At 45.0% G+C, this 279848-nt stretch overlaps 4 protein-coding genes and 1 long non-coding RNA gene across 5 annotated transcripts; all 5 read left to right on the forward strand.

Moving 5' to 3' along the window:
• Positions 1-55839: 55839 nt before the first annotated feature.
• On the forward strand, positions 55840-66259 carry LOC117436163 (uncharacterized). The gene is made up of 3 exons (XR_004549601.1): positions 55840-55965; positions 64277-64428; positions 65511-66259. It is a non-coding gene; the product is annotated as an uncharacterized lncRNA (long non-coding RNA).
• Positions 66260-67827: 1568 nt separating this feature from the next.
• On the forward strand, positions 67828-159796 carry HSD17B12 (hydroxysteroid 17-beta dehydrogenase 12). Its single transcript, XM_034062334.1, is given in 12 exon segments — positions 67828-68082; positions 68084-68255; positions 102091-102137; positions 106636-106711; positions 121038-121148; positions 125987-126051; positions 127067-127111; positions 138960-138994; positions 145603-145684; positions 150507-150572; positions 157578-157727; positions 157925-159796. Coding segments are annotated over 12 exon segments (1209 nt in total). The 3' UTR covers positions 158030-159796.
• A 1697-nt stretch (positions 159797-161493) lies between these two features.
• ALKBH3 (alkB homolog 3, alpha-ketoglutarate dependent dioxygenase) lies at positions 161494-181596 on the forward strand. The gene is made up of 9 exons (XM_034062648.1): positions 161494-161572; positions 163338-163450; positions 164525-164559; positions 165500-165547; positions 167611-167714; positions 168913-169001; positions 170700-170909; positions 178610-178708; positions 179194-181596. The coding sequence occupies exons 1-9, from the start codon at positions 161497-161499 to the stop codon at positions 179284-179286; spliced, it is 867 nt and encodes a 288-aa protein (XP_033918539.1). The 5' UTR covers positions 161494-161496; the 3' UTR covers positions 179287-181596.
• An 8374-nt stretch (positions 181597-189970) lies between these two features.
• Positions 189971-190865, forward strand: C4H11orf96 (chromosome 4 C11orf96 homolog). Its single transcript, XM_005154187.3, has one exon. The coding sequence runs from the start codon at positions 190153-190155 to the stop codon at positions 190513-190515; it is 363 nt and encodes a 120-aa protein (XP_005154244.1). The 5' UTR covers positions 189971-190152; the 3' UTR covers positions 190516-190865.
• A 65089-nt stretch (positions 190866-255954) lies between these two features.
• Positions 255955-272368, forward strand: LOC101873866 (1-aminocyclopropane-1-carboxylate synthase-like protein 1). Its single transcript, XM_031053588.2, has 15 exons — positions 255955-257050; positions 258339-258952; positions 260366-260425; positions 263804-263874; positions 264384-264453; positions 265427-265493; positions 265910-266007; positions 266570-266647; positions 267882-267982; positions 268687-268776; positions 269706-269751; positions 269900-270041; positions 270640-270782; positions 271141-271294; positions 271800-272368. Exons 1-15 carry the CDS (start codon positions 256411-256413, stop codon positions 272096-272098), a joined length of 2673 nt encoding a protein of 890 aa, XP_030909448.2. The 5' UTR covers positions 255955-256410; the 3' UTR covers positions 272099-272368.
• The last annotated feature ends 7480 nt before the right edge of the window (positions 272369-279848 follow it).

The raw sequence follows: 279848 nt of genomic DNA on the forward strand, positions 1-279848 counted from the left end.
TTTTTTCTCCCAAGCCCACTTTAGAAAGACACGGCAAGAAGACAGCCACAATAATGCTTGCAAGGCAACAGGCAGAAAGGCACAGAGACAGACCCAACACAAGTATGGATTAGGGGGTTGTGCAGTAGGACAGCATGGAAGGCGGTCAGTTTGGGTCGTTTGGTGTGGTTTGGGTGGTTGTTTTTGTGATGTTGTTTTCTCTGACTCCTCTGCAACGATGCACCTAAAGCAACTGTAGATGGTGGTGCAGAAAGAAGCTGGGGTAGGGGGCTGCATGGTTGGGGTGCTTGTGTTGTCGGGGGGCAGACTTAATGCACATTTACTGTTTTGGACGTAGCGTTCCAGCGAAATGCCTTTGTGTGTGGATTTTTTTCCCCAGTACCTGCTAAAAATAGCATCAGGGTTTTGATCGCGTTCCAGAAATAGACAGAGGGTTGCACTTGTATAAAAAGCGAGCGCGGGTGGAAGAAAACCTGGACATCACCGCAGTATTTTTTTCCAACTCCTGTCTGGAAATTAATTGTTGGATTCCCCCCCCCCTCCCCCTTCCCTCGCCCCCTCCTCTCCCCCCTCCCCTAACCGAGGAGTTCCCGTTTGGGTAAGTAGTGATCTTTCCTGTGCATGGTGCAGAGAGTGGCTGTGAGTCTTGTTTTTCCTTTATGCATGCCTGGATTATATTTTGGTTTCTCCTTCCTTTCTCCTTTGCATCTAAAAAGAGAGAGGGGTACGCTCGTCTGCATAATGAATTTGGTGCATGCACGGAGCCCAGAGACAGGGAATTCTTGCAGAAGGGGGAATCACCCTGACGGTAAATCTCTGAATCAATAGCGAGCTGCAACTCTCTCTGTCTCTCTGTCGGCGCTATTGAGCCCCTCTCCCTTCCCGTCCCCCTCCCTATTTTCCCCCTCCGAAAGGGGAGGGGGCCGAGGCCGGGCCGGGGCCGGGCGCTCCCCGCAGGGCGGCCGCCGGGAGCTGTCCGCGCCCCGGTGCTGAACCCTCCGCCGCAGCTCCGCTCCGCCGCTGCGGGAGGGGGTCGGTCCCGGCCCCGGTCCCAGCCCCGTTAGTCGCCGTTGCCATCGCCGCTGCCCTTCGGGCTGGGGCCGGCCGAGAGCGCTTCTGCCCGCCGAGGTTTCCCCGCCGCCGCTTCTCCACCCGCCCGGCGCCGCCTGCCCTTCCCGCCCGTGCGTTTGAAAGAGCCTGCACCTGATGATGGTGCTCGGCAAAATAAGAGGCTATAGGTTGCTTTATTTGGACTCACCCCTTCTCCTCCCACCTCATTTTCCCCCTCCGAGAGCTCACACCTTCTGCAGATCGTGTGTGTGCGAGTGCCTGTTTTTATTATTGCCCGTCCTTCGCGTCCTTAGTCATATCCTCACCAGATGAGTTGGTGGAACGACTGAATTAGAGGCGAAGCAGTGGGGGAATTGTTGTGGTATGTGCAGAGTAGCGATGTAAGGTTACCTCGGTGCTGCAAACGCCCGTCATCCCCTCACCGCTCCTGGGAGCCGGGGAAGTTCTTGCTAGGCTATGAGCATGCAGGTTCACGGGCATTCCGGCTAGCAAAGACATGTCAGTCAGCACATAGCATTAAAAGAGCCGCGGAACCACCGGCCGGCGCTCGCACGCACCACCCCGCTATCCCTCACCGTGGTATCCCTCCGGAGCCGCCGTGGCGGGGGCTCAGCCGCAGACCCAGACCTGCAAGGGGTAGCCAAGGCACAAGGCAGACAATAGCCGGGGAAGCAGCTTTCCCCTCAGCACGTTTAGCCACAGCCTCCCAGCAAAAGCAAGCTTAGAAAATGGTGCACCTACCACACAAAGCCCAGCAACAATTGCGGATCCTGCAGACAATGGCATGATGCAGCCATGAGCATCAGGGTACCCCAGCACATTGGGATGGGGGGGGTGAGAGCACCTCCTGGCCAAGCCCGCATGCAGTGGCTCTAATCTAGGCATACAAAAGACATCATTTCTTGCAATTAGTCAAACACCAGCGCCTGAATCCACAGCACGGTACTCCACCCACGGCTGCCCTTAATGCCTAAACCGTCCCTTCCCCGAGCTTGCGTGGTCGTATTTACAAGCGGACCCGATCTCTAGTTTGTTTGTTTGGCTTTTTAAAGGAAAAGGAGGAAAAAAAAATCCCCTTACAACACGTGTAGCCAATCATCGCAACTCTTAATATATCTCTATAAAACAGTCATTAGAAAGAAGAAATGCCCTCCTTCCTCGCCCCCTCCCTCGCCTCCCCAGCCCTCCCCTCCTAGAGCGTTGCCTCTCTTGGCACAATGCATAAGATTACCCTTAACTGGATCCTATTAAATAATTCAATGGTGGCGGTGTAATTTTGGTTGGAAACTGCACGGATTTCCAAGTCGTGACTGTAAAAGTGAGTAATGTGCTCTGGCTGCGTCATGGCTCCAGTCACAGATGGTTCCAAACTGAGGAGAAATCGTGACTTCGACTTGAGACGTCCCCTCTCCATGAAAAGACCATCCAATCGCAGCGGCGCCGGGGGCAGCCGGACTCCTCGGGGCTGGCGACGGCCCCGTCCTCCCGCCCGTGTGTGTGCGGTGCGTGTCCGTGTGTCCGTCCGTCCCTCTGTGTGTGTGTGTGTGTCTGCCCGTGCCTGCGCGCCTGTGTGTATAAAATCCTCAACAAGTTGCAGAAGGGGAAGGGAGAGGAGGGGTTAATCCTGGGGAATCTTCTGCACCTAGTGAGATCGTGACCCTCCCACACAGTACAGTAACTTATATACATACCTGGAGGAAGGGACGCTTTGCTTTGGGGCTTTCTAAAAAAACCAACAAACCCAACCAAACAAACCCCAAAACAACCCAAAACAACCCCAAACACTGGTGGTGATGCTTGCACCCGCGCGGGACCCCCGGAGCGGCCAGGGACGCGCCCCTCCAGGTAAGTGCTGGGGGTTTTCAAACTTGTGTGCTGCCTGCGCTGCCCGGCCGCCCCTGCCCCTGCTGCCCGCCCTGCCCGTGCTCCGCTCCGCTCCGCCGCTGCTGCTGCCGCTGGGGCTCGGGGTGCGGGAAGCTTCGGTGCGGGATGGGGCTGGCGCGGAGGGGTCTCGCGTGGGTTTCCCGACCTCTGTGGACTTGGAAGTTCTGGAGTTTGGGCCGAGGGCCGAGTGGCCCCCTCCGGTTCCCCCCGTGGGGGGCTCCCTGTCCCGATACGGGCGGGACACGGCGTCGGACGGGTGGTTTTCTGCCTTTGCTCCTGCTGCCGCCGGGTGCGGGCGGGGCCGCCGGTTCCCCGCAGGGTTTTGGTGGAAGAGCCCCTGGAGTTCAGTGTCAGGTCCTGGAAACTTTCTACCAAGCGGGTGTCCCCGCCGCCGGCCGTGGCCCGGGTGGCGCAGCGCCCACGACGGTGCCACGGCACTGGGGAGGAGCGGAGCGGACGGGGCGTCCCACCGCCCCCGGAGGCTCGGTGTCCCCTCGGGGCTCCCCGTTCTTAGAGAGGGAGGGGGGACACGGGCCAGCGGGTCCCCCTGTCCCCATCTGCCCGCCAGGAGGTGGCGGGCGGCCCGGGGCACCCCCGGCGGGGTGTGTGCGTGTGTGGGGGGGGGGAGTAGCGGCTCAGCGCCCTGGGGGCCCTGGCGTCGGGGCGGGCCTTTAGCTTAATGGTACCGCTTCGGTAGTCAGATAGCTGGAGAAGGGCGAGGAAGGGTTCGGGGTGGCCCGGCCGTGCTCTCGGACGTGCTCTTGTCGCGGATTTGGTGATTAATTGAACGTGAAGAGGGATTTTGGGGGATTTTTTTCCCCCTTTTTTTTTTTTTTCCTTTTTTTTCCCCCATTTTTCCCCCTTCTTTTTCCCTTTCCCCCCTTCATTCCTTCCTTCCTTCCCTCCCGTTTTCCCCTCTTTTCCTCTCCTCTCTTTTCCCTTCCCTCTCCTCTCCTCCTCTCCCTCTTTCGGGAAAAAAAAATGGGAAAAAAAAGGAAAAAAAAAAAAGGGGGAAAAAAAAGCGAACGAGGCGCTGGGCGGCGCCTCCTGATTGGTGGGTGACGATTTTAGCCCGCACCAATGAGCTGCCCGCCTGCCCTCTATTTATTTAGCGCTCAGGGGGGAGAGTTTTCTCTTTACGCAGCGCCCGTGCCCAGCGCCGGAGCCTCCGCGCGGAGCGGGGCCGCGGACACGCCGCGCTCCGACACGCTCCCGCGGCCCCGCACCGCCGGCCCGGCTGCGGGGGGGGGGGGGGGGGGGTTGGGGGGGGTGGTGCTGGAGGAGGGGGGCAGAGGGGCATCCCCCCCACCTCCTCCTCCTCCAACCGCCACGACCTCCCTCCGACCCCCCCCTCCTTCCTTCCGCCGCCTCTCCCCGTTGGGGTCCCGGGTTTTCGGAGCGGGACTTGGTGGGGATGGGGGGGTGGGGACCCGGCGTGGCGGGGGATGGCGGAGCCGATCGCCCGTGGGTCCTTGTGGATGTTGTGGTGGCAGCCGGATGGATGGATGTAGGAAGCCGCGGGAGACTTTGTCCTTCGCGAATCTTTTTGCGGTCTGGGCTTGCTGTACATAACTACCTACCCGGGAAGCCCTTACCCCAAAAAGCATTCGCGGAGGGCGCATTCGCCGAAGGAGCAGCAGCTGCGATCGCCGAGCCTTGGACTTATCTAGACTCTGTGGGCTTCTATTATTAATTCCTGGCACCTTTCCCTTTCCCCCGTCTAGACCCCCCCCCTTTCCCTCCCCCCCATGCTGTGAGTGTATATATGTGTCTCCCTAGATATATATGTAGTGAGAGAAATAAACACCCTTCCCCCCCCCCTTTCCTACTCCGCTTGGTCCCCCAGACGTTCAAATATTCACCGTCGCCTACTAGCTTAACTTTTTAATCGACTTTTGCCTATCGGAGCAGATCCCACGTTTATTCGGATAAATGTATGGTGGTTTTGATTTAATTAATGGAAAAATAAAAATAGAATAAAACTTCCTAAAAGTTCTCCTACCCTCACCTTCCCCCCCCCCCCCCCCCCCTCCAGGGCATAGCCGTGTTTTAAGAAATACGGGTGTCCTAGCTGATCGAGATTAATTCATAAAAATATCTTCGGAGCGATTCATTAAATGCTCTGTAATCGGGAGCCTCGGCTTATTTCGAGGTGGGGAGGGTGGGATTTACTGGGATCACCCCATAAATAATAGGGAGGGAGGAGGAGGGGGAGGCGCGCGGAGCCGCCGCGGTTTGGGGGAGACCCCAGTTAGCAGGAGATGCACCATGGAAGCGCTTGCCAAAGGCGCCTCCCTCCCCCCTGCCCACTTCCAACCCGATTTTAAGCAAGTTGCAGTCCAGCGATCTCTCCGATCACTCTTTCCCCAAAAGCTAGGGCCCCCGAAAAGGGTAAAAAAGGCAGAATCCGGGGGAAAACCCAGCCGAGGCGATGCTTTTGGACGAGGTGATTGCAAGCGAGCAAAGCAGCATCAGCACCAGCTCTCTGGTTCTGAAACTGCCTTGTGCATGCACACAGCACTGAGAGCATCTCAGGCAGGAGTTGGGGAAGCTGCATTTTCCCTCTCTTTGCAGTAATTGCCAGCCCGGATTCCGTGGGCAAGAAACAAATAGCAAAGAGAAATCCTCCCTCCTTGCCGCCCCCCAAAAGAAGGAGCGATGAAGAGCAGATCTGTCCGTGCAGATCAGCCTCGTGAAAGAGACAAGAGCTGAGCAGCAAGTTGGGAGCAGAGTGGCCGCTCGGCGCGACACAGGGGCCTATGGTTCGCCCGGCTGTAAAAGAAAAAGGAGGTGGGGGGGGCGATGTAATACCTCAACAGTTAGAAAGTACCGGGGCTCTCCCCTCTGCCCCCCCCAACAGCAGTACGGAGGGAGATCCTGCTGGGAAAGGGCTGATCTTGCATTTCAGGGAAGCCTGCATTGGAGAGATCGGGCGAGGACCACAGTCGAGGCTAAGAGTTAATATTTCTCGAGAGATAAAAGAGATTTTGACGACCCGCTTGCACTTTAGAAAAGAGTAAAAGGCCGGCTAAGGGATAAGCAAGGAAAGAAGGCAAAGGAAAAGCCCCTCGTTGCTCCCCTCCCTCCTTTCCTTCTTGCTCAGGACACGTAGCTTGAGCACTAGCTGGCTTGATGAAAACAAAGGTGGAAGGGTCACAGCATCTTTCAAGTAGGCTCGCATTTTCATGGTTATTTATCCTCTTCTATTGAGAGCAAAAAAAGACGTTTGTCCTTTCCGGTTGCCAGCAAACCTTTTTGCAGGGGGTTTATTCATGTGAGCATGTTCTAGAGGAAGAGACAAGGTACTAGAGGGAACTTGGAGGGGAAAAAAAAGAGGAGAGAGAGAGGAGTGATAAGAGGGATCAGCCAAGCTAAAGCTAAAAAAGCATCCTTGCTCTTCCCTGCCTACCGTCGTCCCTCAGGAGGATTGAAACCAGCAGTGATTTGGGGGGGCAGCGAGTGGCAATGCGAGCCACGGTGGTGCAGCTCCACGTCTCTTTACCTCGCCAGCCAACTGTTGCTGCCATGCTAAGGGCTGCTGCAGCTGCGGGCTGCAGCGGGGAACCGCTCCGCTCTGCTCGGGGGGCTTCCCAGGCCGGGCTCCGCAGCCGCCGCCGCTCCGCAGGGTCCCTCTTCCCTACCCCTGTGTCTGCCCTCGCTCCTCTAAGGTCTCTATCCTCAATAGCAAAGCCAGGCACGTCGGGCGGGCCGGGATGCTGCCCCGCCGAGCAGGCACCTGCCCCGGGGGAGGCCCCGGTGCTCTCCTCCTCTGCCGGGGCTCGTCCTTGCCTCCCCCGACGGGCAGGGCCGGGGCTGTGGGCAGCCGGAGGGTCTCTATGCTGGGTGCTCTGTGTGTGTGTGTGTCCCTAAGGGGGAAAGGGCCGTGAGCTCATCCCTGCTCTGCGCGGAGACCCCGGTGGGAACGGGCAGCCTGGTCCCTGCTAACCCTGCTCTCCCTCTTCCTTTCCCCTCAGGTGCGGCCGCGCCGTCGAGGCCAGAGGCGCCGCGGGAGCAGCGAGGGCCACAGGCAGGTGAGGGCAGCGGCACCGTGGCTCCCTCGGGCTCAGGAGGGGTTCGGGGGCTGCATACAGGGCAGGGAACCGGGCCGGGGGCTGTGGTTCCCCTCCCCGGCCTCCCCTATGAGCATGGAGGTGGTTACAGCCAGGCCTGGCCTAACACTGCGCTAGGCCGCTGCCAGACAGGGACCCCCAGCTCAAGCAGGGCCCAGGGCAGCACCCCCAGCACGGGGGAGAGCCCAGGCTGGTGTAAGGGAGGTCAGGGCATCGAAAGAGACAGGAAAATCCCCTTAGACGTCGTGTAAATTGTACATGCAGTTGCCGTCGCATTGCTTCCCAGTGAAACCTGTCGTCGTAAGGAGGTGGGGAAGGAAAAAAAAGTTGGGCTTTGCCTGAAAAGCTTCTTTTTAACCTCATCTTTCCCTCTTTCTTCACTACGTAACTCTCTCTTCCACCTCATAGCTAAATGCCTCGTCCGACATTTGCAGTCCTCGTGTTTTTTTGTCTCGTAGGTCTGAATTTATTTATTTATTTATTTAACATCCACGATCCTTCAGGCAGCCAGCACCATTTACTGCCTACCACTGTAACCCTGAGGTAGAAGATGCAGAGGCAAATTGATCAATAGCACCTGTTTTAAGAGGAAAAGGACCCCCTCCCTGTAAAACAACAAACCATATTGTGGCTTTCAGGCGTGTTTTAGCCATCGTCCCCTGCTCTGTTTCCAGACCTGGCAATTCTGGCTAAAGAGGATATAACATTCCAGGTACCAAATGAAAAGTTTATAGATAAGTAACAACAGCAAAGTTTTTCCACCATATTTTGGATTTGAAACCCAGCGTATGAGTGAATAAATCACAAAGGAAGGCTTTTTGCAGGAGGTTCGTTTTCGTCCTTTCCTTTTGGCACCTGATTGCTCGACGGCCGTGGTCTGCCCACGAATTGCTCTGTGCAATTGGCTGTGCAGCAACAAAAATGCCTTCCTCCAGAAAGCTGCCATCACCTGCAGATGTGTCCAGAGGTTAGAGGCTCTGCTGCTGCCTGGCTTGGGTCAAACACTCCATTCGGATCGTAAAGCTTTGCAGTGATTTACTCGTATCAGTTACTTTACCACCAAAACAGACAAACTGTGCTCATTTCTGGATAGGAAAGAAAAGCAGATCCTCGTAGCCTAAGATGGAAAAGGCCTCTTAGAGCCTCAAGTGCATACACGTCCTAGACCAGCATTTAATCTCCCCCAAAAGAGGATGTATCAAATATTAAACTAGTACTACTCTTGAGGTTTTTACAAAGGTTGAGGCATACATTGCTAGGAGCAGGGGGGTCAGTGTGTGTTAATTTACGTCTGTTACTGCACTTAATACAATTATATAAAGGCCTATGAATAGAATTGCTGCTTAAGGCCTCAGAGCCTCCTGTATTCCTGTCAGTTAAGGGCTGTGAAATACCTTCAACCATCTGTAAAGAACTGCTCTGTGAGTCGAGGCCTCCTGAAACAGTGATGAACACTCTTGCCCTCCCCTCCTTGAAGCCCCCCTTCCCCTCCCCATTTTTATTAGTATTTGAATCTTTTACAGATCATCTCCACATCACTTCTCATTCTTTCTCTTTTAAATCTGTTACCACAAATGCATTGGGCTATAACATTTGCATTAGCTGTGATATGCTGCCACCTCATTCCTGGCTACATAGGGATGGCTCTCATACAGGGCACACGTAAAGGAACTCTTATTTTTATTACCACGTTTTCAGGCAAGTTTGGTGGTGGTGGTTGGTTGTGTAGCTTTCAATAACTGTCATCTCTGGCTGCAATGCTACCAGTTGCTAATATACTCCTGGAGGGGCTTCTTGTAGGAATTAAATCAATGCCTTTTGGCTTTTATGTCACTGGATACAGCCCAGGTGCAGTGGGGGCAGGTTGGTGTCATGTCCATGTCCCCCCCCCGGAAAAAAGATGTTATTATTTCTCTTTCTTTCCCTGAAATACATGATGGGAACTACTTAGGAAACACTAAGGAAGGTTTGTTGCCTGGCAGTGTCCACACAAGTCTGTTTTGCTGAACTATTCCCTCTGTTCTCATCACCTGGAAGTGCTGTGATGCGCAGTGATGCAGTGAGCAGTTGTTGCAGTGTGCCTAACTGCCACTGCATTTATCTGCCATAGGGAACATAAGCATGAAAACCCTTATGAAGCCTAATTAGCAGTAGAAATGGTAGGAAAGGTGAGCAGATTTGTGGTACTGCAGACGTGATAGGGAGTCTGAGGGGAAATGGAGGGTGTACACTTAGCAAACTTCAGAGAAGAGTACGACAGCAGCCAAACTGAAATGAGACTGTGCTGTTTCACTTTTAAATCCTGTTTGTAAGTATAATCTATTTCCATTTGTAAATAGAACCTGGAAAGAGATGCATTTGGACCTGCTGCAGTGTCCATGGACGTTTGGAGCAGGGAGAAGAAGTTGCACTTTATTTAAATACAGGCAATTATAAAGGCAATACTAGTGACCTAGTATTGTCCAGAACAATGCACAGAGGCACAGGGTTGGCTGCACACGTGTGTGCACACGTGCACGCAAAATACATAGGTATGTGAATAAAAAATGGATTTCCTTTTCCTAGCATCTCATTTTAATTCTGGCCCATCAAGCTTCTTAATTTGTAGGAGAGAGTTACAAAACTTGTCCCTGTGAAACTCAAAGTTTCCACTTAGAAATAAGAAGTGATGCCTGTGTTTTCTATACCATATTTGATGCTGTTGTTTGGACGGGTTTGGAAGGATGCTAGGAGATGCTTTATATTGGCACATGGAGAAATGCATCACGAGTCTCATTTCTAATGACGAGTCTCATTTCTAATACAGCTTTAGTCTCTGTAGAACCTCCCTGGTGTTGGTACACACCGTCTGCTCTGCACAGCCGCAGTACGGCCTCCAGCACAGCTCAGGTGCTTCCTGTGAGCCATGTTCCCGTCCCTGTGCAGGTAGCCATGGGCTGAGCCATAAGTGTGGTGACGAGGAGATGCATTCTGGTACCTTTGGTACCTGTGTTGGTTACCAGGACGCAGCATTAACCTCCTTGGGGGAAAAGGGACAATTCCCTCATGTCCAGGCAGAGGTGAAATGTGACCCCTGTGTTTGTGCAGCATTACTGAGCTGTGGCATTGTTAGTCCTCACGTCGAGGCATCAAGCTGTTCTCTTCCAAGCAGTCACAGATGGGAGACATGTGGGAAGAAAAGGGAAGTGAATTGAATTTTCCATTTATTTTATTAGAGCATTCCCCCACCTGCAAGTCTCCTTCTCTGAATGTGGCAAATCCCTGTTTTCCTCCTGTTCTCCTTGCTCTCCCATTGCAGCAGCTTTGTCTCCAGGTTGTTTTCTGAAGTCACCCCTTTGCAAGCCAGTGAAGGTACCAAAGGGGTTATTGTTAACTTCTCCCCACAGCTGAAAGCAGTTGCTCCAGTTGGGCACGTAGCTTTTTAAGCAGGGCTTGGAGTAATGTGAGTTTCTAGGCCGAGAATATAGTAAACAATTTACTAAGGATAAAGCCAGGGTGTGCCCAGGAAAATGTGCTCCATCATCCCTTATTTTCAGCGAGCTGTACGTAAACAGTATGGGATAGTCCCATGCTACATAATGTGAGCTATCAGGGGCTCCTGCCCCAGTGGACAAGGTCCAGCTGCCTGGGAAACCTGAACATTCCCAGTTAGCAAACCTGTCTGAAAAAGGGAATTGCAAAAAGTTTTCCTTTTTCTCTGAGAATTCGATTGCTCTAAAAATGATGTATTTTCAAATGAGGGCCTGGGTGAAGGAAAAAAAATAAATGGAGAGCAGTGGGAAACTGCCATGGAGAAATTACATCTAGTTTTAAAGGACGTGACTCTTCCATTTGAACCCCTTGAATTATCTGTTCTCACGTGAACAGCTCTACCAGATCAGTGTGGGAGGCAGAAAGCACTGCCTGGGAGTCAGGCCCCACAACACCCCTGAGCTTACAGCTTTCCTGAAGCAAAGAAGGTGATTTTCCAAGAGAGGAATCGGGACAAGCACTGCACAAACACATGCTATTGTGCAGCTCATCGCATTATAGTCCCAACTGGATGGATGTAAGTCAGTGCCTATCCTGGTGTTCACCCTCGGTGCAAGGACAGGAGGGAAAGGGGGAAGTAGCCTAGGAGACAGAGTGTTTGGTCTTGTGCTGAGTGAGTGGCACAGGCTGTTCACTCAGGAAGAAATGCCAGCATTTCCTGGGAAAGGAATAAAGGTGAAAAAGACCAGTTATTATGAGGAGGCTTGGGGAGAAGTGGCCAACAGCCATGCCACTGTCAGTTATTTCACCTCAATGTGCAGAATATAGAGTCAGCAGTATTTAACATAGGTACTGTAAGCTGCAAGCATCCAAAGAAAGCCACAAAAGCCAACAGAAACTACTCAGTGCCCTTGCTTTTCTCTGTCTGGAAAGCCTGGCTGGGTGACTTGCTAAAATCCTGCATGTCTGGCACAGCTGCCCATGTCCTTAGTGGCAAGCTGGTGACAGGCCTTGATCACTTTGTGGTTTCCTTTCTAAACCTCTTTAATTATGTTGTTATATTTCAGTTAATTTTCTGCATGTGCTCCTATGCTTTGCTTTGTCACACTGGAAATGGGCAGTGATTTAAGAGAGGAGAAGGCAAGAAGGAGTAGTAAGGGGGGAAAGGGAGGGATGTACATAAGCTATTTATCTGTTAACATGAAGAATCCTGACATACCTCTTAGAAGTTGCCACTGTGCCAACACATTTGCCAGTGTTGATGCAGATACTCATTGCTAACTTACTGTTTGTTGGTACATCTCCAGTGCAGGGATGGTGCGGTGAGGGGTTCCCTGAATCTCCTCTTGTGGCCTCTCGCTCCTCAGGGAGCATCCAGCCCATGTGTCCCAAACACAGGGCCAGGCAGAATTCCTGGTTGGAAAAGGAATTGAATCGAAGATAGAAAGAGAGGGACATCCTAAAGTATGAGGAGAGATAACATGGCTTGGGGAGTGTCGTTTTCTTTGGCATTATATTTAATAATGTTCTTTTCCTTCCGAATCAGGATTTAAGAAGCCACAAAAAAAAGAGAGATGAATTAGCAGAGTGACACGTAGGCTTTAAAAACCCAGGTCCACTGTTGGTTCCCAGACTCACCCTCATCAGAGCAACGCTTCTCAGTCACCCTCCTTACCCTCATGGGAGCATCTGCTGGGAAGTGTGATACGGCACAGGTAGAGAAATGACTAAATCCAACCCATGACGTGAACGTGGTGGTTCAACCCCCTTTCTTTTCATTTCTGAAATGTCCTGTCTTCCCCTCACTGCTGTTTCATTGTTCCTCCTCCTCCTTTGTCCTAACTCAGGCACCTGCACACCATCTCACTGTTTTCCTCCTGTTGTGTCTCCCAGGTTTTCACCAACCCCTATGGACACTTGTCCCTGGAATGGGCCTGCAGCTGATTGTGCTGCTACACTGCTCCTCCTGCCCAGCTTCCTATGCTGCACAAGTAGGGAGCACAGGAGGTGAAAACTGGGGGGCAGAGCAGAAGGCAGAGGAATGAGCCTGAGTCTGAGCAACAGATGTGGTCACTAGATGGGTTGGCCACTGTCTTCTGGCACGTGAATGATCACAAAGCTCATCACAGAGCAGAGAAAGTAGATGTCAGGGCCTGTCAATGTAAGTGTGAGAAATCTCCCCCTCAGCTGCTGAGTTTGGTGTTGAGGTTCCTCACATTAATTGCTTCATAGGTAAATTAGAGTGCTATGTGCTGCTGTGCCTGTTGCACGGGGGTGATGTGGACTTTGAGGCAGTGTGGCTACATTAGAAATGCACTATCCATCTGCAGTAGGTTGCAGATGACGATGGAAGTTACAAGGCACGGAGGGGAGCATGTGCTCCCTTTATGCTGAAGGAAGCAAGGGAAGGGAGGGAAGGAAGAATTACCACAAAAAATAGGATTTATTAACATGTATTCTGCATTTTAGAGTTTTGTAAATCAGTCTGTGTGTGTGTTTGCTCATATGCATGTGTTTTTATCACACAGTTGTAACACAAGGCCAACCTAACTGAACCGAGTAAGAAAAACAGGAGCAAGGAAAAAATCCCAACTTTATGATGCTGGTTTGTACACTGAACTGTTCTAGTCCGTATACTGGTAGGTCACCCTCACCCTCGTCTCTAGGCGTTATCAAGAGGTTGAAGTACTTAGGTATAGTGTGACATAAAAGAACAGAGGACCAAATCACTAAGCTGAGACATCTGGGGGCTCTGCTCAGCAGGCCTGCAGTATAAGGGATGTTATGCTGATAAGTGTGGTCCTAAAAGCCATCTTGAAGGACCTATGGCAATGATTTCTTAAAGCCCCATATTTTTTCTTTAAAAAGAAAAAGAAATATGTTAGTGAGAAGGAACAGAAAAAACAATTATCTTTTGTTTTTAAATTAAACTAATAGACTTTATATTGTATTTAATGTCAGAAAGCCAAACGCAGCTGATGTGTGTTAGTATCTGACAACAGGGAGGTAAAATGGTTAGGGGAGGAAGATAAACAATTGATTTTTCAGTTGGTTTTGTTTTACTGGCCAAACTGAATGAAATACAGCAATAAGGAGCTTATAAAATGGGAAATCAGCATTGTCTTCCCCTTTTTTTTCAGCTTCTCTAAGTGCTTTCTGCTTTGGCTCTTTAAAATAAAATTAGTATCAGAAACCATACATTTTTAGCATAATAATTTGAAATGTATGCAATACTTTTAACTTATTATAACAATTATACAAAGGGCATTTTTAGTTCTTTATTTTTCCTTACCCAGTATTTGTGAATAGACAAGTCTCTTATATGCATACAGACTATTTTGTGGGTGCATGGACAGACGTGCATGTGCTCATGTGAACATAGCCACAAATACCTGTGTATGCAAATCCATAGTAGGAATGATAAAGGCAAAATGTAATCCTTGTCTTGATATGTATGAGTTTTACAGACATTTAAACATGGTTTTCTGATTCTCAGGTTTTTCTGTACACTGAGAAAATTACAGTTAATTTCCTAAATATTTACTAACTTTTTTAAGGCCTATTTAGTCTAAATTATGCTGAAGAACAGGGCAGACTATTTTATTATATCACAGTTCATGGAGTCGAGGACATTTTAGACAAAATAAAGTGTTTATTGACCTGTGATTGCTGCAACATCCATTCAGTTTTTTCAACCCCAATTTTAACCATATAGTCAGGGAACTCTTTTATGGCTGTCTGTATTCACCAGCAGTCTGTTGTGATACAAAGCTTTGTACCTAATTTGCAAACCCAGCAGCTATTTCTGGAGTGAAGTAACCACGTCCTGATCCAGCAAGGGCTTTCCTCTTCCAAGCAGTCTCCTAACAGGACTTAGCCTGACCACAACAGGGCTCCTCACAGCAGTAAGTGCTGCTCAGAGAAGCAGATGCTTGCAGGGAAAGGGCTTTTGTCTTGCACTACTGCATCTGAGATTTTTTTTCCCCTTTCCTTTTCACAATGGATAAAAATACCTTGATTGTGTTGAACATCAGGCTCTTGCTGCATTTTGCTTTACTTTCAATTGTCCGGTTGCAGAAGTGGGATAAAGACCTTACAGCCCTCCCTGAAGGACCCTTGTTTCTGTGAATCTCTATTTGTTGTTATTTTGAACAGTTTCCATAGGATGTAGTTCTGGCACTGTGTGACTGGTTCTCTGTCCACATGAATCCATTAGCAATATATATTCCGGCTTTATTAATTCACTGCCCCATGCTGCACCTACTCCAGGGCAGAAGGAGTATTCAGAGCCTGAGAGGAATATTTGGGTTTCCAGGTCCTCTCTGCTCAGGTTGTCAAAAGATGAGAGTGACCGGATTTATTTTACCTTTTTAATTGCTGTTTTTAACATTAACTATTATTGCCCAGCATGAGCAGAGACCTTCCAAACCTGTATCCCACAAACACTGGTTCCTTGTTAGCTTGCTTGCTTGTTTCCTTCTCTGATTATCTGTAGTCAAACTAGGCCTTTCTCAATGTAAAGGGGTTTAAAAATATATGTATAATGCAGCTGCCAGACTGAGAACTGGGATCCTGCAGTTTAACACTCAGTAAACAGAATGTGACCACATACTTCCATGCCAATAGGTTTAAAGATTCCCAAATGAACACAAATGTTGAAACCCTTGTAACCTGCTGTGCTCCACCTTTTTTGCATAAGACCTTCCTTTACTCTCCTATATGGTTCGTGAGATTATGGAGTCAGGTCTGTTCTTCCAGTGAGGCCATTAGCAAAACTCCTTTAGAGTTGTATACAGAAAGTACTGGTTCAAGAGTGATCATTTTTTATTCTGAAGTTGATACCTGATCTCTTCTTTTGGGGCACTTTCATCCCTCTCATTTATTTTGCTCAGTTGGTATATATTTATATACAGTAGAAACATCACGATTTAGCTATTTTATTTGCTGCCCAAATTTAAGCAGATATTGCATGCAAGAAAAGCAATCTTAGGGAAAAAATCAGGAAAATCTGATGAGATTGAAAGGGAAGAAAACATTGTTCTGCATGAAATAACATTTATTGCATGTCATCTTTATTTTTGCTTTTCAGATTAATTTGGGTGTTCTGATCTGCAAAAGACCACAGAGCCTGTCCGTTCCCCCCCCAGTCATGTAACACTCCTTAAACACTACTGATCTCACTTGAACATGCTTACTAAACCTGCTTAGTACCACGTAAGCATGTCCCCCCTTATATTCCCCACACTGCATATATGAAATTTTAGGTAACATTGTCCCAATTAAATAATTGCTTTTCACTCTATTAAACTAAATCAGTCTCTCAATTCATTCCTGTTAAAGGAATTTCTTGTATAAATTTGAACTAGTTCAGCAGGACTCTATGTATTGGTTATATGTGCATACATGTAGGCATATGTGCATTAAAGAAACAGGAAAAGTAAAGTAACTGAAAATAATGAATAGAATGAAGTCAATCTATCCTCAGTTCATTTGTTTATAAAGCATTTGAGTAGGTTAATAGAAATTTGAGCTGCTCATGGAACTGCAGTATAGTTTGATATAGTGAAACAGGCTGGAGAGGGACTTCACTAATTTATTGCTGTTCCAATAGTTGCTTTGCAAATGTGTTTGAATATATGTGTTTGAAAGGTGCATATTGCTCACCTGATCCAAACCCACTAAAATTAGGGGCTTTTTTTTTCTTCATTGAATAGGAATTGTATCAGTCCATTCAGTAGCCTCGTTTATTTGAGGGAAACAGCTCATGATTCCTCTGTGTGTATGTGTGCACGTGTAGCCGTGTATATACAAACCCCATACATTTGGTGTAGTTTTTACCATGGTGTTTTGAATCCATTAGGTAGATGTGTGTGAGGTTGTAGATAAGAAGAACTGTGCAACAGTGGTCTCCTCTTCATGCACAAGTAGGTGGGTTTTCTATATCTAGAGAAATAAGCATCATTTAGACTTCAATGGGGAAAGCAGCAGATTAATGTTTTGCTGCTTTCCTTCCATTTTAATTTGTCCTTGAAGGTCGAAATTCTTCTGGAGATCTCTTCATGTCACGATTTTTATTTGGAAGCAGACTGTAATGTCTCTGGCACAGGGACTGCGAAGTCATGACCACGTATCTGAAGTGTCTGACACACCAAAGGAGGTTGCAATATCCATAGTGATAAAGCAACTGTGGGCTAAATCCTGCTTACATGATTATCCAAATTATCCTAACAAAGCCCACTTACTTAATTGCAGAGTTAAAAATACTGGTTGCTTTAATAGGGGGTCTTTTGCATCTGTATGTATCATAGACATCGCATCAAGCAGTTGGCCCTTGAGTTAAAATGCTTTTATTTATTGGCTTGCCTTGCCCTGCTGCCTGGTTTAGGAGCTTAATCTCAGACAAGCAAGTTTGAAATTATAGGCCATTGCATTTTTAACCTTATGGATAGTCCCCAAACTAACAGCATTTATTTCTGTGTCAGCTTTAAGAATGATGTATATAGAATCTAACATTATGAGATATTACTTTCTGGTTATATCTCCGTATCCAAAAGGAAACCACAATTAGGTCTAATGGAGTTTCAGTAAAGGATGTCAAGAAGGAAACCAGTCAACTTGCTCTCTGTCATTTCTAGCAGTCCTGAACAGTATGCAGTTTGAATAGCAGAATTCCGGTGGAGCAAATAGAAGATCTTGGATCAAAGGAAATCCTGAAAGGTGCACATTGACTAATACAGCATGATCAAACATGCCCATTTCTTGTTATCTAGGCATCATCCTTGGGTGAAACCGATGAGTACAGTAAGTCCCACACCTCTTAGACCAGAGGACACGTAAGGCTGTGGAGGTGTGTCCAGATGGGTGAGAGTGCAGGAGGGGGGACATGGACCATCACACTGAAGCCACCAGCTTGATGTGTGAGTCCTGCTGTAGCTGTGGCACCATGCCACACTTTGCTGCCAGCCGCAATGCTCAACCAGCTTGTTAGAACATCTGGGGCAGAATAAAAATGGAGTATTTTTGGTCCTGACCATTAGCTCCTAATAGTTTATACCTTTGGTGGGCTTTAGTCTTGCAAACTGGTAGGAGTGTAACGTGTGTGACATCCCTTGGAGTCCTGGTGGGTGATAACCAGCCAGCTGAACCAGCAGCCTGCTTCAGTGCCTGCAGTGGCAAGGCTGGAGATGATCTGTCTATTGAGGAGGCAGCAAACTGAATGCTAAAAATGTAGGAAGGAAACTTAAATATCACACAGATACCAAAAATATTATGGGTAACTTATGTATGAAATTAGAAGTTCTGGATTCATGACGAATGCAAGCGTGGCTTCTTCTCTGAAGGATTATTTATACTAGCTGTGTTTTATTTGTATTAATGTTAGGCAGTGTTGTAATGGAGAGCTTGAAGATGTTTTAAAGTAGTTGCTGAAGAAGCACATTTGCCTAGTAGAAGTAAGTCTTAATGAAAGTTTTACTTTGTATATGCTTATTCAAGGGTCTGGTATGTGAGTAACAGAATGTTTTATAGGGAAAAAAAGAGCAAAAAAGACTAAAAAAGATAAGTGTGTCTGTTAGGCGTGATACAGATTCCAAACCTACGTGTGTACAGGCCAAATGCAGCTCACTTTCCATACGTTATTTACTATAGTCTTATTTCCAGTAAATGAAAGTATTTCTCTGAGTGGCCAGAGCAGAAACTGGCATTAAAAATTAGCCATAACTATTATTTCTTTGCATCCTTGGTGGTGGGGGGGGGGAAAGAAGGAAAAATCCAAATTTATAATGAAACAGAGAATAATAAAAAAATTAAATTTCCTCTGTCGTTCTTGCTGTAGCTAATCAGGGGGTTATTGATATCAAAGTGCCTAATGACAGCTACAGCTAATAAACCAAAACCTAATTGCATGTTTAGACAACAGTCAAATCCATATTGTTCTGTCCCACGAATCTAGCACTATTCCATGGAAGCAGGATCTCACCCATTGGCTTCGTAAGGGCAATTCAGATACGTAAAGAAAGCATGTTTTGGCTCAGTCATATGCAAACAAAAGTCTCTTACACATTTACAATCAAAAAAGCAGGTTTAGGATGATTTTTTTTATATGAATGTAACCTAAAGTAGGAAGCAAAAATAATTCCATTGAGGTCGTAGTGGAAGTTAAATGTTAAACAAGCTTGATTCAGGGAAAAAAAAATGGCCAGAGCAGCATCCTGCCATTTTATCACTCTGTCATCTGTTAATATAAATGTTATTAAATGAAAATTAATATTAAAAGTAAAAGTTAATATTTTTTTGTATTTACTTCATAATAACAGTTATATTTTCCTTCTTTATTTGTAATTTTTACATTTAAAAAAATATGTTAAAAACTTGCTGTTTAGAACAAAGGCTGGGGATTTTCCCCCCTCATTTAAACTACTGATTATCAATATATTTACTTGTTACTTCTTGCTGACCATCCCAGTCATTGCTTTTTATTTGTTATTTTACTTGATGTTCCTTTCTGTGCAGTAGATGAAGCAGGTTTAATTTCTGTATGATTCTAAGCCTTTATTTCTACATATGTTACTAAAATTTCCCTTAGAAATACCTTGTCATTCAGATGAGAATTTCCCCTCTGTAACTTTACATTTCTATCTCAAAAGACTAAATTACTCTATACTGAAGTTTTCTTATTTTGAGCACTGTTTGGGATAGTCTTTCTTGGAAGCTTGGGGATTCAGGTTTGAGGCTATAAACACTTCTGTACGTATGAGTAAGTCTAATTCTGTGAGTAGTCTAAGCCAGCAGGACTCCTCAAACAAGGATGTGTTTGCAGGCTTGGGACCTGCAGATATTTGGATGGAGAAGAGAGGGAAGGACTTACAGATACTGAGCACATACTAAGTTTTATTTATAATGATTTATACCTGCCAGATTATCAAGAAATATGGCATTATATTTCATGAAATTGACTGGCTTGTCTGGGACATGTAACACATAAATGAAACTGTTTAATTTGGTACCATAAGAGAAAATGAACTCAAATACCTGATATCTGAACCAAATCTAATCATTGTGATTGTTGAATCCTTTGGTCCTCAATTAGTTACATTTACAGAGCTAGAGATTTTCCCATCTGATGATACTTGATTGAAAAATATGCAGAACCATGAATCAGTCTCTAAAATTTGAGGGGGGTCAAAGGCTTATTAAAGATGCTATTAGATTAACAGCTTTTTATTTTATATATATTTATAGGTAAGTTGTTATAGTTGCTGTGTTTTTTCACTAAGAATTCTGTTTTAGTTAGTTAGGCTTTTATTCTTCCTTCACCCCATCCCTTCCAAACTGCAGCCACAAATTAAAAACCAGCTAAGGAAAAGCTCCATGCCTTGTTCTTGATACATCTCCTACTGAATTTAATGGGATCAGTATCAGTTTTAGAGATGAGGGGTATGGTGTAAAAGCAGAAGGACAGAGGTGCATAAAAAGAGTATTTCACAACTCAGAGCATATTTATAACGTAGTCAGAAGCTTGTGCAATGAGAGAAAAGGGATATGAGGACATAGTCAATGGTAAATAAGAAGGCTAGGAAAATCAATGGTTTAGAAGCCATTTTTGCAAGTGTGACAAATATATCTACTAGAGAAATGGCAATTCAATTTTTATACAGTATTGGTTTTACAGGAGTGAAAATTAAGGAAAACTAAGAGGGTCAAATTCTGCCCTTTAATATACTCATACATATTGCCTGTTGACATTGAAAGGGAAGACTTTAACATTTCACATCTGACTTGGAACCGAAACAAAAAGACTATTTTCAGATGACTCTGGAGTGACTTCCAGATCAGAAGATCTCAAATTGATCTGCCAATGTATAGACATACGATTTCATCAGGCAGTGAGAGCAGTCTCTTTGGAGTCAAACACGATAGCTATTTAACTGTACATAGCAATGACAAATGGCAATTTTGGCTCTTACAGGAAAGAGGCAATTTGCTCATATGTAGAACTTCATACTACAGATGACTGTCTCTGCTAGAAGCAGTGACAGTGATGCTGGCCATCATTCCCTCTTCAGACTGCTTTCATAATGGCTTTGCTCCTCTGCCCTGTGAATATGACTAGCCCAAATGAATTGCTAGGTTCTCTGATTCACATTCTATGTGAATATGCACTAATAAACAGGACATCCAGGTCCTCCTCCAGGCTCCATCAGCTTTTCAGTATAACAGTGGACAGACATCTGTTTTTCAAATGGTATGTAGTATTTAAATGAGAAGTGTTTGAGCAAACTGGAGGCTTCAAGAAGCAGATGCAGGTTTGGGTAGACTGATCCTAGGCACTTGGAGACTGATGTACACTCATTTACTCTACTTTGCTCACTTCTCTTATGAGTGTAGTTTGGTGATCCCACCTGAATGGCCTGGTTGCTGATAGTTTCTGAAGGCTCCTGTCTGGAATAGCCATTTGCTCCCTGTCCTTTGTGAAGGAGGCAGCCTGCTGTGTCAGGAGGCTATGTACCAAGATAGATTGAAAGGTTTTGGTGGGTCTTCCCAGACCACACTAACCAGAAATTAACTGCCCTTTTTTATCTGGCAGGCCTCAGCAATGTCAACACTTAGTTTTTCCCAGCTGCCTTTAGGGGACCCAGCTAAGCTGCCTATAAACCTAGAATCACAGAATAGGTTGGACTGGAAGGGACCTTCAAAGGTCATGCAGCCCCATGTTCCTCGACCCTTTGTTGAAGAAGGCGGTTGTCAAATCTTTGACTCTTATTTGTCTTGTGAAACATTTTATATATGACCTACACAGCAGTCTCCAAAAATATAAACCCAAATTCAAAGTTCTTCTCTCCTTGCTGTCAGTCGGGATCAGCTTCCTGAACTCCAGCAATGGGGATGGCCCTGTTACCTTTCCCCAAGAAAAATAGGGAAAGGAGCATCACCTGATTGTCTTGCATACCATGGCCCCAGAACTGCCAAAGATGTTTCCGAGGGTTGCCTCATGCTTTGCTGCAGGCTTTGATGATGCTTATCGTGCGGTTGGGACATTCAGAACTGCCCTCTGCTGTGTGGATTCTCTGGTGCCTGATAAGGCATGCACCAACAGTGCAACCTTTCTCTCCAACCTGGGAAAACTAATGGTCTTTCTTTCTAGTCTTGGTGGCCACTTGCTTCCAGAAAACTTACAGGAACTTGGTCATCATTGAAACCCGTATCCAACTTCCAGGTCTGGCTACAAACTAGCAATGCATTCAACAGTTACCAAACACCCTGAGGGCCACTTTCTGTCTGCCTTTTACATGCACACGAACACACACATACACACGCACACACACAACATGATCACGAGCCTTGTTGCCATAGGAAACCAGGCTAAAAACAAGCAAGGTCAGAAGGCATGAGCTCATTGTTTTTCTTTTCCAGTTCCTTTTTCATACAGTTAGCACAGCCATTCATGAGATCAGATGTGGTCTTGGATGCTAGGTAATGGGAATCATACTTGCTGCATGCTAGGCTCTGTTCTGCATGAACCTGTAGTGATCATTGTGGGGTTTGTCCCGTTGCCATCTTTGTCAGGCCTTAGCTCATTCCCTAGTCATTCCCTACCTGATTTGGTAGTCATACTTGCTGCTTTGGCTTGCTGATCCCCTGTTTATTGCTGAGAATATCTTCCATAGTCACTTTGATCTCACTGCAGAGTCTTGCTACTTGAAAAAAGCAGCATCATCACAGGAATAAGAGATATTCTCAACTAGATTTCAGTGAGCTGCACTGTTTGTATAAAACCCCAACGTGGGGTCATCAGTGGTTAAATATTAAGGAAACCTCTAGTCTGGTTAACACTAACTCAACCACTGTCATCTTTGTTTTAGCATAAATATTCTTTACAATGAGGGTGGTAAAATACACTGTGCACAGGTCACTCACAGAGGTGGTGGATGCACCATCCCTGGGGACGTTCAAGACTGGATGTGGTTCTGGGCAACCTGGTCTAGATGATGTCCCTGCTCATTGCAGTGGGGTTGGAACAGATGAGCTTTGAAGGCCTCTTCCAACTCAAACTATTCTATGATTCTCTAAATACGTATAGTGCATTATGGTTAAAACTGTACAATACAGAGGTGCTTTTGCTGCCTAGCATTTGTGGATGTGAGCCACATTCATCCCATGACCAAGGTGATGATCAGCCACTCCTCCACACTGGTCTTGGTGACAGACAGAGCAGCAGTCTCTGCTATCAGTTTAAGAAGCTGTTGTAAGTGCCACCAGCTGGGAAACCTTCCCTTTCCTTACTGCAGACCATGTTCACTACCTTTGAGGGTACTGTAGGGTGCAGACCTAGCCTTGGGCAGGAGACGAGATGGATACCAGAAGGTGCTTATCTGTATGCACTGATGACCTTTCTGGTCTTTTATATACAGGTGGGCAATTTGAACTTCTTGCAGAGGTGGGGTGATGGTGACCAGAGGAATATGAGGTTAGTGAAAACAGGCCTGGAGCCTCTAAGCTGAAGAACTTCTCTCCATAGGGGACATGAAAGCCATACTTATGGCAGCTGTTCATGTATGACACTTCTTTCTTTGCCTCTCCTAGTACAGCAGCACAAATATCTGCTCTTCTGACCAACAGAGCTCTTTGCATAGTTTTGCTCACCTTTTTGGCATGAATTATCGCATTCTCTTCCACCTTCTTCTTCTGGCAAATGCAATTATAAAATACAAACCGCAAGGAGCAGGAATACATCTGGATATGAATGTATAGAACAGCTTAATTAGTGATAAAGCATAGTACATGTCCCTCTATCTCGTGTAAACATTAACTTCAGGTGCCTACAATTGGTACAGTTATTTGGATAGATATGAATCTAACTTCTTGTTCTTATAACTGTTTTAGAGATTCAGAAACTATAGACCTACTTGGTTATGACTGCTTGTCAAGTCAGGGTAGGCTTGTTCCTTGCTTGTGATTTTCCACATTTTCACCTATATTTGCTCTTATAGAAGTTCTGTTCTTGGGTAAAATCAGAGAAATTTCAGCTGTGGAAAATATTTCCCCTTGTCTTGTCTGGATGGTCTTTCATTTTGGTGGATGGAAATGATATCTTAACTGTATGTATTGTTTATTAGTGATTCCTTTGCCTTCCAACTCCCTCCTTGGGTTGCGTGGCCTTTTGACCTAGTGACCATCAGTAAACCCCAGTGACAATGGGTTACCCAGATCCTATCTGTGTCTCTGTATCTTCTCTCCCTGGGTTTGTCAGTGCTGCAGAGAGAGAGTACCTGGAGTCACTCAGCAATGGCCTCCAACCACCTCACTTTTGGGCCTTCTATGGACAAAAGCTCTTCTCAGCAGCAAGGGTTTACTGGGGAGTGGGAGGCCTGCAAGAGTAATGATGAGACATTGTAAAAGTTGGAGTTTTTAACTTCGGGCCACCAGCAAGGCCAAGGAAAACCTGTTTTCTGAAACTCTTTCACCACCCCATCCCCAGCTTCCCTAGAGCCATATCCCTGTCTTCACTGGTTGTATACATGTGGTTTGGGCCATTCCTGGTGTGGAGCCATAAAACATTTGTAGTCTAGGAGCTGGGCTGGTGTTCTGGTTGATGTTATCATATCAGCAGAGAAAGGAACTACTCAAATGCAGTTATTTTCAAGAGCCATCTAGGAGATTAAAGTTGCCACAGAGTGTGTGCCTATCTCCCTGCATGTCTCTCAAATCCTAGGTGCATAGCTTTAAAACCCTTAAAGAAAAGAGATCTGGCAGCTCACTGAGAGGTATCTCAGAGCTGGCACCATGTATCTTGAAGGCTTGCACCACTGGCTGTGTCCATGCTAGTAAATTAAATGCATCCTGGACCATTCTCTGGCATTGAGGTCAACTGGCACAAAATAGCCAGCATCCACACAATTAAGCTGTCTTGAACTCCAAGACAGGGCAGCTGTATGCAGAATGCCCATTGAGAACAGTCCCTGGCTTGTGGTAATTCCCAGCCTGTACCCAGGAGCCATTTGGGAGAGTGCTGCTTGGCCCTGGCCTCGGCCATGCCAGGGATCTTCTAGAAACTAGAGGAGAGGTGCCAGCAGTAGTGTCCCTGGCACCATTTAATGTTCCAAGGAGGTAGCCAACAGTCCTGCAGGTGACTGAGCCTTTGCCACAGCAACGAGATGGAAGTGTTGATCCTATCTACCAGGGCTGTGATTCCCTCCTGTTGTCAATCCCGTTGTCTTCTCTCTCAAACCTGAGGTTTTATTCTGACGAATGCTGGAATAGGTTCCTATTTTCAGCTGTTTCAATAGTTTGCTGTTGTGATTGTATTTGATTGTGTTTGAATTTCTATCTCCCCAAGGATAGGGAAAGGGATTCTATAAATATTATTTGATTTAATTAATAAATACCAACTTCTTTCATAATGTAGTAGGGGAGTGAGGATGTTCACTGGGGGAATGGCCGGGAAGGACAGAAAGACCTTTCTGTTTTCATTCCTGTGCCACCTTCGCTGTAATCCCTGTGCTGCTGGTGCCAGAAATCCTGATGCCACCACAAAGGACATTATCTGTTATAAAAACCTTTGCTAAAGCCCCAAAGTAGTGAAGATCATGAATCACTTACTACCTTTCTCATGTATTCTTTTGTAACTCTTAGTTTGCTGCCATGATCCATAGAAACCCCATAATACAGATCCTACTGAAAGGTTGTTAACGTGGTTTTCTTAATTTGGGCTTCCAGGTTCTTTTTATCCCTTGTAGGCTCTTCAGCAGAAGATCATCATGATTGTTTTGTGTCAGTATAATCTTCCAAGGCACGTCTTCTGTCTGAAATGTCCTCTGTAGCCTGATGTAAGCCCTGGTTGAATCTGACCAGGCGTGTTGATGGAGCTTCTATGCAATGAGTCAGACCATTTGTTGGCAGTGGTCAAGGATGTGTAATGCTAGCCAGGGAGAAGTGGTTTCTATGGCTGATTATTTGGTTAACTGGGAAGACCTGGAATTTCTGGTTAATAGTAGTTCACAATCTACGGGTAAAAATATTAATTCAAATATTTTATCAGATGCTGCTATGTTATTGCTCTCTATTACTACCTGAAAGTAGGTTGTAGAGAGGAGGGGGGTATTCTCCTCCCAGGTAAAAAGTGATAGGACAAGAGGAAACGGCCTCAAGTTTCACCAGGGGAGGTTGAGGCTGGATATTATGGAAAAGACCATCTCTGAAATGGTCGTCAAGCATTGGAACAGGCTGCCCAGGGCAGTGGTGGAGTCACCATCCCTGGAGGTATTGAAAAGACGTGTGGATGTTACACTGAGGGACATGGTTTAGTGGTGGCCTTGTCAGTACTAGGTTAACAGTTGGACTGGGTGATCTTAAAGATCTTTTCCAACCTAAATGATTCTGTGATGCTGTGAATGTTGTGGGGCAAATTAGAGATGATGCAGAGCCACGTAGACTCGTGGTAGTATATTGAAGTTACGCTTACTTTCTCAAACTGGTGTATCTATTGCTAGAGCTGTGTTGGATAAGTAAATAAAATGCCTTTGGTATTTTTGCTGTTCTGGGGCTTTCTGATAGAGCAATATTTGGGTGAAATATTCTGTGGGCCAAATGCTGTTTGCTTAACTCCTGGGAGCAATCTGATAATTCCAATGAGTTAGCAAAGCAAACCAGCTTTTATTATTTGGAAACTATTTGGAAAGCTGCACTATACTTTTATTGGGGATCCTTCATTAATGTCAATGCCACTATATGCTTAAATCAATGGGAAACCTGTGGAAAAGTTAGGCAGTATGGCACCGAGTTTGCATTTTAAGACGTACAAGCAAACCCTTGGAAGGGGGTTATGCACAGGGCAGATGGAACCATATTCCGATGGTGTAAAGTACTATTCATGGTTATTTCTTACCCTGTGTTGTATATATGTTGCTTCTGTGAATAAGGAGGAGTCATGCATATCCAGCACTGGAATGATTATGTTCTAAATTAAGAATTTTGGATTGCTTTTAACAAATGTTCTATTCATCTGTAAAATCTGGAGATGAATTCTGTCAATAGAGGTTAGTACATAAAGACTGATGACTGATGGGGGAAAAAGAAGTGAACTTTTGCTTGAATATAACTGTTTGTTTTGATGGTAATTGAGGCAATTCCTTCACTTGCCACAAACATTCATTAGAGTGATATTCTGTAGACAAACTGTCACGTGCAGTGATGCATTTCTGCATCCATACGAATGCCTGAAGTGGAAGTCTGTGTGCAGCTCTTAAGGAAGCCTTTGATAGGTTGTAAGTTTATCAGCCAAGGGTAAAAAAAGGATATCAGGTGATTTGTGTGACCAACAACTTCTTATAAATACAAGTCTATGAGTAGCGAATCTGTAAAGTACACAAAGCAGTTGTTTTAGTGAGTAGCTTGTGAGCAATCTTAGGGGCAGGAGTACGTTGGCAATTACTCATTCAATAGTTGGTGAAAAATATGTCTGCTCATTGACATTTGGAATTAAAAAAAGAGATAAATCTCATAAATGCATTGCGGGAAGTATCTTGCCAGCTAACAACACAAAACACATGACTCCACTTACAACTACTTAACCTTCTGAACTGCTGATATTCCTTATCGGAAGAGGTCTGTCTAGAAGTCCAGATCCCACCAGTTCCCTAACAGCAGAAAAATGTAACCCCAAGGTAGGGGAGCCCTCTTAACTTCTATTAGTGGCTTGGTCCCAGCCTGATGTTTGCAGCTGGCTGGTTTTATGAAACAAGGTTTTGAATTGTTGTACTTGGATGTATTAAAAATATGGGCTGTGATTTGAGCTTTGAATCAAATCACTTCCAAAGGCTGTTACCCATGTGCATTAAGGATCCTAATATGTATTTGCAAAAGGAGTTATTGTCAGTCATTGGTTTAATCACCTTTGCTGACCGTGTAAGTTGTGGAGGTAGAGCCAAGAACAGGTTCTTGCTCATGATCTGTGATATGCTGCAACTGTAACATTTATGAAAGCCCATTCCTGCCTCATTCCATTATCATGGGCCATCAGGAATACCAGTTCTCCCACGCTGCTCCTCTGTGACATGCTTTAGAGATTCAAAGCAGGTTGATTTTCTGTGGCTTCATCTTCCCTTTATGTCTTTGCTGAAACTCCCAGCAAGGAAGGTCATTTTTAAGGGTCTAATTTTGTGACATGGACATGGGACATGAATTGAGACTGACAGATTCATTTCATGCAGGATACATGAACAGTGCTTGCAACTTGTGCCTGCATGGATTCACATTGGTGGCTTAGCTGGCAGAGCTATTTCCGATTGCTTTTCCATAAGGTTATTTGTACTCTTTCAGCCTCAGATCAGCAGTGACCAGACAACAGATCCTATCATATATCTATATGGATCCCTTCATATATTCCTTTTCTGGGTTTTCTTCTTTAATGCATTTTTATTTTAATATAGTTTCCTGACACCATGGTTTAGTTTTTATAATTTTCTAATTAAATCCAGTTCCTATTAAACTAATTCCATATTTTACTTTTCTTCTGGTTCTGCACTATGCAATGACTACCTTGGTATAGCCAAACCAGCATCCTCCCATTAGAATCTGATGGTACATAAGCATTAAAATTACTTTGTGGTATCTGCCCATCCATCAAAATATTCCCAAAGCAATTTGTGCTATTAAAAAACATTGTTTTATATTTTATATAGTTATAAAGTATGGGGAATTTTGAAACCTTTCCCATTCAAGGCCAGTTAAATGAAAATAGAGAAAATAGAGAAAAAAACCCACATTCTGCAATAGGTACCTCACAAGTAATTTGTCTGTCAGTTGCATCTGTCTTGCCATAGAGATAATAGTTAAGAGGGGAAAATGAGTGAAGGTGTTTCTAGTTTCAGCTTTTTGTCTAGAAATAAACCACCTGAAGATGGGTACAGATATTTCATTGAACTTTTTGTTTGTATTTTTGCATTTCAGCTTCCCTCTGAAGGATTTGTTATCCTAAACCAAACCAGGGCTTTTCTGGTACACAGTCATTAAAAACCGAAGACTAACAAGTACTAGAAAGCCAATCTTCATTGTAAATCAGTGACCTCTACTGCAATGCAGAAGGCAGATGATGACCCAAACTTCAGAGAGGCTGAAAAGAATGACAGGTTTTATTACAAAATGACTAGTGAAATTGGTGAGGAATCTGTGTTTTGAGGCAGCCATGTGCCTTTAAGCCTGTCACAATTCCATTCAACTTCTTGTATTTTTCAGTCATTTAGGGATGAGACTGAATTAAGCATTCCCAGCAACTCTGGTAACACTGATGCTGCTGATCTGAGACAGCCAACCTATCCCAGCCCTTTTCCCTGCATGGCATGCATTAGTACACCTAACCCTGTTATCAAGTGTCCTTCTCATTCTGGCCCCATTCCTCCTCCAGTCCATGGGAACTACAGTCCAGGTTTTTGTGGGAACAATGGCTGTCCCCCTTTCCCAGGATTTCTTTCCTGCTCAGATGATAACTTTGCACAATGCCTGGTTGGTTTGGGGGAGTTGTTTCTGGTAACTACTTGGATTCGACGCTGTTTCTGTATTTTCTTTTATTGTTGCTAATTTGAATTTATCTTAAAAAGGGGAATTAAATTACCCAGACAGGAAGATGTTGATGCAAATTTCCTAACTGCTAAGATAATAAGGTTGAAATTAGGAGCATGTACATATCTTCAAGAAGCATCCAAAATACATAACTACAATTTAGGGACCTTAGAAAGCTTTCAGTTTTAACAGAAATGTGATTCCTTCACTTGCTTAGCTCAAGTCTGGTTTTTAAGTGCCATGACCAAGACTGAAAAGCTCTTTGCTTCCTCAGTGATTCAGCAGGATTGTGTTGAGCCCTTCCTCAGAACAACATCTTGCAACAGATTTCTCCTCCTTTGCTCCAGATGATCTCAAATGCCCACCAAAACCAAGCACTGGGAGAATTAGGGTCTATTCTACCATATATCTTTTTCATGATGGAAATTCTATGGGGGAGTTAATACAGCAAAACTTATGCTATGGAAGAGTTGTAACATGTCCTACCACACACATGCATGTGTGCAATTAAGCCTAAATTCCCATCTTCAAGACCAGCACTTTTTAACCAGTTGAAGGCTACAAAAATACATCCCATCTATTACTTACTTCCACCTTTGTGTCCAGCTAAACAGTGCATACTCATCCCAAAGGATCTCTCAGTGCTTTGCAAATGACATATGTACAGGAATTCCTTCCACACTGAAATGCCCAGGCTTAATGGGTGGGTTGAAGCCAAGAAAATAATCAGCTTATAGCACACTGCATAGTGTGTGTGAACTGCACAATGTGTGTAAGGATAATTCTGGCCAAGGGCATATCAGACAGTACATCTCACCAGTGCATCCTGCTGGGAAAGACTAATATTTAAAAGCTATAGTAAAGATAAAACCCCAGCACCAACACTGTTCATTGACAGTGAATATGGTCCATTAAGTTTTTATTTGCATAGGTATATATATATATTAATATACATACTCCAATTAAGGTGTTGATTTATAACTTGTCTGTTTTCCTTGATGGACCAGGTTTTAATAACTGATGATAAAGAGAACTAGAAGAAATGTGACTTACACATCTGAGAGGACAGTATACATCTATATTGACTAATGATACCGACTTACAACTCAAAGTACCAACCCATACACAGACTGTTTAGTATTAAGTGTGAACTAGGACAGTGAAATGTGTGTGTGCATTTATTGTTTAAATACTACAGCACCTACTGCCTGGTTCTTGTTAATTATAAAGTGCTGCCAGCTTGATGATTCCCAAACATCTTATTAAGATTAATTGAAGAATAAGTCCATTTAAATGAACTAAAGAAGAAGGAAAAAAAAACCAACCCACTAACAACAACTTGAAGCTTTTTCCCCCCATTTAACAAATGAAAACCTGTTAAAGAGTTATATGGTTTTACCAATAAAGTGGGTGAGTCACAAGTTAATACTTACTATCAAAACTGAGTGCTGTAAGTACATCTGCTTAGCTTTTTCTCTGGGCAGGCTTATCCTTCAGTCTGCTTTTGGCTTGGAGGCAGCCACTTGTTGTGGGACTGTACAACCCTACCACAGTGAGACTGTGATTGTCCCTTAGCACCCATGGAAGTTCTAGTGCTGGCAGTAATTCTAAGGGTGGTCTTGCTAATAAGCACTCCAGTGGTACCAGAATCTTCTATTACAAAGTCTTTTCATAGGAGATCTTCAATAAATGCTCCAGTGTCTTGATGAGAAAAATATGGTGACTATTACCTTGACCTTCATACCAGCGTGAGGAGAAGGGAACGCTGTTAACCTTCATCTTCACCATAATTCCTGCTTTCTAGATAACATAACTTAGTTTCTCTAAGATGTTCCCTTTGCTTTCTCTTCTTTCATTCTCCCCATCTCCACGCTCCCCATCCCAGGATGCCTCTATTCTCAAAATTACTACACCAGCCCTCAGTTAATTTTACTATTCAGGTCCTGTCTTTTCCTGCAGATTCCTCAGGACAGATTTCTTCTGCGAGCCCTTTCAGAGGAGATCTACCAGTGAAATGTCAATAACAGGTTGAAAAGGATGATAAAACTAAAGTGACAAGGAATATGTGGAACCAAAGAGCAATCACTGGCTGTTTTCTGCAGAAAACCCTTGCACTGCTCGAGCATTCCCATTCTAGTTGTCCCTTTTCCTCATGCCCCGTAAGGTATGTTTTGGATTAGTCTAATTTAGAACATTAGCTTCTCAGCAACAGAGGTTTTTACCTGTTTTTGCCCATACTGGGATGCATTTATGTATGGCACCGTATCAGTGACAACAGGAAAAGCATCAGCATATTTCCTTTAGCTCAGATCCACACATACTAACCAAGGGATTTATTATTTCTCCTCCTCCATGCTTTGATATTCAAGCCAGATCATTCACGAAATGGCTGCAGGTCAAAACTCATGCTTCAGAATACAACTTGAAGAAGTAAAGTAGGGGTAGAAGATCTTTATAAATGTAATCCAAGCAGTTATTATTTAGTAGCTGATATTTTTGCTTCTCTCATCCCACTTACTGCTGAAGGACACAAGCAGCTCATAAAGAGAAAGAGTTTGATGGGGAAAAATAGGTGATTTTTGTCCTGAAAACAGGATTCTCTCTGCCATGTGTATAAGTGGTGGGACACACCAAAGTGTGCCTGCTCTTATTGTAGTTGGTGTCTTTGAAACATTATGTGTGCACAGTCTCTCTATGCAAGGGAAAAATAAGATGGTTCAAGCTCAAACCAAATTCCAGACTGATTTGGGCTGACAGACAATGTGTCTGAGTGTAACAGTGCATGTGTTCTGCCCATGTGTGCCTACACATATATGAATTCTTTTCAGTATTCATACGTGTTTATGTCTCATAGCTGATTGCGTATTTTTGCATTTATTTTTATGTGTGGCTACCTGGACATACATCCTATCCATTTTAAAGGTTCTTCCAAGTCAGTCTGAGGCCTAAATATGTCATTTTAGCTATGTCTGTCAATGCTGTAAGGAAAGGATGTACATACTTGAGTTCAAACCACATGTACTAGTCAGGACTTGTGCTCAGAGAATCACAGAATGGTTTGTGTTGGAAGGGACATCAAAGCTCATTCAGTTCCAATCCCCACCACAGGCAGGGACACCTTCCACTGGAGCAGCTTGCTCCAAGCCCCTGTGTCCAACCTGACCTTGAACACTGCCAGGGATGGGGCAGCCACAGCTTCTCTGGGCACCCTGTGCCAGTGTCTCAGCACCCTCCCAGGGAAGAGCTTCTGCCTAATGCCCATTCTCAGTCTCCCCTCGGGCAGGTTCAAGCCATTCCCCTTGGCCTGTCCCTACAGGCCCTTGTCCCAAGCCCCTCTCCAGGTTTCCTGCAGCCCCTTTAGGCACTGGAGCTGCTCTCAGGTCTCCCCTTCAGGAGCTTTCTCTTGTCCAGGATGAACAAGCCCAGCTCTCTCAGCCTGGCTCCATCTGTAATGTATTTATTGCATGCACTCATGTAGACATAACTAATCTGGTTTTGCCTGATCTGAAGAGCCAGTATAGCTCTATGCAATAGCATGTGTGCAAAGGATGCATGTTGGTGTTAGCTTGCAGACATTTCACATTCTCAGTGTACAAAATGCTGACCCCTGAGTGCTTATGACAACAGCAGGGTCAGTAATAATAGCTAATGTTAAAGATATGTTAATTTATCAAGTCAGTAATGTCTGTATTTTTTGCACAAACTGACTCTATTTTCTCTCATCCACAAAAGAAACAATCAGAATTGGAGCAACGTGAGAGAATCAGAGAATAGTTAGGGTTGGAAAGGACATTAAGATCATCCAGTTCCAACCCCCCAAAAGAAGTGACCTTTGTGTTTTTAAGGGAATGCAGAATATGGCCAAGACTGGGTTTTAATACGATTTTTATTTTTGCCTTATGCTTAGAAAGAGAAATCTTCAGATTTCTCATCCCAGGTTTGGAATCTACATCCCTAGTAAAGGCTTTACAGGTTATTTGTAGCTGTCCGGTGAGCCAACGTGAAGGACTGTATCCATCACTTGCTTTGTCTAGTGAATTTATTAAGTGAAGCCACCTTCCTGAAGATCTCCTTGGAAGCATTTCATGCAGTTTGCTAAGGAGCCAGGAATTAGGATTTTATTTTTATGGTAACAAGGAAAAAAGGGCATTTCAGTCTCCAGCACCTTGAATAAAACCAAACCACCTGATTTTTCACTGCTTCATCTAACAATTCAGGGCCATGCAAAATGAGTGCAGAGCAGGTATAGACTCTCTGTTTGTACTACCTTTTGTTACTTGAGTCTTGAAAGTGATTCCTAATACAACACAGAGCACCGGGGTGGTGAAACAGGTCCACTTTGCTTATGCAGAACTGAGTATACAAAGGGCAAGACAGCAGAAAATTGGGGCATAGGGGCCTATCCCAATTCCCCTAAAGCAAATGGGAGCTGGATTAAGCCTAAATCTCTAATTACATAGGGGTAATAGTCTATCAGAACTCCCACTGAAGCAAAAGGGAGTTGGATCAAGCCCAAGACTCTAATTGCATTTTTCCTTGCCATTTTTGTTCATATACTTTGTTTACTCTGGCGCATCATGACATTATTTTGTAATTATTATGATGGGATTAGTGGCCATTAGGTATCTGATTTCTGAATGGGATGACTTGTTCCTAGTCACTGATGTCATTGATGTATGTCAGAAAGGCTTGTATTCTGGTGGATATGGCAAGAGATAGATGAATTTGTCTAATGATTGAAATGGCTTCTACGTTCCCCACCAGCACTTTAAAGAGCCATACGACTTTTCTGTGTGCAGAAAACAACATAGTGCAAAGAACTTTTCTTCCCTTGTTAAATCCTGGTGTTCATACCAATTCCTTTGAATTTCCACTGTGAGGATTGGATTTTGCTAAGGAATTTGACAAGAACAGAGCATTACTATGGGATAGATAGATATTCTTTGGAGAAAGTTTCCATGATACCTGGCATTTTGGAGCACCCCAACTGTTTCGTTTGGTTACTATCAGATTTCCTCCTGCTCCTCTGAGACCAACTCTGTGGTGGTATCCATGTATCATAGAATCATGGAATCATAGAATGGTTTGGGTTGGAAAGGACCTTAATATCATCCAGTTCCAACCCCCTGGCATGGGCAGGGAGACCTCACACTAAACCATGGCACCCAAAGCTCTGTCGAAGCTGTCCTTGAACACTGTTGGGAATGGAGCATCATACAGATGTTTGGGGGTGTTTCCCATCTTGAATCCCATCCCCAAACATCACAGTTCTGGAGTAAGAACAGGATTACAACGCATACCAACCAAAGAGGTGTACTTCTAGCAGTATCCTGACTGTGCCATATTGGCAGTATTAAAACTAAAGGACTGTATAGAGGTCCTGATACACGTTGGGAATTCTCACTGACGACAGCAGAAACTGCATGCGTCACTCTAGGCAGGACTCCAGGTAGATGACGTCAGTGTGGCTTGGAAAACATCAAAGTAGGAAATATATGCTGGAGCAAGGGGCACTTCTGCAGTCATCCTTCATGGCATAACTCTACTTAGCTGCTCATTAATAACGTCCTGAGACAGATGGGTACTGCTTTATTTTGGAGGTTTTATTGATTTGTCCTAATTTGTACTTCCAGTTTGGGACCCTAAATATAAGCTCAGAATTACAGAAAGGTTTTAGCCAACACAGGTGTAAAGTTCTGGAACAGAGTGGAAACGGGCAAGCAAATGAGCTATGGGTTTTGATTAATTAATGAAAGGAATTCTATCACAAGGTTGTCCAAAATAGGACGGCTTTGCTCATCAACATAGGAGATCCCATCTGCTGTAAGTTCATCTGTATTGATCTGGGGAGCTACAAAGGGGATAGTTATCAAACACTTTGGAAGGACACGGTGAATCATTGATGGATGTATTCATTGCTTTCTGGGACAGAAGGACTTTGACCAATTTAGAGGTGTTTTGTTCCAAATTAATATAGTTTTGGCTACAGCAGAGGTACAGAAACTTTGAACCAAGCGGTAGAAGGCACGTCTGTCAATGAAACTATGCAGAGGATGTTCTGGTTGTCAGCCTTCAGTTACAGAGATATAAAGTCTAAGTAACCTCAGTCACTTCACTGGAGTCATTCGAGACTTAAACTGGCAGAAAAGAGGAAGGAATATCTTCCTTATTGCATCTCTTTTATCCCAGTTAGAATGACACAGCCTCAACATTTCCTAGCTGCAGTAGGAATATGGTTTTCTTTCAAACTGAGCAGTATTTTGGTGTTTAGCTCACTTAACACAGTCTCTGTCAAGAAGAACGTTTCTCCTTCTTGAACTTCCAAGCCTGGTTTGTGGTGTTCCCAATGGGCACATCAAAATCCATAGGGCCATAGCACATCGCAGTCCTAGCACACAGTTGTTAATCAAGAGAGACATTTGCTTAAGAATAAACAGAGTGAAATAGTTCATGATAACAACAAAATATTTTAAAGTAGATCTATATCTATCTACAGACTATCTAAAACTGATTTCTTACATTTATAATGAAGATTAGTTAGAAATAGTTACATGGCTTGTGAAAAATAGTATCACAGGGCCATTAGAGCCTGTAATACTATTCTGGTTTAGTATCACAGAATAGTGGTGAATGTATTCTGTGCTTGCTGCTCTGGGCTGGGTGGAGGCTGAGAACTCAAGGAGGCAGAGGAGGAAGCTGTCCAGTCCAGCTTCACCATTCAGCACAACCAAAGAGCACTGACACATACTACAAGCGATGAAATGCAAGTAAACTTGTAAAAATTGCTCTTTAGCAGCTCAGTGTGCTATTAGTAACAAAGGTAAGGAAGCTATTTAATACATATACCTTAACTATGACTTTTACCTGAACATTGCTTTTGAAAATAGCAATATGAAAATACCTGTCAAGTCCATTTTAAAAGATAGGTTCTGATTTGCCATAAGAGAGAAAACCAGGAGGGGGAAAGAGTTTCACCAGTGGGGACTGACATAAAGGTAAGCAGGTCTTTGTCTGTGTAAGTTTAATGACAAGCTGTCATTCTCCTGTCCCCCTTTCACCTCTGTTACCAACAGATGCAGTGAAGCTGATGGAGTCTTGGGTGGGTTCAGAGGGGTTGGCTCTGGCAGAATGCTGCTGGAAAGGGGAAAGTGCAGGTTCTGATACATAGCTTTCGTAAGTAAGTACCTAAACTATGTGTCATTCAGCATCAAAGCATTGCCTTAAACACCAGCATCAAGATGCTGGATAAACAGTAGATAAGAAAAAAACTGTGTTAATAAAATCTTTCCTGATAGACAAAAAAAAAGTTAAGAAAATACATTGTACATGCAAAATGTTCTTTGCTTTTTTGAAGGAAATAGTGTGTATAAAGAAAACTGTTTGAGCCAAGTTTAAGAAAAAGATATCTGCATGCAGTAATGGTCCAAAAATTGACTGTCTGAGGCTTTGCAGTTCATTGTAAGTGGGGAAAAACTGATAGCTCACAGAGTGCAGGCAGGCAGAAGGCACTCTGCAGGTTTGAGCTGGGGCTCCATGTAGGTGGCAGAGTGGTTTCATGGAGTTAGATGGTAACTTTTTACACAGGTTATTGTCCACATTTCAGCCCCCAAGATCTGAAAATCAAGGTAAATCTTCCTGCTTCTCACAAAGTTTATTGCAGATCTCTGTGCAGGAGGAGGTCATGCTGCTTTACCTGGCAGACATAAGTCCCTCTCTCTGTATCTTGTACATGGCAGTGTTAGAGTGATAAAAATACATTAAATTGACCCAAATCCTTGTTGGCAAACATGAGAGAACTTGCTGAAATCACTGCAGCTGCAGATGTTCATATCAGAAACTTTGGCTTTAGTTTGTCAGGAAGGTGTGGAGATTTTTGCTCTTAAAAGGTAAAAAAAGTTTCTTTCTATGGGTCAGTGCCATGTACCATGTAACTCTAGATTAGCAGAGTGCTTTTATATACAGGGAACTGAATGTGCCTGCTAGGAACAGGTAGTTTCCTGCACTTTTTCACTTTCCTGGAAGACACATGCAATAAACCTGCAGCAAGTGAAGAGTTAACAGGACTAGGGGCTAATCGCAGAACAATTGCTGACTGGTGGGTTTCAGCAGTCAGACCCCAAAGAGGCTTTTGTGATCAGACCCCAAGAGGAGGCTGCAGAAGGATGCACTGGGGGGGGGGTTCAGTCGGGTTCTTTAAAAACTGGTTAAAACCTGTTGATCTGATGGAAAAAAGTGTAATAAAACTGATATTTGCTGCTTAATGCAGAGTGATTTAACGTTCTAGAAGGTAGTTTTTCCTCCTCTTATCCATCGGGTCCTCTGGGCTGACCACTTTCATGACAGGCTTTTTTTGCAGCTGAGGATGCAAGAGCACAGCAAAGATGCCATAGCTGAGACTGTGCAGTCCGTGGGAGAGCTGCACAAAAGAGCCCTGCAAATGGCAACACAGCAAACTGTCACCATTAGATTCCAGGGAAGTTATAGACCTCTAAAAAAATAAAATCTGGGATTCAGGAGTTTGGTTAACCCTTTGGAAGTGGGGCTTTTAACAGGGAGGGTAGTTTGTCTAGGGAAGCACTAACATCGTGATCTGCTGTGAAAGGGGTAAGAAAGGGTAAAATCAGCACCTCCATGGGGCAGAATACCTGCAGAGCAGGTACTCTCTTAAAGCAGACTGACTCTTTTCATACCTTGTAATAGTCACCTTCCATGTATAAAAGCACCTTTTCTAGTTGAAGTAACTGTCTTTATTTATGATTAGTGGGCTCAAAACTTGAATTAGCTTTGTTTGCAGTTACAGAAATACTCAAAATCACCTGAATAACACCAATTTATACTTAATAGTAATGCATTTTTAAATTTCCTATACGTTAAAAATAGGGCAGTTTACAAATTACATTTTAAACGCGTTTCACATCTCGTTTAAATCAGCGTTTGCTCCACATCTGGTTTAAGGAAAAGTTTGTTACACTTTTAAACGGAAGTTTTAGCTGTCCTGTTTGGATTTAGTGAGGCAGGTTTGGGCTCAAAGAAGGGTATTTCTGAACGAAAGCGTTATCAAAGCTTTATTTTTGGCAGCAGCTTTACAAAACGACACGAGGTGTAGTTTCCTACACCTTGTGTAGATTCAAGCTGTTGCTCTGCTGAAAGTGCTCCCGATCGCCTTGGATCAGGCCCATAACTATCTTTGTCACCTCAAATGGAGCCATCAGTGTCTCTCCATAACAAAACCCTTGTTAACCCTTCCCTGGCTGGCACTTTCTCAAAGGCTCGCATCGATTCCCGCAATTGCAAGTACCAGCAGTGGAAAACTTTGCTGCTTCGTTTGGTTAGTCTTTTCCAGAGCATCCTGATTTAACTCCTTTTTTTAATGGAGAAAGTAAAGGAGTTTTCACCAATTCTACCTCTTCTCTTCCAGTTCAAACCTTTCTGTATTTGCTGGGAAGAATTCCTCCCAGTTTGCTTCTTTTTGGGTGGTGGGGGGGAAATGGAACCCTATGGCTTAACAGCATATATAACCCAGAGGCATCGAGGTCATAGGTAAAATAGATGGAACTACTAATTCTTCACAACCCTATGCTAGCAATAACTTTCACCACGAAGGGCTGATCCTGACTAACCTTAAGTACCTTTCACTTCCCTCTCTGCTGCTCACCTGCAGGTTTGTGACTGGAAGCTGACTTTGACCCCTGCTTTTCCATAGTGCCCCGGTCCTGATCCCGCGGGGGACCCATGTGCCTAGGACCACACCAGCTGCGGGGCTTTATAGGGTCCTGCTCTGCCTCTGCACCTTGCTCTCCTTCTTGGATTCAGAGCCACATGTACATGAGGCTAAACTGCACTGCTTACTGAAGGAGTTTATAAATCCTGGGGGCTACAGCTAAATAATGATTTCCAAAATGATGTTATCCTGTTAAAATAGCTCCTATAGACATCACAACTAAGGATGCATTCTGCTCTTTGCTGGAAAAGTAAGGGGTCTCTGATGGCTCTTTGGAGGTTAAATCCTACAACCTTTAGTGAATAGTCATGCATATTCATGAAAATAATCTCAAGAAACTCAATAAGAGCGTTTCTGTGGATCGGGATTATTCCTAGGAGTGCAGGTTACTTCAATACGGCCCCGGAAGAAACTCCAGTTGATAACGCTGGAGTGCTTCCTCTCATAGTACCTGGCATTTAGAGCTGAGTTTGGAAAGCAGTAAATCAAAAATCAAACTTCAATCTTTTAACTGCACGTTTCCAAATGCAGAATCCATCAAAACAACAGGAAGTATCTCAAATGAATTACAATGCCCAAGTCATCAAAAGTGGTCTTCAGCTGTAGTTTTGGTTGGGTTTCTTCTCCTGGATGTTTAGGATCTGCAGCTATCAGTTCTATAAAAATTACCATCTTCAGGACAAGCATCCTGAATTTTAAACTAAATAGGCAAAATGTTGTAAAGTACAAGAGTTTTCAAAGGAAAGAAATTGGTGATTGGATTTGTAACAATAATTTGCACATTTAACTTGGAAACCAGCTTTTTCTTCCAGATGAGGGAGAACCAGAAGTAACCAGATCATGCAGCAAAGGTAACTGTAGAAGCTTTCAAAGCTGTTTTGATAACATCCTGTTTACCACAAACATTATTTTCCCATAATCATAAACCCCATATTTTCAATATTCAGAGAAATTTCCCACAGAGTTTTTGACCTCCATAGTTAACTTAGGCAAAATCCCTACTACCTTTAAATGTCCTGCTCAAAATGAAATCCCTTTATGTCTGGGGTGGGGGGGGAGGGAGGGTTCAGCTTTATATAGCTTTTGTTTGTATATATTACATATAGTGAAAGATTGACATAGAGAGACAGGTTCTTCTCATTATCTAGAAATCAGACTTGGAGGAAATGAAAAATCAAAAGAGATCCAAATGTAGGGGAAGCTCTATAGGACTGCAGCATTCAACCAGATAATTCCAGTTGGGCAGCTATTTTTTTAAGTAAATATTTATACTAAATGGCATCCAGTTGAAAAATCATTTTCAGGGAAGATATTTTCTTATATTATATTCTAGGAAGTTAGACTCGTAATAGCCAAAGTACCACGCAGTCTGCAGCTAAATATAAAACAAAGTAAGCTCAGTTATCTAATAGAGATACAAATACAAGTATTGGGGAAATGTAGTTAGAGCAAGAGTTGGATGTTTTGTATCTTAATATATAGAAGAAAAAGTTGAAGTGGGACTATTTTATACTTTAGCCAAAATGCCAGGTAAATATTTTTTTCCTTCTGCTGGATTTATTTCCTAACAGTAATAAAAAAGATTTAAATTATCCAAAATATCCAAGGAGTAATAGTACCTAATAGTTATGAAATTCATATGGTAAAAGTTAGGAGACAACTGGATTTGAAATTCCTGAGGACTGATCCTGCTCTCTGGAAATCAGTGAGAAAACTCCCTTTGGCTTCAAAGGGAGCTGAATTTCATGTCAGCTTATTTAGATAAGAATTTATTAACTCTTCAGTATTCTGTTATAGAATAAAACTTCACTGTTGCTTTAAAAGCAAAGTAGCAAAAATTGTAGATTTCAAATCTAAGCAAAAAGGAATAGCAAATACTGTAAAAAAAGCATTTAGGTGGTTGCTATTATTAGTCTATCAGCTGATAATTTGATAAAAAGAATTCCGTCTTATTTATCTACTGGTTTACAGTGGTTTGTGGGACTTAAATGTTTTACATTCTCCATTAATATATATAGGATCTGAAACAAATAAAGCCTGCCCTTACAGAATAAAGGCAGAAATAGGTTTTAGCAATTAGAACAATTAGATCTGGCTGCTGTATCTAAAACTTGGTTACTTCAGCAATGACATTTTCATGTGAGCAACAGAAAATAAAGCAGAGAGATCTTTGCATCAAGAAAGAACTTCTTTTAATAAAATATACAAATTTGGTCTTTCAGACATTAAAAATACCTTTATTTGTGAGTTTAAATTTGTTGTTTAGTAAATACATTGTTTAAATAGACAACCTTTGGTAGGATTAAAACTTAACAATTTGTACAAGGAGAAAATACTTTGGTAAGAGCAGACAATAAAGAGAAGTCAGTTTGAGGTTCATCATTGTTCTGTAGATTCCTATAGTTCTTACTAATTCATATGATTTAGAACCTAAAATAGTAGAATCATTGCTCATCTTTACTGAATATATTTCTGTGAAGAAGTTATGCTTTTTCCTCTTTTGCAGAAATTGCTATTGACTTTTCTACAGAAAAGCAGAGGAAAAAAAGCAGTGAATTCGATCAGAATTCACAAATTCTCTGGAAGCAGATTTATTTATTTTGGAATTATTAATAAGAAATTATTGGAACAGTTTTGTAAAGTTAATTTCTGCAAAAGCCTTTCTGAAAGTGATAGAATTATCTTAGAACTGACTGCAGCTGGAATACAGCCCTCTTTCAAACTGCATATAGTACAGAGTAATTAACAACAAATGTGGATATAGACACAGTTACAATTATTAGGAACATTAATTTGCATTGTGCAGTCTTAGTGGGGGGTTTCTTCTTTCTGAAGGCTTTTGAGCAGTTATCAATGAAAAGAAAAGAGAGACTTAAAAAAAAATCAGTTTCAAACCTTCCTTAAAGCCCTAAACTGTTTCCAAACCTTTCAATGTGGCTTGATAGATTTTTGCCAATTGTGTATAGGTTATTTATAAATCTTCTTATGATCAGAGATTTCTATATATAGCTAATTCATCTCTCATTAAACTGACGGAGCAGACAGGGTTACATCATACTTGTTTGTAAGTTGAACCGAGACTTATTTAACAGAACAATCAGCTATAGAAATGTTCTACATGAAGTTTTATCCAAATGAAAGCATTTGGAATAACAGATATATAGGAACAGCCCCATATTGATCGTGTGTCTGGAAGCTATATCTTTTCAATTTCTCCTTAATATTCTTGGAGGTTTTATTTCCTTTTATGGCTTCTGGAATAAGAAACACAATATCCCTGTTGTTTTAGTAATTTATAATAATGAATATATACAGATTTTGCTTTGACTTTGAAAGAAATTACTGACAGGAGGAGGCAGACAGCAAATCTGCCCAAGTAACTTCATGCAACTGAAGTTTTAAAGTCCTTGAAGTAAAGGACAGAGTTTAAAAGAACAAAAGAAAACAAATAATCACCCACCTATTTGAATGAAACTGTTTTTAAGTGTTTACTGCAATTTTTTTAAGAGGGGAAAACAGCTTTCTTGCTTTGGAAATGCACTGTAATGCAAAGCATGCTGTTAAAACTCATGATGAGAGTTCTATCACTTAGCAGAACTTAGCTTTTCAAAAGACTGGTCAGCTCCTTAAATTTAACTGTAACTACAATAAATGAATGCAGTTTTCATGTATTAAATAAACTTAAGCATTTGCCTTGGAAAAGAATAACTGCATCTATCTGATTGATACAGACATGAACACCAGAAAAGTGATTTTTTTCCAAGGAAAAAAAAATTATTTCCACATAACTTTTAAATCAATGGGCATCTGCTTCTGGCCATCTTAGTGCTACAATCAGTACAATAAACTAGACTTTACAAACTGAATCAAGGTAGGTACAGTATGATCTGAAGAGGGAACAAGCTCAGAGTCAGCTCCATGTACTGGCTGCACATAAATATAAATGTCAGGAACAAAGTTCAACTTCTTTCATTACAATTTCCACTGAAATACTACCTTAAATTTGAGTTTGCTAATTGTATCACCTTCTATGAAATAACGTGCTTTTAAAAGATATAGTAATAAGCTTAAATATGATGATGTTATTAAATATTTCATTGGTTAGAAAGTGAGCTCTGAAAGCCATAGTGTGAGCCCAAGATAGAAGACAGTATTTATGTATTTAGTAATTTACTTTATTCTTTATTTATCAATGAACAGCTTTAGAGGTGAATTGTATATTCTCCAGAACAAATTCACAAATGCATTCCTCTCTTAGCTTTCTTTGTCCTCTTGTCACACGAATTAGGTATTCTTTTGGCTAGAAATAATGCATCTAGAAATAATGCCAGAATTGCTGAAAGGGTCAAGCATATTCTCAGTTTGTTTTAAATCCCCCCAAAAGTTTCCCAAGATCTATATATTTCCCATTAAAATAAGGTAGATGTGGAAGAGGATTCAATGTAATCCATTCATTGAAAAATTCCTAATGATGAAGATTCAGATATAAATTATTATTACAGTAAATTATTATTATCTAATTTGATGGGGATTTCTTCTGTAGGACAGCATAAATATAAGACCAAGTCCTGCAGTCAAAACTCCTACTGATGATAGTATAAGATTAAGAAAGGCAGATGCTGCAGGATCTGGAATGCAGAATCCTCATTTGTGGCTGTAATCTTGTAACCAAAGAAATACCCATATTAAAGTTTCAAGTTTTAATACTTCATTTTCTACTACAGCTATCTAGATTTCATCTCTATTTCCTAATACTACTACTTTTGTCACAGTTTTCATTGTTAATATATTTCAAACAAGAAGTCCCAATTGCTTGGTCTCCGGTCTCTAAAAATCCATCCTGTCAGGATGAGAGTTAATTAATATAGCTTTAATTAACTTTAAGTTTTCCCTTCCCTTTTTTCTCTTTGGTTAATTTGAGAAAGGGGAAAAAATAGGACTCAGTTTAGTATAATTTCCCAACTCACATCAATTCCTGTATTTCTATGGGACTAATTCACGGGGTGGTAATGACATGCTGCTACTAGCATGCATTTTTTTAACCTAAAATATACTATTAATTAATATATATTTCACTGAAAAAAGTAACCATTTAATTGGCCTCAATATTTATCAAAAGTTGCAAATTGTGGTTTTAGTTCTTAACTGCTAGTTTTAATGGACATTATACCTAAGGTATAGAATGCTATTTATAAAAGCAAACTCTGTGCTTTTAACATTCAAAGCAACCATTCAAACCATCTTCACCACTCTTCTGCCACAATAATGCAGCAAATCTGTATTTTGTGGCATAGGGATATGAGATGGCACTATGTGCACAAGGGCATCTAATGGGAAATGAAAGGAAAGCAGGCAGAATACAAGGATATCTGATTTAAGTGGGTTGATACCAAACTTCCTTGTAAATCACTGAACTGATGATAGAAAATTTCAATTCATATAAAACCATAGGTGTGAAGATGTGAAATTATATAGACTGTGATCTATGTAAATCCAGCCAAAAGCTTGGCAGTCATCACTGGGCTCCTGTGGTAGCGGTGACTACTCGTGCTGCAGTCTGACTCCATGTAGGAATGGAGTTTGGAGCTGAGATGTCGATGAGTCGGAGGTAGTACCTAAGCTTCATAGCTGGAGACAGGCCTGCCTACCCTCAGAGCTGGGATAGGGACTGTTCCAGGTCTGGATATCCAACTGCATTTGCTCAGTCCTCCAGAAATTCTGGATTAGGCCTGGTTTTGTCAAAATTATTTGGCTACATTTTAGTGCACTTGGTTTTATCCCGTTGTGTTTATCAGCGCATTTCTGTATATGATATTCTATATTTAGGGATTGGACTTTCTGATTATTCTATCTGCTTGGTTAAGTGAAACTGAAGTTTTAGGACTAGAAAGCTACTATTTCTATTTTTTTTAATGCTATCATGTAGAATTATATAGAATATTATATAGAATAGATATAGAATAGACTCAGTATAGAATAGATAACATATCATTTACCTGCTGGTGCATTTACTCCTTACCCATATCAGATGGAAGGTAACATGAAGCTAAAAGCTGTTAATGGCTGCCTTAAACTAACAACTGGTGAAAAGTAGGTGGATGCTGATACATTCATGTGCCATCTCTGGGGGCTCCACATGTGCCTCATTTTCCTAATTTAATTAAATTCAAGAATTCTTCCCAGATATGAGGTCATTCTCTGGAATTCCAGAGTTCACTAGTTACACACAGATGTGCAGCAGTGAAGTTATGGGTCATGTTCTTCAGCTGCATGGTATGTAAGTGGTATGTAAGTTTTGAAGAGGGAAAAAAACTTAGCTAGGTTGTGTCAATTAATAGTGTGATGTCCATATTTAGTTAATGTGAGAAGTGTAAGAGAGTGAAGTTTGAATTAATCTGCTTGAACCTTCTCTTTTGACTTTATGGTCAGATAACTGCATCCCTTCACAAAAACACAGTAAGACTGGCTTCAACACCATTATTGAGAGACACATAAAATGTGAGCAGAAACATCTCACCTAAACCTATATAAAGTGGCCACTTCATACTGCTTTGAGCAGCAGTAAGTATTTGGACCCACAACCACTGCTTACAGATAGGTCTGTAGTTAATGGATGATGTGCAGATAAATATCAGGCCCAAAGTTTTCTTCTTCTGTGCTTTGCCCGATTCCTGATTATCTGAAATACATTGGGGCAGATGGAGAAGACAAGGTTACTATTAGCCATGACTGAAAATCATACACTGTTTAGCCAGATAATGTGAATGTCTTAATGAAATGTTCAACCATTGATATTGAGGGGCTGCAAAATCATGGAGAACAGCAAGAAATGTCCATGGGAAAGACAGAGAGGGCCTCATTCATAATAATCTGTAGGATCATTAGTGTTATTTTCAGAAAGCACTTGAATTTTATCTATTTATTTATTTATTTGGTGGGAAAAGATCAAAGTCACACCCAGAATGTTTCTGAAACCAGAACACTTCACTTCTTTATCAAAGTCTATTAGATTTTACTTAATACCATTTATGTTGTTATATCACGCTCAGCACTGCACTATTGGGAAGCCCTCACTTTTTCAATGCTGACAAGTGTGCTTTGCTCTTAGGGAATGGCCAAATTTGGAGTCTGAGAAAGGGATAGCTGGACCATATGTCCAAGTTTAGTTGGACACAGCTTGTTTACAACTCATGAATATGCATGCTTGAGGACTAGAGACAGTATGGTTTCAGATGGTCCTCCAGGGGATAAAAATGGATGCTCTGGTCATCCTCTAAACCATCCAGTAGATGGTTTCTGACCTTCATTATGATACAAAGCAAAAGTTTCTAGCCAACTTTTTTTACGAAAGGGTGCTATTTATTATGCTAACTTGTTAGGAGAGCAGGAGGAATAAGGGGTATTTCATCTTTTGCAAGCAGCTTAATTTAATATGGTGAGTTGAATGTATGCCAGTTGCCTAGGTGCCCTGGGATGTCAAATAAAATGTAGCAATAGGTAAAATATATTATTGTCAAGTTTGAGTAGAAGAAAAGGCAAACCATCTTCCCCAAGCTACAGCTGGGGAAGGACCTTGGGAGTGTACAAAACTGGTCCAAGCATAAGAAAATAGGAGGTCTCCTGTTTCATAGCTGAAGCCCTTCAAAAAGGCAGAGGGAAATAGAGCAAGCTCATCAGCTGCCTCCTTCCAAGCCAAATAAATGACAGGTACCAAGGTCACGATACATTTTGAGACAACTGGAGTCTACAGGAATTTAGACATGCTGAGCACTTCTTCCGAGTGAGATGAGTGGTGTGCAGTTCCTTCCTATTCTTCCACTAATAACTCATTCAAAAGGACTAAAGCTTTTGGACTCTGAGGATCATGCCTTGCTTTTTAATTGTAGATGGGTACCAAATATATGGCAAAAAGGTGGTCACTAAATGAAGCATTATTAATTGTGTGAGTCTGATAAATCTTCTATCACTCAGCTCATCACCAGGAAAGTTCCATGTTTCTTTTGTATCTCATAGGGATCAAGTGCTCAGTATGTGTGGTGTGATTCCTTTCCCGTTAGCAGGCAGTATATGTACTTCTTTTCTTGCAATCTACTATATGCAGTGCCATTATGTCCATTAGTGCAGTATTTATCAAACCTTCTGAATCAGTGACATCCTTTTGATTCATCTCTCTTCCTGTTATTGTCTTGACTCCTTCCCTTTGTTGATGACAAAGACTAAGACTGTAATCGCTGCCTGAAAACAGACTCACTTTTGCAGGGAGACTGGACTCGGTGCCAGCAAGCCAGTGTAGTGAGCAACCTAGTGACTACCTGCAGTACTTGCAACACCTTCTCAGTCCTCTGCTGTCAAAAACTAAGCTATGCTGACAAACAGTTTTTTCTGGCACTGGGAGTATTGTTGTGTCCTTTTGTAAGCCTTAGTTTGAGAAACGCTTCTTTAGCAGAGGTGAAGTTCCCGTCTAGCGATGAATTCCCTATCAGCACAGTTCTGGAAAGGGACAGAAACCAGGTTTGCTGAGCCTGGATGCAGCAAAAGTCTGTTGATATAGGCAGATGACCTACATAATTCCATGACAGTGCAAAGTCCATATGATCATCTGACTTACAGCCATCTTCCTCTCATGCTCCTCTTCAAACAAACTTGGTAAGGAAAATGGGCAATAGAAAGAGGTTTTGATGTTGGTATAGTTACTTTAAATTTAAGGAAAATGAAAGCATCTCTTCCCCTATTTTGATTGCATATATTTTTCTGTCTCTTGATCTTGGTCTTCAGTTAGAAGTCAGAAAAGACTGTACTGGAAATTATGGGGTTGTGTTACATTGGTTGTTTAAAATAGGGCCAGATGACGTTTCTAATACCTGTGTTGTAATACCCATGGTATGTCTGTCAACCCCATTGCGCAAACAGCAAGATGCTGTTGGCTCACAGGCACAAGTAGGGGTTCCTCAATGCCATTGGGATGCTCTCCATTGATCCCCATCCCAGCAGCTAGCCTGGCTGTTGCTGGGCTCCTCTTGGGCTCTTCTGTGTGAATGCCCCATTGAGTTAGGATCAGGATACTGCTTTAGAGGCCAGGAAATGGTCAAGACAACTTACATCTGGTGTATGTGAGACTGAACTAGGGTGAAAAAGAGGTGCAAAGTCAGTGATCCTAGGCTGTGCTCCTTACCTGTCACAGGCCCTATTTGACCTGCTCACATCTCTGTTCCTCAGTTTAACCTACCTGTCATGACAGTTGCTCTCTACTACAATTACTACTAATAATGTGTCTATTACACAGTACCGGGGTTATGCTTGGTGTCTTCCAAATCAAATACACTAACAAATATTTGTTAGTAGTTGCTCCTCTCCTTGGTTCCAGATGGGAAAAGGAGAGAGGAGCAGGCTCCCCCTGTGATAACCTCTCCTGCTGCAGCAGGACATGTCAGGAGGGGGCTGCAGACCATTAGGGACTCCAAGGAGACACTGCAGAGCCCTTCAAGCCTGCTGGCGTGGCTGGGCAAAGCACCTCATGGGGAGTTCCTTTCTCTGCAATTCAGCAATTAGTATGACATTAAGTACTTCTGAAAGAACACCAACCCTCTTTCCATTGTCTTTGCCATGTCACTGCCTTCTGCCCCTCTGCCACAGGCATTTTGAAGGGTTCATTGATAATACTTGCTGAGAGGCCTTCATAAAAGAGAAATAGCAATCATACAGCTAAAATTATCTGTTCAGTTTAAGTAACACAAAAATGTATAGTAAATATTTATAGAAAAGACAGGTAAAATACAGGACAGAATGCTCCATAAGGAAACCATTCCTACAAGTGCACCAGGAGCAACATCTAAGAGCAAAGCTACAATATGAAACATGTCATTTAGAGGAACCATGCTGAAACATGCCTTTGTATGTCTCTCTTTCTCTCATTGGTAAGGATACACCAGTATTAATTGATGGATATTTACTGGTTTCACCAGTGTCTGCTTAAGTTGAGCTTAATTATCTTAAAGAAATTGATACAATTCAGGGTCTTTGCCCTAAAAACTAACACAGGGAAAGCCTGTGGTGGCCAAGTCTCTCTCAGGACTCTTTATCACAGAGGGAGATGCAGCCCTGGGTGAAAGCCTGATGCAAAGTCTGCGTGATAGCAAACTCCCACCAAACCACTGGATCGACAGCTCCATTGCACGTCAGGAAATAGGGACAAACTGTCTTAGGCATTACAGTTGGGAAGGAGTGAATTTTGGCACTTATGAGGAATGTGGCTGCACTGGGACATAGAGGTAGCACGTTGTGCATCTGTGAAAGTCTGTGTTGTGACCATGCTTCCTGGTAAATGGGGTTTTCTGTGACCCACTTGATCGTAGTGCTCTGTCTTTGTATGGCACTGAAGGATGTCAAGGTGTGGATGATCTGGGCGAGTAAATAACCCCACTGAACACACAGGGTGTATTTGTAGGCTTAAAATTAAGTGTATGTATAAGTTTCATGTTGAATTTGTCTTGGAATGATAAAAGATGTCTTCTGGGGAAAGGAGAGGTGGAGGTTGAGACGGAAGGTGTAGAGAAATCCTTTGGGAGAGTGGTTACTCCTCTGTGTAGTGGCATCCAGGACAAGAGGAAATGGGAGCATGTGCTACACAGGGCTGTGGAAATCACCTGGGTCTGGATGTGTGATGTGATAATGTAAGTCAAACATATAGAACCACAGTCTACTCAGACAGAAAAATGTGTGTCTGTGAAGCGGATGGGTACATGCTCAAAATGCAATTCCCCATTTTTATTCATGTTTCATATGGTAAAATAAAGCAGTAGGGTAAATAAAACAGAGACAGAAGGATTCTTACAGGAGTTGCATATGTAAGCTTTTAAGATATAACTTTTGGTGTGTAAACAGGACAGTAATGTCTATAAGCAGCTGGTGACAGTTTCTGTGTGTGCTTGTGGGATAGAATCTCTAGGCAAGAAGTTGGAAAAGTGAATGGTGTGCGGGGCTCCTATAAACCCCTAAGTCTTTCCATTAAGTCTCTCCATTAAGTCTCAATGTCTCAGAAACCCTTATGTCTACAAAGACAGAAGCTGCAGTGCTGTGGTAGCTAGAGAAAAATGTCATTGTATGTATATGTGCCTGTCTATGCACACGTGTGAGTTTATGGCTGTGCCATGTAGAGGGAAAGGTAATACAGAGAGGGAAGGTAACACAGAGAGAGGAGGTAATATAGAGGGGGAAGATACAGGTTTTGATAGTATAAATGGCACCCTCTTTTTTTCTCCCTGCTGTTTGCAGTTCTAATTCCTAAAACATTGTGGTTTATCCTGAAAAAAACGAGGGTTACACAAGTCTATGCTTTGGAAACTTTGATTAAACAAGGTCCTGGTGCAAGACAGTAACGACTCTGTGTGGGTTGGAGTGTTTCATGGAGCTTGGGCTCGGCAGAAGGAGGAGAAATAGTTCTTTGCAGTTAGTAGCAGAGAGATACAGTTTTTCCTTCCCCATGCAAACCAAAATGGATAGATGCCCTCAAATTCCCCATGGCCTATGTCAAGAAGGGTATTTATCACTGATTTAAAAGCATACAGAAAGGTAAATGCAGGGGCTGTTTTTTCCCCCTGAGTTTGCATAGGATAATACTTGAAGGCAATCACTGTATGTTCTAAGGAGCATATTGGTCTGTATACGGCATTCTTTTGTGGCACATTCCAGACCCAGAGGCCTGATCCTGCTGTGGGTGAAGTTAATGGCACATTTCCTATTGATTTTAGGGAAGGAAGGTGCAGACCACAGCCTAACATGAGACAGGTGAAAGCTGCTCCTGCAGAAGGATGCTGCCCATTACATTTAGGCCCACAAACTATTTTTCCCTCGTGTCCTGGGCAAGAGATGGGCATGAATTGTTCATGTTCTAAGCGTAATGAGGATTGTTTAAACATGTAAATGTCTTCTGTAACATTGCTGAACTGAAAATGGAAAAGATTCTGCCAGTGCATGAAAGTGAAAGTGGCTGAGAACAAAAGTGAAACCAAACAGGGCCACTTTCACTCCCCAGGCTGAGATGCAGAAAAGTCAATCCTAAACAGGTGATGCTGAACAGTATATTTTAATTTTAAAGTTTGATTTTATTAGTGTAAAAAAGTGTTGCTACTGATGTAGATAAAGGTTTCCCCTGAGGCAGGCGCTTTCTCTTGATGGTATCACTTTAAAAAAGCCAGAATCAGTTAAAAATGTTGATTTCTTTTTTTTTTCTGTGTGATGTTAAGGGGCATCTCTACCTGTTACCCCCTTTTTCCTTTTCATGCTTTGCATTACGGGCTTGCAAGTCATTTACACTTAGTATGCTGGCAGGAGCATGTGCTAGAGCAGGACAGGGCTCACCTTGCTTTGCAAAAGTATTGGGGACTGCAATCATCAAGTTTCTAGAGAAGAGGGCAAAAAAGTATATTTTAAAATATATGAAAATGACTGTAAAATGTGTTTTAATCTATAAAGCACTAAAAAATGAGAGAGAGTGTAGTGAATGGGAGAGAGAGACATTCAGTTCTCCCTGCCCAGTTTAATAGGATCAGCAGGAGACACATGTATAGAAAAGTGGGCAAAGACCAAACAAAGCAACAGCAGAGGGTAAAAGAAAAAAGCATAGGGTGCCATGGAGAAGAGGGAGAATGGAGGGAAGAAATGGTTTAAATAAATTAACATTGTGCAAAAGTCTTCCTTGGTTCACATCTGTCAATGTCTGGGAAGCTGGGTGGAAAAATACACGTGTGGCAACAGTCCGTTAGGATCTAAGCGGCATGAGGAGGGTAAAATATGTGGAAGGAGAAGGGTAAAAGATGGAAGAAAAGATTTCACCCCAGGAAGATGCTTTTTTGAGAAGGAAAAAAAAAGGAAAAGGCAGTTTAGTCATAAATACTACACCTCCAGTGCTGAGGCTTGCTGACCATGGCTTACATTGGTGCTTACTAAATTACAAGCTGAAACAATGGGGTTTTTGGCATTGTCTTACACCATGAATTTGTACTTGTTACCTTAACTTTTTTCTCTTCTCACATTTGTTGTAAAACATGTAGAGGGGAAAAGGGCATAAAACCAGTGTAAAGGCAGTGATTTTAGCCTGCATCTTCCTCGCAGGTAAAGGGAGGAGGTAAAAGTCTCCAAACTACAGGCCCATGTAAATTCTGCAGCATCACAAATAAGTACATAATCACACAACTCACAGAAAAATGGGTAAAACAAACACTGTTTTTACCTGAGGAGTTGTTCAGCTTTTAAAACAGGGGAGGGAAAAGTTGCTGTGGGAAGGAATATCTCAGGACTCTGTCCCTCATGTAAATGGCTTAAAAAAACCTCCCAGAATTTGGATTTTAAGATATGTAAAATCAATTGTAGTTTTTTTTTCTTTTTTAATATAAGATTGTGCCATTTGCAGATTAACTGTTGCTAATGAGATGGAGCATGCAGCAGCATACAGGCTTCTAAGACCTGAAAACCAGGTCTGGAGAATCTGGTACTTTGATTGACCGGGTATGGAGCTAATATTTGCCATGTGTACCTGTCTTATCAAAAACAATTTTGAGGGCTCTAATTAGACAGTAATAGGAGTTTTAAAAGTGCTTTTCAGACCAAGAGGTACAAAGTCGTGTGAGGGCCAGATCATTTGTATATGCAGAAATGGGTTTAGGCATATAGTAATTTTAATCTATTCTCTCTTGTGTTATAGGGAGTGCAGCACAGCCCTTGTTCTGGATAGCAGGACGCGGTCCAAGCGAAGCGAGCATCACTTCTCAGGTAAGGAGCTGTTTTTGATGGCTTTTGACATAGAGAGAAAATAACTTCTGTTTGGTTGAAATAATACCTGACCTTTAGGCTTTAGTGGTTTTGGAGTTTATTGTCATTTCAGACAAACCTAAATACTTTGGTTTTATTTTGAGAGAGGGGAGGAGGCAAAGTGTTGGGAGGGAGAGAAGTTAATGCCAAGTCCTTCTGAAGTCTGGTCGGTTGCATGAGAGCAGCAGTGCTGACAGTGGTATACTGGGTTTTCCCATTAAAAGATGCAAATGATAGGATGTTATCGAAAGACAGATGTACTTGTGAGCTGTGGTGTGTGTTTCAGTTCACCTTATATTAGAATAGCAAATAAATTGGAAGTGGACGCTGTGATTTGTGCTTGGTCAAAGACAGGGCCAGAAAAAAATCAGTTCTTTCTAATTGCACGTGGCTTTATTGTATTGACAAATATATTTGATGCGGTAGCAATTAAAAATAGTCTGGTTTGATTAAGTTGAAGGAACGATAGTTGTTTTTAAAGCATGCTGGTTAATTAAGCAGGAACCAGTAAAAGCTGTAGATAGGATGCTTTATGAGAAAATGCAATTCCTCGAGGTCAAATTAGTCAATAAGTGAAATTTTCTGACCAGGAAAGAGGCTGTATTTCGAAGGTATTTTATACTTTGTGTAAGCTTTTTATACACCAATAGAGAGAGGAGCTGTGGTAAAGTGTTGGACTTGTTATTGTATTACGGTACATCACTTGTTCTTACTGGTTTGAATTGTTGATTCAACTCGGATTATTTAGACGAGAGAGAAATGTAAATTCCATTTACCAAATGGGATACTTGTAGCATTTAAAAAAGAGAGAAATTCTAAAGGATTAGAAGTCTCAAAAATCTAAAATGTTGTTCTGTGGCCTTTTAAAAAAGCAAAAATCTAAATAAGAATTATTTTCACTGGCCAAATAATATACAATATCTAAAAGCAGTATAAACTGCTGTTAGAAGGGCTTTGAAATTAACAATACGTGAAAGCAGGGAGTTAGGATTTTGCAGTATTTTTCTTCCCCTATTCTCCCTTCTTTTTGGCAAGGAAAAGGGAAAGATTCCTTTTAAATATAGAAAGAATAAACAAGGTACAATTGGCACGAAATATCACGCGGATATTTGGGGACAATTGTTTTCTTGTCAGCATTTTTGGGTTTCAAATGTAAGTGCTGTGAAGGAGCTCAGATCTCAAAAGTTGGTGGGGAGAAAAGGTTTCAGCATTTTAGTTCCTACCTGAGGAATCCATTTTAGAAGCCCATTTCCCCTGTTTGCAAAATACATTTTTATTAGATCTTATGTATTTGGGTTAAGACTTACTTAAAATTACTTAATTAGGTTAGACTGAAATTCTAAGTGATTTAAAAAGAAGGATTATGGTAATATGACAAAACATAACACTATTTTCATTGAAATCCTTAAATAAAGCCCTTTTAACATGCCAATTTTAAAAATCTATAAATTTGGGGTGTTAAAATAGTACCAAATAGAAAAAGGCCGAACTCAGACTGGAATGTATAATCCTGTACCAGTGAGCAGGGATTTTGTAGGTACGTCTGGGACATGGGAGGAGGTCATTTACACCTTCAGTTTGGTTCTGAACATTTCTCTTGTGCTCTCGTCCTTTTTATGACTTTGTTAGATATATGTAAAATACTTCTAAAATGTTTGTGGTTGGTTTGGAAAGGGAAAATGTAGGGAAAGAAGCAACAGTGTAGGTGCGCTAAGCTAGATGGGAATTGATGGTGTTTTCCCAGGGAATTTGGGGAAATAAACCAAAGGAAAAATTGCTACAGCGAGGAATAAATTCCAAATAATTGTATTTGTGCCGTTTGGAATAGCGTGGCTGTGAATTGTCTGGAAAAACCTCTTGTAAGTGTCTGGAAAACAATAGCACAGAAAAAGCCTTTCCAATTGTGTTTTCTCTAGCTAAAGCTCTTGGCTTGTAGGCTGATTTAAGGGACCAGGTATTAAAAAATAAGCTTAAAAAAAATAAGAGCCGTAGATGTGCTTTTCTTATTGATACTTTGGCTTTTTTTTAGACAGGAAAACGTATTCTGTGTTTCTTTCCCCTGTGTTGTTTATGGTCTGAAATAAAGAATGAATTTGCAGTGATTTATTTGTTGTTTTATTTTTAAGATCAGTTATTTGTATGGAAAAAAAACCCTGGCATTAGGTTTGTTTTCCTCGTATTTTAATTTTGGAGGAAGAGCAGAATGTTTCCGGATATTTGCATTTGTTACAAGAGGTTGGAGCAGAAGCCAGATTTCTGTGTAGTCTGTCAGGCAGTTACACGTCTGAGCATGTTACAGTTTGTAGCACTACAAATTAGAGCCATTTGACTTGTATTTGCTGCACGAGGCTTTCATTAAAAGCATATATATCGCAAATAAAATAGATGTAGAGGGGGTGAGCTCCGTGTGTGTGCAGGGGTGTTTTGGGGTGCAGATGCTGTGCTGCGGAGGGGGGTCAGGGGAGACCCAGTGGGTTTTACTCTGAGGTGCTGCTTCTGTAGTTAACTTGTGCTATGTGCCCCCATCCCTCACTTATTTACAAACGGATGCTGACTCTCTGGGTGGGTTTTCGGATCGTTGTGTTAGTTGTTTGCACATCCCTTGCTACTTACGTTAAGACAGGGGCTGCAGAAGTGCTGTGTGTTCAGTCAGACGTACGCTGAGCCCCTACGGGAAGTGTGTATGGGCAAGAGGACAGAATACGAGAGCTGAGTTTTCACTTGACTTTCCCTGCAGGATAACCCAGCATTTCCTACTAACTTTGTCCCAAAGTAAAGCTATTTTTGAGTTAATTTCCTTATTATTATTTTGAAGCAAAAAAAAAAGTATAAATTGAATTAAGAAAACACAAACAGCAGGAAATATTTCCCCTGTTTTTTACTAACCAGCAAGGCGCACACAATTAATACCACCGCTACCAATAACAAACAACAGTAGCTGGGACTAGAAACCACGCTGCAGGAGTACAGCAACCGACACAACCACAGCGGGCCGGGGCCCGGAGCTCCGGGCTGGGCCGCTCGGACCGAGCACCGCCGCCGGCCCGGGTTGGGTCGGGTCGGGTCGGGCCGGGGCTCATCCTCCATGGAGCAGCGGAGCAGCCGGGCCGCGGTCCGGAGCCGGCTGCCGGGGGAGCAGCCCCGAGGCTGACGAGGGGCCGCAGGTGGGGGGGGGGGGGTCCGCCGGCACAGGGTTAACGGCGGCGCGGCCGGGCAGGATGGGAGTTGTAGGCACCGCTGCATGCCGGGAGTGTCGTGAACGCGGCCGCCATGGCTGGATGCGGCCCCAGCGCCTGCCCATCCTCCCGCTGCCGGTCACGGCCAGCGCTGGTTTTAGCTCCCGCTCCGTGTGGATCAGCCCCGGGGCGCCCGCCCGGGTGCCCGCAGGTCAGTGATGGGTTTGCCCCTTCCCCCCGGAGCAGGCCGGGCCGCGGGTGTGCGGCCTACCTCGGGGCCGGTGTCCCTCTGCCGCTGTCTGTCCGTGAGGGAGCTCTCGGGGCCGGGGCCCGGCTGGCTTGGGGCTGGTGGCGGATCGGGCCGCCGGGCGCTCCGCCTTGGCCTGTTCTGGCCGGGCCTGGCCTCCACCGAGGCACCGGGCCGGCAGAGCCTCCCTGCGGGCTCGCCCGGGGCCTCTGCGGCCCAAGCGGGAGTTTGCCCTCTGTAAGTAAGGTTTAAAGCTCATTTCAGTGTTGAAGCTCCGGTTGTCCCGCTGGTAGCGCTCGCAGGTGGCAGGAGGGAGTCTCGGGTTTATTAACAAGTTTGGTTGGGTTTTGAAAGTGGTTTTTGTTTTCTCTTGATGTGAAAGGGAAGAATCAAGATGCACGAAAGTGCTGAAGTGCTTTAGTTACAGAGGGATAAACTCAGGAAGCAAACAGGACGTTGTAGACTACCTCATAGCAAGGTGTTTTCTCTGAGGATGAGGTAGGGAGGGAAGGAAAAGGAAGGCAAATATTACATGTTAACTTAATTTGTGCTAATTGTGGGCCCAAAGGGCAAAGGCAGCTTCTTGTTAAGCGTTCCGGTGTTTTAAAGGAATGTGTTAGTTAACTGGAGGTACCTTATTTCATGTATGAAAGGAATGACAAGTACTAGTATGTGCAATAAATCGGTCTGAAGTGAACTCGGTATGCTTTGTTTGGGTTTTGTATTCCCTCCTTACTTTTTGAAGGCAAATCTTGGAAGATAGTGATGCCCTGCATCAGCAGTTACCTGAACTGAGCTGAGCGTGCTTAAACCTCTCATGGGAATGCAATGGGAAAGGTTCTTGTTTCTTTTTCTTTGTAAGAGTAATCATAGAATAGTTTGGGTTGGAAAGGACGTTAAGATCATCCAGTTCCAACCCCCTGCCATGGGCAGGGACATCGCATACTAAACCATGGCACCCAAGGCTCTGTTCAATCTGGCCTTGAACACTGCCAGGGATGGAGCATTCACAACTTTCTTGGGCAACTCATTCCAGTGCCTCAACACCCTCACAGTAAAGAATTTCTTCCTTATATCCAATCTAAACTTACCCTGTGTAAGTTGCAACCCATCACCCCTTGTCCTATCACTACAGTCCCCAATGAAGAGTCCCTCCCCAGCATCCTTGTAGGCCCCTTTCAGATACTGGAAGCTGCTCTGAGGTCTCCACGCAGCCTTCTGTTCTCCAGGCTGAACAGCCCCAACTTTTCCTTTTGACATGCAGGAGAGATTGCAATTTGTTAACTAATAAATGAAGATGAGCAAAGAAAAAAACCACTTTTGAGGTCAAATGAAAAAGGAGAAGTTGCCATAATAGGTTTGTTTTAAATTGCATGTGTTACGATTCACTTCTGTGAAGATCTCCTCCCTTATATATTATAAGGGGTATATATCCCATATATATCCCTTGTATATTCAGCATTCCTATATATCAGTAAAACATTCTGAGATAGATATGTGCATTTATAATGGGCCCAGCTTGAAAATGATGTGTTTTTTTTTGTCATCTTCATTTCCTTTTCCTTTAACCAAGTGTTTCAGGCCCCTTACTAGATGCAGAGTAGTTTGGTTATATTTGCTATCAACTGATTGTAACCTGCACATTCTGACCTGTGCTGGCAGAAGAGGTGTTCTTTCCCTCACTGTCTTTGGGAGCAGGCAAACTGTATGGTTTAGACACAGTGGCTGAAAGTGTGCTCTGACTTCTTCCCTGTTGATGTGCAATTTATAGAAATCCTCATGGAAGAATTTTTTAGGGAAGTATTTAAATTAAAACCTTAATGTCATTTAGGGTGAGATAACATTGCATTCTCAAATGTATGTATAATCAGGTCCCTTGGGATGTTACCTGAGACCTGATCTCTTTTTTGCCTGCCTTTTAGATTGTATAGGTTTTACATACAGCTCTTGTGCATCACTGAAGAATTAACAGAAGCATAAAGTGACAGAACACTGCTTTTCAGCAGGGCTGCCATACTCTAGGAAGAGGTTGTAGGTGTTTACTTGGTGGCTTTGCTCTTTGGGAGATCACAAAACAGGGAGTTGTGCTCAGCCAACCACTTAGTTCTTATTTTTCAGTCCTCAACTGTAGCAAGTTATTCAAAGAGAAAGAATTTGGTTTTAAGGAGGTGACTTCTCACTCAGTGACCAGTAGAAAGTTAAGTGATGAAATCAGTGTAATCATCAGTGTATGTGTTAAGTGCTCCCAGTGTCACTTTCACTAGGTGCTGAAGCAGAGGGATGCATGGATTATAAGGATTAAACTTCCTTCATCCCCCTAGAGGTGAACAAGTCGAGTGGAAATGGAAGGCTCATTTGGTTGGAGGCAGTATGAAGGACTTGGAAGACAAAAAGAATATAAATTCTATCTGTAAATGATTCCTTGCACAGTTTTTTCTATACTAGACATTGGGATGTGACCTACAGACAGAATCTCAGCGCTTACAGGGCAGAAATGTGACTGGAAAGTGATTCTGTGAGTGTGGAACGAAACACACTTGGTTGTTGGATTCCTGAAAATACATTTCTCTTATGAGGGTGCTGAGGTGCTGGCACAGGGTGCCTGGAGGAGCTGTGTTTGTCCCATCCCTGGCAGTGTCCAAGGCCAGGTTAGACAGGGCTTGGAGCAAGCTGCTCTAGTGGGAGGTGTCCCTGCCCATAGCAGGGGGTTGGAACTGGATGCGCTTTAAGGTCCCTTCCAGTCCAAACCATTCTAGGTTCATAAGTCTGATCCTTTAACAGAAAATTATCCCTGTTCATAGCTTCCTCTTGTTCTTTTCTTGACCTTCTTGAATTAGAAGCAAGTCATGGACTTTCCCGCTGAACCAGTGGCAACACAGTGTTAGGACCACAGCAAAGGAGAATATTCTGAGCTGATTTGCCCATGTCATCATACGAGGCTTCCTGCTGCAGAAAGAGGCATTTCCACTGGTGTCAAACACTGAACAAAATCAGAACTATGCCAGGGCTTGGTTTGGTAGCAGAGGCTGGGAAAGGGGTGGTTCACTACAGCCTGCAGCAGTGGTTTTGGGGTTGGTTTGTTTATTGTTTAATAATAATAATAATAATAATAATAATAATAATAATAATAATAATAATAATGAGTGTTTGTAGGAATGCTTTGGAGCCAGATTGTCAATGCCAATTCATTTGCATGGGTAAATGAAAGAGAAGTGATCTGAAGTAATTCTGCAGAGGGATAGTGATTTACATCCCTGAGTAGATGGCCTTCTGGTGGGGACGTTATGATGGTGTCTTTGGTCTTCCTCTTATTCTCACAAAGAAAAAACTATCAAAAGAGAGGTAACAGTAAGCGCCTCTATAAGCTCCTCCCACAGGGGAAAAAAAGGAAACTCAGTACCTCTAAAATGGTTCTACAGTTGGTCCAAAAGCTGTTGGATGTTGCTGTTATAGCAGCATCTATAGGAATAGAAATAGCAAGAGAAGAAATAGGAATTTTGGCGTTCCCCTGGTCTCTTTCCAACTTGTGAAAATCGTGGGATGAAAGGAAATGCCATCTTTGGATCTACTTTGTTTTCTGCAGTGTCTTCATAGAGTCACAGAATGGTTTGTGCTGGAAGGGACTCATCCAGTTCCAACCCCCTGCCAGAGGCAGGGCCACTTTCCACTAGAGCAGGTTGCTCCAAGCCTCATTCAACCTGGCCTTGAACACTGCCAGGGATGGGGCAGCCCCACTTCTCTCAGACTTAAAGCAGGGTAGTTAATGAGTAGGATGAAACTCATTTGTACTTGTTTCAGAGTAGCAGTGGTAATTTCTGTCTCAAGTCTTACTGTAGAAAGAGAGTCCAAATGATTGCTGCTGTTACTGTGTTCAGGGAGGTGACACCTTGGTTTAAATTACTAAGGCAAATTGAGTTTTTCTCTCCCACCACAAGCACAAAGAAGCATTGCGTTAGAAAATCCAGACCTCAGCTATTTGAGCAAGGCATTTTACTACCATAAGTTCCCCAACTTAATGCTGTCCTTTAATGCTTCTTTTTGTATTACCATCCAGAACATCTTGAGGCCCCTGTGGCATCAAAAGATAAAGCTTAGACCCCCCCAAGCCACCTTCTCAGGTGCCATCTGACTGTGGGAGGACCTCAGTTCCTGCCCTTGGATTTCTCTGCCTGCCAAGGTCCCATTGACCAGTGGTGAGACGCAGTCCTATGTGAGACATGGGAAGCTGAAGCTCCAATCCCGTGCCTACCTCAGCAAGTACATCTCCTAAGAGCTCTGCCTCATTCCCCTGAGGTATTTAGGGATGAGTGTGCATGTTGGAAGAACTACTGCCCTTTGGGCAGGGGAAGATACAGTGCCACATCGATGAAGCTGATGGTTAGGGCAGCTGTCTGCAATGATGGGTTAATTGAGATCCAAATCCCTGTTGTGATGGGGAGCAACATACAGTCCTGGGAATGACTGAATCTTGCAGGGTGTTTTTAAAGTGCTAGCTTGGATGGTTAGAACTTGAACGGCAGAATGGAGGAATTACAGATGATTTGAAGGGAAAAAAGAAATACAGGAGCATAATGGAGTGTTACGGATAGGACACAGATTTATTTTGCTCTCAACTTCTGCCCTAGTAGGGTCCTAGCTGAACCCTCTGCTCTCACATTTCTTCATGGGCAAACAACATTGTATTTAATGGGCACTCTTCAAAGCGTAGTTCATGTTTGTGAAGTACTGGAAGTGGCCAAAGCAAAGTCTTCTAGAAGTGATGGCAGGGACACCAGAGCTGTTTGGCAGATAGATCCTTCAGGAAACACTTGAGGAAGTGTCAGATTTGTCTTAACAGGATATATAGGATAGGATAATATGATATGATGGAAAGCTAGTCCACTGAGATATGGAGAAGGTGAAGTAGTTATGTGGAAGATAGAAAGCATTGTATGATTCGTATCCCATGGCTGCTATGAACTGGCTTGTGCCAGGCAGAGTCTCCTGGGGACAATGGATGCATTGGAGGGGGGTGGAGGGTGGGCTGTAGACACAATCTCACATTCAGTATACTCTATACTCCACAAAAGGATGCAGGGAAAGAGGGTTGAGTGTATATAATGTAGTGCAGTGGGTGAACAATAGGTTGTAGATGAGGAGACAAAGGTTTATTATCAAATGCAGTCCATCATCTGGGTCTGGAAGTGAATGCATCGTGTAAGGTGACACTAAGTGTTGGCACTGATGGGAGGGACAGTCATTCCTGAACTTTGTTCGCTTTATGTGGACAAGCATCTGGATCACTTATCTACAGTTACGAAACCAGGTAGCAGAGACATCCAGGGTTAAGCAGTGAGAACACAGTATTTTGTTTCTACAGATGATATTTTCAGCTCAAAATCAATATATTACAGCAGGCTGTAGGACTGAAGAAGGTTAATCTTGTGTTGCCATGGCCCATATTACGTCTCTCCCCTAAACACATGCTGCACTTGGACTTGTATGCACAGTATGCACAACTATTAGAATTGTTTTGGAGAAGTACTTGTTTGCCACTGTTGCTGGTGATGGAAATAAACCCCAATTTTATATGGATGAGAGGATCTGGAGCTCCCCCATTGAAATCACTTCTGAAAACTCTTTAAGTGGGGAGTGGTAACAGAAAGGAGAACTTGGAGATTTTACAAGAGACTTGTCTTGTTATTCCATACCAGGTAAAAATGAGAAATCCCTATACAAAGTACTAGAAGATTGTAGTGTGTTGCTCCTCTTAAGGGGCATCATAGAATGGTTTGGATTGGAAAGGACCTTATGATCACCCAGTTCCAACCCCCCTGCCATGGGCAGGGACACCTCACACTAAACCATGGCACCCAAGGCTCTGTCCAGCCTGGCATTGAGCACTGCCAGGGATGGAGCATTCACAGCTTCCCTGGGCAACCCATTCCAGTGCCTCATCACCCTCACAGTAAAGAACTTCTTCCTTATATCCAATCTAAACTTCCCTTGTTTGAGTTTAAACCCATTCCCCCATGTCCTATTATTACAGTCCCTGATGAAGAGTCCCTCTCCATCCTTGTAAGCCCCCTTTGAATGGACCTTCTCATAAAGAGCAGTGTGCATCTGCACAACATGTTAAATTTACAGTCTGTAAACTCACCTAGTTAATAGGCCAACTGCTGTCTTGCTTCAGGTTCTGTTTAGCTTTCATTGCCACATTTGCCTGGAATGACTTGTTGAGAAATTTGGGACTTTAATCCCTAAAGCAGAAGAACATGTTGCTGACACCCAGAGTTTATTTAGGAAGCAAGGAGTGTGTAGCTGTTACACAGTGTGGTAACCTGAAGTGCCTGCATGACTCAGTTTAAAAGCTAAGACATGCTCTTCTCATAGAAACTGTAGCCAAGAGTGTGCAATTGCAGGATGAGAGCCATGCAGATGCTCATCTTGGTTATTTGCTATGGCACTTACTGGTACCAGTTCCATCCCTTTCAGCCTGCTGTTGCCTGGGTCATTTGTACCTGTAAGCTCTGCAGACTGCTGATGATGGGCTGTCTGTGGCTGTTCGCTGTCTGTGGCTGTTCAGCGCCTGGGAGAGCTGAGTGCTGAGGCACCTTGTGCTGAGCCCACAGGAGTACTGTAAGGACTGAGAGTAAGAGCCAGCACACTGCTGCTGTCAAGGCCTGAGTCTAAAACATACATCCCCAAGCCCCTGCTTGCTGGGGAGCATGCCAAGAGTGAGAAGGGCTACAGAAATGAAGGTGAATGTGACCTGGCAGTGTGTGCTAACAGCCCAGAAACCAACCGTGTGCTGGGCTGCATCAAAAGCACATGAGCAGGAGGTCAGGGAAGGGACTCTCCCCCTCTGCTGTGCTCTGGGAGATCTCCCCCTGCAGTCCTGATCCAGCCATGGGACAACAGCACAAGAGGGATGTGGAGCTGCAGGAGCGAGTCCAGAGGATGCCATGGAGCTGCTGCGAGGGCTGGAGCAGCTCTGCTCTGGAGCCAGGCTGGGAGAGCTGGGCTGGGGCAGCCTGGACAAGAGAAGGCTCTTGAAGGGGAGACCTGAGAGCAGCTCCAGTGCCTAAAGGGGCTGCAGGAAAGCTGGAGAGGGGCTTGGGACAAGGGCCTGTAGGGACAGGACAAGGGGAATGGCTTGAACCTGCCCGAGGGGAGACTGAGCTGAGCTCTTAGGCAGAAGCTGTTCCCTGTGAGGGTGCTGAGGCACTGGCACAGGGTGCCCAGAGAAGCTGTGGCTGCCCCATCCCTGGCAGTGTTCAAGGCCAGGTTGGACACAGGGGCTTGGAGCAAGCTGCTCCAGTGGAAGGTGTCCCTGCTCATGGCAGGGGTTGGAACTGGATGAGCTTTAAGGTCTTTCACAACCCAAACCAGTCTGGGATTCTCTGATTCATTGGCATGTCCAACTGGTTCCTGTAGAGTTCTTCACTTCACAGGATGGAGAGTGAATGGCCCATTCTGAGGTATTTTCAGTGTGCACTGAGGCAGGGTCTTTGGGACTATGGATTTAGGCAAAGACACACTGCAGTGCTCAGCACCGCAACAGCCAGGCCCATTACTGAATCTGGCCTCCCTGCAGTAAGTGTGAGTAATGGAAAGAGAGGCATGAGAGCAGAATGACTGTACAGGAGCTGCGCTTGTCTTGCTAGAATGAAAAACATCTTTGTAAAGGGGTAAAATTAGCGCTGGGTACAAGAATGCCATTTAATGAAACAAATGACTACACCTCTTCCCAGTGGCAGGAGCAAAGTGACACATCCCTGCCCTGCTCCCAGGGCTGCTGCAGAGTAGACTGGGACAGCCAGGCTGGGATGAGGAGTGGATCCCAGGGCTGAGGGAGCCTGGCCATCCACCTCAGTCTGGTTTGTGAGAAGAGGTGTCTTCCTCAGGTACTGGGAGAGCAGGGAAGGAGGATGTATGTTTGAGACATGGAATGTGGTCTGTTTGGGATGTGCAGTTGCTTCTGAGGTGTTTGTGGCGGCAAAGTCATAGAAAAACTGAATAAAATTGGATGTCTCCTTATTAGAGGCTCTTTTATCTCCTATTTGTTGTATTTTACTTCTCTCTGCTATATTTTTCCTTTCTTTTTGTCTCCCTTTAATGTCTTCCACTGTATAGTTCTACATCCTTATTTATTGTCCATGTTTGTTTACTGCTGCTTTTTTCCTTGTGCATGTCTTTACTGCTTTAGCTTTTCTGTATCACAGAATCATAATGGTTAGGGCTGGAAAGGACCTTAAAACCCTTTCTCTTTTGTCTCTTGTGATCTGCCATCCAGTTTGGCCACCTTCCATCCGATGGAGCAATGTACCTGGTGGGCTGACTGAGGCTTGCATCACCCTAAACCAGATTGCATCTGCAATCAGCTGGAAGTGACTACATGCCTGAACTGACAAATGATGCTGTGGAAACACGGATCTCTGGAGCAAGGTATCCTCATCTACATGTGTGTGCTTGTTGCTGCTCGAGTACATTCAAAATGCCTGTCTGCTCCTTTAGGCTTTGCTGCAGGGAGTGGGAGCAGAGCTTCAAAGCTCTTGGGAAAACCAGGATTCACCTTGAAAAGGGGGATATGCTGTTGAATGTGTGGTGACCGTAAGCAGGAGATCCAAAACCCCTCGCTTGACCTTTGGATTATTCTTTCCCTTCCAGTGAGTCCCTTTCCCTGCCTGTGACTCATCTTCTAAATGTAGACTAAGCCTCTCAGAGGACTGCCTTTCCCTCTGAACAGAGCAGCATAAAAAATAGCAATGCTGGTGAATAACCAGCGTTATTTTTTAACACAAAAAAACCCCTTGAGGGCTGCCTTACTGCTCCTGTGCTGCTCTGTCAAGGGATTTATTGGTTCTCCGAGAGAACAGCAAAGCAGGTTGTGTCCTGACTGCAATGAGAAGGTTGTTCAGGCACCAGGTCTTGGGCGCAACACAACTGCAGTAGAGTGGGCAGGAGATGTTGTAATGAGAGATAGGTGGGCTCTGACAAAGGCCAAAGAATCTTTCATAGCCCTTACAAACCTCCTTCCCTGGTGCTGACCATCAAGATCATGTATAATATGTATATAATAGGCAGCATCCCTGTGGGAGCTGCAGTGTGGCTTACATGGACATCTAGTAGGAAGTTGCCTGCTCCCTTCAGCAGGTTGCCAACATCCATCTCCTTTCCTCCAGCCCCTGTGTACAGTCCAGCTGCCCAGTCCACTTCTGTTCTTGACAGTGGTGACCTGGTGATCATAGAATCAGACTGGTTTGGGTTGGAAGACACCTTAAAGCTCATCCAGTTCCAACCCCTGCCATGGGCAGGGACACCTTCCACTAGAGCAGCTTGCTCCAAGCCCCTGTGTCCAACCTGGCCTTGAGCACTGCCAGGGATGGGGCAGCCACAGCTTCTCTGGGCACCCTGTGCCAGCGCCTCACCATCCTACTGTTACCTCCCCCTGTCACACAGCTCTTGTTTTGTCTCTGACTGTAGCAGATCTCTTACTAAAGCCAAAGTGGTTCCTTTTCTCTTTTCAGATGCTTTTCCTGTATCCTGTCTCTTTATTGCCTGATCCCCTGGAAGACGCAAGAGTGAGAATCAGTGGCATGTCCTTACCCTGCAAACACTCTGAGAACTGCTTTGACATCCAATGGAACCAAATAGTGTGATGTGGCCACAGCAAGCTCCTGCTCTTTCTACCAAGGTACAACGGCTCTGTGATCCAAAGGAGTGGTGCTTGAACCTCCCTCTGCTCAGCTGTGTTCTTTTCTCTGACTGTAACAGCACTGTTTCTTTCCAACACACAATGTTCATGCAAAAATGCAGATTAAAGCAGGTTTCCTACTTCAATCTTAAGGAATTAAGGAAAATTAAGGGAAGGTGAGCTAGATCACTGTGAGGATAGTTGCCTCCTGTTGTGGAATAGAAGGAAACCCAGTGCCATGCTCCCTCCCATTAGGTCTGATACAACTGCTGTATGATCAAGAGACATACAGCAAGTCTCAAAATCAACCATAAACCTATAGGTCAGGCAATCAGTGACTTGACATTTCTCATTGCAGAGTGATAGTTTCATGCCTTTAATCTGCATCACTGCAGGCAGTGTGTTACTGAATTCAATGAGGGCTGGATCCCACTATGAATTTCATTGTTTTCTACAAGTCGATTATAAAGAGAAACCTTTGATATCTATTAATTATGTGTCTCTGAGTGAAAGGCTATCGTATGTATATATGTATTTCATAACAGGAAGTGTAACAAACATCTATTTTTATTACATTAATAAACCAGATAAACCTATCAAAGCATGTTTTCATTGAATTTCGTTGGTCTTGTTACCCTTTGCACTTTATGATTCTTCATTTATATTCTCAGGACACACAGCTCATTGTATCAGGTAGTTGATGTCATACAAGTGCCTAGGTTCTAAATAAGAGCTTTGAGTTTGCACCAGCCTGTGTAAGCGCATCCACATGGCGCCATAGTCTGATTGAGACCTCAGGGTGCTACTTACCTGTTGCATTTGCAGTAGGATGTAATACAGGCTCTTCCCAAAAAGAAAGTAAACTTATGAGGGATTTAATCCTGCTTTGAGGAGCTCATGGCCTGTGAAGCAGATGAAAGGGACATGGAATGGGACAAGGAGAGATAAATTGTAGACAGCTGTAAATCCATTCAGTTTACAGCATTCTGAAGTGCTGGGATCAGCTCCGCTCTTGTGGAGACCACCCCTGCTGTCCTGATGCAGCCCTGGGGCAACAAGACAAGAGGGATGTGGACCTGCAGGAGTTAGTCCAGAGGAGGCTATGGAGATGCTGTGAGGGCTGGAGCAGCTCTGCTCTGGAGCCAGGCTGAGAGAGCTGGGCTGGGGCAGCCTGGACAAGAGAAGGCTCCTGAAGGGGAGACCTGAGAGCAGCTCCAGTGCCTAAAGGGGCTGCAGGAAACCTGGAGAGGGGCTTGGGACAAGGGCCTGTAGGGACAGGCCAAGGGGAATGGCGTGAACCTGCCAGAACAGGGGAGACTGAGCTGAGCTCTTAGGCAGAAGCTCTTTCCTGTGAGGGTGCTGAGGCGCTGGCACAGGGTGCCCAGAGAAGCAGTGGCTGCCCCATCCCTGGCAGTGCTCAAGGTCAGGTTGGACATAGGGGCTTGGAGCAAGCTGCTCTAGTGGAAGGTGTCCCTGCTTGTGGCAGGGGTTGGAACTGGATGAGCTTTAAGGTCCCTTCCAACCCAAACCAGTCTGGCATTTCTCAGGCAGATAAAGGAAAGGCAACACGTGGAACCCACTCCATGCTATCATTGACGACTCAGATGGGGATGAGTCTCCAGAAAACCCCATCTAAACGAGGTTCCCTGCTGCTTGTAACAAGATCCGTGTCTAATAAACCCTATAAAAGGCTGGCTCTGGAGAAAGATGTCGACACTGGCTGCAAAAGTCCCCTTTAAGAACCACCCATCTCCTTCAACTGCTGGGCTTTCATTGACCCACACCTTGCTCCAGGCTGCCCTTAATCTTCCATACTCCTGAGGCATTCCCGTCCTTCCAGTCTCCACTGGGAGCTGTGTCTGTGCTTTACCATCCTATATCCATCCATAACCCCTGCTCCTATTCCCATCTCCAGCCCCTATTCCCAGTTCCACCCCTGCTCCAGCCCCCGCTCCCCGCACTGCGGGCGGGGGGGGGAGCCCGTGGACGTATTCAGCTGCGAGGCGGAGCCTCAGCATTTTATGAATGGGCTCATATGACGTCAAGGAGGGCGGGAAGAGGGCCCCCGCCTTCCACCAATCCTGTGCGCCTCCCTGGCGGCAGGACCAATCAGAGCACGATATCCGTGTGACGGCCACCCTCACGGTCCAATGGCTACAAGAGAGCGGTGCCGACCACGTGGTGCGCAGGCCGCAAGTAGTACGGGGGCGTGCGGCCGCTCGCTCCCTGCCCCCCTCCTTTCCGGCGTGGCGCGGCCGCGCGGCCGGGGGGGCGGGCGGGGCAGGCCGCGTTGCCCGGTTACCGGCTGATTGACGGGCCCCTCAGCCAATGGCAGCGCGGCGGGGGCGGGCGCCGTGACGGCTGCGGGCCGGCGGTGGCCGGGAGGGCTCAGTGCGGCCGCGGCTCCTCTGCAGCATGGCAGGCTCGCTGCCGGTCGTCGTGCACCTCTACTGGGTGGGCGCTCTGGCCACGGCCTGCGCGGCCGTGCTCGCCTCCTACCGCCTGCTGACGGCCTTCCGCGTGTGGGTGCTGCGCAGCGGAGCCGTCGATGTGGGGCCGGCGCTGGGCGCCTGGGCAGGTGAGTGCGTGTGCGTGTCCGGCCCCGCGGGCCCGGGTCCCCGGCGGTGAGGGCCCGGCGGGTGCTGCCGATCCGTGAGGAGAGGGCCCCCCCCCCCCCCGGCACTGTCTGTGCGTGCGCGCCCCCGGAGCGCGGGGTTGGCGGGGGCGAGCGCGGCTTGGGCTGAGCGGGGGCCGCGGGGTCGCTCCCGCTCCCGGCCGCCGTTTCCCGCGGGGCCGGTCTTGGCGCGCCCGCCCCCTCCGCGCGGGCCGCGCACCTCATCGCTGACGTCACGCGCCCCCCCCCCCCCCGGAGGAGCGGGGCTCCCCCACCCCCCCCCGCTGTCACCGCGGCATCGGGCACGGCCCGGCCCGGCCGCGGGTTCGGGACCGGTGTCAGGCAGGAGCCGGGGCCGCTGCGGGAGCGGGGATGGGACCGGAGCGGAGCGGTGTGAAAGTTGTGCAGGAGCCGCAGACCGGCTCCTCTCGGGGCCGTGGTGCCGGTGAGGGCACCTCGGGAACGGGTCAAAGCACCAGGGGCCGTCAGTGGAGACAGGGGTGATGAGCGGTGGTCCGGAGGCCGCTTACGGCATCCGAAGATGCAGGGTTGGAAGTGCAGCACGGGGTGTTAGTTGGGCTCTGGCAGGGCTGCGTGGTGATAACTTTACGCAGCTCTCCGTTTCCCTGTGGCAGGAATCGTGCTGGGAACAGGTCGTTTCTTCCATTTTAGTCTGACACTGCTATATCATTAATGAATGATGAGAATGATGAGGAATTAGCAATTGCTCCTCTGTCAGAGTGACAGATGAGGCCAAGAGGATTCTCAGACCTGTTCCTGCCAAAGGCAGTGGGAAGGGAAAGTCCGGGACCTGGTTGGGAATTGATAAAATGGGCCTTAAATGTAGTTGAGAGTGTAAGAGGTGTGAGTTCAGAGATGAGGTGGTGGTTCCAAAGGTCCTTCCCTTGGGAAGCAGGAGGGCATCGAGTGCTGAGGCTGCAGCCAGTTCTGGGTGCAGGTCTGTAGGTGCAGCAGCCCCCAGTGAGCTGGGGTAATGGACGTGGTTCCCCATAACCCTCAACAGGCGACACAGAACTCATATGGGAACACAAGGTTGGGTGATTGAACAAGTGAGATGCTGCTAAACCAGCAGTGCTGTTGGCAGCATCACCCCAGAGCGTGACATGGGTCCTAAATGTGTAGGTTTGAAACGCAGCAACAATGCTCTGGACAAGTGGCAGTGTTACATAGAGATGATTGGGGCCCATGTCTTCCAGCTAGAGAAATGGTGTGCCAGTTAAAAGATAAGGGTGACACAGGGGACCCAAAGCCTCTTTGACTTCCTGATGTTGGTTTTGAGTAGTTACTGTATTATCCATTGCCTGCTGACCTGTGGCACATCACAGAAGTCTTGGTGGCCACTTCAGTTTGTTCTGCATTGTTTCAAGCATGGGAGTTTGCAGTGCCTGAGTAACTGCTCTGTGGTTCTGTGTAATACCAGCTTATTGCTGGAACCACAGACTGCAGGCAATGGATCTTCCCTCAGCCACATGTTCAAACACCCCACGAACAGAGAACTGCGATGTGAATGTCCTCTGTCACTTTCCTACAAGCACAGGCAGCAGCAGGCCACTGTGTGTGGCTTACAGACATTACTGTTTCCCTGTGCCATGATCATGACGTTCAAGGCATGGAGGAGCCTTGGCAGCCCAGCTGAATTCCCTGTGCTGGTTACTCCTGCTCTGAAGTGGCAGCTCTGCTGCAACATCCAGGAGGATGGAGAAACAGGGTGATGGTATCTGCTCACTTAGACCTGAGCTGTCACTGTATGAAGAAATGTGCCCATCATCAGGTAGCTCTTGTATGGCTTTCTCAGTCTGAATAACCACAGAGGTGTTTTGCCTTCAGGTGCTTTGTGGCAACAGGCTGGGGAGGCTCCCTATTGCCTTTCCCCTTGAGAAGGAGGATGGAGGAGGTTGCAGATACATTGGGTAACCCTGAGAACTAGCAAAGCACTAAATTATACTGTAGGAAGAAGTGCATCTCCTCCCTCTTTGAAAACCCAATGGGTTCAATGCTAATGAACTGCTGTGATTACTGTGATAATGCATTCTTTCTACTACACACTTAGAAAGCAACTTTACAGCAGCTGGAAAGCCCCTTTTTGTAGGGTATCTTTAGTGCTCTCTAACTCTTCCCCGCACATCTGGAAATGAGTTGCAAATTCGTGCTTTCTCACTGAGTGATTGCATCTGTGCAGCTTCTGTCTAAGCTCTAAACTCACTGGTGTTTAGAAGGAGGGGATGTGAGGTTGAGGGAGAACTCTGTGAACCCAGAATGTACTCTAAGAAATTAGATTTGCACTACTTTAAATAGCAGCTGCTTTGGCAAAAAAGTTGTGTTTTTAATATGGTAACACATGTGAAGGCCTTTCCTGGTTGTCTCTCCCCATAACTCACATCTGGCTTGGTTTTGGGTACCATACAATGGTGGAGGCTGTTGTTCTGATGTGGGATGTTTGGGTGTATCTTGAGAGAGAACGCAGTGTCAGGGTCAAGTGCTCTGTGCCCCATGAACTGATAGCAAGAGATAGGGATAGCAGCTCCCTTGCTTGGAAAACAGTTGAGCTAAATAAACCACAGGTTTGATAGGAGCAGGGTGTAAGGAGTCATTCTGAAGTTACCAAGCATGCAGCAAAGATGTGGCTGCTCCAGTGCCTTCCTCTGCGCAGGCAGCACTGGTTTGTGATCCCTAAGGGTATTCCCTTAGGTCAGATGAGGGTGTCCTATCCTCCCATTGATGGTGGTGGCAGGCAGCCACTTTGCCTCTCTGCCATCGACAGTTTGGTGTGTTCTGGATTGTGTCTGGAGCAGGGAACCTTCTGCTGCTGCCACAGCTCCCGTTTGGAGAGTTGCCCAATCTCCTATTTTAGGAAGCAGCCTCCTTTTTTCTGGAGAAGATGAATTTGGTTTTGTGCCCCTTTCCCTGCAGAAACCTGGTGAAATGAAGTAAAATCCTTTGGTAATTCAGGCAGGGAGGGACTTCAGAACCCCCTGCTCAGAGCAGGGTCAGATGTGAGGTCAGATCGGTTTGGTACATGCAGATAATCAATGTTGTATATTCAAGATGCACTGACATTACACGTTGGAGTGATCTGATAGAATCATGGAATGGTTAGGGTTGGAAAGGACCTTAAGATCATTCAGTTCCAACCCCTCTGCCATGGACACCTCACACTAAACCATGGCACCCAAGGCTCTGTCCAACCTGGCCTTGAACACTGCCAGGGATGGAGCATTCACAACCTCTCTGAGCAACCCATTCCAGTGCCTCAGCACCCTCACAGTGAAGAACTTCTTCCTTATATCCAATCTAAACTTCCCCTGTTTCAATTTAAACCCATCACCCCTTATCCTGTCACTGCAGTCCCTGATGAAGAGACCCTGATACTCTAAAACTTCAAACATCTTGGTCGTATCAGCTACTTCAACTGTGATTTCTTACTTCCTGCAAATATTTGCATGAGAAATACAGCAACTTAGGGAGAGAAAGTATCTGAAGTTATGTTTTACCTGGAAACCGAGTTTATTTTTACCACGTATTTGGCCATATGACACTCAACAGTAAAATCCTGTTTGCTTTCAAGCCTCAGAGTGGCTTAGAAAAGCATCCCCCACCTCTTCCCCCGGTGCCTTTGATACAGGCATGGTTGAATAATCGTACATTTAGTGATTACAGAATGCCTGATAGCGATGATGCTTTCTCATGTGGTGAATACAGCTGTACAGTTGTATTGGGGCCAACAAATGTTTGGGAAGATCAGCTTGCCTTAATTAAGCTGCTCGGAGTTTATTCACTAGCATGCAAAAATAACCAAATCTGGGCAATTTGCTCTAGATTCCTTAAAAAAGAATCTCTAAGAGGTCATTAATCAGGATGGTGCTCTCCACTGCTTCCAACTTGAATTTGGTTTTACACACCCCCCCCCCATTCAGCCTTAAACCGTGCTTTTCCTGTGTAAATGCCTAACAATAGGCTCTTTCATGGGCAGCAAAGCTGAGTGAACACTCTCTGCCTGTTCTTGTTGGCTGCTTTTACTTAACCATGGGTTACATTTGAGTCTGTATAGTCCAGCCTCTGCAAATAGCAACCTGCATACCAGAGCCACTAAGGGGAGGCATGAAAATGTATGTAGCTGGATACACAAGCAGTGGAGTACATACTTATTTGTGTCTCTATGGTCAGGTCCTTTAAAAACTGGAATATATGGGGTGATTCCCAAACGTACTGCCTAGGAAGGTCAGGGTAGTAACAAGGTCTAAATGAAACCTTAACAATAGTCTTACTGGATTAATCAAGCATGATGCTTATGTGAAGAGGAAGTATATAACAGTCCTTATAGCGTACGGCAGGGCTTATAACAGTCTTCCAGTGCATAAAGGAGGCTTACAAGAAATATAGAGAGGGACTTTTGATAAGAACATGAAGCCTTGGGTGCCACGGTTTAGTGTGAGGTGTCCCTGCCCATGGCAGGGGTTAGAACTGAATGATCTTAAGGTCCTTTCCAACCCAAACCGTTCTATGATTCTATGACACAAGGGGAATGGCTTGAACCTGCCCGAGGGGAGACTGAGCTGAGCTCTTAGGCAGAAGCTCTTCCCTGTGAGGGTGCTGAGGCACTGGCACAGGGTGCCCAGAGAAGCTGTGGCTGCCCCATCCCTGGCAGTGCTCAAGGCCAGGTTGGACACAGGGGCTTGGAGCAAGGTGCTCCAGTGGAAGGTGTCCCTGCCTGTGGCAGGGGTTGGAACTGAATGAGTTTTAAGGTCCCTTCCAACCCAAAGCATTGCATGATTTTAAGTGAGAAGCTGGATTTTGTGCTTGTAAATTGTTTGAGTTGGACTCCATCTATGGGATTATGCTTCCTGTGATCCCTGGAAACAGCATTTTATAACTCAGACCCGCATCCTTATGGTGTTTTTGGAGCAACCTTAATGCAGTAAGTCAGGTGGTAAATGCTTTTAATGACAATTTAAGAACTCCATTAAAATGCCATTCACTTTAGTGCTGACCAGGTGCTAACTTGTGATGACTTTGAGCAGCTTTCAGAAGTGATGTCATTTCTCAGGCTCCTTAGCATTACTGAATAGTCATCACCCGAAGGCTTTCTTGTTTCTGTAAGGAAGTTTCAGTCCCTGTTGCACAGATGAGCACAGTCCTGCTTTGCAGGTGTTTGGCAGTGTGCAAGGATGTTGACAGATCGTGTCACAAATCACTGTTACAGATGAGAGCAGCCAACCCAGTGCAATGTGTGGTGGTGAGGTGTTTCAGCCTCCCTTAGCACTGCTGGCACTGCAGGATGTGAGAGGAGAGGCTCTGCACAAATCCCTGTTTTCCCTGTGTGTTGAGCTTTGGGGAGAGTTTTGATTGTGTCTTGTTCTTTAACTGAATCACTTACTCAGGGATTTATCATCTTAAGAACTTCACATCTATGGCAAGGGATTTCTTGTTCTCAATTCTGGGTGCTACGCAGGCACTTCTACACTTACATGAGAGAAAGCATGGTGTTTCAACCCAAAACCTTCAGAACATGTGATAACATGCTAGCAAGCTTACAACTCTTGATCACGACAGCTCAAGTCAAACTTGCAGCCTGACCTTGGCACATCTACTTACTTGTATGGCTATTTGCAAAGACCTGAAGGGTTACTGCACTGAAATATGGCACTGGGAGCGATCTGGTGCAAGTGTCCTGATCTTGTCTGATCTTTCCAGAAGTGCTGTGCTCAGTGTGCATGGCTTGTTCTTTTCCCCCTTGAAATGTGAGGTTTCCCAGTGTCCATCCTACTTTTTCTCTGGTAACAAAACACAGTTTGCACTGTGTGGTGCAACTCCTGAGACTTTGACGTTCTTAGTGAGTCTCTAGTATCCTTTATGCAGGCAGCTGTTACTAACATATCTTAACAGTTTTGCTTCCTGGAGTGAACAGTACTCTGTTTTATCCTATTTTGTGCTTCTTGATTGCATCTTTTAGGTGTTTTCCTTTGCACATGATGTTGTTGACTGTTTACAGGGCCTGTTTAGTAGGGTTGCTCAACACTTGCTGCATTAAACAGTGCACTTGCTGATCATAAGAGGAGAGGGAGAACAAATGCTTAGAGCCCAGAAGTCCAGATTCCCATCTCCAGTTCTGCTACATCCCTGGTGATGGGCTTCAGCACTTCCTTTCTGGCTTGTGTTAGCATCTGTTGGGACTAAATGTGGGTGTGCAGGCACCACCAACCTCAGTATCAGCCAGGCTCAGAACCTCCAGCTCTGGAAGTTGTGACACTTCCATTTTCCTGTTCTTTAAGAGATGCTTTTCACTTTTCAAGTGAAATTCTGGATGGAAGAGTTCAGTAATGCAGAGCTGGTATCACTGGGGAACTTGAATTGGAATAGGAACTGGCTTTGCAATGTTTATCTGCAGGAATGGAGGTGCATGTGAGGGTCAGTTGAATGCTGTACTATGGTCTCTTTGCTTCCTCTAAACCCCAAAGCTAACTGTGATTGGAGGATGATCTTTTAAGGTCATTTCCAACCAAGCTGTTCTATGGTTCTATGCTGTTTACATTAAGGTAAAAGTAGCTTCTTGCTCCATATTCTTTATACGGCTTTGGCCTGTGTACTTCCTTCTGGGAAGAGTACCTGTGAGGATCCCTGATGAAAGGCTTTGTGTAGGAATGAGGAACACAGAAGTGTCTCCAACAGAGAAGTCCAACCTGGAGCTGTGCTGGCTGTTGGAGCCAGTTGGGTAAATGCACTCCTGTGTAAGGAACAAGCGAGCTGGCCGATGGTGTGAGGGCAGTGCTGATAGTGGGGCTTGGGGTAAACTGCAGTAGTTTACTATGTGGGAGTTGTGTTTTGTGGTTGGTGAGTGGAACGTGTTGCTGGTTTTGGTCTCGTGAGTGTTTTCATTACTAATCCATGGAGTGGGACAGCATCTCTGCTACAGAAGGGGTGATAGGAAGAAAATATCTTTCCTGTTTATTCTAACAGAAATGCCAGATGTGATTCTTTAGGCTTGTATATGGACACAAATGTGGGATGAAGAGCCTAGCTGGTGGGTAAAGCATGTCATGGTGTGTTGGGCTTGCATGGTTTAATCCCTTGCCTAATTAGATTTAGGGTTGCTGCTTCTAACTTCAGATGACTTCTGTTGCTCACTTATTGATAGGCTTTAGGAAATGCACGTTCCTAAAGCAAAACACTTCAGACTGAGCACATTAAATAGCCTGAATTCTGGCATTTTCAGGTGTTGACTTCCTTTCTCTATAGTACATGGAATTGCACAAAAGGATTCTGCCTTGAATCTTCTATTTTTTGACTCCTGATTATTTAACCTTAATGTCGTGTTTTTGTTGAATCTGCACAACTTCCCAGATTCCTGGAGCTGAAGTCTAGAGCACTGCACCATCACCCACTGGGTGAGTCATTAGCGAAGCTGGAATCCTGATCCACAATACAGGCTTCTCCTGTTAACACTGGCGAGGAGCTATATGCAGAATTTCCTACTGAGCTTTTAATGTACTCTCCTTCCCTCAGCAACAGATGGTGACACCTAAAATGCTGGGATTTGGTTGTAGGCTTTGGAAGAAACCGCTTGTGTAGCAGTTGAAGCTGGAGATGAGAGGTCCTTCCATGAGGAAAATGGTTCCTGTCCCTTTGTTTCTTGTTCCTTTCCCTTTTTATGTTACCTCCTGCTTCTTTCTCTCCTGAGGGTTCTCTTGGGTTTCTCTCATGGCTCAGTTGCTTGTCCCCAGGTTGAGGCCTGGGCTATGTAGATGCAGTACTTACTGTCTAGTTGGCTGTACAGGATTTGGGTTTGGTTGCTTGGAGTTTTTAGTCTGTTTTTCTCCTTCCTATTTTCTCCTCTTGAGTAACCATGAGCCCTGGTGTCCTTGGAGGATGGGTTACATCAGTCATGCCAGTACCCAAGGGACAGCTGCATCTCCACTACTTAGTGGACAAGGATGAGCAGGGGTGAGGAGCTCAGCTCTAAGGATGTTAATCACAAAGGTTTTCCAAAGGATTTTCATGTGTATTAACAAGACTGCAGTGTTTCTCCCTTTCTGCTTCAGTGGTGATGAGAGAAAGGGAATGGGAGATGTGGGATAAGCTCAATGGGGGTTTTGTTGTTCATGGGAAGAAACTGTTGTGTAAAGACTAAAGAGCCTGGTCTCCTTCCAAAGTGCCTAGTCCCTACTTTGGGGTGCAGAGGTTTGTGGAGCTGGGTGGATGTAGGTATGGAAAATAGAAGGCAAGGATAATCAGTGTGACTGCTGCTACCTCGCCAGTGCTTGCTTAAGCTTGCATGTGGCTCTTTACCACTGCATCCTTGTTCCAGCAAATCCCAGTTTCATGTTCCTCATCTGTGTGCAGCCAATCTGTTCCTCTGACTCTTCCCTCTTATCTCTTCTGAAGCATCTGGTTGACCTGTTTCCCATGGGCTTTGGACCCTCTGCTTCCTTCCCCACAATTCTTATCCTGTCAGTCTTGAAGATGTGTCTGTGCCCAATATTCCTGGTGTCTTGATTCCCGTCTGCCTCAAGAGCTTTCTATCTCTAGAGTGTGACTGAGGAGAGGTGATTCAGCACAGGCGATGAGTCAGATTGCTAACAGGAGGGAGAAGCAGCAATCAGGAGGATAGGGCAGTAAAGGATCACTGCACTGCTGGAAGAAGCTGCTACCCTGTCAGGAGTTCAGCAGGGATTACAGTTAGGATGTCTTGGTGTTTGTTCCTGTCCTCAGATGTCCTGCTTGTCCAACTCAGTGTTCATTTGGAGTGGCAGAAAGGGATGTGTGTTCTAATCAGCTTGCAGTTGTGCTTCAAGGCAAGTTACCTGTCCTAATACAAGCTCTCCAGTCTCTTTGTCCTGGTAGTCCCAATTCTGTCTTCAGATCTGTGTCAGAACTTTGGGGCTCTGCAGCTTTGTGTTGCTTCCTGGATTCTGATCTGAGATCCTCCATTTCCTGCTCTGGTTCTTCTCCTTGGCTATTTTTGCCAATTCTATCTGTGATCTGAGTGTTGACTCCAACCTCTAGGGCTTCATTCATGTTCCTTGGCACTGGAATCGGTTTACTGCCTCTCTTATGTGATGTCAGTTGATAAATGAGAAGCCATCAATCACGAGAAGACTGGATGTAGGGATTTAGATCATGGCTTTACGACCTATTTACTGGGGGGAGAGAAGAAAGTGGATAGAGAACTCTTCTGCTGTGTTCCTCCTTGTGCCAGCACTGGTGTCTTGTTGTGCAGTGATCTCATTAAAGAGGCTGCCCTGCAGAAAATTAATTACTTTTTGGCTATTTTTGTTCCCTGGCCTGCTTTGCTGTGGGTCAAATGAGTTCCAGTGCTGGTGCAACAGAAGGGAAACCCAGCAGTGTTATGAAGCTGTATGTTGAGGATACAGTGAAGCCCAGTGGTCAGCTTATGTTGCTCCAAGACCAGGCTGCTGCCAAAAGAATTGCTTCTGTTCTAGATGCTGGCTGTGAGCTCTCACTGCTTCCTTTATGTTGCCTCTAGTCGATGGTGTGAGGGAGGTCTGCTCACTAGCATGGTTGACAACTTAACCCAGCAAACGAGACTAGCTGTGGGGTTAGCTGGATCAGCTCACTGGTTTGCCTGCACAGCAAGTGAGGAAGAGATGCTGAGGAAGCTGCTAGGAATGGATGGATGGGTGATATCCTGCAGCTATGCTGGCTGAAACTGAGCCTGAAACTTCAGGAGGAGCCTGTTGTCAGTTCTGTTGCTTGGCCTCATCTTTCTGGGCTATTCCATAAGCCTTGTTCTGCTTGGTTCCATGCAGAACTCATGGAACTGATGAGTGTCATCTATGCAGTCTTGCAGTATGTTGAGAGGCTTGTTTATGAGTTGCAGAGTAGTTTTGGAGGTCTTTGCTAACAAGTTCTGACAAGCTCCTTTTTGAAGACTGGGGTAATGGGTTTGTATTGATTTACTAGTTAGGAAGTGTATTTTCAGAAGTAAAACTTCCCCCATCCCTTACCCAGTAGCTTTAGTACCTTTTCTATCCTTGTGGCCTTATCCTTGGGGTCAGACCAAGTTGTATTTGGCTATATTTAAAACTCATTCTGGTAACTGAAATCTTGGTGCATTACAGTGTTTGGAAATGAGGGGTGTGTGTGGGGTGGGTGGGTAGGAATCTGTTCATCCGGAAGTCATTTTGCCTAAAATCTCTTGGCTTACAAAGAAAGAGGTGGGTTTGTCAAGCTGCCAGCTCTGCACAATTGGGGTAGGATCGCATCCCATCTGGATTTGTCACTTCACTTGCTGGTTGTGGTCAGGATTAAAGCGTAGACGTTGTGCTGTGAAACACTGCCTTGCCAACGTATGAAAAGAATGGGTTTATTCAGAGAAACACTAGTGTGATGTACCAGTATAGACTAGCTCAGTCACTGTAAGCAAGCTTTGGATTGAAACCATGTCTTTTAATACACACTAGTTAGAACTCCTGTTCTTGCAGCTTTGCTTTTTTTTTGCTTCTTAAGCCTCCTTTGAGCACAAAATCTGTATAAATGGAAGAAGGAGATCTGAAAAAGAATATATTTTACCTTATTGTTTAAATGCATTTCCTTTAAATAGCCTTTACTGTAGAAGTTGGTTTATATTTTCATTTTTAAAGCCTTCTTTTTGGGAGGAATTACTAGTATGATGTGCGTCTAAGGGAAGGGATGGTGATCATAACTTTTAATGCTCGGACTTGTCCTGTATATGGTATTACTAGCTGGGGATTTTCTGCAGCCTGAAGTTTTGTCCTTATGCCTAAATCTTGGAGCAGTGATTGTGTTCTTAAAGCATCTTGATGTTTTATTTTTCTCCTTAAGGTACTAAGATCTGTCTATGCAGAGGCAGTAAAGGCAACCTCCTATGCTCTTCTGAGTGTGTCTGGCTTCTAAAGGGGGGTTTTATCTTGGAGCAGAGATAGAAGTCCAATAGCAGGTCCTCCAGTCCCAGCCAGAGAGGACTTGGGGAAGCAGACTTTTCTCTTGTTTCTTCCTCTAATGGACATGTAAAACCTCTGAACCAGAAGGTCCTCGGGAAGTTCCCAGGCACAGCTACAGGTTGGGCAGAGAAGAGATTCAGAGCAGCCCAAGGAGAAGGACTTGGGGGTGTTGGTCAATGAGAAAATGAACATGAGCCAGCTTCAGTGTGCGCTCACAGCCCAGAAAGCAACCGTATCCTGGGCTGCATCAAAAGGAGCGTGACCAGCAGGTCAAAGGAGGTGATCCTGCCCCTCTGCTCTGCTCTCATGAGACCTCACCTGGAGCACTGTGTGCAGTTCTGGTGTCCTCAACATAAAAAGGACATGGAACTGTTGGAACAAGTCCAGAGGAGGCCACAAGGATGATCAGGGGCTGGAGAACCTCCTGTATGGAGACAGGCTGAGAAAGTTGGGGCTGTTCAGCCTGGAGAAGAGAAGGCTGCGTGGAGACCTCATAGCAGCCTTCAGTATCTGAAGGGGGCCTACAGGGATGCTGGGGAGGGACTCTTCATTAGGGACTGTAGTGATAGGACAAGGGGTAACGGGTTGAAACTGAAACAGGGGAAATTTAGATTGGAGATAAGGAGGAAGTTCTTTACTGTGAGGGTGCTGAGGCACTGGAATGGGTTGCCCAGGGAAGCTGTGAATGCTCCATCCCTGGGGGTGTCCAAGGCCAGGTTGGACAGAGCCTTGAATGCCATGGTTTAGTGTGAGGTGTCCCTGCCCATGGCAGGGGATTGGAACTGGATGAGCTTAAGGTCCTTTCCAACCCAAACCATTCTGGGATTCTAAATTGGGATAGGGTTGCAAGGGTGGGGTGTCGGAAAGGGAGGAAAGCAGCAATTAGAGAAAGAAGGATTGGGATGGGAGGTTCATAAAGTCACTCAGCGATCAACTTATGGGTTCTACTTTCTGGAGCATCCAGGCAGCTGGTGGATGCTGTTCTGCCTTTCCAGCATCACATCCTGTCAAGGGCTGTTGCTGGGAATTCCTCTGAGCTGCTTTTTTCCTGAGCCATGGCTGGTCAGCTTGCCTGGGAGAAGCTGGAGTCCTGTCAGCACTTGCCTGAGTGAAGGGCTCTAACTACCAAAAGGCAGTGGGGAGATTGCAATGAAGACCTTGGAAGGAGCTTGTGTTGGATCTTGATGGTTGGGGTGTGCTGTATTCCTGGTGTAAGTCTTCACTTTGGAACAGGGTATGTGCTGAGGACATGGTGGGTAGTGCAATGTCTGCCAGTGCTCCCTGATGGAAACAGGGCTCTGGGGACTTGAAATTCCCTGGGTCCTTGTGTCTGCCTCTGTCCTGCTGCCTTGGTTGTGGGATGTATGGAACTGGGGATGCATGGGGCAGGCTGGCAGTGAGGGGTGCAGGAAATGCTCTCATTCTGCCTACTCCTGAGGGTGGTGTGTGCTGGGCTGCAGAGGAAGAGCTGATATCCCAGGGCTGGTCCTGTGGGAAGCCAGGCTCTGTGGAAGAGCCTCATGTGGAGTGGGGCTCCCATGCCTCAATAACATGGTTTGAATGTTGGGAATGTTGACCGCATTCACTGTGTGACACAGACATCCTGGAATCAGTGTGTAGGAGCGGAAGGGGCTTCTTGTACCTGCTGAAGCCTGGGGCTCAGGCTCAACTGCTACTTCCATGGCTCCTTCCCATCCAGCTTCCTGCCCTTGGGCTGGGAACAAGGCCTGAGTGTGGTTGAGGAGCAGTGGATGCATGGACCCAGGAGCCCCCTTCCCCGTGGTGTCCCTCAGGGCTCGGTGTTTGGGGCCACTGTTCAATACCTTCATTGATCTGGATGAGGGGATTGAGGGCACCCTCAGTAAGCACCATGTTTTTGGGGGTGTTGCCATGCTGAAGGATGGGAAGGTTCTGCAGAGGGATCTGGACAGGCTGTGGTCAATGGGATGAGGTTCAGCCAGGCTCACTGCTGGCTCCTGCAGTGCTCCAAGCTTGGGGAAGAGCAGCTGGGAAGCGCTCATAGGAAAAGACCTGGGGGTGCTGATTGATGGAGCTGAGCAGGAGCAGCTTGTGCCCAGGCAGCCAAGAAGCCCCCAGCATCCTGACCTGTACCAGCACCAGTGCAGCAGCAGGGCCAGGGCAGGGATTGGTGAGGCTGCACCTCGAATCCTGTGTTCAGTTCAGAGCCCCTCACTGCAACAGAGACATTGAGGTGCTGGAGAAGGGCCAGGGAAGGGCAATGGAGCTGGTGCAGGGTCTGGAGCACAAGGGATGGGGAACGGCTGAGGGACATGGGGGGTTCAGTCTGGAGAAGAGAAGGCTCAGGGGGGACCTGATGGCTCCCTCCAAGTGCCTGACAGGAGGATGGAGCCAGGAGGGGCTGGGCTCTGCTCCCAGGGAACAAGGGATGGGACCAGAGGAACCGGCCTCAAGCTGCACCAGGGAAAGGTCTTTCCCAGCCCGGTTCCTTCCACGATCCCGTTGGTGTCATTCCCATCCTTTGCGTCGCCGCAGCGCCCCCTGCCGGCCCCGCGCGGCACCCGGGAGCGGGTCCCTGCCGCCGCCGCCGCCGCTCGGGTCCCGGTGCCGCCGGGTCCCGTTCGTTCCCCGCTGGCTCGGGCGGGGGAAGCCCCGCTCCGCTCCCGGGGGAGCCGCTCCCACCTCCGGCACGGAGTGGGTAACGCTTCTCACCTCAGCCGCCCCGGCAGCGGGAGGGGGAGCGGGGCCGTCACTGCGGCGGCTCCGCGCCCGTTACCTAAGCGGTGACATAACGCGCTCCCTCCGCTCCGCTTCCCCAGCGCATGGGGCCCGCATGGGCACGGCCGCGGGGCGGTCTCCTCCTCCTCATCCCGGAGCGGGGACCGCAGCCACCGCGTGCGATGGGAACACCGGGGGGGACCCCGAGCACAGCCCATGCAGCACCCGCAGGCGCTTCCCCTTCATCATGGGATGAACTGCAGCTGAAACGCTGAAGGAGGCTCGGTGTGAGCCTGGTTTCCATAGGAAAGCTGGGGAGTTTTCCACCTGGGAATACACTGCAAGTTTTGAAGTGCTCAGCGTGAAACACAGAGAGCATCGGTGGCTGTTTCTTTATTTAGAAATGGGAAGGGGAAGGCAGCGTTGCTTGAGCTTTGCCTTCAGTCTTTAATGCAAACACCTACTGCAAAGCAGTGACGATACAGACCCCCCCCGACCAAGCTGAAAAGCAGGCAGGGATTTCTAAATCGCTTTAACATGAGACTCTCCCTAATGCTTGATGGGAATTTATCGAGGGCATTTCTCAGGAGACGACTGTTACCTTCCAAATTGATTAACTTGAGCGTGTTAACATCATTCATCTTTCCCCCTCCCCGTGCCCCGATGGATAGAAATATTCAATTAAAGCAAATGTAATTAAGAACGTGGGATGCAAGGGACCTCTGCGGAACAATAATTACCAGATATCCCAGTTTTAGGTGAAATCAGGTAATATATATATATTAGGGCCAGAAAATACAAAACACTCTTCAGATTTGATAGTTTTCTAGCACTGCATCGTTGTCTTTCATTTCTAAGCGACCCCCTTTTTATGAATGGCAGGTTTTCCTCAATTGAGGAGAGTACAGTCTGTTCCCTGTTCCTTCTTCAGGTCTGCGGGCTAGAGGGTGCTGCTGAGCACTTGAGTGATCTCCTGACAATGCGGAGGAGAGCGACTCTCTAAAGGTGTGGTTTGAGCTTGTTGAAGCTTCTGTTCGAGAGCTGCAGTGCACAAAAGCGAGAGAACCGGCTCGCTTCTAATTCCGACAGATTAAAGTGGGCTTCTGGTGCGCAGATAGAATGTGAAACGCGGACTTTAGACACTGCATAGTACCTAACACTTGTTGTTGGCAGGGTTAGAAGAGGAGTTTAATGGCTTTTCACAACTTTGTATGAACCATCTATGTGAATAGGTTGTTCCTCATCGTAATTAGGTAACTTCTAAAGACTCTAGAAATTTGAATCCTTCTTGCTTCACTTCTCTGTGTTTCTAAGAGTTGCCTTTATAACATCTCAGCAGCTGAATGCAGACTTGCCAGCTACGTCAGCTTTTATCTGTGCTTGTCTTTGCATCTTTTTAACACCACATTATCTGCTAAATATACTCCTAAAGCCATCCTTGCCTCTGTACGCTCACGAGGAAGCTATTTCCAGTGCGACTGAGAGGGCTCCACTTTTAACAGCATTAATGGTCTTGGAGTGAGAGGTTATAAAAGGTTTAGAGCCATTCCTACCATAGGATAAGCGTGTTCACCTGCTTCTTGTGGATCTTGGAGTGCACACAGTCATGCTTGAATTTGTGAGAGGGGACACCCTGAGGGGTGTTTTCTTCTCTCCCCAGAAGTTCTACTTTAGCAGTTGGTTTTGCACGGAAACTTAATGTAAAGCCAGCAAAAGGGAAAGGAGGAAAAGTCAAATTTGATGTTGGTTTGTGTCTTGGGTAGCAACAGGCAGCTTAAATGGTTTAATTTACCTCTTCGTTGTGCTTGAGAACTGAAGGTTTGGGTAACCTGGAGTTTTGTATCCTTCAATTAGGTGAGAATAGAAGCATAACCTTTTACTAGAAGGTATCTCTAATAAGATCTCTAAACAAGAAGATACCACTTCTCACTTAATGTAGACTACTTTAAGAAGCCATCAAGGCTAATTAGTGTTCTAAACCCTTCAGTTTTATTAATCTCAGACTGGTTTTGGTGGGTAGGGACCTTAAAGCTCATCCAGTTCCAACCCCCTGCCACAGGCAGGGACACCTTCCACTGGAGCAGCTGCTCCAAGCCCCCGTGTCCAACCTGGCCTTGAACACTGCAGGGGATGGGGCAGCCACAGCTTCTCTGGGCACCCTGTGCCAGCGCCTCAGCACCCTCACAGGGAAGACCTTCTGCCTAATATAATAAGCTAAATGTCCCCTCTTTTCAGTTTGAAACTATTCCTTCTTGTCTGATCTTGCCCTTGTATGACACAGTATTACCTAATTTAAGTGCTGGAGGCTTTCACCTGGAGTGGTCACATTAGCGTCAGTCCACATTTATCCTGCACAAGCTGCTCACAGATGTAATAAGGATGTGATAGGTTGACCCATTCACTCACAATTGTCCATGTCCTGCACTCCCACAGTTCTGCAGCCTCATGTGAGGAGCTGTGGGCTGGGTGAATGGGAGCAGCTCTTTGATGCTTTCAGACCACCAGTGGATGTTTCTCACCTCTGTGGCTAACACAGCACATCTTGTATTGCTGCTGTGCTCTTCCTTTGTCTCAGTAAAGCCATCAGGAGCTGGCTGGGTCTCCTGGTTTGTCATCACTCCTGTAGTGCAGGAGTGAAGCAGATGTACACTTGTACTCTAGCTTCCCACTGTATATCCATTAAAGAGCTCAAGCTTGCTTTCTGCAGTTGTCATCCTCCTACCACCTTCACAAGGCCTTGTACAATTCCCTGTGTGACGCTCCCTATGCTGCTATTTTGGGGCTTCAGGTATGGAAGTCTCTGTGCTTCAGCTTCCCTACTTTGGAGCAGGTTATGTGGTTTGGGCATGAATCTTGTTACCGCTTCAGCTGCTCTGCAGAATCCTTCTTTTCGTACCTCTGTGTCCCTGGAGCACATGCTAACTTCGCAGTGTACAGCTTGTTTTAATGTAGCTTCTAGCCAAAATGAATAAAATATCACTGGGTGTCTTCCTGCCTCCATTTCTGCTCTACTTCTGAGCCGGCAGGATCTCTAAGAGAGTTTTAATTCCCTGTTCTGTATATAGCTTCTGAATGAAATCTCTCCAAGTCTTGCTGCTTTGCATCCGGATTCCTTTTTACCCCCAGATAGCCTGTGGATGTTACAGATTCTCCCTATAGTGGCTTCTCTACGCCCATGTTGGAACTGGGGGGGAAGTAAATACATCATGTTGGTGGTGGGGAAGCAGAACTTGACTGCTCCAAACAAGTTGTCGAGACTTATGGCGCTGTTTGCCTTCTGTCTCTCTTGTGTGGTACATGACACGATGAGAACTCATGAAAAGGGGAAGATCTTGGAGATACCCTAAACCAAAGCAAATGATTTTGCTGTGTTCAGATCCATCTTTACTCGTTGTAGGAGCTGAGGTGTAAAACTTGAAGCCAATAGCAATGCTGCTCATGCTAACTGCAGGCTGTGCAAACCAGCCTGTGAAGTAAGATGCAAATTGGCTCAAGTTGGGTTTTGTTTATGGCTGCTTCAAATTAAAGTATCCAAGGCTGGAACATAATGAGGATGTTAATGTAGAGTTTAAATAGATCATGAGAGCAAAGGTTTGGAAATGCAAAACCCAAGCCAAATATATATATATATGTATATATATATACATACATATATATATATATATGATACATGCAGGGGAATTCCTCGTGAGCCCTAAGTGCTGGCCATGACTGGAAAATGAATGGTCTGAAATAGTAGGCAAGAGCTGCTATATATAGACCTTGCATGTGTTAAGCAAAGGCATCAAACCCTGCACAGGAGCAGATTTGGTTTGTGGATTTATTAATATATGGTGTCCATGACCACACATTCAAAACAGTAAATGTGTTTTTATGGCCCTATGTCTTCTTCCCCAGGCCCTTGGAGATCAGAAGTCAATCACAAGTAGTTCCCTGGTTAATTCCGGCTTTGGGAATATCTCTGTTTTAGGAAGGGGACACTTGGAATTTGAGTTTATATAAGGGGTCAGTGGAAAATTCATCCTTATGGTTGAATCTGTTACATGAGCATCCACGTGGCTATTTCGAAACCTAAAGGATTCACACATCCAAAGGGCTGAAAAATCCTTATTCTATTTTAAAAATAATTAAGGAGGGGGAAAAAAAAAGCCCCAGTTTTTCTGGAAGTCTTCTCATTTTGGGAATTTTTAGCTGCTGAGGCAGTCACAGAGCAGAAATGTGTCTTAACAGTTGTCAGGCACAAGAACTTTTTAAAAGATCTCCAAGACTGGAAATAGCTTTGGGAAGGATTTAGATGCTGTATTAGCTTTGTGGCCTTCTCAAAGTCTTTGCAGAAAATCAGCGAGGAAACCAAGCTGCTTTGTATTGCAGTAGGAAATCAAGAGGGCAAAAAATCCCTATATGGGGATTTGATTTGACTTTCTTGTTATATACAGTGCAGGGCAGGTGTATACGATGGTGATGCTGGGGAGGGACTCTTCATTAGGGACTGCAGTGATAGGGCAAAGGGTAACGGGTTCAAACTGAAACAGGGGAAGTTTAGATTGGATCTAAGGAAGAAGTTCTTTACTGTTAGGGTGGTGAGGCACTGGAATGGGTTGCCCAGGGAGGTTGTGAATGCTCCATCCCTGGTAGTGTTCAAGGCCAGGTTGGACAGAGCCTTGGGTGCCATGGTTTAGTGTGAGGTGTCCCTGCCCATGGCAGGGGGTTGGAACTGGATGATCCTAAGGTCCTTTCCAACCCAAGCCATTCTATGAATGTGTGTGTATATCTATCTATATATATATACACACTTTTCATGTGTAAAATCTCCTTCTTGGAAGAAACAACATTAAAAGGGTAATTCCTGTGGGTAATGCTGGTGCAGAGAACAGGAAGGTGACAATACAGGGTTATTAGGGACCTTGTAACACGTTTTAATGTGGCTTGGGTTCTTAAATGAAAGGTTCTGGGAGAGCCCTTGCAGCTATTGCATCACTTGCTAAAAATAGCATCTTTACTGCATAAGGCAGCCTGTCTGCAGTGTGGATAGGCTTGAGAAATGAGTGCTGCTTGTGAATGATGTGCAGTCGTTTTTGCTTCTCAGCTAAGCAGGGTTTTGGTCTAAATTTTGGGGCAGAATGAAATGAAAAGGTTTTATTTTCTGTCCCTGGGGGTGGGGGTGAGTTTGGAAACAGCAGCGTCCACAGGTCCTGTGTGCAGCATGGGTCTAAAAAGATGGTTTTTAAGCTTAGTGAAATTACGGTTTAAAGACACTGATAAATATGGTTTTACATTGTAATTGTCTGGGGAAAGGAGGAAGGAAAACTTGCTTTGTGCAGCATGAGGTAGTTGTTATTCTCATCAATCACTTCAAATTTAGGAGGGGTTTTTAATTGCAGTTACACAATGCAAGCAATATATAATGCTGATGTAAATTCTTATTAAAATACTCCCCCCACACACCCCAAACCTCAAATCCCTTCCCTTGAAAACAAGAGTTATGTTTCACAATGGCTTTTTCCCCCCTCCTCATTCCGAAGCCTTAGTCAAGCTGTAGCAGCAAGGGAGTGTGTTTGTATTCCAGTGGTGTTGCTGAACCAGACAGGTCTGCAGCACAGCACTTTATTTTTAGACTCTAGGTTGCCATTTTTATCCTGTAAAAAATATTCATCAGCGTCTGGGTGACAGGCCATCAGTTCTTATAAATGTGTCAGACCACGTTTTTTCCACCTCTCTTTTTCTCCTTCTCCTTTTATATCCTGCTGTATACATCTCTTTTTTTGGGGGGGGGGGTGGTGGAATAAAAGTGGGAACAAGGGTACAGATTTAATTCATGCATTGGGATTTTTCAATTCACAGATCTTGAGCATCACATGGTTCATTCATCTTCTGCGCTCGGCTGCTTACGCAGCTTTGCTTATTGTCTGCAATGGGTGAACTGTTCTGGTGCATTGAGCTGGAGGCATGGGAAGGGGCGAAGCAGGTTGGCTGCTGAAGCAGGTTGCCTCAGCTGCCCTCGCTCTGCATGGCCCCAAAACACCCTGGTGAGGCAGTGCTTACTGAGAAATCCTTTTGTGTATGGGTTTTGGGGTACTCGTCAGGTATAAAATCACTTCCTAGAGAAGCTATTTGAGATCATTTAACGTCATTGAAGATGATGTATATAGGTCAGTTGGCTTTCAAAATAGAAATGGGGAGATCTCTTCTGGTTTGGCATGTTGAATGGCTAGCACATGGCAGTAGGGGCACCAAGCAGTGGGGTTTTAGGATGGTGAGGCAGTAACTCGCACCATGCACCAATCTGTAGCACAAATTTCACGGCAGGAATGTGGTGTTTCCATTGCTTTCTATGGTGCTGCACTTCTGAACCTCCGTAGTGCAGCTGCCCTGTGTATATGTGGAAAGCTTCAAGCTTTCATATAGAGTTGCTCCTTGAGCCCTTGAAGAGCCATGTAGGCTAGCAGCAAGCTCAGCATGGGCTGCTGTCACCAGAGCAATTGGTACTGCTGCTGGGCCCCTTCCTTTCTCCCTTGAACCCAAACACGGGGATCTTGCTTTAGCAGTGATGGGATCATGCTTTTGGGTGATTCTTGGTTGCTTTTGCTGGTGTTGGGAAGAGCTGTTGCTGGTGGGATTTGACAACCAGGAGCAAGCAACTTGCTGCTGGAGCTGAGTTAGCTGTGGCCCAAGGGGGACCTGGCTATGAGGGCAATGGGTCGCATAATGGTCTAGCTGTGTCCATAGGCTTTATCTGAATGATGGGAGATGCAGCATCTCGCATGCTGAGAGACAGCTGAGAGGTTTCTCTGCAGATACTCTTACCAGAAGGTGAAGGTCTGAGTCAGCTCTGTCCTGATTAGTTTTGGTTCATTTGTCGTTTAAAACACATTTGAAGTCTCGGGAGCATTAGTACCCAGGATGGCTTGTTGGGGCAGGGCCATGCTTAAGTGTTGTATTAAATAAGGGTGGCTATCCACAAATGTAAGAGCAACAAAATGATTAAGATTGTTGGATACTGATGTATTTTTGGGTTAGGAGTGGAGATTCTGTATGCTTAGACTGTATATGCACACATGTGTTAAGAGTTGTCTGGGCACCTTGTGCCAGTGCCTCAGCACCCTCACAGGGAAGAGCTTCTGCCTAAGAGCTCATCTCAGTCTCCCCTCAGGCAGGTTCAAGCCATTCCCCTTGGCCTGTCCCTACGGGCCCTTGTCCCAAGCCCCTCTCCAGGTTTCCTGCAGCCCCTTTAGGCACTGGAGCTGCTCTCAGGTCCCCCCTTCAGGAGCCTTCTCTTGTCCAGGCTGCCCCAGCGCAGCGCTCTCAGCCTGGCTCCAGAGCAGAGCTGCTCCAGCCCTTGCAGCATCCCCATGGCCTCCTCTGCACTCACTCCAACAGCTCCATGTCCCTCTTGTGCTGTTGCCCCAGGGCTGGATCAGGACTGCGGGGGGGGGGGGGGGGGGTCTCCCCAGAGTGCAGGAGAGGGGGAGAATCCTGCTGCTGATGCTCCTTTTGATGTAGCCCAGCATCAACGTAGATCGTAGACCTTACTAAGGAGGGCTCTCGGGCACAGTCATGCACCTTTTGGGTAGGGGAATATAATATACTGAGCACGTGGTGTGACTCTGCTAGGAACTTCTTTAAGTGTGTATAATTACAAAGCAGCTTTTCAGAGATACTCTTTATCAGTCACGTTTCTACTGCACAACATAATGGAACACTGCCTTTTTTAGGGTTAAAACTCTTCCTTCTGCACAGATAGGCAGCAGTCCTGAGTTACAACATTCCTTCCTAAAAACTGGAACTTTTTCATGTTTGTGTATTAGGCAAACATGTAAACCATTGGCAAGTGGCCTCGTGGAAGAAAGTACAGTGGTATCCAGGAGACATGAAGGTAACCCATGTATTTCAGGTTTCTGATGTGTTTTGACTCTGATGAGTTTGAAAGATGTTAAGGGTTGGAGGCTGGATCTAGATTGGTTTGCTGTTGTGAAGGGTAAAGATACCCAGGTTGGATTAATGTTAGAGGAGAAAGCAAGTAAGGTGGAAACATGCCGGTGACTGCATGAAGTGGAGTGACCTGAGCCAGAGTGATAAGACTTGTCCACACATGAGGTTTCTCCTGTGCAGCAGTGGCCAAGTTCATCCCTGCAGACGTAGGTTAGGCAGTAAGCCCTGTTCTGCCCAAGAAAATGCTGAGGAGTGCAGGATATGTGGTTCCAACACAGCCAGACTGGGGTATTTGTACCAGTTTGGCAGCAAGTAGGGTGAAACCAGCCTGGCTCCCATCTGGGATTGTGTTGGGGTTCCTTTCTTACCAGGGACTGTGCTGCAAGAAGCTTCACAGAATCATCAGGGTTGGAAGGGACCTCGAACATCATCTAATTCAATGCAGGGCCACCCAGAGCTGGTTGTATAGGGAGTCCAGGGTAGGATTTGAATGTCTCCAGAGAGGGAGACTCCACCTCAATGGAGCAGCCTGTTCCAGTGCTCTGCCACCCTCAACATAAAGAAGCTCTTCTTTGTGTTGAGGTGAAACTTGTGGTTCAGTTTATGGCCATTGCTCCTCATCCTGTCGCTCGGCGTCACGGGAAGGAGCCTGGCACCATTCTCCTGCACCCACCTTAGAGATATTTATATGCATTCATGAGATGCCCTCAGTCTGTTCTATAGACTAAACAGGGCCAGCTCCTGCAATCTCTCCTCCTGAGGGATGCTCCAGACCCCTGAGCATCCTTGTGGCCTCCACTGGACCCTCTCCAGCAGCTCCTTGTACTGAGGAGCCCAGAACTGGACACAGTGCTCCAGATAGAGCCTTCCTTATCAGAGATCAACTACATGTCTTTCCCAGAGAATGTTTTATCTTGGGCACAGTGGTCCTTGTTGCAGATTTGGATGCTGCAAGCGTTTATCTTTGTCCGGAGACAGGATGATGAGAAAATGTCCAAGCCCTTCTGTGGCTTGGGGTTCATTTGAGCTGGAAGTTAAGAAGAAAATGAGTTCCTTCAGTGCCAGTTTTCTTGGTCTTTCTGTGCTTCCCAACTTGCCTATTTTTGGTGTATTGTTGGTGCACTGAAATTCTACTCTGTAACTTGCATTCAAAATGAAGATTCTAATTCTGGGGATAGGGAAGGAGCATGATTTTTCTAATAGATGGAATATATTTAGATAATTCTGGTATTTTTAAATGTACTTAATTTTTTTTTAGTTCATTTGCTGTCTGCAGAGCTGTAGTCCACAGAGATTCTGATAGAGGCTCCCATCAGAGGGTTGCCTGCATGTCTAATCTCATATCTTTTGTTTTATCTGTTACATTTACCTGTTTTGTCGAATAAATACACAAAATAACTTGAAAATCCACAACTTTCAGTTTAAAGTCTAGAAAGGAAGTTAAGCAAAATGATCAGTGTCATTGCTTAACATGATCAAGAGATGGTGGAGAAAGCACCAAATCCCATAGTAACAGATTGGTCTCAAAAAGAACAGGAGGAGATGATACTGTGCCTTGCAGGATGTGGTTCAGAGGTGTTTCTTACTGTTACAGTCTCTATTAGATGCTAAGGTTTACGTAGATTACTGTAAAAGATCTTAATAGCTTTTCCTGCTGTGAATTTGTCCAAAATCACCACCAAATAGAGCTTCAAACTGGAGACAGGAGGAACATCCTGGAGAAGGGACCGTGATGTGCTTGGCTGCTTCTTAAATTCTCCTTTCAGTACCTATTGCTGCCCACTGCCAGAGACTATGTCTTGGGTTTGCTGGTCCTCTGTTCTGATCTGGAAGGTCTAATCTTGTGATAAACTGTGACACCAGGAGAAAGCTTGTCCACGCTATGGTTTCTATCTCACTTCCAATATACATACCCGGATATGTGCGAGTGGAGGGATTAAGTGAATGGTAACAGGATGTCTTTATTGACTCCCATGTTTTGCTTTTCCTTTCTAATGGCTTGATGTGTTGGGATGTGTCATGTCCTCGCTCTATGATGCATTGTGCTTGAAAGGTACCCAAACCTTCATTTAAATGCTTCTTCAAGACTTTGTTTTGTATAATTCTCAATAGTCTGGGTCTTTGTCATGAAGCTCTAAAAGGTGTTTCAGAGGCTTAGAGAGAAGGCTGTATTTAGCACTGCGTTTTTGGGGTCTCTTGACATGTGCAGCAAAGAACGTAAGGAATTTTATGTCTGATCCTAAAAAGCTGCTACAAAGTGCTGTTTGTTCTTTTCATGCCCCAAATGTTTTTGGAGACTGGTGTCCTCTCTGTGAATACAGAGGTGCTTGTGAAGATGGTTTGAGTTATTGCCAGGACAATAAGGGGTTCCGGAAAGAACCCCTTCCTGGTTCTGATCCTCTTCATGAAGGTCTCCATCCTGTTAGGACCATCGTGTATTTCCCTCTCCTATCATTTGTGTCTCATCTCTAGCTGCAACTCGCCTGTCTTTCATGAAGAGATGAGCAGAGGCACTCTGGAAGTCAAACTGTGTGTTGAGATAGGGAGGATTAAAACCCTCCTCTGATGCCCTTTGACAACCTGAGGAAGCCTAGAAGCATGCAATTAATAGAATGTATCAAACCCAATCAACAAATTAGTCAGGCTTATTTTGTTTGCCATTTCCTTCTGATCCATTAAATGGATAGTAATGAACAGATTCTTGTTGCAAGGTTGTAGTTCTGTTTCCAGAGTTACCACTGTCTTGTCCTGCACTGCTCTCTTGCATCTCGGAGCTCCTCCAGCAGGTCAGGTTCTATATCCTCGTATCCTTACTGTGCTCTTCAGGGTCAGAAACAGGTTTTCCTTCTCTCCTTTAAGATTCTACTTTCCAGTTTAAATTGTGACCCACTTATTTTGTTCCTAATGTAATCATAAAATGGTTTGGGTTGGAAGGGACCTTGAAGGTCATCCAGTTCCAATCCCCTACCATGGGCAGGGACACCTTCCACTAGAGCAGCTTGCTCAAGGCCTCATCCAACCTGACCTTTTGTTTTCTGTATTTACACTACATGAGTTTATAAAGAGCAAACAAACCCCTTTTAAACTCATCTCCCAGCACCTCAGTGGATGCAAGCAGGTTGTGTAAGTTCATAGTCCCTTTTATATTAAGCAGCTGCACCCCAGGTATGTTTCTTCCATTGCTTACAACGGAACTCCTCCAATGGTCACCTCAGCTCTTAGGTGAAGTTAGTTAAGTGAAGTGTGCATTTGGCATTTGATAATGCCATGTCACCACATAACATCTAGCAGTATTATGTTTCAATTATGCTAGTCTATAAACCCATTTAAATCTTTGTGGATCACACTGTGATCCTTTTTAGTAGCTAGGTGAAGTTCATAAAGCATTCCCTCCTTGGTGGTCACTAGTAATGATGCTCAACAGGAGTTGTGCTGAGATCAGGCCCTGAGGAGTGTAGGTAATAATTTGCTTTTATCCTGATAAAAGTTCCTTTTTGAGGGGTCTGAACCATTGTAGACATCTCCCCAGGTAGCTCCTGATGATGTTCTAACATTCTTATGTTTGGTCTCAGTCACCTTCATAGCCATAGTTTCTCCTGGCCATCCTATCAAACCATTTTCTTTTGCCTCGTGAGTCTGGTGTGTTATTCTTATCTAAAGTGATCCCACTTGCTGCAAGTTTGGCACAGTTGCCTTTTGATTAAAAATGGATCTAGTGCTGTATTTATCCCAGTCTCCACTCTTGGCTTATGATTATTCTGACACCCTGTATAGATTTGACTTGCAGTGAGTATGTCCATGGCTTACCAAGATCACTTGTTATCCCCTTCTGTTTGCAGGTGTTGGGTTTTTGTTGCTATGTCACTGACTTGAATTTTTCTGCCTGTTACCAATGTACAGTGAAAGAGAAGAAAAAGAAATCTCTGTTTTCTTCTGGTGACATTTTATGCAGAGCCTTCTTCCAGCTTTGTAGGCTCCAAACCCAAGAACCCTTCTGCTTGCTGCTTGTGTCTCAAGAGCACAACTTCTCTCTTCATGTTTCCAGTGGCAAAACGCACTGAAAGCCTTCAGATGGTGCCAGTCCTGAGCTCTCTGATCCTCAAAGTATTGGAACAACTTCCTTGCTGTTCCAGAAACTTAAGTTCAGGGCACTCTTGGCTTCACCTGATGTTTTCTGGATCAAAGCCTTGAATGCAGGGAACAGGCCAACAAAGCTCCTCTCTCCTCCCAGACTCCCATATCCATACCACAACAGCCCATCTAACTGGAGGAAAAGACCTCATGGCAAAGACTTGAGTGTGAGTGCATAAAAGGAACTTGGAGAACTCACAGGGAGCTCTTGGAAGTGATGTTGCTGTGATTTCCATGAGCTCTTCATTATGGTTTTATTGTTGGGGTTTCTGGATTGCTTCTAGCTCTCAAGTCTAAAGAAATCTTGGGAGCTCACTGCCCAAACCCATTCCCTGCTATAGCTCTGGATGAAATGGGAACTTGTCAGTACTGTGATATTTATAGCCTATTTTTTCTACCCACAATCCTAGCTCCTAGACACAAGCTGTTACCGAGTGAGTGTTTGGTTCTTGGGAATGGAACCTTTTTCTGTAGCCTGTCTTTTCAAACCCTGACCCTTAGGAATTAGCTCCTTTGTGCAGGAAAAAAACCCTTCATACCAAAAAACACCCCTTTAAATACAGCATTTCTAGGAGTTCAGCTCTGGTTTGGATAATGTTTCTGGTGAAGCTTCCAGTTACATTGCGACAAGAAGTGAAGTTTGTCTTCTTTTTGCAGGGAGTTTTGTGTTTCTATTTCATAAGGATGCAGGAAGTTACTGCTGTCTTATTAACTTGCAGCCAGCATGCTTATCTCCTTTGTTCTTTGTTAAATATGAGCTGGCATGTGTTAGACTGCGTTAGCGTTCACTCTTTGGGACTTCAGTGGTTTCTAAATTTGGCAGTGCTAAGCCGGTGCCCTGTTTGCTTGAATCAATTGGGGCTGCTATTTTTAGCAACAAAAGGGAATTGAAATAGCAATTTTCTTTCCATGTAATAGATCCCCAAGAGGAATACTGATGCAAGCTCTCTGTCATCCCATATTCTTCCCCCCCTTTCCCCAAAAGCACTCAGACGAAAGGCATCTGTCATGGTTTGCGGCTGTATTAATCTTTAATCAATCGAGTGTTTTCTGCATTCAGGTGTACAGGGGAGGGGAGAGACAAGGGTCACGACTAGGATCTGCCTAGAATAACCAAGCACTCATGCATGGTCTGTACAGTCAGATTCTGTGGGCAACGGCAGGGATAGACAGAGCACCTAAAAATAGCATTTGCTTCCAGTGTTTCTCCAAGTCTATTTTTGATGCTCGATTTTGATAAGGTTGATTGGGCTTTTACTAAAAATAGCTGCTCCTAGCAAGCTGAGGACAAAAAGTGGAATATTTTTAATCAGCCACAGACTCAAGTATTTTTGTTGGCTGGAGATAATCTAGAAGCTTGGTATTGGTCAAATGCCAGTGATTTATATAAACCTGTAATAAATGAAGCGCTGCTTGATGCCAAGCAGGGATAGTCTTTTCTCCCCTTGCCAGCTTTTGTTTTCCCCAGGAGCTGTCATAGTCTTAATATAGCCTCCGTGTTTCGTAGCAGAAGGATCTCGAGTCTTCAGTTATTTATGTGTTGTACTTTAAACCTATGCTAAGGTTAGCTGCGCTGTGAAGTTTTTCTCAACTCTATTGCTTTAATAAGACACACTGGGCTCCTAGTTTTATTCTTTATGTTGATGTCTGCTATAGCTGGGTACCCATATATATATGTATATATATATATGTATAGCTGTGCCCATCACAGACCCTCACTCCAACCTGGATGCAGCCTTGCAGCACAGGGATGGCTCTTCTATATGAATGGAGGATGTAGATGAGAGACTAGCTCTGCAGTGGCCATTTTAACATCAAATCTGAATACCTCTCATGGGATCAGCAGTGTGGCTCACCTGCCCTCATTGTGTTTGTTACCTTCGTTTTTTGGCAGGAAGAGAATAGGCATTCCCAAATTGCTGGACCCACATCTTTCTAGGGGGAATAACATTGTTAGTAGCTTGGTTCTCCTCCCTAGGTAGTGACGTGCATGAGTGCATCTGCAGTACTGTGAAAGATTGCCTAAAAACTCAGGCTTTTCTTAATGGCAACAGGGAAATGGCTGCACTGAAATGAATCTGTAGTTCGAAAAGGCTAGCAGAGAACATGCATAATAGTTGTTAGCTTCATTGTGTAGGTAGTCAAAGCAATGCAAGGAGTCCGCCTGGTGCTGTTTGCTAGCAGCAGCATGGGTGAAAGTATTCCATGCTTTATCTCCATTAGGCATCTCAGCAGCTTATTTTGCCATGGAAAACGTGCTTGTATCTGAAGGCAGGCTTGATCTCTTTAAGCTTTTCCTTCACTGTAGTCTAACCTTGAATTGGGGAGTCACGAATCTATAATCTTGTTTCAGCGTGATTGCTCTGCAGATCTGCAGTAGAATTTTCTATGCTTGCTATTGCTTCCTTCCCTGTGTCAACACTGGTCCTTGCTCCCATCGTGAGACGAGAGGATTTCTATACGCCTGCCTCATGCTTTACTGCACCATTCTTTGCTTCTTGTTTTAAGGTGTCCTGGGTGCATCAGAGGCAGATAAAAAATGTTCTTTCTGGGCCTTGAATATTCACTTCACTTGCAAAACTGTGGTCTGCTGGGTGCTGCTATTGCCTGGCTGTGGAATCATGGAATAGTTTGGGTTGGAAGGGACCTTCAAAGGTCATGGAATCCAACCCCCTTGCAATGAGCACAGGCATCTTTAACCATGTCAGCCTGGGCTTGAATGTCTTCACGAATGGTAGTCCCCTTTTTAACATCAGGAATGGTTATTGAGTGTACCTCTTAGAAGGTGGTGGATGTTTAGTAAGTTGTCAAACTTATTTAGGAAGGCAGTGGCTGTTAGTTCTTATGGGCAGAAAGAACATGAGCTCCTGCACCATTGATGGTACTTTATCTTGTATGTGTTAGCCATGGGCTATGGGATTTCTGAAGGATGCATGTGCTATTGGAAGCATTTGTGTATTCACCCCTTTGTTTTATGGAGAAGAGTTGATGTTTTTAGCCCCTAAAGTCATGTATATCATGACTTTAGTCATGACAAAAGTCAAGATTAACTGAGCATGTTAATCTTCTTGACTCAGGTCTCTGGCTGGTTGTTCAATGTGTTCCATAGGCTTGGTCTGTGCCTTTTTCAATAGCAAGAAATCTATTGCAAGACCGTTGATCTCATTAAACAGATCTCATTGGATCTGTTTAACTTTACCCTGTGTTTGTCAAGGGTTGCCTTGAGTTTGGTACTGGACAGGAGATGATGCTGATGCTTATGAACTGCATCGTGTCTGTGGTGTATGTGAAAAAAGCTGTGAATCACACCATGTGAAACATTAAGAGGTGAAGTGGCCAGGCAGTATTAAGGTTTAGGGAATTAGTGAGTTGTGTCTGTCAATAGCTAGTCCAGTAGTAGCAGCTGTGGTGGATTCCATAGGTGGATTCTATCCAGAGGAGGGCCATAGGCTGAGGGGAGACCTTAGAGCAGCTCCCAGTGCCTAAAGGGACCAAAAGAAAATCTATACTGACCTAAGATGCAGATTTGGGTGATGTATGGAAATGATTGCATGATGTCTTAAGGATGATACTGTAATTAAAACCTTAACTGCTGGCCCGAGTTCCTGTGCAGATGACTTGTGTATATATACAACAGCAGTTGAAAGATCTACAGCCTGTGTATGGCATAACCTCCTCCAGAGGTGTGAGCAGATGATGCCCCATTCTGCTTTCTTTGTTCAGACCCATTGAAAGTTTCTCTTTGTACACTTACGCTAAAGTAAGGCTATATCCAAAGCATTGGTGGGTTCAAAGTCACTTCTGTGATGTACTCTAGTGGCTAGTATGAATGGTGATTTTAAGTGTTTTACCAGCTTTCTCACTTCTTATCTTCTATTTTGAACAGTATAGGGTCAGTTGGAATGCAAGACTGTTGTGCACAACTGAAATGAAAGCGGGGATCAGAGGATAAAATGCCATGCATACATCTATACCCTATTATAATAATGACTACGCCAGTCTTTCCCAGTCAAATGTCACAACATAGAAGAGCAAGATGTGTTTCTTTAGTGTGGGGCATTCACCATGGCCAGGCTGTGTGGACTCTGTGACTCAGAACAGGAGTCTTTGGGCAGGTTTCAGAACTGAGAGAAGCTGCTGTAGTCTTTCATGTGTCAGCTCATATATATATATATTTACACACTTATGCATATGCTAGTTCCAAAAAAGCATGTCTTGAAATGGGAATCTATTCCAGATTCATTGCTTGGTGAAATACCTTGTGTCCAAAGCTGCTGAACTCTGGCTAGTGATGACCTCCTGGGGCAGAACATCTGCAGCCCAATGCAAGTGCATGTATTGATGTTGTTAGAAGTGAGCTGTCATGTTACCCAATACCTTTCCTTGTTTTTCTTCCCCCTTTCATCTACACCCCCCAAGTCAGGGGAAGATGGATGTTGGCTTCTTTGCCTAAAATCAGGCAGCGCTTCCATACAAGCTTCCATTCAGGCAAACTTTGATGTGGTGGCTTCACATGTGAACTGCCTGGGCATTCTTCTCACTCCTCTTCTGGAGACGGCAGATGGCTGAAGTGGGAAGCTACTACAGTTAGTCTGACTACTGAGTAAATGTGTACAATCACACTTGCGAGCTGGTGCAGCTTTCTTGTACAGACAATAACTTATTCCTACCCTGCTTGCTTTGCATTCTTCCAGCTCTGCCAACTGCAGTCAGTTTGTAGCTACAGTCAGAAGGCAGTCTGTGTAAGAAACAGAATTTACAAGCTTAATCCACACTTGGAGTTAAACTAGCTCTGTCACATCAATAGTAGGAATTCACTTTGTGGAGTGGTTAAAACTGCAGCGCTTGGCTCCAGAGTAGAGACTAGAGATGAGCATAATCAATATGAAAATCAGATACCTTGAACCAAAGCCTTTCTTTTTCCTATCACTCTCCCCTTACCCATAGCAAATCCACTTCCGGTAATCCAAAATGTGGAGGAAGGTAAGGTGACAGGGTCTTGACTTGTGTGACATTGGTCCTATCAGTTCCCTTTATCCCACCTCTTTTTCTTGCTTTTACAAGGTACCGTATAAGTATTGCTTCCTGCTCTTGTGGATATCTATCTGGGCAGCCTTTCTGACCCGCCAAACTGCTCACCAGGATCCCATAGTGGACGGTAACTGCAGTTCCCTGGCTGGACTGGGTGCTACTGGTCAGTATTAGTGCATGTTCCCCATCACAGCCCTCTAGTGCAGACCTCAACAGCCTCTGCACCAGTGCAGCTGGTTTGGGAAATCCATTTGCTTACAACAGGAGAGAGCAGAGCCAGGAAACTTCTCTTGAAGGGCCTTAGGAAGAGAAACGTGGCCAGACAAAGGTGTTTCTTAGGCTGAGTGTTGGAAAATGATGGTATTAGTGCCTGCTTGTGAGAAGAGTATTTCCCTTATTGCTAAGAAAAGCTACTCGTGTGCTTTATTCCGATGCCTATGCCTTTACCTGCAGCAGAAGCAAAACAATAACTAGGTGTCCATTTACGTAGGTGATGGCTCAAGCACTTCTTTTCTGGGTGAGATTTTGTCATGTTTTTCATCATTTATCTATATTGAATTTGTTTAAATTTCTCAAGTTCTATTCAGGAGGGTACTTTAACCTCTGGACAACAGTTACTTTCATTTGAAGTAGGGGCTAAAAAGAGAGAATCCGTGCTGTTCCTAGTACTTCAGATAGAAATCCCTGATCTTCACCTTCAGTCTTGTGCTCCAGCTGATTTCCATTACAATTTACCGAAGCAATGGATTCAATAAATGAGGAAAACATCCTTGACTAAAAGTAGTTGTGCTTTACTAAGCCTTTAAAGTGCTATAGATGTGTTTTTGGAGTCCCTGCCTTACAGAGCAGACACACTCGACCGTGGTTGTTAGAAGCTGAACGACTGGTGTTGTCAGGAAGCAGTGTTTTAAAGTGCTGAGCTTGTTATCTGGGGATAAAACCATTAAGTCCATGAATTTTAGTTGGAAGGAGACAAAGCAATCTACAAGCATTATAGGAAATGGTTGTTCTTCAGGTACCTCGCTACCTGTGATGAGGGAAACAACCCCTTTAACCAAGTCACTGAAGTTGAATGCTTTCCAGATTGGGTCAGCTTAGAACTTATCCAACTATTGGTGTCCTGGCCATCACTGGAATACCACTCTGATCAGTTTTTACCTCCCAGGGACTGCTGGGGCTGTATTCTTGGTTTCTTCCTCAGGGCCTCCTTTTTTTGTCATTTGGACCCATGCTTGACCTTTCTATATGTGGATTTGTTTCTATAACAGAACTGTTACTCACACTTTCCTAACTGGGGCTGGATAGGAAGTGCCAAAAAGATGTGACACATCTTGCTTTTCACAACGAAAGTCACTGGTGCTGACAGTGCAGCAGCTAGAACTTCATTTACTAACCAGAGCATCCTGTGTGTGCAGTATGCATATCCTACCTCACTGCAGCTATGGCATCTTGCAGATGAACTTTGAATCCAGGGAAGGGATAAATGTGCATGCACCTTCATCTGTGGTCATCTGTAAATCTAGCTTGAGTCAGGGGCATGACTGGATGTTCATTCTTAGCCTGTTACTGCACTGTTGGCCATTCAAGCTCAAATAGGACCTTCACTGCCGGCTTCATCAGTTGTTATTACATCCATTTATTCATAGCTAGCAGGCACAGAAACTAAAATGGTTACAGCATTTCCTCGCTGTTATTACTCAAAACAGAAATATTCTGGCTGCTGTTTGCATGCCAACTGTTATGGGTGATCTGCAAGCAGTGACTAATCGAATCATCTGCAAATGCATCTCCTGCAGCCCTGAGGGGAAGTTATTGCTGAATCTCGGTGTTGGACAACACCTCTATCTGCTGCTCTGAGTTCTGTCCAGGTAGAGGTTGATCTGAGCTGAACCAACACTCAAGTGGTAAATGCTCCATCCTGGCAGTGTTCAGGGCCAGCTTGGATAGAGTCTTTGGTGCCATGGTTTAGTGTGAGGTGTCCCTGCCCATGCAGGGGAGTTGGAACCGGATGAACTTAAGGTCCTTTCCAACCCAAACCATTCTATGATTCTTCAGTTCAGTTTCCTGAAACATCAAGCCCGATTGTTTGGGCATCTCAGTCTTCAGGGATAAGCAATGGAAGCATAAACCAAGCTGAGGACAAAGAGGAAAATCCAGGATGTTCTGTAGCCACTTAGAGTGAAAGCAGAGACAGATGAATGAGTGGAGAGCCAAATGAGTTGAGGATGTTGAGGTGCAGGCATGGGGTTTGAGAAAGAAGAGCTGAGACTAAAAGAAAGTGGTTCTGAATGTGCATGCTTAGAAAGTAGTTGGAACAGCAGATTCTGACTGGAGGAAGTGCTGTTTAGTGAGCAAACTGAAACGATCAGCTTTGGTGTGGCGAGAGCCCTGGAATAATCTGTCAAACTAATGGCATGTTGAGTCACTCGGAGCTTCTCAGCATGTGGAAAAGAATCCTAGAAAGAGTTGAGGTTTGACACAGATCCCAGCACCCACGGGTGAAAGACTTTAACCTCGAGAAGCCCAGCTTGGAATTGATGCCTGCATTGGTCATTGGTACTTGCTGCTCGTAAGCCCAATGGTCACAGAGGTCTGCAATCCACTGGAGAGTCACTAACAGAGACCTGTTGCCTAGGTCCAAAAGTGATTGTTTTATTGTGTGATTACAGGCTTTAAGCTACTTTTTGTTGTACTATATACTCAAAACTAAGATGAAAGCTGGTTTAATAGCCATAGCTGAGCTTGTTCTAGTTAAATGACTTGGAAACCTCTCTTAGTCCACAAAGCTTCTGAAGAAATGCAGTGAACCAGAGGACTGGCATGTGAAAGGGTGCGGAACCTGATTCTTGAAACAACTGTTAGGCTCCTAACTCCATCTCTTCCTCTCCTTTCTTACATAGGGAAAGGTTTTAGGGTGAATTCTCCAAGAGATTTAATAGAAGTTGTACACCTCTTCCAGAGACTTTGATGTGTCTCTTGGCTGGAATGAGTAACTTAATAGCCTACTAATGGACACCCATTGTAATGATTTCTGTGAAGCAACTAATGTGTATTTGTTTGTTTGTTTTCAGTGGTCACAGGAGCTACTGATGGAATTGGGAAAGCCTATGCAGAAGAGGTAAGAATTCTTATCACTTGGAAGTGTATCTTGAACCTTGGTGAGATGTCGTGCTGTCTCAACTCAGTCAAACAGCAGGCTGAATGTCCCAACCCTGTCTTGACATAGATAGAATCATAGAATAGTGAGGGTTGGAAAGGACCTTAAGATCATCCAGTGCCAACCCCCCTGCCATGGATAGGGACACCTCACACTAGATAGCTGTAGGGAAAGAGGTCTCCTGATTTGCCTCCCTCTGGTGACCATCCAGAAGTTGAATCCTTTTTTGTTTCCTTCCTTTATTTGTAAACTCTATTTTCTGCCCTTTTCCTTCAGTTTTTTATTTTAGACTTTTTTTTTTAGTTGTTAAAATTATTTTCACTCTCTCAACCCTTGGTATTTCTTTTTGGTATTTCCAGGCACTGACTAAATGGCATTTCCAGCTGCCTGCAGTATGTTCCAATTATTCTCTATAGTTCATGAAGTCTCTGAAGCTGGGTTTTACCTCTGTCTCTTTTACTGTACTTTTGCTCTTGATGGATATGTGGGCTCCAGATACAGTACTGGAATGTATTGCTTAAGACAGAAAGTGCCTGTTAGTATGGGGCAACATAGCCTATAAGCGCAGAGAACATCATGACAAATAGTGCTGACTACAACAACTTACAGCAAAAACAACTTTCACCTCCAGCATCAGTATCAGAGTGAGCCTGTCTGTACTCATTTCTGTGTTCTCTGAAACACCAGCATGACTTTGTGAGCAGATCAGCTGTGAGAGATTCCCTTTCTCTTCAGTTTTCCATTCTGCTGAGCCCACAGGGAAAAGAACTATTCATCTTCATGAGTAGCCCTTGTCTTTCAGGTTTCCCTTCATACCTGTGTGCCCTGCCATCTGCATCCCTGGCCCCCAAGTTCCTTTCTGCTTTGCAGCAAGTAGCGCCTTGTCCTGCTGGGTCAAGAAAGGGATGTTTGCTGCTAAAGGAATGAAGCCTGGTGCCAACAGCATCCGATTCTAGTGTAAACCTGACAGCTCCTGTGTGCTCAATATCCAGTTACGGGGCGCTGAAGCAAATGATGCGGTACTTAAATTGCATAGAGCAAATGGAAGGAGGTCACTGTGCCCAGGGCATAGCACTGTAAGGAGGAAGTCCTCTGGTGTGGGAGACACCCCCTGAACATCATGGGAAATCAGATTCAGCATCAATGTGTTAGGTTAGGGGATGAATGAAGCCACAAGTTGCTTTATGTTCTACAAGATGCTTCTGGGAAGCAATGACTGTTTCAGCTTCTTTGCTATAGTTGCTGTAGGCACAGAGCACCCCAAAGGGTACAAATATTTATTCTTGGGCTATAGAACAAACCACATTTTTCGTGGATTAGGTTTATTATTGCCACTTCATTTAGGATAAAGCACAAATCACCCTTGCAGTTCAGGTGGATGGAGTCAATTTGGATATATGGTGGAATACCTAAAAAGACCTCTCGATCTTGCCATTAACTCTAGAGATGTCTTCATAAGGCTGCCAGCAAAGGCTTGACTTGCTCCTAGAAGTTCCCTTCAGGTCACTATAAATACCACTGGCATACAGCTGCTTGGGCACTGATGGCTGTGTTTATAATCATGTAGATAAAGAGTCTGTGAGAAGTGTAATGGTGTGTTGAGAATCACCTCTTTGAAAGCCTGACATGGCCACCAGTGATGGACGGGAGGATGTTACGAGTATGTGGATTCTCTGGTTGTACTTTGCTCTGTTGGTTACTTCCCTTCTTTTCCAAGCAAAGGGCCACTCTTGCACTGTTAAGATCTTTACTCTTTTCTCAACTAAGAGTAGCTGGTCAGTAGACCACTTCTTCATGAGAGGAGTGCTATGGTAAATGCAAGTTTTCTTCTCTGTCTGGGTGATCATAGAGTCAACTAGCTTGGGAAAGACCTTTAAGATCATCAAGTCCAGCCATTACATGGTGATGCTCACCCAGTCTTTGATTCCAAACCAGCATGCATCCCCCCTCCCTTTCTTTTTTTTAAAGGCTATGGTCAGGAGTTGCTATTTATTATCCTTCTGTTGCTGTTTGCTTTTGCAAATCACAAGTTAAAATGTAATCCTAGATGTCTTTGTATGGCAGTGATAGACTACAGGTTGTGATCCCATTGCGTTGTGATCGCATTGGTTGTGATCCCAGTACTCTGCTATGCACATCTGCTCAGTGTTGGTTTCTATAGATCCTCTTGTTATACCTGCTCTAAGAAGAGTTTTAACTCTGATGTGGTGGTTGTTAATGACATTCCTTTCCATCCTGGAGAGGAAGGGCTTTAATGGCAGCTGTGTGTTGATACCAAAGTGGAAAATGTGGTAGTTACTAACATGGCATTTAAGGGAATCAGACAACATCCACCAACACCGTTAGAATGGTGACTCTCACTTGTATCAATTATTAGTCTATAAGAACATCTTCTCAATGTTTGCTGCTTTGGGTGAGTGTTTGTGTTACTCATTCAGCCTTTTCATGATCCTATGGATGCTGGCCATAGATCCAAGTACAATGACAGGTTATCTACAAAGTAAGTCTTGTCTTCCTTTTGTCTTACATAGAAGTGTAAGTAGTTATTGGAATTTCAGAGGATTGTTAGTGCTCTTTGGACTATTCTGGTCCCTTTCAACCCACTAAGCCTCTACAGTGAATTCAGAGCACTCGGCAGGAGCTGATTTGCTTGCATTCGAACTGAACTTGCTGTTGAGCACTGTATCATTTCCAGCTTTTATTACTTGTTTCAGTGGTATCTGTTGCTAGTTGCTGGCTCCTTCCTTGGCCGTTCTGTGTGCTCTCTACTCAGGTATGGGTTTCCATTTCCAGATGTGCGTCTCAGACCGTGTCCCTTTAGTGTGACTATAGCAGCAGTTTGTCAAGCTTGTTCTCATGGAAGAGGCTTTCTAAACATGCTGGAATTCCACTACCTGGGTGCCTTGGCATGGCTTTACTTCCTTGGCATTTGAGCTAAGTACAGACAGGTACTTTTCTGTAAGTCTCAGGTACCCACTTAAGCAATGTGAGAGCCATGACTGCTTAAGCACTTAAGCAATGTGAGGTCATGACTGCTGGAAGCAAGCAAACTGCATGTCAGCACTCTGCGCTTGTACCCATGAGGAACATCTCTGATGCTTCTGTGTCCTTTGGGACCACAGCTATTTCAGACTGAGTTAAAGGACTGTCAGAGTGTCCTCAGTGTCACAGGCTGAGATAGTTTGAAGTAAAGAATTTGCCTTCACTGCCTTTATCCTGTGTAATGTGAATGCTTTGTTATTCCCTTCTCCCTGCCCTACTTTCTAGGCCTACTGTTGGCTTTATGGAAAGTGTATTCCAGTGACTCAGATGCTTATCTGGAGGTGGATGTGTTCATCTCTTTTAGGTAATTGTCCCCATAATACCAGATCATTTCCTCGAGTGGAAAGCTTAAGTTACCCATAAGCCTGAACTTGGCAGCAGTTTGTTAGTAGTAGTTCCTTGTGTGAGTGTCTTTAGTTTCATCACACCTCACTATGGGCCCATGAGAGATCTAGTATGAGGTTTCTTCTGCTTAGAGATCACACATAGGAGTGAAGTACAGAGTTTGCTGACAAACGTCATACTTCTCTCTGAAAGAAGCTTGAAAGGTAGATGACATTAAGTTACTTTAGGTTGTTGTTGAACAGTGCCGTGGAGATTGTAGGGAATTAGGTTTTCTTTAAGACCTATTCTCATCTGCTTCCTGAAGCGGTGAAGGGGTGTTCTTGGAGCAATGTGAACTCTCCTGTTTTATATGTAGGTGTTAAGTGCCTAAAAGGCAGTGTCACCATGAGCTGTGGATATGTTGGTTTTCCTTTTCACTTACACAGTAGTCACAACCCTTCCTTGCTTTCATTGCAGAGTGATTCAGATATGTAGCTGTCTTCTTGCAGATGCTTTTATATTGACTTGTTAGATCCCATTTTGATCTTGCAGCAGTAGATCTGATTTGATGACCAGGATATGCTCTGACCACAGCTGAAGTTAGACTGGTAGCTTCCCTAAAACACCTGCATGAGTAAGCTAACCTTTATACCTATGATTAGTACAAGTAAGAGGGAGCCTGACTAAAGGAAGGCAGTATCGAGGGCTGGGGTCATTTTGCAGCATGGGTGTTCAAGTGACCATGGGTATGTTACCTTGGCATGTTAAACTCAGTTATGGTGATATCTTCTTTGCTTTGGCTTCCAGAGGTGGTGTAAAAGTGCTGTGAAATATCTGCTGTTGGTTTTCTGTTTTATATGAACTTGTATCAACAGATAATAAACTTGACCTGAAGGGAATCAAGTATAAGAAGTAGCATTGAAATGGTTGTCCTGGTTTTCCCCTTCATGTCTCTATTTAAAATAGTAATGTTTTCAAACCTGCTGGTTATACTTGTTGTATATCTGACAAATGATGCAATTCCTTTAACTAGAATACTAACTTGGAAGTGATTTGTGATGGTTCTTATGCCTCCTGTTTTGTTTTGTTGCAGTTAGCAAGACGTGGAATGAAGGTGGTTCTCATCAGTAGGTCAAAGGAGAAACTGGACAAAGTTGCGAGTGAAATAAGTGAGTTAAAACCTTCTTCTTTAAACTTCCTTGACAATCTTCAATGTCTTTTCCAACCTAGTTGATTCTGTGATTCTCAGGCATGCTTATAAATTCATGCAATGGCACATGAGTTTCATGCATGCTAATATATACAGCTCTGATTTTGAAAGAGGTTTGCTCTTGTGCACAGTGCAAATGTTACAGATATAAATGGTAAAGGCCTTGCAGATTATTTTTACAGGTGTTCATATTGAACTTCTCAGAACAATGGGGCTTAATACTGGAATCAGTATCTAAAACCCTTAGTCTTCCATAAGAACAGCTTACCAGGACAGACCTAAATATCACCTATCCCTGTAGTAGCTGTTTAAAATCAGAATAGGTGCAAACCCATGTAGCTGTTACACCTGAATATTAATTCCCTCAGCTTGAAGCAAGTTTGATTTCATGGACCTCAGCCATGAGGGTGATTTGTAACTCAAAGCTGTTGAAAATGTGTTCCTTAAGTTACTCGTTGTATTACCAACTACCTAAATTTATCTAAATCCTCCCTCATTTGTTTCATTTGCATAAATTAGTCAAAGATCAGGTTAGAGAGGTGTATTGGGCTGACAGTCATAGTCATATGGAATGAGTTAATGTATTTAAGCACACATGTTAGGGATTGCTTCGTTAGTAAAAGTGTGGTAAATGGCTGTAAAATGGATATTTGTATGGGATCAGTTAGGAGACAGCTTCCTGAGGTCTTGTGCTGACAAATGATTTTCCAATCAGCGAAGTAGAACACCCAAGAATTCCTCTTGTAATCTATATCTCTTTTATTAGGGCAGATTTCATGCAGGGTTATTAGTTTATGTACAGTATGTCAAGATAAAGTGAGAAATGTAGCTTTGTGTGTAGAGGTGTTTGATAAGCAGGAGGGAGAGTTCTGTACTATAAGATCAGTTTCTCAGCATAATGATGCTGGGTAAAGGAAACCTTTAAGACTATGGTGCTGTGTGAAGCCTCAAGAAATCCCCTATTCTAAGTTGTAAGGGGCCACTTAGTGAATGTGTAAGGATGAGTAAAGGACTCAAAGACTTCACCTTGTTTAATGGCAACTGATTTATGGGTTTACTGAAAGGACACATGATTCTGTTGATATAAATGATGCTATCTCTGATTTTTAGTGTCCAGTGTAAGATGGCATATGGAACTCCCTAGGCAGAAGTCTTCCTTTCTCTGTATGTTTAGGTGGTAGAGAGCATTCCTTCTTAGAGCAAAGAGAGCATCAAGTTCTATTTTCTACTGGGTTGCGAGTAATTGGTATTCATTAGAATCCTGTATTTAAGGATGTCACTGCAGTGTCTGGACATACCTGTGATGCTGTAGTCTATACAGTCATGGTGTAAATGCAGTCAGTGTTTCACCTAGACTGAGTTTTCCTGCATTCAGGCTCCTGTGGTCTCTGCAGTCTGTTCAGATGTTGTCATTTATAAGGTGGGTGACTTTTAGAGCTAAGGCTGTAACAACTGGAGTGTTTCCCTTGCAGGCTCCTAAAGCTTTCAGCTTCTTTATGGTGGTCCTGCAGTTGTTCTTCAAATTGACATGAACTTGTTTCTCTTGAGTAATGACCCTTAATCACTTTAAGGAAGAATGGCTCTTTAACTAATTCCAGTTCTTTGAGCTGGGTGAGATATGTGTGTTTTCTGTTCCATTCTCACTTAGTTCATCCTAGTGAATGGATAGATGCTCTCTGCCACAAGCAACCAGAGGGCTTTTAAGGATCAGGTATGTTTGTTCTATTTCAGAAGAATCTGTTCTTGTGCTCTTAGGGTATACTTATATCAAGAGTGATATCTATGTACGAAATGCAAGTTGCATAACCACCATCATGAGGGAAGTACTGATATGCCTCTCTGAATGTTAAATGCCAGCTGACCTGGATCTGATATTTCTTTGTATGTGCACATTAAACGGGCTGTACTGATGTTCCAGGAAGGCCTGATGTTCTGAACTTGTGGCTTAGCTGGAGCAATAAATATCAGTGGATTAATGACAAGTAGTTAAAGCCTTTAAAAGACTTTTTGATGGGTTTTCAAGCATGTTGTAAAGCTGATTTTTCTTTGCTGAGTAGTTTAGTTCATGGCTATATTATTGTTCCAGCACCTTTGAAAAGTGACTGTTGTGTTACAGCATTAAACACTTGCAAAGGTTCAGAGAGGGTCAGAAAGAAAACTTCTCTGTGAGTGGAGACAATGATTTGAATGCTGTGTAATGAGGCTGTTCTCTGATTTGCTGTATTCAATAATGAGATGTCCAAGACACCTTATGTGCTCTGTGCCAGCAGTTGGTTCAGGAGCCATGGATTTGCAAGCAGGAAAGCTTCACTTAATTGCACTGCTGCCGATAGGTATGTTCTGAGAAGACTTGAGAAGAACTTTTCTATAGGAGCTCATTACCTAGGGGCTGCTATGTGAAGAACAGAGTGAAAACCAGTCAAGCAGGGGAAGAGCTTTAAAGAGAGTTTGCCTGTAGGGAAATTGTCAATAGAATTTGGTATTTGTACACATTATTAGCTGGTGGCTTCACAGACCAGTCATGGAGTTGTGCATGAGCTGTGTATGTGCTTAGCTACAGCTTAGGTTAGTTGTAGCTAAGCAGTGTTCCTGCCTGCAAGTGTAAGTATCTACTTACCTGCAGGTAAGGGCATATAAATACAAGAAGGAAGATTTTAACTCTGTCATCAGTTACTATATAATTCCAAACTTTATTTTTTTTTAAAGTAAATTCCCATTTTCTGCTTTAAAGTTGGTGGTTGTCAGTATTTGTTAGTATTACATACACCCAGGTGATTATATTAGCCCCTAAGAAATTGTTTGGACTGAGAAAAACCCTATTTCTTTTCAATGTATTGTCACAAATGATCATTTAACTGGAATACATTGCCTTTTAAGCCTATAATACTGTTCAAGAGCTAGTGTCCAGAACTTTGCTACATGTCTGTAAGAAAATACCGGGCTTTGCAGTTAAATCTCTGTAGCTGACTACTTCCAATAGTTTTGTGAGCTCAGTGTAGTGTTCCTGAGTTGCTTGGTCCTGGTAGTTTCATCTTGCCCTACTCTCTAACCCTAAGATTTGGGGTGCATCATAAACTGGTAGCTGTCATGTTTAGACTTGGGGTCTATGGTGTTCTCGCTACTCTGGCATGATTTGTGAGTACAAGAAAGGAATGGGATATGGTGCCAAGCCCAGAAATGTTCCTTCTCCTTCTCCTAGGCAGGAAGCTTTTACTTCTGCTTTCTTGGTAACAACATAGCAGGGAGCATTCTGAAGCTGACCTGATGCTGACCACTCTGCTTGCGACTTAGCTGTTAGTGTGACCTGCAAATGACCAGTGCCCCCCATGGCAAATCTGTCCCTGCTGCACCTCTTTGCCCCTTAATCTCTGCACTGTCATTTGTGAATCCTTGCTCCTGCACCCTGGTTAAATCCTTGTCACATCTTGGAGTGGGCAGGTAAGAATACTTGCATTTAACAGATGGGGTTGAAATGCAGATAGACTTGGTGAGGAAGGGGATATCATCTTCTTCCTTTTCTTGTACAGAAATGACAGGGTTCACTGTCTTGAGCTTAACTCGAAGACTAATGGAATCCGGCAGTTATTTTGACCTTTTGTGACCTATTTCAAGGTAAATCAATGGGTTTGCAGCCTTCTATCACCTGAGCCCACTCGACAGACTTGAAATTCCCCTGTATTTCTTACACTTGACAAAATGCATTCAACCATTTTCGCCTTGTTTTGATGCACTGAAGTCACCTTTCACAGAAGGTTGCAGCATCAGGGTCTTTGATTTGAAATGAGCTCTTGGTTTTCATCTCTGAAGGAAGTTTCTCTTGGATGAAGTGAGGAAAGCTCCTGTGGTTTTGCCTAGAATGGTGTTGGCTGTTTACTAAAGGAGCGGTTGTCAGACACTGTAGAGATCTGATGGAGGGTTTAAGTTGAATACATTTAATTTGAATACATATTAATTGCTCAATAGATTAATCATAGAATCATGGAATGGTTTGGGCTGGAAGGGACCTTAAAGCTCATCCAGTTCCAACCCCTGCCACAGGCAGGGACACCTTCCACTGGAGCATCTTGCTCCAAGCCCCTGTGTCCAACCTGGCCTTGAACACTGCCAGGGATGGGGCAGCCACAGCTTCTCTGGGCACCCTGTGCCAGCGCCTCAGCACCCTCCCAGGGAAGAGCTTCTGCCTAAGAGCTCAGCTCAGTCTCCCCTTGGGCAGGTTCAAGCCATTCTCCTTGGCCTGTCTCTACAGGCCCTTGTCCCAAGCCCCTCTCCAGGTTTCCTGCAGCCCCTTTAGGCACTGGAGCTGCTCTCAGGTCTCCCCTTCAGGAGCCTTCTCTTGTCCAGGCTGCCCCAGCCCAGCTCTCTCAGCCTGTCTTCATAAGGGAGAGGTGCTCCAGCCCTCACAGCATCTTTGTGATGCTCCTGTGGAGCTGCTTCTGTGGTTTGTTTTTGCCCCCTTACTCCCTGTCTTTTATCATCTTCTCTTGCGTTTTCTCAGCCTAACTTTGTTTGGATTAACTTGAAGAAACTGAGCAGAATCCTTAGGGAGAAATACATGACGGAGGCCCTGAAAGCTCCAGGATGCAGTCCTAGGATGAGTTCACCTTTTAGGATAATTTCTGCAGGTAACTAGTGACATCCCTGCAAAAGGACTTTGTTTATAGATCAGCTGTCAGCATACAGCAGAACAGACCATATTGTCATAGTTGATTTGAAGGATGAAACCAGCTTAAGGACGTTTAGCAATTGGTGTCGTGGGTTACACATAGCAGTAAGTGATCTGGCAAGTTCTTAGCAGAAGGTGCTATTTCACACCTAGCAAGACCGAGTTAGCCTCTTCCAGAAATCATTGGAAGCTTGCTTGCTGTGAACCTCACTGCCAGAGTGCTTCTGTGCAGTATTTGTTGTGTTAATCGTGTGTAAACCACGTGAAGACCAGGAGAAGGAATGTGTAAAGGTGTTTTAAATGTGAATTAGGTGCTTTGACTTTTCTTTTGTGAATACAGCAGAAGTATCCTTTTCCACACCTGGCTTACTATGTATATTGTGTCTATAGGTTTAGGGCTACCTTTGGCACCTAATAGTGTCTTAAGTGTTAATGTTTTACACCCTAGCTAACTGGATCAGTGGGGCAGAGGACTTACTCAGTATTGGAACCCAGAGTGAAGAACCAGGAATCAGTCATCCTTGCAGACATCCAGGGTCACTGCATCTGCCTGACAGTTGTTGGCTGGGGGAATAGGTTGCATTTGCCTTAATACACAGGAATTTACTGCTTTTCTTTGCTGCCCAGAGAAGCTGTGGCTGCCCCATCCCTGGCAGTGTTCAAGGTCAGGTTGGACACAGGAACTTGAAGCAACCTGCTCCAGTGAAAGGTGTCCCTGCCCACAGCAAGGGGTTGGAATTTGATGACCTTTAAGGTCCCCTCCAACCCAAAACGATCCAGGATTCTGTTTATAACATAAACTCTGGTGGATGCTGAAACCAGGAGCCCTTGTGCTAGTCCCTGGGCCATTAAACACCTTCTGTTAACACAAAAGCTGCAATATATTGCTTATCACTTGGAGTGTAATATAAACTGAATATTACATGGGAAAATGAGCGCTGGGTTGTTTTCACTGAGTGAAAGTCTGTTTTGCAAATCTGGTTTAAAGCAATTGGTGGAAGCTGTATTGCTGAGAGACTTAAAATTGGGCCTTTTAGGAGGCTCTACAGGGAGCAGTCTCTGGCACGAGGACTGGATGATACAGACAGCGCTGTCCTTCTACAGCTTCATTCTGTGACTGTGTATTTTAGTCTCTTGTCGCTTTTTTAGCAGGTTGAGTTCCATTACAGCAAACCCTTTTTATCTGTCGAAGCTCTCAAAATCCCCAATGGACGGCTCTGCTGAGGAAATTGTGATAATCGCTTTTATGGTTTCTTCAGGAATACGTTGTGGTGAGGCAAATAACGTTAGTTAGAAGCTCCTCATACAGAGAACAATCTCAGTTGCTCTGCTTTCCAGAACAAATTATTTAGGGGCAAAAAAAATGCATGATGATGATGAAAAATGAACCATTGTAAAGATGGTGTAGCCAATAGATACAAGTGCACTTGCTGTGTAACTCCTTGAGGATGAGCAACACTTCCAATGCTGAATTGGGTCCTGGACTACTTTGTGCATTAGATCTGGACTCATAAAGAGTGTTCTTCCTTAGTAGCACTGTGAAGGACCCTGAAAACTGTGCTTTTAAGTGTCTTTTGACTGCAGTAAATGCTTATCTGTGGATGCTGAATGCAGATGAAATTACAGGGGACATAAAAAATGATGCTGAATTAGCCTAGAAGCTCATTTTACTTGTTAAATTTGTTTTCATCAATCTAGAGATGTTTTGATGCTCCCTTTAGAGTAAGGGCACGATGTTTTTGTTAATCCATGCTATGATCCGTTTCAGTCTCTGCAAGTGACTTAAATTCCTCTTAAGGAATTCTGGTCATTCTGAAACTAACTCTGTTGAACTTAAATCTGGGAAAAAATAATGAAGGAAAAAGTTAGTGTTTTCTAATTACTGTTCTAATAATGGTAAACCTGGAGATTTTAGACTTCTATTTGTAAATAGTGATGAATAGCTCATGTTTACATGTATGTACATAGTGTGTGCATTGTCACAGTCAAGCAATACTAATAACATGAGGAAAACTAAATCATAGTATCATAGAATCATAGAATAGTTAGGGTTGGAAAAGACCCTAAGATTATCCAATTCCAACCCCCCTGCCATGGGCAGGGAAACCTCACACTAAACCATGGCACTCAAGGCTCTGTCCAACCTGGCCTTGAACACTGCCAGGGATGGAGCATTCACAGCTTCCCTGGGCAACCCATTCCAGTGCCTCAGCACCCTCACAGTAAAGAACTTCTTCCTTATATCCAATCTAAACTTCCCCTTTAAACTTCCCCTAACAGGTTTTAAGTTTCAACCCGTTACCCCTTGTCCTATCACTACAGTCCCTAATGAAGAGTCCATCCACAGCATCTCCATAGTCCCCCTTCAGACACTGGAAGGCTGCTCTGAGGTCTCCATGCAGCCCTCTCTTCTCCAGGCTGAACAGCCCCAACTCTCTCATCCTATCTCATACCCCTACTCTGATTTGACTGGTAATAAATTAAGCTGATTTCCCCAAGTTGAGCCTGTTTGCCCATGATGGTAACTGTTGAGTGATCTCCCCCAGTCCTTATCTCAACCCACACAAGCCTTTCGTTATATTTTCTCTCCCCTGTCCAGTTCAGGAATGGCCACCTAGCATCCAGCCAAAATCAACCCACCGCACATGTCCAAGAGGTCATGTTACATGATACTGGAAATAGTCTATATGCCCTTCTTAAAATGAGTCAGTAAATTGAAATAGCTTTCTTCATGCTGTGTAAAAACCAGTACCACCAATGAATACCAGAAAAAGCCTTGGAGGGGGTTGAAAATAGTGTCAGGAAAAGAGGCATGGAATGGGAGCTTGAGATGCTGCCTGTCACACAGTACTAACTTTTCCACTTCTCAAATGGCACTTCTCTCTGAAACATCTTGGGATTGCATCCTGTCACACTCTTTATCCAGCTCAGCCTCATTGGATATATGGAGGTAGTGATGAGCAAAACCACACAAGGGCAAAACAATGCCCTTCATAAGCAGGACTTGTGACTGTCCTCAAGGCCAGGTTGGATGGGGCTTGGAGCAAGCTGCTCTAATGGAAGGTGTCCCTGCCCATGTCAGCGGGTTGGAACGGGATGAGCTTTAAGGTCCCTTCCAACCCAAACCATTCCATAGTTCTATGGCATTTGGAAGTACTGCAGTGACTTGACTGTGCAGCCCCCCTGGCTATCAGCCTCTGCAGCTGGTTTTACAGCCTGCTTGATTTTGTGTGTGTGGGGTTTTACTTATCTTTGTAGTTAGGACAGGCTCAATTTAGGAGTTCTCACAATGTTGAGCATAGTATTTGGGTGAACGGGCTTATTGATTGATCCTGCATGTTGCTAAGAGCATTCTGACTTGGTGCATGTATCTTAGCAGCTGTGATATATTTTGATGTTAATTGGAGTCAGGGAGGAGCAAATGGAGGCAAGTATTAATAAAGTGTGTTTTCTTCCTATATTTTATAGTAACAGAACTGCTAATACACATTAAAAACTTAAGTGATGCCTGTGGCTCAAGGGGTTTTGGGCTTTCACTTAGAGATCCGTCTTCTGCTGTGTTGTCTTTGAGAAGTGAGGAATTGGCTTGTGTATGTGTGTATATTGAAACTTAAAGCTGTTTAACAGAGCTGTAGCACTTTCAGTAAGGTCTGGCATTTTTGCCCATTCTATACTTTTATGTAATTAGGTGTTTAGAATATTCATTATTCTTAAGGAAGCTGTAGCTATGAAATTACATGTGCAACCAGTGCAGTGTGAAGGGAGTTCCGCTGGCAGTGTTGCATGTGGAGTTGAATAAAAGGGATCTGAACCTCTTTGTTAGTGCCTGATCAAACATGCATACATATTTGCTTTTAGAACTGTGTTGGAATGTAGCAAGTTCTGTTCGACTGGATGCAGGCATTCCATTATGCTATACACACTGCTAGAGTATAGCATTTCTACCCCAAGACTTCTTTTGCCAGGTACAAACAGAGCTTTCTTTTAGCTACAATTTACTGCAAGTTTTGTTATTCCTTAGGTTACCAGTGCTCTGCTTCAGAGTTTTATAGGAGTGTCTGTAAGTGATGGATCATAGTTAAAATCCCACTGTTTCCTGTTGCTGCGTATCTGCTCATCTTCTCATGGGGTGTCTGCTGTGCAGCATCCCCCTGGATCGAAGTTCAGCGCTGACCCTCTATCTTCTGTGCTGCTTTTCAGGCCTTGGTCTTTCTTGTTTTCTCTATCACAGAAATGAGACACAAGAGTCATCATATGGGACAAGCTACACAAATGGCCATTACGTTGTCTATGGACTCAGTAACTGAAACAACATACAGAAGAGTCCAGAGCTTTTCCTCTCGATCATCTTTCCTGTGCTATTGGGATCTGATTCCTGAAGAACAGTGCAGGTTGTCCAGTTTCTGCTCTTTTTGCTCATAAGTGTCCATACACTCCTCTTGTATTCCTGTATTTCCCTGTGACTGATGGGGGGGTTGCATCTTGTTTTATGTGTCTTTCTCAGTATCTTGGACTTCATTGAGTAACTTAGAACTGTAACTAACAGTTGGTCTCTATTCTGCTGAAAGGCAAAGCTCATTCCTTGCATTCTTATGTCCCTACAAAATGATCAGAAAAAGCTAGCACTTGTTACACCCAGCTGACTTTAATCTGCTTCTATATGATGAATAATATCACTGTGTTGTAACAGTCTGCTACTACCAGTCTGAAAGTACTGTATGGGTTCCATCCATACATGACACTTGCTGTGCTGCTTCTGTGAACTCTGAAAGTCCCAAATTGGATACACTCCCAAAATGGATGTCTCTCCCTTAAGAAACCCCAAAGGTTTTGTAGATCTATCTGTAGCCACTCTGTGGTCTTAAATTCTTCTTCATCTCTGCCCTGCATAGGTGCAGTACTAAAAAGCAGGAGGTTTTCATGCTTTGCTTTCATCTCTCAGCTTCTAACCCTTTATTCAAAGGTTACAAATTCTCTTTCTGGAGACTGGGTACTGAGTTAGGGTGAGTTTTGCTGCTGCAGTGGCACTGGAGAGATGACATCTTTATTTGTGTTGAATCTCCTTACTTAAAGCCATATTTCCCCTCATGTAGGATGAGGCATGGCGAGCTATCTCCAGCTATCCTGAAGCTAAAAACCAAGTGAGGCTTCTTTTAAGTTTTCACAAGCAGTTGCTTTATACTGCATCACTGTGTTGGTGATATTGATATGAGGCTTTGAATATAAAGCCATGAGATGCTTCAGTTCTAGCAACAGGTTTTTAATGGACTTTCCCTGAGCTTGAGGTAACAGTTCCCGGTATCTGCTTACAATGTGAGCATCCTATCCTGCACTTCTCTCTTGCTCCTAGTTGGTTGTATATATGATCTACCTCTCTGTCTCAGTTCTCTAGTGCCTCAGTTGTGCTTGCTCCATGACTACCTGCTTGCTGAAGTACATGGCTTCCAGCCCTACCAGTCTGTCTTCCTTGCGTATTACTCCCTTCTTTCCCCTCTCCAGTGCAGCATCATCATTTACTTGTGATGTTACTGGCTGCAAGCTAACTTCATTTGGCATCTGGAGGTACTTTTTCCATCCTAAGGTAGAACTGGGGTTCTTCTCTGGGTCTCTTAGGTTTAACATGCTCTTTAGCAGCCTTTGTTTTCCCGCATTTGTAAGTAAAAGCTAACGTCACATCTGTGTAAGAGTAGATACTCTTTTCCTGTGAGCTCCTGATTACTTAAATCATGTATGACTACACGAGTATCCTTTTAATAAGCATCCTGAACTTGACACATCAGTTATTCTTTACCACCTACGCAAAAAGTGGCACTTTTTTCAGTTATATTATGTTCCCTTTCTAATGCATTGTTTTTATACTGCTTTTGTTTGCATGACAACTGTTTTTATATAGGTGTTGGTCCGGGGCTTGCCTACGCCTCTGCAGTCTGACTGTGTTCATGGGTTGCTATCTGGACATCTGTACTATTCTGCTCTGTGACCAGGATGACTCTGGTTTGTTCATCCTTCCCACAGATGCTTTGTGGAGGCTTTGTTCGTGGTCAGCAAACTATTTGTCAAATGATGGTGTGGTTGCACAAGATCATTTCTGCTTTTATTAGATCACCAGGGTACTGTTGTGCATAGTTGGTCTCTTGCTAAGTGACCAGAAGTCATACAGAGCCTGTCAAAGAAGTGGTAAATGCTCCATCCCTAGCAGTGTTCTAGGCCAGGTAGGATGGAGTCTTGGGTGACATGGTCTAGTGTGAGGTGTCCCTGCCCATGGTTGCCATGGGTTGGAACTGGATGATGTTAAGGTCCTTTCCAACCCAAACCATTCTATGGTTCTATGACATGTGCAAGTTTAGATTAAAACTTATTTTTAGGGTCAATATTGAGCTCACCTGGTATTTTTAGTAAATGAGATGATCAAAACGCTGATGTGTCACAGTTGAGAAATGTGAAGGTCAGCTGAACCTCCTTTCTTATCCTTGAGACCTTATGGGTAGGTGATGACTGATTGCTGCACAGCTATAGATGACGTTGTGGTGTAATACTCAGTCCTCACAACTGTTGGTGACAGGGTGGCGTACTATTTGATCCCCACAACTATTGATCAAGTGCTGGTGTAATATTCAGTCCCCTGCTAAGCAGCATTTGAAGTACCAGTTCCACTTTATAATATATCATGAAGAATGCTGGACACTGGCAGACAACATCAGCTCTTTCAGATCTTTTAGCTGCTGACTGCAAAAGTTGGCTCAAAACATATCTTAGGCTCTCTGTGACTGTCAGGTACCTCCTGGTCTTCGAGCTGAAAGCTCCATTGAGGAGTTGTAGGTTTTCCCTTCTTGGACAGCAGGAGCCCAGTCACTGCTAGGTGTCCTGGGTTAGGACATAGCCTGCTTGCTTCCTTCCCCATTACACTGTATCTCAGAGTCTTTTGGGAAGATAAAACAAGGATGCATGCTACACTGTCTTCTAGCCTATCTGCCTGAGAACGTTTTAATCCTTAAGAGCAAGGAAATTCTGTTTTCCATTGTTTATACAGTGCAGATCACATCTCTGCACCTTGTACTGACTACTAGGTTGACCTTATGCAGAAGCGCCTTAAGTCTTTTTGCATTGTCATTTGACATAGAACCATTTATTAGGTGTATCTGTTAGTCTGTTCTCTGATGTAGTGGAGCATCCCACCTATTGCAGCTTCTGGGACAGCACAGGGTGTGCAGAATCATAGAATGGTATGGGTTGAAAGGGACCTTAAAGATCATCTATTTCCAACACAAGATACCTGAACTCTGATGTGAAATGGGAACAAAGAGTTTGGTCAGCAGGCATCATCTGCTGGGGCAAGGCAGTCTTGCATGTTTGTAGTGAGACTGTGTCCTCTGGCCAGTAGACAGTCTTCTACACTTCATATGTTCTTAAACACTGTACTACCCGCCCTCCATCCACAAAGGGTGTTTGGTCTTTTTATAGTTGTATTGCTTAACTACCGTAAATGTAATGGCTCTTTGCTAGTTTTCTAAAGGCTCAACAAAGAGTCTTGTAGGAACAGTGATGAGAGAACTTAGGATTTAAGCTGAGAAAGTTGGGGCTGTTCAGCCTGGAGAAGAGAAGGCTGCTTGGAGACCTCAGAGCAGCCTCCAGTGTCTGAAGGGGGCCCATAAGGATGCTGGGGAGGGACTCTTTGGTAGGAACTGTAGTGATAGGACAAGGGGTAACAGGTTCAAACTGAAACAGGGGAAGTTTAGATTGGATATAAGGAAGAAGTTCTTTACTGTTAGGGTGGTGAGGCACTGGAATGGGTTGCCCAGGAAGGTTGTGAATGCTCCATCTCTGGTAGTGTTCAAGGCCAGACTGGACAGAGCCTTGGGTGATATAGTTTAGTGTGAGGTGTCCCTGCCCATGGCAGGGGATTGGAACTGGATGATCTTAAGGTCCTTTCCAACCCAAACCATCCTGTGATTCTGAGATTCCATGACTTACTAATTTTTTTCCTATTTATAATATTAGGTCTTCAGATTTTTCTTACCTCATCCTCTCAGTGTCCCTGTGGTGATTTCAGAAGGCACCAAAGACACATCGGTGACAATCCTAATGAAGAGTGGTTATAGTATAAAAGGGCCAACTGGGCAGATTCGTGATGGTGGTGTTTGTGTCCTTTAAACAACTCTCATTTCACGAAGCGTCTGAGCAGCAGTGAAGACAGCTGCAGCCCCACAAACCAGTTATAAACGGCACATATGTAGAAGATGACTTGGGCTTTGCCCGCCCGATCCACTTGCGCGTATTAGATGTGCCTCTCATGCTGCCTCTAATTCCGTGTCCTGTAAGTTCTCCAATGTGTATGCTAAATATTAGACCAGCTGTGTTCAAAAATAGACCATTCCTAACCCCCCCCAATGTTGAACTTGATTTTCTTGTGACGCGATCACAAGGCTGCTGCTGCAGTAGGGGCTTAATGCTATTTACGTCGTCATTTGACATAGCAACATGTCTCGAGGGATTTTCAAACAATGCAGCTGCTCAGGAGGGATGAAGAGGTTGAGGATGGGGAGGGGGAAAAGGAGGAGAAATAATTCCATCTGCCATTATAGGGATATGGTGCAGGGGGAGGGGAGGCAGCCAGCAAGCCAGCGAGTTCAGTGGATTCATGATTCTGCATGAATGGACGGGCAGGAGCATGGGAGTCGCAGCTTTCCCTTGAATGGGAAGGAGCATCATGGGAATCTGGCTGCTTCTAATCTGGTTTTTGTGAATGATTCTTTTCCTTTAACATGGCACTGCTTTTATGAATGGCTCTGGGGGCAAAGTGCTGTGGAATCCTTCTTGAGCTGTACACAGGTGCCTTAAGGAATTGCTAGGGCAGGAGTCAGGCGCAGCAGAAGAGGTGCTGTGATGTGAAGCTACTCTTCTGCTCTTTTGACGTCTGAGAGGATGTCGTAATGGTTTTAATTGTGTCATTAATTTAGCTTTGATGGAAGCAGAAGTGCTTTTTATATGAAGTATTTTTAATACTTGCTTTCTTCTATTTCAAACTGTAGTTGGCGACGTGTACTTTTCCTGTTCTAAGGTTGGAGATGACAGCATATCAAAACAGTTTTGGAATGTGATTAAGCTCGAAGTTCTTCTGCTCTTGTTCACCCACATGTTTCCTTTTTGATTTATGTTCAAAACACTAAATATTCAGGAAGTTTGATGGCACCAAAAGTGAGAATGGAAAGGGAGGGCAATGGAAGAGCTATTTTGCTTGGTCTGAAGCAACTCATTTGGCTTAAGATGGGGAAAGTTTCCTTGTCAAGTTGTACTTGGAAAACTCATGTATGTGCACATTCAGATTTCTGCCCCTTTGATTCTGTGCAAACCTGCGTCATTTGTTTCCTTGCCACCTTCATCATATCTTACAAACAGAATGTGCTGAATCATGTGGGAATTCATGGTCTCATCAGAAGCAGCCGAATGTCCCAAGCTTCTTGGGTCTGTTATGTTAGAACTCAAGGATTGCCATTACAGAAATGAAAATGTGTGATATTGGCTACTTAAAATGTTTTGTCAGAACATAATAATGGATATATCAATATCTGAATGGTAATTCAGCTACTTCAAACTTCAGTTTTTAACAACTTGTATTTTCTAGGAGAGAAGTACCAAGTGGAAACGAAAGTCATTGTGGCAGACTTTGGAGAGACACAAGATATTTACACTCGAATCAAAGCAGGATTGGAAGGCCTGGAGATTGGTGTTTTAGGTTTGTATCTGTGCTGTCTAAAGCTTTCATAGTGGTGTTTTGTCTTGACATGCCTACTAACTTCTTCCTGTATTGAAGTTTATGGAAACCAATCCGCAAAAGCTAATATTTGCCTGACTAAAACTGTGTTGCTGCATGCTCTGTCTGTGTTTTAGTTTCCTGTTGCTGTGCTACATGAGGTGGTGTTTGCATGTGTGCCTTTGTTCTAGGACTTGTGATGCTTATTGATTGTTTTCAGTGTGTTGTTCTGATTGCTAAAGGCTCTTAAGCTTACAACGGCATTCAGTGTGACTTGACCTAATGCTGTCTTAGAACCTAAGCAAGCTCCAGGTACTTAGATTTAGCTTAGTAGTAGAGCCCTGTGGGAGAACCATTAACTTTTAATTATAGAGCTGTTGAAATTTAATCACTGCAATATAGCATCAAGTAACTGGCTCCTGCTTCAAAAGTTTTAAGCATGTTCTGGTACATTGGTAAGCTGCAGATCCTGTTTGCTGGTAGTAGTGCAATATGCCAGTGTATGGTGTGTGATACTGCAGGAGTGTAGTGGTGGTGTGGTTGTCCTTGACAAGACAAGGTGATCCATCCAGTTACTTTGTCAGATGTGGAACTGAGGTGATTTCAAGGTGTTTGTCACAAGCTAAAGGGAGTTTAAACATAGCAGCTGTTTACCCGATTCTCTTCTAAAAAGAGGGATAAAGGCAGCTGCTTATCAGTTTTCTGGTTCTTTCTGTAGAAGCACATATACCTGTACATATCCTATATTTCTATGGCTACTCAGTGTGGGGATGAGAACCTGAGATGGTTAAATGTAAGGCTTGAGCTTTAATAAAGTCGTATAGCTCAAACATCTACTGGTGTATGTCATCATATAAAGTAATTCTCAGTACAAAACTCATTTTACTAGCTGGAAGTGTAGTAATTAGAGCTAGAAATGTTTCTTTAAGAACCATGTTTCAATCTAGGTTGATTATACACATATATACTATATGTTATACACATATATATGTTATACACATATATGCTACATGAACTTCATTGCTAATAGATAAGCCTTATCATACGATGTCTGCAAATAATGCCCAAGAAAAGAATGCATATAAAAACTCAACTTAAAAAAACAACACTAAAGGATAAAAGCCCAGAATCCTCCGTAATACTTCTGACAGATCGGAGTACATACAACTCATGACATCCAGTATTTAATTGCTCCAAAACCTCAAATCCATTTGCGTAACTGCAACTGCCAGCGATGTGTTTAATGTAAAGGGGAGTTGTGACAGCGCTGTGGATGCCTCGTTTCTTGTTTCTGAAGCAAATAAGTTCCAAAGAAACTTTGAAGATTAAAATTAACATCTGCTCTAATCCGTCCCATCAAAATCAACTCAGGGAGTGGAAGGCTTGCAGGCTGCCTGTCACGTAGCAATTGCTGCAGAACAGTCTTAACACTTAAATGTCTTGAAACACCAGCAAACCTTGTACAGTGTGATGTGCAAACCTTTTCCAGTGTGATGTGCAAACCTTTTGCAGTGTGATGTGCAAACCTTTTACAATGTGATGTGCAAACCTTTTGCGGTGTGATGTACAAACCCACACTGGAAGAGTTCTTATTTCTTAGGTTTGGTTAGGGTTATGGTGATGCCCAAGTTGTGAAAATCGGACTGTAGCCTGGCTCAAAGTGGGCACTAAAGCAGTGACAGCAATACAGATTCTGTGTGTGCTTATTACAGGAAAACAAGTGTGTTCCTCAAACAGAGCCTGGTTCTTGCTTTTATTTGCGTGAGCACCTTGACTAAAACCATGGTAAAAATAGCAACTAAATGCTCCAGAGTTGTGTATTCTCTGGCTGAGCTCCTCGGCTGTTTGTCATGCAGCAATTGCCAGTGCAGGTTTACAGAAACCTCTCTTCTAACTAATAACACAGTTTTAGTAGATCTCATGCTTAAGATCATCACTTTACATGATACGGAGGTTTCCTTGCTTTCCCCCCTATAGCTGTATGGATAGAAACCCTTTGCCAATCTGATTTTGCAACACAGATGATGGCTACTCCAGAAAGACTGTATCTTAATCTTTTTATGGCAGTTCATTCCATACTTTAATGCCTTATATTTTGAATTCTGTAGTATTTGTTGCAATCTGGAATAGAGCTTTTGCTGATCTGCATTTGTGTGAGGGAAAACATGGGTTTAAATGAGAGCAGCCGTAAGGGATGAATTCTCAGGTTCCAGTATATTTCCTTCTTTCAGGTCTCATCTGAAGCAGTAGCTATGGGGAGCACTGGTAGCACAGCCTAGTTCTTAGAGATCGATGCTTCATTATTCCTTAACCTTATACTTTGAGAGACGGGAGTCTCCACATACACAGCTTGAGATCGTGCTTCTGATTCTATAGTTGCACCGAGTCTAACTAAAGTACTTCCAGATTGAAATCCTTGTAAACTTCTTATTTGGAAGCTTCTTCTCACCCACGTAGGAAGGCTAAAAGAGTTTGCATAATGTTTTGCTGTGTGTTCAAAACAGCGTCTGTCAGTGACTTCGAACATGTGCTAGCTACAGCAATATGTTAAACAAGCAGAGGTGGGAAATCTTCCTTTTGCTGTTCCTAAATAGCTGCGATTCTCCAAAGGAGTTTGAGCTGGACCCTCTTGTTCTGCATGTTTCTGGAGGTAAAATACACCTGTACCAGCTGAAAATGAACGTATTCTAATGTTCAGTTCCAAACTGCAGCAAAGTAGGAGCCAATAGAAAGTGCTGGAGGTGGAAGGGGATAGAAGTATCTGAGACCCAGTCTGCAGTGAGGGGTGTGAATTTGGTGTGAGACTCTGTAGCATGAATCTATATTTGGAGAGAATACCCAAGGTTAGTCCCTTGTTATGCCACGTTTTCAGAGCCAAAATCCTTTCCAGAGCTTGAAAAATAGCTTATTTCAGGATGAAAAGAAAGAAAACAAATCTGGCTCCGGCAATAGCGAGATTGGATCTTCTTCCTTTTTAGAACTTTCCCCCTAAATATAGCAAACGTCTGCTGGGAATTTGCCAGCTCCCCGTTCCCCTCCTCAACTCCTGTGTTTTTAAAGGTTATCTGGAAGTTAAAGATTTCAAACACAACCATGACTAATGAACTAAAGCTTTCCATAAATAACACCCAGATCCACGCTTGAAAGAGCTGTCATCCGAGGGAATCTCTGAATGAAATCTGTGCACTTCGGAACCTCTGCTGCGTGTTTCCTGCATCCCTATTGATGCTTAAACACCTCGGAGGTTGGATGCTGAAAGGATGGCTTTTAGCACAGGTGTGGGGGCTATTGTTATATATACTTTAAAAGGCATCAGTGCCTTTTGATGGTGATTCTTGCCCTGCAGCCTCCTGCCCTGGAGGTGGACAGTGCCCATTGAGCACACGCAGCGAGCGCTTGGGGATTCTCTAGGGTGTGAGGCACTATATAAATGTAAAATGTTGCCACAGCAACCAAATGTCACACGATTCACTTGCGTAAGATGAACAACGGGTACTTGGGAAACGGAGATCCCATTTGCTGGCTTTCTTTTCCCCTTTGGTGTGTGTATGTGTGTGTCTCCATATCAATGGGCTGTGTGAAGTTTGAGGCTGCGGAGCCGCGCCGTTTGCTGTCGGCGTTAGAAGTTTCCCCCTGCTTGCGTTGGGATTTGAGCATGGGCATTGGTTTCACGTCTGAGAATGAAACCTTGCTGGGAAATCAAGAGGTTTAAGTGATTAATACATTCCCTCGGTTCATTTTGTATGCTACAAAGCGAGGGGGGGAAAGGCTTTGCAGACGTGGGGTGGCAGCAGGGAGGACAGCCGGATGCGGTGGATCTTGTGTGTAAGGAGCCCCTGACCATAGGGTGCAGCAGAGGCGGGTCCTAAACCCCTTTCAAGGCGGCCCTGGATGGACGGACCGGGGGGACCCGGGAGGAGGGAAGCGGCCGCCGCCCGGGCTCCTGCTGCCACCTTGCGGCCGCTCCGCGGTAGCGTCTTTGACTTCATCTCCATAGAGCTGGGCTGGGGCAGCCTGGGCAAGAGAAGGGTCCTGAAGGGGAGACCTGAGAGCAGCTCCAGTGCCTAAAGGGGCTGCAGGAAAGCTGGAGAGGGGCTTGGGACAAGGGCCTGTAGGGACAGGCCAAGGGGAATGGCTTGAACCTGCCAGAGGGGAGACTGAGCTGAGCTCTTAGGCAGAAGCTGTTCCCTGTGAGGGTGCTGAGGCGCTGGCACAGGGTGCCCAGAGAAGCTGTGGCTGCCCCATCCCTGTCAGTGTTCAAGGCCAGGTTGGACACAGGGGCTTGGAGCAGCTGCTCTAGTGGAAGGTGTCCCTGCCTGTGGCAGGGTTTGGAACTGGATGAGCTTTAAGGTCCCTTCCACCCAAGCCATTCATTTATCTATCAATAAAAGAGATATTAACCAGTTTCACTCAATACCCTGCCTGGCACTGACAGCTTTGCTTTGGCTGGAGGCTCCCGTTCAGCAGGGTCTCAACACTGTGCTGCAGCGATGTCTCTCTACACTCACATGTTGGGTGCTGACATTTCTAAACGAGGAATTGTTCTTCCCTTGCGCTGTGGAATGTGGTGGAGGATGGGTATGATGTGCTAGATGTGGCAGCTTTTAAACAACCAGAGAATTCACACTTACACGTTTAAAATGGCTTGTGTAGTCACTCTTATATTCTTCATGTGTGTTTTTACACTGAAGGAAACTTGGCTAAAGGAGTCAGAATGTTTTAAATGCACCATTGTAAGAGTGTTGTTTGAAAACTGTTATTCATCAAAGCCTGAGAAAGCTGAAGGCATCCCATGGATCTAATTCATTCTTTTGTTTCAGTTAACAACGTGGGAATCTCCTATGCTTATCCTGAATATTTTCTCGATCTTCCAGACCTGGACAAGGTAAATGCTTTTGTGGTACTTCGGGATGTTCTCATAGTTCGCACTAAATGCTTAACAGATATGGTGAAGGTATTCAGGTTCGGTTAAGGAAGCCACGTAACAAGGTCTTCTGATTACAGTGAAGGGTCCCAAAAGCTGAGGTTTACATAAAGCAACAAATCAGGTGATGGCAGCCTCGGGTTTTGTGTTTTTATGTGTTCTTCATTTTGTATTCCTGCTTCAGAATGATGCTCTGGGGTCAGTAGCTCAATTCCGCTCCTGTCTGTGGTGTCATCTGGCTGTTGTTCATGAGCTGCCTTAGCTGGAGCTGGGCTTCTTAAGTGACTGAAGAGAAGGGAAGCAAAGAGCTTCATGAATGGAAGCTGCATATTCCATAACACTGTTGTGAACCTTAAATATGACCATGTTAGTTTGTGGCATGGGGACAACCTTGATTGCATTGGGTACATTGGAAACTGGTTATGATTTCATTGGTGGATGGTTTTGCTTCCAAAACCCTTGTAGCTCATTGTATCTGCTGTGGGTTTGTGTTTCTTGCTTAAGTGTTGATAGGTGTATCTGGGCTTTCATTCACCTAAAAATAAGCTTCATGGTAGCAGAAAGAATAAACCCCCCAATCCTGTTTTTTTTACCTGATGAATAAACTTTAAGTCTCAAACAATATTGTGAAATGCAGCATGAAATACAGGCATTGATTTATGAACGTGTCTAAAGCATCAGAATTTATAAAGTTCCTAAATATTGCAAAAAAAGATAGAAAATACAGTGTCAGTGTGATGCATCTGCATTGTTCTTTATTAGTATGAGTCACTAATCAGAGATAAAACTTGACCAAGGGCAATTCCCAGCCTGTGCTTTGCAACTCCATCACTGTTCCCGATACTTAAGCAGGAAGGTGATGAGGAAAGGTGGATGTGTAAGCGTAATGTTTAAGTTATCCTTGCACTTGAACCTGAGAGTGTGTAAATACCAAACAGCTAAGTTGGAATAAAACCCAACCTTTGTTTTCTTGCAGACAATCGACCAAATGACCAACATTAACATCCTGTCTGTTTGTAAGGTAAGTGCCCCATCACCAACACTTGTCCTTGATGTCTTCATTCAAAACTAGTAATGAATTAACTGCACTTGTCGGGGTCAATTCCTTTTGCCTGTTGGACCACGGGTTCAGTTTTTGTCTTGGAATAACCCATAGGTTATGGCTGTCCTATGGGACTGTTCTGGTTGTGTGAAATGGAATTAGTTGCAAAGATACCCATTAGCTATTTGGAAGAACAAGGTATGCACAAAGCAACACTTAATGCTTCTTCATGCCTGTTCTAGTCCTTCTTGTAGACTGTTCCGTCTTCTCCCCCTGTATCTGTGGTTTTGGGGTGTTTCTTTCTTCACAGCACAGGTTTTTTGTACATTGCAATGAGAAGGCACTTAAATATCTCCTGCAAAATACAGGAACAGGAAGGAAAACCAAGTCCACAAAGGTGTGCATTAACTTTTGAAGTGAAGTTACCTTCCCTTTGTAACATTAAACCTGAAGTTGTTGCTGATGAGAAATCAGCCTGACTTCAGGCTAAAACATACGGCTGTTCTCTTGTTTATTAACATGAGACCCATTCAAAACCTCAGCTTTTCATCATAGTATTTCCAACTGAAAGGGCCAGAGGGAATAGCAGCTGCTTACATGACACTGGGAGTCAATTAGAGCATTATCAGTGAGTTCTGAAGAAACTCCTGGTGCTTATTGACTGTTAAGCCATCACTTTCTCTTCTTATGCATAACAAAACTTGCATTTCCATTAGATGAGGGTTAACCTTTTGCCTCAAAGTCAAAATATTAGATGTTTTAAAGCTGGTTTGAAAGATTTGACATCCCTGCAGCTGTTCTGATTAGGTCAAGTATGAAATTCACCCAGTATGGTGCATGTGGGGAGTCTAAACTGTGTGGTGTTTCTATATGAGGAGGGACAAGACCCCTTAAAACAATGCTTCTATAGGATTGTTAAAACACAGGCAAACAGTGAAAGTGCAACCATTGCAGGACTGAATGGTACTGCTAGTGTTTTAGCAGGCTCTTTGTAATGTTAACAGAGCTATCCCAGGTGTACATCTGAAGTGTTATCATGCACAGGTTAGAGATGAGTGTAATCAGGGTGCTTCTGCTGAGGTGTGCCATCTGTGCTATGCCAGTAGAGGGAGTGCACTATTCAGTGATTAAATGACGTGGGGTATCGTTCTTCCTGGGAGCATCTTGTTAGAATAGCAAAGTTATAGATGAACTACTTGAATGTGTATTTCTGAAGATAGAATAATAGTTGAGGTCTGCTTTAACTCAGCTAAAGCAGATGCAGAGATGCAGCCAGATTATATTGGTTTCCTGAATAAACTACTGCTGTATTGTGGCTTGAGTCATCATGCTTATGATCAGTGGTGGTCAACAGTTTACAGTTCATTGTCAGATTTGTCTCCTGTCAGCCTCTTCACTTTCTAATGTGGCTGTCTTCACACCTGTAAAGCCTTCAAGATCTCCTTGCTGCGTGTTAATAGTGCTTTTACTTCTCTCTGTAGACTTCTTTCTTGACCATGAGCAGCTCCGGCTACTGGGTATAACCAGAGCTTGAGCATAAGTAATTAAACAGCAGGCATGCCAGATGCTTATTGTTCTGGAGAGAGGAGCACATTAGAGATAGGTACCATCTGTAAGTCAGTTTTTCAGGAGAACCTATAGAACTAGAGAAACATGGTAGGAAAAACCCAGTTTTAGGAGAAGTCTGTATGTCCCCTAAAATTATATTCTGGGGTATAATTCTGTGGGTATTTCACTCAGTATTTATTGTTACCGTCTCTTATCCAGGTGTATGTGTGTTTAGAAAGATATTACCTGGTTAAAAACACGATGGGATGGAAGGGAGTACCACATTCTTAAGAAAGGAGATGAAGGTCTGCTGAAAAGGTAAAAGCAGAAGAGGCAGAACAGGTTTTGCTAGTGCCCATAGTACTCATTCTGCTTACAGTATCTCCAGATCCTCTTTAGAGGTGTCATGTAACCTGTCTACTGTTATATCCTGGAGCATGGCCATCTACTTCCTTGCTTTTTGGATATCCCCTGTAACCTGCACCATGTGCCATCAGCAACACCTCTGTGGGACAGCATAACTCTTCTGGCACACGTATCAAATACCTTCGCTTCGGTTCAGGCTGAAACACTCCTTAGGCTTGAAGTTGGAGAGTCAAGATAGTCAGCACAGTCTGATTCTGCAGAGGTGTTTTATTGCCACAAATGCAGGTGTTTCTGAAGGGTAATGCTCATCCCTCACCTTTTGACCCATCTCCTTTGTTAGGCAGCTCACTGGATTACCTAGGGGGATATACAGCATGTAAAAGAAGGGGTGCACTGAGAAATAAGACCCTATCTTCGCTTCATAGGATAAAATATCAACCTAGTTGATCCTGCTGTGTTTAATACTTTTCCCAGCTGTAAAGGATCTAATCCTGTGCAATTTTCCCTAATGTTTGAGAACTTGTTTCCCATCAGAGCTCTTTCCCAAATCTTACTCCACGCTGTCTACCCCATCAGGTCCTTAGGGTTGGGTTAGGTCACCCACGAACCCCATAGTGCTGCAGTTTTGGGGCTCAGTCAGTCTGGCATGAAGTGTTGTCATTCCTGCTAGCTGCCTTCAAAGCATCCTGTACACCCCTGAAGACAAGCTATGTAAAACTACATCAAGCTATGGAAAACTACATCAAACTGTGCAAAACTACATGAAGCTATGTAAAACTACATCAGACTGTGTAAAACACATTGGAAATCTCACATCTTTTACAATACTAGCCAAAAAACCTGACCAAAGACCACCTGGCCCCCTTAAACACAGTAGGTTCTTTTTAAGTTCTGTGGGAAATGTCACATTTCCATGGTGATGTGCAATGCAGGAGTTACTCCTTTCTTCATATAACATACAAAAGAGGTGCCTTGGGTCTTGTTTGTGGTATTTTCTTGGGAAGGCTTGAGACTTAATACAGCCTTACACAAGCCTTATGGTGACAGATAGATGAGGAAGAAGACAGGGTTGTATGCGAAGTTTCATGCTTCCTGTCAGAATCTCATCTCAAGCTTCTGGAGGGATTTGAAAATCAGAACTTCCCTTTAATGACTGTTAGTGGCAGGTACCATGGGTTTGTGTCATCATTGTTTGATATCCTCATCCCATTTTGAGACACAAACTGAACGTTTTTGACACTGAATAAAATACCATGTCAAAAGTCCTGGGGTTTTTCACTAACCAGTAAGTTAGACCCCAAATTGTAATTGCTCTGTGTAGTTTTCATTTATAGTCCCTCTGTATCAACTGTGTCTTCTTGTGTCAGCTCATCTTTGTATGCTACAGCCTTTGATTTAGAATCATAGAATGGTTTGGCTTGGAAAGGACCTTAAGCTCATCCAGTTCCAACCGCTGCCATGGGCAGGGACACCTCACACTAAACCATGGCACCCCAGGCTCTGTCCAACCTGGCCTTGAACACTGCCAGGGATGGAGCATTCACAACCTCCCTGGGCAACCCATTCCAGTACCTCACCAATCTCACAGTAAAGAATTTCTTCCTTATATCCAATCTAAACTTCCCCTGTTTAAGTTTGAACCCATTACTCTTTGTCCTGTCACTACAGTCCCTAATGAAGAGTCCCTCCCCAGCATCCCTGTAGGCCCCCTTCAGATACTGGAAGGCTGCTCTGAGGTCTCCATGCAGCCTTCTCTTCTCCAGGCTGAACAGCCCCAACTCTCTCAGCCTGTCTCCATACAGGAGGTGCTCCAGTCCCTGATCATCCTCGTGGCCTCCTCTGGACTTGCTCCAACAGTTCCATGTCCTTTTTATGCTGAGGACACCAGAAATGCACACAATGCTCCAGGTGAGGTCTCATGAGAGCAGAGCAGAGGGGCAGGATCACCTCCTTTGACCTGCTGGCCACATTTCTCTTGATGCAGCCTAGGATACAGTTGCTTTCTGGGCTGTAAGCACACACTGAAGCTGGCTCATGTTCATTTTCTCATCAACCAACACCCCCAAGTCCTTCTCCTTGGGCTGCTCTGAATCTCTTCTCTGCCCAGCCTGTAGCTGTGCCTGGAATTGCTCTGACCCAGGTGTAGGATCTTGCACCTTGGATAACCGAATAAACTTGATTCAATTGCTGGATTAACATCCTGAAAGCCAGAGATGCTGGACTTGGTGCCCAGTGGGAAAAAATGGGTAGGTAATGAGCACAGAGTTTAACATACTTGAGGGAGCCGTTCTTTCTCCTTCCGAAGCAGGATGTAAGGACCAGCAAGTGTGTTCTTTCTGTTTGCAGCATCACAATATGCTAATTGTGTTGGGAGTGAGGCATAAACCTGTGTTCTCTTGAAGAATGAGAGGACTAAATAGCTGAGGCAGTGCTGGCTTAGCGGTTGATTAAGCAAGGAGCTGAATTGGTTTGCAAGCTATTAGTTTGTGGGGGAATGTGAATTTGGGGCTTTCAGGCCAGCCTTGGGATGGAAGTTGACATTAAGAGAGGAAGAGGGAGGGTAAGTTACATACGTGTACATGCCTTGATGTCTGTGCTAATCTTTGCCTTGATCATTTCTGTTTTATACTGGCAAATACAAAGGGATAATAGGTCTACAAGTTGAGGATTTTTATCATTGCTGTATTTGAGATGCTTAAGATTTGCTTGAGACTTCAGGCACGTAAATGCTTTGTGTTGAACTGGGGGATCTAGTGTCAGCTGCCCTCTTAAAGGAAGAGCAATGAGAGGTGAATTATGCCAGACTGTCAATCCCAGGCAGGACAAGGGAGCAACACCACTTAAAAGTCTGAAACTGTGAGTTTAGGAAGAAAGCCCAAAGAAGGGCATAAACCAACAACAAAACTCACACCTTGCATAAAATGGAATGGGGAAAAAGAAAAGAAAGAAGGAAGAAGAGCCTGGGGAGCAATAATCCTGAAAGACAGTGGGAGATGCCATCTCTTTCTCTGGTGAGTGTTCAGATGGGCTTGGGCAGCCTATACCAGTCTGAAATCAGATGGTAGATGCTTGTGCCCTGGTAGAGCCCTATGTGAACTTCTGTATTTGCTGTGTGTTGGAGAGCATCACAGTAAGTGGAATGTAATTATGAGGGAAGTGGCAACACTGACTTGTGGGATCACTCCGTGTGTGTGTGTATTCCAGTGTAGTCAGGAGGTTTCTATACATTTATATTCAAAGATATAATCAAAGAGGGGATGGGGATTTAGTACATCATATCACATATATCATATCGAGAGCATCATATAACTTTGTAACAGAGAGGGAGAGTTGTCAGCACTTGGAAGAGGAGCAAGTGTTGTGTGAAGGTGGTCATGAGTATTGCTCAGGTGGTCCAGAGGGAGAAATTAAATGCACCTCGCTGACTTTGAACCTGAGAGCACGGTACACATGGAGCAAGGGAATGTAACTGTGATAAATACCTTTCAGGGAAACACGTGGGATTATTCTTCAACTTGGGGAAATTTAGGAAATTGAGACCTCATAGCAGCCTTCCAGTATCTGAAGGGGGCCTACAAGGATGCTGGTGAGGGACTCTTCATTAGGGACTGTAGTGACAGGACAAGGGTTAACAGGTTCAAACTTAAACAGGGGAAGTTTAGATTGGATATAAGGAAGAAATTCTTTACTGTGAGATTGGTGAGGTACTGGAATGGGTTGCCCAGGGAAGCTGTGAATGCTCCATCCCTGGTGGTGTCCAAGGCCAGGTTGGATGAAACCTTGGGTGATATGGTTTTAGTGTGAGGTGTCCCTGGCCATGGCAGGGGGTTGATCTTAAGCTCCTTTCCAACCCAAACCATTCTATTATTCTACGAAATCCTGGAGTTCTGTGGCTTTTCATAGGTTTGGGGTTGAGGCAGCTCATATTCTGCATTCTGAAAAGGGAATATTCAGCCTTGTTATTTGGATAATAAGACCCTTATTTTGAGAGCTCTGCCTTGTGAACTGGATTCTGAAAGTTTGTGGCTATAAATAGGGAAAACTGTCACCCAAAACTATTGCCCAAAGGAAAGCCACTGACAATGAAGAGGGCTTGCAGCATGCTATGTTAATAGTTCCCTTTGTATGTCCCGTGCCCCTTTCTGCTTGCTTACCTCACCACATGGGTCCCTGTGTGATTTTTCTGCTGAATTGACATCAGGTTTACTTGTATGTATACAAATAGAAGTCATTCTTGTTCAGCTTGAGGTATGAACTGCATTAAGTTCATGTTTCGAAAGAGACACACTTAGACAACCTAATAGTAGATGCTGAAAATAGGTTTCACGATCCATTTCTCTACCAGTGCATGAGTTCCTCGGTTCATTCAGTGTAAGGTCTGTACTAAGTATTGCATAGGCATGGTGTCAGATGCTAAAGAGCTAATGCATTTGTGAACTTGTGTGAATCCTCTGCCCAGGCACTATGAATTATGTTATGGTAGCGATGATGTTCTTGTACATGAGTGGGTGCACCACAGGGAATTGCTAATCTTTAGAAGGTTGTGTTACTTTGAGTTGTTATCATTTAACCTCAGATTCGAGAGAGCTGAAAGAAGCTTCTTGGCTGCATAACAAGGTACAAAACTTGCACAAGTTCTCTAGCTTCATCTGGAAGCTGAAGGGGTCTACAAGAAATCTGGAAAAGGACTTTTTACAAGGGCCTGTAGGGACAGGACAAGGGGGAATGGCTTTAAGCTCAAAAAGGGTAGATTTAGATCAGACATTGGGAAGGGTTCTTCCCTGTGAGGGTGCTGAGGCACTGGCACAGGGTGTCCAGAGAAGCTGTGGCTGCCCCATCCCTGGCAGTGTTCAAGGCCAGGTTGGACACAGGGGCTTGGAGCAAGCTGCTCTAGTGGAAGGTGTCCCTGCCTGTAGGTTGGAGCTGGATGAGCTTTAAGGACTCTTCCAACACAAACTGTTCCTTGATTCTATGTTCTTCTGTTGTACCTGCATAGGCTTTATTACACATCATTATACCTTTTGGTAGTGGAAAAAAAACTTGTACCCACAACATCATACCATAGAATAACTTAATATCTAAATATACAACTATTGCATTAGATTTCTGGCTGTGTATGACAATGGTGTGGCCCATTAAGATGGGAAGGATGACTTCCAATATTGACCTCAGGTTTTCCTAGTGCATTTCAGCAATCTGAGTATCACTTGAAAGGTATTCAGAACTTTACAAGTTACTGTTCTTCCCCTAAGCTCTGCTCCTGAGCTGTAGCTTGGGTTGGAATGAGAAAAGACTACACCTTGGTGATCATTAAGAATGGGAGAGATCTTTTCTGAGGAAGAAACACTGGAAATACATGATTATAACTTCTAACTGTTTGTTAGTGCTTTAATAGGAGCTTTGAAGTGTAGCAACCACTTCAGAACAGAAATCTAGCCAGCAGGCTGTGCCTTTTTGTATTTGCAGGTAGTAATCTCTGCAGCTTTACACTCAAGGCAGTGCTCTTTTTGTCCCCAAATTAGAAGGTAAAAGACATGTCTGGTGAGGAAGAGTGGACAAAAGAACTGACGCTTGCCAGGCGTGCAATAAATGCAGTTGTAGATAAATGGACATCAAGAAATGATACCTGCTTCTTTAATGGAATGGTCTGTAGTGAATCTCTACTTTAAGTCAGCCATTGGCTGTGAGCATCCTGGAACTTAGGGGCTGGAGGATTAGGCATGAAAGAAGTTGACTTAAAATAATGCAGTCCTCAAAAGGAAAGGAGCTGTACCCAAACTCTGTGATAGCATTATGTGTGTATGTGTATTGTTGAAAACCAGGTAAAAGCCCCTCAACAACTACTGCTTCATGGTTGTGTGCTAACATTTTGCCAGATTCTGGCAGTGTTCAAGGCCAGGTTGGACAAAGCCTTTGGGACATGGTCTAGTGTGAGATGTCCCTGCCCATGGCAGAGGGGTTGGAACTGGATGATCTTAAGGTCCTTTCCAACCCAAACCATTCTATGATTCTATGATTCTGATGTCAAGGAGACTGTCCTGAGCAGTGTCCTCAGATGTGCATACACACAGACACGTCCTCCCTCTGCTCTAATGCAGACTTTGGGGAAGAAAAGCCCAGATTGCTTTGGATGAGCTGGCAGTTTTCACAGAGCCTGGTGTCTGGCTACTTGTCTGCAATAACCCAGCTGTCAGAGTCTTGGGAACATTCATGTTTTCATCTGCAGCACTGCTATTTCTATGGGAAGGAGTATTTGTTCAGGAAAATGATGATGCGAAGGAAAGCAAAGGGAGTTCAGTAACCACCAACTGAAGGCACTCAGCTGAGGGTAAGTCCCAGCCTTTCCTTTAGGTTTCTGCCACTTTCTTCCTTTATTAGATTGCTTTCAGAGAAAGAAACCCTGCCATGGAGTTCTCTGTCATTCTGTGTGCCAATTCCTACAGATTCAGACTTGCATTTATGAAGTACACCCTGTTAATAGAATCATAGACTCCTAGAAAGGTTTGGGTTGGAAAGGACCTTAGGATCATCCAGTTCCAGTCCCTGCCAGGGACACCTTCCGCTGGAGCAGCTTGCTCCAAGCCCCTGTGTCCAACCTGGCCTTGAACACTGCCAGGGATGGGGCAGCCACAGCTTCTCTGAGCACCCTGTGCCAGCGCCTCAGCATCCTCACAGTAAAGAACTTCTTCCTTATATCCAACCTGAACTTCCCCTCTTTCAGTTTGAACCCATCACCCCTTGTCCTATCATTACAGTCCCTGATGAAGAGTCCCTCTCAGTTACAGAGCTGGCTATTGCTAAATCAGATCTAGCTAAATTCTGGATTATTTATCTGAGCTATTTATTCAATTCTAGATATTTGTTGTTGAACAAACTTCATAATGGCACATTTGAGATTACAGCTGTTGAAGGCAAGGATTAACCCATTTAGCTATTTGGATAAAGAGCATGCAAGCACGTATGGACACTGATCAGTGACAAAACTACATTTCTGCTATAGATTGTTCTACTTGAGTTAATGCTGGGGTCTGTGTGTGTGTGTATGTAATGTATGGATTTGCCAGACCCGAGCAGAGCTGCAGAATGCCCTGCCAGCACATTTCCAATAGTGCTCCTGCACTGCTGGAACAGAGTATGGGCTTGGCTGGGTGAGGAGGGGCTGACTCAGACAGTTGCCTTCTGTTGTTTTAGTCTTTAAAAGCAATGGTATGTTTTCTGTACATAAAGATCCCGAATATTCATGCATCTCCTTTCACACATCACCAAGTGTAAAAATACAGATAGGAAAAACAGTTTTGCCCTATTTCACAGATTTTGGTTGAATTCCCTAGAAATACTAATTTTAATAGAAACAAATGGAAGGGATGGTGGGTATTGGAGCCAGTTTTGCCATCAGTGTTTTTCTGTGGGAGGGAAAAGGATTCTTGGTCCAGCTAAACCTTAGAAACAGACTATTTTAACACAGCTGGTGATGGGAGACCTCTTGAATTCTACCTGAATTGTTCCTATTGTTCTATCTCAGCTGTCAATGTCCTCATGGATTTTAATGCATATAAGTCAAACACTTATTGCAGCATGTTTTTCTGGGCACTTACTGGGGTACCAGTAGGAACCAGCAGGTTTGTGATATGCTGTTAGAGCTGCTTTGGTGCGTTGCAGTTTGGATTTAGACCAGGAATGCATTTGTGTGGATTTATGGTAGTTTCAAACATGGAGTCTCCTCTGCAGTACAATGGGAGATCCTGTACTGCTTTTTCAGACCACTTAGGGACTGCCTAAGGGAAGGCTGTTCCAGTCCATGTCCCTCTGTCCATCTGTGGTCAATGCTGCATCCCTGGCAGTGTTCAGTGCCAGGTTGGATAGAGCCTTAAGGCAACATGGTCTAGTGTGAGGTGTCCCTGCCCATGGCAGGGGGTTGGAACTGGATGATCTTAAGGTCCTTTCCAACCCAAATCAGTCTGTGATTCTATGATATGCAGCTTTACACTGCCCTGAGGAGCAAGGAACAATCTGCTCCTTTTTGCAAAGGGATCTGTGGGAGAGCTCATAAAGCTTGCACCAGATAAAAGATCTGCCAGTCTTGAACCAGTGTTAAAATTAGCCCAAAACATTCTTTCTCTGTTGACATTAAAATAAATAGTTCTTCCCACACCTTTCTTGAAGCATTCCTGCATGGAAAAGCTCATGTATACTCTAGCCATAATGTTAGGAGGTTTCATGAAGTGGCATCAGATCTGTTTTGCTTGGTGATGTGTACCAACTCTGACTACTTAGTTTGACTTCTGGGGCAGTGCTGAGAGTTAAGTGTATCAACAGATGACTTCATGACAGCAAGGTCTGCTCAACTCCTGCCTGTACAGTCCCTTATTGAAGCTGTCATGCAGCACGGCTGATGGCAGAATCTATTCCAAGTGAGAAATGCCACTAAAATACAAATCACAGCCCTTCTCTACCATTTCCTTTGTGTGTCAGCTGCAATCGACTTGAAACTTTGTTTTCTGCAGTGACTTTTCTCTCCTGACAGCATATGTTTTATAATATAACAGTAAAACCAAACTAAAACCCCCAAACTCAGATTCATTCATATGTAAGGGCTAATGCAGTGCTGATACAAAGAACATGCTGCAATAAGATTTGTTTCTTTGCGATGAAAGTGCTTACAGATGTTCTGTGATCCTGTATATGCTGATATCTTTTTTTTGCTGTGGTTTTCTTGCTATACTACTCAAATACTTCATGTTTGAAGCTATCAAAGCAATTTGGTCTCCGTGGGAGTACCAATGCATTTTGGTGCCGTTAGTATTTTATTACCCCATCTTCAGTGTGTTCTCCAGTTTGGAACACCTTGTAAAGATGTGAAAAGTGGTAGTGATTTATACTCCTTGTCTGCTCTGTCTTTGGTGTCAGTGACATGGCGTTTATTAACAGGGTTAGTTGGGGACAGGTAGTATTTGGCACAAACTTAACTTTGGTGACATTACTTAAAGGCAGAGATTTTAGATGTGGTTCTTCTTTTAGGATGGTAGTAATTAATAGGAGGAAAATGAACTATTTCACATTAAAGCTGTTGAAGTTCGGATCGATGCTTGATTTGTTTCCCTTGTCAGAGCTGCCCTGTCTGGGAAGCTTGTGTTGGGATTACTGCTCTGGAGAATCCCTCAGCCAGGTTGTAAATGGATTGCTCAGAGTCATAAGGAAGGCAGGAGCTTCCCAAGCAGTAAGGTTTGCCAAGCTGCTTTCCTCATGGAGGTGTAGGTTCCTCAGTGTGAAACCATCTGTGTAATCAGCAAGAAGTCATAGAATCATAGAACAGTTAGGGTTGGAAAGGACCTTAAGATCATCTAGGTCCAACCCTCCTGCCGTGGTCTGGGGTCTTAAACGCTTTCTGTAGGTAACATAGTGTAGGAAACTGCTATTCACTCTTTCTGCCCAGTGCTCTTGCTACTCCACAACTGAAGTTAAACCCAGCAGTTTGCTAAGCCTAGCTCAAATGGGTTGGATATTGTCTGGAGCCTTCTTGGCATGAGTGGTAAAGTTAATCAGCCTTAAGGGAGACGGATGCTCTTCGTGGGGACAGCAAGACCATACGTGTGCCGTAGTACCACTGGTGTTCTAATGTTCTTGAGAGGCCACTGATGCTGCAGAGTGGAGAAGGAACTCTATTTACTCTTGTGCTACTAGCCGGATGGGTTCACCAGTTCAGTGCACACACACACACTGCTTGGCAGAGCCAAGTTATCCAGGTAGAATAAAAATAACCAGCCTACGCAAAGTATGGTCCCTGCTTCCCTGAGCCAGGCTTGGGGTGGGAGGGGGTGGCAGCTGCTTGGGGAGGGAAAGGGAGGCTTCCCTCGCTCCCTCTCGCTGTCTGGTGTCTGCCTTCTCAGCCATGGCGACTGTTTTCTTTCTGCAGATGACACGACTGGTGCTGCCCGGCATGCTGGAAAGGTGAGTCACAGCCACACCACCCAGACAAAGTCATGGGGATTTATAGGGGAGAATCCTTCCTTGCAAAATTCATTACTGTGACTAATCAGCCCCAGTCTCCATGTTTTAATGGCAGAGTAATGCCGGGTGAGTCACGCTGATGGTGCATGAATCATCAGACGGTGGAAGCCTTTTCCACTCGATTCCCCTTTTATTCCCCCCCACCAAAACCCCTCCCTTTGCCACTGTTGTGGTGATTCCTTTTAGAAGAGAATTAAAAAGCCCGTCTGACTCATCAGCACTAACTCAACAACCTGCTCTTCTGAGGGGGTGGTTACAGTTCCTGGGAATAACCTTCTTAAGGCTATTTCTCTAAGTCATTGTAAGGAAAATGGATGCAAAGAGTACGTTCTCATTATACAGTAGGAGGTATGTTGAGGAAAGCCTGTGATCATTTGGAAAAGCAGAACTGGAGGCCAGCTCTGAAAAATAAAAGCTAATGCACACCACTGTGGCTACACAAGATGTGTACTGACTTCCTAGCCAGCTCCCAGGTGAAACCAAAAGGTGCACAGCTTCCACATAGTCCCTCCGGGCTGTTTTCTAGCTGATGCTGACAAGCTGTTTGTTGTCTTTGTGGTGCTGCAGAAGTCTTCACCTCTGCTCTGGAGCCAGGCTGAGAGAGTTGGGCTTGTTCAGCCTGGAGAAGGGAAGGTGCCAGGGTCACCTTAGAGCAGCTTCCAGCACCTAAAGGGGTCCACAAGAAACCTGGAGAGGGGTTTTTTACAAGGGCCTCTAAGGTCAGGACAAGGGGAATGGCTTTAAGCTCTAAGAGAGGAGATTTAGATTAGATGTTAGGCAGAAGCTCTTCCCTGTGAGGGTGCTGAGGCACTGGCACAGGGTGCCCAGAGAAGCTGTGGCTGCCCCATCCCTGGCAGTGCTCAAGGCCAGGTTGGACACAGGGGCTTGGAACAACCTGCTCTAGTGGAAGGTGTCCCTGTGCATGGCAGTGGTTGGAGCTGGATGAGCTTTAAGGTCCCTTCCAAGTCAATCCAATCTCTGATTCTAAACCTGGCTTGCTGGGGTTTACACTAGGTGAGGTTTGAGCTATGCTTGCAATACTGAAGGAAGCATGAGAGCCACAATGGTATCGCCTCCAAATAAGTACTATAGGAGCAGCATATATATGGGGAAAGGCTGTAAATCAGACAAAGATAAAGGAAAAAAGATGTTTATTGTATTGTGCTCTATGGGAGTCTTCATTGCAGATTGGGATTCAAATATTCAGTGTCGCATAGGCGCAGAGCAAATGTTTCACAGCTAAACCCTACTCTCCAAGCTAGTGGCCAGTATGGGAGTCAGTGTCCAGCACATCAGGGTGATGGTGAGCTTAGTTTGCTTAGTTAAAACAATCACGAGACAAGAAGAAGTTCATTTCATGTAAAGAAATTTGAATTAGAAAAGAGCCAAGATAGAGCTCTGATAGGGAGGTAATGTTTCCCATAACGCTGGAGGATGGGGATGATATTATGGTGGTGGTAGCTATGCAGGGTTTGTAAATAAAAAGCTACTGCTTGCCCATGTATTATTATTGATAGGTAAATGGATGTGCCTTTTGTGAAACCCGCTGAAGATGCCAGTGTGACCAAAGCCATTCTGCTGTCAAAGGATTTAATGTATCAGGTTTTGGAGCTTTGAAGTTCTAACTGTTTCTTGACTCAGTTTCTTCTCTGTGTAAAGAAATGCTGTAGTTATCCCTTTGGCACAGTTGATCTCTTCAGCTTCTCCAGATGGAATGGTAGAATCATAGAATAGTTAGGATTGGAAAGGACCTTAAGATCATCCAGTTCCAACCCCCCTGCCATGGGCAGGGACACCTCACACTAAACCATGGCACCCAAGGCTTATCCAGCCTGGCCTTGAACACTGCCATGGATGTAGCATTCACAACTTCCCTGGGTAACTCATTCCAGTGCCTCAGCACCCTAACAGGAAAGAACTTCTTCCTTATATCCAATCTAAACTTCCCTTGTGTCTGCTTTACCTTTGGAATATCCTTTGTGTGTTTTTCTATTACATACTAACCCGGGTAAGATGATTTGAATGAAAAGCAGCAAACCAGGATCCTGCTGGCTTCTGATTCAGGCTACCCTTGAGCACACTGTGTCATGTTTCTTCTCCCTTTTCCTAACTACATGATTACCTCAGGACCAGGATAAATGTGCAAGAAGCAGCCTGGAAAGCAAAGGTTCACAGTGATTAAAACAAAACCCAAGCACATCTTGGAGTTGGTTTTTTTGTGTGAGAATGCACTTTAAATGACTGCTCCATATGGATGAAGACCTTGGTTTCTGTCCTATGGCAAAATATTGGAGAACCTTCCATTTTCTCTTTGGTTTTGTGAAGTCAGTTGGTTTGCAGTGCACAGAAGCACTGTCTGCAGCTGCCAGTTCCTGCATAGTCATAGCTCATAGGCCACAATAACACCACTAAGAGTCTGTAACCACAGGAGGACATGGATGTCCAGCAAATCCAAGGGCATGAATGAATGGTGCTTGCCGTCAGTTGCTCTTTGGGCTAACCATGGATTTCCCACATGGAACAGTGGGTAAGGAAAAAGGGCTTCAGGCTCCAAAAATAAAACCAGAATAGGAATCCCATCATTATTCCTCACATGGTCAAGGAGGATATCATACAGAGTGGATGTGATATAGCACACTATAGCGTCTTGCACCTAGTCAGTGTGTACTTTCATGTATTTGAATGTTGGGTTTATGGCAAGATGCTACAAGGCAAATACAGAAGTAGAGCAGATTTTACATGCTTTGCATCACATCTGTAAGGAGAAAACAGAAGTGCATCTTGTTGTGTCTTTTTATGTATAATAAGCAGCAGTATTAGATGAATGCCACTTCTGGTAATGGCATTTAGATTCTCTGCTATGGCTTCCTCTCCTGTGCTCTGGACACTTAAAGGGACAATTTACAATCTGCAGCTTCCTATTACACTTAAATGAGCAGTTCCTCTGTAAATTTTCAGCCTTACTGTTTGAGATGGGAGACTCATAGAACTGCAGATGGAGGCTTGATGTCTTTGGGAGCAAAAAGAAAACCCCGGCAACAACAAAAACCAGTTGACTGTTTCTAGACAAATATCAAACTATGGTATTTATTGCCAGGGAAGTAGCAAGTGCATAATTACATTACAGAGGAAGCTTGCTCTTTCCACTCCGCGTGCAGCTAGAGCAGGCGCTGGTTGCCACAGCAACAGGGAGATGGCTAAATATAGCCTCTGCAGTGCTGGACCACTTAAGGGAGAATGATGGGGAGGTGTGAGGGTGTGGGTCTGGTTCTCCTCACCTTCCCCAACTTCTTACTTCATTAATTGCACAGTTGAGTTGGATGGAGCCGATGTTCCTTTTTGTCACACTGATGCTTTGTGTAGTTCCTCAGAACCATCCCTCAAAGCATTTCTTCTGTGGTTCTTCTAAGAAGCAAATTTGTACTTGGAGTCACTGGAAGTGTTGCCCTTACAAGATGCTTCTCGGTTTCCTTTTATCTGGAGGTTTTAAGTTATAAGCTTTTAAGGCTAAGCCTGTTTTCTTTATAAAGAATAACCTACCAACCACAGAGCCCACAGTGGCATCGGGTGCTTCAGACCAACCCATAGAGCTTCTGCAAGGGGATGCTCTTCATTTGTTGTGTTTCCAAAAGGGTTTTCTTGACTGGGTTGGACTCACTGCACCAAGATGATGATCACTGTTCCTGCTGGAGAGCTGCAGTGTACCCAGATGCTGCTTTACAGCCTGAATGCCAACCTCTCCTCTAAAGCTTCAGTGTGTTTTATAAGCACGAGGCTTGTGTTTATCCATATAAACCCTTAACCCATTTTTGAATCCTGTTAAGCTTTTGTCCTCAATTCAGTTTTGTGGCAAGTGCTGACTATGGGAAGAACACTTCCTTACATCTGATCTAGATTCCAGTCTTTCCTTTAAAGAAATGCCATCTTTCCATTGAATTCTGAATGGATAAATGAACATCTTGATCTTTGTCATTCATTAGTCTGTATACTCTTATCATGGCTGCTCTTAATAGTCTCTTAAACAGCTAAATTGAACAAATCTTTTCGCCTCTTTGATGTGTAAAGGTTGGTCTTTATTTCTTCTTTTCCCATTTCTTATATCATTGAGTTCTTAATATTTCAGCCCTATATCTGTAGGGATAGAAGTGTTCTGTAGACCGTCATATGGGATTTCAGTGGGTCTGTCCCTGCCATTCCCACCATAGAATCATAGAATATTTAGGGTTGGAAAGGACCTTAAGATGCTGTTCTTTGAGTGGTTTTGATGGCTGCTGCACAAAAGGGAACTCCTTGCTCAGGTTTTCCAGGGAATGGCTTTAGAGCCCTGCAAGGTTTGGGATGAATTCATGTTCTTCAGGATGCGTTGTTGATTTTGTTAATATTGACTTTTTATCTGCCATCCTGTAGTGTGCTCACACACCAGTCTGAGCTCCTCAAAAAGTTCCTTATAGCATTCTCCAATCTGGTAATCTCCTAAAAACTGCATGAATCCTCATCTCACTCGTAATCCCTATTTGAGCTCATGACTAAATATCACAGCACCACCTGTCTTGATATGAAAAATGTCTGGCATCCTCTGTTAACCTTTTGCTGTCAATGAAAATTCATTATTAACATGTGGGCTTATTTTCTCCATACTCCACAGTTTGATCCACGTCACTACTTTACTTCACCAGCCAAACCTTGCAGGTAACTCCTGACAAATACAACGAGCTTTGGCATAGGAGCTTGGAGTCCTGAATGACTGAAATGACTCTTTTCTATCTCATTTCCAGGGGTGAATCAATCACAGATTTCATTTATGCTTGTATAATGGCTGAAGCCATGTTGGCTTGAATCTGTTGTCATGATTGTGATTTTTAATAGTCACTTACATGGTTTGGTTTTAGGATGGTTACTTAAATCATCGTGGCGGCAGCAGCACGGGGTATACCTAGATGAACAAGTATGAGAAACTTGTATGTGAAGCTGCAGGAGTTGAGCTACATGCATAAATGCTCTCACTCTGCACTAAACATGCAGAATAGCCTTTTCCCTTTTCCTTTTTCCCTCTTTGCCCTCCTTCCCCTCTTTCCTTCCCCTCTTTCCTTCCCCTCTTTCCTTCCCCTCCTTCCTTCCCCTCCATCCTTCCCCTCCATCCTTCCCCTCCATCCTTCCCCTCCATCCTTCCCCTCCATCCTTCCCCTCCATCCTTCCCCTCCATCCTTCCCCTCCATCCTTCCCCTCCATCCTTCCCCTCCATCCTTCCCCTCCATCCTTCCCCTCCTTCCTTCCCCTCCATCCTTCCCCTCCTTCCTTCCCCTCCTTCCTTCCCCTCCTTCCTTCCCCTCCATCCTTCCCCTCCATCCTTCCCCTCTTTCCCCTTTTCCTTCCTTTCCTTTCTTTCCTGTCCTTAGTATGCTCAGGTAAACTGGCTTCAATTGTTTACAGGGTAACTAGCAGCAGAGATGCATCTTTCACTGTGTTGGACTGTCTGGTAGCACCTTCTAACAGCATGCTTGCCCTGATTTCCCTGAACCTGTTAAAACTAATTCTTCTTTCTACCTAGCACTAATTATCATGTCTAGTTTTGTAGGTGAAACTGGTATCAGAAATAGACATAGAATTATAGAATCACAGAACAGTTAGGGTTGGAAAAGACCTTAAGATCATCCAGTTCCAACCTCCCTGCCATGGACAGGGACACCTCACACTAAACCATGGCACCCAAGGCTCTGTCCAGCCTTGAACACCACCAGGGATGGAGCATTTACTGCTTCTTTGGGCAACCCCTTCCAGTGCCTCAGTATCCTCACAGTAAAGAACTTCTTCCTGATATCTAACCTGAACTTCCCCTGTTTCAGTTGAACCCATTACTCCTTGTCCTAGTGGTTGTAACCACTACTCAATATTAGTCTGGGTTGGGAAATCCATGAGCTTTATCCTACCTGCACATGCTGTAGAAGTGCTTGGCAGTAGCTGATTTCAGACTGGTGCCCTTATTGAAATGTTCTTGTGGAATACCTTCAATGTTACTGTAATATGCTGTAAAACAACTCTTACTTTCTATAGTAATCCACTGAATATCTTCCATGCTGTATTAAAACACCTTTATCTTTGGGCAGTAGATTCCGATACATCCTATCTGGAAGATCCATCATGAAGTAACATTTAGAAGATGAAAGGGATTCTCAAAGTGTACACTACACAACAAACTCATGTTGCCATTTCTGTTACCATAACCTGAGATTTAGAAGTTGCCTTTTGGCCTTGGGCAGCTTTGGTTTTGCATAGTTTAGCCCAGTGTGTGTGTGTATTTATGGAGCTTGATTCTCTTGCTGTATTGACTTCAGATACAAACTGGTATAAATTCCTGATTTACACCAGTTGCTTGAATACTTGTAATTGTGCTTAAAGTCATGTTAGTAAATCTCAGTTTAGGATTTGGTTGGGGTTTTAAATGTGTCTTAATCTCCATCCCTAAGGCTTTCTTTAGGCTTGCAGTGATTTTCTAGAACACGGAAGATGTTTCCTTTATTTCATGAGAGTATCTTTTCACTGCCTTTCAGATCAAAAGGGGTAGTCCTGAACATCGCCTCTGCTGCTGGGGCGTATCCAACTCCATTGCTGACCCTTTACTCTGCAACTAAGGTAAGTGCTCTTTTCCACACTGAAATCAAGTGCCAAACATAGCCAACACTACAGGAATAAATGTTTTGATGTCCATCTAGTGGTGCCTTCATGAACTAAAAGTCAGGAGTTTCTAATTTAGCTTCTTCCAATAGCAGAAGCTGGAAGGATGAGAGAAAAATGAGTGTGAGGGTTTATTGGCATGGAAATAACTATTTTATCTATCTCATCATGCATTCTACTTTGACATGGAAAAGGATGCTAGTGTACCAAGCAAACTAGTGTGAGGTTGAGAAGGGACATTGACTTTTTGAATTTGAAACTCTATTCCCCCATCTCACTGAAGATGTGTATCTTCAGAATACATATGTATATATTTATGTATGTGTTTATTTAAGTAGGACTCTTCTGGTGCTTGTTGGAAGCAAATATTTGTCCTCCTTTCTCATTGGTTGCCTGAAGTTTAACATTTCAGGTAAGAGAAAGGATAGAGCTCTAGGGCCTCACCCTTACCAACATTAGCCAGCTTCTCTTGATCTGCTGACCATCCATCCTGCTAACATAGTCCATTATGTCATTTGATGTTCCTGCAGTGATTGGATTATTGGCTTATCTTCTCCCTGGCAGCCACCATAAATTCCAGGTTCTTTGCAGCAGGGCTGCTCCTCAACCAAATGCAGGCATGGTGTTATCCCACTCTGTGTGCACTTCACTTTGTGCCAGTGGAGACATCTCAGGATGTTTAGCAATAATGAGGTTTATGAGGGTCTTTCAGGACTGCAGCTCTGTCTTGTCAGCCGTTTCATCTGATGTTGTCATCTGCAGAGTTGCTGAGGGTGTGCTCTGTGTCATCAGCTGGGGCACTGAAGAATATGGGCCTTGGTATTGATTGTAGTGTTCTCTGCTTGTTGTCAGCCAGATGTCAAGCTGTTAATCATGGCCCTGTAAGCCTGGTGGTCCAGCTAATTTTCAGTCTGACCAGCAGCTTATTTCAACATGTATCTGCTCAATTTCCAAATGAGAATGCTGCAGAAAATGGTGTCAAAAGCTTTGCTGAAAGGAAAACATCTCTACACACACACACACACAAACACACACATATAGCTTATATACATTAAGCATTTGTTTCCTTCATCTACAAAGCTCATCCACTCCACTGTAGAAAGCAGTTTGCTGTTGATAAATCTGTGTTGAGTGTTTCTGATGTATCTTCCTGTCCTTTATGTGCTTGAAAATGAATTCAAAGAGGTGGGCTTCATCTTTCCCCAAGCTGAGTTAAAGCTGATAGGATCATTCCTGCCTTTTCAAGGCCCTCTGCACTTGTTGAAGACCTCCCCTAGTTTCCATAGCTTTTCAACTACTGTAGGCAGCAGACTTGTATACATGTGGACTGGTTCTTTCAGCACTCCTGAATGAACCCATGGTGGCTCCATGTATTTGAATACATCCAGCTTCTCCGAGTAGTCCCTAAATTGTTGCTGTCTCTGCCTGTCCCTTCTGTTACACAAAACTGGTGCATGCAGAGGCATGTGGGCAGGCTTTGGCTGTGCAAATCAAGAGAAGTGTTGAATGAATACCTTAACCTTTTCCTATCCTTTATCTCTAGGTTGTTTTCCTCATCCCTCAACAGATCCTCATTTCTCTGAAATTCCTCTTCAAACTAGCATATCCGTAGGATCCTTTACTGCTACCCTTAATATCCTTTGCTAGTCTTTTCCTAGCTTGGATTTTATTCCCAAGTATCCAATACTGTGTTATGTTTCTGTTTTGTTACTTTTCCTTCTTTCTGTCTCTTATATGCTCATTTTTAGATGGAGAGGCTCCCTGCTTAGCCAAACACTGAAATTTCCAGTTGTCTTCCACAATAGGTTGGTTTATTTTACTAATTCATAGTACTACTCTAGACCTACATTTCATGTTAAATTTACCTGCTCTGCTTTCTCGTTGTGTCTCTGGGACAGTTTTGCCTTTTTGCAGCTGGTTTTATTACCATCCTCCCCCAAATATATTTACAGGGGCTTCTGAAAGTCTTCCCTAAAAGATGCCCATGGCAGGGGATTGGAACTGGATGATCTCAAGGTCCTTTCCAACCCAAACCATTCTGTTATTCTATGTGCAGTTAACACAGTAAAGACTAATGACTAAGACTAAGGAACTGATAAAACTAGATGCAAAAGACATTTACACTGGTATTAAAACAGTATGGCACTGCAGTTTTTTTCAGGCACACCTAGTAATCACCTTAAATACCTCAAGGATTTCAGGATCTAAGCAGAACCTTGACAGGATGAAGAAACCTTCAGTAGTGTCACTCATGTCAGAACAGACCTATGTTTCCTCTAGACCTTTACTAATGTCTTCATATTCCCAGACAGGAATGGATGCACACTGCTTTATTCATACTAAAGGAGAGGATGTTTAAGTTTAGAAATCACGAAAGCCTGAATTAGTTTTAGCTGATAGAAATAGCTGTTTCCTGAGAGCTCAGTTCTTTGTTTCAATACAAAAGGTCACTTTTGTTGTGACAGCACATTCAGCAGCAGCTATGGAATGAACTGAGCTGATTTTAGTGATAATGTGCCTTACACTGCTTTGGTTAGTCTTTTTTCAATGAGAATCTCAAATATTTCTTCCTTTCCCCCTAAGAAACTCAGTTACAGGTTAAGCAATCTGCTTATTCTCAGCGCTGCTCATCTTCTACCACAGCAAGATTAGTAAGCATGAAAGTGACTCCCCTAATGTAGCTATAGAAAGACTGTATCTGCAATGTCTAGGGGTTTTTTACCTCATCTATGTAGAGGGGGTTTAAAGCATTGTATCCTTCAGGTCTAAGTCAATGGCTTTGGCTAATTATCAGGAACAGACACAGTCCAACTCTTTAACCTTCCCGTGGAGAATTCCCACTCTTACAATGAAATAAAACACTTTTAAAGGCATCATAGTCCTATTTTTTAACTGATTTACCTATCTACCTATGGTAACACTAATTAGAAGGGAAATATTATTACTTCCCCTCCCCACATCTTTAGTATTTGGGTTTGTTACTGGATATCCAAGGGGGAGAAAGCTTCTTGCATGCAGTGCTTATCTGCTTGTTCAGGGAATGTTTCCTTAGGGACAGTTCTCGAGGCTGTTTTAAGTTAAAGGTTACTGGGGGGGCTTGAGCATCTGGAAGCAGAAAACCCAATTTGCCTTGAAATAAACTCTTCAAGAAGGAAAAACTCCAAAGCCTCTATACTGGAAGTTGCTTTCCCTTCTCATGTAAGCATTCTCTTCAGTGCAAGCTCTTTGCAACCAGTAGAGATGACAGTCTTTTTATCCAGTCTTTCTGTATTTGAAACTGATTTTAGGCCTTCTTTCATGTAGAAATAGTTAGAAATTGAATGATCAAAGCACTTTGACACAAAATGTTTTTTACTTACTTTTAATAGATTATTGATACACTCTGTGCAATTATACATCTGGCAACTGTGTTCAGGGGCTGCAGTGAGCTACTCACATGTCTCTGCAAGTGTCTTATTGTTGCAATAGGATGGCTAGCTCACTTGAATCATTGCTGCTAGACCAGACTTTGAGTCTGGTTCCTGTTGAGTACTGAATTTCATTAAGAACCTTACACTTGAGGGAAAGGGAGAAAAAAAGAACAGTTGGACAGAAGATGAGCTTTTTGTGGTTTAATAAGCACTCTTCTAGCTTGTATATGCAACTTGAAGGTGAAGAATAAAAGGATCTATCTGCCACACAGCAAAATCTAGTTTTCTTTTGGGTCTTGTGCATGCTCAGAAGAGTGTCTATAGACAGAGCCCTGTAGCATGGGAGTGTTTCTGCAGCTTCTTGTATAGCTGAGTTCAGTGGGATGACCTTGGTAGGAAAACCACCAGGCACTGCAAACTTAAGGGCTGATTTCAGTTAGGACTTGTATTAACCCATTGGTGAGTGAAGGAAGACTGTAAAAGCAGGTGCAGTACTACAGTTTAGTTGTTTGTTTTGAAACTGGTTGGAAGAATCTGCTTCTTGTTTAGTGTATATTTGAGCTTCAAGCACGGATAAGATAGTTCAGTTCCTTCAGTTGAAGATACTCCATTCATCCTACCTGGCTGCATTGTTTCACTAAACCAGGAAACCAGAGCAGAACCTGGTATTTTGGCTCACTGGATTGCAGGAGGGAAAAGTGGGAAGGTGGTTTAGGAGCACTCAGGAAGGGTGAATCTGTGCTGGTTTGAACTGCCAAATAGCCTTGGGTTGTTAGGGCAATACTTTATTGACATTGTTATGAAGGCAGCTGTATTGGATGTGAGGGCATCTTGAAGGCAGGCACTAGCATCCACCTGTTAAGCCCTTCCACTTCTTTCTTTCAGCTTTTAGTCTTGTACTTCCTAAAGCTTCCAGATATTCGGAAGAGGATCTGTGGAGATGGACTTCAGGACTAAGAGGAAGTGTCACCATAGGGTGGTATTTCTTAAAACTGTAAAGGCAGAAGGCTAAGTAATTAACCATGCATAAGAGAAACCTACATAAATAACTCTTAAACCAAATAAGTCTAAAGAGGTGATATAAGTAGTGAACATACAAAGTCTTGTTCTCTTTTTTAAACTAGGCTTTACGTATTCCTTCTAAATTAAATAGGAGGTTTGTTTAGATTGAGCCTTACTTCTGTATAAAGACTGTAAGCATAGGGTTTCTATTCAGATAGCATTGCTCTAATATGCAAAGTTTCTTTGAAAACCTAAGGTTTTTAACTTTGAAAACTAAATAGTAACTCAAATATGCTTCCAAACCCCTGCATGTTATAGTTTCTATTTTCATGTGTAGCATGCTGCATGTTTCCCTTCTTTCTCTCTAGGCTTTTGTGGATTTCTTCTCCCAAGGCCTCCAGGCAGAATACAAGAGCAAGGGCATCATTGTGCAGGTGAGTACAGCGTGTTTCATCTAAGTGTGGTTACCACAGCAACATTGGTGTCTTGGTAACAAAAGGGAATCAGCATATTCTCTTATTCATGAGTATGTGACACAGATTATGGATAAGGCTTTCCTTTGATCCTATTAGCCACTTACTTAAGTTACTCTGGAACAGTGTCTTGAAGCCATAAAAAGCAGGGTTTGTTTTTGAGCATGGCTTGGTTATGGGATTGAGGTTTTTTAGCTAATCATGGTAATCGAAGCTTTAAGTATAAAATATCCCATAAAACTGTGTGCAGCTGTAGAATACATCTTTATACAACTTCTACTGAATGCACTTTTTAGAGGGCATTTGTAAAGATTCAACAGGCAACTGCTCAAAAGACTAGAATGGTGCCTGCCATGTAAGCATAGCAGCAAGAACAGAGAAAGCCTCAATGACCCTTTGTATGTAATGGACTGATTTAATTGTCTTTAGTCCTGGGTTTCCACATTATTAATGTCTTTCTCCCCCCCCCCCCCCCCCCCCCCTTCCTATTTGTTTACCTTCCATGATTTAATTGTTTTTGATAGGCATAAAAGCAACTTTTGCACAGCTTTATGGTATTTTGCTTTAATATTACTTCTTACATATAAATGTAACTGGAATTTTCAGCATTGGCTGCAAACATTTGAGTTTTTCATTACTTATTGCATCTGCTGCTTTCCAGAGCAACAGTCAGTTTGACCAACGTAGTATAAGATATTACCTGTACTGTGAAGACGATGGGGTATCTCTTCTAAATTCAGTTAGGAATCCTCTTACAAACAGGATTAGCCTATGTCCATGCCTGTCATTCCTCTGTTCTGTATGGTGGATCTCAAAATTAGCTGAATGGGACTTAGAGCAACCTGCTCTAATGGAAGGTGTCCCTGCTTGTGGCAGGGGACTGGAACTGGATGAACTTTAAGGTCCCTTCCAACACAAACCATTCTATGATCTGAACTCAAAGGTGCTGTGAGGAATAAGGCACAAAGTTGTCTGCCTTATTTGTGCAGTCATGAAGTATGAGAGCACAACTTTTGTTTCTGGCTAAAACCATAGAGAAGTTGCTCCCAACTTAAGGCTATGTTTCTTTTTTGATGTGTTGGCTTTTTTTCCCTTTAAGCATACTTAGCAAAACAAGAACTTATCACTAGGATATGTCCTGCTGTTTAGCATCCAGGTGTTTAGTCTAATCATAGAATGGTTAGGAAAAGACCTTAAGATCATCCAGTTCTGACCCGCTTCCACTGGAAGGGACACCTTGCACTATGCCAGGTTGCTCAAAGCCCCTGTGTCCAACCTGGCCTTGAACATTTCCAGGGATGGGGCAGCCACAGCTTCCTTGGGCACCCTGTGCCAGTGTCCTGGCACTCTCTCAGTAAAGAATTTCCTTATTATAGCCAACCTAAGTCTCCCCTGTTTAAGCTTAAAACCATCACCCCTTGTCCCATCGCTACAGTCCCTGATGAAGAGTCCCTCTCTGGCATCCTTGTAGCTCTCTTTAGATACTGGAAGCTGCTCTGAGGTCTCCACGCAGTTTCTCTTCTCCAGGCTGAACAGCCCCAACTTATCTCTGTTACAATGTCCTGTCCCAGTTCCTGAGAGAGGATTGTGTAAAGAAAAAAGGCAACAGTTGGGTGAGCTATTTCCGTGCAGTTACTGACCCTTTAATGGCAACCTCATTTAAACCTAGATTTAAACCTTAGACTAAACATCTTAAGGGGCACAGTTTATTTTGGGGTCTCTTGGCAGTGGAGAGGAAGCTAGCAAAGTTTGTCCCTGAAAGCAGCCTGTTATAGACCTTCTGGAGGTCAGACTAGACATTAGTTTTGTGCTGGCAGCAGATCATAACTTGCTGTAGAGCACCCATTTCTCAATGTTTGATGCTGTGCCCTAGCACCTTCAGCTAAATCAGTGGGCAGCAATGAAGGGTGCATACAGAGGTACTACCTGGACAGGTACAGGTTCAGCATCCAGGATGGTCTGTGTGTGCTTTCCATTCTTGAAGTGGATTAAACTGAAGCATCGTTTAGTGGTTTATTTCTTGTTACTTTCTCACAGGGCTTTCCAAATCATTCCCTGACTTCAGCCCCAAACTATCTTGCATTGGGTCAGTTTTTACAGTACTGAAAGTTTATTACAGCTCTTTCCACTTTCACCCTTCTATATTACTTCTATCTCCCCAGTGTGTTTCCAATTGTATTACTTGCAGATTTAGCTTTATTATCAGACAGCTGTTCTTCTGATCTGTTTCATGTACTGTGGTCACAGTCTGCAACTGAGACTGAAGGAAAAAGAAGTGTTAACATCTGAGATGTGTTGTTCCTATGTGCATTTGTCTCCTGCTCCCCAAATGTTGTCTGTGTAGTACTGTCAGTTTGAGAGGAGAATGAAGAAGGAGCAGGTACTGTTCATTTATGACTATGGAGTACCTGTTGAAACTGAAAAGGTAACCCAGTAATTTGTGCTTGGCTAAAGGCCTTTAGCCACTGTAGTAGCATTTGGGTATAGAAAAGCCAGAAAAAAGGTATTCAGTGTCTTCCATTTTTAACGTTATAAGCAAATGAAGAATTAAATCTGGCTTTTCAGTTACTTTTTCCTGTACAAAACTTCACAGGTTGTGGTAAGCTGTCTTTTTGTATGTAACTCCTGTGTTGCTAAGGCTGCTGAATTCATAGAATCATAGAATAGTTAGGGTTGGAAAGGACCTTAAGCTCATTCAGTTCCAACCCCCTGCCATGGGCAGGGACACCTCACACTAAACCATGGCACCCAAGGCTCTGTCCAACCTGGCCTTGAACACTGCCAGGGATAGAGCATTCACAGCTTCCTTGAGCAACCCTTTCCAGTGCCGCAGCACCCTCACAGTAAAGAACTTCTTCCTTACATCCAGTCTAGATTTCCCCTGTTTAAGTTTGAACCCGTTACCCCTTGTCCTATCACTGCAGTCCCTCATGAAGAGTCCCTCCCCAGCATCCTTATAGGCCCCTTCAGACACTGGAAGGCTGCTATGAGGTCTCCATGCAGCCTTCTCTTATCCAGGCTGAACAGCCCCAACTTTCTCAGCCTAAATTCCTGACAGCACTGTTTTTTTGACCATAAATGTAGTCAGTGCACTGCCATTCTGAGTTATGTGGGCCTGATGACCAATAGCTGTCACACCTTCAATTTATTATGCTAATTTTATTGCAGTCCATGTCCTTGTCGCCTTGTTCCAGCCTAAGTCACTGTAAACCACTAATGAATATTACAAGTAGTTTCCTGTGAAGCCTACTGATGTGTCTCTTTCAAGTGCTCGGGAAGACTGCATCCCTCTTAGTTCATCTCCTTGACCTTCAGAAGTGTCCTGCTTTTAATTCCACACTTACACTTCCAGCTGAGATCACCATTCAAACCAGTTAACTTCTACTATGCCAACATGTGCAGAGTACCACTGTGTGGAAAACCTAACAAAACGCAGGTGGGATTTGACCAATCTCTGATGTTCAGCCTAAAGTATATCGTGTTTCTCAAGGGGATTGCCTTCTTTGTGGAGGCTTAGCTTAGTTTTGGTAGTATATTGTGTTTTTATTGCAGTTTTGCCATCTTTAGATTAAAATTTACTCTTTTTGGCCTACTTAATTTTACAGAAGCAGCACAGTAATAGCAGAAGTTAAAAATTTGTGTGTGCTTACATGGAGAGAAAGAGGCTGGAAGAAAAGGAATGAGGAAGAAGACAAGGAGTTCTCAAGACTTATAATCATAGGATAGTTAGGGTTGGAAAGGACCTTAAGATCATCCACTTCCAACCCCCTGCCACGGGCAGGGACATCTCACACTAAACCATGTCACACAAGCCTCTTGCCCAACCTGGCCTTGAACACTGCCAGGGATGCAGCATTCACAGCTTTCTTGGGCAACCCATTCCTGTGCCTCAGCACCCTCACAGTAAAGAACTTCTTCCTTATATCCAATCTAAATTTCCGCTATTTAAGTTTGGACCCGTTACCCCTTGTCCTGTCACTACAGTCCCTAATCACATCACAGAATCAGGGAAGTGTTTATTTGAAGGGATCCCTAGAAAGCTCTCTAGTCCAACCTCCTGCTCCTAGCAGTGGGATTGCTGAGCAGCAGTGGGATTGATGCTAACACTGGGTCATAGGCTGGTTGTGGATGGCTTTATCCAGCCAAACCTTGAGAACCTTCAAGAGCAGGGATGCTGTGGCCTTTCTGCACAGCCTGAGTGTTGTGCTGCTCTTTTTGCAAAAGGCTTTCTCCCCAGTGTTCAGTCTGACAGTCCACAGCCAGAATTGAGAGGTTTGCCATTGCTATTCTGTCTGAGACAGTTTGGCTCTCATCTTCGTAACTGCCCTTAGAATACCTTTAGGTACGTATTAGGTCAGCACCAGCCTCCTTCTCACCACAGTGAATAAGCCCATCTCTTTCTCCAGGTATTCACAAAAGTGTGTTGTCACCAAATTAATGGCTAATGGCATTGCCTTTCTTCGACAAAGCTTTTTAGCTTTCTATATAGGTCAGCTTTGGCTGCTGCAATTCCTTCCCCTTTACATCTCCCACCCTCCTTTTCCGGACAGAGAAATGGAAAGAAACTGACTCAGAAACACCCAAGAGTTCAGGGTTTTTTTAAAGGTAAAATAGGTGATAAAATGGTGTAAATGAGATATTCTGACTTTGGGGGTTTATTTTTATGTGTCTGTAGCATAATAAGCAGAGGCTTCTGTTGAAGAGATCTGATTTCTTGCATCTGTACCACATTGAGGACCCCAATTCTGGCCAATGTAATAAGCATCAGAGATGTGAGCAGTATCAGATGTTTTAAGTGAACAAGAGACATTTTACTGATGTAAGCTACTTTGAGGCACGTTTTGAAACTGGAAAGCAGGCTCAGCATTCCCTGGATAAAGACAAGGAATTTTCTATACAGTTACTTGCCCAGGTAGCATGGGTTATGTCTGCCTGAATGCAAGGCTTTAGGCATTTTGTTCTTAATCTGTCATGCCAGTTTTAGATAGGATTCATAAATGTCTAAGCTCCTTGTGGGGAGGAAGAAAGGGGAAGAAATACTGGATTCAACAAGTCTCTTCATAGCCATTAAAATATGGCACAGTTAATATGAAGATGATAAATGTCACTAAAATAAAATACCTGTTTCTGGAGAGCATTGGGGCGGGGAGGGATGTTGAAGTGTAATCCTATGCTTCTATGTGCCTTGAAGTGTGTGGATCAATAGCTAACCAGCAGTGCTGCTGTATGCTTGCTTTTCAAGTATCCTCATGCACAATTGTTTGCCCTTTCATGCTATCCAGTGGCTTAACTGGGTAGTACAGTTCACTTAAGAAGTCTGTTTTGAGCAGAGGAAGACAAAGTAAATCATAAACTATAACTGTTGTGACACTCTGGGGATGCTGTATGTATGATTTGGTGGTGAATAAGCAGATTAGAACTGTTTTCTTTTCTAAACCACCAAACTAGAGATTCTGCTTAGAAATATAATCTGAAATATGGATGAAGTTCACATTCTGGAGCTGAAAGTAGGTACCGATGTTGTTATGCTGACAGAATGAGTAGTTTTCTTATCCAAGCATTTATAGAGTGGTAACTGCTTGCACTCCTGAAACTCAGGTCTCTGTTTTTCATGTGAAAGTGGGCTAATGCACTGTATTATTGAAACTCCTATTTATTGAACTATTGAAAATCCTATTTATAGAGAGAGGTGCATGGTGGTTGTGTTTTAAACGTGTCAAGCATGTGTGGTTGTTGTCCTTTGAGAAACTAACGTGGGGAAGCAGGTTTCTGAGCTGTAACTTGCCCAAATATACTGAGTTTTGAGACAATATTCTCATTTTGAGATCCATTAGTGTAGCAGAGGTGGATCCACGCTTCTCTGACATCTGCTGTAAAGGAACATAAATGATAGTGCTCACTACTGTGATGGGCTCACTACCGTCTGTGCTGAATCACTAGTACAGCCACAGAGAGTATCTTAGGAGGTCACTGTGTTGGTAAGGTCCCAGCTTTTCTAAGCATGTGAGATCTAGTGTGTTTAGTATCTTATTAAGTAGCTACAGACCAGGTCTTTTTTGATTACTTTTTTAGAGGTCTCGGTTAAGGACAAGTTGAAAGCAATGCCAAAACCATAACTGTGAGGAAAGAGGGTTGCTTCCTAGTGTATAATTATATATGCATTTCCATTCTCCAGCAGCATGAGCTAGGGATAGGTGGAATGCGCTTTTGGATTCCTCAGCTCTGTTTTGCCCCACCACCGTGGTACCAGTGTCTCTCTGTCAACACTATACCCATGCCACTTACTCTTACTCTTCTGTTCTACCAGAACCAGGTAGTTCTGAGACCCAGCATCACTTCTTCTGTTTCTTCCAAATCTTGGTATAAAAACCCATTAACTGTGCTTCATTTCTTGATTCTTCCTTCTCTCCTTGAGGTCTTCCACTATCGTACTGATACCTCCTCCTTCCTCTGAGCCCCTCTGTGGAGTTACAAGCTCAGTGTTCCAAGTCTCCTGGTGTTCCTCTTTTCTCCTTCCTCCTGTGTTCATGTTTCTCTCTGTACAGGTACCAAACTGGGGAGCTGTTACTCAAATATAAAATGCTTGTCTTGGGTTCTGCGCCCCGTTCCCAAGCAAATGTTGGGGGTTTACTACTGAGAAGCAACACTATAAACAACTGGAATGAAGTTTTATGCTTACAAAGCAAATTGTAAGAAAGGCTTTTCAACCATACACTTGCAAAAATGGTTTTCCTAGGGCCCCAACTGGGGATTCTGGCTGTCAACAGGCCACCTTTCAAATATGACCCACAACATATCCAATGAAAAATGGTTTTGATGTCGTACGTTGTGATGTTAGAATGGAAAAGAAGGCTGGCTCAAGCTGGAATTCAGTGTGCAGGTTATCTAATTTCCAATGATTTTTGTTCCTTGATATAAATTAGTCTGAAAGCATTCTCTGCTTAACATGATCTTTCCTGCATGCAGAGCGTTCTACCGTATTTCGTGGCTACTAAGATGTCCAAAATCCGCAAGCCAACCTTTGATAAACCCAGTCCTGAAACATACGTCAGAGCTGCACTGGGCACCGTGGGCCTGCAATCCCGGACCAACGGGTGCATACCCCATGCACTCATAGTAAGTCACCTCTGAAAACCTAAGGGTTTGGGATGTCCTTTGTTAAGTGTTTGTTATGGAAGAGTAAGAATAATTTTGGATGCCAATTATTTGTGTTGCTTAACTTCTAATTATAACTTGGTAATGTGTGTAACTGTTAGATATCCCTTAGTACAGGCTATGAAAAGCTAAGGCTTCTCCCCTTTTTTCCCTTTTAGGGATGGATCTTCTCTCTTCTGCCTACATCAACTGTCATTAATTTTCTCATGAAAACAAACAAACAAATACGGGCCCGTCACATGAAAAAGATGAAGGGGAATTAACTTGGAAGCATCTTGATCTCGGAAGCTTGAGATTCCTGTAGGTTCCATACCCACTAGACCCAATGTTCTAAACATCTTCAATCGCACGTGTACTTTCTAACAAGCAAACCAGTCTGGTTTTGTGGATACAGCTGAAACAAGACTATTGGCTTCTAATATTGATCTAAAAATAGGCTTTATTTGTTTATAGGTATTAAGGTGGGGAGGGGGGGAGTTCTTTGGACTAAAATAGCACTGTGCTTTAAGAAATACACAGACCTGATCAGACATTGTGCTGTTGAGGAACAGCTTGGTTGTATAGTGTCCATCACATCTGTGTGTTGTGCGCATGGGTGAAGTGCAGAGAAGTTCTCACATGGTGCTGGATGGTTGGGCAGGAATGGGAAGGGAGCATATTTATTTAAAGAGGTAACCGTGCACTATGGACAGTGTGTAATGATCTCCCAGCTCAGGTTTTGGGTTGCTTGCAGGGATTCTTCTGTCAGCCAGTTTGTGGGGGCTCCCTTGCTTACATGAGCCAGTGTGGTTTTTGGTTATGAACTTGAGGGAAATGCACCAAAAACCAAAATAAGTGTAATTTCTCATCTATAAATATATCCATAAGATAACATTGCAAAAAGCATTTAAATTCTGGGTCTTCAATATGGATTCTAACTTTTCAGTCATATGTAATCTTGACAGTTTGTAATAATAACGTTTTTACAAGTTCAGTGCCTGCTCTTTGTAATAGGTGGTGATAACACAATGTAGATAAACGTCACAAGTTGTGCTACATGCTGGTTTACTATGCAAGAGTTTATGGGTACTTTAAATGCAGAGCTTGAAATGAGTTACTCTCCTTGTTAGTGATGATGGTTAAATGCTTTCTGAAGGATGTACCAGTCTGTCTTTTTGGTGAGGTTCTTTGAAATGTGAGTTCTGACTGTTTGAGACAGCTTTCAAAAGGAGAACCAGTGAACTTCTTTACATGTAGAACACGTTTGATTTTAACTGATGTGTTTCGTGGTTCTGTTCCAAAACAAATGCTCCAGTAAGGCTGAAGTTACCCAACTCCGGGGATCAAACTATATGATAAGTCTGCACTGCTGTTGTCTGTATTTACCTACTCTTCCAATCTTGGTCTTTAACATTCCTTTTAGAACCATAAAATCCACTGCAACTTACAAGGCAAATCCAATTGCAAGCAACTACCTATGTTTTCTGTGGTGGCTGAAGATTGGAGGTTGTTTTCTGTCCTTCAAAGAGTCATTTCAAGCTCTGATTTTGAAGTCAAGTGTGTTGTACCAAGATGTGATTTGGGGCTAACACTTCTGTACATTGAAAACAAACCTGAATACCGATGCAATGGTGCTGATCAAATCTGAGACGCAGATCCTATCCCATAGTTTTCTTAATTTTGTTTTTGGATCAGGGATTGGTGAAGTCGGTGGTATTGGTTCTCTAAGAGCACATGGCTTGGTTTGCTCTGGATCTCTTGTGGAAGCATTGGACTAAATCTCTAAGTTTTGGACTTTGTAAAACAAATTAAATGGAATTAACTCTGAATCTTTACTGTGGTGTGGTTTTTACTTGTAATGTTTGCCTGTACATTCAAATGCCTGATTGTACTTCATTGTATATAATAATGCAGTGAAAATTATGGTACCTTTACATGCTAAAACCAAAGCTTTTATTAATCTGTTTTCGTGGTTGTTATCTATTTTACAGTGCTGATACTTTAAAATCACTGGAACACAAAATAAACTGTTCATTAGAACTATCAATTAAGCTATTAGTAAGAAATAGTTATTTCCAAATACAATTTTCTCACTGTTGAAGGTGTTTGGAAAGGTTTGTCTGAAGGGAATAGCACACCTATCCACAAAGTGCACGTCGGGTTCCCACTCATGCTTCCCCTGAGGTCTTCGCTGCAGCTCGGAACATAAGGGAATCGATCCCTTTTTAACCTAAATTGCCTTGGCTTTGATTTTGAATGTCTGCTCACCTCAGTGCTAATGTGTATTTGCTGGCTTCCGATGTACTTTGAAATACCTTGGGCATGTGATGGAAGCCAGAGGAGGGGTTTCTGGTGGTACTATGATCCCAAAATCAGTGTTCTTCGCTTGGCGTGCAGAGAGCGGATTAACACATAGAGCTGAGATGTTTATTTCATGTTGTGCAGAGATGGGTGCTGGGTGACAACTCCATAGAGCCAGCACACCCTCACCCTGCCCGCTGTTCACTTCTATACATATCAAATTGTGGAAATCAGTGTTTTCTACGGATGTAATGGTCTTTATCTACAGTTGTTTGCTCTTAACAGTCTCTCGTCTGAAGACCAGAGTACACATATTCAATGCGTAAGGGTCAGTGTGGGCAAGGGTCTTGTCTCAGGGGGTGTTGTAATGAACCAATGTCCACAGAAGGGCCGCAAAAATGAGCTGAGGGATGCAGTATCTGTCCTGTGAGGAAAGGCTGAGAGCGTTTGGGGTGGTTCAGCCTAAAGAGAAGGCTCCAGGGAGACCCTAGTGCAGCCTTTCACTTAAAAGGGGCCTATAGGAAAGATGGGGAGAGACTTTTTAGTGGGGCCTGTTGTGGTAGGATGAGGGGGGATGGTTCTGAACTAGAAGAGGGAAGATTCAGGCTGGGGGCCTATAAGGATGCTGGGGAGGGACTCTTCATTAGGGACTGTAGTGATAGGACAAGGGGTAATGGGTTCAAACTGAAACAGGGGAAGTTTAGATTGGATCTAAGGAAGAAATTCTTTACTGTGAGGGTGGTGAGGCACTGGAATGGGTTGCCCAGGGAGGTTGTGAATGCTCCATCCCTGGCAGTGTTCAAGGCCAGGCTGGATGTGGTTCTGGGCAACCTGCTCTAGTGGAAGGTGTCCCTGCTCATAGCAAGGGGGTTGGAACTGGATGAGCTTTAAGGTCCCTTCCAGCACAACCCATTCCATGATTCTATTACCTTTTGTACGGCTGAGCTTCACAAAACTGCTTTGGCCTCCCTGATCCCTCTGAAGTTGTCACTCCTCTGATCCCAGTGGTTCATGTGCCTTCTCCCTTTCCTCAAGGTCTGTACGCTCTTAGGGAAGCACTGGTGTTCCTCGCTATAGGCAGTTCTACACTGACTGACTTTTCACTCCCTTGCTTGGAAATAAGGGGGAAGGAGTTCCATAGCGTGCCTGCTGCTGCTGCAGAACGGGTTCAGCACCGAGTGAGGGCTAATTCTGGTGTCCCTTTACAAACGCATACTGCTGCTTTCCACTCGAGGGGCAACAGGGGTGTAATTTACACAGTTAAAAGCAGTCTCCTCCCTCGAGGTGCCACGTTTTGAACAGAAACCCTTTCATTTCAGCTACAGAGACCCCCCTGTGCGGGGCCGGTCCTGCCGGTTCTTCGGTCCCTCAGCCGGCAGCGGAACCCCCGGCTCGGGCTGCGGCTCCGGCGGAGCGGGCGGGCGCTGCACCGGGAGGCTGAGGCAGCGGCATGGCGGACAGGAGGCAGCGGGCCCGTGTGCAGGGCGGCTGGGCCGGCCCCGCGGCGTGCAAGGCCCGGAGCACGGGTACGGAGCGGAGCGGCACCGGGCTGTGGTGAGCGGGGCCCGGGCTCGGTGCTGGGCTCTGTAGCCGGTGCAGCGGAGGAGCGGGTCCGGCCTGCAGGGAAGCGCTGGGGTTGCCTTGAGCAAACAGCGCTGGGAGCGGTGTGGGCCGGGGCGGAAAGTGACCGGTGAAGCCTGAAAAGCCTCTACAAGGCCGGGTGGAAGTTTGGGTCGCGGAGCAGAGCAGCGGCGTGGTTTGGGTGTGCGAGTTCGGGGCTCCGAAGGCTCCCGCGGGCATAGGGAGGTCTGGAGGTGTCTGACTGCGGTGTCATGGAGCGGGAGGCCTGGCTCGCTGAGGCAGCTGATGGTCAGGGGTTCAAACACAGCGTTAAGGTGGTTTCTTTTGCTGGAGGACTCAGGTTTGTGTTGGAGGGGACCTTAAAGCTCATCCAGTTCCAACCCCTGCCATGGGCAGGGACACCTTCCACTAGAGCACCTTGCTCCAAGCCCCTGTGTCCAACCTGGCCTTGAACACTGCCAGGGATGGGGCAGCCACAGCTTCTCTGGGCACCCTGTGCCAGCACCTCAGCACCCTCACAGGGAAGAGCTTCTGCCTCAGAGCTCATCTCAGTCTCCCCTCAGGCAGGTTAAAGCCATTCCCCTTGTCCTGTCCCTACAGGCCCTTGTCCCAAGCCCCTCTCCAGCTTTCCTGCAGCCCCTTTAGGCACTGGAGCTGCTCTCAGGTCTCCCCTTCAGGAACCTTCTCTTGTCCAGGCTGCCCCAGCCCAGCTCTCCCAGCCTGGCTCCAGAGCAGAGCTGCTCCAACAGGGACTGGTTTGTTTTGTTTTGTGAATGTGATCAAACCACCCTATTCCATTTCCCAGACTACAATACCCAGTAAACCTCCCATTTCTCTGCAGACTGAGCTGGATTTTTTTAACTCTGAAAAAAGTCATTATTTTTACTTGTACAGGAAGCCTGTGAGCTTTCTGTCACGTGTGCATTTCATTCCACCTGTTCCTAAGGGGGGGTCTCCACGCAGCCTTCTCTTCTCCAGGCTCAACAGCCCCAACTTTCTCAGTCTGTCTTCATACAGGAGGTGCTCCAGCCCCTGATCATCCTCGTGGCCTCCTCTGGACTTGTTCCAACAGTTCCGTGTCCTTTTTATGTTGAGGACACCAGAACTGCACACAATGCTCCAGGTGAGGTCTCACGAGAGCAGAGTAGAGGGGCAGGATCACCTCCTTTGACCTGCTGGTCACGCTCCTTTTGATGCAGCCCAAGTGTAGGCCCTTGCATTTGGCATGGTTTTGTGTAAATAAAACACATAAAATGATTTGCCTGAGTTGCTTTTCTGTACTTTTCTCCCTAGTTTCAAAATCTTATTTTAAGTATTTTTCTCAGAGAAATGCCTTTTTGTTACCTAAAGAAACCTCAAAAAAAACCCATAGAGGGGTTTAGCTGCTTGGAAAGATTTCTCCTGGTATGTAATAGGTGTTCATGGTAGAACTGGAAGGTTCTAGATGCATCCTTTCTGATAAGATGATGATTTATGTTTTGCTTTTAAATAACATATATATATAATATATATATTTATATATGTATTAAAATTCCAGTTTCTGTGCAGCTTTAACTTCTATGTAATGTGGGTTTGGTGTGACCAGAGTCTCTGCCAAACAGAGCAATACTTTAAAGAATGATTCCACAAATTTCTTCCAAACTGTCATTTTTTGTATGGTGGAATTCTGTTTCATGGGATCCTCTTGTTTCCTTATCCTCTTTGCTTTAGCATCCAAGGCACCTGTTGCCAGCAACCTTGTCCCTGCAGACACCAGACCAGCATGGGTGAGGAAAGATCAGCCTCACACTCAGAAGCAGTTTGTATTTGAAAAGCCATCAGAGGTAAAAAGTACATCATAACGAGCAAAACCTCGTCTTTTTTAAAGTACAAATGATAGGAATCATCACACTTGAGGTTATAGTTTCATGTTTAAAGGCTATTTAAAAACTCAGCTGAGCTCAGCTTTGAGTTTCTACCAGGCAGTTTGTAACTGCCTTACATATATGCAAACAGAAAGTTACATCCCCTCTTTTTAGCCTCAGACTTTTTGTTTCATTGTGTACCTGTTCATAGCTACTGTTTTTCAGAGAGCCAAAAGAATATGTTATCCTAAATATTCAGGATGGTGCAAGGATTTGGAGTCTTTGTTTTTTTCCCTCAGTTAGGATATCTGTCTTATTTGTTACAAGAGAGGAGCGTGGGGTTTGTTTGTCTATAAGACACAGTGTTTGAAAGGCTGTCTTCTTGGCCTGGAAGGATTATAGATGGTCGGGAAGATTCTCTTACCCTGTGGCAGAGCTTTGGTATCTATATAGTTCTGTATTTTGACCCTCTTGCTTGCTTGACTCAGAAGCTCCTGCATCTCAGCACTGAGCTCAGAGAAGTATAGATCCCTGAGACAGCCAGAATGATAATCCAGGCTGGATTAAACTGTTGTGTTTGGTTTTTGTTCTAACAAAACCCAGCTATCTCAGCCTGTGCAGACAAGTGTCAGCTCTTAATGTCTGCTCTGTCTTGTGTTTTGCTCATTGTCTGAGGCCTGGGATTTGTTTATCCCTCCTATAATTGCTCTAGATTTTTACTTCCAAATGTAAGGATAAGATTTTGGGGGGTTAGAGTTGATGAATAGCAAGTATTGTAATGATCCAAGTAATTTAGAAATTAATGTCCTTTAGGGGGCAGTTGATTGTTAAAAATCACTGCAGGAATAGCTGCATTTAAGAGTTTCTGGGGCATAGAGGGAGTCATTGAGACATGACTGCTTACCAGGTGTCCAGAGGTAGGTTTGTCTCACTGACATATCACTATGCAGCTATATAGAGTCACTAGAGACTGCAAATAGTTCTAGTTTGACTAGAACATGCCAGGTGTTTTAATGTTTAATGTTCACCATCTCTTGTCTTGTTCTCTTTCAGGTAGAGTGCAGAGTTCCTGAAGCAGGTGTTATAGAGTGAGTATGCTGCTGACTTAACTGGCCTTTTGTTGGTTTTCTGTCTTCTGAATCAGTGGGTATCTACTGGAGAAGAATTCCTTCTCCACTTAACTACTGCCATGCCTTTGGAAGAAATGCCAGTAGATAATGTGGACTTTCAGCCCTTTTATCCTGAACTGAGTTTGTAATAATGAGAGTCCAAGTCTGGGTAAATGAGTTTTTACATGTTTAGTGTAGCTTTATAAGCCAGGAAGAACAAACAATTGGGCATTCTAGATCAACAGAGCTGCAAATATGTCTCTTTTGGTTGGCAGTATATGTTTTCGTAGAACAGTCCCTGTGTAAGCTATGCTGGAGATTACTGTTATTCAGGAATACAGCTGGTATGGCAACTCAAGCAGCACTTCCTTTGAAGGTTTGGAAAAGTAGCTGCTAGTAAGTGTCATAGTGAAGCTATTCATAGATCACTTACCCTTTGTGTTGAAACGGGGATCATCTCAGAATAGCTTTGTCATGAAGTGTGACAGTGTGGTGGTGTATGGTTAAGTTACAGACTTTGGAAATGAAATTTGCCTCAGTTTGATTATCTTTAGGTAGAGTTCTCTTAGTGTGACTACAGACACAAACATAGTGGTCAGGGTGCAGTCCTGTATGGTTGTCTCCTTTAGATTCCCTTTGACATCCCTCATTTACTCATCTCTAGCACCCTAAAACTGCGTATTGAGCCTTTGGTGAAATTAGAGTGAGAGGCAGGAAGTGCACACAAACTCATCTGCTTCCTCAACACCCCCCTTGTTGCCTTACTCTGACCCTTTCCCTTTCACTTCTCCCCTCCCCTCCTGTCCTCAGAAGATTTTCCATAGTCCAGGTTTACAACAATTCTAGCCCATGCTGCTCAGTGTAACATAATTTCTTATTGTCAGTCCATCTAATACCTCTTTCCTTTCTACATCCTCAGCAAGCCTGGTGTGTATGAGCTCAGCAAAGTACCAACTGGCATTTCTAGGTAAGTGGGTGAAACCTGGTAGCTACTGCAGGAAGATGTGGTGATACTCAGCTTTCCGAAGCCTACTCTGTAGAGTGTTGTGACTCCAGCAGGTGCACGTTGCCCTTCCTGTGTGTATTCTGTTTAGACTACTTCTGGAATTACTTTGAGTATGAACTTAACATTCAGGGTGTACTGCATCTGATCTTCTCATCCAGAATAAGGAGAAGGAGCTCTGTCCATATGTTTTAATTCAGAGTAAGTTGCTGCTTGAAATTTGCTAAGAGTTTCTGTATTAGCAAGTGCCTGATGTCTGTGTTGTGTTGTTAAGAGATACCAAAACCTTTTAGCTATAAATTGAACTTGTTTTAAATTAATCTAACAAAGCATTTAACATCAGGCAGATTGATAACTTTAGTGCTGTCCCTTTTGCTTCCATGCTATGCCTTCATTATTTCAGCTTCAGAACACTTCAAAACAAAACCTGCTTGTTCTGTGATTCCTCCTAACTAAAATGCACTTTATTTTACTTGCTGACTTAGCTGCAATATCAGTATTAATCCTTTTCTCCTGAATTTGATAGATTTTAGTAATAGTGGAAAAAACACCAAGGATATAGTATCTTTTTGTGCACTTATTTCAAAGCTTTCATCTTGGTTTCTTCTCAAGCTATAAATAAACTTTTATACCAGTTTGAAAAGTAAAAGCTTTAACCAGTTGGAAAGAGAAAAGATCAAGAGCCAGCTGGGATATTCTGTCATTTCTGGAGTTTGTTTTTGTAATATATTGTTGGAATATATACATTTGTGGAAAGTTAATAATGATTTTAGTACTTTTGCTATGTATCCTTACTGTAATGTCTTTGAAGCACTGAATACATGTGAGAGTAAACTCCTGTCAGTGCCATTCCTACTCTGCAGCCTACCACAGGGGCTGGAATTTTTTGAGTGCTGCTCTTAGTATAGCCAAAATACACACATGAAAATGTAAAAATAAGGGAGGTTAAATACTCCAAGGTTCTTGTGCTTGGAAAAGAGAGGGTAGGATGGCAGTAGTGAGTAGCATGAGGATGGTGAATAGAGGGCAATCATTTACTTCTGTTGATTTGTAGTACCATAATCAAGGCTATCTGATTATCTCTTCATCAGGGACTGCAGTGCTAGGACGAGGGGCAATGGGTTCAAGTTTTAACAGAGGAGATTTAGATTAGATCTTAGGTAGAAGTTCTTCCCTGTGAGGGTGCTGAGGTGCTGAGGTGCTGGCACAGGTTAGTGTTAGGGTTCTCTGTTAGGGGAATTTCTAGCTAAGTGACCCTGATCAGAGGGCTGGAGCATCTCTCCTATAGAGACAGGCTGAGGGAGCTGGGCTGGTTAAGCCTGGACAAGAGAAGGCTCCTGAAGGGGAGACCTTAGAGCAGCTCCAATGCCTAAAGGGTCTACAGGAAACCTGGAGAGGGGCTTTGGACAAGGGCCTGAAGGGACAGGACTTTAACCTGCCCGAGGGGAGACTGAGCTGAGCTCTTAGGCAGAAGCTCTTCCCTGTGAGGGTGCTGAGGCGCTGGCACAGGGTGCCCAGGGAAGCTGTGGCTGCCCCATCCCTGGCAGTGTTCAAGGCCAGGTTGGACACAGGGGCTTGGAGCAAGCTGCTTTAGTGGAAGATGTCCCTTCCCATGGCAGAGTTGGAACTGCATGATCTTAAGGTCCTTTCCAACCAAAACCATTCTGTGATTCTAATTTATCAGATGTGAAGTAAATAACAAGCAGAAGAAAGCCATTTTTTACACAGTATATGGCTGATTGTGAGACTCATAGTCTGTTGGTGGTGTCATAGGTTTTTATATGTTTTAATAACCAATTAGAAGTATTTAGTGAGGGGAAGAGTCATCAGGAGCTCCTGCTACCATCTGTTCTTTACTTCATACCTGGTTTTGGCTGTGGTCAGAAATAGATACTGGGCTTTGCCTTTTTCTTCTGATGCATTGCAGCCATTCTTAGCTCCTTTGGGGGTCCTAGAAAACAGAATATGTTATCAAAGCATCTCTGTAAGTATATATTCCTTCCATCTTTTCTTTATCTTTTTCTTAGGATTCATTTGATTCCTGGCTTTATTGACTCAGACCAAGCAGATTGGATGTTTGAACAGCTCCTCCAAGACATACCCTGGGGTCAGCGAACTCACATCAGACAGGGTAAGGAGTGTGTAGACCAACTTTTCAGGTCATTCCAGGTCACTTCCATACCAATATCCATGCATTATTTATCACTGGTTTTCTGTTCACATATTACCACTCCTACACATTTCCTTCTAGGTTTTTGATGTGCATCTGAGGAGTACTGCAGCTTATTTTTCACTCTTAGCACCATGTTCATATTGCCAATTAAATAAGATATTTCCAAGTTAAAATTGCCTATCTTAAAAACGTTTGCATTTTGCTGCCTCCCCTGCCATCTCCAGTTCTTTTTCCCACTCTTTTTTGAGATGAAGCCTGTACTCCATCCCTTCATGCTGTCTCCAAGTGATGCTGCAAAATCTGTATTCTTTGAGGTTTCTGTCACCAGGACTAGTTTTTGCCTCTCTCACTTATAATCCCAGCAGAGCAGGTTTCTTTTCCCTTATCTTTGCTTATTAGGTCCAGTATGCAGGAAGTGAAGAGGCTGCTATTCTGGATTTATTCACTAAGGGGCACCTGTTACAGCTAGATTTCTCTTCAGTCAGGAAAGGATGTAAAATAATGTATCAGAGTAGCTACTGGACAAGGCTGGGAAATGTCTTCAACATCTGTATTTACATCAATATTTGCTTTCAATAAAGGTACCATATAATACAGAATATTACCTGTGAAGCATGAGAAATAGCTACCAAGATAGTCTTTTCAGAAGTTGAAAGTACTTTTAACTTGGTTTCAATAGAGCACACACATATATTGGGCCTACAAGGATGTTGAGGAGGGGCTCTTCATTAGGGGCTGTGGTGATAAGACAAGGGGTGATGGATTTAATCTGAAACAGGGGAAGTTCAGGTTAGATATAAGGAAGAAATTCTTTACTGTGAGGGTGGTGAGACACTGGAATGGGTTGCCCAGGAGGCTTTGTCCCTGGCGGTGTTCAAGGCCAGGTTGGATGGTGCCTTGAGTGATACGGTTTAGTGTGAGGTGTCTCTGTCCATGGCAGGGGGTTGGAACTGGATGATCTTAAGGTCCTTTCCAACCCAAACCATTCTATGATTCTATGATTTGACAAAATATTACTTCTCCAACCTTGCTGCATTCTGTTTCTGTAATGCCCATTGGTGCTGCAGTCCTTCCCACTTCATCTTTTCATCATCTTTCAGTTTTCAAGCCTTTTGATAAGGCAACTGAGAAGGTTTTTCCGTTTTTCATTGTTTAGATGTATCTTTTGAAGAACCAAGGCTTACCTCCTGGTATGGGGAGCTTCCTTACAGGTACTCCAGGATAACAATGCAGCCAAACCCAAATGTATGTATATATTTACAGTTTTCTTCTGTTATAATCCACAGAGAAATCCTTTACAAATATTCAGACACAAGAATTCCCTCTATCTTCTGGTTTTATCTGGAGTATTAGCATTTCATTTGTAATCAGCAACAGATTCCAGTGGACCATGGACAACTTCATAGAACAAGTGTTAATGAGTCCCATGCTGAGAATGACATGATTTAGTTGCTCAACATTGGCAAAAGGAAGTTATCAGTCCGGAGTTTAAAGTTCTGCTTTTGAGTTATTGTAGCTTTGGACAAAACTCCAAATTGTTCTGTGTGACCTACTCAATGTGCATTTGTAAGGGAGGGCTTCAGCCTAAGAGCTCATCTTCAGTCTCCCCTCTGGCAGGTTAAAGCCCTTCCCCTTGTCCTGTCGCTGCAGGCCCTTGTCCAAAGCCCCTGTCCAGGTTTCTTGTAGCCCCTTTAGGCACTGGAGCTGCTCTAATGTCTCCCTGTAAGGAGCATTCTTTTCTCCAGGAAGAACCAGCCCAGCTCCCTCAGCCTGTCTCCAGAGCAGAGGCACTCCAGCCCTCTGATCAGGGTCACTTAGCTAGAAATACCCCTAACAGAGAAAGATGCTATGTTGGGGCTCCTGCAGTGTATCCAATAGGTTATAAATCCTTTAAACAATGGGTAAGTACGGTAAGAAGGTGGTGCAGATTCAATTACTAGAGGTGGATACTGGGATATAGTTCCTGCTGCTTGTATCTTCTTCTGCCAGTGAAGCACTGGGAGATTTGGAATCAGTTCTTTATCCTCTCGATAAATTTTTTTTTCTTATATAACAGACAAAACTTCTGGCCTGCACTGGCTTTGGCTTTTCTTCTTTTATATAAACTTATGTAGCACTTAAATGCACTCTGACAGATGAAAGTCGTGATGTAGGTTTGTAACATTAAATAATGATTCACTGCACTTGACTTACACAGGAATGCACAGAGCTGCTGGGGGCCATGGGCACAGCAAGATGTTAGCAGAGGGAAGGATGAAATCCAGGACTTGTGACACTGGTTTTGAGAACCATTGAATGTCAAAGTCTAAACCCCAAGAGGTGATGACTTGGGCTCAAGAAGCAGCAGAGTGGGGACAGAGGACTATGCTATGACATTGTTAGGCAAACTGTTGTCTCTTGTTCTGTGACAGCACATGCAGCAATTGAGATCATTTAGTCACTGATTACAACTTTCTGGATGATCTATGCCTATCAGCAATGGCCAAGTAACTCAGATGTTATCAGCTATCTGTGTTAAACTCCTGTAGCTTGACAAGAAGGGTAAAAAGCCAGGTATGCATGGGAGAGTTGCACACTTTTTGTGTTAGTTAAGAACTCCCAGTGTTTATCCATGGTCAGTTCAAGCAGATTTTACTCTATGGACTTTCTCACCTTTCAGTTAATTGGGGTGGCTGGCTATGTTACTTACTACAAATGGCAGACTGGCTTCATAGCTTTCAGAGATGATGTAGTATTGAGTGATAGGTAACATGCATGTTTTGCAGAAAACCCATTCTTCAACTTTACTGAAAATATAAATAGAATTATTTGGGAGCACTTGTTTGGTTTCAGGTCTATTGTGATTAAAGTACAGTGTATTTTGTTTTCCCCTTATGTTCTTATGTTACCCGCTGATGGCCTTCTTTCTTTGTATTTACCCTACTCCTGCTGTGCTGATTACAGTGGCATCCTCTGCTGACCATGCTAAAGGAGCGCATTGAAGAGTTCACTGGCTACACCTTCAACTCTCTTCTCTGCAACCTCTACAGAAATGAGAAGGACAGTGTAGACTGGCACAGTGATGATGAGCCATCACTAGGAAAAAATCCTGTCATTGCCTCCCTCAGCTTTGGTGCTACCCGGACCTTTGAGATGAGGAAGAAACCCTCCCCTGTGAGTGTTCATATCACATTGAGAGAGCAATATAGTTACTAAATATGTTTAGTATTTTCACCCTGGTTAGTGAACTGAATTACTGGAAGTGTTTAATAGTAGTTAATAAAAGCACAACTGGTGAAGTTCTGTGGACTAAGCATAGGGATCGGAAATCTGTTGCATGGAATGTGATGTCTTGAGAATGGGAATGGGACCACTCTAATAATGTGCAGTGAAATTGCAACCTAGGCACTCTTCTCCACAGATAAGGGCCTTTTGTGTTACTTAAAATGCAATCAGTGATGATAGAAGGGAACTTTCACTGTGTAAATGAACCAAAGAGTTGATACCATTTTCTTCATCACTGTGTAATGCATAGTGTAGGTGGGATGAAAAGTAGCTCTGACTGCTCTTGTAAGTAAAAATCCTCTTAATAATATTTGCATTTTGGCTTGTGTGTGTTCAGATTGAGAGTGAGTGAAGGAAAGAGCGTGTTTCTTTTCCCTAAAATATTGAGAATACAAAGAAATTGTCTGAGCAGCCAGGGATCAGGTTAGGAAAGATAAGGCCCTGATAGGATTAAAGCTGTCCGGGACAGTAAGGGCAATAAGAAAAGCTGCCATAAGTACATCCAGGATAAAAGAAAGTCTAGGGAAAATGTGGGCCCAATGTTGGGGCAGTCCCATGCACAGTTATAGTCTGAATAGAGACTGGATTAAGAGCCTCCCTGAGGAGAAGGACTTGGTCATGCCAGTTGATGAGAAGCTCAACATGATTCAGCAGTGAGTGCTTGCAACCCAGAAAGCCAACCTTATCATGGGCTGCATCAAAAGGACTGGGAGCAGCAGTAGGTCAAGGGAGTTGATTATCCCCCTTGGCTGCATTCTGGTAAGACACTCCCCTGTCCCCCCTCCAACCACCCCCCTGCAGTCCTGTGTCCAGCTGTGTGGCAACAGCACAAGAAGGATGTGGAGCTGTTGGAGGAGGTCCAGAGGAGGCCATGGAGATGCTGTGAGGGCTGCAGCAGCTCTGCTCTGGAGCCAAGCTAAGACAGTTGGGCTGGTTCTGCCTGGACAAGAGAAGGCTCCTTATGGGGAGACCTTAGAACAGCTCCAGTGCCTAAAGGGGCAGACAAGAAATCTGAGGAGGGGCTTCTTGTAAGAGCAAGTAGTGACAGGACAAGGGGGAATGGCTTTAATCTGACAGAGGGGAGATCTAGATAACTGTCGCATCCTACTTCATAGACTAAACACAGATCTTTACTTTGATAAGGAGGCATGTGTGGAACATCCTTCCAGGAACTACTTGGCAATTCAATACAGAATACTCTTTCTAGATAAAACACTGTGTTTGGGAATGCTGTGTTTACAAGCCAACTAAATACTTAGATTTTGCAGTTGGTATTTATCCAAGTAAAGGAATCAAATCACACATTCATGTGTTGTGAATACAGGCCTCATTTTAGGGTATCCTGCTTCAGGTGTCTTTTCTGCATGTGTAGGCTTTGAGAATGTTGGGACAGAGTTTGCTGTCTGCTTATAGTGCTATTTATTCTGAGTGAGTAATGCAGAAAGGTGATGATTATCAGCCTATTGGATAAATGTATGCTGACAAGCTGAAGTCTGCCCATCCAGAGTCACCTTGGTCAGCTAGCTGTGATCAGAAAAGGTCAGAATTTGATCCAGAAAACAATCTGTATTTTTTACCACTTCTCTAAGTTGTAAATTATGTTGGCTGAAGTGAATTTAATCCCCGAGCATGAGATCACATAACCAGTGCATTATGTCAGCGGGCATCAGTGCATTATGTCACTGGGCAAAGCATGAGTAAGTATGCTGTGATGATAACACAATGTCAGCTGGAAAGCTCAGTTCCTCTGGGAAACTGTAATTGCTGCTTAGATTAACTTCTAGAAGTACATGTGCTCCCCTTCGATTTATCAGGATCAAAGCCACCTAGGTTTCAGTATAAACTTTGCAGTTTCCCTCTTAAAAATCAAACCCAGTTCTCGAGCAAGGTGTCTTTTTGTTCTATTTTCTGTAAAGACACCACTATGAGCAAAGGGGGAAGCTGTCTGTGCCATTCATAACTCGCTGCCTTCTTTGATCTGTAGAGCATGATTTCTTCCATTTTCTTCCTAAGATTGATGATTTTCCATAGGTGTATCCCTCAAGCTCTCCACATTTTATTTCTTCAGTGCCTCTGACCTGATCTTTCTGCATCTTCCTACCTATGAAGTGTATTACTTTTGCAAGTGTGCTATACTTGTTCCTAAGGTATGATCCCCACGTGCAGGGTGATCTTTGAATAAATTGCTATTAACTGCATCCTGTGCCTGAAGGAATTCATACTTAATGTTCACATGGCACACATTGTGTCTTCTTTGCACAGTCCTAAAGCCTGCAGCTTTCAGAGAGCATCCTATGACACTTCATGCTTTGCCAAGTGGGAGTTACAAGAGGCTTTGATGGAAATTACAACCTTTCAGGCCATACCGCTGAAGAAGTGATTTTCATACTCTATTGTAATGCAGCATTCTCCCTTTTATTAAGAGAGTTCAACGTAGATATTTGATCGTGACTTTGTTCAAAAGCAAGTTAGAGGAAGAAGAATGTACTCTAGGGAAAAGGGATTTGGATTAACAGTCATCACAGGCAGCCAGGTTCTCCCTGGTTTGTAATCTGCCTGTATCAGTACATCAGGTTTGCCACGATTAGTTTTCACTAAGGAGGAAAAGGGGAAGAAAATCCTTATCCCCTCAAAATTAAACCTTTTTGAGGGCCAACATTCCAGTATTTAAAATTCTAGAATTTCAAAGGCCTTAATTTTCCTCTGTTCATATGCTTTTAAGTGTTTTGAGATGAAAGATGGAATGATGCAGTGAAAATACAAGACGAAAAATACTGTGATAGAAGCTCACTGTGAATAAATGTTACTGGGAAAAAAGAGAACTAAAGTGGCTGCCTGTGTGTGATCACGTACTGGGTACAAAACAGTATGTACCACCAGTCAGGTAATGCCTTGTGGGGCTATTGAAGAACACCAGATCACAGTGTTCAGAGACTTCTTGTCATGTTGCAATTATTTTCCATATTGTATCTTGAAGTGAACTTATTAGAGAATAAAATCCTCTTTCTCTAACTGCAGAGACAATCAGTACTATTGATTGGTTGGTTTTTGTTAGTTAAGTGCCACCGGATTTGTTCAATGGTGAGGGGAAGGAAAGGTGCAGTCCTTTGTTTTCCTTTTTGGTGAGTGCTGTACTGGATGAATAAGTGTTCATCATATAGTAGGTGGTAAAGGCATATAGAGACGTACGTAACATATTTGCATCAACAGGCATCCCTTGTGAATAAGTAGAAATAATTCTTACTCAGATCTCAGCCTGATCTGTGTGAAACAAGCTACAAATACATTTGGGGAGTTAAAATCCCCACTGGAATTAAGGAGATTTTATGGAAATGAACATGATACCAGAAACTTTACACCCTGGAGCTGGTTTTTTTTTTGAGCATTCTTTCTTCTACATACTGCCTTTTCTGTTTATTTGGACCCGTTGTGTGGTTGTAGCTGATGTTTTGCCTTTGCTTTAAATGGTTTCAAGGGTTTTTTGGATGCTTGGTACACCCAAGTCTTCAGTGAAGTTATCTGGTTTGCTTTAAATGGTTTCTAGGGTTTTCTGGATGCTTGCTTGATAGATCCAAGCCTTCGGTGAAGTTATCTGGTTCCTTTTATTTTCTGCTTCTAGTAAATTACTTAATCTTTTTATTGCCTATTTGTTTACCTCCCCCCCCCCCATCGCTGTAGCTCCTGCCTACACTGAAACCAAAAGATGAATGCTTTGGTTTAGAGCTGTGATTCATACACAATCCACACTCAGTGTATTGGTTTAGTCAATAAGTCCTCTCTCGTGCTTGCCCGCAGCATGTGTCACCACTGCATCATGACCTTGTCCTGTTCTTCACACGGCCTCAGGTCCCACGTCCCACTCATACATGACACAGTTGTCCTACTCTACAGGTATTGATTTCACCTAGATGAGAAGTTGGGTCTTTAGGATACATTCTCACTGTCATTTGTAGTATTACTTACTCTATTCAACTCAAACAATGTCAGGTTATTTCATGAGGTGTTTCTGGAAGCTGAGTGTGAAATGTTAGTTCAGGATGAAGGATGATGTTTAGTGTCTCACTAAGCTCCCACATCCCACTGGGAGTTGCTCTCTAACAAAGGTCTGGGTACCATAAGGACACTATAAGGTGCAGTTGTGCAATGAAGTGCTGTGTGAACTGTGGAAGGAGTTAGGAAGCCAGCTGTCAAGTTGCCCTTCTTCCATCTGTAACCAAGGAAACTGGTGAGTGCTGGGAAGGGAGGGAGATTCACAAGTGTGTTAGATAATAACAGGATGTTCATGATGTTCTGAGAATCAGCCTTCAGATGGGTCTGTCCTTCAAATGAAACACTAAACCACTCTGTCCTTGAGTAGCTATTCTAGCAGAAGTTAAAGATCTCTCAGTACTTTTGCAAACAGCAGAAAAATAACCCTTCATGTCCCAACAGGCCTAATTTAAGATGAACATGGGAGTATATGGAGCACAGTAGAAACAGAGGCCTGGATCAGGATTAAACTTTCAGACTGGTGTTAAAGAGACTTGCAGACAGCAGTGGCTGCAGAGGAGGAGTGTTTTCCTCCAATAGTGGCAGGACTTGGGCAGTTATAGACAAGCAGAGAGGAAGATGTGAATGCTTTAGAGCTGGCTTGCAGGCTGCTAGGTCAGCTGCAGAAAGGCTGGAGGAGTTTAAAGATAGTCCTGTGTAGGCAGGGAAGTGGATTACGTGGGGAAAGGGCAATATAACTGATGCTTATTCTTACAGAATCCATAAAGAAAAGAGCTGCAGTGAGGATTTCATCAGAGGCAGTGAGAATAAACAGGCAAAATCCAGAAGTATTGATTGATGAGACCACTTTGTTGTGGAGGAGGTTGTTCCCACAGCTGGAGGTAGAGGAATAAACTGGAAAAGGGGGATGCAAGCAAGAAGGAAGTCTGAAAAATAGGAGATTAGGAGTTTAGTATGGGGGATTTTCTTTATAATAGGTAAAGCAGAAGACTGAGAGCCAGCATTCTCCATGAAGGCAGCTGACTTTAGCCTTTGAAACTAATTTTTGCATCATTTGCATGTATAACCTCATTATTATTTATACATTCTTCTACAGGATGTTTCCATTTACTTTTCCTTATAATAACACTATCCAGAACCCACTTCCTGCTGCTATTTCAATACGCTTGCCTGAGACCTAAGAAACAAACTTAGGTGATTGATATAGATTTATACTAGATAAATCTTTAACTACTTTCTTAACCTTCTTGATTTTGATGCCATGTTAAGAAAAATTAACCTTGATGGGATCCAGGAATACTTACAGACTTTATATTAACAGCTTCCCATCAACTAATGCTGACCTTTCCTCACTTATTTAATGTAGCTACTTGAATTAAGCATACAAAAGAAGTTCTAACTAGTGTACTTAGACAGTGTAAAGTTTGGATTGTATTCGATGTGCAACTCAAGATTCTCATATACTAAGAAGCAGAACAGTTGCTTTACTAGACCCATTCTTGGAAGCATCTGGTTTTGTAATACATATATAGAGTTATGAATTGACCATATAAAAGTTACCTGATGTATTTCTTTCAGTGGTTGTTACCAATATTTAAAGAAAAATGGTATTTTCTTTAGATATCAAGAATAAATTTCCTTCATAAACTTCTTGATGTCTCAAACTCAGCTGGGCTTTCTCTATGTCTGACATCAGCTCTACAGATGAGAGTTCTGGAAGGAGATTGGATGGACAGTATTAGTAACAACATCTAAGACAGGAAAACCTATTTGCCTGACTTTGCCAACTCTGCAAAACCAACTGACATCAAAATCTCTTCTTCTAAGTAAAACTAAGCTCAGAGATGTCACATTTAAACCAGAAGGTAACTGGGTTTCCATACTGACTTGCTAAGACAATAGGATGTTTTCTCCTACATCATTTATCCTTTTTAATCAAGATGAGCAAGAGATAAAAATAAGTCCACTCTTCATCCACAGACTGGAATGATGTAATCCTGTGAAACAGAAAACAGCCATGCAATGGTATTTCTCTGCCTTTCATCACCAGTCATGTTTATAATGCCTATTTTTGAGGGATTTTGTCCTTGTTTCCTCTGAAGTTTAAGAAAACATTTTTGGCATTCTACCTTACATTTCATAGAGCAACATAAGGGCTAATAATTCTAGGAGCTTGAAAGTATGTTTTGCATTGTCCTTACAAAGAATATCTGTTACAAGGGATTCTGAGTACCTTCAACACTCCCTGATTCTAAAGGCTCAGTGAGCTTAATCACTGGTACAGACCTGGGCCCTTGGCTGTCCCCAGGAAATGCACAAATACACAATCGACAACCAGTGCTGCCAGTTGCACCAGCAGTATTGAATAGCCTTGCTCTGTCACACTGTGACTTGTGGTCCCAGACTTGAGCAGAAAGGGTAATGGTGTGACAAAAGAGTGAATTACATCAAATGATGCTTTATATTAACAGGAATTGATTTGATCCCAGCTGAGCTCTTTTGCATTTTAGAGGATTTGCAGTTGTCTTGCTGTCTGTGTCTCTTATAGGCACACACACTTCCAGTTCTGAAAATCATGGAATCATACAATGATTTGGGTTGGAAAGGACCTTAAGATCATCCAGTTCCAACCCCCTGCCATGGGCAGGGACACCTCACACTAAACCATGGCACCCAAGGCTCTGTCCAACCTGGCCTTGAACACTACCAGGGATGGAGCATTCACAACTTCTTTGGGCAACCTGTTGCAGTGCCTCAGCACCCTCACAATAAAGAGCTTCTTCCTTATATCTAACCTGAACTTCCCCTGTTTCAGTTTAAACCTGTTACCCCTTGTCCTATCACTACAGTTTAAGTCCAGGACATAATTTGCCCAGCAGCTGATACTTTACCTCCTTATTTTGAGCTTTTCAGCAAGCCATGAGCTACAAAAAAGACAAACCTGCATCAAGTTTGGCCACTGCACAATTAAACTTGGCTAACTTAGTTAAGCAGTTAGTGTTTGTGCTTTGAAAGAGTTGTGCTTCATCTGAAGACTTAATAAGTTCACCAGTTATTTGTCTTCTATTTGAGCAGTCTGTTTTGTTCAGTGATGATACAATTTAAGACAATTTATTTTACAAGGAAGAGGAGATTTCTTTGGATAGGAAAAGTTCTTCATCTAACAGATGATAGTAACAGGTAATGTCCAAATCAAGACAAATTCCTAACAGGAGGAAGATGTGTATTTTCGATGAAGTAGTAAACTGCTGGGATCAGGGAGGCTGTTGCAGAATGATGTCTCCACACACAACTCTTTATTTCAGGAGTGGATGTTTCCAAAAGGTTTGCAGCCTTTGCATTGGATGTAGGAACTTGTTGTTGAACTCAACCTGTATTTTACAGGTAGTGAGATACAATGGCTTCTTTCATCCTTAAAATGCTCAGCTCCTGAGCTCTTTATGGAATATGGTGGCAGAGAGGTTTAGTTAGACTTCTTGATCTCTTAAGAGCTCCCTTTCCTCTTCTCCCATCACGGCTTTGTTGAGCTCTGCTATAGAGGGCTGGTTTTCTACCAAATGCACTTGCCTGCTTCTTAAGTGTCTAATGTTTCTTTTTAGGAAGAGAATGGAGACTATACTTATGTAGAAAGACTAAAAATCCCACTTGATCATGGGACTCTGCTGATGATGGAAGGAGCTACCCAGGAGGATTGGCAGGTAAGAACTCCTTGACACAGTGCTTTACTTGCAATGCAGTTTTCTCAATATGCATGAGGCACTCCCATAGAGGTATGGGACATTCTGCTTCCAGTGACACAAGCTGTTTCCCAGCCCTTTAATACTTCTTTCAGAGCACCCACCTAAACAATGGGTTCTCTTTCAAGTCCTAAGCGATGTAATGGGAGTCAGCTCAGAAGTTCCAGCATTGAAGTTCAGCAATGAAGGTTGCAGCCTGCGGCTGAAAAGAGCAAAATCCCTTTAGGAACTTGGAATATAGAAAAGTTGCAACTTAATTTAACAACTCTACAATAATCTATAAGAATCCTTTGTTTTCAGTGGCTCTGAGCAGTCAGAACATGAAGCTTTTGCTTTCCTGAAATGTTAATAAAAAGCCATCACAGGAAATGAAGGTTTTTTACCTGGATTTTAAATACACAAGCTCATGATTTGTTTGTTTGTTTTTCCCTAATCTCACTTCACAGCATCGGGTGCCTAAGGAATATCATTCTAGAGATGCAAGGATCAACTTGACCTTTAGGATCATTTATCCAGAACCTCATGGAGTTTGGAAGTGAAGAGACACTTTGGGCATGGTTGGATATAAACCTATAGCAGAGCCAGGACATCAGATTGCTACAGACTTAAAGGAAGCCTTACAGGAACAGAGTTCTTCCATATATCTGATGGGCAGAAGAAACGGGATTGTGAAGATGTGTGACAATCAAAAGCTGCCTGTGTTATGTGGACAGTGTTGTTTTGTTTTCAGAAGTGATAGGATATTAAATCACAGGCTTGAAGTTCATTCGCAGTGATCATTCTTAAAAGAACACAAAGCTCATAAAAGATCTGAGAGGTACCAACTGGAGCAGAAAGGTTCAGTGGGCAATTTTGCACTTTCTCTTGTCTTCCCTTTACCCCAGTTGGTAATCTATGTTCTAAGCAACAACAAGACAGGATTCTTTTATGTAAAGCCAGCTGTATGTACTGTGTGTACAGAACTAAGAAAGCTGTATTACACATTTCACCAAGGGGTAGGGTGTTGCTTTGTATTTGTAGGTTACAAAGTTCTTTCCAGTGAAGCAATCCATTTCATTATTTATATGACTACTTGAACTATAGTAATGTCTAGTGGAACAGAGGCTCAAGGCTCCCTTCTGCTGTGCACTCTGTGGTCAAGCTTTACTGTAAACTGTTTGTCCATGTAGACAAAACAAAGGCAAACAATGGAGGCACCTTAGCCATGAGCCTTATCAGCAGGTTAAAGCTGCCCATAGCTTGAGCATTAACAGTCCTCCTCCATCCCTGCTGGCTTAAAACTGCTACCTCTGTGCCACAGACAGGAAAAGAGACACAAAGAGATTGAAAACATCACTTGCAGAGTTTGCTCATCAATTCTTAGCTTCTTTTCTGGTTTTATTTATAGCACAGCTAAGTTGTAGCTTCCGGTGATTTCAGGTGGGACAGGAAAGTCAGCGTCTCTAAAAATTAGTCTTGTGCTGCCAGATTTGATACCCAGAAGAACTGGTCCAAAGATTTGGGCCCAGATTATTGTCATCACCATGTAAGTCAGTTGCAAAGCTACAGTGAGTATAGTAGCATCAGGTGCAGCACTCACTCTGGTGCTGCTGCTCTTAGGTTAATGCATATTGCATTAAAGAAGATTACTTGGAGTGTTATCTCTCAATCCTCTGCTGTTACAGAGAAGCAGTCAGCAGCTCAGACCTGATTCTAGGCTGATTTGCTGGATTTAGTTGGCCTGCTCTAGAAAAGTCTCACCAGTGAGCTGATGACTCCTCTACAGATGATAAGTCTGTTATGTTGCCTACATGGTGAAACTGCAGTTAAGTGGTATCCACTGTACTGGATCAAAATGTAGGTTTGGTATGTCTTCATTTTCTGCCTGAGGCAGGATCTAAGCATGAGTCAATACTCTTATGCCTTGTTGTTAAAGCTTTGTCCCTCATCAGTGCAAGAATAAGTTGGTGTGTAGAAAATGTCTGTATTTTCTTAACCAGCATTTGCTATAGTTTAAAACTGTCGTTTGCTGAGAGCAGGCAAGTTATCAATACTTAGTTATGCCTTTGTTTTAATGTTATTGATGACCTAAAGGACAGGGTGATGAGCCATTTCAATCCCTGTGCTCTGAAATGGGGCAGAATCATTTTCTTTGTGTATCAAGACTCCAGAAGCAGCTTCTCTACCTAAAGCATTATGCACCTTTTGAAACAGTTTATTCTAAAATGAATGAATGATATTGGAAGGCTTACTTTGTTATCTGGGAATGGTTTCACTTTCATCCCAGTTTGTATAGAAATATGGTTTTGGACTATAGGTAATGTTAATACACTGCTTTTTAAGCTAAGATGTGGGCTCTGTGGTGTATCTCCTGAGAACTGGCATTGAAGGAGGCAGATGCTTCTTCCACGTTTACTTTCTTTGGGTAGCTGGAGTTTTGTGTGCATCCATGCACGTGTGCCCAGGTTTGGCAGTCCTGACAGTGTCCTTGTCCATAACCAAGGGACAGTACTAATTCCAGGTATTCTGACAAGGCAACACTTTACCCTTTATGGGTTCATCCAAGCTACATTTATTTACACTGTGTTAAGAGCAGTCATGCTGCAAGAATGAGTAGGAGATGGGGACTAGATGGAAACTTTAAACCCCCAAACCTCAACTGCAACTCGATTGAATTCATTGAAGCTATGGCACTTAATGGAGTAGTAGGGCCCTGGAGGCTGATAGTGTTGCAGAAGAGCAGTGTTTCATGTAACTTTCTCAGTTTCAATGTAGAATGTTAGCAAATTGTGGTTTAGTTGCTTTACTTCCTGTGATGTGGGAGAAGACCAAGGTTTCCTCCCCAGTAATAAAGCAATTTGTAAGAGAAATGCTATATCCCATGGAGCTCTCTTGGGTGATACCTTTTGTTGCTGGTGTCTGCTGTGTTCCGCTCGCTCATGTGTCAACTGTGCTGCTGCTTACATCCAAATCTGGTTGACAGTGGGGAGAAGGCACGTGGCATCCTTCCTCCCCCCGTCCTGTGTGCAAGGGGAACAGTTGGCCTAGAGGTCAAGTTTCTTTGTCAGCTGGGAACTTGTGGGTCCTTCCTTCCTCCCCCCACCTCCTCCCAAAAAAGCTGCCTAGCCAGGGAGCAGCAGATTGCAACCTCCTGCCTGCCGGAACAGAGGAAATGGCTTAGAGCAGAGGAGAGATTCCAGCCCACATCTCCCCAGGACATCTTTCTGCAGGGAGAGTTTTCCTTTAGGTAGAAGGACCCTGAATGCTGCAAGTGCTCTGAGAGTTCTCATAATGGATGTGTGCAAAAGTGAGATTTGGCAGGGGGTTGGAGATAGATGATCTTTAAGGTCCCTTCTTAAAGAGTCTGTGGGAAGTCTTGAGCCTGGTGGTGTTCTCATGGCACCTATAGATCTCACTAGAGACCAGAGCAATTGCTGGTGCTACTGTTGACCTGTTTCTGCTGTTGGAGTCAAGTGCAGATGGTAATGTATTTAGAAGGGAAATATGCATTAGGTTCTGTTCTTTAACTTCAGGATAGGTGGAGGAACCCCTTCTCTCATTACATGGATTTGAAAGCAATCCTTCTAAAAATGCTTCCCAAGAGATGTTCCTGTTATAAGGATTTCTTCCTTCCCAGCACTGTTTTGACAGGACAATATTCCTGGCCAAAAGCCTTTTGAAAAGAAGGTTTAAACTCAGATACATTACATTAAATTAAAGCAAAATACATTGTTTATCTGAAAACAAAGGTTTATCCTTACACAGAGAATTTGGGGATGGGGACTTGCTTGGGGTTTTTGGTTTTGCTGTTATCACCAGACTCATTAATCTAAGCACGGTGGAATTTGTCCATACAAAACAATGGAGCAGGTGCTAAGAGCTGCGTTGCCTACAAAGTTCCTCTGAATTTATTTTCCACATTCCTTATATTCTTCCCATGTCTCCTAAACTACCTGTCATAGCCTTTTCCTTTCACCTCTCCTTTGTTCCTATTTATCCCTAGTTTCCTCTCATGTGTTCCGTGCTGCAGGTGTGGTGTGGAAGATCTAAACTGGGAGTTCACTTTTTTTCCTGTTTCTTCATTCAGAAGTGTCATTTTCCAGCAGAGAACATGTGTCTTTTCCAAGAACAGCTGAAAAACTGCATTGCTCAAAGCTCTTCATTGTCTGTGGCTTTCAAACAGATGGAGTCTGCTGGATACCCCAGTTAAGATTCCCTTTCCTCAAGCAACCATCACTAAATAGAACAGCCCTCAGGCTTGATGGTGAGGAGAAGATGAATGGAAGCTGCCTTTGGTGAGAATGGATGGTGCCTGCCACCCTGAAGGAACATGTAGGATGGAGCTGTCCAGAGAAAAAGGGCAACTGGTTCCATCAACAGCATGTAACCATTTATTTAACACCTATATTAGCAATTATATTATTGATTAATCATACTGGTGGCAGGAATTGCTGCTTGCACTGATCATTTAATCACAGAGCACTTGAATATTCAAGCACTAAGTTTTGATGAGGTTAGAGTAGATCTGATTGAATACTGTGCTGCTGAGCCACACCAGGTTGATCTGAACACAGGCCATTTAATATCAGTAGCAAAGTTCTGTCATTTATCTTTGGTATTTCTTCTTTTCTAAGGGGAAAAGAAAATCTTCAGGATTTTCAGTTTTGATGAGCTTTAAAGCCATGGATAATGTTATTCCTCCTGTGACAGATTAATTCTAGCTATGTATTTTCCACTTGTCAGGAGTGATGAGCTTATTGTAGCTACATATAGTAATTTACAGCTACAGTAGTAATGTGGAAGGAGATGGAGTGCCAGGAAGGGGTTAAGAAACCTGAAGTTTCATACCATAGTGCTGGCAAAGTGCAGAAGATTGTTCTACTGGGGTTTGGGATAGAAGAGGTATGATAGGTGCTGTGAATCCATAATGCCTCCTTCTCAAGTGCTGCTACTATTGACTGAGCTGAAAAGCATTTAACACCCACTTTGCCTTTTCTGGTCATAAATCTTTTCAAGAGGGGATAAGAAACTTACCTCACTGTGTTTTGTTTTCAACGTGCTGCTTTTCCATCCTTGAGGTTTCCATAGCAACCTGAGCCATTTGTTTAAATTGGAGCTCACTGTCCTGTGTTCCCTGCACCAAACTTTACTTAGAATTCATAGAATCACAGAATTCCAGACTGGTTTGTGTTGGAAGGGACCTTAAAGCTCATCCAGCTCCAACCCCTGCCACAGGCAGGGACACCTTCCACTGGAGCAGGTTGCTCCAAGACCTGTGTCTAACCTGGCCTTGAACACTGCCAGGGATGGGGCAGCCACAGCTTCTCTGGGCACCCTGTGCCAGCGCCTCAGCACCCTCACAGGGGACAGCTTCTGCCTAAGAGCTCATCTCAGTCTCCCCTCGGGCAGGTTCAAGCCATTCCCCTTGTCCTGTCCCTACAGGCCCTTGTCCAAAGCCCCTCTCCAGGTTTCCTGTAGCCCCTTTAGGTATTGGAAGACTGTTACAAGGTCTGTCCTGAAACTTGAGCTGCACCAGTGAGGAGCAGGGAATCCTCCTCTCCCCACTTCCTTCCCAACAGCATTTCTGCTCCTGCAGCTGACATAGTCTGGGCCACCAGCACCATCCCAGCCACCAGCCCAGCAGTGGTCATGCAGAGCGACAGAAACTTGTGGGATTCAGGAGCAAAGTTCTCCCCTGCACAGTCAAAAGGTGGGTTATTTTTCTGCAAAAACCTCTCTTTTTAATCTATTTTATGGAGCAAAGTATCTTTTTGAGCTCTTACACACCTGAGGCAGGATGTGTTTTAGTGATTGCAAAAGGTACTATTGAACTAGGAACCCTAATTTCTACACTGCTTAATGGACAGGATCACAGTAACAAGTAGCCATAGTAATACCTCCACAACTAAACCATGGCAGGTTAGAGGTTAATTTTACCCCAAGTGGCAGCAACTTGTACCAGCAGGAATATTCCAAGCAGGCTCTCGACTTGTTAAAAGTACAGTTCCATTCTTTAACCAGCTGAGCTTTCTGCAGTCCCTGGCCTCCAGTTGTCTAAACCACACTTTGATCCTGTGTCCTTGTATCACTGTGCCTTGACGTGTCAGTAGCAGTGCTGGGAGAAGCTGCCATCCCTTCTGACGCCTGTCAGGCCAAGCAAGGGTGATTCAATGGGAACATTTTGCAGCCCTCTTTGAAAAACAAAGAGTTTTAGTCCTACATTTATTGTTAGTGGTGTGATGACAGCCAGATGCTGTTACCCTGTGACGTGCTACTGAAACCCTGACTGCTCACTTCGGTTATCACTTTACAGTTGAAACAATTCAATAGGGAGGGTAAAATAGTCCATTTGTGAGAGGAGCATTATCACATTTGAACATTTTAGCCAGTACATTGTTCTAATGGCAGTGGGGAGAAGCTTTATGGGATTTACTGCAGCTCATGGAAAGTCAGACAAGATTGAAAGTGAGATTTGAAGGGGTAGGAGCTTTGTATTAACTGTGTTGTATCATGAGTTACTCACAAGTATGGACAAGTATTTGAACCTGCAGTCCTGCTGCAGGTACATCCTCCCATTCCAATACTATAGGCAGTGTGCTGTACGATCCCCTGTAGGTTTTCTATCCTACTGATAGAATCAGAGTCATAGAATGATCTGGGTTGGAAAGGACCTAAAGATTTCCAACCCCCTGCCATGGGCAGGGATGCCTCACCCTAGACCTTGTCACCCAAGGCTCTGTTGAACCTGGCCTTGAACACTGCCAGGGATGGAGCATTTACCACTTCTCTGGGCAACCTGTACCAATACCTCAGCACCCCCAGAGTAAAGAACTTCTTCCTTATATCTAACCTGAACTTCCTCTGTTTCAGTTTGAACCCACAGACCCCAGCCTCTGTCCCTTGTTAGTCCAGCCTTGGCTCTGCTGTTGATGGACCTGTGTGGCCCTGCTGCTGCTGCTGCTCCTCTCTCCTGTCTCAACATTCACCACACTCCTGCCTTCACTGGCTCCTCTGCTTCTGAGGGTTCCTCATTTCAACTCATCTTCTCTTTGGTCTTCACAGTCTTCATTTTAAAGCAGCCCAAGCCTGACCTGACTGCACTTGGCCAAACTCCAACAGCATCCTTTTCACATGCCCTTGCTTGGAAGCTGAAACTTAGGTTTCTGTGACTTTACGTCACAGTGAAAATCCATGGCAGGTTTACACCTCCTGTGACTGCATCCCTGAAATGATTCAGCACTGGGAATCAGCCACTCAGCTGAATTTCCCATGCTTACTGATTGAGGTTGGTGTGGAAAGAGATTTTTCAGCTATAATTAGCTGAATTCAGACAACTTGTATTATAAAAATGAGAATTTTGGTTTGGTTTGTTCGGTTTGGGTTGAAAGGGACCTTAAAGCTCATCCAGTTCCAACCCCTGCCACAGTCAAGGACCCCTTCCACTAGAGCAGCTTGCTCCAAGCCCCTGTGTCCAACCTGGCCTTGAGCACTGCCAGGGATGGGGCAGCCACAGCTTCTCTGGGCACCCTGTGCCAGCGCCTCAGCACCCTCACAGTGGATGGGTTAAGGTATGCTGCTGGGAAGCAGCTCATCCCGCTGGCTCTGGGGTCACCACCCACTCCCTCTTGGAGCACGAGCCATGATGTCCAGGGTATCCACACTGGGATTGCCAAACTGCAGGTGTTTCTGTGGAAGCCCTGGTGTTGGAGAAGTTTCTTTTCCTATAGGACGAGGTGACTCTCTCTTTCCTTCCTCTTCTTACTCTATCCTTTCCCTTCTGTGGCATTCCATCTGGTAGCCAGCAAGAGGAATAATAAGGAATAGCCTCTACGTGTGTTTCCTATAATCATATTGTTAAATGAGTGACCTGATGATACCCCAGGTGCTGTTTCAGCAGCGTTAGTCCTTTCTCCTCCTGTGCAAATGGCATTTTAACATCCCAAGGCCCCACAGCTGCTGCATGGATATTTAATGTAAAACATGCAGCATCTGAAACATTCCCAGCCCTGCGTAATGATTCCCTGCAGCCCTGGCATCCAACGTGACTTCAGGCCTGTACTATGCAGACAAGAAATGTGCTCTGATGCTCCACATGGCAGAGGGCTTCTGTAACCTATACCATGAGGTCACATTTCAATACCAGGAGCACCCGAGATTGAAGTCGTGATTTCAACCACTGCAGTAAATATAGTTGGTACATTAGCGCATCGCAGACCTAACTTGGGGGATTATGTCACAGGATATATTTTCTGAATTGTCTCAAATACAATCTTGAGGCCTCCTGGTTATTACCATGGTGATGTGGCTGCGACGCGGCATTGAAACCTCCCAGAGCCTTTTCTAATCAGAACTGAATGAATGAAGTGCTCTCTGTACCTTAAGTGAAGTCAGTTTGCCCTCAGATCGAACATTCTGTATGGAGCCAGATGGGCAGTTCGGGCTCGGGACGCATGTGTTGAATTAAAGATGTTGTATGAACCAGCAGAACCTTGGATGCTCTTATGCTGGAGTGGATTAAATTTAGCTTGCTTCCTTTCATAGAATCATGGAATGGTTTGAGTGGAAGGGAATTTAAAGCTCATCCAGTTCCAACACCTGCCACAGGCAGGGACACCTTCCACTGGAGCAGGTTGCTCCAAGCCCCTGTGTTCAGCCTGGCCTTGAGCACTGCCAGGGATGGGGCAGCCACAGCTTCTCTGGGCACCCTGTGCCAGTGCCTCAGCACCCTCATAGGGAACAGCTTCTGCCTAAGAGCTCATCTCAGTCTCCCCTCGGGCAGGTTAAAGCCATTCCCCTTGTCCTGTCCCTACAGGCCCTTGTCCCAAGCCCCTCTCCAGGTTTCCTGCAGCCCCTTTAGGCACTGGAGCTGCTCTCAGGTCTCCCCTTCAGGAGCTTTCTCTTGTCCAGGCTGCCCCAGCCCAGCTCTCTCAGCCTGGCTCCAGAGCAGAGCTGCTCCAGCCCTTGCAGCATCTCTATGGCCTCCTCTGGGCCTTCTCCAACAGCTCCATGTCCCTCTTGTGCTGTTGCCCCACAGCTGGATGCAGGGCTCCAGGTGGGGTCTCACAAGAGCAGAGTAGAGGACAACAATCCCCTCCCTCAACTGAATGTAAGATGATTTCTCCACTGCCAGAACAAGGCTCCTGTGTCAGCCCAGAGCTTGTTGCAGGATGGAGTTCTGAAGGCTCATCATGTTGGAGGGCTGTGCTGAGGAAACACACTTCGTCCCTTATCCTGCAGCAGAACCAAGTTATGAGGAATAAAAACTGTTGTAAATGGGACACTTGGAGAGAAAATTGTACCGCAGCAAGGGCTGTATGGGCTAAATTTAGCCATTAAAATCAACAGTAAAAAAACACATCCTTCTCCGAGCTGGAATGATTCAATTTGACCAAAAAGAAAATTGTTCCCTTATTAAGCTAATTGTATCTCCCAATAAAAAGGCTTCAAGCTGACCCTGGCCCTAAAGCTGCCTTGGGAAGCCAAGAAACCAAGAGATTGCAGCCAGGTGCTTCATAAAGCCATGGCTCTGACTGTTTCTCTTACCCTGGCAAGCAGCAAAGCAGCCAGGCTTCTAGAAACATGCCTCTGGTCCTCCTCTCCCAAATCCATGTTTCCTGCTTTGTTTTACACTGTTTGAGCCAGGGCTGTAGTGATAATGGTTTGTTTCCAACGCAGGTCCTGAAGCATCACCACTGCTAAAGCAGTTTGAAAGGCAGAGGGACCAGTTCCAAGTCTTACCCAAAGACAAAGCTGAGACTTCCTGATGAACTCCCCCAAACAAGTCCCTTCCTGGCTGCTGGACTGTGACACAGGACGTGTGTGATGGATGGAAGCTTCACTGCTCTGCCTCTGCACAAAGAACTTGTTACACAGCAAAGTGCAGTGGCCTGGAGCTCATGGCAGATGTACTGGCTGGGATGCAGGACCCATGGTAAGCTCACATCACTCTGGGGGCTTCATGTGCCCCAGGTACCTCTGTGGAGGGCACACCAAGAACTGACTGCTCAGGGCCCTGAGCTCACAGTCCTATCCCCTCGCCAGCACAGACCAGGATTCCTGATGCTGTTGCTAAGCCTCTGCTTCCTTCCCAGTTCCTAACCAAGCTTCAAAAATATCCCCGAGTGGGTGAAGCTACCCTGGAGAATGCCTTTGTGGGAATAGTCTAACATTAGCCCTGCAGAGGGGACAGACTAATCATTTCAGGCTCTTCCTCCCTCATGCTTTTCTACTCCACTTCCTTCTAGCTCCTTTCCTATCCCTATCGTATGTTTTTCTTAGGCTGTTGGGTTTTTCCATCACTGACACTCCTTGGCACACGCAGCTTTAGAGCGTGGTCCCAGCCGGCACTGATTTGCAAGCTTTTGTTTCAGCTCACTAACACTTGCATGCTGTTTTCCCTCTGAGGATCCGATTTTGCATCATTCCATGGAAGTATTTCAGAGCCCACAGGGGAATGGAAAATTTGAGGATCCCATCTGAAAGGAAGAACATGGAGTTGCACTGAAGGTGTTTAAGCTACAATTAGAGGTGGCAGAATTGGGAGTGAGATCCCAGTGTCCTGCTTAACCCCCTGTTGCTGCTGGTTTCTTGTTTGAGGCTGTTGCATGGGGTCCCTGTAGTTGAAGTCTGGCTCCTTGCAGCATTGGGGTGTTCAGATTGGGCTTGCCTCGGGGTTTCCTTTACCCACATTCTTCCGACGGTAGCGATCCCTGAAAGCCGATGTGCCAAGTCTGTCACTATTCCTTTACAGCCGTACAAGTCATGGTATTGACAGAACAAGCTGCGAGGTGGGATGTGGGAAGCTGGGATTCTCGGGGCGCTTGGGAAAGCAGTGAGGCCCCGGTAACGCACTCGATGCTCCCCCGGTCACTGCAGGGGTGCCTTGGGGATGGAGCCGGCGGTGAGGGGCACCTCGGGGTGAGGAGCGGGGCCGGGAAGGGGCGACGGGATCGAGGGAGGAGGCTCGGTCCCGGTCCCTGCCGTTCCCCCCCCCCCTTCACCGAGGGGATGGGGATGGTGGGGGGGGGACGGGACCGGGGGCGGTGACAGCGGTGCCGGGGAGACGTCAGGCGGAAGGGAAGAGCCCGCAGGCTGCGAGCGGGGCCCGCTGCCGTCTGAGCATGCTCCCGCGGGGGCAGCGCTGGGATATATAACGGTGCCGAGGAGCCGGCGGTGGCAGCAGCAGCTGCGGATCCGCTCAGGACGGTCGGGGGCTCCGGTCCGCTCCGCACCCATCGGCTCCAAGCTCCGCACGGTACCGCACCGCTCAGCGCCGACCCGCACCGCTCCGGAGAGCACCGCTCCTCTCCGCACTTCTCCGCGCTTCCCCGTTCCCAGCCGGAGCTCCGGTGCCCGGTACGGCCGAAGCTCCGCGTCCCGCTCCGCCGGCCCCGGTCCCCGCGGCGGACGCTCCGGCGGGCGGCAGGATGGCCGCGAAGCCGGCCGAGCTGATGGGCATCTGCTCCAGCTACCAGGCGGTGATGCCGCACTTCGTGTGCGTGTCCGAGGAGTTCCCACCGCCCGCCCGCCCCGCTAAGAATCCCAAGGGAAAGCTGCGGCGGCCGCGGCAATCCCGCTTCAAGACGCAGCCGGTGACTTTCGACGAGATCCAGGAGGTGGAGGAGGAAGGGGTGTCCCCTATGGAGGAGGAGAAGGCCAAGAAGTCCTTCCTGCAGTCACTGGAGTGCCTGCGGAGGAGCACCCAGAACCTCAGCCTGCAGCGGGACCGCCTCGGGAGCTGCCGTCTCCGCAACAGCCTCGACTCCAGCGACTCGGACTCGGCTCTCTGAGCGCTGCCCGGCTCGCTGGGACCCGATGGGACTCGGTGGGACCCGGCCCGGCCAGGACTGGGCTGCAGGGAGCCCCGGAGGAGGGCAGCCGGGTCGGGATGTTTTCTAAGAAAGCGCTTGTACCTTCGTTTCTATTCGATTGTATGAAACTCTCCGTTAAAAAGACAAAAAAAAGAGAAATCTTTTCTATTCGTTAGAAGAAATGAGCTGTTTTAGATGCATTGAGCTGCTGGACTTTATATTTATTTTTGCATTTAAACTGTTGACTGCATTAATTTAATATGTTTCTACCTGAATGTCTGTTATTATTTCCATAAAAGAGTAATAAAATCTGATATATTTGCACAGTATTTATTCGACCATCCTTATTTGGGGGATCTGACTGTCCTCTCTCAGCTCTCTTTACCCCTTTGAGAGCCAAAGGCATTGAAAGGCTGCCGGTAGCTAGTGCAGGACCAGTGATGCTTTCCTCGGGGATGCTGCTTGGAGAGGTTTTGCAGCCTGGACCGACAAGTAAAAGCTTAATGAGACAAGAACTGAGTTAGACTGGGTTTAGACAACTCTATTTGCTGGTTTGGGATCTTTGTGTTAACCCGAATGGACTTTTCAGGAGTGTTTATAACTGATTGTGTTGGGAATTATGTGCAACTGGGCGAGCCTCGTGCATTCCCTAGTGTATGTTCTGCTCTTATCCAAGCTGGTTTTGTCTCTTCTCTTGTCTTTTCTGACCTCTGAACTGTTTAGTGCTGCAGGCATGGTTGGTAGTTGGATAGAATGCAGTTTTATTTACTAGAGCAAATGGTACCATATGGAAAAGGAAGGGTATTTTGGTGTGGTGCAGGAGTGAAGTTGTGAGGGGGGGTGCATGTGTGTACGTGCATGTAAGGTTTTGTAAGACAGTGTGTGGTGTGTCTGCCGAGGAGCATCTGAAGCTCTCTACAGAATGAAAAGCGAATTCCCAGACTGGGAATCTGCTCCCTGTGTTTTCTCCATTTTCTTCAAATACTCCTGTGCTAACAGCATAATCCCACAGGAGCACATCTTCCTCCAGGCAAGCCCCCGGCAGCTGAAACTTCCCATTTCTAGGTATTAGCTGATAGAGAGCTGTAGCCTCTCACTGATACCACTAAGATCTCCTGGGGAGTTACAGCTTTTCTTACACCCTGATGCAATCACCCTGGTCAACAGGGACCAGCAGCATCCTGTGAGCTGGTCAGGGGAGGAAAGGCTGGGGGCAGAGCAAAGAGATGACCATGATATGGATGGAGACCAGGATGCTCAGTCAGGGCATCCATGGACTTGTACCTGCTGGGTACCAAAGTGCAGCCTGATGGTGGCTCCTGCTCCAAGCCTCTCTGTAGCTTAAAGCTGAGGAAAATCAGGAGGGGAGGGCACACACTTGGTTGTGGACAGGTCCTTCACCACTTCTTGCAAGCACAGGAGGAGTTTTAAACCCTCCCTTGCAGCAGGAGAGCTAGCTGAGCTCCAGGACCAGGATCATGCATGCCATCCATCAGGTAAGGAAACAGGTCTGGGCTCTGACCTGACCTCCTTGTAAAACAAGCGTTTAAATACTCTAAAGCACCCTGCCTGTCCCCCTGCATGCAGTGGGAACAGCTTGTTTCCCTTTGCTGTCAGACCCTGCTGGCTGCTGGGCAGGCACAGCACATACATAATCAGCATCCAGTACAAAGCAACCTGACCTCCAGAGGAGCTTTCAGCCAAACCAAACTCAGCCAAAAACAATCACTTACCAACTAATTTTCCTCAGCCAGTTCCTCATGTTGTTACAGTACTGAGAGTCTGGGGTTTGTGAAAGGGTTGGAAGCATCTATGGGAGCTCTATAGCCTAAATGCTGGGTAATGCACGCAATGTGAAGTGAGCTCTGTGAGATAACCAAAGTTTGTGTAGCATCCTCCCTGTACTGCAGCTTTAAGGCTTCTTTTCATCTTGCTTTCAGCTCTGCTCCGTATCCCCCTGATACACAAAGTGTGCGGTAGCTTCAAGAGGCTGTGAGCACACGTTCTTCTTCCCTGCTCATCACCCGTTCTAGCAGCTGGGATTAAGTAATAGCAGGTCATTTACCATCACCCTTCTTACCCCATGCAGGAGGCACAGGAGGCTGTGCTGTGCCAGCCAAAGCATCAGGGATATGCTTCCCGGAAGGTGGAAAATAGCCCTGTTCCCTTTTCTCTTTCAGGAGACAAACGTGGATGTTAACACAGAGGACAAAGGGGATTTGAGGACCTGCTGTCGCAGAACATTTGAGGGAAAGCCATATTCCAGTGGTTAGGCTGAATACATAAGTTTCTCTTCAGCTGCTCTTTGTTAACATTTCTCTGCTCCATCTCAAAAGCAATAACAGGGGAGATGCCAAGGCTAAAGATAGGCTAGCATCTATCTTCAGACAGCTATGATTGAGGGAAAAGGGCCAAAACCCAGAGTGGTTCAGCTCTGTCCTGGAGAGGCCTTGGGAAAACAAACCTCCCATCCAGTCTTCCTGTGCTCTTGCAATGGTTTTTAGCATCATGGCTACCTGTCCTGGAAGACCACTTACATTCACTTTACTGAGGTTAGTGACTGTATACCAAAGGGGGGTGAGTCTGTCACCCACCACAGGCTTGAGATGTGGGTTGTGCATTCCCCTTCAGCAATTTTCACAGCTTAAAAGCATCCAGCAGGTGCCACTTAGGGTGATGCTCAGCAGGGCAGTGACATGAGCAGTTTGTGTCTGCATAGGATGGAGCTGGGATCCAAGTGCAGAATGGGTCTCAGGGCAGAGGGGAGCACCTGAGCTTCAGCCCCATCACTCCAAATCACATAGAACTCATCTTTAATGGGACCTGCATTTTAACTTCATGTTTCTTCATGTGTAAATCACCCTCTGCAGTGAGAGGAGCACTCGGTGGGTAAGTAAGAGCTTGCACTTGAAGGCAATTCTTTCATTGTCTTCCTGGTTTGGGTCCAGTCCCCTTTGAACCAGTCAGCATCTTCCCCCTGTTCTCATGTTGAGATGCTGTGTTGATATACAGCCAGTCGTGCTGGTGTGGTGGGTCTGAACCTCTGCACCTTACACTGGCCTGACCAGCACAGAGGTGCAGCATCATTGCTCTCCTGGCACCAGAAAACCCCCATATTCTCTCTGTGCAAATTGTGGACAAGCTTTTTCTGCCTTTCCCCCCCCCCCCCCCCAGAACATTTTAGCTCAATTGGACTCAGCAATTCATAGAGTATTTCTGGTTGCAATCCACTGGGGCTGAGAGCAGCCTCCTCTCCTCACTGTGTCCCCACCATGTCTGCTGCTGGTTAACTTCTCTCACCTCTGGGTTCCCAGTGACTCAATGGTGACACATCATAGTGGAGCTGTTATCAGGAACAAATACAAGGAGGTGTTTGTCATTCCTGCAGGTGTCTGTGCCGGGATCCTGGGAACATGTTTAGAAGCTGGTTAATGATGATGTCTCCTGATCCTCACCAGTGCTATGGGTCTGATCCTGGAGGAGCGCAATGGGATGACTGCAGGACACTGGGTAAGAAACAACACAGTCATTGTTACCTATCCTCCAAAGCAGCAGCAGAGCCATGGAACTGCTCCTCTGAGAAGGAAATAATCAGGAATCCAGGAATCATACAAGCAAGGAGAGGTTTCCTTCTCCTGCAATAGGAGGCCAGACAGAGCAGGGAGCTTGCCAGTGCTTCATCAAGCAGCAATAACATGGTCTTTCCTGTCCACTTGAGTAGCCCCCTAAATTCTGTGGTTAAACTTGGGATAATGAATTATGGGAATGCATTAATTCCCAAACAGCATCCTATTACATGTGCATGTGTGTCCCTGTGCCTGCTCTGTCTAGTCGAGACTGAGTGCTGCTAATGGAAGGGCCCAGCGAACCACCTCCAAGTATTTAATTGCCAGTGCAATCAGTTTAACTGGTCCCAGGGGTGAAGGAAATAATTCCTGCATAACCAGGAACAGTTCCTTGTGCCAGAGCATTATTAAACGTGTCAACTTTTAGGCTATTAAGAGTGGGAACTTGGCAATTAAGCACTTGTGACTGCTGCCTAGCAAATGTCATGGTGTGTTATAAATAGAGTAGGGTCAGATCCTGATGCTGGCTGTGCTGGTGCCAGGCTGGGTTTGCCCCAGCTCTGCTCTGGAGCTGATCTGGATTTTCTCCTTGAACATTCATGTTTAAAAGATCCTTTCCAACCCAAACCGTTCTATGGTTCTATGGAGCAGGAGCCAGTGATGGCAATGGGGAGAGACTGGGTGATACAAGCAGGCACAAAAGCACAAAATGTAATCAGTTCTAAGTGATGTTAAGTTTGATGGCTTTGTAATGGAAAATAACTGAGGTGCCTGAAGGTAATTGACTTAGTTTCAGGTCCTCAGAACCTTAGTACAAAAGGTGTGAGGAAAGCAGAATGGAAACCATGACCTGGGGATGGGGAATATCCCGGACTAGCTGATGGCCAGGATGGGAGCACTTAAACTGGTAAGTAGAAGGACAGGATGATTGCTATGCTTGTAATGTTCATTAAGCTGGGAAAAGTAAACAACCCTTAAAGACCAGCATCACATTTTTGTATGAATGCGGGAAACCTTCTGGAAAATGGTGCAATATTCCCGGTGACCATATAAGGATGGCCTCTATAGGAACACAGGGACACACGTTAGGAGGAGTGATCCCCTGTGTCTCCCGGCGCTGCAATCAGGAATACCTGCTTGTCAGCTTGAAACTCTTTGGTGAGTTTGGTCCTGGAGTTTTCTCCGACTCATGGGGGAGCTGAGCAAGAGGGGAGCAGCTTTCCTTTGCCTCCTCCATGAGTCCATACTGACACAAGGCTACAGAAGACTTCATTTGAAACCAAACCAAGTTCTGTTTTCAAACCAGACAAGATCCACCACAACTTACAACTGCCTTGAACAGAGATTCTTTGTCTGGAAATGTTTGCATTGAGGAGGCTGCAGTTATTTATTAGGAACAGGGGAAAGGAGCTTTGATTCCTTGGCTTGATTTAAAACCCCCTTGTTATGGAAGATCTTTTTTCTCTCCCTTTTTTTTCCCTTCCTCGTGAAGAAAATGACCTTTCTTGGGCAGGAGGGAAGGCAATTGGCGAGAAGGGAGAGAACACAGCTCACTTGTGAAACAGCTCTTGGCTAACACAGAGCCATGCGAAGGATGTTTATGTGCTTGTCACTTTGAGTCTTGGGTTCTGGCAAGTCCCTGTTTTCCCTTTGAGAAGTATTTGGAGGTCTTGACCGTGGTTGTTAAAGATCCATTTCAGTCTCTTTTCACAACAGCCTCTAATTGAGGGGAAATTCAGGGAGGTAATATGGTTTTCCCACTGTTCCTTATCTTAAAGCAAACAGAAGGAAAGCAGCATCGGGAACACAGGGTATCACTCGTGCTTACTGTTAAACAGTTGCTGTTAAGAGAAGTTGGGTGCATCTCAACTCTATATGGCTGGCATTTATCATGGGAATCCATGCTGGGGTGTTCCGCATTGCTGCAGATGTGGTATCACTGTGACCTGCATGGCTCCAATGTGCTCTGCGCTTTGGATGCAGGATGGATGGTCGGGTTTTGGAAGGGATGGAAAGATGCAGGAGCAGCGAAACCTGGAAGGACACAGCCACGTCCCTTTGTAGGGAGGCAGCTAAAGCCAAGTTATTTGGGAATGGAGCTGCTGGAGCAGAACCAAACAGTGTGGGGAAAGGGGAGAGGCAGGCAAGAAAGGAAGAAAGAAGATGAAAATACCCAGCCTTGGAGAGAAATGGGATGGGGCCCTGCCTAAGAAGGCAAACAAGAGCCTGGTTTTAATCAGCTTCCATTAGTAGCACCCCTGAACTTATGTGCATCTGGGATCCAACAACATGACGTTTTGCCTGGTTTTTTCCTAGTTCTGAAGCATATTGACATTTTTATGGGGTATTTTTGTTTGTTTCCCAAAATACATTGAGGATTATCAACCGGCTCCTCCTTTTCCCAGAAAAATCAACCCAAAATAACCAATCTGAGAGCTTTAGAAGTTATTATTTTTATGACTGTGTCTATGTGTGTGTTGACTCTTGGATGTATTTTTACCGTGCAGAGGAAGCAAGCAGGCAAAACAGGAGAGGTGGCAGGAGTGCTGAGATGTCGGCTTAGCTTTACATGCAAAGGATGCTCTGGGGCTCAGAGCAGGGGTGATGGCAGTTGGGGTTCCTGGGATTTATAGAATCACAGAATAGTTTGGGTTGGAAAGTACCTTAAGATCATCCAGTTCCAATCCTTCTGCCATGGGCAGGGACACCTCACACTAAACCATGGCACCCAAGGCTCTGTCCAACCTGGCCTTGAACACTGCCAGGGATGGAGCATTCACAACTTCCCCAGGCAACCCATTCCAGTGCCTCAGCACCCTTACAGTAAAGAATTCTTCCTTATATCGAATCCGAACTTCCCCTGTATTAGTTACTTAATTTACTGCTTGTTTTGGCACAGAGAATGGTCTTGTACTTACAGGGAGGGATGGAGAGCTAGGGAGAGAGCACTACTCCTAACCCTTTAATTGATGCACTACATGGCCCTAAGCAAGCTGCTTGTATCTGGACCTCAGTTATCCTGTAGGAGAACTGTGAATTGGAGAGGCTTGGTTTGCTGGTCCCTGTAGGTGGAGGTCTCTTGCTTTGAAGCCAAGGGAGATGTGGTTGGTTGGTGAATGGAGAGGACTTGGATTTATTCAGGTGACATGGTCTAGTGTGAGGCATTCCTGCCCATGACAAGGCATTGGAACTGGATGAACTTTAAGGTCCTTTCCAACCCAAACCATTCTTAGATCCTATGATTGGTATTCACACGTTGCATGTGGCCTTCTCAGGTGTCCCATTCCTTTGTTCAAGGGGACCTGAGCCTGGCGGCTCTCCTCCTTCTGCTATGCAAGGGTCCCATGGTGTTTCTGCTTTAGAACAGGGCTTATTTTGTCAGCATGGATGTGAGTCTGGATCAGGGAGGGAAGAGGGCTTCATGTGGGCATCCAAGAGAAGAGGGTGGCATCATGTCTGAGCTGAAACATGATCACTGCTGAGCTAAGTGGGAAGGACCTGTAGGACACAGAAGTACCTGATGCCTGAGTAGGTCAACCAGGAGAGGATCAACGTTCTGTGTGAAAGAAAAGCTCCTCAGGGAGCTCTTGATTTAGCTCAAGGAACACACAGATGCAAGGAGGAGGCACTTTGCAATGGAGATAATCAAGCATTCAGATTTCATGGCTCTTTAGGGTGAAACTTCCTCCCCATATCCTCTAGAGTAAAGCCTTAGCTTCAAGGAGGAAAGAGTGAAAAAGGCTTGCAGATACCTAGGCTCTGGCTATTAGGAATCCATGATAAATTTAACCACCAGAAAGGCTTTTCAAAGAGAATCAAAATAGCTAGCATGGTTAAATTGTAGATTAAAGAGTATTATTAGAAGTAAAACGACATCATGCAAAAAGGAGAAGTCATGTCCAAAGGGGGAAAACAGGAAGGACCATAAATACTGGGATGTTCAATGTGAAATCATAATAAGACATGCTTAAGAAAAGAGTTTGGAGAATGGCTTGTAAAAGGCTTGAAGCTTCTGCTATGAACTTGTGCAAACACACTGAAGGAAGGAAGCTTGATAGGACGTCTTCATTCCTCTAGTTCAATGGGGACTAAAGTGAGCACTTAAGGAGGATAAGGCAGTATCAGAAGAGCTAAGTCTATTCCTTGCAACACTGTAAACTACTTACACTTGTCTATGTATTCAATATTAAATACTTTAAAGCTACTGATGGTGAAAGAGATGCTGGAGTCATTGGGATAGCCTTAAGTCAATGTGTTACTCAGCAAATAAGTGATGAGAATGTTGACAATTACTAGGCAAGAAATCAAGAGTAAAACACGAAGTCCTCATCTGACAGGTGTCTGAAATGCTTTGGTTCTTGAATATCCTGTTTGGTCCAGTTGTTTAATCCAAAAAGGTATCTCTGTTTCCTGCTGTTGAGCAGAAGTTCAGTAGAGTGAAGCCTTTTGGTTTGGGAGCAAAAAGGCAGATAGGAGGAGATGCAGGAATTCATGAATAGTTCATGAAGATCAGTGAGGACCTTCTTAATGGTTTCTGACGACACAAGAGCTGGAGCAGTGTGTAAGTTACTGGACAGCAGGTTTAGGACAGACCAAATGAAATGCTTCTCTAGCACAATGAGTAATCGAATCACACAATTCACTGTCAAAGGATGTTGTGGATGCCAAAGGGACTAGCCTGCTCCAAGTGCTATTAGGGGAATTCCTAGGAGAAAGGTTTATGTAGAGCTGGTAATGATTGCATGGGGATGGGGGAAAAAAGGCTGTGCTGGCAGCCTCAGCAGCTCTGGGGCAAAGCCCTGTTCATCCCATGTGGGACACAAGGGATACCTGTCCGGGCAGAGCAAGGGCAGGTCAGGGGAGCTGATCCCCTGTGAATGCTCCTCAGGCAGCTCATGGCAGGGGATGGTCCTCTTGGCCATTCTCTGGAGGAGAGAAGCTGCACGGAGACCTCAGAGCAGCTTCCAGTGTCTGAAGGAGGCTACAAGGATGCTGGAGAGGGACTCTTCATTAGGGACTGTAGTGATAGGACAAGGGGTGATGGGTTCAAACTTAAACAGGGGAAGTTCATGTTGGTTCTAAGGCAGAAGCTCTTCCCTGTGAGGGTGCTGAGGTGCTGGCACAGGGTGCCCAGAGAAGCTGTGGCTGTCCCATCCCTGGCAGTGTTCAAGGCCAGGTTGGACACGGGGGCTTGGAGCAAGCTGCTCTAGTGGAAGGTGTTCAAGGCTGTGGTGTTTGCTGTACAAATGCTGTGTTAAGACCAATTCTGTCAGGAGCAAGGCAAGCTCCTCAAGGGCTTGTTGCACTGAGACACCCAGCTGATAGGGCACGATCATAGGTGGGCTGAGGTGAGAAGCTTTCCTTCTCTGCCCTGCAGTGATGCCATGTCCAGGGTGTGCATTTGCATCTCTGCTGACTGGTTCGGTTGCTTTCAAGTGCCTGGAAGTTCAGCTTTTATAAGCAGAAAGCAAAGATTTCTGTCCTCATCCTTCCATGTCCCTGTGGACATCAGCTTTATCTCCTACCCTGTGCTGAATTCCTGTGTAGGCACTTAGAGATTGATCTTAAAGTGAGCATCAGCACCACCTCCAGAACACATCTAAATAAAGCAGAAGTCGGGTGCCAGCATATGGTTCCTTTCCAAATGCCATGTTGGTCCTGCTAGAGAAAATGGTTATTTTCCTAGGCTGGAGAGTCAACATTTCATGGGGCACAATTAGAAACATAAAATGAATGTCCAAATATAAAGAACTGGGCCAAATGCTGCAATGACTCAGTAACTGCACTTAATAAATGGAATTATACAGAACAGGGAATAAATCACCCCAGAATCTGGCTCTGGGTTCATTGCTGGAACCCGGACAATAATAACAGGTAGGCCGGGATCGCATGTGAAAAGCCAGGATTGTGCTTTTCCCTGCTGTTACCAACTGTGCAGTGCCTATTTTTATCAAGGATGTTCCCTGCTCACGTACGATGGGCTGAAAACTCCTGTCCCTGAGCGAGGCCCCTGCTTCCTATACAAACAACCTCATAGACGTGTGCGAGGTCTTGGCTGATGCTCGTAGCTCTCCTTGACGTATTTCCTGCTGCTTATCTGCTGGGCTTGAGCAGTGGAAGTCTGGAGAGGGTCCTGGTGTTGCTGAGCCTGTTGGACCAGCTCAGCTCCCCCTCTGGTTTCCTCATGCTTTAGCAAAGAGTGATGGTCTCAGAGGACCGTGACCTACTGACCAGCAGGCAGGCTGAAGAGGAAGGCTGCCACCGTTGCACTGGTCCCTGGTGCAGGATTCCCTATGGAAGTCACCGGGGATGGGAGGTCCTGATGGCTTTCCCGCAGGAACTGTTTGCACTGCTCTGACAGAGCTTTCAGGGTTGTGTTGTTTGAAGTTTAAACACTGTTTGATTTAAAACAGCCTAAATGCTGTTAAAGCAAGGAAAGGCTGGGATCCACTGACCATGCCCTGGTGCTTGGGAGCCCTCTGGATCCTGCCCATCCTTAAGGAGCCTGCAACATGCTGCTACATCCTCTGTGAGCACCCTAGGACCATGCTGGACTTGAAGCATTAAGGAAGCCCCTTCAAGTCAGACTGCAGAGAGCTGGTTCCTCTTGGCATCACTGCAGACTGAAATCTATGTGGCTTCCCAAGCTGCTTTAGTTCATTCCCTGCACATCAGCAGAGAAGGGTAAGAATCAGGACCTTTGAGGACTGTTTTCTGCCATTGAATCCCTGTGAAACACCAGTTTTGGGTTGTTAAAGGAGTATATGCTGTCCAGCTTACAGAAAGCAACCTCTTTGGGCTGTGCTCCTCCAACTATAAATAAGGTTGACACAATGTTTAGCTCAGCCTTCCCCAAGTACATTTTGTTTCCTGAAGCTCTGGTTTGTTCGTGTTCCCAGCTGAATAAAGCCTGTCCCCAGGACACAGCCTATGGAGCAGAGCATCCCTTTCCACCACCGCCTGCCCCGTCCATCACACGATGTCCTGCTCTTCCCTGCCATCCCCACAAAGAGAACAACCCTCATGGAAAGCTGTGGTTCCACTTGATGCCTGTGCTCCCTGCACACAGAGCTGTGTGCTCACAACTCTGCTTTACAGCTCAGGACTGTTTGTGTCTGTAACACCAGCAGATGGATTCACGCTTCCCATCTTGCTCTCTCTTTCAGCCTGATGCGTGCTCAAGTGGGGCAGCTCGTCAGACTCAGCCTCCTCCTCAGCAGCTTGGAAGTACATCACGGCTCTCAAAGCCAGTGTTATTTTTACCATCTCCCTCTGCTTGTCGGTGGCACTGATTTGAAAGCAGCTCTCACAGCTGTGTCCCAGCCACCACATGCTTCAGCCAACAGCTTCAATTACACCTGATGAGGTAGGAGCATCGTGTAGGCAGCTTGGGTGAGGGATGCCTGTGCCCTGCGAAGGGGTGAGGTTTTTCTCCCCATCCTCAGCCTCAATTTGCAGTTTACCTGATGCAGCCTCAGCCAGAATCACGCCTTCCATGGGCTGCTTCACCTGATTTGTGCCTGTGGAAACCTCTGTGTCGTGCCTGTTGCTTTATGGAGGCCTATCCTTCTATCTGTTACTGCCATAGCACACAGAAGAATTAAAAGATTAACACAGAATCACAGAATAGTTAGGGTTTGAAAGGACCTTAAGATCATCCAGTTCCAACCCCCTGCCATGGACAGGGACACCTTCCATTAGACCATGGCACCCAAGGCTCTGTCCAACCTGGCCTTGAACACTTCCAGGGATGGAGCATTCACAACTTCCCTGGGCAACCTCCACTGTCTCACCACCCTTACAGTAAAGAATTTCTTCCTCATATCCAATCTAAACTTCCCCTGTTTAAGTTTCAACCCACTCTCAGGTCTCCCCTTCAGGAGCCTTCTCTTGTCCCGGCTGCCCCAGCCCAGCTCTCTCAGCCTGGCTCCAGAGCAGAGCTGCTCCAGCCCTCACAGAATCTCCATGGCCTCCTCTGGATTTGTTCAAGCAGGTCCACATCCCTCTACTTAGTAAGTAAGTATTTCTTTATACGTGTTTTGGGCTCTTTTCTTGGCCAGAATATTGTTCATTTTTCCCGCTGTGTTGATTTTTCTTTGCCCAGCTTAAATACTTGCTTTTGATTAACACTGGAACAAAACCCCCTACTTTTTCCTGTCCTCCAGCAATCCCTCATAGGAGGTGCAGCTCAGCAGCCTGACCCTGCTTTTTCTCTCTTCTAGCGTGGGTGAAGGCATCTCCCTCCTCACCCTGGGGCTGCACTACCCTGAGCAGCAGTGCAGGGAAGGATGCTGGTGTTGGACCATTATGGGGACCCCTATGCAGAAGGGCAGCAGGAGATGCCCAAGGGACAGCTGAAGTTCAGCTTTCACGATGCTCTGCTTTGGTTTCCTTCACCAGACTGAGAACCTTATTCTGGAGGGGGTTGCTTTACCTCTTTTTCTGCTTAAAGAACAGCATTTGATCTCAAGCCCAGCAAATAGAGCGGGTGCAAAGGCTGGAAGGAAACATGCAGTGCTGCACCAGAGGCAGTGGACTGAGATAACCTCTTCAATTGCTCCCGTGAAGACTGTTCAAGCCCCTCTGTCAGAGCCTAGCCATTGTTCAGACTTCTTATTTAATGCTGCTATAATAGGAAAGCATTCGGGCTCCCTTGCTGCTGGGAAAAGTCAGCAGGACCTGACTTCTTGCAGGAGGCTGTGTGTGAGCATGAGAGCAGCCCAAGGCAAAGGCACTCGCCTGTCCTGAGGGTGCACATTGCTCTGGTTAAAGTCTTGCAGTGCAGACATCCAAGTGTGCCCCAGCCCTGCTGCCTCTGGGGATGCTTTAACCTGATTAAAACTCAGGAAGAGCTCTGACCTTTTTGCATTGCTCATCCATTAACACAGTCCCAGCCCCTGCTGCTCTCACTGCATTACAGCTCCTTGGAGCCACCTCAAACACACCCAAACACCCCCATAAACACACACCATGTAAAGCACAACCTACCACAAAGCGCTCTGGTTTTATCCATCACTTACAGATGCGTGGTCTAAACACAAACTAAACACATCACATGCACCTCCTGCTCGAGGGCACCCAGCACCAGCTTGGTTTACCCTGGCATTGCACACATACACTGAACACAAAGGATGTCCTCATGGCATCGGGGCTGTATTTCAGCTATGACCTGGGTGTGCAGTAAAAGATGAGCTGGGTGAGCAGCTCCATGGGGCGAGTGCTGCTGGACCTGGTTCAGCTGGCCCTTGATGCAGCAGGAGCTGCCAGCTCAGCACAAAGACTCCTTGTAGTCTGGGGCTGCTGTGGCCAGACTGGACTGTACAGAAAACCATTGCGTCACTATTGACCCGAGCCACACGCACAGCTCCGCATGCATCCAGAAACATGTAAATCCATGTGATTCCTGTATGTAAATCCATAAAGATTGCAAGCTTTGACGTGCTTCATACATGTGTGCCTGCACACACACTGCATTGGAAACCTCTCTGTGCAGCCTCTGCAGGCACTGGCTGAAAGGCAGGAGCAGGTAAGGCTCTTAGGGATGGCGAGGGTATAGAGGGCAGACCCCAAACTGACCTTAACCCCCCAGCTGTGGCAGGGGATTGGATCTGGATGAGCTTTATGGTCCCTTCCAACCCAAACCATTCAGTGATTCTGTGACTTTAGAGGTGGGACTTGATAGCAAGTTGGTGGCTAACAAACAAGTGTGTGGAAAACAGCCTCAGGTTTCTACTGTACATACTAGTAGGTGACAATTACTACAAGATATTAGCTGGCCAGCAGTGGTAAAGTGACAACCAGAGGGAAAAGGTAGCTGTCACTAATGGCAGTGGCACTGGGAGGCTGCTGTCTATCATGGGTATGCCCAAGGAGGCTGAGGAAGGAGGCTGGGGCTGCTCTTGGCTCCAGGGCCACTAACACAGCATGCCTGGGAGCCAAGGTTTCACCCAGGCTTCTCATACTTGATGTACCCGCTGGAGCAGGATTAAACCAAGCAAGTCCAGGACAAAGCTGAGTGTGCAGGGGGCTGTTAGTAGCCCTCCCAATGCTTGGAGGTGTGAGTACATGCACTTAAGGCTCTTGAGCTGCAAAATGAAGCACAGGAACCTCAAATGTGTTGTTCTTAGCATAGTCACCCATGTACCACTCAGCTCCTCACCATACAAAAGGAGAGCATCATTCCTTAAGGTATTTTGGGGTACTGACTGTTGGTGCTCAAGTATTTAAGGTTTGAAGGGCCAGATGAGGTAAGTGCTGTTTGTTCCCCCAAAACCTGAGCACTTAGAGAAGGGTTCTTGCTGGATGCAACATGAAGGTATCAGAGTTGTCTTTTCCTTTCTGTCTCCCATCAGGAGTGCTAAGTGAGGCAGAAAACACAGTGTAAGATCAGAGGAAAACAGGGGTGAATGTTACAAACACTTGGACACTGTGGGAACCTTTGCTGACACTTTGATACCCAGTGATGCTGAGCCTGTGACAAGCTGCGGATGCTGGTACCACTCTGGATCCTAGGGAAAACACTGAGAAAAAGATGATGTCTGGTAGCACCAGGCTGTGGAAGGAGTAGGAAGGCCCCTGGGATAGATGGCAATAGACATGAATAAGTGTCCTCTGTTACCTATTTTGCCCTAGATCCCATCACTGAGCCTACTTCAAGCCCCACTTTGTGCTCCCCAGGCTGTCTGCAGGGTGTATGCGAGATGAGGTCAGGCTTCCTTTGCAGCCAGCTGTCTTGGAACAGGGAGATGGCAAATAAAACCCCAAAGATAAACGGTGCCTGTTAATCCTTTCTGTGTGTCCCAGTGACCTGGCTTTGTTGTTTAACAGCCAGAAGCTCTCCCTCTGTGCAGTGTTCCCTAGACACTGAATACATAAACCCTCAGCTCCTCACGTATCAGGTTCCAGCAGACAGGGATCCAAAAAGGCTTTTAGAAGCAGGATTTCTGCTCGCTCGCTGGGTATCGATTGGTGCAAGGAACAAAATGCTCTTTGGGCAGCAGGAACCCACATATTTCTGTATCTTTAGCAATAAAATCAAACCCTGGCTCCGGAAGTGCAAAGCACAGCCAGGGCACTGCATGGCAGCCTCTCACTGGGACCTTGCTTCTGACTTCTCCTAACAAGAGGGTGGTGAGCAGAGAGGGTTTTGTGATGAGAGATGGGGTTAACGTTTGAACTTGACTGTGCTGGTCTCTGTTCTCCCTCTCTGCTTCCTTTCCATACAGCCTTGTGCTGGACCATAGCAATGTGTGCTCGTGATGCACCTCGATGTCCTGTCGCAGGGCATGAACCTGCAGGAGCAGCACCTTGTGCTCTCCATAGCAGAAGAGCTTTGCTCTGGGCTGGTGTGATGGGGATCCAAGGCCAGACAGGATGGATCTGTCCATGCATCAGTACAACATCCAGGTAAGGAAATCAGCTCTCAGTGGAGCTTGCCTGTAGAACCAGCAAAGGGGAACTGTACTGTGCATTAGGGATGTGTCCTGTATTATCCCGATGTGCTCCTCTGCACATGAACGTGTGGGACATGAGGATGCAGCAGTTGTGTGCACAGCTGTGGGGAACGGCAGGAGCTGTCAATGTGTCTCTGGAGCCTCCATAGGCCTCTTGGGGCTACTGTGGTCAAAGGAGAGTGGCTCTTGCTTCCCCCACAAGCAACTGAAGCAGGTTTCCCAGGGAAGTGTTGGAATCACCACCCCTGGAAGTGTTCAAACAGGTACATGAGGCCTTTAGTGACATGGTTTAGTGGTCAGGCCTGGGGTAAAGGTTGGGCTTCATGGCCTTAAAGGTCTTTTCCAACCTGGTTGATGTTATGATTCTGTGATACTGTGACTGGTAGGACTGTGCTGGAGAGACACTGCAGGTATGAGATGCTCCAGCTTGCACAGCTATGGGCTGGTTTATAGTTTAGGGCATAGCCTCAGAAAACAGGATCCCAGAACCAGCTGGGTTGAGGGGATGTTATTTAGTAATTTGATTTATTCTTTATCATAGATCTATATTAATTTTAGTTACTTATTTTTTAAATAAAATTTCCTTTTTTATTATTTATGCATTTTACATTCAGGTATCTGCTTAGTGCAGACAGTGGCGTTAGTCATATCAATACCAGATATTGAACCTGGTGTAGTGCCAGTGCTTAGAGGGCAAAGCTAAGGCTGAACATTCATCCCAACGTCAGCAATTCCTAGTCCTGGAGGCCTAAATCCAAACCAGGAAACTCTGTGTCTTCAGGAATCTGTAGCTAACATTTGAGTGTCACAATAACTCCATCCTAAGCCTACAGATGCTCAGCTATCCATGGCTATCAAGTGTCTGGTTGTCTGCTCAGCACTGCCGGCTGAAGTGTCAGAGAGGACTGGCCTGACCCCACAACAGTCCTCAGTCAGGTCTCCTCAACAAGACCTCAGATAAATGTCAATACACAATGCCATTTGTGTGTTATTTATCCCCCAGCCCAGCCGACAGAGCATTAGCCTTTGGAGGGACAGGAATGAACACATGGGTTCGGTCTTTACTCTGCCTGATTGGGCTCTGGGAATAAACCTGATTCCCCCATATCCTGAAGGGCAGGTGACTGTGAAACCCTTGATTGCAGCTCTGTTTTGTCACCTGATGCAGGGTCTCAAGCTCTGTGGAGGAGACTTGCTGCTCTTAGCTTGGAGGCTGCAATCTAAGCCCTTCTCCATGGCCACACCACTACCTTAGCTGAATACCAGCTTGCTCTGCTGCTGCCTTAACAACCTCCTTGTGCTGTAAAGTAAGTCCTGGGAACCTAATTCTAGGCTGTGGGAAGACACCTGGGAGATGGGCATTGCCATGCAACTGGTCTGCAACATATCTTAGCACAGCAGCAGCACATGGGGAGCTGATGGTGAGGCAGGACACTGTGCAACTGTTTAAGCCTTCCATGGATGCTCAAAGCATCACAGAGAAGGGAAATGATTTCAAAACCATCTCCAAGTCCTGGAGCTCACAAGCATCTTATGAGGTGCTTATGAGACCAGGTATGGTCTCAATCTATGGAGATCTATGGTACATACACTATGGACAACATGGGATTGAAGAAGGGTGCAGGGCTTTGAATCCCTCTTTGAGATTTGCAATCCTGTTGGTTCTTAAAAGCAATTCTTCTGGTACATTTAATACCATGGGCACAATGAGGGCTCAGGAGGCCTAAGGCAAGAGAGAGGATTGCTCTTTACATACAGGCTCAGCAAAGCTATATCCTGATGTAAGAGGATCAGACACCTGGTTCACTTGTGCATAGAGGATTTGGAGGCACTCACCCCTGCCTGCTCTGCGCAACTCCAGGCTGTGAGCAACGTTAATTGTGTGCAGGAAAAGTTTTGAGACTAAACAAGGAATGCATTCAGGTTCCTTTTCCTTATTTCCAGGTACAGCCTGTGTCCTGTTGGGTACAGCTATGTCAATAGTTCCAAGGGGCCTCTGAGGATGCTGCGCAAGGATGAGGATGAGGATGCTGCAGGAGTCCTGTCACCCCTCCAGCTACAACCACATCTGCTGCTGCTCCCCTGTGCTGTGGATTCAACCCCTGCCATGCACCTTATGCAGTCCCACTTGATGTCATATAGAAGAAGGCCCATGTATGGCTATTGAGGTGGGAGCTCCATGTGCTTTGCATCAGGGGCTGCCACCTCTGCCCATGAACACCCATCCCTGCTGCCCCTCTGCCCTTGGGAGATGCTGGTTTGGGGTCACCAGGCAGCTGCCCCTGGAAGTTTTGCTGTTTCAGCAGAATTGGTGTTGTGTTGCAGGGACGTCTTCACCCCTACACTGACTTGCAGCCAGCAGGCGCATGTATAGACTTTGCTATATATAAATGAGCAGGGTCAAAGCTCTATTTTTAGCCTGTATTTCCCTTGCTGTGCATTTCTTGCCACTGATTTCCAGTCCTGTCTCCTTGCTGCATAAAGTCCTGTGAGGAGTGAGCTCTAACAGATCAGAGTGGGGAGACAGGGGAGAAAACTTGGCAATGGGACATACAATGGGACATGCCCCAGCACATGTGATAAAATATCATAGAATAGTTAGGGTTGGAAAGGACCTTAAGATCATCCAGTTCTAACCCCCTGCCATGGGCAGGGACACCTCACACTAAACCATGGCACCCAAGGCACCATCCAACCTGGCCTTGAACACTGCCAGGGATGGAGCATTCACAACCTCCCTGGGCAACCCATTCCAGTGCCTCACCACCCTAACAGTAAAGAATTTCCTCCTTATATCCTATCTAAACTTCCCCTGTTTAAGTTTTAACCCATTCCCCTTGTCCACATTCCAGGTGAGGAAGTCTCCAGGACGATTTTCAGTATTTAGAGCATTTTGAGCCAACCATGCTGTAAAATGAAAGCTCAGCAGCTCAACTGTACCGCAGCCAACTGCTGGTGCAGGAGGGAGTGTTGGGATGAGTTGGGCATCACGAGACACTTGTCCCATCACATAAACCTCTCCTGCAGTACCAGATAAATATAGGTTTGTCCTCTCTAGGGCTGAGCTTTGCTTTCTCTTACAGCTGGTAGGGTTGGGGAGGACAGGGGAAAAGCAGCTCATTTATCTTATGCCAGTACAAGATGTGTTTAGTGCTGCATGATGACTCCTCATGCCTCAAACAGTATCTGAGAGCTGTCACAAATGAAGTGCTGCTTCTGCTGTGGACCAGGAGGATGCAGGGAGTTTGCTTTCTGCATTAGCTTTCCATGTTCCCAAAGGCTGCCTTTGGAGGTGTTTGCAGTACAGCTTGTCTGTCCTTACTGCTGTTTAACCTGGCTCCATGGGGACAGGAGGCAGCTGGCCTAAAGCTGGAGAGGAAATAGTGGTGGAGAGGGAAACAGATAAGCATAAAAGGAAGGGCTTGGCTGCGGGTGGCATGGGAAGGGGATGGAGGGACAGCCTGGGGCAGCTGTTTGGGTGTACGTGCTGCAGGCCAGGATGAGCTGATCATCTTACCCCCTTTCATCACGGGCTGAGCTTAATGCAATCGCCCTTGCTCGTGGCTGGTTGCTGATGGTAACTTGTGTCACCATAACTCTGCTCTAAGTTCCAGCTCTTGCAAGTTGCCTGTAAATCTTGTTCTATTTGAGGAGTGTTTTCTCTTATTGTCCTGGCTCCTGGCAGCCTCCTGTCTGGCAAAAATCTCTGCTTTTGCTTTAATAACGCTTTCCTTGCTTCCTGTCTATGGAAAGAAAAAGCTTGAAAATGGGATCCCAGTATTTCTTGGTAGGCTGGGAATAGAGAGGGGAAATGCATCAATGATTAAAAAACAATCATGGCTTTCTAGCAGCTTCTTATCAGGAGGAATAGATTTGGGAACATGGGGGCCTCACTGAGAGGAAAACACCATAGACTGTTCTCACAGTGATGGCTTGTGGTCTGCAGGCCAACTAATCCATCTGTGTTAGTCCAGTGGCAGGAGTTATTTGTTGTTGTTTTGGTTTAATGCATAATCATCTTGTCCTTGAGAAGCTTTTCCTAGAAGCTCCATCAGGTGCCACAGTACAATTTTAGCTGGTCTGCTTATTCCTGCTGTTCTTATTTACAGGACTTCAGCTGTTTTTAGTGCTAGTCTCAACACAAAGTTTATTATAGGTGATGTGAAACCTCAGTATCAGTTTAGCTGTTTCTCAGCTAAGCAGTAAGCAGAAGCAGCAGTAATGCTCTGCCCCGGGAGCAGAAAATGCATGTGGAAATCACACAACCCTAATACATCCAACAGCAGCATTCCTTGAGAAAGTAGGTGTGTGAACTGCTCTGATTGTTGCCCAGGTCCATTGTCACACACCAACCGTAGGAGCTGACAGAAAAGTCAATGAGGATGAGGCAAGATGGGTCTAATGTTAAAGATGCTACAGCTTGGTCATGACTAGGAAAAACATGGATGTTAGTGTGATACAAGAGCATCACAGCAATAATAGTGCCAAGGGAGAAATCTCTAGGTCCACACTGAAGCAGGCTCCATGGGTTTGGAACACCTGAGGCAGGAAATACCTTCTGATCACGGCTCCTTTGGAAAACACATCTCAGTGTATGATCCATACTTATTGCAGTGGCTTTGAAACAAAACTTTGTATTTACCCATTTTATGAACCGTGGCTTTTTGTGAGTTTATACCAATCAATTGAAAGGCAATGGAGAAATAACAGCATTTTGTATTTCCTAATCTTTATACAGGGGTTAATGTGGAATTCTAAGCAGGAAGAATGGGTGTTACATCTGGTTTTCATCTGGGCCATGATTCCCTGAACTTTGAGTACATGCATGTCAATACATCCTTTTACAGCTCTGAATTTCTTTTCAGTTCAAGAAAGCCTGTTTGGAAGGATCCTGGTAGATCAGGCAATGGAGCACAGGACCATGAACTCCAGTGCAGAGATCTACAAGCTGCAAATCTATAGCAAGAGGGGATGCACAAGATCATTTCAGCAAAGAGGAGGAGGAGGAAGGTACTGTAACCTAACCCCAAGGAGGCTGAGGAGAGTTAGTGAGCAGTTTGTTGGGATGCTCTGCTCTCATGAGACCTCACCTGGAGCATTGTGTGCAGTTCTGCTGTCCTCAACATAAAAAGGACATGGAACTGTTGGAACAAGTCCAGAGGAGGCCACGAGGATGATCAGGGGCTGGAGCACCTCCTGTGTGGAGACAGGCTGAGAAAGTAGGGGCTGTTCAGCCTGGAGAAGTCTGCGTGGAGACCTCATAGCAGCTTCCAGTGCTTGAAGGGGGGCTACAGGGATGCTGGTGAGGGACTATTCATTAGGGACTGTGGTGATAAGACAAGGGGTAATGGGTTCAAACTTAAACAGGGGAAGTTTAGATTGGATCTAAGGAAGAAATTCTTTACTGTGAGGGTGGTGAGGCACTGGAATGGGTTGCACAGGGAAGCTGTGAATGCTCCATTCCTGGCAGTGTTCAAGGCCAGGCTGGACAGAGCCTTGGGTGCCATGGTTTGTGTGAGGTGTCCCTGCCCATGGCAGGGGGTTGGAACTAGATGATCTTAAGGTCCTTTCCAACCCTAACCTATGATTCTATGATTCTATGATAATATGACAGTTGAGACAAGGTCTACAGGCCAGAGAGACCATGGTGGTGACAAGGTGGGGTACAGACCATCTCAGCAGGTGGAAGTGGGATCTCTATCTGCCTCTTTTTAGGTCTATCTAGGATCTGATGGCATTGCCCCATGTAAGAAGTAACAATCAGAGAGCTGAGCTGTGACAGCTAACCCTGATGACAGCTAAAGCTCCTGGACACAGCCCAGGGGCTTGCTCTGCTCCCATTTCAAAGCATGGCAGAGCTCCCATTGCTGCTGTCAGCTGCTGTCTTAATAGCAGCCAGATGAGCTTTCAGAAACTGCCCTACCACAGCCACCCAGCTTGCCCTCTAAAACCACGGGCTCAATTGTTTTTCCACTCTGCACCTACCTCCTAACAGCCTCAGCTCACCTCTCCCTGCCAGTTTGACCGTTTAATCACCTAGAATCATGGAATGGTTTGGGTTGAAGGGACCTTAAAGCTCATCCAGCTCCAACCCCTGCCATGGGCAGGGACACCTTCCATTGGAGCAGCTTGCTCCAAGCCCCTGTGTCCAACCTGGCCTTGAGCACTGCCAGGGATGGGGCATCTTCTCTGGGCACCCTGTGCCAGTGCCTCAGCACCCTCACAGGGAAGAGCTTCTTCCTTACATCCAACCTAAATCATGCCTGTTTAAGTCTGAACCCATTGCCCCTTGTCCTTTCACTACATTCCTATTTAGGGATTAAAAATGACAGTGGGAAATTGGTACATCCCCTCTGCTAACCCATAACACTGGCACCTCCCTCACTTCCAGGTAGCAGTGAATGGAAGACTTTGATTTCCAAAAGACCGAGAGCAGGATTGTGCAGACAGAAAGATGGCCAGTGCCTACCTCCTGATGTGTCACCTCTTTATGGTCCATAGAGAACGCATGCTCTGATGGACATGGTGGCCAAAGGCCGGATTCGCTGTGTCTGCATCACAGGGAGGGGAATGGATGAAGAACCAGATGAATGCTGAGTTTGAATTTGGGCCAGGGCCTTTTTGCTGCTCCCATCCCAAGTGCTAATTATAACCTGCTTATTCTGCTTCGGCCAGGGCCCATGGCAAAGTGGGGTGAAACCCAAAAATAAGCAGCCCTAGAATAGCCCTCTCCACATCTTCCTGCTAATGGCATCTCTGCAGACGACTGCTTGTTCCCCTCCAGACAAGCTTTCAGAGGCTGTTTGAATCCATTTTTAGTTGCAAATAGCATTTATTAGAGCAAGTGAGGGCTGGGAGCCAGCTCCTTCACATCTTTGACAGCCCAGGGGGGAAAGTCTATGGGAAATAACTGGGTATGCTCCTCCTGCATGGTCCCCTGCCCAGGGGATATAGGGACATAATAAGGAAACATGAATCTGATGGAGCAGAGCCCAGGAACCAGTGCTCTGCTGAAGCCAACGATTCCCCTGTCATCAACACTTGTTCCCAGGAATCAGAGCTCTTGTTCCTGTCATCGGTGGGGATGTTTTCAGATTCAGTTTAGCAATCATTAGGAGGCGAGAAGCAAGGCTGGCAAAGAGGTTACAGAGCCATTCAATTCTGAGTCACTGCTTAGAACCTGATCCTGGCTAATTGTGTCCCAAAGTCCCTGCTGACTATCACCTCATGGCCATTGGTGGTCTCTGATGAGTTCATGATCTCCATCGAGTTCATAAGTGGTTCAATGGGTCCAGAAAATGCCACACTGAACACTCACTATTTGGCACTCTCAGGGATGCAAACATGGAGCAAGCCATGAAGATTAAATTCCCCCTTTCCCTGAAGGCATTTTGATAACAGGCAGTGTCTGGGCAGCTTGCCCTACTGCTCCACTTCAGTGATCTGTACTGGGCTCTGGGGCTGTCATCTCGCACCAGTTCTAAATCAGTTTTGAAACAGCTTAGGAACAGTGTGTGTGGTGGCCAATTGCCTGGTTTCCCTGGGCAGGGGAGAAGGAGCTGACAGAAGGATGGAGGGTAGCACCAGAGATCTTGAGAACCAATAGAGATTGGCATAGGAGAAATATGGGAAATATCATTACATTGATGGGGAAGAAATGTTTTACAATGAGGGTGATGAAATCATAGAATCATAGAATGGTTTGGGTTGGAAAAGACCTAATGATCATCCAGTTCCATGGGGGCAAAGGTTGCCCAGAGAGGTGGTAGGTGCACTGTCCCTAGAGACATTCAAGGCCAGGCTGGATGTGATTCTGGGCAACCTGATCCAGTTGAAGATGTCCCTGCTCATTGCAAGGGGGTTGGACTGGGTGAGCTTTGAAGGTCCCTTCCAACCCAAACTATCCTATGATTCATGATGTCTTGTTGTCCTCCAGTATTGTCAGAGTGACTTTGAAGACCACTTGCTCCAGTCTTGATCTATTGTATCTTGATCTATCGATCTTGTATTCAAAACCAGGCATCTGAAACGCAGATCAGAAGGGCTCACAAGCAAGTGAGATGCAGAAGGCCCGTGTGATACGTGAGAGTTTTGGATCCATAATCCTGGCCGAGTATCAGCATAATGATGATTGATTCTTTGCTACACTGGGGGAAACTGTTGCACTTTACCAAGAATACAACGGGACCTGTTCATTTTTCTCTGTCTCTTGCCACCTGAGACCCAATTATATACTTTCCAATGCACAAAATCCATGTGTTTTGCCAGCCATAATAAACATGTCAGGATAATACAGGAAATGACACAATGCTGCTGAGCTCTGGCTTCTTTCAGGGTAAAGCTTGGTAGTAACAGAACTGACTGGATATCTATGATTCTATAGTTCTATGATTCTACGATATGTTAATATGCAGATGGAAACAAGCCTTTAAGGAATATTAACAAACCTTGTTCTCCCTATTTGATTTCCCTGGCTTTGTGAGAGGAAAGGAGGTGAGCTGGTAGCACACATTCCTCATTATCACAAGTGTGAAGGCTGGGTGGACCATCCTTGTGGCTTTTGTTGGCCTCTATCAATGCACTGTGCCTGAAAACACCAGTAAATGTGACATCATTTCAATGCCACCAGGGCAGTTAGTTAGACTTTTCCAATGGAATACAGCTCCTTTAACTTGTTCACAAACAAACAGCAGCTCATGGTACTCTCCTTCAGCTGTTTCCATAGATGTGTTTGGCTGTCGAGTGGGGAAGTCTTCACACTTTGCTGTGGGAAGAGGATGGGAATGACTCACTCTGCAGCAGTGAGCTGGGATGCTTCTGCTCGCTGCCTCCAGACCAACTCATTTATCATGAAGGTGGAAGAGTTTTGGTCTGCTGAATGTCACCATCCTTGTTTTCTCTGGCTGGGATTCCCCCATTGTTCCTAGGTGGATCTGTAATAGAAAAATTGGATCTGTCTCCTATAAATGCTCCTGTGATGATGCTGCTGTCCTGGGTGGGAAATCCCAGCAGCATCTTCTCTCTCACACCTCCAGACACTGCACCATGGCAGCATTCCCAAGGCATGGCTGCTGAGAGCAATGGGGCTGGTACCTGCAGTCCCATGGAAGGAGCAGCACTTCCTGGCTCAGTGCCCTGCTCTCCTGGCTGCTTCCCACCTTGGTGCCTTGCCTTTTGTGCAGCTGGAGCCCTGCTCCTGATTTACTAGCTCAATAAATATCCATGGTGTGAATGGAGATTAAAGTGTCTCCTTCTCAGGTACAGATGGTGCCAAGGATGCGGAGAGACATCCAAATGGTTGCAGAGGAAGCTGGAAAGGCCACTTAATGGTCCTAGCAATAGGTCTGAGTCACAGAGATGCCCTTCCACCCATTTCCTCCTCCTTTCACAACCTTAAGTGCCAACTGCCTTGTCACAGCTCTTTGTCCTCACTACAGAGATGGATTTACTCTGATGCAGGTTTGCCATGGAGGTCAGTTTTAACACCTGTGTTATGTAGTAAAGCTTGAGCACCCTCTTGACTTCTAAAAGCTTTTGCCTAGAGAATAAACCTATTGCTTTCATCTTGGCCCTGCTGTATTCTCTCACCTGTACTTTCAGGGATAGGCGCTGCTCCTCACCTAGTGATGGGAGCATGTAAGACATTGAATTTATGTAGTGTATTTAACATTGGGAGCTGAAGAAGTTTTGCATTTCTGCACAGAGAAAGGTCATAACTGATTAAAACTGAGTGCATTAAAACCGAGTATTTGTTGGGAAACTCCTCATAAGCCAAATGAGAAGAGGTTACAGAAGAGCATCATCTTTTACTGCATCATCTGCAGCAGGTCACTGCCTGTGTTGTACAGAGGAAATGCTGAGAGCAGACTGTGAAAAGGAAGGAGGAAACAAGCAGGGCTTATGGAATAAAGAGGGAAGAAAAGCAGAAATGAGGCTTGAGGACAGGAGACTGTTGGAGAATGCCAGCTCCTTACACCCACAGGGATGCAGCTACAAAGGGGAGCTCTTACCTGAGCAACCACAGTAGTGATGCCTGTGTTATCTGGGGGTTGTATTTGGGTTTGGTTTGGTTTTGTCTTTGGACACGTGCATAAAACCAGGGGCAGAACTTCCCTCCAAAGCCTTGCATTGCAGTCTGGCAAAGCAAAGATTCCTCCTCATCACTTCCCGCAATTCCCTTGGTAGAAGCAAATTCCCAAGGCAGAGGCAGTACATGGTGTGCGCATGTACTGGGGGTGGCACTGCAGAAATGAGTAAGCAAAGCACTGCCTCTTGCCCTGAGCACTCGAACATGCTGTCCCAGTAGCAGGCACACATCAGAGGTGGGGAGCAAGCATTGCTCTTTCCCTACCAGGCCAGAGCTTCCTTTAGCATCTGCTTTCCCACCCTCTCCATCTCCACCCTCTCGTCCAGGGCATTTGGACAGAGCACTGTTTTGGATGGGATACAAGAGACCTTTTAAGGGTGTGGAGTTTTGCCTTTATAGCTGCAATTTACTGGTGAAACTTGCCTGAATTATGCAGCCTTTTTACAGTGAAACGGGTTCAAGAACCTCTATTTTTAGTCCACTTCTAAACAAGTGCAAGAATTACTGCCTGCTCCTCCTGTGCTCCTCTGTGGCCCTCTAAACTCATCATGGTTGTCAGCTTTCTGTGCCAGGGAGCTCTTTGGTGTCAGGAACAGTGAAAGAATCAGGACTGTTTAGTTCCAAAACCCCCAAACCTGCTTCTACAGCATCAGTCCTCTTGTTCTGTCACAACAAGCCCTTAACTGATGTTAATGGCCTGTCATGACAAGCCATTAACTGATGTGCCATTAACTAGCAAGTCCAGGCTGCTCTTGGAACAGGGTGGTGAGAAGCAGGCAGGCTTTTAGTAGGTGACTGAGGAGGAGAGAGCAGGAGGTAAATGTAACCACAGAATACAGGGGCATTGAGGAGCCTGTGCCTGTCCTGTTTACACATGGAAGGATTTGTGCACAGTATGTTACAGACACCTAAAACGCACATTCCTTGATGGGAAGAGCTGTCCTTGAGAAACCACTTGCAATCATAACAAGGACTCCAGCTGGCCTGTGGATACATTAACCTTACTCCAGTATATCTGTTTATATCAAGCATGTGTGTTCTCCTTTTGTTTATATACAAATTCACGTGGCATTGATCCCAGGGAGCTTGTGATCTAAGCTTAGCAGTAAAGGATGCTGACTGTGGCGTGGGTGGGAATGGCTGGAAAGAACACAGAAGCCCCCCTGCCCTTAATAACAATGATTACTGTGAACCCACTGTGCTAATCCTTACCTGCATTGCCTCTCTGTGTTTAACCCCAGCTCCAGTAGGTATCAAACAACCCCACAAAACCCTTAGAGCCAGCTGCCCCTGCTCCTGCGAGGCAGGAATGGTGAGCTAGACTTCAGAAACAAGGTTGTTACCTCCATAGCACATATATGCCTCATCTCAACCCACCTGTGGGTTCCTCATCAAGGGTTGAAGAAAACAAAGGCCCAACTGCAACTAATCAGGTGGTGCAGCCTCCTTATATATACCCCCTTGGAGAGAAGAGTTTGTAGGCTTTGTGGGAGGCATGAAAACAATTCTAGGTCTGCTTCTTGGATGAGGGAAGTCAAGTCATTACTTGCTTGGCTTCACCATTGAGGCTGCAGATCCCTATGGCTGAGGATGGTGACCTGAGAGATGGTAAGTCCCAGGCAGTGGGATGCTCAGCTTTGGATGGCTGGACTGTGTCCAGGGCTCCTTGTGTGTCATTGTCACTTGATGTAACTTGGTCCAGGAAGTTTTGAAACCCAACTGGAGAGGCTTTTCAAGTGAGTACAGCAGGGCCTATGCAGAGCTATGGTCTTAGGGTGCTGAGATAGGGAGGTTTTAACACACAGAGGAGGTTGGTTTCACGTGGACATGGTTCCTGAGGCGCTATAGCCCTCATCTGTTTTCCATTATGTGTGAGTTGTGGAAAGCTACATGGAATCGAGCAGGTCCCAAACAAGTTCTTGTGCTTTCCTTCTGCCCTTCCTGGGCCCATAAGCAGCTCCAGGAGTGATAAAGGAAGGGATAGCTTTTTCTCCTAGCTCCCACAGCTCAGCCATGCCCCATACCTCCCAAGAGGGATGTATCTAAGGGCTGGGAAAGCAACAGGCACCAGCAGGGTGCAGTTCCCCTGTCCCAGGCCAGCTTGACACAATGCAACCTCAGGGTCTGGAAGCCCTGGGAGTGAGTCCAGTGTGGATGGATGCTTCCTACTGAGCAGCATTGAGGCATCTGTTGCTGCTTTTCTGCTTGAACTCTATTCATCTGCAGGCTGAAATGGGAACCAGCTGGTGGTTGTTTGGGATTTAGTTTGGAAAAAGCCACTTTCTGTAAAGCATTATTCTGTTTGGAGTTCCTGTTTCCTTTCCCATCTGTCTGGGGAGCTGGGGTTGTCAATCTCCCACTGTCCATGTGTCCTCACTCACGGCATGGCTCCTCCGCTGTGGCTCCAGTGTGCAGGCACGTTTTACCCCGGACTGTTCTCAGAGGGGTTTGTGCAAACCCTGTGTTTTTTTGGGTCTGTTTTCCTCTGCTTATGGATTCCCCCCTCCTGCGTTTCCTAGATTTGAGCGAACCCAGAGATCTGAAAGCAAAACAGCACTGAAACACCATCTGGTTTCACATCAAAAACCATGCTTCCCAGCCAGTTCTCTGCCAGCCCACTTGACTCTACTGCAGTCTGCAACTGTGAGTTATCGCTGGCACCAGCACAAAGTGGCTGGTTTGGTGATGGTGTTATCACAGAATGGTTTAGGTTGTAAAGGACCTTAAGATCATCCAGTTCCAACCCCCCAACACCTCACACTAAACCATGGCACCCAAGGCTATGTTCAACCTGGCCTTGAACACTGCCAGGGATGGAGCATTCACAACTTCCCTGGGCAACCCATTCCAGTGCCTCACCACCCTTACAGTAAAGAACTTCTTCCTTATATCCAATCTAAACTTCCCCTGTTTAAGTTTTAACCCATTCCCCCTTGTCTTATCACTGCAGTCCCTGATGAAGAGTCCTTCACTAGCATCCTTGTAGCGCCCTTCAGATACTGGAAGGCTGCTCTGATGTCTCCACACAGTATTCTGAGCCCCCAAAGCCTCTGCAAAGATATGGAAACATGAGGCACAAGACCAGCTCTAAAACCTGGGCAGAGCACACCCAAAGGCCTTTAGCAACCTTTAGATTCATTTTTACACTTTTCTTTGTTTTCTGTGGTTGACTTTACAAGAGTACAAAACTCTGCCTTTTTTTGGTTAAAAAGAGGCCTGATGCTGCTCTCAGTTGCACCAAAATAAATCTGGATTTGCTTCATTTTGAATTTATGCTCGAATTTTGCAGGAAGGGAATGCTTGGAATGCTTCTGTGTCCTCTCTTTGGTTTTCTCCTTTCTCTTCAGTTGTTGGCAGTGATATAAAGGATTTTCTCACTGGATTTCTCATCTTTATTAAAGAAAGTATGGCTTTTAAAAGTAATATTTCACTTTCTTTTGCAGCTTCTGATGGTCATGAACATCTCTTCCATAACACAGCATCATTGCCTTTCAGAGGTCTTTACTGCTCTTCCTGGGCACTTAAGATTAGAGGGGACTTTATGATTCCTTGTTCTGACAATGAATCTCACCCAATAATTTCTGCTTCAGCATCTCTTGGTATGTAATGCATTTCTGAACTAAAGGCTAAACAGCCTTGTTCCAAAACCTCAAATTGCAGCAGCTCTACCCCATCTCCACATTGTTCTAACAGTTAATGGCTTTTGTTAAACAGTGCTCCCTGTAGTTCATCGGAATTTGCTTGGATTCTGTTTCCAACCACCTCATCAAATGATATTCCTGGTTTTTCTCTCTCTGCCTGATTAAAAAGCCCTAATCTTAATCATTTCTTCTTGTGCGGGTAATTACAGACAGTGCTCAAGTCATCTTTTGACCTTCTGTTGGATAAACATGGATTGACCTTCTTAAGTCTCTTGCTCAAAGTCTGTTTTCCAGATGCTGAATCTTTCTTGACGTTCTTTTCTCAACTCCTTACAATTCCTGTGCTGTTTTTAAGTGTGAACACTGACATACAACCACACACTGCTCCTTTGATGCGGTGTTAGTAGCTTCTGCTGCTCTTCCAACAGCACTCTATACTTCAGTGCCACTTCTCTGCTATTACATGATACTCTCCTGCTTGGATGTCCAACAGTCACATATGTCCTGATGACAGTGTCGTGTTAAGGGATTGTTCAACTGTCTACCATAACCCTTGGGTAGAGTCAGATCTGTAATGATCCTTTATGGAGATGCTGCTTTGCAAGAGACCATCTTTCATTGTACGCACACAACCATCCCCATCCTTTGCTACCATATGAATGGTCCCAGTTTGGATGAATTGACCATATTGTACCAATGAACTTATCATGCTGGGAAGTCTTCTAGGTGGGCCTGTACAGCTGAGCATGCTCCTTGTCTTTCCAAGCATTCTTAATGGCATGTGTTTCCTCTGAGCAATACTGGTTTTGCAGATTGCTGTTTGGATAGGAGAATGCCAAGTGAGGCTGTAAAATGCCTCCTGGTATAAGCATAGCGATACAATTTATCTCCATTAAATAAACTAGTGAGCTCACCAACTATGGCATCAAATATGCTTTAATAAAGCCTATTCCCATAAAAATACATGCACGTTTTCCAGGGAAAAAGGGGCATCTCCATCTCTGGAGATATTAAAACTGAACCGTGCAAGTCCCTAAGCAACCTGGCCACCTAAACACATCTGGTTTGGGCAGGAGCCTGGATGAGATGATTTCCAGAGGTCCCTTCCAAGCCCAGTTTTTCTGTAATTATATACTTATGTGACTAATTATGTTACTCTTATTAATAATTGTCACTCTTCTCTACAGTCACCTTTCTGCCTTTCACCCTGCTCCAGTGATGTGTCAACTGGAATGGGCCGCACAGATTTAAGTATCTTTTATACTAACATCTGCTTAGAGAATAGTGTAACTATAATGAAACAGAGAGCACTTCATCACCAGGTAATCTGTACACACCAAGCACAGAACAAAGGTGCTTGCAGAAGATGCCTTCCTCTGCAGGCTGACAGCATCATGGAGATGTCTGCTACGAGGTTTGATGCTTGGAGATGTGCCTGCAGAGGTTCCCCTCTCTTGCACTCTGCCCAGATGGAGGCAACCAGGGCCTGTGGATGGGCTCCTGCCATCCCTGGAGCAGCACTACTGGGCCTCCAGGAGAGGTCACTCCTGCCTGCCAGAGCGGGTCCTTGCCCTCACCTCTGCCACCTGGGGCAAGATTCTTTACTATGGCACAGGGTGCCCAGAGAAGCTGTGGCTGCCCCATCCCTGGCAGTGTTCAAGGCCAGGTTGGACACAGGGGCTTGGAGCAACTGCTCCAGTGGAAGGTGTCCCTGCCCATGGCAGGGGTTGGAACTGGATGAGCTTTAAGATCCCTTCAACCCAAACCAGTCTGGGATTCACTTTATGGAAGGAAGAAAACCAGTCTCTTGAAGGTGGGAAAAGGTGCTGCTCTTCTGCAGAGTCCATCTTTCCCAGTCAGAGGGCTCTGGATGGGAAAACCTTTAGCCAACCTCTGTTATCCAGCCACCTGAGCCAGGCATTGTGCTATGGCTGCCTTCCCAGCTTGTTTTCCTCCTTGTGGGTTCAGTTGTCTTGCATCTGCGAGGGCGAGTGGGTGGTATGTGATTTCTGTACGCTCTGTTCCTTTGGGTTTAATCTGTGCTTAAATACAGGTTGTGCTTCACAAAAGGGACTTGCCTGTCATAGAATGGAATCATCCAGCTAAACACCTGGTTTGGCTTTTCCACCAGAACATCCGATGAGATGCGATCTGACAGTCTTGTCTTCATCCAGTTTGAAGGAATCATGATGTTTTTTTTCCAGGGGAATCTTGATTCGAAGATCTGAACATGTATAAACAAGCAGATGCTTCCTCTGCTCTCCTTTGTCAGGCTGTCAACATTTCCCCAGGCCACCCTCCTTCGTGGTTCCTTCACTTGTTATTCCTTCTTTCGGATACCATGGAGGAATGAGTTGACAGGCAGTGCTGTCTGAGGCAGGGGACAGAAACCCTCATCTCTAAAGCAACCTTTGCAGTGGTTTTGGCACAGCTGGATCAGTGACCCTGCCACAGTGATGGTGACTTTCATCCGAGGGGATTTCTGTTGCTAAAAGGCACAAGATGCCTGCAATAACTGCTCTCTGGGACTGAGAAAGGTGTGTGTGGGTGTTACCTGATGGGTATAGGCTAAGCGCAAACCCATAAACATGAGCATGTGTTGACTTTATAAGCAAGTCTGTCTCTTGCCAGCAGTATGGATAGCATAAGCTTTCCAGGCACCTAAGTGTAGGTTCACACCTTTACTTCACTCTTACTCTCTTATTTCAGCACTGTAAAGCATCAAGTCAGTAAAAGGGCAGGTTCAGGCCCAAGGCTGCTCATCAGTTTGGTTCATTTGGGTGCTGGGAGATCTGAGGTCTGACTGGTCTTTGACTGTCAGGATCAGGCCTTAGCAATTCACAGCAGCTGACGAGGGGAGCAGGAGGATATGCCTGGGACTTGCATGGTTGGTTTGTGTTAATCTGAGCTTTAAACAGCAAAGAGTGAGGAGCAGTGGCTGGTGGTGGTTGTATTGGTGTGTGATGTGTCCATGATGGCTGAAGTAGGGGCTGGACACAGCTCTCAGTGAGCTGACAAGAAATCTGGAGAGAGACTTTTTACCAGACCCTTAGGGATAGGACAAGGGGGAATGGGTTTAAACTGACAGAGGGGAGATTGAGATTGGGTACATGGAACAAGCTCTTCCCTGTGAGAGTGCTGAGGTGCTGGCACAGGGTGCCCAGAGAAGCTGGGGCTGCCCCAGGACAGGTTGGACACAGGGGCTTGGAGCAAGCTGCTCTAATGGAAGGTGTCCCTGCCCATGGCAGGGGTTTGGAACTAGATGAGCTTTAAGGTCCCTTCCAACCCAAACCATTCTATTGATTCCTCTGGAGTCTATACAGAGAGGCTAATGCTGGACCCTGGGTGGCAGCTACCTTGTAGAGGGCTTGTTAAAGGGATAAAGGGACCCCCTTGCTCCCTTGGAGCCACCACCAAACAGCACTGCCTTCCTGTCATGCCCAGGTGAATCTCGTGGGTATTCTTTCCACACATGAAGAGACCTTCATCACTGCATGCATCAGCCTGTTATTGTTGTGACACTGCTCATGTGTTTCTTCCTGTCACCCACTGCCTTTCCAAGGGGAAGCTGTGATAATGATGGGACTTCTCGTTCTTTGTCACAAAAATTGGGTATAATTGCTCCATTTCAGAGGCTTTGAGAAGCGCATCAAGGGAACAGGCTGGGTTCTTTCTTAAGACATCAGTCATCTGAAGCATTGGGTAGATGGCACATCAGGGCTGGGAAATGACTCAGCCACCTTTGTTAAAAGCAGTCTTTGGGCTCTGGGAATAAAATCACAGGGAGAGAGCTGAGGGGGTGCAGGAGAGGAAAGATTTGAGCAGCAAACAGACGCTGTGCTCTGTGCCATTGTCATAGCATGAGAGTTTCCTCTTGCCAGAGCTGTATCTGATTCACCCCTTCAGTGAAGAAGCTATTCATCAGCCTGCCTCCCCATAAAGGTCAAGGTGTTCCAGAGGGAGAGGTGGATGGGGGGTGCACAGACACTGATGGGCTGCAGCTTCTCCATGGCCGTGAATGGACATTCCTGTGATGCTGCAGATCCCTCTGGGATCCCATAGAGGTGTGGGGATATCTGCCTGCACCCCATATACCTCTTGCTTTCAGCTTAGTGCTGAGATCTCACCACTTGAACCCAAGCCTTCCACCACCACCTGAGCCTTGATGGGCTGCTATTAGAGGAAAACCTCTTCAAATGGATTGAGGATTGCATTGAGCTTGCATGGTCTGATTAAATTAGCTCCCTGTTCCCAGCTGATGTGGTACATAGGGACTACGGTGGCCCCAAGGGGAACCCAGGACCAGGAGCATCTCCCTCCTGATGTGCTGCAGCATTGTCCTTCTGAAACTGATGCACAGATAGACTCCACAACTCGTTAAAGTTGTAAAGCAGGTATGCTTTTATTCAGCCCTGAGGTGCATGGGGATAGCTCCTCTAAAGTATGCACCCCCCAGGGGTGTTCTCCCTTTACATTTATTCTCTTAAGGTATACATATGCATTAGATTACTCAATACACCTATACGTATTTATTATCTATCCCTGCTTTGTATTATAATAAGCCAGAAGGTCCTTTGCACCTGCACAGTGCCCCTTCTGGTCATGGGCAGGGGTCTCAGGATGAAGTAAATTAGTCTTCCTCTTCTTAATCTTTTCACCTTTTAATCTTCACACATGGCCTTAGGGTTTGGCCGGTGCCCAGTCTGCTTCTCCCCCCCTGATCAGTAGAACCAAACGTCTGCTTTTGTCCCTTACCAGAAGAGCTCAGCATCTGCTTCTCCCCCTCATCAGTAGTTAATGCCTTGGCATGTAAGGTATTTACGACAGGCAATACTTTTGTTTAAGCAAGGGAATTCCTTTAACCCCCTTGTACAATTTTTCTGTATTACCCCCCTGTATATTGGTTCCCCCTATATCAAAACAACACTGGGAGCATTAACATAGAGATAGCCCCAGCCAGGAGCTATTTCTCTTCCTGGCTGGGCTCACCCGGACCCTGTTGAATGGGTCTTGCCTGCCTGTGAGCCTTTGGAGGTCTTGTGTGACAAACTGCTGATGGCAAACCAAGCTGCTTCTCAGCGGGTGTAGCAGGGACTGGCTTTGTTTGTTTTTCCTGCTGCCAAGGCCTTGCTTATCTAACCTCCATTTCAGCCCTGTTCTGCATGGAAACGTTCTTATTTATGCAGCTGGGGCAGAGGCCCTTCTTGTTTTAACCCTTCTGAGTCTGAGCTTGTGGAAGAGAAACTCGTGGTGGCTCTTGTCTTCTGCTGGATGTGTGATACAGGGATTGTATAGATCAGTTCAGGTCAGTAAAGCTTCCTGTTCCCTGGTCAATAATGAGCCATGGTAATGCCTTCAGTGCACCCGCCTACTTAAATGCATCTGGTACAGCTAATCCAGGTCTTCTTGGTCCAGGAGTCACCACCACAGCAGCATCCAGAGGCTTCAAGCCTCATGGAAGCCAATAGGAAGAAACCATCCCTGCTCCAAAGAGCACCCAGAGGTGTAAATGCCACCACATCTGGAGCACTCTCTGCAGGGCACCCTGATTTGATCTCAGAATGGGTCTGGAGAGCATCTTTTGGGGTATCACGTGCATATTTTATAAGCTACTCTGCATTCAGGCTGGGGGCTGCCTGTGAGAGGGCAGGTCATGGTGCAGGCTGTACTCATAGCTGCTCTCATAACATAAGTGAAGATGTAGCTATGTATCTAGGAGAACCTATCACTTTCTCCTGCTCTTTCTGCCTTTATGTAGGGTACCAGCATCCCTGCTTGCCACCAATGGCTTGGCGAGGGCTATTGTGACAGTGGGGACTTGATGGTCTTCATGCACTGATTGCCTTTCATCATGGGAACCAAGATGACTGTTACTTCTGCTATAAATTAATAGGGAATTCAGTTATTCGCAGAGCATCCTATGGTTCTTGGGATGCCCCTGTGTTATCAGAGCTCAATGGCTGTACCAAGTACTCAGCACTCCCAGATGGTACTGTAAAAGGATGCAGAGATTAGATCACTTATACATCGCTTCCTTTTATAACCTTTCAGTGCACTTCATGGTTTTGTTTAAATACTCCAGGCTCTAGGTCTGCTTTGTCTAGCACAGTCTGTTCGATGCAAAGGCAAGTCAGTCATTAGGAGTTAATTGGAACGTGTTGGTCTTTGTTTGCTCTCCTGTGCTTTTATGGACTGTTCAGGTGCCTGTTTCCAAAACAAAGTGATTCCCCTCTGAAAAGCATCTCCCTGTGCTAGGTTATGACTCTGCAGCAAGTAATGAAGAGTTACAGGGCTGGTCAATGCTGTCTATTTAGTGTGGCCCAGTGTGTTTCTAAGTACCACGACAAATCAGTTAAGGGAGCACGCGTACAATGATTTGCCACAGCTGATGCTAGCAGTGACAGAATTAGACTGCCCATCTGCATGCTCAAAAGGATCTGCACTGATAAGATCCTAATGACAGCTCTCATGTATGAGGAGAAATTGTAATTTTTGGAGCAAGCAAAATGGAACAGAGCTTGTTGGGAATGTTTCAACAAAGATGATGCTATTAGAAAATGTGTATGTGCTGAAGCAGAAGTGTTTCATGGAAACATGTGGTTTGATTGTCAGTCTCTGTTGGATAACTTGCCTGTTGTATCATATGTTCAATCTCAGTGCTGCACAGCAGCACAGCTTCTGAGGTCTGTGTCTGAATTACTGCCCTGTAGTCACAGTTCTGGCATCCTCTGGCTTCTCTTGTCCCATAGAACCTGGAAACTTGGCTCATGAGTGAAGCTGATGCGACTCTTCAGTTTTCTTGTTGCTCACTCTCAAATCTGCAGTCCCTATTCAGTGCTGAGTAACAGTGATATTGGAGGTAAACCCTCGACTATGCTAGTTTTACTCAACAGCTACTGAAGTCCAGGGTTGCATCTAATACTTTGGAAACACCATATATCGGTGTTCTGGAAACTAAATTTTACAGGACTTCTGTTTCATAGGGAACCTGCACACCTTTTTCGTGCCTCTTTGAAATAACATTTCAAGCTATTGAAGATTTCTACAGAGAGGGGTGATCCTATCATGCAGCTAGCCTGAGATCTGACTTCCATCTGACAGTTACTGAGACTTTGAGTAGATGTGTCTGGAGACCTTGTGACAAACACTCTGCTGCTAGGTAGCTTTTACTGCCGTATAAAATACAGTGTATACTGAGGTTTACTTGAACACAGGCTCCTTTCATAGAATCATAGAATAGTTAGGGTTGGAAAGGACCTTAAGATCATCCAGTTCCAACCCCCTGCCATGGGCAGGGACACCTCACACTAGACCATGGCACCCAAGGTTTCATCCAACCTGGCCTTTAACACTGTCAGGGATGGAGCATTCACAGCTTCCCTGCACAACCCATTCCAGTGCCTCACCACCCTCACAGTAAAGAATTTCTTCCTTAGATCCAATCTAAACTTCCCCTGTTCAAGTTTGAACCTATTACCCCTTGTCCTATCACTACAGTCCCTAATGAAGAGTTCCTCTGAGCATCCCTATAGGCCCCCTTCAGATACTGGAAGGCTGCTCTGAGGTCTCCATGCAGCTTTCTCTTCTCCAGGTTGAACAGCCCCAACTTTCTCAGCCTGTCTCCATACAGGAGGTGCTCCAGCCCCTGATCATCCTCATGGCCTCCTCTGGACTTGTTCCAACAGTTCCATGTCCTTTTTATGTTGAGGACACCAGAACTGCACACAATGCTCCAGGTGAGGTCTCATGAGAGCAGAGTAGAGGGGCAGGATCACCTCCTTCACCCTGTTGGTCACGCTCCTTTTGATGCAGCCCAGGATACTGTTGCTTTCTGGGCTGCGAGCACACACTGAAGCTGGCTCATGTTCATTTTCTCATCAACCAACACCCCCAAGTCCTTCTCCCAGGGCTGCTCTGAATCTCTTCTCTGCCCAACCTGTAGCTGTGCCTGGAATTGCTCTGACCCAGGTGTAGGAGCTTGCACTTGGCATGGTTAAACTTCATGAGGTTGGCATCAGCCCACCTCACAAGTATGCAGACTCAGTGCAGACTCAGAGCAGAACTTAGCTGTCCACTTATGAAACTCTTTGCAAGGAAGAAACCTGTTTTACAGGCTCTCAGCCATTGCTCTCTGCAGAAGGAGCTTGAAGCTCCGCGGCAGCCACAACAAGGAAAGTATTTTCTACATTCAGGAGATGTTACTTTCTTGGGAATATGGCCACAGATATATTTAGTCGTTAAAAAAACCTACCCCAGAGAGCCCAAAACTCTAGGGAAGTTCATTGCCTAAAGAGATTCTATGACCCAGTTGTATACAGTTTATCCTATAACATACTGAAATCAAAGCTAAAATACAACTCTGAAGCCATGGCATGCCTCCCACCTTCATTTCCAAGTGGCTTCACAGGATTTTGAACTTGTACCCGTTGTAGGATGCTTGGTTTGCCTGTGCTGCAGTTTTGCTGCCCATAAGTAAACAGACTGGGATCTCAATGAGGTGAATCCCAGGGACTGCAACCCTGCAAGATAAGTGCAAAACTTGCCCACATCCATCAGTATTTACATTCTAGATCAAATCTCAGATCAAGCTGGGAGGAAGGTGTTAAGGACCAGAGGAGGCCATGAGGATGATCAGGGACTGGAGCACCTCCTGTATGAAGACAGGCTGAGAACATTGGGGCTGTTCAGCCTGGAGAAGAGAAGGCTGCATGGAGACCTCATAGCAGCTTCCAGTATCTGAAGGGGCTATAGGGATGCTCAGAGGAACTCTTCATTAGGGACTGTCGTGATAGGACAAGGGGTAAAGGGGTTAAAACTGAAACAGAGGAAGTTTAGATTGGATATAAGGAAGAAGTTCTTTACTGTTAGGGTGCTGAGGCACTGGAATGGGTTGCCCAGGGAGGTTGTGAATGCTCCATCCCTGGCAGTGTTCAAGGCCAGATTGGATGAAACCTTGGGTGCCATGATTTAGTGTGAGGTGTCCCTGCCCATGGCAGGGGGTTGGAACTGAATAATCTTAAGGTCCTTTCCAACCCAAACTGTTCTATGATTGAAATCCTGACTTAGGGACAAGCCAACTGGTTTGGAGCTGTTCTGCCATCAGTTTTATGTGCAAATTTGGGTAAACAGCTTTATTTCACCTATTTTTGGCTACTCTTTTCAAAGCAGTAGTACATTTCTTTCTCACAGGTGTCAGAATACAGCACTGCTTTTAGGGCACTTTATTATTACTGGTTTGGAAGTACAATAAATCCACCTGTTCTGATTATACAGGTAGCAAAGGCAACACATGGAGCTGGCTTTGAGGCTGTGCTAGAAGTGGCAGCCTAGTGAGCCTAGTCCCAGATAACACATTCCGATGCCAAATCCCTGCTTGGGCTATCCTGTTGTTTGTCTCTGCTGTGCTTGGCTTTGCATGTGCAGTGCAGAGGAGTTCCACATAAGGGAGTAACCAGAAGTACAACCCTCTAGTTTCTCTCCTTTATCCAATTCCTTTTTTTCCTGGAAGCATTTCAGTTTAGCTCAGTCATTAGGCTCTAATTCCCTGGAAAAGAAAGGAGGTTTGTTTTTGCTTTCATATACTGACAGTATGCTGATGCTTGTCACTTGACTTGGCTGCACAGCACTTCCCATGACCCCAGTAAGATATTTTGGAAAGAATATTAAAACAAGCATAAATTAGCCCTGAAGGAGAAGCGTGCTCAGTAAGTGTGTGTTGCAAGCACTTACGTCAAGGAAGCTAGAAATCTCTGCAGTTCTCTCCCCCCAAAACCCTATCATGAAGTAACTTTGTGAGGTGCTTACTGCTGACACAAAAGGGCCTTGATGCTGTTTATGCATGATCAGGTTGGCCTTCCTTTTAGCATTTACAGTGCCCTCATTGATCCTAGATATTCCTCGAACAGAGGAGGCTTTGCTCCTGTCTTTTATGGAGCATCGCACATCTGGCTGGTACTGCACAGCTGCCCCACAGCTGGTTGGCCTATTCATAGGGCACTGACAAAGCTGTGTGTGGACAACAAGTGTGTGTCCATTTGGTCACACACCAAAGGATATAGTTAATGTGAATATATGTGAGAAAATAAAACCAGAATGTGCATGTTCCTTTTTTGCTCCATTTTGGCAGATTTGCTTATTTTTGCCAAAGGTTGCAGTACCAGATTGCTCAAAATGGTAGACTACTTTAGGTAAAAATAAGCAGATTTTCAGCTCTCTGTGTCTGAAATATAGACTGACCCATTTTTTGATGCTTCTGCAGTCAGATGTTGCATAGTGTTCAGGCTGGGATCCTAAGGAGAACAGTAACCAGTTACTGCTGGGTTTCCCTTTGGTGTGAGAGCCCCATGTCCAAGCCTCCTTTGCAAAGATTGATGCTGAGCTCTCTCAGGCACCAGGCTGTTGTGCTATGCTGTTCCACTATGTTTTGTTATAGAAATGGTGGGATGGCTTCAAAAGAGAAGCCTGAGAGACACAGGTAGTATATCTGATGGCTTGATAACTGGGGACATCTAATGGGAAGGGTAACATGGGCAGGTAAAAGTACATGAACTTGGAATGCCCTAGTGTATGATGAGCAACCAGTACCAGCACTACTCCACCCTGGCTCGCAGGGCTCTTCCATTGTTTCCATTGATGCTGCTCTACTTCATTTCCAATAACTCCTGAGGTCAGAGGAAGTGTGGTTCCATGGCCAGCTGCCCATGCAGTACCACGTCTCTTCTGCACCCCCAGGAACAGTCTCTGCTCCCTCGGGAATCCAGTCATTTTGTCCAATTCTTTGGCTTTTGAACAAAATGTTCCCCAAGGGAAATGATTTGTTTTCCTCTTAATAAAACATTTCACTTAATCTGAAGCCAAACGTTTTCAATGTGCCAACTATTCCAAAATATGTCAGTCTCGGGGAACACAACAACACTGCTTGGGTTTCACTTTGTTTTTATTCCTGTTCCATGGCAGGAGCACAAGTGTGATGGGGAAGGGATGAGGGACCTGGGGGGTTCAGTCTGGAGAAGAGAAGGCTCAGGGGAGATCTTATCGCTCCCTACAAGTGCCTGACAGGAGGCTGGAGCCAGGAGGGGCTGGGCTCTGCTCCCAAGGAACAAGGGATGGGACAAGAGGAACCGGCCTCAAACTGCACCAGGGCAGGTTTAGATGGAGCTGAGGAATAATTCCTGCCCCAGAGGGTGCTCAGGCATTGGAACAGGCTGCCCAGGGCAGGGCTGCAGTCACCATCCATGGAAGTGTTCACACACCATGGAGATGAGGCCTCAGTGCCATGGGTTAGTGGTGGCCTTGGCAGTGCTGGGGAATGGTTGGACTGGATGAGCTTAAAGGTGTTTCCCAACCTGGTTGATTCTATGGTTCTCTAGGAGTGCCTCAGCTCACCTTATCTCATGCTGTAAAGGCAAAGCAGCAGAAGTATGGCAGTGCAATCTCCCCTTCTGGGTGCAGACAAGCAGGACAAATGCACTCAGGCTGATGGAATGATTGTGTCTTCAGGTGGAAATGTGTGCCCCCACTGACCCTGAGGGCTTGCTTATGTTTGGGAGGGTGATTCACACTTGCCTGTTTGCTTCCCAGTGAAAATGAGATGAGAGGTTCCTGAGTTCAGGGCTGTCCTTAGGCCAAGTGGTGCATTTCACAACAGCATCTGTCCCTATAGTACCTTCCTCTCTGACAGCCCAACTACTCAGCTCATGTACCCTGATGTGCTGCTGCTTGGGAAGCATCTGTGCTGTGTGAACAGTACCAAGTTGCCTGTATTGCTTGAGCAGTATTGAGCATCGCGGTTCCTGCTGCATGTCAGTGACCTTCCTCCAGACACCAAAGGAAGATTCCAAGGATGGTCATGGTGATGTTGTGGCTTCAGTTACTTCCCCCCCCTCTCCGCATCTACTGCCTCTGGCTCTCATTTCCCAGCACCTCTGAGTGTAGGCATGATGCCTGTGTGTGCTACAGGGATACCTTCACCTCTGCCTGCAATGTCAAATCTGTGCTGTTCTCTCCTCATCTGTTATTCAGCACATAATAATGCCCTTACCCTTCTCTCAAAGGCTAGAGAGGGGAAAAGGGGAACAAGCTGTCTTCTAGCAACCCAGGAACATAAAGCTGCAGCCGCAATTGCAGTTACTAAGTGCATAAAAGCTTTATTCCTTTGCCAGTGCACAGTCCCCATCCAAAGACAAAGCCCTGCTGGCAGCCACCCCAGCCAGAGACATCTGCGTGGCACATCCCTTCAGGGGTGTAGAAAGGAGGGGATGATACATCTCTACTCTGCAATTAAGGCTCTCATTTTGTCGTTTTCATTCCCTCCTTGTGGATCTGGCATGGCATTTTGCTTCTTCCCATCTCCCACTCCCACTGCGGTGCTGTACAGTGCTTGGGAGCCCCCCCCTCTCTCTGCTGTCACCATGTCCCCTGTCCCCAGATGCCCTAGCAGGGCTGGGTAACCTGCCACCACTGCTCAGCTGGTTGGGTGGGTGCACAGGCTGCTTTTGGGATGTTCCTGAGCTGGTGTGATTCAAAGGTTTCAGAGGCTGAAACCTGGAGAGACACTGAAAGAAGTTAGATCTACTGCATTTGGCTGTCCATTGCACCAACGGGTGTTGTAGGTTTTCTCTCTTCTCATCTGAAAGGTGGTGTTGTACATCACAAACTGGTTTGGGTGGGATCATCCAGTTCCAACTCCCTGCCATGGACAGGGACACCTTCCATTAGACCAGGTTGCTCCAAGCAATGTCCAACCTGGCCTTGCACAGTGACGGGGATGGAGCATTTACCACTTCTTTGGGTAACCCATTCCAGTGCCTCAGCACCCTCACAGTAGAGACCTCCTTCCTTATATCTAACCTGAACTTCCCCTGTTTCAGTTTAAACCCATCATCCCATGTCCTATCACTGCAGTCCCTGATGGAGTCCCTCTCCAGCATCCTTGTAGACCCCCATCTTTCACCCTCCCTCCTAGTGCACTCACAAAGATCACATCCAAGCAAAGCTGTATTTCTCAGTGTCCTAAATGAGGAGTTACCAGGCAGAATGAGTCACTAGTGCAATTTTCCATAGTTCAATCTGAACTTTTAGGGCCTGATTTCGTTATTATTGCTTACATTGAGTGGTTTCTTCCTGCGTGCTGAAATCAGCAGGATTACTCGTGTCACTTGGGGGGGAAGGCTTTTAGAACGACACGAGTTGGTTTAGGTCAGGATTCAATTAGAGGAGTGAAGTAGAGGAAGTGCTGGACAGGTAAACAGAGCTGGTGATGAAAGCTGCCTTCACACAACCCTCTTTCATGTGTGCTTTTATGTTACCTGAGTGGTTTAGTAACTTCCTTAAGCTCTAGGCTGGGATGGAGAGGGATGGAGAAGTGGAATTCAATGGGCAGCTATGAAATGCTATGTCTCTTATGGAAACGTGAATCTCTTTGGAGAGCAGGGATTTAGATGCAGAGCCAGTCTGTAAGTTCTCTACCAACAAATCCTCACTCAAGACATGGGATAACTTCCCCAGACCATAAGAGCTCCAGAATAAAAGCATTTAGGGCTTCAAATTACCCAAGGACTTGATGCCCTTTCCTCACACACCACAAGATGGATGTCTGCTGTTTCCCAGAATCATGGATCATCCCTTTCCCCTCCCATCCCTTCTTCTGTTAAAACAAACTCAGTCTCCCCAGAGGTTTTCTTGGTATCTCAGCTGGTCTAACTTCAGAAATACTCTAGCACTGAAGCTTTCAGCATGATGTGATTTTTCTTTAGTCATGCCTTTCTTCTTTTCCCTTTCTATTTAAGTCCTTTTCGAACACATAAACCCCCATTTCTGCCCTTTTTTCTTGCCATATTTGCAGACTCACAAGTGGATCTGTTTTGTGTCTCAGCCAAATGGCAGAGGCAGCTCAGTTCTGACCCTCCAGTTCCGTCCCCTCTCTCCTGTTTGTTTCTCTTCTCTGAGTTCCCACTTTGATGTCTCACTGGGAACGTGCTACCCGTAAGTGAGCAAGAGTACCCCGGAGAGCATCACCCACAGCTCTCAACCAGGATTGTCCCTCCTCTCCTTCAGGACATGATGTATTTTCCCAGTTTCTGTCTGAGTTCTCTGTTAGAGCAGCATCCCTCCCCCACTACCCCAGATCTGACTTTGCCAGGATAAGCTGAGGAAGGCTTTGACCCTGCCAGATCTAGGGCAAGAGAGCCCTGGGGGACAGCAAATCGGGTCCTGGACCCCCATTGCACTTGCACCAGAGTACTGGTGATGCAGGATGGTTACTGTGCTCCCCAGTGAGCTCTGTCCTACTTCCTTCCCTTCCTTTAGCCCTTTTTCTCTGTTCCTTTTCTCATGGCAGAAGCAGTTCAGCCCCTTTTTCTTGAGTCAGTAGCTTTCCTTATATAAACTCAGTTCAGTCTTCCCACGCTGCAGAGTTGTTTTCCATGCTGTTGGGATATGGCTCCGCATGGAGACCTTCCTTTTCCTGTAACCTCTGAGAGTGGGGGTGAAATTGATAGCATGTATTCAAATATTTGGAGAGAGCGTATAATAATAACTAACAAATGATTACCAGAGGCCTCAATGTTCTAATTTTCAAAGCAATTAGATAATAGAGTAGGTCGAGAATGTGCCTGTCCCACTTTCCCATTTTCCACTTTCCTGATGTCTTAGTTCTGTAGCTTTTAATTGTCATAATAGCTTATCCTTTGGGATCAAGGATGAATCCCTCGAAACTAGTGTACTTAGAAGGCCTGGTGTAGCTTTTGCCTTTGGCTTTTCCCTTTAGCTTTACCTAAGTGCAGAATCATAGACTAGTATGGGTTGGAAGGGACATTCCAAGGTCATCTAGTCCAACCCCCTGCAATGAGCAGGGACATCTTCAACTAGAATCTGTGTCAATATTCTCCCTGTAACCCATAGGACCTCCCAGGTTGTTATTTGCAATCAAAATAGTTCAGTTTAAAGTCTGTGTTTCGGATGGAATTGATCCTGGTTATTAAGCTGAGGCACATGGGTGGTAAATAAGAATTACCCTGGCACATCATCCCAACTACTTACAAGCACTGATTGGTAGTGAGGCATTAGCAACACGCAGGTGAATTCCAGAGCAGAGGAGAAGGGAAGGAAAGCAGGAGTTGAACAAAGGACAGGCTGGGTCATGAGGAATAGGCTGGGAAAAGGGGAAGCTTTTCCCACCCAGTTTAGCACAAAGTGAATGAAGGATGACAAAGGGGGGTGAGCACAGTTGAGCTCCTCTTCCCAGGTCTATGGGTGATGCCTGGGTCATTGGCAGGTCTCCTGGGACAGCAGCTGTCTCTGCTTCCTCTTTGGCTCTCTGTGGATTCACAGCTGGAGAAGTCCCATGGACCTTTCGGCCTCCATCTGCTCTCTGTTTATATTGTGATGTGCTCTGCTGGGCCATGCATGCGATGCACCCATCAGAGTCTCTGCAGGGCAAATGTCTCTTGTGACTCAGTGTGTCATGTTATATGGGATGGGGATAAAGCTGCTGCCTCCTGCCAGGACCTCCACTGGCTCAGACCTCCCCCGAAAACGCAACAGGCTCAGGTCAGGGGTTTGATGTTGCTGTATCCTTGAGAAACACCTACTCAGTGTCTGGTGTCTGTGGGGGCCTGACACAGAAACTGTGCATGGGGCACCACCTTCTACAACATCTACAGGCAATAGAAAGCTGAAAGTCCTACACCTGGGTCGGAGCAATCCCAGGCACAGCTACATGTTGGGCAAAAAGGAAATTCATGGCAGTCCTGCGGAGAAGGACTTGGGGGTGTTGGTCAATGAGAAAATGAACATGAGCCGGCTTCAGTGTGTGCTCCCAGCCCAGAAAGCAACTGTATCCTGGGCTGCATCAAAAGGAGCATGACCAGCAGGTCAAAGGAGGTGATCCTGCCCCTCTACTCTGCTCTCGTGAGACCTCACTTGGAGCATTGTGTGCAGTTCTGGTGTCCTCAACATAAAAAAGGACATGGAGCTGCTGGAACAAGTCCAGAGGAGGCCACGAGGATGATCAGGGGCTGGAGCACCTCCTGTATGGAGACAGGCTGAGAAAGTTGGGGCTGTTCAGCCTGGAGAAGAGAAGGCTGCGTGGAGACCTCAGAGCAGCTTCCAGTATCTGAAGGGGGCCTATAGGGATGCTGAGGAGAGACTCTTCATTAGGGACTGTAGTGACAGGACAAGGGTTGGTGGGTTCAAACTTAGATAAGGGAAGTTTAGATTGGATATAAGGAAGTTCTTTACTGTAAGGGTGCTGAGGCACTGGAATGGGTTGCCCACGGAGGTTGTGAATGCTCCATCCCTGGCAGTGCTCAAGGCCAGGTTGGATGAAGCCTTGGGTGACATGGTTTAGTGTGAGGTGTCCCTGCCCATGGCAGGGGGTTGGAACTGGATGATCTTAAGGTCCTTTCCAACCCTAACTATTCTATGATTCTGTGATTCTATGATTCTATGATTCTATGACAGGTTGCTCTCACAGGGCGAGTGCCCCAGGACTAGGAAAGCCCTAGAGATGGGGCTGAGCTTTCCAAGTTCAAACGTTCATCCCAGGCTTTGTTGTTGCCCTGACATGGTTATATCTGGATGGGGACTTTGGGCTCCTCCTTCTTGCTTGTTCTTATCCAGGTTTTCAGGTGCCTGTCCGAGCTGTGACCTATAATTTCAGGTCAGAGCCTGCCTCCATGACCTAGCCCACCCATGGAAAGGGATGTGAAATTCCAGCATCAGCGTCTGCCTGATCTGCCTGGGTATTTATTGAGTTCTCCCACACAAAATCCTCTGAGGAAAATCCTGGCTCCGGATCTCTCCACCCTGCACATACTTCTTTTCCCTCTCAAAACAGCTTGATCGATGCTTAACCCGGTTTGACAAAGCACTTGAGCTTTGAGAACTGGCCTTTGCTGCAGTCTGTAATGAAACCCCAAACCAGCAGCTCCTTGCTTGGTTCTAAGCTGGGTTTTGCTCAGCTGCGGGGTTCAAAGCAGCCCAATCCAGTTGGGTTTAATCACTGCAGACGCCATACTCTGTGCAATGGGATGCTAAGTGGAAAAACAGGCTTTCACCGCTCATCCTCCCAGCAGACAAACAGGAGATGGGTCCAGTGTCTCCAAAGGGCAGACGGTTTGGATGGAATTTGCAGGGGGAATTCTGGTGGAGCCGGGTTTCCATAGAGCCCAGGCACATTCCTGGCATGATGGTGTTGACGTCAGTGCCCCGTGCAGCATCGGATCCTCATCCGTGTTTTCTCCCGAGCTCACAGAGCCTGGCAGCTGGTTTGTGCTTTTGTTTCTGCAGCTGTTTGGCTGGTTTGGCTGCTTCCATAATTCCCCCAGTCCCTGGAAAACCCACCCGTGAGCCTGTCCCTGGAGCTCTGTGATTGCTCTGTTAAACACACGCTTCCCAGATTGGCTCCCTCTCCCCAGACCAACACATCCGACCAATTATCCCTTTTGTTGGCACTGGTTTGTCGTGAATACAGAAATCTGGGCATTGCAATTTGTTCTATTCTTGAAAGTCCCAAAGTCTTTGAATAACGATGAGCAGAAACAGCCTTTTATGAACTCAAATTCAGCCCCGCTGCCATGTAAAGCTGTCCCTCCCAAAAGCATGAGGCTGCAGCAGCAGCAATCTGGATGCTTCACATTAGTTGAGTGGGAGGCTGCCCCATTGCCCAGCACTGCAGCGGGTACTGCTCCTACTGGTACTGCGAAATACTGGTGAATTCCTGGGATATTTCCCAGTGGGAAGGATGAAGGAAAACCACTGGGATGTAGACAGGAAAAATTGATTTCCCTTAGTGAAAGTGGTTTAGGCAGTGAAACCTTCTCAGTGCACAGGAATTGCCACACTGGCTTAGACCAAGGGCTCGTCATTGTGCCCAGCCTTTGCTGCTCCAAAGGACAGCATAAAACACTATTAAAATGGACATTGGGTAGCACCATGTTAATAATCATGTTTAACTATGCAAATTGTTGCTGTTTGCATAGATCTTGGCTGGAATTTTCCCATTCCCATGGGTGTTTTATCTCAAGCAAGTTCTCAAGATGAGGGCTGTGCCTTTCAGATTCCTGTGGAGCCAGCTGTGGTCTGCACATCGTCACTCAGCTCTATCTGCTTCATTAGTGGGTAGCAAGATCTGTTTCACACTTGGAGCTTCTTTAACTGGGTGCTCCCTCGGTCTTACATTGTAAAGTGAGGTCATTAGATGTCCCTAAATGATGTCTTCTGCACTTATTCTTGTGTCTGCTCTCTCATATCTGTGCTCACCTGCTTTGTCTCCCAAACAAACCATTTCTTTGGGTCCCTTTCTATGTTTTTATATGGATACTTTTACAATCTTCATCATTTTGTATTTTATTTTGGCTGTTTCTCTTGAAAAAGTAAATGAAACAAAGTTATTTCAGAGTATGGGCTGCTCTCATTCCTATATCTCAGTATTATCTTTGTGATCTTTTCTGTACTTCTTAAGACTGGTTTTGATCACTGCTGAACCTTGAGCAATATATTCACTGCATCACTTGTAAATGGTTTCATTCTGGTTTTAAAGCACCAGCAAAGGCAGTTTGCCTGGTCTTCCACTGCTGGGTTCTCTCTGCAAGTTAGTGCCTTCTGAGACTCATGGTGTTGCCCTTTCTTGATGTCAAGAATAAATGATGCGGATCCTAGTTCAGATACTTGTATGCTGAAAATCACTGCTTATGCCAGATTTCCACCTTCTTGTTGATGAAACTGATATTTTGAATTTATCTGGATGAGCATTTGTACCCCAATATCACCTTATTATGGGGAAAGAGGAAAAAACCTTACAGCACCAGTTTATGCATCTCTGAGAGCATCTCATAGACATTCCCGTTTTCTAGAACAAATACGGTGCAGTGATGTTCTGGTTTCATGGAAAGTAAGCTAAAGCCATAATTCCTTGAAAGAACATAATACATTGACTCAAAGTCCAGGAAAACACTGTTATCTTAGGATACCTCTGGAATGAAAGCAGATCCGTTTGCTTCTGTCATCTCCTTGACTCTCTCTTGAGGCCATAGCAATCAGGTTCTTACCCAGTGCTGTTTAGTGGCAGATCTTAACCATGTTCTTTGGTGGCAGAAGCCACCATCACAGCTGCCATCACATTGACCACATCAGAAAGAAAAGTGAAGTTTGAAAGAGAGATGGAGTTATTTGCCTTCCGATCTGCAGATGAAAGGTTGCATCCTTTCCCACTTGCCTTAAACATGCTGGTTTAAGAGTTCATGTTATTATTAAAGTAAATCTGTTGGCTCTAGGGCTGCTCTTGGTGGGTCTCTGTTAGGTTTCTTCTCCAATACTGTGTAAGAGTTAAAGTGAGTTTTGCTCAAAATACTTGCTGGGGTTAATATAGAGAGGACCTATGAATCCAGATTCAGCCAGGGGTGGGGAAAAAGAGCAGTGAGACATAATCATGCAGAAATGAAGGGAATTTCTATGACTAGAGGATTTCCCATAAAAGGCTGCACACTGTTACCTGCTTATTTCCATTTGTCTCCCTGGCAGGTCTTTCACATCCTTTTCTGTGTATCTTTTTTCCCTTCTTCCTCTGCCCCCTTCCTCCCATCTCTAACATCTGTGTTTGAGCTAAAGCTGGACACAGCAGAGGAGAGATTTGGGTTGCCCTCTCCTCTTCCCCTCTGCTCTCTCTTATTTATGTCTGTAAATGCTTTATTTGATGTACAGTTGCCAGAGAAATGCTGGGCCCAGCTCCAGGCAGTCTCATTTCTCTCTTCCATCTTGAGACATTCCAGACTGGAGCAGCCTGAGCTTGCACAGCTAAATATTTAGGAGAAAGCAGTAAAACTGTGTCACCAAAAAGCTCTGAATATCCCTCAGAATAAAATTAAATTATTCAGTATATAAAGAAAAAGATGTATCACACCTTTTCTATGAAAAAGATTGGGAAAGGCCTCTACTGGAGCTATCAGTCATTGTGATCAACACAGCATCTCTTTGGAGTCTCACATCAGAGGCAAGGTACCACCATACTCAACTCACTTCTAACCCCTCACCGCTGAAAGATCACAGTGTGGTGGTGACTTCTCACTCCAGACCCTTCCAAGCAGAGGCCAACTTCTTCCACTGAAGATCAGTGTTTTGTGTTTCTTCATCTCTTTCCTCTTTCAGTACTTTCTATTAACATATAGAGACATTATGGCCAAGCATGCTCCATGTGGAGCACAGGCACTGTACTGCTCATCCTCATTGAGACAAACATCATCTGCTGCTATGGGTTCTGAATCTGGTACCAGAGACTTTGCCTGTGAAGGTTTCAGGGCACAAAACCTGGAAAAAGTAGAGCCTTGGAGTAGCTTCTGGACATTAGCACTTGTATGAATCAAACTCCAAGCCTTCAGATTAGCCATGTCCATACAAGCAGCTCTTTCTCCTCCATTGCCACATGCCATGGATGTGATGGCAATGGAGGAAATTGAAAACAAAGGGTTCTGGAGAAAGAGGTCCCATTTATCCTCAGTGATGCTGGAATAACTTCACATGGAGGTTTCTTCGTGTCCAGATGAGTGAGACAAGACAAAGACCAGCTGCCTGGTAGTGGCTAGAGCACATTGCATCTTCCAGTTCACTCCTCCCATAGTAAAGGTTTTCAACACTTCTCTAATGAAGAAAACACAACATTGTATTTGATCAGTTGGCACAAGGCCTTGAAGTGGTTTGGGAGAGGGAGGACAAACAGTGCAAACCTGCTTCACACCTCTGCCCAAGACATGCTCAGCAGCATCGAGTACTCCCATTAGGGGTTATAAGCAAGTATTAAAACAGGGGTATTAGTTATGCAGACATACAATATCTCTGCATCAGCCCCGCATTTCACTCGTTAGCTCATTAGTCTTATGGGAAACATCTGAAGCTTGGTTATGCTTGAATAAATATTCCCAGTGGATGAGAGGGAGAGAAAGGGAAAGCTAAGCTAGCAGCTTGACTGAATGCAAATACAAAGTGAACCAGCTCTGCACTGCCATAGTCTGGATCTTTCATTCAACTTTGTGATTGGTTTTGCTTTTCTTAATGCCTCAGCTCTGTGGATATCAGTGTTTATTTATTCACATTTAAATAACGCATTCCTAGTTCTTGTGTTCACAGTACAAAGCTCCAAGTGGAGTGGGTCTAAACTCACTAACATCCTGACAAACACCAAATGCCTTCCTGCTTCTCAGAAGCTGGACCTTTAAGGTGAGTCCTGGAAAAGGAGAAGTCAGGATGACAGGTTTTGAATGTTTGCTTACTCAGTACCTTGATAATAAAATCTTTGGGAGAAAGGAGATGCTGGTTTAAACTTCTGGTTTTATTAATCAGAATGGGTGATATGCAAACCTCAGGAATTCCATATATTTGTGTATATTAATACATGTATTTTCCCAATTGCTGATGGAGAAAAAGCTATGAAAGCTGTAAATAAAACTTCTTACTCCCTCCTTGCAAGTTGCTCTGTAAATACCTACTATTGGTTTTGGAGCAGAGGACAGACCTTGATCACTTAATCAGTAGATCAGCTGTGTCTTTTCCCCAGCATCACCTGGGAGCTTCTGGCATGCTCTTCACATGGGACAGGCACGTGGCTTGTACCTGTGGTTGGAAGGGAGGCAGCAATGATCTCTTACTCTTCCAGCAATGGCTTAGAGCATGAGAGAGTACCTGGTGATGCAACACAGCTAAGAGGTGACTCCTGCTTTGGAGCTCTTCCACGCCAGTGCCTTCTGCTCCTGGAAACATGTAAGTAATAGATGATGCTGCTTCCTGAGTACTGCTGTTTAGCAAAGCCCCTGCTTCAAAGGTTAGTAATGCAGATAAGATCTGGAGTGGTTTAAAACCAGCTACCACTGTTAAAGCAGATTAATATTAGCTTAAATAGGCTCTGGTGGTTTCTGGAAGAGGTATCCTCTCTGCAAAGAGGTTTGAGATATGCCAGTAAGGAAAACTGGTTTGGAAATCTGTGCTGTCTCTCTGAATATAACTATACTCTGAATTTAGTGATGTTTAAGGAGTTCCATGCAGATAGAGTGAATGCAGCCTGGGCACAGGCAGAACACACTTCTATGTATACTGCCTCTGCTTGCCAAAATATCACTTGCTTCCAATTGGAAAGAGGGGGTTTTCCTTGTGGGACAAACAGCCTGTTTCAGCCATGACCTCTGGGGCAGCAGCACACTTAATGGTTTTTGTGTGAGGTATTCATCACTTGTAAATAACTGGCTGGAAATGTAATTAATTTCCTTTGTAAAATTACTGTAATTTGGGTTATTTCTGAACCAAAACAGTCAAATTGAAAAACAGGAAAGTAGGGGGAAGAAACATGGTGATAATGCACATATTTGAAAGGGCAGGTTTAGGTGTGTCTTCCTTGGTAATTATCCTATTCCATTGCAATGGATCCAGAACTGCAGAGAAGGGGTGAAGGGACATGCACTAAGTCTGGCCAGTAAGATAGCTTTTTAAGGGTGGACTCATATTTGGGTTCAGTTAAAGCAAAGTCTTTTATGGGTGGGGAAGAAGCAGTCAGATGATAACAGGACAAACAGAAAGGATGAGAAACTGGGAATGTGATGTGAAGGCTCTTACATGCAAGACTTTTGTAGTGCTGCAAGTGAGATCATGCTTCCTGTCTCCCACCTATCCTCGATATAGAATCATAGAATACTTAGGGTTGGAAAGGACTTTAAGACCATCCAGTTCCAACCCCCCTGCCATGGGCAGGGACACCTCACACTAAACCCTATCCTCCAAGGCTTCATTCGACCTGGCCTTGAACACTTCCAGGGATGGAGCATTCATAACCTCCCTGGGAAACCCATTCCAGTGCCTCAGCACCCTCACAGTAATGAACTTCTTCCTTATATCCAATCTAAACTTCCCCTATTTCAGTTTGAACCCATTACCCCTTGCCCTATCACTGCAGTCCCTGATGAAGCAGTTCCCTGACTGAAGTCTTGCCAGCTGAACACTTAGAGACTGAAAGATTTCCTTCATCTCTTGCAATTACCCACCGGTTTCAAGCTGTGCAGCGATGATGGGGTGGCACAGGGAAAGCTTCCTTCATCAGCTGAGCATGACAGGACCCTTTTGGCTGTATTCAGTGCACAAGGACCCTGACTCAGTTCACTGGCACTACACTTACCTTCTATTTTAGCAGCTTACAAAACCCAAGCAGATTCTTTTGCTCCCACCATGTCTCATAGCTGGAAAATGATGTCAACATGTCTGCAGGAAGGACTGGTGCTGGGCCTCAGCTTGCCAGAGGTTTATTAGCTTTGGAAAGAGACGTCTCAAGTATTCCCTGCAATGGGATTTTGCTGTGGCAGTCTCAGTTTTGGAGGTGATCTCTGCAGAAGCCCTCTAGTCTTTGCAAGCCTGAAGGTAGGGGTTGGAAAACACAGTTAGGATGGAGAGGGAATCTTCATTAGGGACTGTAGTGATAGGACAAGTGGTGATGGGCTCAAACTGAAACAGGGTAAGTTTAGATTGGATATAAGGAAGAAATTCTTTACTGTAAGGGTGGTGAGGCACTGGAATGGGTTGCCCAGGGAAGCTGTGAATGCTCCATCCCTGCAGTACTCAAGGCCAGGTTGGACAGAGCCTTGGGTGCCATGGTTTAGTGTGAGGTGTCCCTGCACATGGCAGGGGGTTGGAACTGGATGATCTTAAGGTCCTTTCCAACCCAAACCATTCTATGATTCTCCAAGGCACTGACATCTGATTTCATTGACAACTGGGCCCCTGAGCAGCTAAACAGGATGTCACTTGAAGAGCCACAATTATTTCCTTACATGCATTAAGAACATTTTGTGAAGTTCCCTAGCATGAATCACTGTTTAACAACAGCTCAGTAAACACCATCCCATCAAGATGATGGCAACCGGCACAGGTTAAGCCGAGACTGAGGTCTCAAAGAGAAAGCTTGCCAAAACCCTGCAAAACAAACCCTGCTCTTTTCCCTCGTGCAATAAAACACCCGTCAGCCTCCAAGGAAGCAGCCTCTGCAGAACGTTCTGGCTATAGCTGTGAGTTCTGTGTGTTTTCCTCCACCCCAGAAGATGACTGATAACCAGTGTGCATGCTGCCCTTTAAATACCACAAAGCAGGCACGTGATCCTAACCAAGGGTGCAAGGACACAGCCTTTGACTGGGAAAACCTTGGATTCTCACACGTGCTTTCCTAGGAGCTCTTTGATGCAATCCGAGTGTGAGGAACACACCTGACTAGGTAAACAAACACCGAAGGGAGCACTTTCTCAGCCTTTTGGTTAGAGTTATAACTGTGGCTGTGTCCAGGATCCTAAGGCAAAACCTAACTGACTGTCCACCACCTTGTTTCTGTTTCTGCTACCCAAATCCACAGGTAAGAGCAAGATACGGGTGTCTTACTCCAACTGTGTTTTGCTTCAGCTATAAGGTATGGGGAAGTGTTTCTGTTTGCTTTAGCCAATGGTATCGTTCATTTCTGGGGGATCCTAGCTCTGGGTGAATGGCACTGCTGTTGTTATGGTATACTGATCTTGGAGAAGAAAGCAAGCATCTCTTGGTGCCATGGTTTAGTGTGAGGTGTCCCTGCCCATGGCAGGGGGTTGGAACTGGATGATCTTAAGGTCCTTTCCAACTCAAACCATTCTATGATTCTATGATCTCTTGTTGGTACTTCTCCCCACATGTGATTTTCAGCCTGTGACAAGTCACTGAATTGCTCTGTGCCTCTCTTTCTTAGATCTAAGTGGGAGCAAGCTGTATGACTGTGTTGTAAGGTTACAGCCATAAACCCGAGTGAGGTATTTGCCTAATCTACAGTAGAAAACAACATTGGGATGACCAAGAGCTATATTTTTAACAGTCATTTCCTCCCCTCTGCCAACTCATTTGGAGTTGGACCAGTACAGTGGGATGACTGTTAGTCAATTCAGTTTATTTGGCTGGTAGAATACTCCAAATATTGGGATGGAGAAGCTGCATGTTGGACCAAATCAACTCCTGACCAGCAGATCCAAGTAGCTTCATGGCAGCCTCCTGGATGGGTCTGCAGATCCACTCCAATACAGGGAGAGGGCAGGAACAAGGGGCTATGGCAGAAGTAAGATCAAACCTGGCATTGCATGGACGTGGTTGCTCTGCTTTGAAGACCAGGTTGGCTCAAGACCAGTGTTGGAGGGAATGGACCTCTGATAAATTGGAGCTGGTTTTGTGTAGCACACGGGGCAATCCAAGCATTGCTCAGGCATTGCTTATATACACGTCTTCATGTTCACTTGATAAAACCCAGCACTGAGGGAACTGGCTGAGACGGAGGCAGAAGGGTTAGGAATACTTTCTGAGATATCATGGAAAATGGATGAGATCCCAAAACGTAAGAAAAGGGTGCACATAATGCTGGTCTTTGAAGAAAGGAGAGGGGGAGGTGAAAAGAACTGGGTAGGAGTCCCCCCAGTGCCAGTTCCCGGAAAACATGTAACAAATGAGCTATGTGTAAGTATACAGAAGATAACAGGGTAATAAGTTGCAGGTGTGCAAGCCTGTCAAGAAGCAATCCTATGAGAGCAGTCTGCCTTCTGTTTTCTGATGGAGTAACCAACAAGGGGAGAAAAAGGAGTTGCCCTGTATTCCAACTGGGATAAGGTTTTCCATGCTTCTTCACACCACACTCATAAGCCAGCTATGGATATACAGCCTAGGTGAAACTCATGGAATACGGGTGCACAGCCCTATGGAAAAGCCTGTTTACAGATCAACCCTGGGAGCTTTGCATCAGATGGGGAGAGAGCAATGAGGGGACTGCAGGATCTGTCCCAGGTCGGTCTTGTTGTTAATGGCTTTGTAGGTGCAGCAGAAGCAATGCTTATCAAGTGTGATAGCAGTGTTGTGCTGGTGGGCATGAAGCACATGGGAGAACAGGGGCAGAATTCCAAGGGGTCTTCAGGTGCTGGGGTACCAAATGGAAAAATATTCCATATGGACAGGCACAAAATAGGAAGGAATAATCCATGGCACTCATACAAGGTAGGCAACAGCTTGCAGGGCAGCGGGTAGGGAAGGTTTTAGTGGTTATAAAGCATCACAACAGGAATGTGTTTCAAATGCTCTGCCATTTGTTAAGAGAGAAACATTATCCTAGTACAAAAAGACATGAAGATAGTCTCTGGAACAGCCTCCTTCCTCTGCTTAGTACTGCTTAGCACTTGGGTAGAGTGTAGCACCTCATTGTGGATTGCCCAAAAGCTGTAGATTGATTAAGAGAGTTGAGAGAAGAAATACAAAACTAGTTGGAAGTCTAGAGAAGTTCTTCTCTACATCTGAGTTTGTTGAGGATGCTGTGTGCTAACCTCAGTTTGCTTTGGAAGAAGAGAGACAGTCTTCTGTGTCAGTGGTAGGTAGGACAAGAAAACTCCCTTATAGCTTGTGTTGTAGCAAGGGAGGTAAGTGTTAGGCATTAGGAAACACTTCTCATGCCAAATGTAGTGGAGCACTGGACAGATTGCTTAGGGAGGCTGGGAGCTTTTCATGGGAGATTTCAAAACCTTTGCATCTTCAAGGCACGATGTCATGGGAGTGACACAGGTGGAGATGGAAGCAAGAGGAGGGAACAACAGGGAACCCAGAGATTGTAACTGTGAAAACCAGACAAACCCTTGGTCAAAGGAGTTTCTTTTCCAGCCTCAAGCTATTGGTAACCTTGCTGTGGAAGGGACCAGGCATTCAGTGCCAGACAAGGGGCAGGGGTAGGAGAAATCACTGAAGAAGAAAAGAGATGCTTGGCAGCCCTTTTAGAAACAAAGGCAGCCACAGCATCTGCACTCTTTCTGTTTTATTTTATTCTCCAATGCTAATGACACGTTGCACAACTGTCAAGGAAAGGGGGATCCTCTTCCCTGGCCTCAGTTTAAGTGTCTGGGAGCCACTGGTTTTAAATGGATTTCAGGTTCTGGGTCCATGTGGGAAATTGGAATGACACAGTCTACTGTGAGGTGTCCCTGCCCATTGGAACTGGATGATCTTAAGGTCCTTTCCAACCCAAACCATTCTATGATTCTATAAGATGGGGAGAATGAGAACATTTCCTTTTGAGGGTTATACTTGGTTTGGGAAAGCAGGACCTGAGCTGAATCATCGAATCATGGAATGGTTTGGGTTGGAAAGGACCTTAAGATCATCCAGTTCCAACCCCCCTGCCATGGGCAGGGACACCTCACACTAAACCATATCACCCAAGGCTTCATCCAACCTGGCCTTGAACACTGCCAGGGATGGAGCATTCACAACTTCCCTGGGCAACCCATTCCAGTGCCTCACCACCCTCACAGTAAAGAATTTCTTCCTTATATCCAATCTAAACTTCTCCTGTTTAAGTTTGAACCCATTACCCCTTGTCCTATCCCTATAGTCCCTAATGAAGAGTCCCTCTGAGCATCCCTATAGCCCCCCTTCAGATAATGAAAGGCTGCTATGAGGTCTCCACGCAGCCTTCTCTTCCCCAGGCTGAACAGCCCCAACTTTCTCAGCCTGTTTTCTGATGCTGCCTTTGTAACCCTCTCCTCCAGGCAAGCAGCGATGTGAGTTTTGTAGCCCCAGATCCAAGGCTACCAGCAAATGTTAGCATCACTTGTTACCCTCAGGCCTGGCAGAGCAGAAAAGGAGGTCAGGATGAGGACCATGACCTGCAGTCAGTGCAGGGAGGCTGCAGCAGAACAGCTGTGGGGCTCTGGTACATTAGGGCTGAGATGCACTTGCAGAACCCTGTGAATACCAAGGGTGCCTGTAGCAGTGGGTGCTGCCGGCAGCATTACAGCTGTGTGGGGAAGTCCTCTTTATGGACGTGGTTTCCCACTGTATATAAATACTTACCCTACACTGATGGCCCTCCCTCTCAGTTAGAAAAGTCTCAGTATAGATGAACAGGTCTTGCTGGTGACACATTTGAAGTATCCTCCTTGGCTTTCAGTGATGCTGCAGGAAACAGGATCCCAATTTCAGCTCATAGTTATTTCCAACAGAAACAGTGTAAATTCCTTACTGTTACAAATGAAAATACAGAAGAATTCTCACCCATGGCTTTATCTAGGAATTTAATCCCAACTGCTTTCTGTGTCAGACCAAACATGGAGGTGTCTGTGCCTATCTTCAGCATCAGATAGGGCAGCTAGCTCTTTCCCTTGCCTTTGGCTTTTCTCTTTTAAGGCAAATGAAACATCCTGAATACCCTTACTTAAAACTAGAGGGACAGAAAACCTTATGGCAACTGGAGGGCACAGCCCAGCCAGCCACGGAGAGGGAAATGGGCTGATACCTGGTTTTGTTGTGTCATTACTTGGGAATTTCATCTCTTGTATTTACTTCAGTGGTGCAGTGCTGGTGTTAGTGTCTGCTGATACTGTAGAGCAATAGAGAAGCACATGTACCCCTGCAGGTTGTTGCTGTGTTCCTGTTTTAATATCCATTTCAGAACCAAGGGTAATACAACCAAAACACACACCTTCCTGTGATAGAAGCAGCAACCTTATCTTGTCAAGCTGAGATGTTACGATCTGCAGATGTGAGCTGGAGGCCACAAAAGGGGCTTGGGGGTTCTTGGCTCTCGTCTTCTGTGTGTTCTGAAATGACCCACGTTGTTTTGTAGCAGCAGAGAGGGAGGCAGCAGTTGCATGTCTCTTTGTAAAGAACTCACAGTGCAGACCCGAGCAGCAATGGCCAAAACAGAAATAAATGAAATAGAAATGCATGAGTGGCTAATATAAACAGCGTGTCAAGAGGGAAGCAGCCTGGAGTGCTCATTCTCCAGTACCTCTTACTTTCCTCCACTCTCTCCAATGTGATTTTCCTCTGCAGTCCTCTTCCACTACCAGTGCCCATTGATTCAGAGAAAACTCCAGGAACAAACTCGCCAAAGGAGTTTCAAGCTCACAAGCAGGTATTCCTGATTGCGGTGCCGGGAGACAGGGGGGATAGCTCCTCCTAACGTGTGTTCCCGTGTTGCTATACAGGGCATCCTTACATGGTCCCTGGGCATATTGTATCATTTTCCAGAAGGCTTCCCACATGTATACAAAAATGTGATGCTGGTCTTTAAGGGTCATTTCCTTTTCCCAGCTTAATGAACATTACAAACACAGCAATCATCCTGTCCTTCTACTTATCAGCTAGTTTAAGTGCTCCCATCCTGGCCATCAGCTAGTCCAGGATATTCCCCATCCCCAGGTCCTGTTTTCCATTCTGCTTCTCTCACACCTTTTATACTAAGGTACCAAGAACCTGAAACCATGTCAATTACCTTCAGGCACTGCAGTTATTTTCCATTACAAAGCCATCAAACTTAACATCACTTAGAACTGATTACATTTTGTGCTTTTGTGCCTCCTTGTCTCACCATCAAGAAGCTGCAAGCAGAGGTCACTTCCTTGACTTGCCAAGCCGTGCATCCTTCATGGTGAAGCCTCTCAGGGTTTCCTTCTCTAGGGCAATGCAAAACCTCTGTGGTTAGAACCAGCCCTGCAAGGAAATTCAATGTACATGTGAATGTGCAAGTGATGAGTGCCTTTGCTTGCCTTAGTAGAGGCGCTGCACAGGTCCTGAAGCACTGCAAGAGCTTTGGGCATTGAATGGCAAGTGCCAGTGTTACAGGGAAAGTTAGATTTATTTACCCTAATAGACACATTGGGTTTGATTTATTGCCCATGGCATCAGCCACTGTTACTTCACCCTGAAGAAGAAAACACTCTAGTTAACTGTCACTCTCTAGTTAACTGTGGTGTGCTCATGGGTTTAGCAGAAGTGCAATCTGAATTGGTCACCGTTTCATCTGCAGCACAGACACTGAGTCACAGCTTAACAGATATTGTACTACAGCAGCTGAACCTCCTGGAATATAGATAGCTTTGAACAACATAATTAGTCTCTCTTCATTTTAGCTCTGTCCAGATCTGCAATTGCAGAAATAGGCTTGGCCGTAGGAATCTGGACCCATTTCCTTTCTTGAACTCCTCTAATGTATGAATTTAGACACTATTCATTTTCTGTTTGTTATTAGTCACAGGGTTAGCCAGTGCTTAAAACACCCCCAACCCAGTCACTGCTTCCTGCTCCAGGGAATACCATTAACCAGTTGCATGGGATGAGTAAGCAGGCCTGGCTCTTACCAAAGCAATTTGCACAGAAAGTGGGAAAAACAGTTTCTCAGGTTGTGTGTGGATGTTGCATTGATGGTGAGGGTGGAAAACACAACACTTCCCATAGCTCTTTCTGCCTGCAATGGGACAGGTCTTGTGGATCTGCCCAGAGTTTCACAGAGAATGGAACGTAGAATCATAGAATGGTTTGGGTTGGAAAGGACCTCAAGATCATCCAGTTCCAACCCCCTGCCATGGCACCCAAGGCTCTGTCCAATCTGGCCTTGAACACTGCCAGGGATGGAGCATTCACAACCTCCCTGGGCAACCCATTCCAGTGCCTCACCACCCTCACAGTAAAGAATTTCTTCCTTATATCCAATCTAAACTTCCCCCGTTTCAGTTTGAACCCGTTACCCCTTGTCTTATCACTACAGTCCCTAATGAATAGTCCCTCCCCAGCATCCTTATAGGCCCCCTTCAGATACTGGAAGCCTGCTATGAGATCTCCACGCAGCCTTCTCTTCTCCAGGCTGAACAGCCCCAACTTTCTCAGCCTGTCTTCATACAGGAGGTGCTCCAGTCCCTGATCATCCTCATGGTTTCCTCTGGACTTGTTCCAACAGTTCCATGTCCTTTTTATGTTGAGGACACCAGAACTGCACACAATGCTCCAAGTGAGATCTCACGAGAGCAGAGCAGAGGTGCAGGATCACCTTCTTTAACCTGCTGGTCACGCTCCTCTTGATGCAGCCCAGGATACGGTTTGCAGTGGTTGTTCATGGTTGGCATGCTGTTCGATCAGTTACAAAAAATGACAGTTTGGGGGAAAAAAAGGAGTGATCTGTCCCAGAAAATCCAGATGCTTCATAACCAAACTCTCCTTTACTTCTGCAGTTTTCCTTGTCCAGCTCTGCTTTACAAAAGGTTTTTAAGACTCTCCTACTGCCCTCTGTGGGCTTTACTGTAAAGTACTGTAAATAATCCTTTGGGAATGTGTTGGGAACATGAGTCCCTCAGAAACTTTTACTTCTCTCATATCCAAGTGTTGAAGCTGCTTATTAAAATGATGTCTTCATTTACCAAGGCAGACTATTCCCCTGCTGTGCCTGCCAATGCAATGAGAAGCCTGAGAGAAGGCATCTGTAATGGTTGTTGTATCTTACTCTGAAAGGCAGTGAGATATAAACCCATCTCCAAAGAGAGAGGGAGAAGAGTTAGCACTGAGCTAGGAAGGAAGATCCTGGTACATATGGGATGCTGCCTTAGTTTTGGCTTAGGTGCCTTATTTCTGTCCCATTTTGTGGTGTTTTTGCAGGAGATTGAGTGGATATCAGGACTGATAAGTTTTACACATCAAAACCTCTCTGTGAAGCAGAAAGGGTATTTTCCAGCACTTCTCTACAATGATCAGTTTGTAAGGATTGTAAAGGTAGACGTTGTTTGATGGCTTCCACTGCTCAGTGCCTCTTGACTATGAGGCAATGAGATGCAGAACAGTGAGTGCTCTTCCTATGGCCAGGGCATCAGTTCATATCCAGCAAATCCAACAGACTGAAGGGTTTGCATTTGTTGTGGTGTGTCAAATAACATGGCAGAAATCTCACATTTATTTATACTAACTACTAAAGCAGGGAGATTTAAGAATAGTTTTGTCACAAAAGCCTCTTTGGACTTTCATTTCTTAAGCTGCAATTCCAGCAAAGGAGTTTTATCAGTGTCATCTGTAGGAACTAGACCTTCAAGTCAGTATGGAAACAGGCATCAGATGGTTGTGGCTTCATTGAATCAGAGAATAGTCTGGGTTGGAAGGGACCTTTGAAGCTCATCCAGTTCCAATCCCCCTGCAATGAGCAGGGACATCTTCCACTAGATTGGGTTGCTCAGAACTGCATCCAGCCTGGCCTTGAGTGTCTCCAGGGATCACAGTGCTGCTGGGCTTCAAGTAAAGTGAGGCCAGCAGGCACTACTGAGACAGGGAGGCACAAAAGCACAACTAATCAGTTCTAAGTAACGTTAAGTTCGATGGCTTTGTAATGGAAAATAACCGCGGTGCTTGAAGGTAGTTGACACAGTTTTAGGTCCTTAGGACCTTAATATAAAAGGTGTAAGAAAAGCAGAATGGAAAAACAGGACCTGGGGATGGGGAGTATCTGGGACTAGCGATGTCCAGGATGGGAGCACTTAAACTGATAAGTAGGACAGGATGCTGGTGCTTCAAAGACTGCCAGAGGTTATGAAGATTGTTGGGAGAAGTAAAGGACCCTCAAAGCTCCTCACCATATTTTGCTATGCATGTGGGAAACTTGCTGGAAAATGATGTAATATGCCCAGAGACCATGTAAGGATGGCCTCTATAGGAATACCGGGACACACGTCAGGAGGAGCTATCCCCCGTGTCTCCTGGCGCTGCAATCAGGAACACCTGCTTGCCAGCTTGAAACTCTGTTGGCGAGTTTGTTCCTGGAGTTTTCCCTGTATCACCCCAGGGATGTAACCTTCCTCTGACCCACAGCACAGTAAGAGTCAAACCAGCATCCTTTGCCATGGCAGAAGCTGTTGAAAAGAGCTGTGCTTTACTCGATGGCAGCAGAAACTTCCTTTTATCCTGAACTGTGAAGAGCCATGTACTGGAAAACAGCCTGTGAGCTACTGACCCTGCAGTTAAATCTCTCACTGATGCATTCCCAGCCTGCTCACATGTGCTCCTTCCCAGCCTGGGTTTCCATGTAATCCTTAAGTAGGATACAGACCCATCTGGAGGAAGGGCTGGAGCACCCTCTGCAGGGACCTTCATCCCATCACCGCACCAGCAGCTGAGCGCCTGCCCAAACCCCTCCATCCCATCGTATCTCCTCCTGCAGTCACAATGAGCATGGGCTAAAAGACCAGTCAGGTTTGGCTTGGGAAAGCCTCAGCTCAGGGTGTTTCAGCAGTGGGAACTGATAAATCCCTCTGCAGGGAGGGGATGTGAATTGCTTTCTTTGGAAGAGGGGCAGAAAGAATGGTTGTGGAGATGCTAACCTAAAATGCTGCTTGTTATTAGCCATCCTCTTTGCAGCATGAAGGCCTCATTTTAAGGCTATTATAATAACAATACTAATAATTAAAAAATAATGATATAAAAAGCTGCTGCAGTTAAAACACACTAAACCCTATCACCCAAGATTTCATCCAACCTGGCCTTGAACACTGCCAGGGATGGAGCATTCACAACCTCCCTGGGAAACCCCTTCCAGTGCCTCACTACCCTTACAGTAAAGAATTTCTTCCTTAGATCTAACCTGAACTTCCCCTGTTTAAGTTTTAACCCATTCCCCCTTGTCCTGTCACTACAGTCCCTAATGAAGAGTCCCTCCCCAGCATCCCTGTAGGCCCCCTTCAGATACTAGAAGGCTGCTCTGAGGTATCCACGCAGCCTTCTCCAGGCTGAACAGCCCCAACTTTCTCAGCCTGTCTCCATACAGGAGGTGCTCCAGTCCCTGATCATCCTCGTGGCCTCCTCTGGACTTGTTCCAACAGTTCCATGTCCTTTTTATGTTGAGGACACCAGAACTGCACACAATGCTCCAGGTGAGGTCTCATGAGAGCAGAGCAGAGCAGCAGAATCACCTCCCTGAACAGACACATCAAATTATGTGGCACCTCCACGTTTGTCACTGAAATAGGTGCAATGTACAACCCAGTTCAGAAAATAAAGTCTTCCTTTTTGGTTTTGCAGTTGTCAGTGTCACTGTGCACACTTCAACACCATCACTTGGGGAACACAGCTCCTGTTGGTGTTCTTCCATCCGAATTGGAAAGCAGCTCAAGGAACTGGCAGCTCAGTTACCTCTGTGATAGAACAGTGCTGATATGATTGTTCTCAGTGCTGTGTGTGCCTGACACATGATTGCAAGGGAAGCTCTTAACTCTATTTAAAACATCAAGTTTCCACTTCACGTGACACAAAAAGGTGGAAACAACGGAACTATGAACAATACCTCAAGGTCTATTATTACTGTTTTATGTCATGAATCTAGGTTCCATCCCTTTTAACGCTTGTCTTTCGAAAGAGTGGCTCTTTCTGAAGCCAGGGCATATGTCAAGTTACTTCTGACAATGCTCTGCTGCTGCCTGGCTAAGTTATGGCCTTCAGGTATTCCAGGCTGCAGCCAGGCTCTCTAAAGGGCTTTTAAAGAGGCTATTTCATGCTGCCTTTAATCTATTTATATTTACTATTAAACCTCTGTCATCAGTGGCTCTATTCATTGTTGCCCTGGTCTTTGTGGACTCCAAGTACATAGCCAGCGTCAATGTCCTTACATTACATAGAACATAAAGTGCCTTTACCATGAAAAGCCCTAGGAGAGGAACAGCACATCTTCCTTATGGGGGTGTGGAAATACAAACTTTAGTTAAGCAGACCACTAGGAAGAATCCAAAGTAATAGCTAATCATAAGTTATATGGAAAGGGAATGTATATCTAAGGAAAGGTGCTATCATTTTTTAAAGCTAAGTCTTGTCTTTTTTCCCATAGAGACAGTATTCGAGTATGTCCCAAAATCTAATGAAGATCAATATTATTATTCCCATTTCACAGAAATGGAATCATACAGGCTGGGAATGAGCTATTAAAATCCAGGAGGAAGTTAACAAGAGCTGGGTAAAAACCCTACAGTGCTGTAATGGAGCAGAGCTTTTGATCTAAAGGGAAACTCAGGGACCTAGTATGTGCTTCATAGCCTGTAGGCTTGCCTGTACACAGCCTGTACACTTGCCTGTGCAGGATGTGGGCACACTGTGTTCTGTTCTGGTTTTTCTCATAAGTGACTGGTTTTATGCTCATATTCTGCCTTAGGGCTCAGGGCTGGACTGAGATTTCCATACCAATGGTCCACCAGCGTGGCTTGAAGGCATCTTTATGGCTGACACAGCAGAACAGCTCTGTGAAGACCTGGTCTCTGCCATCACAGACCCTATAGGGAGTTTGACCTGGTGATGTAGAGAGAAAGCAGGAACTCCTGTATTTGTTCCCTGCAGTCCCTTCAGTTTTGTTTACAATGAGGACAGTAAAATACTGGCATAGGTTTCCCAGAGATGCAGTGGATGTGGCATCCCTGGAAGTGTTCAAGGTCAGGTTGGATGGGGCTTTGAGCGTCATCTAGATGAGATTATGCAGATGCACTTGATCCCTGCTAATTTAGGTGCTTCAGAAAGGGCTGCAAATAAAGGATTCAATGGGATACAGGACACAGCACAGGAAGTTTCCTTGGGTATTAAGCCAAAACCCCCCAAGTTCTGATGATGTGCAACACACACCCATAGAGCTTGTGAAGTTCAGGGAGATACTTGAACTGAAAAAGGGGAGATTTAGCTTATACATTAGGAAGAAGCTCTTCCCTGTAAGGATGCTGAGGCGCTGGCACAGGGTGCCCAAAGAAGCTGTGGCTGCCCCATCCCTGGCAGTGTTCAAGGCCAGGTTGGACACAGGGGCTTGGAGCAAGCTGCTCCAGTGGAAGGTGTCCCTGCCCATGGCAGGGGTTGGAACTGGCTGAGCTTTAAGGTCCCTTCAACCCAAACCAGATTCTGTGATCCTATTCAGGGATGTAGCAGAGGACAGGGGACACCTGGAACGATTTAACCCACACAACAAACGGGTGTGGAACAATAACTAGAGGAATGAACTGATACTAACACCTGCTCCCTCCAGCCCTGCTGCTTCGAAGCTCTGAGACAGACCAACTGGATGCACAACCCCAGGATCGGCACGCAGCGACTTGTCCCAAGCCCTGTCCTACTGACCCCAGGGCAGGGGGGACGGGACCACAAACACCGGCTGCTGCTGCTGCTGTGATGCGCGGATAGACTCCACAACTTGTTCAAGTTGTAAAGTAGGTATGCTTTTATTCAGCCCTGAGGTGCATGGAGATAACTCCTCCAAAGCATGCACACGTCAGGTGTGTTCTCCCTTTACATTTATTCTCTTAAGGTATACATAGGCATTAGATTACTTGATACGCCTATACATATATATTATCTATCCCCACTTCGTATTATAATGAGCCGGAAGGTCTTTTGCACCTGCGCAGTGCCCCTTCTCGTCACGGGCAGGGGTCTCAGGATGAAGTAAATGAGTCTTCCTCTTCTTAATCTTTCCACCTTTTAATCTTCACGCATGGCCTTAGGGTTTGGTCGGCGCCCAGTCTGCTTCTCCCCTGCTTCTCATTAGGACCAAACACCTGCGCTTTTGTCATGGTTTTAGGGTTTGGTCGGCGCCCAGTCTGCTTCCCCCCGGCTTATCAGTAGTCAATGCCCCGGTATGTCAGTTACTTCACAAGAGACAACACCCCCATCTGAGCAAATGAATCCTTTAACCCCCCTGTACATCGGTTACCCCTGTACCAGCTGCTGCACACCCCAAGCCACGGGCACGGTGGCGATGCTGCAGCCCGGCACAGCCCGGCACGGAGCGCGATAGCGCGGTCCAGCGCTGCCAGGCGCCGGGCCGAGGGCGGAGCGGCCGGCGGGGCGGAGCGGAGCGGGGCGGGCCGGAGGAGGGAGCCGTCGGCGCTGCGCGGAGCACGGCACGGCCCCGGGGAGCCCGGCGAGTGCCTGGCACGGACCAGCGTTATCCCGGAATAGGGCTGCACGCATGTGCGTCACCCCGGATGTGAACAGACCGGCCCGGCTCTACACGCTAGCTCGCTCCGCCCGGCTCCGGCGGATGGGCTGAGCCGTGCCGAGCCGAGCCGTGCCGGCCGCCGCGCAGCCCGGTAGGGGTTGAGGGGAGCTTGGGCCGCCGGGAGCCCTCCAGGGCCAAGGTGCGAGAGTCCCCTCCCGGCGGGGGGCCTGGGCCCCCCGAGGGGGCCGGGGCAGGGGCAGGCGCCGGGGCAGGTGCGTGGCCCGGGCGGGATCCCCGGCTCAGCCCGCCCCGTCGGGGCCGTCGCCGCGTCCCGTTCCCCGGCCCCCTTGCCGCTGGTACCCCCGGTCCCGTGGCGCAGCCCCGCGGCCGGGGCAAGGGAGCGATGGATTTTCGCGGTAAGAAGTACGAGCGCGGCAGTAACTGGTCGGACCCCGAGGTGGTGGAGCTGCTGCAGCTGTGGGCCGACGAGTCGGTGCAGATGGAGCTGGAGAGCTGCCTGCGCAACCAGCACGTCTTCAACCGCATCGCAGAGGTGCTGCGGGAGAAGGGCATCCACCGCACGGGCGACCAGTGCCGGGAGAAGATCAAGAAGATGAAGCTGGAATATCGTCGGATCAAGGATAACAGCAAGGCCCCGCGGAGCGGCAGGACGTGGAAGTTCTACGAGGTGATGGACCGGGTGCTGACCAGCCGGCCTGCCCTGGCTTACAGCTCGCTGAGCGGCACCATGATGGCTCAGCAAGTGCTGCAGGGCAGCATGGTGGAGAGCTACCACCACCACCAGTTCACCTCCCCGGCCCTGCCCTTCGAACATTCCCAGCACCCTGAACTGATGGAGATCAAATGTGAGGAGGTGAACTCTGATGAGCACTGCTTGACCCCAGAGGCCCCAGCAGCCATGTCTTACCAGCAGGGCACCCCTGAAGAGCATGAGATGGAGAGAGCCTTCTTGGAGAGGGCCCAGAACAACTCTCCCATCTCCAGGGTGGAGATTCCCATTGAAACCAATGTTTCACCTTCAGGTAGGGAGACCCTTTTGCATTCCAACGTCAGGTTTCTGCCTCGTTTCCCCAGAAAGAGAGATCCTATTTTCTGGCACAGAGACAGACACTTGGTTTTCACACTGATGTTTGGACCTTGGTTTTCCACATCCCAAAAAGCTATAAAGTAGAAGGCTGGAAGCTGCATTCGTAGTCTTCTGGCCATTCCCAAAGTGTATCTAGCTGGAGGTAAATGAAACCTAAAATGAGCTGGGCTAAATATTGTGTGTATAATCCCAAGGGCTGGAATGTCTGCCACAAGCTGGGCAAGGCGTTTGTGGTAGATACCTGCATTTAATGATGACAGTGCTTAATTGTGTGCTCTTTGGTATCACTGGAGCATCACCAGGGCTGTGTATGGTCCTCATGCTGAATTGTATCAGGAGACCCTCTTCTGCCATGGCTACACTAGAAACCTGCAGGTGGAACTTTCCTTGTGTTCTTCTAAACTGTTTTCTGGATCTAATCTTTTAGGACACTCAGTGATGAAGAATACTTGGGAATGCTCATTGCCTGGCTTTCTAAGCTGTTTGTTAGGACATGGAAAGATGGTTTTGGAAGTCACTGGCAGAAACAGCATTGCCTGTTAGTGGAGATGAGACTTCTCCACTGATAGTGCATTTGGCCGTTGCTTGGCTGCCAGGAAGGGTGCAGCCTGGAAATGCTGGGGATTTCAAACCGGTCTAGGACAGGCAGATGGAAGAGCATGGCTTGATGGGGGAGACTGGCACAGGTTACCCAAAGAAGTGGTAAGTGCTCTGTCCCTGGCAGTGTTCAAGGCAAGGTTGGACAGAGCCTTGGGCAACATGGTTTAGTATGAGGCATCCCTGCCTATGGCAGGGGGTTGGAACTAGATCTTAAGGTCCTTCCCAATCCAAACTATTCTATGATAACCCCTCTGAGGTTTATATCTGAGATCAGAAAATGGTTTAAACGGGCTGGGTTTAAAGCAGTACACTACGTTCTCTTTGCTGTGGTGGTTATGTTGTTAGTCCATGGACTGAAACTGACAATCATTCAGGTTCATTCAGAGGCTGGATATGACTGGGGCTGGCACCATAATGGGGGCCCAATATATAAAAGTCAAAACTTCAAAGAAAATCTCAAACTTCAATATGTACCTGACAGCTTTTACATTGGTTTTCCTATAAAAGCCTACAATGGATTGTAGGATGTTTCCTAAGGAAGGCAGGGAAGGCACCAAAGCATGTCCATGCCACTTTACTTGCTGCTCATTTGATTTCTCTTCCTTTCTTTTCCATGTCCACAGGTTTCAGTGAGTCCAACATGGCCACCTCAACCCGGATCCAGAGCGTGGCTCCTCGGCCCAGCTTCTCCGCCTTGCATCGGCTGAGGAAAAGGCGGAGAGGGCAGCGTGTGAGGGACCCGTTCGATGACCTCCTGCTGAAGACACTGACATCGCAGCGGGCCTTGGAAGAACGCTTTCTGCAGATGGAAGAACGCCGCTTCCAGCGGGATTTGGACGTGGAGGAGCGCCGGATGCAGCTGGAGCAGCGCCGGTTTGAACTGGAGCGCGAGCATGAGTTTCGCATGTTCAATGTCTTTGCACAGATGCTCAGCATCCTCAAGCAGAGCCATAGTGGCTCCTCCTCCTCCGTTGCGATGCCTCGGGGCTTGGACTTCAGCCAGGCACTGTCTGATATCACGGGAATGGGAGGAGGAGGAGGAGACCTGCAGGAGATGAGGGCTCGGTCGCTGTCCGAGAGGAGGGTTGACATGCATGGCTTCTGCAGCCCCACTGACTTCCAGAGAAGCCCCTACCTCTCTGCTCGTGGCAACATTGCCAGCATCTTCCGTGGCTCCACGGAGGAAGGGTACAAAGCTTATCATGCTGACAAGTATGATGAAGACAAGAACCCCAATGTGAGTGAGCACCTCAAAGTATCCTTGCTAGGATTACCGGTTTCCTAGAGGTTTGCTAACAGATGTGCTAAACCCAGTGGAGTTTTTGTGGTGTCACTAATACATGGCAGGTCAAGCTGTTTGAGGAAGAGGAAAAGCAGTTTTGCAGATGATCTGGGTATCAAAGATGAGCACCATGTTCAGCTCAGGTTTGCAAGCTCTTGGTTTCCCTATGGGGGAAATAATAGCAATAGTAGAGCTTGACAGATGAAACAAACCTGCAGGAACAAACAAAGCTCCTGTTTCTCCTTGACCATCTCTGATTGTATCTCATTATTGCAGGTGATGGGTGCAGGAGATACAACTAAGTAGACCTTTTTAGATTACTTGTAACTAACGGTGCTTTATCTGCCTTACCACTCTCCTGCTCAGTTGTAAGTAGCTCATCGGACCCCCCTTGTGGCACAAAGTATTACCGACAAGGACAGTAAATGGAAATAATGATCTATCTGTCCATTACTTCTAAATAGATCCTATGTTCAGCTACTGGATTGCTTGAAACTTTTAAAATGTTCTAGTATTATCCCTGATGTAGTCACCCTGTGTTGGGAGGTGACAACTAGATATTTAAGATAGAAAAACACAGTGAGGTTTTTGATACAAGGTGCATTATCATGTGAAAATTGCCATTTCCACCAGCTGTTGTCTATGTAAGTGGTGGCTTTTTAACCAAAACCTAAAATTGGATTTGTGCTTCAGTAACATCATAAATGTACAGCTGCTTAAATTTTCCTTTCTTTAAAGATTTATTTACCCAACTTATTCTAATAATGTGCTACTAGGTTTGAACTCTTCAAGATCTGATGTAGTGCTAAATAAGCAAGGTCACATCCTAAACCTGGAGCTTTAGGGACATCTCTCCAGAGGGGAAAAATCTAGTGTTTGAACCACTTTCCTGAGTGGTGTCTGAGCAAATCAGTGGAGTGGAATGGTAATGACTGATAAACAAATGCTTTTAGATAAAGAATCATGGAATGGTTTGGGTTGGAAAGGCCCTTAAAGCTCATCCAGTTCCAACCCCTGCCACGGGCAGGGACACCTTCCACTAGAGCAGCTGCTCCAAGCCCTTGTGTCCAACCTGGCCTTGAACACTGCCAGGGATGGGGCAGCCACAGCTTCTCTGGGCACCCTGTGCCAGCGCCTCAGCACCCTCACAGGGAAGAGCTTCTGCCTAAGAGCTCATCTCAGTCTCCCCTCTGGCAGGTTAAAGCCATTCCCCTTGGCCTGTCCCTACAAGCCCTTGTAAAAAGTCCGTCTCCAGATTTCTTGTAGCCTCCTGAAGGGTAGCAAATTATTTAATGAAGTGATAGCTAAAGTGATTTATGCACCTGCTTTTGTATCTATAAACAATAAGTTACTTCATTTTTTTTCTAGGGTATAATAAACTTTGGCACCAGTGAGAATAAACTCTGCTTTGACCTGATGTCTAAGCGGGTAAGTCCTATTCCATACAGAAACATTGAATTTGCTCTATAGTTCCTCCTTGGTGCTTGCACTTTCCTGGAGTTATTGCTGTTGCTTAAGTTTGTCTGGCAAAGGTTTTCATTGTGAATTTTGCATTTGTTGGAAGGCTCTTTTGAACCCAGCTATTTGTATACTTGTGTATGTTATTTTTCCAGGAGGAGAGGAGCAAGGGTGTTCTGTTCCTCTTCATGATGAGTTTTCCCTTTGAGGATGTATTTGGCTCAGAAAACTAAATGAAACTAAGATGCATTTTATTTTCTCCTGCTGACAGTAGTTAATTAAATACAGAGGTTTTCAAGTAGGTTTAATTTGAAGGATCTTCACATCTGCCTGTTCTAAAGTCACAGGATTTGGACACCCGGTTGTGAACTTAACCAAAGTGTGTGAGGGTGGCAGCAGTGAATGGTGGCAGCCCTTGAAACCTCTCAAAACCAGACTGGGTCAGCTGCTCCCTGATCACTTTGTTCAGTTGCACACTCAAAAAGTAGGAAAAACAGAAGCCAAAAGGACTGTGCTGTAGAGGAATGTGTCTTGGCTTGCATTAAGTATCTGAAGGGGGCCTACAGGGATGCTGGGGAGGGACTATTCATTAGGGACTGTAGAGATAGGACAAGGGGTAACGGGTTCAAACTTAAACAGCAGAGGTTTAGACTGGATATAAGGAAGAAATTCTTTACTGTTGGGCTGGTGAGACACTGGAATGGGTTGCCCAGGGAGGTTGTGAATGCTCCATCCCTGGCAGTGTTCAAGGCCAGGTTGGATGAAGCCTCAGGTGATATGGTTTAGTGTGAGGTGTCCCTGCCCATGGCAGGGGGGTTGGAACTAGATGATCTTGAGGTCCTTTCCAATCCTAACTATTCTATGACTCTATGATTCTATGATTAAAATCACTGCCCAGGAGCATCCTACGAGGTGGGCAGGCAGCACTTCCTCCTACCTGAAGTTGTCTGTGGGGAGGGAAATCAGTCTCTGCAGGTTGAAGTTCGTGGTTGCTCCCTTTCCACCATTGCCCACCCTCAAAATGATCCTTGTTTTATTTCTGCCTGCCATCCACTGACTGGGGGGGATGCTACCCCGCTGCTCCGCCTTCCAGCTAAAAGAACAGGTAAGGCAGAGCTGCTGCCTGCACGGAAAAGGTGCCTTCTAGGCTGCATAGGTGGTACCTTCCTTCCTTCCCTGTCCTCTGCCCTTAAACTAACACCAAGCCTGCAGTAAGTAGTGCAGAGGGAGATGGTGTCAGCTGCATCTTAATTGGCCTTGTTATGAAAATGAGTCTTTGTGGGCTGTAGTGTGATGAGCCATCATGCTCGTGGCCACAAGCTGAATAAAGATATTGTTGCCAGCTTCTCAGTTATCACAGCCTGGAGGTACAGTGTGGATTCACTGAATGCAGCACCCTGTGGGATTGTAGCAAGTGATTTGTTGCTATTTGGGATAATAAATACTTTCTGTTTCCACTGAGTAAAGTAACTTATCAGATTCCTGTCTGCAACTTTTGACCCTAAAGTTAGAGAATGTTTTGTGGCATGAGATGTCAGATGATCTTCCTTTCATAGAATCACAGTATCACAGGATTAACCAGGTTGGAAAAGCCCTTTAAGCTCATCCAGTCCAACCGTTCCCCAGCACTGCCAATGCCACCACTAACCCATGGCACTGATGCCTCGTCTCCAGGTGTGTGAACACTTGCAGGGATGGTGTCTCCAGCCCTGCCCTGGGCAGCCTGTTCCAATGCCTGAGCATCCTCTGGGGCAGGAACTGTTCCTCAGCTCCATCTAAACCTGCCCTGGTGCAGCCTGAGGCCGGTTCCCCTTGTCCCATCCCTTGTTCCTTGGGAGCAGAGCCCAGCCCCTCCTGGCTCCATCCTCCTGTCAGACAGTTGTAGGGAGCCATCAGGTCCCCCCTGAGCTTTCTATTCTCCAGACTGAACCCCCCAGGTCCCTCAGCCATTCCTCATCAGACTTATTCTCCAGACCCTTCACCAACTCTGTTGCCCTTCAGTTGACCCATCTGTTTTCCTTACCCTTTAAGGGCTCTCCTCTTTATTATAGTAGCTTTGGGAAAACTCTGCTGATACATTTTATGTTGCATCCTCTAGATAAGTTTAGGAGGGAGATCTAAAGGAGGCACAGTTCTGTGCTACATAGGCTTCAAGACCATCTGCAGCACAGTAAAGGAATTTAATCCTGTACTACCAGGTTGTAATTCTGCATGGGATACGGACAGTGTCTAAGTTCTAGAGCTTGGCATCAGTTATTAAAACACCACAACACAATATTGTGGGTTTGTTATCATGTGAGAAACTTTCACACTGCATGTTGAATTTCCCTCCTCCCTCACTATCCCCTATTTCTAGTGTCCTCCCACCATCACCTCTTCTAATATTAACTCATAGATTTGGTTGCCATTAAATATTTAGAAGGTACATTGTACATAATACTTGTTTATGCCTTCATGTAGAATGTTCTCTCCTCTCTGCCTCTATCACCACTGTGCTTTCTCTTGCAACTTCATAGAACTGGATTAGGCAAAACCCTGATATTTACAACCTTGAAAATACTCAGATGAAAGCCGTGTGCATACTTTATCTAAATACAAACATGAAGAAGGGCTCCACAATTAGGGTGAATCTGGTTTTGAGGTCAGAATAAACTCATAAGGAACAAAGTGCCTGCCCTAGGGAAGTATTAATAAGAAGATTATTTCATTTTGTCATGTTTTTTGAAAGCTCTTGTTATACTTTAACACTTACCAAAACTTACTGGAATTACAGATCTGAAGGAGCTGCAGTTAACTTGGAACTGAGACAGAAATGAAAGCTAGAATTCATTAAAAACCACTATTTTACAAGTTTATTAAAGACAATGCCTATCTGACTGTGATTCCAACTCCTTTCTATCTTTTTCTGGCAGTCTAGAGCTGAGCTTTCACAACTGTGACTTCCTTTTCAGCTGAAAGCTGTTGTCCTCAGAGCTTGGCTGAAACATGATTTGGGCCTCTGGGTTGCTTCTCTTGCTGACAAAGTCTTCTGCAGGCATCTTCCTTATGGGCATCGTGTGTGTTGCCCATTCTGCATCCCTTTTGTATATCTCTGTGTAGAGAAGTCTGCAGTAACTTAGCCCATACTTCATATAACCTGAAGTCATCACTGATCAATTTGCTGGTCTTTGCTTCTCCAAGCTGCATTAATTTTGATGGTCAGTGGCTTTCTCAATCCAGTTTTACAGATGTTGAAGTTGCACATGTGTGTGTGTATGCACAGGCATGTACCTGTATATGGATCCCATCTATCTCCATATTTCCAGTGTCACAGATTAGGGTTTTAATGGTTCTTCTTGTTGCTCGCAGCTGACACAGAATGACATGAATCTGATGGAGCCTCCACTGCTTCAGTATCCTGACTGGACAGGACATATGTTGTAAGTCTTCTCTTTTCTATAACTCTTTTTGACTTCTTGTCTGATAAGCAGAATGAATGAATACACACCAGTTTTCTAGGTCATTTAATCATCTTTTTCTTTGCAAAACTGTAAATTGCCAGGTCGTCCAGTTAAAAATCATTTGATGTGACAGAAGATACAAATTTTCTAAAGCAAACACAGTTTTAAATGCAGTGTAAGTATTAACAAACTTGGTAGCTCCAAACAGTTCATTGAAACACAGTGAACACTTGGAGACTTTACTCCTTCTCTTCTGTGCCATGATTAAAGCTCATCAGAAATGTATGCACCATTATAGACGTTATCCTCGACACCTTTGCTGTGTATAAAAGTAGTGTCTCTGGCATGGGCCTGAGCTATCCAGTTTTCTAGCTATTTTCACCAGCCTTTTCTATGCCCTGGCTTTATTTTCCTGAGATGTGGACCTAAGGAAACCCAGTCTCTTGAAGAATAAGCTGAATCAACATTTGCTTTTGTGTCTTTCTCAGTTTACGGGAGGAAGTGGCTCGATTTTTGACCTATTACTGCAAGGCCCCTGCACCTCTTAAGGCAGAAAATGTGGGTAACCCACTTTCCATTGGTGTCTGTTCTAATGTATTGCTATTTGTTGTCAAACAGCTTCGTCCTTTATTTATAACAAATGATTTGGTAAGATGACAGCCTTTAATCATGTAAATGGGATTGATTCATAGCCACTGCAGTAGCTTCTGGTGCACACTTAAGCCAAAACACTTTGGGTCTACTATACGTTCTCCTAATGCTTCACTGTTTTGTGCCAGCTCCTTATGCCAGTGCTCTCAGTGGGACTTTGTGTTTGTATCTCCTTATTCTTTTCTGGGACGTCGTGTGCTTCTATCCCTCAGCCTTAACAAAGAATGCTCATGATTTCAGTTGAGTTTAATTTGGTCCCATTCTGCTGTTATACCTCAGGACAAAAGTCAGTTTTATCCTGTAGGAGCTGGTGCAGCCATTGCTTTTCTGGCTGCAGCAGCTCAGCAGAAGCCCATACCTCATGTGAACTGAAGTTATCACTGACCAGTTTGCTGACCACTGCTTCTCCAAGGCAGCAGATTCTGCCTGATGCTTGAAGTGAAACTCATAGGAAGTGTGAGCATCTGTCTTCTGGAAGCAGGAGTCAAACCTGCTCCAGTACAAGACAGTGGTCCCACTTTTGCACATGTTTGGCAAAAGGTCTGAGCTGCTGTTACCATTAAGAGATGATAACACAATATTAGATGATGAAAAGTAGTTTGCTTTTCTAGCAGTTCAGAACTACTCCCAGGTTTTTTTCCCTATTTAAAAGCATACTATTTACTATTGCTTATTAGAATCAGGAGAGGCACCAGGACAGTGTCTCTGAAGCAAAGAACAGGATTGAAGTTATATCTAGTGGAAATGGGATTCAGCAGGAAAATTCTGGGAACTAGAGGACTGGGGAGAAAATATGTTCTAGTGATATGGTCAGAAATGACTATATTATAGTGTTTTCTTTCTGTGATGGATGTATCACTAACCTCTCTTTCTTCTGTAGGTCATCGTTTTAAATGGTTGTGGCTCTTTATTTTCTGCATTAGCTACAGTCCTTTGTGATCCAGGGGGTAAGTGGATGGCTGGAAGATGTTTTTAATGTTTATTTTTGCTGGGAAATAATGTGTCACTGATTCAGTATTGTCTATTAGAAGTGAAGTAGTGGAATTGGCATTGTTCTTAATTCATGCAAGATTGTGCTGTGAAATTAATCATCTCCGTGATCTACACATCATGTACTCACACCTAGTGTTTTGACCACTGTTTTTGTGGTTGTTAGGACTAAACGTAGGCTATACTCATGTTTTACCTGGGTTCTTGCAGAAGGTTAAAGAATTAAAGTAAGAATAAAGTGCAGGAAAAGGCAGCAACAATACAGTGTTTCCAGAGGGCACAGCTATAAAACAGCTTTCACGTGTAGCTGAAGTACATTAGAAGAGAGAGGACTGTGACCTGTTGATAACCAACCTTGTTCTCTTGGTTCCAGAAGCTGTTCTGATTGCTACTCCCTTTTATGGTGGTATCACCCAGAGTGTCTTCCTCTATGGTAATGTCAAGCTGGTGTATGCCTATTTAGACAGTAAGGTAAGATCTTAAGGAATACCAACCAGTTGACAAATAATTGCTACTGGAAAGTGTCAAGCTTTGGGAACCTCTGAAACCAGTCCTCAAAACAGGAATGGGCTGCAGCCTGTGGGTGTTTTCACCATTTATTGCTGGGAAGTTGGGCACATAATTTCCAAGGAAGTTGTTTGAGACCATAAATCCGGATTCCAGATTTTGTCCTTTTCTTGTATCTTACTCCCAATAATAGTTCTTGAGAGGGAAAAAAATGGCCATTTAGAGTCTTGGAGACAGAAGTATGTACTGTCCTACTAAAAATGATGCCGGGGTGGAAAAGCAGATGGAGATCTTGCATTGGTTTAGTTATTCAAGGATAAGCAGAGAATTCTGTGTGTGGCCAGCCTAAGGTTAACATATTTCTTTGACTTTATTTATTTGTATGTTATCTCTGTAGTATAAAAGGGTAAGAAGATGTTCCCAAGTCATTATTGTTGGGTTCTTTTGGGGAGCATTTCTCAGGGGATTGGCTCAAGACCCTATTGAAATAACTTGGCCTTTTTCTAATCTTTGTGATGCCTTTCAGATTACTGGAACAAGCACTCGGCCTTTTCAGCTGACAGTGGAAAAACTGGAAAAGGCCTTACAGAATGCCCGGGCAGAGGTGAGTTTAGCTGAGCTTCACATCACCAGTTAAAACTGCAGTATGTTTGAGGTGGCACGTCCCAGAAGTGGCCTTGAAGATCAAAACCTGGCTTTCCAGTTGTCCTTACAGACAACCTAAGATCAGGCAAAATCAGGGGAAGTCTTAGGGGGAACCCCCCATTGTTGTGTAAACCAGGAGTACCAGGCCATTCCCGAAGCACTGAAACCCTTTCATATCACACACAAAAAGTACTTAGACATACACTAGAAAGTAAGCACTACCCAAGGTTTATCCTTCAGGAAGGCTGGCTGAGTTACCCCAAGACTGACTGCTCTACACAGTAGTGCACGTGATTCCACTAAGAACACCAAGAGATGTTGCAGGAGAATGAGAAAGGCAAATCTGGAGGATAAATGTAGATGAGTATCATCTTTCTGATAAGTTAGTCTGTAAATTCTGATGTTGTCCTAAGCCCTGTATATGTTTAGCTGTATCTTTAGATCATTACCAGCTCTGACTTCTTCATAGAATCATAGAATAGTTAGGGTTGGAAAGGACCTTAAAATCATCCAGTTCCAATCCCCCTGCCACGGGCAGGGACACCCCACACTAAACCATGTCACCCAAGGCTCTGTCCAACCTGGCCTTCAACACTGCCAGGGATGGATGGAGCATTCACAACCTCCCTGGGCAACCCATTCCAGTGCCTCAGCACCCTTACAGTAAAGAACTTCTTCCTTATATTCAATCTAAACTTCTCCTGTTTAAGTTTCAACCCGTTACCCCTTGTCCTGTCACTTCAGTCCCTAATGAAGAGTCTATCCCCAGCATCCTTACAGGCCCCCTTCAGATACTGGAAGGCTGCTATGAGGTAGCTCAGATTCCCATCTTTCTTGCCACATTCATGGACAATCTTCAGTAATTTGTGACTTCCCAATTACTGATACAGCTGAAAAAAAGTTCTCCTCCATGCTGAGAGCATCTTTCTCATCATTGGTTGTGTCAATGTCCCTCATTTCAAAACCACAGATTCAGTCTATAATCTTGTCCTCAGTTCACTTTGTAAGTGATGTAACAGTAAAAAAGAAACACCTTAATTTGTGGTTCAAAGCTTTCTCATATAATCTAACCTCAGAGGTGAAAAGTCACATTGGAGGCTTAAGGGAATCTTGTGTCACCCTCAAGTAGGATGGACTGAAAATCTCTCCCATGATGTGTGCTTTCTTACTACTGCTTTATTTGTGTTCTGCAGGGTGTCACTGTAAGGGCCTTAATTCTTCTGAATCCCCAAAATCCCCTTGGGGACATCTACTCCTTGTCAGAGCTACGGGATTACCTGGAATTTGCTAAAAGGTATGTCAGTTTGGGAGGCTGAGGCATCCTGAGTCAGATGCGGCTTCAGGAATCTGATGGATTACTCATGTCGTTGACTAGATCTGTGAATATCTTTTAAGTCAGGCAGCCAGTCTATTCTTCACATACAACGGTGGGCTTAAGAGGGGAAGGAGTAGTGGGAACAAGGGAACATGGACCATTCAGCCATCTGCAGTGGCAAAGCAACTTGCATCAGGGAATGCAAGTTTTATTTGGTGGTGGTGCTAGCAAACACTATGGTGCTGTGCTTCCCTGGTAGGAATCAGAGTTCCTTTCCTCACAATTTCTCTCTGCAAAGACAAAGAAATGTATGACTATGGGTTCCCAGTTTTATTCTGGATCATGGATACTCCCTGAGATTCAGAATCTGAGGGGATTGCTGATACAGCTTCTTATTACAGTCAAAATTAGTATTGGTATCCTGTATTATTAGTACAGGAATTAATATTCACTCGTGCATTGGAAATGACTGAATTTTTATCTCATTGCATGGTTGCAGGGGAGTATATCTCAGCTCATTTCAATGTCCACATAAAGGACCTTCTGAGTTGTGAGAGTTGCTTTACTTCTGCAAAATAGACTGTCCTTCTTTGTATAAAACAAGTCTTTGCAGGCCTGAATTTATCTCTGCTTCTAACCCAAAAGCAGCCTTCTTTTGTCATCTCCATTTTGTCCTTTTGCAGACACGAATTGCATGTGATAGTAGATGAGATCTACATGCTGTCAGTTTTTGATGACTCAGCCACGTTTCACAGTGTCCTGGGCATGGACAGGTAAAATCAGCTCCTACTTCCCTAGTGACAGTTCACCATGATGCCTTGCTCTGTCTGGACTCTTGAGTCTGCCTTATGCTCATTCCTTCCTTTTGTCATTTCTGAATGGCAGATGCATTTTGTCAAGTGCCATCTGGCAAGTAAAAAATGGTGGTTAGTTGTTGGGGTGTGCTTTTTAGTGTGTGCTTTGGTATTTGCCTGTGACAGTCCCCAGAGTTGTTTCACGTGTTGAGAATGAGGCTTTTCTTCCTACCTGAACTTTGTTACCTCTTTCCCACACTTTGTCTGATTCCTGTAAGGACTTTCTGTTGCTGTTTGTCTTCTTTTTTCAAACAGTAGTCATGGATCACAGTTGTTATTACAGGCTGGAGGATTGGTTTTATTGGGTAGTGATTTAATGAGATTGGAAACCTCAAATCTCACCTTTTAAAAATGTGGTGGATTTCTGTTTGGTTTTCTTTGGCTGGTTTTGTTTCTTTGCCTTGAATTCCTAGTTTTCACCCATTACGCCATCTTTTTGTTCATGCTCAATTGCAGGGAAATAAAATATACCTGGTTATGTGTTAGCTCAGTGTTGCTGGGCTTGGATGTAAAAGAAAATGACTTAATTCTTGGCAAATACATCGGCACAAGCCTGCTTTCTGGCATTCTATGTACAAGTTTCAGATGTGCAGGAAATCAGCTCATGAAATACAGCACTTGCAGGTATCTGTAGGTCTGAAATACTTTAACTTGTGCCTAAAACTAGTTCTAGGGAGTTCCTGTCTTCTGAGGTTAGATCAGATTTGAATTCTCCCTACTTGACTGATGTTCTGTGCTGCACTGTCATTGTGTAATGCTGCCTCTCTGTTTCTGCAATGCTGCACTGGTGATCCAAAAGCTTCAGCACCTATGAAACTAACTGCCCATCTGCATCCTTCTACATACAGATTGCCTGATCCACAGCGGACTCATGTGATGTGGGGCATAACCAAGGTGAGTGCTGGTTGCCATCGTGCCATGGCTCCCAGCTGGTAGCATTGGCCCGGTGTCCTCAGGTTCCTCATACTGGAAGGAACAAGGCAGTAGTAATAGGATCTTGGTCTTCCTGTGTAATAAAGTAGTCCCTCTATGTCTTCTGCAGGATTTTGCTGTCTCTGGGATTCGTTTTGGTACTTTATACACAGAGAACCAAGATGTTGCTAATGCAGTGGCTTCTTTGTGTTATTTCCACGGGGTTTGTGGACCTGTCCAGCACAAGGTTGCACAGCTGCTTAGAGACAGAGGTAAGTCGGTAGCTCCATGTATGATCCTCTGCTGTTCTGTGTGTCTTTGTACCTGAGGCATCCCTCTCCCCCTTACCTTTCCAAGTGGTCTCCTGTTTGTACACCTTAATGACAGTCTTCTGTAATCCTGAAGCTGCCCATGTAACACAGGGCTGATGTTTCTACAGAAAAGGACCATTTCTGCAGAGCTCCTGATCAGCAGAATTAGAGGAGCAGCTTATTGTGATATTTGTATAGAAATAGCCAGTGCTGTGTAGAACTAGCTGAACAGAAACAAAGAATAAGAACTCATGGGATGAAGGAAATGGAACTGGATTTCTAGCTTTGCCTTGAATGGAGTGTTAAACACTCCACAACAACTAAGAGCTATGAATGTAGGATAACTTCCTTAAGGAGGTCAAGAAAATACTCTTCTGCATAGACTTGAAACAGCTAAATAGTTCTTACTCCTCTTTTTGCTATTTGAGGAAGAAGGAAACAAATAGAGGAGGTGAAGGGTGAGATGGAAAAAGGCACTGTGAGTGTTTTGGAAACTCAAACAGATGTGAATTCTTTCACAGGTTGTGATTTGCTTGCTTTGTTTTCTCTTTCTGGTCAGACTGGATCAACCAGGTCTATCTGAGGGCCAACCGTGCCCGCCTAAAGGCTGCCCATACGTATGTGACAGATGAGCTGAAGACTCTTGGGGTTCCTTTCCTCAACCGCAATGCAGGCTTCTTTGTCTGGATTGATTTCCGAAAGGTTGGTAGTCTTAGGACAGGCTTCTCCACCTGGTGCAGCATCTAAAGGGAAGCTCCCTATTGTGATAAGCGCTTTGTTTCAACAACTCTGTTGTCTGATGAGCAGAGGGAAGGCTGCCTGGTATTTGTGCCCGTTCTTTTCCTTCCGTCTCTCTGTGCATTTCCCTCCCTGCAGGAATCTCACTGCTCTCAAGCTACTTTCCTCCCCATTTCTTCCTTTATATCACAACTGCTGTATGTCAGAGGTAAAAGGTGTCTCCCTGGCCTTTGCAGACCTCATGCGAATCACAAATTCATGAGGATCTCAGTTATGTAGCATGTATGTTACTAATCTCTGGTCTTTCTGCTGACTCTCCTAGTACCTTAAGACAGGCACATTTGAGGAGGAAATGCTGCTCTGGAAGCGTTTTCTGGATAACAAGGTCCTCCTGTCCTGTGGTAAAGCCTTTGAGTGCAGTGAGCCTGGATGGTTCCGCATCATCTTTGCTGACAAGACCCACCGGCTGCAGTTAGGTCAGTCATCTCTTTTTCTTTCATCAGAATTTCCGTTTCTTCCTCTCTTTAATCCCAAATTTACCCTATTGTCATCATCCTCTTGTCTCCTCAGTTTTTCTTCCCTTTATTATAGAGTCATAGAATAGTTAGTGTTGGAAAGGATCATCCAGTTCCAACCCACTGCCATGGGCAGGGACACCTCACACTAAACCATAGCACCCAAGGCTCTGTCCAGCCTGGCCTTGAACACTGCCAGGGATGGAGCATTTACCACTTCTTTGGGCAACCAATTCCAGCACCTCAGCACCCTCACAGTAAAGAACTCCTTCCTTATATCTAACCTGAACTTCCTCTATTTCAGTTTGAACCCATCACTCCTTGCCCTGTTGCTACAGTCCCTGATGAAGAGGAAGTCTCCAAGTCCCTTTCCTTTCATCCTTTGAATTGTTTTCTGGATTGGATGGATATGGGGACACTTACGACTTAAACTAACCCACTCGTGTTTCTCCTTATATCACTGCAGGTATGCAACGGATCCGCAAGGTATTGGAAGAGAGGGAGCAGGAGATACTGGCCGAGGAGAAGGAGCAGCCTTGTCAGTCAGAACAGGATGGCAAAGCAGATAGCACAGATGAAGTCATATTTGTGTCCCACCACCAGGAGCCTACCAGTGGCAGTAGCTCCAACCTTGGTGACCTTATTGGCCTCCTCCAGCAACAGATGCGTTCATCTGACTGGTTACAGAAGAATACAGCCGAGCAGTTTGCCCAGGAAAAGCCAGAGATCTATGAAGTGTTCAGCAAACTGGTGGGGAAGCAATAGGGATCAGTGCCTTCAGGACTTTCCTGAGCAGTGACTGACCCTGGGCCCCTAAAAACTCAACAGTGACTTCCAGCAAATAATATATTTTCTGTATAGCAAGAAAATCACTTTGTAAAACCCCTCCTCTCCCTCCCTGTTGGAGATCTCTGATTTGTATTATATAGGTGCATTCCTTGGATTGGGGTGAGGGTAGGGAATGGTGGGGGTCTTGTTCGCCTGCTGCCCCCTGACCTCCAGCATCCTTGTATTTTGTATTTTATTTCTAATGAATATGGTCTTAACTCTCTTATAAGGTCCTGTGGTGTTATTTTTTTATGCCCTTTATTTTCTGCTTTCCAGAAAGATGGAGACTTGGGATGGTTGAAATGTGTAAAGTTTGCCTTTTCCTCAGTGATGATCAGGTGTAACTATTTCCAGGCCATAAGATGACTGCTTTCTCAAGGGGGTGTTTTAGGGTACTAGAACCCACTGTCAGTCCTAACTTAGCTTCAACTAAGGGTAGATAAGCACGTGTATGGGTTCATCTGCATGGGTAAAGCTTTTCATCTTAAGCTGGTTTCCAGTCTAACCTCAGGTCAGACCATATCCAACACCCTTGGTTGGTGAAATGCCCATTTTTGTTTCTATCCTTCTTCTCTGGATTCGTCATAAGCAAACAGCATCCATTGACCACTTGGCACAGAGTCCACCAAAGAGCTAAAAATGGAGAGGTGACTGAAAGCAGACGTTCTTTCTGCAGCCAGTGGGGTTCTAAGGTGGCACCTCCCACCATTTTCAAGGTAATTAAGGCAATTTTTAGCTATGTTTGTCAATTTGCAGGGTAGTTTTTTGACTGAACACTATTCTTCAGTCTCCTTTCTCTTTTCCATGTTAAAAGACACTGTTTCCTGTATAATGGTGATACAGTATTTCAGTTGGGAAGTCTCTTTCACAGTTACAGTGCTCTAATTTCTGGTACTATACAATTTTAGCTATCTTAAAGTAATTTAAGATTTTTTTTCTGCATACATATTGATCCAGAGTTCAAGGAAATTGCACATGAAAGCTGAATGGAAGTGTGCCATTGTCCTCCTGTGCTGAATTTCATCCTGGTGGCATTGTGGAATCTGTTTATATAATGAGTTAAAGAGGTGAAAGATGAAATTTAGGCTAAATTCTGTGCTGTCAAAGCAGTTGGAATATGCTCATTGCAAGTGAAGAATCATCTTCTGATCAAGCCTCCAATATCAAACTGGAAAAGCACGGCAAAAATCTTTGCATTGTCTGGATAATTTAGGAGAAGGATAGTATTGAGAGTTAGCAGGAAATCCAGATTATTCTTTGGTTTAATATTCAAGTAAACCAGCTTTCATTTTACAGTTACTTTGTGAGGTGAGATGTCAGTGCCTGATGCCTCACAGAGGTACCTTTGTGGCTCTGTTGGTTTTGTTCTTGGGCACTGTAGATTTGGGCAGGTGGGCATATCATAATGAGCCACAAAAGCATATGTCTGTATCATAAACCAAATTACCAAGGCATATGGAGCAAATAATAAATGCAACTGCACTTTGGTGAGGTGATGGTGGAGAATTGCCTGGATACAGATGGAGTCTGACCAGTGGCTGAGGAGAAGATGGTGCTTCATGTAACTGGTCCCTCTCTTGGATGCCAGCAATGAGGCAAGGCTGGTGATTGGGAAGATGAGTACAAGCAATAGTTATAAGCATCGTATTTGCTTATTGATTTGGCATTTGTTAATGTACAATTATTTTTAAATGCATTAATTTTTGGACAAGGCCTTGAGCAACCTGCTCTAGTGGAAGGTGTCCCTGCCATTGCAGGGGGTTGGAACTGGATGAGCTTTATGGTCCTTTCCAATCCAACCCATTCTAGGATTCTATTATACTTTATTTTCCATTTGCCCTTGGATGTCCACAAAGAAACCTATAGCACAAGACAGGTTTCCTTAATGGAATGAGAGGTGAGATGTACAGCTAAAACACCAATGGACATACTGGTTTGCCCCCTCTTACTTATATATCCAAAGAAGGGTCTGAGCAACAAAAAACTTGGGGAGAAAGCTCTGTGAAATGAACCAGGTAAGACTCTATAGGCATTAGTTGAAGTGGTATTTCATGGGATTCCTATAACTAACTCAACCCATTAATTACTCCTAATTTTCTTTTCTGCTGGTGTTCTGGTCATTCCTATGGTTGCAGTATGTAATTATACAAGAGTAACAATTAGTATAATATGTTTTTCACCCATCTCTGTGTGGAAGCAGCTAGTAAAGCACACCTCTTTGTAGGAAAGGGTTTAAGACACTAAAAATCCTCACAGTTAATATCCAATGGCCCACAGTCATATTGCTATAACTCAAAATAACCAGACAGACACACACTTTTGCACGGAATATTTTCCATGGGTGTTTTTTCAGGTTTAACACCTGCCTGAGGAACTCTCCACTGGGGAATGTCAGCCTGGTCACAGAAACTCAAAATCCAACTGGAAATGATGCTGGAGACAAATGTGTTATGAGTCTGCTGTTGGAATAAGCAACATTTGTTTTGAAACCCCATAAATCCTGAAAATGGCTTTATTGGTTGAAGTGAATTGGAAAGCATTTAGAAAGTCCTGTGTATATGTATATAGACGTTAAATCTGCTGTTATTTGCTGTAAGAATACCCTGACAGAAAAGAACACACAGGCTCTTGCCTGTACAAATTGTTTGTTCCTTCTGCTACCTCCATGTTAGATGCTCTCTCTGCTCACTATTTCTCATCATTATTAATGGCCTTTTATTCTCTGTGGGAAATCTCTACAGGAAAAAAGAAAAAGAGAAATGCCTAAGGACTGTGTGTGTGTCCCCCCCTCATTTCTTTCCTTTTTATTGGTCAAGCAATAGGCAAACATACCTGAAATGATTAAGCCAGTCAGATCTGTATTTTGAAAGCCTGCTGCATTTCATCTCAAATAAGAAATGCCATCAAGATGAGTCTGACACTGTGCCTTCACTGCTTGTGTCCGTTGCAATTAAATAAGATGATGAAAGCCACTTGGCATACAAATTTTCTGTTCAGGTTATCATTCATTTGAGCACAGAGAGGATCCTAAAGGGTTTCATTGTCCTTGCCATGTTCCAGTCTCTGTTTTCCTTCCCTTCCATCCCCTTCTTTCTCTATTTCAAGGAAATGTTCAGCATTTTTAAGGTAGAGATGGGAATTTCCAGTACAGCAATGCCCTTGGTCATAAACACTTCTCTAACATATATTTCAGGTCTGTCCTTGATGTGTCCATGTGGGAGGGGAGAATCTGTGAATCTCCATATTATTAATCTGTCTTACATTGCAGTTAAGTGAACAGCATAGGTGGAGCCCATTCTAGCTAAATATTTCTGAAGGATCATGCATGCTTAAGGAATGGATCTGTAAAGATGAGTTTTTCCTTAAGGAGACTGACTATATCCTGAGCAAAGTATCCATAAGGACAAATATTCACTATTAGCTTAATAGTTCCCTACCTTCAATGAAGAACGGCAGCTGCTCAAAAGTACTCTATGATAAATATCTTCTTTTCTAAATAAATGCTAATACCTTAATTGTTGTCTTTCTCTGTTAGAATGCATGCAACAGAGTATGTAGCTGGGCTGATTCGTGTGTGCTCCCACCATCCCCATAACCACCCAGTTACTTCAAACCTGCCTTGGGGTCAAATTGTCATGTATATTGACAATTCCTCTGCAGCCCTCCTGCAGTTACTTGGTTACAGAATCCCTCCGTTGTTCTCATGCTGCTGGCAGAGCAGTGATTTCATTTCATCAGTGAGATGGTGGCACAGAAGGGCTGGATAAAAAACCTTCTCATGGAGGAAGCTACACGAATCATACCCCCCAAAATATGTCTGCATCTAAAGTATCCTAAGGGTAAAGCTGCTTTTGCACTTTTAATTGCACATTGCATGTCTACTTTTAATTGCACATTGTATGTCTACTTTTAACTGCATATTGTAAGATTGGCTGACCTAGTGGGATTGCTTTGGTTCTTTCTGAATCATGAAGAACAGGGCAAGGTAACCTACAAGTATATATGCATACAAAAGGGTATGTATTCCACCTGAGAAAATCAGAGTGGCAATGTATGCTCATTTCTTCATTGCAATTAATGTTCATTTTATTACTGACTTACATAAAGCACTCCCTGTTGACAGGATCCTACATTATCTGCAGCTGACAAATGTGCTGAAGAGTCTGAGATGGTTATAAATACTCTCCTTTTTGTCCTCAGTTTGCCGGGATCGGGTATTTTTAGCAAATAGCCAGTCGACCTTATCAAAATGGAGAATCAAAAATAGTCTGGAAAAACACTGCAAGGAAAGGCTATTTTTAGCTCTCTATTCCCTGCTGCTATCCAGCAAGGTCTGATGGCACAGCTCATGCTCGAGCGCTTAGTTATTCTAGGAGAATGCTTGTCATGACCTGTTCTTTCCCTGAATACTTCACTGCAGAAAGCAGCCAATTGATTAAAGATTAATGCATCCGCAAACCGTGACAGCTGAAAGCTTTGGGGAGGGGGGGGATATGTACACTGACAGTGTTTCTACCTGCATGTTTCTGCCCCATTATAGCTTCTTTGAAGGGAATGCTTGCCTAATTGAATCTCCTCATGTCTCACATCCTCCAAAGTATATTTACATTTCTTTTTCCTTTCAGTTCAGGAAGGCAGCAGAGGACATAGAGTTACAGGCATCAGGCAGAGATTGTGTTGACCAGCACTATCAGTCACAAACCAGCAGCACTGGAGGTGTATGATGGACTGACTCTAGAGGTAAAACCATACAATTGGCTGCTAGATACAGTTTATTAATCAGACTAGTTACAGACTCAACTGATATAAATGAGGATATCATCTGGGTGTAAGGCATAAACCAAAAGAGTGAACCAAGGTAATGACTTGGCTGTTGCAATATCTTATTTCCTCTTATACTAGAAACTCCTTTAGTCCACTACTTTATATATTGGTAGTCATTAATGAATTTCTCAGAAAAAAAACCCCTGAGCTATGATTTTGTAGTTATGCTATGCCACAGGTTGAAAATAAGGTGGAGAAGATGTCCCCAAGCCATTAGTTTTCCCTTCCATATCTGGCTTTTACAACGATCTCCTTTTATTATAAAGGTCTTTCCAGAATGTGCTGCTTCCAGCACTGACTGCATAAGGCAGGAAGCTCTCAGAGCATTTCTTTCTCTTCTGTATACTGATTACCCCAGCAGAAAATACATGGTGCTGGATGCTACAGCAGGCAAACGTACAGTGTAATGGTAAAGCCCTTAAAGACGAATTCCCAGGTGACCCCAAAGAGTCATAAAAGGCAGGACGTAAAAGGTTAAAGAAAAGTGAGGTGAAACATCTCATTTCTCTTGTGCATTTATAAAAATTGATAGCCCGTTATCCAGATGCTGATGAATATTTTTACAAGCTATAAATGGCAACCAGGAGTCTAAAAATAGACGCTGTGCTGCAGACTTGTCTGGCTTAGCTACATCACTAGAATATAAACAGCCTCCCTGGTGTCGTTTCAGGGAACTCTCTATCAAACCAGACTACATCCTCCATTTTTCTTGCTATTTTAAAAGAAAATAGCTGATGCTGCTTGCATTTCTTTTAGTTCTAGCTTTTAATATAATTGCATTGCTTTCCCAGTTTTCCTACAGGGATGAAACAATCATCAAGCCTCAATGAATATTTCAGCTGCCATTCATTTGATGCAGTTTCTTCTCCCTGGCAGAGCAGGGAGGCAGGGGAAGTGCCTCTCAGCACTGCATAGGCTGTGCTTGGTGTTCCCCAGCCCCTCTGGCCACACATGAACCTGCTGATGTCCCTATTACAAAACAGGGCTGTGGTCCCCCCTCCCCGGATCAGTCACATCTAGGCATGGCTCATGCTGAGATGCAGAGAGGCAGTGCTTGTCCCAGCAGCCCCAGCACATGAATGCCTCCCCTTCCAATTCATAAAATTAGACATGGTCCATTCACCCTCTGGAAGGAGAGTTCCTGCCTCTGATTTATGAATGGGGCAGCACACAGCAATTTTAAGCTAATGTGTTAAAACCATCATATTAAAAGCATTAAGTGCTCTAACAAGATGTAGTAACTTGCAGCAGCATGGGGGGGGAAAGCCAGTATCAGTGCTCAGAAAGGATGCTTTAAGGTCTTTGAGTCCTTTTCTGTTAATGGCTTTGAATGTCACGGGCAGGATGAAGGAGGCAGCAGTGAGTCTAAGGAGAATGCTACATCACCTGCTATGCAACGTGTGTGAGAAGAGGTTGGGAGAAGGAGACAAAGCACTGCAGTGACAGCATTTCTCCTTTCTTGCTGGAGTACCGAGATGCCTCTATGTGTGCATGTGGATGGCTTTGCAGAAAGTGGTTTTCCCGAGGGCAGGTGGAGAGAGAACTAACTCATTGCTGACAGGCAACACTGCTTGAGGACACTGTGCTCTGAGAGACTCATTTTAGAGTTTTAGAGCAGGGATAAGTACAAATCCCCCATCCTTTCACAAACAGACATTACAAAATAGTACACCACCACCTCCTCAATGTAAATGAGATTTAAATATATAAAAGTGGATACATCAAAAATTGAAGGGGGGAACATGTTTCAGGCCAGCAAAAGCTGACACTTTAGGATACATGTGTTAAGAGTGGTCTAAACAACCACGGATTACAGGATCAGAGATGCTTCTGGACCAGGCGACTGAAGGGGCTGCAGCAGGAGATGTTAGCATGGCAGGGTGTCACTGAGCTCTGGTAGCTCTGTGGCTGTTGCGATGCTCACTGGAGATCTGTGGCTCTACCTCCTCAAACAGCTGTATTCATCCTCAGACTGATAGAGATGAGAGCCAGTAAACAGATGAGAACTGTTTCCAGGGAGGAGATGTACAATCATCCTTGTTTCACACTCACTGGCACTGAACATGGTCAGGGTCTGCTGGTTTCAGCTTAGGGAGCTGAGAAAGATAAAGAACACGATGCCACATACAGGGACACAGCACTGCTACTGCTGAAACACCCCCACTGCACCACTGCAGCAAGCACAGCTCCCCTGCAGCATCTTACCTCCTGCTTGTTCGTTTGGAAACGGTCAGTTTGCCTGCAGACCAAGTCAGCTCCCGGTTTTGGGAACGAAACCAGTGTCCGAGATTACCATTTAGCTGGGGTTTTGTGCAACAAATTTGTCCTGTTTTGATTCCTGTCAGTTCCTCTTGAGAAGGGTTTGGGAAAGGTGTGGGTTTAGGTAATTTTCCTCCCTTCAGCAGGTTGGAAAGTGACACACGGCCCCAAAACCCTTGGTCAATGAGAAAGCCTAAAATAGAATCACAGACTGGTTTGGGTTGGAAGGGACCTTAAAGCTCATCCAGTTCCAACCCCTGCCATGGGCAGGGACACCTTCCACTGGAGCAGCTTGCTCCAAGCTCCTGTGTCCAACCTGGCCTTGAACACTGCCAGGGATGGGGCAGTCACAGCTGCCCTGAGCAAGCTTCCATAGCTCTGGAAAGGCACATGGGACTGGAAGAAAGCGAGCCAGGAATGTAAATGTGTGGAAAACCAGGACAGTGGCATCTTACTGGTACCGGTTTTGAACACCAGCACTGTCCAATCATCCATCCTTCGTGACCTGAGAGCATCCCTGCAGTGGGAAGAGGCTTTCCCAGATCCCACAGCCAGGCTCTAGCATGGGGCTAAATCCGGTGCAGTGTTAGAAGGAAACGAAGTC

The sequence above is a fragment of the Melopsittacus undulatus genome, chromosome 4, assembly GCF_012275295.1.
Source record: "Melopsittacus undulatus isolate bMelUnd1 chromosome 4, bMelUnd1.mat.Z, whole genome shotgun sequence".
Classification (NCBI taxonomy): domain Eukaryota; kingdom Metazoa; phylum Chordata; class Aves; order Psittaciformes; family Psittaculidae; genus Melopsittacus; species Melopsittacus undulatus.

Excerpts from the sequence above, each read along its gene's own strand:
- ALKBH3 (XM_034062648.1), top strand. The coding sequence starts at position 161,497 with ATGGCGGACAGGAGGCAGCGGGCCCGTGTGCAGGGCGGCTGGGCCGGC. Across the intron at positions 163,451-164,524 it reads TATTTGAAAAGCCATCAGAG|GTAGAGTGCAGAGTTCCTGA; the intron begins GTAAAAAGTACA and ends GTTCTCTTTCAG. Across the intron at positions 167,715-168,912 it reads GCGAACTCACATCAGACAGG|ATGTATCTTTTGAAGAACCA; the intron begins GTAAGGAGTGTG and ends TTCATTGTTTAG.
- C4H11orf96 (XM_005154187.3), top strand. The coding sequence starts at position 190,153 with ATGGCCGCGAAGCCGGCCGAGCTGATGGGCATCTGCTCCAGCTACCAG.
- LOC101873866 (XM_031053588.2), top strand. The coding sequence starts at position 256,411 with ATGGATTTTCGCGGTAAGAAGTACGAGCGCGGCAGTAACTGGTCGGAC. Across the intron at positions 266,008-266,569 it reads ATGCCTATTTAGACAGTAAG|ATTACTGGAACAAGCACTCG; the intron begins GTAAGATCTTAA and ends GATGCCTTTCAG. Across the intron at positions 269,752-269,899 it reads TGATGTGGGGCATAACCAAG|GATTTTGCTGTCTCTGGGAT; the intron begins GTGAGTGCTGGT and ends TGTCTTCTGCAG.